The sequence below is a fragment of the Macaca nemestrina genome, chromosome 3 (assembly GCF_043159975.1).
Source record: "Macaca nemestrina isolate mMacNem1 chromosome 3, mMacNem.hap1, whole genome shotgun sequence".
NCBI classification, from domain to species: Eukaryota; Metazoa; Chordata; class Mammalia; order Primates; family Cercopithecidae; genus Macaca; species Macaca nemestrina.
In genome coordinates, this window is record NC_092127.1 from 46,018,061 (window position 1) to 46,270,371 (window position 252,311).

The 252,311-nt window shown below is 39.5% G+C and overlaps 2 protein-coding genes, 1 long non-coding RNA gene and 1 pseudogene across 6 annotated transcripts; 1 reads left to right on the plus strand and 3 right to left on the minus strand.

Moving 5' to 3' along the window:
- Window positions 1-10,264: 10,264 nt before the first annotated feature.
- On the minus strand, window positions 10,265-140,266 carry LOC105493302 (GRB2 associated binding protein 1). Of its 4 annotated transcripts, none has more exons than XM_011760845.3 (13): window positions 123,605-132,263; window positions 61,228-61,522; window positions 42,979-43,204; window positions 42,527-42,607; window positions 38,211-38,812; window positions 36,917-37,002; window positions 36,422-36,725; window positions 22,920-23,009; window positions 21,226-21,319; window positions 19,841-19,964; window positions 18,843-19,004; window positions 12,528-12,650; window positions 10,265-11,370 (listed from the first exon to the last, which is right to left on the minus strand). In XM_011760845.3, the coding sequence occupies exons 1-13, from the start codon at window positions 123,725-123,727 to the stop codon at window positions 11,212-11,214; spliced, it is 2,469 nt and encodes an 822-aa protein (XP_011759147.1). In that variant the 5' UTR covers window positions 123,728-132,263; the 3' UTR covers window positions 10,265-11,211. The 4 variants fall into 4 exon arrangements, with proteins under 4 accessions (XP_011759147.1, XP_011759155.1, XP_011759154.1 ...); XM_011760853.2 differs by lacking the exon at window positions 123,605-132,263 and adding an exon at window positions 95,589-110,881; XM_011760852.3 differs by lacking the exons at window positions 18,843-19,004; window positions 42,527-42,607; window positions 123,605-132,263 and adding an exon at window positions 140,135-140,266.
- On the minus strand, window positions 43,116-61,221 carry LOC105493301 (small ribosomal subunit protein uS2B-like). Its single transcript, XM_071092982.1, has 2 exons — window positions 49,803-61,221; window positions 43,116-43,204 (listed from the first exon to the last, which is right to left on the minus strand). Exon 1 carries the CDS (start codon window positions 52,024-52,026, stop codon window positions 51,271-51,273), a length of 756 nt encoding a protein of 251 aa, XP_070949083.1. The 5' UTR covers window positions 52,027-61,221; the 3' UTR covers window positions 43,116-43,204; window positions 49,803-51,270.
- On the plus strand, window positions 140,205-140,924 carry LOC112428794 (uncharacterized; annotated as a pseudogene).
- Window positions 140,925-175,802: 34,878 nt separating this feature from the next.
- Window positions 175,803-184,638, minus strand: LOC105493300 (uncharacterized). Its single transcript, XR_011620516.1, has 3 exons — window positions 184,552-184,638; window positions 179,339-179,639; window positions 175,803-175,933 (listed from the first exon to the last, which is right to left on the minus strand). It is a non-coding gene; the product is annotated as an uncharacterized lncRNA (long non-coding RNA).
- Between the last annotated feature and the right edge of the window lie 67,673 nt (window positions 184,639-252,311).

Here is a 252,311-nt window from a genome sequence, read left to right on the forward strand (position 1 = left end):
TACTATTTTAAATGTATTTCTGATCGATTCTTTGATGCTATCAAAATTTCATATTCAAATTGTTATATACAAAAATTGATTTGTGTATGTTAACCTTATTTCTAACAACCTTTTACCTGTATATTTGTTTCAGCTTTCTACATACACAATCCTATTGTCTGTGGATAACAGCAGTTTTATTTTCTCCAATTCTTACAATTTTCCCTGCATAGGTCCTTCAGTACAATGCTGAATAGAAGTGGTGATAATGGATGTATTTGTCTTGTTCCAGGTCTCAAAGAGAAAGGTGTCAATATTTCACCATTAAGTGTGAGGTTTGCTGATAAATGTTTAAATATTCTTTTTTTCCCATAAATTTCCCTTTTATTTCATGTTGCTAAGAGTTGTTCTTTAAATCATGAATAGATGTTGAAGTTCATTGACAATTTTCTGCATCAATTGAGATCATCATGTGATTAATTCCCCTTTTTTATTGATAAGAACCTTGCATTCTTGATTTATCAGGATTTATTTTTTATTTCTTAAATATTTGGTAGAACTATTTGTTTCTTAAATGTTTGATAGAACCCATTGAGATGTTACCTAAGCTCAGAGTGTTCTTTGGAAAAAGGTTTTTAATTATAAAATTCATTTTAGCTGATATAGAACAATTCAAATTTTTTTTCAGTTTTAGTGAGTTGTCTTTTCTAGTGATTTGTTCATTTTATATAGTTTTCAAATACATTGGCCTAAGGTTGTCCATAATTTTTCTTGTTATCATTTTAATGTCTGCAGTATCTGTAGAGATATCCTGCTGTTTTAATCCTGTTAGTTGTATGCAAAAACAGGATTATACTCAAGTTATATAGTCTTAATTTTTACACCAATAGTCTTGAAGAACCATTCATGACATCAAATATTCTTTTATTGCAAGAGTTAACATTTTTTTCAAGTAGTAAAACCTATTTTCCAAATAAAATCTTAAACTTATCTTCCAGTGTACAAACAAAAACGTGAAGGTAGTGTAATTTAAACAAGGATAAGGTGGGACTGGATCTCTCAAATACTTGATCTACCTTTCTTTTTTGAGGTCTCCTCTGTTGGAAGGACATGCTTTTAAAAATTATTATTCTGTATTATAAATTGCTATATACATGTGTATGTACAACTTAATTGCCTCTCCATTGTTGGATAAGCCCCTGATTCATTGGAGACAATTTTTTTGTGATTAATTCTTTAATGCTAATTGCTTGAAATGTAATTGCTAGGTTAAAGGCTAACTACGGTTTCAAGACTTTAAAATCGTGTGTATAAACTGCTCTTTGAAAAAGTTGAGGCTGGGCGTGGTGGCTCACGCTTGTAATCCCAGCACTTTAGGAGGCTGAGGTGGGTGGATCACCTGAGGTTAGGAGTTTGAGACCAGCCTGGCCAACATGGTGAAATCCCATCTCTACTAAAAATACAAAATTAGCCAGGTGTGGTGGTGCATGCCTGTAATCTCAGCTACTTGGGAGGCTGAGGCAGGAGAATGGCTTGAACTTGGGAGGTGGAGATTGCAATAAGCCAAGATCACGCCACTGCACTCCAGCCTGGGCAACATTAGTAAAGTTCCATCTCAAAAAAAAAAATTAAAAATAAAAAAAAAATTAAAAAGTTGTACCAATTTATGCTCCTAGTGGTGTAGATGATAGTGTCCTATCACTCACATCTATATCAATATTGGATATTATCACTTAGTATTTCAAAATATTTGAAGGGATATTATGCAGTCTTTAAAAATAATTCAGATGCTTAACACCAGGAAAGCATTTATGATAATAGTTAATGCAAAAAGTAAAGTTCAACTGCACATTTAGGCAAAGGTAGGGAAGTAACACGGTTTGTGGGCATTTTTCTTGTTACTCTCCCAGATTGTCTTTAATTACAGTTTTACAACGTGAAAGTAGAAAAAAAAATTCAGAATGCAACAAGCTTGGCTCAAGAGAATTAATCCACGCTAGTAATTTTTAAACAACAGATAATTTAATGCAGATCAAAATCACACCACTCACTGGTAGGTATGAAGGCTCTTTAGGAAGGATTCTCAGAACAATGCTACAGAACTGCTAGACATGGGAACAATCAGGAATCTGGGTTTAGGAAACCACTGAACCAATGGTTGAAACCATAATACCTTCAGGATACAGTAATCTACCATGGCAAGTATTGGCTTCAAGCATACACCACTGCAGGAATTCCTTAGCAGGAATCTATTACTTCACATCCTAAATGCAAACTGTGAGATTTAATATTGATGCCTCACAGACTTCTGTCTCTCCACTGAACTCAGTTTCTGAGTTTAAGCAAGTATCACTGGTGAAAATTAATTACAAGCAGTGCCCTAGTTGCAAGGAAGTCTGGGAAATGTAGTTTTTATCTTTACAGCTTAAGTACAGGAGGGTACTCCAGAGAGAGGTTGATCAGCTGTTAAGCAACCCAATCTTCTACAGATGCTTTATTTCCGTGAGGATGATCAATAAAAGATTAATTGACTTATTGGTCTGACATGATGACAGATACGAAGATTGTTAAGGATTTTCTGTTTGCTGTACCTGATGTGTCCTCCACCCTTCTCTGCCTTCCCATGTGCCCTGGGAGACTGACTTCTATGTATTACATATTCTGGGTTCCCAGGCTCTCTGGCTGCTGGTTGGTTTTAGCCAATGGCAAGCTGTGAGAGAGGTACCCTGGTTTCTTCACTGCTGGTCAGCATTTGATAGCGTGTGTGTCCCTTTACCTAAGATTAAAGTGTCTGTTGGCAAACTGTCTCCACCTGCTACAGCTCTTGCTGGGTATAACAGCTTCCTCCACTTGCCTCCGTAGTTCTAGAAGTGGTAATGGCTTCTCACTGCTGCCAGTCACTTACCGTTGCTCAGGATTTTATTTTTTAAGAGCTGAGGTCATTTTGCTCTGTCACCAAGGCTAGAGTGCAGTGGTGTGATCATAGCTCACTGCAGCTTTGAACTCCTGGACTCACACAATCCTTCTGCTTCAGCCTCCTGAGTAGCTGGGACTATAGGCATGCACCACCACATGCAGATTACTCAGGGTTTTTAACCAATCCTTGTTGGTTCCCTTAACCTTACCAATGCAATAGTCCCTTCATTCAACTCTCCTCAATTACTCCTTTGAGTGGTGCCATCTTTTCCTGCTGGGAAAAGTTAACATAGCCAGGTAGATGAGACATAAACATAGCCACAAGCTCAGAGTGTGTCAATTTTTTGGAGATAGGGTCGTTAAAGAAGTAATTAAGGTAAAATTATTCATTTTACCTAATCTAGTATGACTGATGTCTTTATAATGAGAGAGCAGAATCAGGGGTGTCAACACAGAAAAAAAGACCATCTGAGGACACAGTGAGAAGATGGCTATCTACAAGTGAAGAGACCTCAGAAGAAATCAAATCAACCCAGCCTTGATGCTTGACTTCTAGCCACCTGACCTGTGATAAATTTGTAGTATGAGGACTACATATGTATTATATCGAACAGCAACTGTTCAATAGTTTTATAAGAACACACAGTGAAACCCACAGACCTAGGTTTAGAACTGCCTCCTGACTTCTTGTGGCCTACTCTTTCCATGCTTTGGGTTATTGTTCTGACATTTTCAAAGGTCTTCCAGCCTTGGCCTCATCTCTCAACTCTTAATTCTGCCTTTGTGACAGCTAGCATCTTTGTGACAGCTAGCTCCCAGTGATCCTTGCTTCCTGGATTCATACCCTTGCAAGTCTCCTCCCACAATGAATAAAGGAGTGAACTGTAAAACCCTTTACTGCACAGCAGAGATGACAGTGTGTGACCTCTAAGGCTAGGTCATTTGTTTGGTCTCTGGGATCACTAGCTTTGGGGGAAGCCAGCTACAAGGATACTCAAGCAGCTCTGTGAAAGTGCTACGGGAAGTGCTACAAGGATACTCAAGCAGCTCTGTGAAGTAGCCACAGGAAGAGGAACAAAGGCTCCCAGCAACAGGCGGCACCAACTTGCCAGCCATGTGAGTAAACCACCTGAGGCAGATCTTTCAGCCCTAGATAACTCCAGTCACAGCTGACTTAACTGTAATTTCAGTAGAGGCTCTGGACCAAAACTGTTTGGCCAAGACACTCCTAAATTTCTGACCATGGAAACTATGAGAATAGATGACTTTTTAAAGTCACTACATTCTGATTATACAGCATAACTGATACAATATCTCATAAGCCTCCACCCAATACATAGTTCTCCATATTCTGCTTTTGTCTTTTTCTTTACCTCTTCTCATGAAACCAACCAACAGCAAGCTAACCTTCTTGCAAATCCTCCAATGTCCAGCTCAATCTCCATCTTTATGAAGGTTTTCTTGACTATAGAACTTTTTCTTTGGTAGCTCATAGTTGGTACCTCAGAAATAATTACTTACTGTCGTGTATTATTTTTTCACACATATTTGTAAAGATAAAGATGAGGTAGATTTATTTCATGTTTCCCAAAGCACCTTGAATAATTCAACATGTGTAGCAGCTACCTTAGTGAAATGACTAAATTATTAATAAACCACCATCAAGTAGAAACAAAATTTGGGACAACAGTACTTTCTTCTTAGTCTGACTTCCAAAATTACTGTTTTGTCTAAGGACTGGAATAAGCAACTTTCAAATGCAGTGTTTTAACAAGGCTGACTAAAAAACAGCTTTAGAGGTACACAGGGTAATATGTTTTACAAACAAAATGGAAATTTAAAGCAGGGAAAACTAAATAAATGTGTAGGGTCATAGCATGTGACAAAGGTGAAGAGGTGAAGACTACATCCCAGTGTTACAAGTGAAATTCTGTCCTTAATAGTATCCTGTACCCTATGTGAGGAGAATCCAATAATCTGTGTTCTTCTTAGAATACTGTTTTCCATCATTGGAGGTGTTGATTTGATGGTTCCTAGAAGATAAAAAGTTATGGCCAGAAGTGGAAACATGGTTCACTGTCGGTAAATGGCTTCTAAAGAAACTTTTGGAGCAGACTGCTAATACATTGCAAATTAAACTTCAAAACCATTGCTTGGTATGAGAGGCACACAGATTAATGATTCAATGTTTATCAGTCATGTTTCTCCAGAAAAACAGAACCAATAAGATACACTATCTGTAAGATATCTATATATTCTTATATACCTATATGTTTTATATGTGTGTTTGAAGATATACACACACACACAGACACACACACGGGGGAGACAGAGAGAGAGAGAGAGAGAATTAGTTTTAAGAAAGGCTCCAGGATTGTAGGAACTGGCAAGTCTGAAATTGGTAGCGTAGGCCAGCAGACTGGATCAGGTAAGAGGTGATGATGGAGTCTTCAGTTCAAAATCTACAAGGCAGGTAGGCCAGCAGGATGGAAACTCAGGCAGGATTAATTTGTTATGATCTTGAGGCTGAATTACTACTTTTGGAAACCTTGGCTTTTGCTCTTAAGGCCTTTAGCTGATTGAATGAGGTTCAACAACATTATGGATGAGAATCTGCTTTACCTGAAATCAACTGATTGTAAATGTTAATCACATCTACAAAATATATTCACAGCAACATCTAGGCTAGTGTTTGACCAAACACATGGGTGCCATAGCCTCACCAAGTTGACACATAGTATTAACCATCACAATACCATATCTGATAAAGTGGGCTTTTTTGGGTATTATTTGATTTTAATTTTTAAATTTCCTATACCACTGTATGTCCCCCGCACAAAGTACTCCAAATGTTCCAAGCACCACATGGAACACAAAATCAGAGGAGACAGTTAAGTGTTAATCACCACCAATAACCGTAAGGAATAGTAATAAAATCTTTTCTAATGAAGTATAGAAACATCTTAGAAACTTAATTTTCTGTAGGTGTTCCTTTATTTTATCAAAAATAGTTATTTTGTATAATTTAAAATCAGGAATCTAAGGGGACATGTTACCCAATCACAGTAGTTAATAAAATGCCTCCCATTACAGACTCAGCTTTTTAAACATTCAATAATATTCACAGAACTGGCAAGTTAGTCTCCAAAAAATTCTAATAGAAACTGCAACTCAAAAAGTGTGTCTATATCAGAGATGGTGTTAACTTCCTCAAAGAAGTTACATGCAAATACCCAGGAGTCTCATGGTTTAGAAGGTGATAGACATATGAGAAAATAATCTTGGGCCGGGCGCGGTGGCTCAAGCCTGTAATCCCAGCACTTTGGGAGGCCGAGACGGGCGGATCACGAGGTCAGGAGATCGAGACCATCCTGGCTAACACCGTGAAACCCCGTCTCTACTAAAAATACAAAAAACTAGCCGCGCGAGGTGGCGGGCGCCTGTAGTCCCAGCTACTCCGGAGGCTGAGTCAGGAGAATGGCCTAAACCCGGGAGGCGGAGCTTGCAGTGAGCTGAGATCCGGCCACTGCACTCCAGCCCAGGCTACAGAGCAAGACTCCGTCTCAAAAAAAAAAAAAAAAAAAAAAAAAAAAGAGAAAATAATCTTGAAGAAGAAAGCCTCACCCTACCCAAACTTCCCAAATATGATTCAGTGACAGTCAGAGTTGCAAGTGGGCTGGGTGGGCTGAATGGACCAAAGTGCTGACTTACAGCAATTGTTGGGATTTTATAAAGTACTGGAGACATTTGAAACTCTCACAGAAATGAAAAATCCCAGCCAGTTAATAAACAGAATCATTTCCCAAGTTATATTTTACATATAAAACCTAGTTTCTGAAGATAAAGGTTGCATGCTGGCCCTTATTTATTTGGCCTTTTACTCAATAACATGCTGGCAGCACTGGCTGGCTGGAGGAGTAACAGGGCATGTGCATGTGGCAACAGAGTTTTTCTGGGGAGCTTTTCCTATTTAGTTAGAGAGGATCATGACTTGTGTTTCAACATGATTTAGTGAGATCTTTATTGCAGAAAATGAGTGACATACAGAGGTGGGACTGGGAAGCACAGTTAATGGCAGAATTGGGTTTTTGATGCAGACAAAGACTCTAAGGAAGGATTGGAAATACAAATTTAAATGTCCTTATCAGTTCACAATCTTAGTATCCAAATTGTCTATTTAAGGTCTTGAAACCAAATTGTTTGAAAAGTTTTATTTGGTAGCAGAAAAGATCTACAATGGACCTTTACAAAAGATGATGAGCAAGAGGGAAGAAATAAATTTATACATATGATTTTGTTGTCAAAATTTGGGATGATCATCAGTAATCAAGAACTTACATAAAACCACATCTTTTTAAGTAAAGGAAGTAGAAGTTATGTTAATACCTTGACCAATCAGTTTGCTGAAACTCTGTTAACAGAGATTACACTGAACCGGAATAAAATTAAGTCTATAGAAGACAAATTAAATTATTTTTAACTGTAGTAATGCATAAACTATTTAGACAGATTAAAAACAACTATCTCAACCTGACAATTGATTTCTATCATATCAAGTCCATGATGTCTACAATATTCATTTATACCATGGCTTCTCATAGTTCAGTTTTTAAAATTATATATATATAAATGTGCATGTAACATCAGATGTTATTGACAGTAGTTGTTACCACAGAACGTACGTATCTTTCTCACTGTGTGCACCCACTTAATTTGTTCCTATGTCCAATCCCTGTCATGGACCTGATTGCTTACCTGACAGTGGAGGAGGAGACCTACCAGAATGATCCGAAGACAGAAACAGGAAGGATCAGCCCACCTCAGCATTATTAGAGGGCCAAAGGCTCTGTAGTGAAAGTAGTAATACCAACACTTTCAACGGGCTAAAAAAAGAGGCACTAGGAGTGTTTGTGAACACCCAAGAATTATGATCAGTATCTACAGCATAGTGTGTAGGCATAAAGTAGTTAATATTTTAACAAAATATAAAAATACTGTTTTCTCTAAAGGGGGAAGCAGACAATTCCCCATAAGTAGAAAAAGAAAAACACTGGTGTTCAATTTCCGGTTTAAATGCATTTATGAAGGAAGACTATAATCCCCATTAATTAAATATAAAAGAGTCCAGCAGAAATTATGACCTTAATGTACAAGTAAAGTAATATTTCTATATCAAATTAAATTTAGTCTATGATTAAATACAATGCTATATATACACACACATACAGACACACTCATAGTACCTTTATGGAATTCTCTAAAATGCTCACAGTAACTTATATAGTATTGATAATGATAAAGATGTATAAACTGAAGTGTAGATTTAAAAAATCTTTTACATCTTACTAAATGATATCTTCAATGGGTTAAACAGCTTTTTCAAGTTTGAATTTTAATGTTTGAAAGCAGAACTGTGCTTTGGTATTCAAACCTTCAAAAAATCTTACAATTTTTCAAAATAAGGAATTAAGGTAAAGAACTCTAATGTGGAAGAAAGATTTCCAATCTCCAACATCGTAACTGTCACATGGTGAACCAGTGGTTTTTAGCCCATTCCTGGCCAAAGTGTAGCTTCTTGGAGGTGAGTTAAAAGGGTTTGATTCAAATTTAGTTTTTATACTTACATATTTTAAAACTTAATAAAAATGCACATTCTGATGTGTTACATACCCTACTTTACCATACTGGAGACTGCTTATGTATTAACTTGCACTACCAGGATAATTATCTTTGTATAGATCTTGAATAACTTTAGCTATCTCTAATTAAAAAATTTCCTGAGATGTATGTTTAAAACCTATTATTTTTGCTTACATTTGTGTGAATCAAAATTTTCTTGATTAAGTATACATATAAAATAGGGCACAGCTATAAATTGGCTGCTGGTTTCATCAACTATGTATAACTCCACATTTGTGTTAATTCAGAATCTTATTATGCTTAGTAATGAGCCAAAATGAATAAGCATAATGTGAACCTAAAATACATTTATATTGATAAAATTGAGTTTTCAGGCTTTATGTATTGGGGTTATACATAAAATTTCATCTAAAGAAGATTCTAGTGCTAAAAACTTTTGGAAAATACTGCTCTGTAAGAAACTTTTAATTTAATTCTTGAATACAATGTTCAATGCGATTTAGTTTTCTAAAGCAAACTGCCTTTCTAATACATCACCATCTAAAAATTATTCAGAATGAAAAATTTTCTGAAAATCAGAGTGCTACAGATCTTCAAATATGGTGACTTGTAAAAAGTCAATGATAAATTAGACTAAAAACATTCATAAGTGCTTTAGACCCTTCTGATAGGCAGCTGTAAAGATTTTTATTTTTGAATGAATCATGTACTTATTATTGTGTTTTAAGTCTTAAATATATTCATCCTCCAAGTAACAGCATTTAGTATCTTTACACATTAGCTGTATCATGTGTTTTGATAGTTTAGGCACATTTCAGTGATTTTAGATTTTATTTTGTGGTTTCATTATAAAACAGCTTGCACACCAAACTCAATCTTGTTTATTTAAAAATCCACCTAAAAATTCACTTCTGGGTTTTAGTTTTTGTTTAAAAAGAAGCAAATATTTAAAAAATTAATGTTAAAGCAAATATAATTCATTTTTATATTGTCTACAATTCATCTTGTTATGAACATTTTTAGTTTGTGGATTGGGAAAATAAACCTATTACAGTGATTAGGCACAGTACTATGGCCAATGGGCCAGAAATCAGGGCACATCTGTGTACTCAGGCAACAGTTAGAGGTCTGAATGGAGGGAATCATGCCTCAACTGTGGGCACTCCTTTCTCTATGCCCCCTCCAAAAATTGTTGTAAGTCTCAAATCAGTACATGAGATTGTATGTAACTTGGTTAAAAAACAACTATATGTGCTTTCTAAATTATGTTGGAAAGCCAAGACAGATGAATATAATTGTAGCCTCACTATAACTTGTGGTCTTAATATCTATGTCACAGGACCATGTTATAGGTGAGACAGAATTATACCATCCCTCTGGTGGTTTCCGAAATCTGGTTGGAAGGAGTCCATGGCTAACATTTCACATTGTAGCAAGGCTCCAATATTTCTTGAATTGGGGCAGTGAATATAAATCACAGTACAAAATCTGTAATTCTTTTAGTGGAAAAGCAACCGGTGCTACATATAAGAATCACTTATATAACATCTATTTTTTTTTTAAAAAATGCAGATATAAAATATTAATTGCATAGGGATTTAAATATAAGGCCAAGAAGAATATTAAGTAAAAAAATCATAGAAAGGGCACTATGGTGTCAAGACAGAATTTCATAGAGTAATAAATCTGAATTACTATCTAATTAAAAATCACAGTATGTTGCTGTAACTAACAGTGAATGTCAACTGCTTTATTAATTCCAAACTGAAAACCAATATTAGGACTAACAAGAACACAACCAAAGCTCATTGTCTAAACCTGATCAGTGTATTAGCACATCACTGCCTGGTACGTACCTGATTAGTTACATAATCTACCTTTTGCAAATAACACTTAATACATGTTAACAAGTGTAAGAGCACATCATCACTGCATGCCATCAATGATTTGCAGGCTTCCTTGGTAGTGTAATTATTCAGTCTTTCAAAGGTGCAAGATCCCACCCGGCGGAATCTTCACTCAATGAACCAAAAACACTGTAATTAACAAAATATAACAAAGTTCCACCATTAAAAACTAAACATACATTAACCAGAGAACTAGGTCCTGACACCAGTACATACATTATCCTCAGCATTTTGGAAGGCAACAAATGATGAGTCCAAGTATAAGCTAATGGTTATCACCTGAAGCTTCAGTTAGAAAGTTAACTTGTGAATCTACCTCTCATTTTAATGTTGTTAGACTGTAGTTTAAACAGCAATTTCCAAATCTAAAAGTAGCTTAGTTGACTTAGTATTGTTATATAAAGTAATGTGACAACAAACAAGAACTCCCAAAGGAATTATGGTAAGGTACACTGGGAATACCTGAAACAATGTTTTAGATGAAAAAGTGCATAAATACAGTAATACTACGAGTGTGTTAACTATGGAACAAACGTTTCTCTGGGAGCTAAACAATACTATTTTCCCACATTATTTACATGTTATGAATTGTTCAGATACCACAAAGCACCACTTAAGTCTAAATTGCTTGATTATGTCAGAAAGGTCCTTTGACTTCAACTCTTTCATTTGAGGATCTACCTACAGTAGAAGTGTGAAGTCATTCTTCAAAAGGGATTTATCTTTACAATTCAGTTTTCTTTTGTTCAGAAATGGCAAGGCAATATTTTCATTTCACACTCTTTGCTGGCGTTTCTGATTCTGTGGACTGTCTCCCATCTGTCCAGGCTTCCCGGGTACTCTTTAGGGCCAAGGTCTTCTGTTGGTCAACAACAACATAATCCACTCTCTCATCTGCTACACTGCTGCCTGAGCCACTGCTCTTTTGCTAAAACACAAAGAAAAAACAAAAAATCCAACATATAAAGGAGTGTTTCTGAGTACAACTCAGTCTTAAAACACAAACACACATGCACTGCGAATACTTTTTTTTTTTTTGGAGAAGGAGTTTTGATCTTGTTGCCCAGGCTGGAGTGCAATGGCGTGATCTCAGCTCACTGCAACCTCCGCCTCGTGGGTTCAAGCAATTTTCCTGTCTCAGCCTCCTGAGTAGCTGGGATTACAGGCATGTGCCACCATGCCCGGCTAATTTTGCATTTTTAGTAGAGACAGGGTTTCACCATATTGGTCAGGCTGGTCTCAAACTCCTGACCTTATGATCAATATTTCCCTAGAAGTGTCCTTTCACCTTCCTTTCAGGTGGAGGGAAAATTATTGCAGAAGGAAAGTCAGAAATAGTAAGGAATGATAAGCTGGTAAACATGTAGGAAAATGTAAATAAACATTGTTATATAATAAGAGCAGTAATAATACTATCTAATTTGTGGGTTTAACAAAAAAGATAACATTAAAATTTTGGACAAAAATAGCACATAATTTGAACATTTTAAGGAGAGTAAAGACACTATACCGGTTAACATTAGAATTAAATTATGGACGCAGTGGCTTCCGCCTGTAATCCCAGCACTTTGGAGGGCTGAGGTGGGTGGATCACTTGAGGTCAGGAGTTAGAGACCATCCTGACCAACATGGTGAAACTGTGTCTCTACTAAAAATACAAAAATTAGCCAGGAGTGGTGGTGCACATCTGTAATCTCAGCTATTTGGGAGGCTGAGGCAGAAGAATCATTTGGACCTGCGAAGCGGAGGTTGCAGTGAGCCAAGATCACACTACTGCATTCCAGCCTAGGCAACAGAGCAAGACTCTGTCTCAGAAAAAAAAAAAACAAAAAAGAATTTGTTAAATAACTATTTCAATAGTAACCACTAAAAGAGTAGAAAGTATAAAATTTCTAACTGTCAGAAAGGAAAAAAAAAATCACTCTCCATAACTATGTTATTTGTGGTTTACGAGACAGCATCAAGTAGCAGACCAGACTAAATTTATATTAAACATAACTTAATAAAATCATCCCAAAGGCGATAATTCTTCAGGTTTGAAGTGTGAACTGTATACACAGAAGAGGCACGTCACATGTCACTCACCTTACGTGGTGGTGTGGATTTCCCAGAATCCAAGTCGAGATCTAGGTATTCCACCTGTTTGTCTCCTTTGGGCTTGATCATAGGGCTGCTTCCTCCATCAAGACTGTTACTGCCAAAGAGATTCTGAAAGTATTAGACAACAAAATCAACGGTCAGACATTCACCAGACATACCACTCATACTGTTGGACATCTACGGAAGCCTAAATCTTTGCTTTCAAGAGGACATAGCTTAAAAAGTTAAACAACCTTTTAGGATAGAAAGAAAATAAGTAATATTTAAAAAACTGATTAAAGCCTAGCTTAGAGCAAGCTAAACGTAGTTTCAAAAGTTAAACTTGGTTCACACTAAGATTGAGACATCAAGAGATAGTTTGCTATGATAACCCAACTTGAACATTATTAAAATTATATCTGTACTCAATTATGTGTTTACAGGATCTTTATATTCCTTGCTTTCAAATTAAATTTTTAAAAAACTTTCTGCATTTTATTTAAAGGCTTTCACACTAAACTTTGTTTGACTCCATTGGCTAAGTCTATTTTGTTTCAATCATCTGGATTTTTTACCACTTAATTTCCTTAGCCTGATCTTTTCCTTCCTGAAAGGCATACATTTTAAAGTACATATTTAAGAGAGAAGGAAAATTATTACCTAAGGAAGGCCTGAGATACAAGAAGAAGTGATAAAGAAGCCGCTAAACATGCAGAAAAACGTAAATAAGCATAGTTTATATAATAAGAGCACTAATAATACTAACTTGTGGGTTTAAAAAGAATTAAAATTTTGGACAAAAATAGTGCTAAGATTTTAAAGAGAGTAGAGTGAAGACAACTCTGGAATTTGTAAATAACCATTTCAGATGATTTGTACAGTAGGACTACTCTCTAAAAAAAAGGTAAAGAAGGTGGGAAGATAGATGACAGCAATAAACAACAGGAACAAAAAACTTGAGGCAGAAAAATGAAAGATCAATGCTAAATAGAAAAAGCTGGCATGAACCTAAGTCCCTATATATTCCCTCCACTCTAATTACAACAGGGTTCTATTATACATGTGCTCAAACAAGTGACTTGTTTCCATGCCTTACTCCTTTTAACCCAATCTAGAAATGTTCTTGGCTTCTCATATGCAAGACTGTATTTCTCATTAGGGATTTTCATCCTTGTGCACTGTTGATATTAATGCTTATATATTATCTCATACTTTTGAAGAAAACCATAATGATTTAACAAAGTTAAAAATTTGTACATGTTATGATGAATAAAACAATTTGAAAACTGCATACATCTGGTGGTTCTGTTGATTCTTTTTATGTTGCTACTTCATTTCTTTTTGCTTAGGTTAAACAGAAAAAACTGTGCCTTAGGGAAAAGACACTTCTAGGGAAATATTGACACTATTCCCTCATTTTGTAGCAAGGCTGCTAATAGCTGGTATGGAACCTTTTTGCAAATTATTAAAAGGTGGTGCTTGCACTGGGGTGACACAGCTCTGTGCTGTGGGCGAGTGCAGCGTGGTGAGCAGCACATAGCCTGAATTTCATATAATCAGGTATGCAGTATGTTTATGCAGTAAACAACCTGCACAACTAAATGTAATGTTCCTATTTGAAGAAACAGATTTTTTAAACCAAATGTATCAATTACTGCAAATAAAACATTAAAAAAAATACAGAAAACGGCTAGGCGCGGTGGCTCAGGCCTGTAATCCCAGCACTTTGGGAGGCTGAGGCGGGGGGGACCACCTGAGGTCAGGAGTTCGAGACCAGCCTGGCCAACATGGTGAAACCCCATCTTTACTAAAAACTACAAAAATTAGCTGGGTGTGGTGGTGGGCGCCTGTAATCCCAGCTACTTGGGAGGTTGAGACAGGCTAATCATTTGAACCCGGGAGGTGGAGGTTGCAGTGAGCCAAGATCGCGCCACTGCATTCCAGCCTGGGCAACAGGGAAACTCTGTCTGAAAAAAACAAAAAATCAAAAATAACATGTAGAACACAAAAAATGTAAGCAAGTTTTGGTCCTCAATATAAATAGCAATCCCTCCCTTTTTTCTAATTCATGGAGAAACCGAAATCATCATGAAATTTTTTACCTGAATGACTCTATACATCATTGTCACATAAAATCAGCCATGAGCGTGTGGAAAATTCTATATTCAAATGTGATCAATGAAAGACCCATAACCTCCATTTCTCTGATTAGAAATATCTAGAAGTGTTCACAGTATTACAAGGCTATAAAAGAAATGTATGCATTCAAAAGACCTGCATGCATTATACCAGTAAGCTGCTCCTAAACAGAATTTCTCAGGGTGGCTAGTTAACCTATTTTATGTCTGCTATTACTAGAACTGAACATTTTTCCATCTTTAAGTATTGTTAACATTTGTGTGTCTACAAGGAAGTCTATTTGCTCTTGATTTAATCTCCAGTGGGAACAGCCTGTCTGTATTCTAGCCTTTCACCCAGTATTTTCCCAAAACAGTTTAGAGAAACTCTAAGATTCTACAAGGTATTATAAGTGTTCTTTGAATTAAATAACAAACAAGTAGTGCTAGATTTTTTTTTTTTTTTTTTTTGAGGTGGACTCTTGCTTTGTCGCCTGGGCTGGAGGGCAGTGGCTTGATCTTGGCTCACTGCAATCTCTGCCTTGTGGGCTCAAGCAATTCTCCTGCCTCAGCCTCCTAACTGGGATTACAGGCGTCTGCCACCACACCTGGCTAATTTTTGTATTTTTAGTAAAGACGGGGTTTCACCAGGTTGGCCAGGCTGGTCTCACACTACTAACCTCAGGTGATCCGCTTCGGCTTCCTAAAGTGCTGGGATTACAGGTGTGAGCCACCACACGTGGCCTAGATTTTTAAAAAATTATGTGAAATCATTTAACATATTTTTGTTATTATCACATAACAATATGTCTGCCTTTAGTTATGGTTTACCATCATTTGAATTTCAGGTGTCACATTCAGAATTCACTTGATAATGCATGAGTTTTGATCCAAAATTAAAGAAGTTTGTTAAATATTTGCTATAATTCTCATATTCTTTTCTAAGGGAGAGTTGAATGGACTATGATGAGTCCTTGTATTTGGCAGCATGAGGAGATGGAATTGGCACTGTTGACTTTTCTGTTGTACTTGGTAGATAGGTATGTCCTCCTGGGTCATTTGTGCTTTTTTCTAATACATAGGACCTAAGTACTTCAGAAATTCATCACAGGCCAGGTGCAGTGGCTCACGCCTGTAATCCCAGCACTTTGGGAAGCCAAGGCAGGCAGATCATTTGAGGTCAGGAGTTTGAGACCATCCTGGGCAACATGATGAAACACTATCTCTATCAAAAACACAAAAATTAGTCGGGAGTGGTGGCGCAAACCTGTCATCCCAGCTACTCAGGAGGCTGAGTCAGGAGAACTGTTTAAAACCCAGGAGGTGGAGGCTGCAGAGAGCTGAGATCACGCCACTGCATTCCAGCCTAGGTGACAGAACGAGAATCTGTCTCCGAAAAAAAAAAAAAAAAAAAAGAAATTCACCACATTGTGTTTATTTAGACACCTCTACTGGTGACAAGTAAAAGTACCTTTGTGGCTTAATGGCATTAGGTGTAAAAAAAAAAAAAAAAAAAAAAAAAAAAGGCCAGGCGTGGTGGCTCAAGCCTGTAATCCCAGCACTTTGAGAGGATGAGGCGGGCGGATCACGAAGTCAGGAGATCGAGCCCATCCTGCAGTGAGCTGAGATCCGGCCACTGCACTCCAGCCTGGGCGACAGAGCGAGACTCCATCTCAAAAAAAAAAAAAAAAAATTGTATTTTGATTTCCTTTGATTTCTGATTGTAATATTCTTCTTTTTCATCTTTTCCCTTCATCTAATACTTACCCATGACAAATCACATTTTTAAACTTTCCTATTATATGGGCCTTTCCAAAATTTTTATGGCTATTTACTATTTTGGGCAAAAAGACACAGTCTTTAGTACCTCCGAAAATACTCTAACTACTTTACAATAAAAAAAACAGTTCACTTAACTACCCAAAGTTGGAAATAGGTGACAATATCTACTCTGACCGAGAATTTAGGATCTAGGGTTTTACTAGAGTCAACTTACTATACTGAGGAAAACTAATTAACTTAAATAATAATAAATTGAAAAGTAGTGAATACAAAAGCAAAAGTCAATAAAAATTACCCTGCCTTGAAAAATCAGTGAAAATATTATTGATATATTGATTATATTATTTTCGAATACTTTTTTCTTTTCTTTTTTATTATTATACTTTAAGTTCTAGGGTACATGTGCATAACGTGCAGGTTTGTTACATATGTATACTTGTGCCATGTTGGCGTGCTGCACCCATCAACTCATCAGCACCCATCAACTCGTCATTTACATCAGGTATAACTCCCAATGCAATCCTTCCCCCCCCGCCCCCTCCCCATGATAGGCCCCGGTGTATGATGTTCCCCTTCCCGAGTCCGAGTGATCTCATTGTTCAGTTCCCACCTATGAGTGAGAACATGCGGTGTTTGGTTTTCTGTTCTTGTGATAGTTTGCTGAGAATGATGGTTTCCAGCTGTATCCGTGTCCCTACAAAGACCACAAACTCATCCTTTTTTATGGCTGCATAGTATTCCATGGTGTATATGTGCCACATTTTCTTAATCCAGTCTGTCACTGATGGACATTTGGGTTGATTCCAAGTCTTTGCTATTGTGAATAGTGCCGCAATAAACATACGTGTGCATGTGTCTTTATAGCAGCATGATTTATAATCCTTTGGGTATATACCCAGTAATGGGATGGCTGGGTCATATGGTACTTCTAGTTCTAGATCCTTGACCAAAACAGCATGGTACTGGTACCAAAACAGAGATATAGACCAATGGAACAGAACAGAGTCCTCAGAAATAATACCACACATCTACAGCCATCTGATCTTTGACAAACCTCAGAAAAACAAGAAATGGGGAAAGGATTCCCTATTTAATAAATGGTGCTGGGAAAACTGGCTAGCCATAAGTAGAAAGCTAAAACTGGATCCTTTCCTTACTCCTTATACGAAAATTAATTCAAGATGGATTAGAGACTTAAATGTTAGACCTAATACCATAAAAACCCTAGAAGAAAACCTAGGTAATACCATTCAGGACATAGGCATGGGCAAGGACTTCATGTCTAAAACACCAAAAGCAATGGCAACAAAAGTCAAAATTGACAAATGGGATCTAATTAAACTAAAGAGCTTCTGCACAGCAAAAGAAACTACCATCAGAGTGAACAGGCAACCTGGGAGAAAATTTTTGCAATCTACTCATCTGACAAAGGGCTAATATCCAGAACCTATAAAGAACTCAAACAAATTTACAAGAAAAAAATAAACAACCCCATCAAAAAGTGGGCAAAGGATATGAACAGACAGTTCTCAAAAGAAGACATTCATACAGCCAACAGACACATGAAAAAATGCTCATCATCACTGGCCATCAGAGAAATGCAAATCAAAACCACAATGAGATACCATCTCACACCAGTTAGAATGGCAATCATTAAAAAGTCAGGAAACAACAGGTGCTGGAGAGGATGTAGAGAAATAGGAACACTTTTACACTGTTGGTGGGATTGTAAACTAGTTCAACCATTATGGAAAACAGTATGGCGATTCCTCAAGGATATTTTTGAACACTTTATACATTTGATATTTAAAAAATTTTTATAGACGAGGTCTCACTATGTTGCCCAGGCTAGGTGTGAACTCCTAGGCTCAACAGATCCTCTTGCTTCAGTCTCCTGGGTAGCTGGGACTACAGGTGCATGCCATTGTGCCTGGCTAAGATTTGGTAATATTTTAAAGTCAAGTAATTTAAGCACAAAATCAAGTTGTTCATATCACTTAATTATGTTTCCTGACAACATATAGTTGTAAGAAACCTGGTTCTGCCTAAAGTCTATAAAGGATGAAAAACCAATTCATTGATAGAATTGGGCTTTCTATTTTATACCTCTAAATAGGGCTATTTTAAATAATATAAGGCCACTAAAATGTTACTCATTCCAAATTTTGACATTAGGTATTTGCTTATCCTGGTAGATATGGCCTGACTGTCCCTCAATACCTGCTCTCCCTGCTCCCATATGCATGGGATTTTCAGGTGGGCTCACTGTTCCTCGGATCTAAGGCCATGTTTTCTAGCTCCTTTGTGTCTCAGTGTGGCCACACAGGCTAAGTTCTGGTTAATGGTTTGTATACAGCAGTTTCGAGGAACTGTCCTTATGAGGCAGTTGGGCTGTACCCTTCTTTTTCTCCCTTTCCTCCACCTGGAGTTGGCATGTGGCTCTGTTGGCTGGAGCGTCATCTTGTCCAATGAGCATATGTGCCACACCGAAGGAAAGCAGACCAGAGAGCTGGAAAAGGTCTGAATCCCTGAAGACTCTATGGAACAGAGCTGCCACAACAGCCTTGGATTGATTCTCTCCAGACTTTTCCATGAGAAAGAAAGAAAATTCTCTCTTGAGTCACGAATATTTATTCTCTTTTATTCAGAGGGAAATTTAATCCTAACAGATATACTTATCTACTAAAATACAAATAACAAAGCAAACATTAAATCTGACTTAAGGAAAAGCTAAAGCCAAATATTTTTTAAAACTAAAATTGGTTTGTATTCTTAAACATTTGAAGTATTTTCTGGCAACTACCTGATTTCTGAGGAACAAAATGCTCACTACCATTAGAAAATGCTCATGCTTTATGATAGTATAGCCAACTAAACATGTTATGTTTATAAGAGGTCTTCTTTAATCTTTACACCTATCTAAGGGTATATTACTTATTTATAAGACCATTTCACCACTAGAGTGCTGTGACACGGCCTTAGAGAACTGTATTATAAAATGCTGCCAGTGTATTTTCTTGAAGAGTATCAAAAATCAAGTATCTCTTATATGAGATATAACTGAAAACTTTATTTTTTTTCTATTAGACATGGGGTGACATGTTGCCCAGGCTAGCCTCAAACCGCTGGACTCAAGGACTCAAGTGATCCTCCCACCTCAGCCTCCCAAACAGCTGAAACTACAGGGTTGTGCTGCTGTGCCAGGCAACTTTTTTTTTTAAACTCATTTACAGTTTACTTTCACCTTTTATTGTTTTTAGAGTTTATGACATTATTTTTAATAAGCTTTTAAAAAGTTGTCTTTTATTGCTTTTTCTTAAGTATATAAAGATATGAGGATAAAATTTATAGACAGAACAGTTCTAGCTTGAATGACTGAAAAGGGCTGCTCAGAAAAGGAGAAGTTAAAACTTTACATACTGGGTCTTCACTGGACAGGTTTGGGTTCATGGGAACATAATTCTCTTCACTGTCATGTGAGTCACTGCTTGAAGTTGTGCTATGCACTGAATCCGGTCGGGGGGACATGGGAAACCTAGAAGAGCTAATTACAGAAACATGTTATCACAAACATAAGCCTTGACAATAATACCTAAAATTATTCCCCAAATAAAAATGATAGTCTGCATTCTTTCAGAAATATTCCCTTATGTTTACAATCATTCATTGTACAAATTTATAATGACATAATTTTTGTGCACAAACACATAACTAATATTTATAACTGTTTTATAAAAGTGTATTTTGGACAGCAAAATATTTTGTGTAAAACAAGTCCCCCCCCCCCCAAAAATACCCACTACCAGTGACTTGGTGATAAATAGAAAGTTACAGATATAAAACGGAAGACAAGAATTTCTATTTTTAAAAAAACTATATATAATATATAATACATAATATATAATATACATAATATATATATACACACACATGTAAAACATGAACATATGTTCAACGTAGGTTTGTAACTTCATAAATTCCTCTCATTTTCTTATATACATTTAAATAAGTCTTGGTGGCCAGGAGCGGTGGCTCAAGCCTGTAATCCCAGCACTTTGGGAGGCCGAGACGAGTGGATCACGAGGTCAGGAGATCGAGATCATCCTGGCTAACCCAGTGAAACCCCATCTCTACTAAAAAATACAAAAAACTGGTCGGGCGAGGTGGCGGGCGCCTGTAGTCCCAGCTACTCGGGAGGCTGAGGCAGGAGAATGGCGTAAACCCGGGAGGCGGAGCTTGCAGTGAGCTGAGATCCTGCCACTGCACTCCAGCCTGGGCGACAGAGCGAGACTCTGTCTCAAAAAAAAAAAAAAAAAAAAAAAGTGGCAAATAAGTCTCGGTTACATAATCTCCACAAGAGACGACCACATTTTCAAGATTAGTAATCCTCAGAAATGTTTGGTTTCATAAACCTTTTATACTCTTAAAAATTATTGAGAATCCCAAGAAATTTTTGTTTACATGAGTTGTACCTATTCATTTTGCCGTATTAGAAATGAGAATAGACTATTTTTTAAAACACAAGTAGTACACAAATACACACATTCTATTGGGTGTCACAATGATATCATCACTTATCATGTAACCTCTGGAAAACTCCACTGTACACTCAGTAGGAGAATAAATACAGCAAATAACATCTTAATATATTAATGAAAATGGTTTTGACTTCACAGAACCCCTTAAAAGGGGGCTCTTCAGATCATCCATTGAGAACCACTATTCTAGATATTTTCCAGGATAATGAACAATTCTAGATAGTCACATTATTCATACAAACTACATATTTTAGACAAAGGACTTACTCTCGAGCAAAACTCCTAGTGATGGGAGATCTAACTGGGGCTTGTAATTCTTCCCATTCTGGCAAAGGTTTTATTTCTAAAGGTGCTGGCTTGACTGAAAAAAAAAAAAAAAAAGAGAGAAAAAGAGATTTTTAGTGTACAGAACTTTGGAAAACAAACAAGATTTTCTCTCTGTAACTCTATATTTGATAGAGCAAACCTAAGACCACCTAGTTACACATATGAAATGAGGTTCATGAATGTTACATGATTTGCCCAAGGTTACATAGCTAAGTAATTAGTGGTAAAAGCTAAATCAAATGTTTCATGATTGTTACCTCAAAGCCTAAACCTCTATTACAACATGTTGCCTAAGTACATGTTTTATGAATATAAACTAAATGAGATGAAGAAAGAGTAATGTGACCCAGTTTCTCTATGGTTGCTTTATACATTTCATTATTTGATAAATTATTTCACCAATTTCATACTCAATAAGGAAATTTAATCATGTAAAATCATTCCTATTCTTCAATACTGAAGTATATAACTATATATATAAAATGATGCATAGAAACTATTAAAAACAAAACTTTGTTAAAACCCCAAACCAAAAAAATGTTCAAATCTTTTAAAATAATTCATGTCCAGTCTGGAAACAAACAAAACGAAACAATATTTATATCTTTAGATCCAAACTCTACTCTGAAAAAAGGCCACAATTATTTTACTTCAAATTGTTAGTGTAATTTAACCAACAAATCTCTTCCTAAATTATATACAATTAAGTAAATGCTAATAATAATTTTCATTTATAAGTGATCTTTATTTACCTCACATTGCAGTAGACAATTAAACCAGTATATACCAGAGTTCTCAGCCATTTTCTTAAAGTCAAAACTGAGATTTTTTCAGAAATTTATGGAGTGAGCAAAAGAACTAAAACAATACTATTTAATACTAGATATTTTAGGAGACTACCTAAACATATTAGGTAAATATTTCAGTTATGTTTCATTCTGCCACTCTTAACAAAAAATTTCATCTTTCCAGATTTATTTATAGTCTTTGCCCATGTATATTCAATTTTAATCAATTATGGCATAATTACCATTACACTATAAAATGAATGGTCATTTTAAAGGACCATACACATTGAGGCTCATAAGTATTTTGTCAACTCATATATAATGAAGACCAAATTAACTTATTAAATTTTAGCTAAAACCATTTTGCTTGTCTATATTCTTAAAATAGACAGATACAGAATATTCTGCTGACTGAAAGTATTTCTTTAACTGTTAATGTTTTACTTTTTGACACCCAAAGGCTAATAGCAGTTTAGCTGTTAGATTTTAAATAATGGCACAATTAATCCATGGAAATGATTCTTCTGTGTCAGAACAGAATACATATACATAAAGACAGAAGACAACAGAAAATCACAAACAGTTCACAAATTTAAAGGATAAAATGTTGTCTAAAAAGTTAAAAGAATAATGCAAAAGGAGAAGTCTGAATATCATATATTATCAAATATTTAACATGCTGTTGTTAATGGCATACATGGGAAGCATTCATTTTAGAAATAATGTGCTGGAAAGTTCTATTTACAACAGCAATAGTATTTAAGGTTCTTCTTTTAGAAAAAAAAAAAGAACATTACAAAATAAATTCCCAATGCCCCATACCACATGCGGTGCTAAAGTACATACCCTTTCTTCTTGTAGCAAAGTCACCTATGGTTTGTGAATCAGTTCGCTCTAAACCATGGGGTTTGAGTCTTAAAATTTTAGGACTTTGACCTAATTGGTAAAAAGAAGACTCTCTTAATATAATGTTATTTATTAATTGGAAAATGGATTCTGTAAAAAATGCAACAGAGCCCTGTGCAAAAATGTTACATCTAAAAGCATGAACAAAAGTTTGTTGTGGAGAATATTTCAGTCTTGCTACATAAAATTCATGCTCATGCTCAGCACAACGGAAAAGAGGAATTTACATGCAACGATGTAAGCAGCAAGGAGGTATAAAAGATGGTAGGATTTTAGTGCGATAATCAGCCTGGTTAGTTGTTATCTTCATTTGGGGGAACAGAGGGAAAATATGTGCCATGTTAGTTTTTCTTCTAACATGTCTTAGAAAACTGGATCAAATAAAAAATTTGTAGAATACCCTAGTCAGATCTCAATTACATCTTTCTTTTCTTTGAAATCTGGTGTCTCATATGAAAGCCTGAAGGCCTATGTCCTTGTAATATTACTTTTCTAATTTGGTAGAGATGTTTTTAAAACCTTAATCTTTTCCTGCACCTCCTAACCAAGATTCTTCTAGAGAAGCAAGTGGCCACTACTATATTTACTAATCTAAAACCAATAAAAGACCAACATTTCTTTCCTCTGGATACTAACTGGTTGCCCAATGGCTTCATCTGCAAGAATTAGATGTTTAGATTCTGGTTATACTGATTGCCTAGCTTCAGTTTAATTAAGTATATGAAAGCATAAATTCAGTTACCATCGTCTTCCTTTCATTTAATGTCTGCCACATAAAAGCACTGCTGAAAAGCCTATGAAAGGCATCTTTCCCATTAGAAGCCTGGATGCCAGAGTTGCAATATCATTTGAATCAGTGATTTAAGCTACTCCATTATTAGTGGCACTAAATTTTCTTTTTTCTTGGAATTTACAAAGTTGAGTTGACATCTATTAGGTGGCAGAATCAGAATTTGCTGGTTAAATGCTGATATCTAGCACCTTACCTACCGAAATCTCAAAGCTTCTTAAAATATAATTCTGTAGAGGTTATAAAAAATAAAAATTTCCTAACCAATTTTCTAAGTTAGACAATACATTCAGTTTATTCAGAAATGAGGCAGCCTGATTTTAAAAGGTAAATACTAAAATTTTGGGCAAGATTCACGCCCTACCCCTAAAACTCCCTAACCCAGGGCCCACAGCGGTAGGACCCTTTTCTAAAGCAAAGGAAGATGACAACTTTTTTTTTTTTTTGAGAGGGAGTCTCGCTCTGTCTCCCAGGCTGGAGTGCAGTGGTGCCATCTGGATCTCGGCTTATTGCAAGCTCCGCCTCCTGGGTTCACTCCATTCTCCTGCCTTAGCCTCCTGAGTAGCTGGGACTACAGGCGCCTGCCACCTCGTCTGGCTAATTTTTTGTATTTTTAGTAGAGACGGGGTTTCACCGTGTCAGCCAGGATGGTCTCGATCTCCTGACCTCGTGATCCGCCTGCCTCAGCCTCCCAAAGTGCTGTGATTACAGGCGTGAGCCACCGCGTCCGGCTACAATGACTTTTTAAACTCCCCCAAATAGTGTGCTACCCTTAAAACAAAACAAAACAAAACAGAGGCAGAGGGTAAGTCTTAGTACTAAAATAATATGATTATTTTGGAGTGAAAGGCCCTTACAAATCTAGTTTCTTCATTTTATGAATGAGATTCACCCAAAGAAAGGGGTTAAGTGATTTGTTCAGGTTACACTTTAACCGGAGGCAGAGTTAAGACTTCCTCTAGCCTGCCACTTGCTGGTGTGGCACTCCTGTTCTATACCACATTGTCTTACCTTTCCAGACCTTTAGGGATACAGAGAATCTTAGGAAATTCAGCTGGATACTATGTTGGAGCTGCTTGGAGTTCAGTTTTGAACTCTCCATTGTGGCTGACTCTGTGCTACACAGTCACAAACTAAGGAACCCAAGCAGAGGAAAGAAGAAATGTGCTCATTCCTACACTTATGTCTATCTACTCTGGATTTACAGATGTGGCTTGGGGGGATGTCAACGTGAATGCCACAGAGAGTTGACACATCAGTGATGTCAAGTTTAATTACAAAATGCTCTTAGAACTACTTTTGGTTTGCTGGTCTTGACCTAATATGTGAGACACACTCCTCCTTTTCTGAAGGATCTGTTTTCATTAGCTCTGCAGCTCCCTCCTGACTTTTTTCACCATAGTTATCTCCCAGTGGTCACTCTTTGTGTTTCTCAGCTTTGTGCCCCCAGTATCTTATCTATGTTTGTGGTTAAATAATCAAGGTCACATGACTGCTAAATCTTACCAAGTTATGGTTTCTCACCTTTTTCTCTAGTTCTACCTTCCAACTGCCTGACAGGTCACCTCCAATTATCCTTCTGAAGCTGAAACTAATTGTTTCTCCTCCAAACCAATGCCATTTTCCACCTCCAATGCCCTTAGTAATGACACCATTTCCTGGATCCTTAGGTACAAATTCTCAGAGATATGTAGTCCATCCCCTTTGAGCATCTGCATTTGGTCTCAAAATGCTAATAATTTCCCAATATGACAACAAAAAGAGCTTTTAAAATGGGAAGGACTGAAATGGAAGGAGCAGGGAGTCAAGGTCAATGAGAAAGTTACCCGAGCCTGTGTGAATGCTGGTGTGATGACTATAATCCAGAATGCTCACGGCCTATGAAAAATATCATGGAGGGTCTTTTAAAATATATTTCTAGAGGAAGAGAAACAAGGCAAGAACAAACGTGTTTGGGAAAAAAAAACTAATAATAATAGATTAAAAAAAAAAAAAGCGAGAGAAACTCAACTCCTATCTTGCTTTAGTCTTCTCTAGCTAGGAGAATGATTTTCAAACTGAAAAGGACAGAAGAAAGATAGCAGCCATTAAAGGTCCATTAAGTGAGAAAGGTGTGTGAAAGTTGATTATACAAATTGGGTCATTCTTGTTGTAGCCAACTAAATTAGGGTTGAGGGGCGAGGCGGGAAGCACTCAGGGCACAGGGCAACTGATCCAAGAATTAGCGAGACGGGCGGATCACGAGGTCAGGAGATTGAGATCATCCTGGCTAACACGGTGAAACTCCGTCTCTACTAAAAAATACAAAAAAAAAAAAAAAAAACTAGCCGGGCGAGGTGGTGGGCACCTGTAGTCCCAGCTACTCAGGAGGCTGAGGCAGGAGAATGGCGTAAACCTGGGAGGCGGAGCTTGCAGTGAGCTGAGATCCGGCCACTGCACTCCAGCCTGGGCGACAGAGCGAGACTCCGTCTCAAAAAATAAAAATAAAATAAATAAAATAAAACATTTCCACAACCCCTGGTGCTGAAACGGCCTGCTGCAACCCTAAGACCGGTTTTATGTAGCGGCTGCTGCATATGACTTGCCATGACTCTAAAACTGGTTTCACCTACCACCATCATTCACCAATCAGATCTTGCCAGCTCCCAAGAAATTCTCTAGTGCCAGTGAGCTTTCTTTTAAAACAATACGTAAGATTTCTCTTTCTAATAAAACTCCCAACCTCCTCCTTGTTCTTCAGACATAACAAAGACCACTTTGTCTGTGTATCTCAAATTGCAGTCTTGCTTCCCAAATAAAATGTTAAAGATTCATCTGTATATTTTTATTCTGACTTCAACAAGTGCAACATAGTATCCAGCAACTTTAGAGTGTTCTATTCAATGAATTACATTTCAAGATAGCACTGATTTTACAGACAAGAACACAGAATACATATAACTTATTTGGAGAAGTCATGGAGAATATGGAAATGCCACAAGAATAAACTACGGATGTGTTTACATCACATTCTTCCCTTGAATTGTGCTCTGCTCTGGCTAGACCATTCTCTATTTCTCATGTACATCTTTAAAATTTCAGCCCTTTTCTACATTCTTTCACTATCAATATCCATCACTGCTTTATCAATCAGTGACTTTAATTTCTACACAAAGCTCAAGTTAGAACACATTCTCTAAGACTGCCCAGAGAAATGCCATTACACTTAGTTATCAATCATGAACATTTATTGAGAAGTTATTAGGTATTAGACATGCTAACACCTCTTAACAACCACATCGGGAAGGTACAATTTAAAAGAGATTTTAGTAATTGTATTACCACGCTGGTTGGGGCTTATAGAACTTAAGTAACTTGCCCAGAGTCACACAGATGATGACTGGTAGAGCCAGAATTTAAATCCTGTGCATCTACAGAGAGGGTTCATGTTCTTAGTCCCATATCCTTATTTCAAACCTACAGTCTTTACTATAGTTACTCTTAGAAGAGTATTTGTATCGCTTTGCTTTTGTATACAGTAAGTTATCTCAACTAAATTTTAAGTACTTCCAACATTAGAGATGTAAAATCGTTACATTTCTCTGAAGGGTTTACCTTCATGACCAGTAATTTCCTCTTGGTGACAGTGAAAACATATATAAAATGTAAGTGATTGTAATGATGAAGATAATGTGGACTAAGTAATTTTTAAAGATGTCGTATGTTCCAAGGAGACTCGTATGAGTCAAAATCAGATGCATGAAATCAGTAAGCCTTTCACTCAAGTTCTTCCTCATCTCCATTACCTTTTTTTCTGGGGTGGGTACTAAAAGGATACTCCTTTTCTAGGGTATTCCTTGGTTTTCTTAATAGAACAATATGATATAATCATATAGAGATTTTTAAAAATGCATTTATAAAATTTACATGTATTTTCTACTCTGTGCAAAGCTTAAGGTTAATTTTAGGGCAGAAGCTACAATGTGGAAATGTTGCACTGAATTGTACTATGTCACTTAGGCGTTTTGTTAGCTTGATTTCTCTATGCTTCCAAACTCAATTTGACATTTATGTTCCAGACAGACATGAAAATCATACCCAAAGAATAGCCCTATATTACTTGAGAGAAAGGAAAAAAAGAGTCCAAGGTGTAAGGAGGACTGTCTTAGCCTTTTCTCCTCCTTTACTGCCTGTATAGGCCAATGTTTTACTGATTGCTGAAGAAAAGTATGAAAATAGATAATAAGAAATAAGAATATTAAAGCAAAGGCAAAAATAAAACAACTTTGGTGATTCTCAAATTCTGAGTAAACAGAGAACTCTTGTGAACCTGAACCTTTAAGTCCAAGGCAGCTACAACTTGGCTTTTGCTAGACTTGGTTTGAACAAAGAGTGCAACATAATTTAGTGAAGAGCACTGACAACTGGGGAAATTTCTATCTGTGCTTTAATTCTTAGGAGGGTTGTTAATGTCAGTCTCTTGATCATGTGATCTGCTCCCTAATTGGGAGTATGATTAGAGATGATCTAATTTTACATTTTAAAATAAGAAAATTTATGTGAAGAAAAGTCAATGGATTTGTCCAATGTCATTTAATGGGAAGGAGTGGTTGTTAATAGTATTACCAGAAATGAATTCTGGCTTTTTGTATTCTTGGTCTAACATTTTTCTAATATACTGCTGTATACTGTAACCTCATCATTGTAAATTATTTTAATGGCTTTTAAAAGAAAAAACTGAAAACACACTAACTAGAAAATATATGCCATTCTAGAAGAGCATGCAGCGTATGATTCATACCCTCCCTTTGCTTTGCTCTCTTATATCATGTGAATTCTAATGGAGGAGGACACTTTTAAACCCTCAAAAGCTAAAGCCCTTCAAAAAAAAAAAAAAAAAGAAACAATTTTAATTCTAAGGAATTATCCCCAAGTATGCCAAAGAAAACAGCACTGCAGGCCAGGCACAGTGGCTCATGCCTGTAATCCCAACACTGTGGGAGGCTGAGGCGGGAGGATCACTTGAGCCCAGGAGTTTGAGACCAGCTTGGGCAACATAGTGAGAACCCGTCTCTAAAAGAAAAAGAAAGAAAATATCCTTGCAAACTGCATAAAATCTTTCTGTGCAAACACTGATGTCAAGGCAAAATGTAAAGCTAGTCTTAATGTAGCACCACCATTTCATGAAACCCTAAGAAACAGAGCAGCAAAGAGCGGGGTGCTCTTTCAAAATGAAGGCCCTGACATGCGTCAGACATTCACACCAGAAAATAAAAAATTGTTTGTCTGATATCTTTTTTAAAAAATGAGCACTTCATTTACCTGTTCTGTTTCTCTGAAAGTGATGAACTCGCACTGCATGGCTATATGAGTTCCGCTTATACTCCAAGTGCTTCAAAACTTCCAAAAATCACTGTAAGTTCCCCAAGTTGAGGGAGCCAGACAGGGGGACTTTTGCTATGCCTTTCCTATTTGCCAGACAGGCCGACTTTTGCTATGCCTTTCCTATCTGATCCTGTCTTAACAAAGGCTTCAAGAACCCTGGATTTTGGAAAACTGGGCAAAGCACTCTCTGAGAAAGAAAAGTGATTTTTATAACATCTTACATTAAAGAATACAATTATTTTCTCTATTGTATTCTTAAATCAGAATGAGCTTTCTAGGGCCAACCTGATTATGTTATGTGCCTGCATAAAATTCTTTAATGGTGCACTCAGAATAAAGTCCAAACTCATTACCATAAATTATAACTCCTTCAGGATCAGGCAACTGTAAGGCATCTGGCATTCGTCCCTCCTTTGGTACTTTCCTCCCTCCTTTTTGCCCACCCACCTACCTCCCCACGACTCTGGGCCTGTCTCATCTCCCCTCTTTTTAAAGGACCTGGGCATGTTGTTTATTCTAACGAGAAGATACTTTGCCAGGCTGCCCTCCCCTAGCATCATTTAATTGCCACTCACACTCTCAGACTTTCCTCAGGGGAGCTTCCCTAATAGTGCCAAGAGTTTACTTCAACCACAGCCCCTTCCACGGTAATTATGATAATGTGTTTACTTCTCCACATCCTCTCCTAGATGGTGAGCTTCTTCAGGGGAGCAACCTTTTCCTTGTTTGGAGAATTTATATCCTATAACCCATAGGTGCTTAAATCTGTGTTGTATGAATATTAATGAACTGGCTTTCTCTTAAAGTTAGTGGTGTTTAATCTGATCAATCTCACACACACACCAAAGACATTTTTGCTTGTCTTTTTTTTTTTTTGAGATGGAGTCTTGCTCTGTTGCCCAGGTTGGAGTGCAGTAGCACGATCTCAGCTCACTGCAACCTCCAACTCCTAGGTTCAAACAGTTCTCATGCCTTAGCCTCCCGAGTAGCTGGGATTACAACAGGCACGTGCCACCATACCTGGATATTTTTTTTGTATTTTTACTAGAGACAGGTTTCGCCAGTGTTGGTCAGGCTGGTCTCAAACTCCCGACCTCAGGTGATCTGCCCACCTTGGTCTCCCAAAAGGCTGGGATTACAGGCTGAGCCACTGTGCCCAGTCATTTTTGCTTGTCATTTAAATGGAAAAAGGGAAGAACTAAATTCTAAGGGTATTTCAAGTTGGTCATCTCAAATACAGTCAAGGCAGTCATGCGAGGTCATATTTCAAATAAACAGATGTGATCTATTAATGCATTATTCTAATAGGTAACTACTTACATAAATTCCACACAAAGTAGACATTCTATTTTCTGTATTATTACAGGCTTTACAAAGCCTAAACTTTTTTTAAGCCTAAATTTTTTACTCTTCCAAAAGTTTTGCAGATTATTCTCCTACTTCCAGTAAGCATCTCCAAAATCAAGAAAGAGTAAAAGTAATTCACATTATCATTTGTTAAATCCAGAAAGTAATCAAGGCAGAGAAGTGAAAAACTGTTATACGTTTTAATGGTCTCATAGTATAAAGAGAAATGTAATAATGATAATTATACTTTGAAGTCAAGAGAATATTGAGAGAAAGAAACCCCATGTTAAGGCTATGCTGTAAAAATGTACTCCATAGTTATTTCCTTTAAATGGTAACAAATCTAACCCAAAGCTTGACTTAAGAGTTAAACTTTAATACCTGTTAATCAAAATCTAGTTGCATGTACTGGTATTACTCATACATTCTCCAAACACTGATTATTATATACATGTAGTTTTTAAAAAGCATGTTAATGATCAAGTAGGCTTTACTCCTAAGGTGCAAAGTGGTTCAACATATACAAATCAATAAATGTGATTCACCATATAAACAATTAAAAACAAAAAACATATGATCATCTTGATATACACAGTAAAAGCTTTCGATAAAATCCAACATCTTTCTGATAAAAACCCTCAAGAAACTAGACATTATGACCAAGTCTTCAAAAGCAATTGCAACAAACCAGAAATTGACAAGTGGGACCTAATTAAACTAAAGAGCTTTTGCACAGCAAAAGAGACTATCAACAGAGTAACCAGACAACCTACAGAATGGGAGAAAATATGCACAAACTATGCATCTGACAAAGGGGTAATATCCAGAATCTACAAAAAACTCAACAAGCAAAAAACAAGTAACCCCATTAAAATATGGATGAAAGACATGAACTGACAAATCTAGAAATGAGACATACAAGTGGCCAACAAATATATTAAAAAAACACTCCATCACTAATCATCAGAGAAATGCAAATCAAAACTACAATGAGATACCATCTCACACTAGTCAAAACAGCTGTTACTAAAAAGTCAAAAAACAATAGATGCTCAGGAGGCTGTGGAGAAAAGGGAATGCTTATATACTGTTGGTGGGAATGTAAATTAGTTCAGCCACTGTGGAAGGCAGTTTGGAGGCTTCTCAAAGAACTAGAACAGAACCACCATAAAACCCAGCAATCCCATTACTGGGTATACATCCAAAAGAATACAAATCTTTCTACCAAAAAGACACATGCACTCGCACGTTCACTGCAGCAGCGTCTACAATAGCAAAGACATGGAATCAACCTAGGTGCCCATCAACAGTGGACTGGATAAAGAAAATGTGGTACATATACACCATGGAATACTACACAGCCATAAAAAGAATGAAATCATGTCCTTTGCAGCAACACGGATGCAGGTGGAGGCCATTATACTAAGCAAATAAATGCAGGACCAGAAAACCAAATATCACACGTTCTCACTTATAAGTGAGAGCTAAACATGGACATAAAGATGGCAACAACAGACACTGGGTACTACCAGAGAGGGGAAGGAGGCAGGGGGAAAGGGTTGAAAAACTAACAATTGGGTGCTATGTTCAGTTTCTGAGTGACAGGATCACTCATACCCTAAATCTCAGCATCACATACTATACACAGGTAACAAACCTGCACATGCACCCCCCTGAAACTAAAATAAAAATTGCAATACAAAAGAATAAAAATTTTAAAAAGTGCATGTTAATTTTTAATCACATTCAGAAACTTTAAAGGATCTCTTGAAAAAATGTTTAGAGCAAATCCATCACTGTGCCGAAAGAGTCACCCAGGGAAGCTCTCAGGATTAGTCTTCTGTATGCTCCCCACACAATATTAAGGATCTAAGCCTGAAGGTACTTTAACCAAACTGGTGTATAAAAACACCATACAAAACCTTGCACTGGCTTAAAAAAAAGTCAGTACAGCAATTAATGTTCAGACTGTTGCAGAAAGGAGTGAATGGACAAGGCCAAACATAACAACACAAAGACACCACGTGGGGCTCACACAGCTGCTGCATCATGCTAGACAGGGACTAGACAGAGATGGGGGCCTTAGATAAGTTTAGCGATTAACTATAGTAGATTTATGTCATGACATAAAGAGAAGTTACAACAGATAGATAAATTTCCCAAACTTTACAAAATCCCCTTTCCATCAGAAATATAAAATTTTCAATTGAAGAGGTCAAAATATAATTTGTCCTGTATTTCCAGTGACTCATCTGCTTTCCCAATATTTAATACAGTATGTGTAAAATACGCTTCTATTAATACAGACAACATGTAGCTCAAAACAAACACTACAGTGACAGAAACAGTGTGATGAAAATATCACTATTATGAATTGGGTGATAGGCAAAGGGTCTAAGATAATTATGTTTAAGTGTTCAGAACATCTATGTATTTCTGCAGCTTCAATTACTCAGAACTATTTGAAAAGTTCATCTGTACGCAAACTACAGCAGCTGACATCTATAATTGGGGATATAAAGAAGACCAGAATGTTACCGGTTTCTTATAGATCCTTCCAAAGACAATCTCAAAAACCAGACATACAGGGTAATGAACTAGTTATATGGAGCTCTGAAACTAATCAAGCCATATTTGATAGAATTAGATTTGCTTATTATGAGTTACATAAGAGATACTGAAATAATAGATTAAGTCATTTATCTGACGTCATGAAATGTGAAAGTAAAATAGATTCACCTGATGCTATGAATACTGATAAAAATTATAGGACCAAATGAGACATTATTTTCGTTTAAGTGTTTGTGGGTAAACTGCTTTGAGATCTGAATTTGGATTTTAAAATGTGTTTTTCTTGAAGTTATAGCTTTGTAAAGTGAGTTTATGAAGTCATAATTTTGTAAAGTGAGTTTACAAAGTTTGCCTTGTAATGTTAAATACATTCTCAAGCCTCCTCTCCTGTATCATAACTATTTAAAAAGTAGAATAGGCCGGGCGCGGTGGCTCAAGCCTGTAATCCCAGCACTTTGGGAGGCCGAGACGGGCGGATCACGAGGTCAGGAGATCGAGACCATCCTGGTTAACACGGTGAAACCCCGTCTCTACTAAAAAAAATACAAAAAACTAGCCGGCCGAGGTGGCGGACGCCTGTAGTCCCAGCTACTCGGGAGGCGGAGGCAGGAGAATGGCGTGAACCCGGGAGGCGGAGCTTGCAGTGAGCTGAGATCCGGCCACTGCACTCCACCCTGGGTGACAGCGCGAGACTCCGTCTCAAAAAAATAAATAAATAAATAAATAAATAAAAATAAAAAGTAGAATAGTACTAAAGAAAAGCAAATTTTTTTGAATACTATGACTTTAGGAACCTCTTTACTGTTTTGCTGAGTCTATTCTTGATTCTAGCAAAAATTATATGGGTATTTCAATCTGGGTGCTCTTTTTTAGTTCATTTTGTATCTAAGCAATATGCCAAATAAATAATGTGGCCAGTGAACTCACGATAGACTCTGATCAGTTCAGTTAAATTTTAAAAGAATGAACACAATCTCCAGAAATAACTAAGAACCTACTTTGTTCTGTTCTATTAAGTTCCTTTACATTAAAGAACTAGTGCAGTTAGTCTCCAGTGTACTAGAATAATAGTACTTTCACTAAATCCATAGGGATGTATAATTATAAAATATGCAGTATACATGATATGTAGTATATATTGTGATATATACATAAAACGTATATCATAATAATGTGGGACACTTGAGTGATATCAGACTTAGAGGATACTAAAAGCTAATCATTATGATCTCAGGTCTTTTCTAACTTATAAACAAGGATGTTTCCTGATTTCATATTATGCTTACCACTTGGAATCACAACTGTGAAATATACTGGAGTTTTCAAACTGTGTTCTACAGAGCTCAAGGGGAGAAAAGAGCAGCAGAGGAGCAAGGGAGGTAGGATTTAAGAGCTTTGCACCCTCACCCAAATCTTACTCCCTCCACATTTATGCGAGACCTCAAAATATAAAACTGTTAGGTTTGGAGTTGAAAAGTAGAGATCTGCCACTAACATGCACTCGTTACTGGAAAACAAGGAAAGCACCAGTTTAACATTAAAAAAGATATTTCAATATTTCAAAGAGTTCATGACACTTGTACCTCAATCCTTCAGTGATCTGTGTGAACCAATTATAAAGCTATACATGTCCAAACATATTTTTGCAAATTATATGCAAAGAAAATGACCAGTAGTGTCTAAAATAGATTTAGAGCCAAAAAGAAAAAGAAAAACAAAAGGAAGCATTATCCAGTAGAAAGTCTCTGATGCTCACTTCCTTTCTGAGACCCATATCACAATCACAGTCCTGCTGCCTGGGCAGACTGGGTCGTCGTGGGTGTGACACACATAGACCAATCACATAATCTCTAAGCAACCTAAAGTGAGTAAATAATAAATAAGGCAATGAGAAGCTGATGCAGAAGCTGCAAGGGCACATAAAAAGGAGCTAGGAGGCAGAATTGAGGCCACAGAAGGGGAGCATTGGAGGCCAAAGCTCTTGGAAAGCAAAATCCATTTAAGTAGGGGATACAGAGTAAGAAACAGAAAAGAATCAGAAAAGAAACAGAAAAGAAGGTAAGAATGTGAAAGAGAACAAACTAGATGCAAAGATTTCCTGTAAAACAGAAATGCACAGAGAGAGCAGAACACAGCAACAGTCCCCTGGAATTGCCTCAGTTCCTGATAACCTCTTTGTTGAAGGAGGTTAACCTCCTATTGAAACAAGGAGGTTATCTTTACTTACAAACAAAATCAAATCCTTTTTCTTAAGATACTCTGAGCCTCAGTCTCTTTTCCTCACAACCAGGACTTAATTAGAACTACTATTAATGATCTAAGCCCAGGTTAAGGAGAAACTGACACAAACATTATGCGGTCTTAAAAAGCTACATATAGCAGGAGAGTTTTCAAATGTGCTGAAACACCCTTAGGTAAGCCAGATATTGTATCATCCATCACATTTACATTTACACAAATTTACTTGGTTGTCAAGATTAAGCCACACTAACAGCATAGTGCAACAAATCAAATTGTCTGTGTTTTAACTACTTAAACCCAATTTTAAAAACCTGGGTAGATATTACCCAATTTGGCTGAACAGTTTCCTTTACAGACTTCTTAACAAACTATGTTACCTTAGAACTTAATGTTACTTATGCAGGCCAGCATGAAAAAAAAATGATAGACTAGAAGCATTTATTACCCCAGCAAAGGCAAAGTAATTCTTAAGAAGTTGTTATAGGAACAGAATGGAAAGATTATACAGTCTCACTGTTCTTAAATAATTATGTCAAATACATTAATAATCTTAAGTCTGATTTGATATTATATATTCTAGAGAAGAGGTTACTAAATAGCAGCTGAAGGCCATTATCTAGCTTGCAGAAGTGTTTGGGTTGGCCTGCAATATTTTCTTAAAAATAATTAAATTAGTTGACAGAACTTTAAAAATCGAGAGATAATACATATAAAATCTGAAATCTCTGGCTTCTCCTGAAATACCAGAAGATTTGCCTGAATGGGTGCATCACTTCACAAGTCAACAAAGGATTGTAGCCGAGTAGATTAGTTACTCCCATTAGATGGGGCTAGGGCAGTCCAGTTTCTTCTAATTCTCCCCAGTTGTCCGCTCACCCTATGAGTATTTTAGCTTGTAACCTCTGCTCTAGAGATAGGAGACTTATAAATATCACCTCACATCAACATGTGATATAGAAACTGTTAATTTATAAATGGCAGTACTGCTTTGCTTAAATAAGTTGATGGCTATGGAACTATGAAATATTTCAGAATTTCTAGTCCAAATTCTGTTTTGGATTTAATGGCAGTTAAAAACAGATCTAACTTGGCACTCCCCAAGCCTTTTACTTTGCCATGCTCTCCTTACCTTTTCTGTCTGGCTTGAGGTTCCTATCCACGGGGGGTGGTTCACAGTCTGCAACAGGAACTGGCCTTCTGGGAGGGGTTTTTGGGCTGGACCTGAAGCCCATATGAGCAGGAGGAGGAACTTGCATTCCAAATGAGGAAAAATCAAATGTTCCTGGAGTCATTGGCACATAATTGGCTTCCTGAATTGGTTCTGTAAAACTGCTGGAATGTTGTCGTGGTGGTGAATTGGGATTCATTGGGACGTAATTTTCATCCAGTTCTTCACTTGAAACACTTCCCACTGTCAACACATTTTTGACTTTCTAAAACACATATATATTTATTTTAATAAACAAAAACTCTTATCACACATGAAAACACAATTGTAAGTCAAATCCATTCATATGGATCTCAGCGTACTTTTATTTCATGATATCACTTAGTCCCATGGCACTAATTATGAAGATTTAGACAATGAAATACACTTGATAATGCCAAGGTCAATTATACTTACAAAATGGTTATGGAAGCCTTCAAGTGAACTAGATCTATCACTTGGAAATGTCCGTGGAATATCATAGCAGTCTTGAGAACTAGTATCTAAAATAAAGAACAAACTATCAACATTTCTTCCCATCTTTGCCAGCTCTCAGGGTCATTGGGATGACCTATTCTCTTTCTCTCATTATACATATGCAGACACATATGCACACACATAGATTTTAAAAAGGATGCTCACAGACTTGTATCTTGAATCGGCATATTAAACCACTAGAAAATGTAGACACTCACTCATATGCTAACCAACACCAATATCTAATTTTGAGTGCGAGTGAATGTCTAAGTCTGGGATAAGATAGGTTATCTAAAGATGAAGAGAAACACCTCTATTTTCTCATTGTTTGCACCATCTTGGACCTAACTTACATTTCACTAACTTATAACCAGGTTATACAGTCACTTCAAGAAAGGAGTTAGAAATTGTTATTGAATGCTGAAATAAGTACTGATTTAAGTAGTAATCATAGATACATTAAATATTTATCTTGGAGATAGCTGGGGAAAAGTCTACCACAAAATACAGAGATTTTAGCACATAGTATTTAGAATATGTGCATTAAAAACTTTAGCTTTCTATTTTTAGGACTTTGAGAATCTCAGAGAATCACCCAGACTCATTTTCTCTTCTCCTCTCAAGGTCTGTAACTTTTGGTTCAGACTCTAGGAGACAGTATAGGAAAGTATACTCACTAATAATTAGTGAAGTGAGTAGTGATAAGGGGAAAGAAGATTCAGCTCTTTAAACACAAGTAAAAATCAAAGAGAAAGCAGAATGGCTTGACTAGAACAGAATATCACCTGTTAGACACAACACAAAAACTGCTTACATAGGAAGGAAGGAAATAGGGCTCAACAGATGTGACTTAGAAGCGGCCATAATGGCACACAAATACAGGAAAGGGTATGACTCGGGGAGGCTTTGTGGCTGGTCCATTTCCTGCGCTTCTGTCCCAACAGAGGGCCTATCCACCCAGGATTATAGAAAGTGGGAGAGAGAAGGGCACACTTCCTGAGGCAGGAAGGCATTACTAAGGCCATACTTCTTCAGGGATGAGAAACTCCAACTCTCTTTTCCTTCCAGCAGAGCATGAATGCACATATACCCTTCCAGGTAACTGTAGAGCTGAAAAAAAATGGACTGTATTTTGTAGCATAGTATATTTAACTACACTTAAAAGAACAAATATTCAGAAAAATCGATTTTCTATCATTAACCTCTAATAGAGAAGAAGTCAACTAGAGCTGACCTTTTCGCAATTTGTTTAAATCCACAGTGGAAATGGTATTACTACGTGATGGCGGCATCCCTGCTGTAGGGATACAGTAACTATTGTCAGTGTCTGAGGCGGTGCGTGGGATACTACACGTTTCCACAGGAGATCGGTCATGAGCTGGATGTGGTTTCGGTGGCCGAGGTGGAGGAATATCTGGAATAGTGTCTAGCTTTGATGTCTGTCCCAAGGTTCCTTCTGGAAATGTTCGTGGAATCTGGTAAGTATTACCAGGTGTTGGAGGAATGTCATAACTAATAGATACATGCCTCATTTGAGTCTCTACACTCGATGTCCCAGATGGGGTATTAAAAACATAGAGTTCTCCATCTGCTTCAGTACTTGACGGAGACACCTTTGGTAAAACATCATGGGAATAACTTCTGGGCAGGTTATAAAGGCTGGAGTCAACTGAAGCAGATGTGGCACGTGAAGGTGGAGAGTCGTATATCATTTGCTGCTGAAAAAAGCCATTCATTCCATGTTTGCTCTGAGAGGAAGCAGGATTTTTATGAGAAGGGACGTTATCATTGCAGTCTGTTTCAGAAGAGGTGGATTTTGCAGAATCAGCGTGTGTTCTAAATAAAAATTGTTAATGACAGAATAAACAAGGTGAAGACTAAGAATACACTTTTTATAAACATATTTATAGCTTAGCAATCAAAAGATAGGGCTTTTCTCATTAGATTTTTCGTGTGATCCATAGGATTTAAAGCACAAATGTTCTTTAGCTTTTATGATTATACACCAGACAACAAAACCGCCACCACAAAACCAACAGAAGCATTCTCTCTAATTCTGTCCTATATCTGCCCACACCCCCAACTCCACCTATTAAATTTGCACATAAAAACACAATCCCTGAAGCACTGGAATTAAACATTACAAAACTCTGGGAAAGGTAAATGATTAATGCATAGACACAAGGAAAAGCATTTCCTCTGAAGAGCATGCAAAAACCTAGTGCTAGTACAATTTATATAGTTGATCCATTGGTCTTAAACCTCCCCGTGGCAAATTTGTTGTTCTGTAAAATTAAAAGTCTAATGATTACTTGGTATTGAATAAGGTCAATGTGACTTACAAGAAGGTGACATCTAATTGTTTTTCACATATCTTCCTTTCCACTACTTTTCTTTAACAAACATTTAGCCAACATTAAAGAGGATCGAAATACACGATACAGAGTTAACCAACTCCAAACAATAACTCACTTTGAGAAATCTCATTAAAGTACATTTATGTACATTTTCAGTCTCTGCATTTTGAGGTATCACAAAATTTGGGTATATGACAAGATGAAGCTAACAACACAAGCACACTCTCACTTCCTTAATGCTAAACAAGATACCTGAACTACTTCTGCATGTTATCCAAAGTCCTATAGGAATTTAAACAATATTTCTTTAAATAACTATGATTTTTTTTAAGGGCTTACCTTCCCTGACTTCTTAGTAACATCTGGCACTATGCACAGTAAAGTCTCCCCCTTTACTATCAGAAAACCCACACTGTGCCACATTGTGCTTTTGTTTTCTCCATCTTAAAAACATCTTAAAACCCTCCATTTTAAACCCTTCTCCCTCGCTGATTACTTTCTTGTTTCACTTACTGGCTCCTTCCTGTCTCTCTCCCAGGGAATGGCCAACAGAGATCAGTCCTAACCTTTTACCACACATGCTATTAGAGATCATCCTCCTTTTTCAGAACTTCATTTTCTTCTCTGAATGCTGACAACTTCCATCATCTTACCAAATTCCAAGTCCCATGTTCTCAAACTAATATTTCTACTTGGTTACTCCAGTATTACCTTGCTTGTGTGCCTCAAATTCAAATCCATTTACTTAAGTTGACTGCTTTTCTGGCTTGCACTGAAAAAAATGACTTTATCCAGATTCCCTAGGCTCAAAACGCAATCAGCTTGATTCCTTCTCTTTGATCTCCAGTCATGCAGGCACCGAGCCCTTATTCTTAGCCACGTATTTATTATTCCCTTGCTCTATTCCCATTGCCACAATCCCAAGTTCAGGTCCCTGTCCCTGCTGAGATCTATATGACTGAACCCTCCTTAGTGGAATTTCCTCTACTCTCTGCCTCTTGCAATCTATTCATGGGGCCAGACTTCCATAAGATCAATATTTTCAAAACACAGTTGTTATACCACTCATGTATTCAAGAGAAAAACCTAGTAAGGGCCCCTACAGGGTGTGGGAACTATAAGGCCTCACACGAATCCACGCGACACTGAGGCTACTAATAACCTGGCTCCACCTTCGCCATCCTATCCTCTGAGATGCTCTCCTCCTCATTATCTTCCTCCCACCATGCTCACTCACATCTTTCCTTTCCCTCAAGCTATTTTTGCACAAATTACTAATGATTTTCTTCTCTTCTCTCACCAACTAGGTGTAGTTCACATCCTATTCTTCCTATGAAGCTTTTATTTTCTCCATCTTAAAAACACTTGCACTGTCCCTTTGTGGAATTTCTAATGCACCTATGCATATTCTAAAATTTGTACTTCATTTAATTCAAATGCAGAGTTAAGAGAAGCTAGAGGAATTATGAGTAGTAAGTAAAGCTCCTTGCTCTGACTAGCTTACAGTTAGTGAAGAATAAGTAAAAACATCAAGCCGTTTCTAACACTGGGATAAAACAAGATATGAAGGCATAACCGGGATACTATAAAAACCCAGAAAGATATTTAACCTAACTTGGGAGTTTGAGAGGAATGCTTCCTAGAGGAGCACATTCTAACCAAAGTCTTGCAGAACAAACAAGAGTTTGCAAGGCAACTCTGGTATATTATCTTCATCTCTAAATATTTAATGCTTGCATGTTTTCACTTAACTCTTACTTGTAAACTCCAAAGGTGACTATATCTGAGTGGACTCTATTTTATATAGTTTGTACCTTCATAGCACCTAGCATAATATTGGGCACATAGTGGTTACCTCATAAATATTTGCTATATAACTGTCACTTTTGCAAAATATAGATAGCAAAATACATCTGGGTGATGATTTTGAGCATAAGTTGTACTGCAAGAGGAAAGCTGTGATACCAGTGAAATTATGAAATACCCTATATAAAAATAAAATATAGAACTGTCACTCAGCTGTTGGCTTCTAAAAAGTTGCTACTGAAAAATAATTGTGAACTTTTATAAAATAAAATATTAGTTAGTAGCATAGGTAACAAAGTTGCCAGTGTATAATTTTTAAATACTCACAGCAAACAAGCAAAATCAAGTTAGAATTTGATATTAACAAATGTTGATTTATAAATTTTTTTCTGCTCTTACAGGTAAAATCCCATTACAACAAATACATAGAAATCCAGCTTTGGAATGAATGTGAGCTGTTTCCATCATCTCAGGGCATGGTTCAGAGAAACTATTTCGTGAATCTTAACATATTCTACATCAAAATTTTTGAACAAGTACTTTGTCTGATCCTAGTCCAGTAATAATCACTTTCTGCATTTAAAAAAATCTTTTTGTCATAAAATAATGCTTAAAAACTGTAATAATCTTGTTTTAAAAAACATTTTTCATGTCTATCAAGAAATATAGTCTCTATCCAGACCCCAGCTGATTAATACATAAATAAAATATACTCAATTGACTGGTATCACTAATTGTCACATAGCTATTAACGGCAGAGACTGGCCTCTCAATCATTTTTCTGCTCCTTTTAAAAACAGTAAAACAACTGCTTCTTGACTCTTTACTGCCTTAACTCTTCCAACTATTCAACGTCAAGGAATAAGGAGGATCCAATTAAAATGCCTTATAGCTTAGAAGAGGAAAGGGGTGTGGGGGCAGGGAAGGAGATGGTAGAGAAACCAAGAATTTGGGACAGGCTGGATGATTCCTTCAGTCAAGTGCTGTACTCCATATACTTCTTTCTACTTAAAAATTTGTAAAGGGAGGCCAAGTGCAGTGGCTCACACCTGCAATCCCAGTGCTTTAGGAGGCTGAGGCGGGAGGAATACTTGAGCCCAGGAGTTTGGGGTTACAGTGAGCTATGAGTGTGCCACTGTACTCCAGTCTGGGCAACAGAGCAAGACCTTGTCTCTTTAAAAAAAAAAAAAAAAAAAAGTTAAAAAAAAAAGGGTAAGCTCTGCTTCACTGCTAGATATGAAGACTAAAAGTTTCATAATTTTTTAGGAATATATTTGATCAAATTTCACTAACATCCAATTTGTATATTCCATGGAATTTGCTATATCGGGATTTTACCTGTATGATTAATTTCTCACACAGATCCAAACCACCACAACACACTCACTGCAATGGAATCGTTTTGCTTTCAAAATCTTCTAGTAGAAGGTATTCCTCTCCTTCTTCAGAAACAAAAGATGACCCTTGGCTGGTTTACAATCACATAAGAAATGGAGCAAGATCACCATTTATAAATCAGTGAAATCTGTTAAGCAAGTAATACTGTGAGTCTGTAACAAAGACTACAAAATAGTAGACAGACTTCCAAAAGAGCCTTGTAGGGAAAACTGCTCTTTGTTAAAGATGGCAGAGATTGTGTCTCCTGGATACAATCTCCTGAATATCAGAAATCAATAGGGGAATGTAAACCTGAAATATAAAGCCTAAACATATGCCTATACAGATGGTTTCTTTCAAGCCTGCAAGTCAAAATTTAAAAAGTTTAAAAGGTAAGAATCTTAATGTGTACACACAAACATACGCCTCTATGTCTCTCTCACACCAGCATGTATAATTTACCTGGTGGGTTCGGGTTTCTTGCTTTGACAGTTGATGAGCAACAGGTAGTCTTGAGGATCCTCCTGAATGCCAAGAGTTTCCAGGTGTGGTGGAACATTGATTAGCTGATATGGAGGAGGTAGAGTAGCAGAGGATGAATCCGCCTGGGTGGATGGTGGTGCTGTATTTATAGCTAAAGGTAAATCAGCTGGTGCTTGTAAGGAGCTGCCAGGTGGCTTTACAGGATCTGCAACACAAAGTTAACTATTATGTCTATCACAGTTAAAGAATTTTTGGAAAAACAAAGCTACTTTGGAGACAAACTGTTTCAACACACAAAAACAGAATAAATCATGACAATGTCAGCTAAAAAAACACTACCTAAATGGCGACCTTTATACAGCAAGTATTTTTTATTCTTGTCAAAGAGATCTAAAGAGTAGGACTCTCTCTATATTCCAGCTCCTCTAAAAAAGCCACGGCTAACCTTGCCTTGAACAGTCTTCAGTTTTGAGGCTACGAGAAGGAAGCTGTTCTACAACCTTAGTGGAAGAGAAAGATACTTTAAAATTCCATGATAATAAAGTGCTTCCTGAGCCAACCCAACCTTCCAAGGAGACCCATTTAATTACACGTTTTCTTTTTCTTTTTTTTTTTTTTGAGACGGAGTCTCGCTCTGTCGCCCAGGCTGGAGTGCAGTGGTGCGATCTGGGCTTACTGCAAGCTCCGCCTCCCGGGTTCACGCCATTCTCCTGCCTCAGCCTTCCGAGTAGCTGGGACTACAGGCGCCCGCCACCACGCCCAGCTAATTTTTGTATTTTTAGTAGAGGCGGGGTTTCACCGTGTTAGCCAGGATGGTCTCGATCTCCTGACCTCATGATCCACCCGCCTCGGTCTCCCAACGCGCTGGGATTACAGGCGTGAGCCACCAGGCCCGTGGTCCTGTGAGTACCAGGGTCAGCTCTTTACCCTGTGTTTATTTCGATGATCATTCTTTTCTTTCTACCTCTTAGCAGACTAGAGAGAAATACTTTTAATTCTGGGATGGTGAAAATAAAGTCTATTCATGTTCAAGGAAAGAGCTTCTTTAAGGCATGACCTCTTCCCTCAGCTCATAACTTTATTTGCCATGTAGTGGATTATTGTAGTATTTTCATGAAAAGAGGCCCAGCACGTAAAGAAGTAATTTATTATTCCCTTAACTATGTTTTGAGAGAAATACGAAAAGAGCTAAATTGTACAGAATGAAGCAATTTGAAAACCAGGTGAAATTCTAGAATAAAATCCCGCTGTAGTCACTGCCATAACCAAGTATATTAAAGACCCAGAAAAAAAATGCTCTGTTCATCTGGTTAGGAATAGAAGGCCATAAATAATCCAGAAAAAGGCAAATGTTCATACATGAATAAATCTGTTCAAATTTATATTGTTATTTATATTATTATTATTGAACAGAAAAAGCTGGGTTGAAACTGAAGCCTCTTCAGTTCCCGTGTGGTGGCCTCGTATTCAATCCGTGAGGTTGCGGGGCCTGTTAGAAGGACCCCATCTCGCTTTGCTGGAAGTTTATTCTTCTTCTTTTCCTTTATTGCCCAATAAATTCCGTTCCCCTCAAAGTGTCCTTCAATGTGTTCCTAATCCTTCCAGGTCATGTGACAAAAACCCAGTTTTAGTTGAACTAAGAACAAAATTCTGCATCATTTTTGGTGCCCAAATATAGGGCATGAGAAAGCGTAAGATGCAAACCAAAAAATCTTTTTACCTTTCATTTCTAAGCCTTTTTGTCCTCAGACTTCTGAGGTTAGAGGAAATTACGCCTCCCCACAACTCCCGTCACTCCCAGGGATCGAGAACGTCCGCCTTTTCCTCTTTTTGAGATACACAGTGGTGGCTAAGGCTAAAAGGCCTTTGCGCAGCGGACTGGCCAGCATTCCCCACCAGGTCTCTCTCATAGTAGACATTGAGAGACCTATTTGCATAAGAATGAGAGGTTCTTCCTCAGGCATCTTTTTTTTTTTTTTTTTTTTTTTTCCGCCTCCCGGGTTCACGCCATTCTCCTGCCTCAGCCTCCCGAGTAGCTGGGACTACAGGCGCCCACAACCGCGCCCGGCTAATTTTTTGTATTTTTAGTAGAGACGGGGTTTCACCGTGGTCTCGATCTCCTGACCTTGTGATCCGCCCGCCTCGGCCTCCCAAAGTGCTGGGATTACAGGCGTGAGCCACCGCGCCCGGCCGGCATCTTTTTCTTTTCTCCACCCTGTTAGTAGTTAACACAGCCTTGCATTTAAGCTGTCTTCCTCTTCTCCACCAGGTCCGAAGTTAACTTTAAAGTGAGACCCTTTTTTTTTTTTTTTTTTTTTTTGCAGATATTTTACTAGACCAGGAATAAGGATAACTGTTTATTTCTCTGTAAAGTTTGAATTATGAAAAAGGGTTTGTGAGGTTTGTCTTAAGCTTTAGCCAATCTGGTGTGCTTTGCTGCCATAATATACCTGCCAAAAACAAAAATTATCATGATTTGTTTTTAACAAAAACGAGTCTTTCTGTATGGTCAGTAGCAGGCCTCCATCTTGTTTTACGTCCTTGGAAGTGTGACCTGTAAACATGTGGCAATGCTTTCTTTAGCCTCTGCCATTTTACAGTGGCAGCCCAGGCTCAATCCTGGCTTAGGCAGAGTCCTTTCTGGTTTGATATCTATGTGACTTTTGCTATTTGTTTATTCTCTTCCTCTCCACGAACTGCCTTGATTTTCCTTTTCTGAGCCTTTAGTAAAGTTTGAAAGCCAGAAATACTGACCACTTGGTGCAGCTAAAGTTGGACAACAAGGAATTTAAAAGAATTTTCTTAAACAGCACTCGCTTAATTAAAAATGGATATCCAAATTACAGGTATATTTAAAAGGCCTTTATGTTTTTCTCTTCCTGGATCTTGCTTTGCTGGAAAAGGGTTTTTTCTAGTCACCTGAATTATTTTTCTCCATTTTGCCTTGCTACCCTTAATGCTTGCATGAGAGGGGACAGACCTCTATTTTCCTCATGAAACCCCAAGAATTAAAAGTGAATAGATCTCTCTCAAAATCTGTTTTTGCCTCCCAGTTATGCCTGTTTATTAGGCCTTAAAAGCTGCATGTTTTCCTAACCCTGTCTCTTTATGGGCTCAACCCGTCGGCAAATCATCCAATTAGGAAGCTGGCAAATGAAAAACTTGTGGTTACTGGGTTTTCTTCTGCCCGTGTGTGTAGTTATATATGTGTTGTTATATGTGATGTCTATAAAAAGAGCTCTAATTAATTATAGAGAAGGATAGGTGCTTGGATCAAATATTGAAAGGGAAGATAAAAGCTGTGGTACCTTTTAGTTCACGTGACTTTAATCTTTGAGACATAGAAACAGCCTAAATATCATTGGTAAAATGCAGATGTCAAAATGTAAATTTTTGCCTGGGGTTAAAGGATTATTTTGAAATTGATAAGATAAAGCTAAAAGTTCAAACAAGTTGTGAAAGGACTGTAAAAATTAATCTTGCAAAATAAATTCCAAGTGTGAACATGTTAACTGAATTCAAAAGAGTATAATATGGTTTTTCTGTAAATTGAGCACTGAAATAAAAGCACAATAAGGTACTCTTAAGGCACTAATCTCTTTGGCAAAAGTTTTAAGGGGTTATAAAAGGTTTCTGCTTTTCCAAAAATTTCTGAGTCATCATTTTGGCAAAATAAATAACTTAAGGTAATCTGGAATTCTATTTCATAATATCAAGTGCTTTAACCCTCTAACATAATTAACAGGCTTCCCAAAATCAAACTTCAGTTTCAAAATTGTCTTTGCTGACACCTGGCTTTTTGGATGCTACAGAGGGCCCCTGGAGCACCCAGAAGAGAGATAAACAGAACTATTTGACATGTTTGGGTACATGGGATTGCCAAAATGATGTTTAATCTTCTTCAGGTTATATCTTAGGGAATAATATTATTATATGTTCCAAAAGTGTATGGGATTTCTAAAATTCTAATGTCTGAGTATATGTTATCAATCACAATTAAGGTTGTTATGTTATTGTAAACCAGAGATAACCAAATTTCTTTTTCAATTGTATTTCTGACTGTAACTACCCTGACATTTCATTACTCACAGACAATTGTCTTGTTTTGATCCTCTTCAAAAGATGGCTTATAATCAGCTACAGAACTTTGACAAGTGCTTTCAAATGTAAGTTTCTGATAACTTGGGAGATTGTGACATTGGAATAAAGGAAAAATGTACAGGACTCATGGAGAGCTGAAATGTTCACGAATACCGAGCAAAACAAGAGTTAACTAAATGGACTGAACTGAAGTAACCTTTTTGACTTTTGCCTGGAACACTGCTGATCCTTGTTTATCAGAGTCCAAGGAAACTTATTTTGAGCTATTCACAGCCTTTAATAATTGAGTAAGGTATAATCCTGTGAACAAAATTTGGAGCATATTTGTCTCTCTGCCTCTCTTCTCCAGAATTTGGAAACTAGTTGTGAGTATTCTTAACTTATGGCAATATGATTGTTTGCATCAGTGCAATAAGAATCCATTTTCTTTGCAACAGGATGCAATTGGAGAAACTAGTTGTTTTACCAAGGCTTTGACTGGAAGGGTATGCTTCCCTTTAAGGAGTCAAGCTCTACTTGTGGAGCCGAATAAAGCCCCTTGGGAAAATTGGCCTCATAGCTCATCTACACAGTCCTGTACAGGGTTCCTAACCTGTGGTGAGTAGAGAATGTCACTTTCCAACAGGCCTGGGAACCACATGTTCTTGGGATCTCAAGAAGAGTGGAGTTTACCCAACTCACAGGTATTTGAGGGTACAAACTCATGGGTGGACTTGGCTTTATAAAGTCCTGAGATTCCTTGTGGAACCAAGTTCCATCAAAGTCAATCTAAAAGGCCTATGTTAAATTAATTATTTGGGCTGGGCACAATGGCTCACACCTGTAATCCCAGCACTTTGGGAGGCCGAAGAGGGCAGGTCACTTGTGGTCAGGAGTTCAAGACCAACCTGGCCAACATGGTTGAAACCCCATCTCTACTAAAAATACAAAAACTAGCCAAGTGTGGTGGTGCGTGCCTGTAGTACCAGCTACTCAGGAGGCTGAGGTGGGAGAATCACTTGAATCCAGGAGGTGGAGGTTGCAGTGAGCCGAGATCATGCTACTGCACTCCCACCTGGGCAACAGAGTAAGACTCCATCTCAAAAAAAAAAAAAAAAAAAGTGTGTGTGTGTGTATATATATATGTATATATTTTTTTTTTGGCTGCACTTTATGCAAATGGGGCCAAGTATAAGACTAAAGTCTATTTTGCAAACAACTCAGTACTATCATGATTTGTTTTTAACAAAAACGAGAACTGGAGAGAGAGAAAATGTTTCAAAACTTGTCACACGTTTGTCATTATATTCTAGACTCACTAGTTGTTTTTAAGTTCTTGTCTACATTTTAAACTAATCCTGCTTATTCCTGTGAACCAACCAGCAATCTCTGGCTGCAGCTCAGAAGGAGCTAAGGGGATGGATAATGTAAAAATCTGGATCAATATTCTAGTTCTCAGCAATTATCCTGCAATTCCTGTCAAGTGATGGGAACAAACAGGATGCCCATCACCCGGAGGTTTCCTTTTTGGGAGAGTAAGACCAGGGGAGCTAACCAAAGCCAGGTCCCATGCACCCAGATCTCAGCAAGCATAACTATAGCCATCAGTTATCTGGGTGTGTCACAAGACATCCTTTTCTCTCTCTTGTTGGAGGAGGACTAAATTCCACAGCTTCACCTTAGCATTCGGCTTATGATAAGGAGTCCACACAACCCCTAAGACACATTTTTGTCTCAAACTCAATTCTAAGCTTTGGATAAAGGCCCTAGGAAATAAAACTAGATCTGAGAGGTCCACAAGCAGACAATAATGGAAGTTAAAAAAAAAAAAAAAAGGCACAGCTCAGGTGAGCATGACTTATTACTACCAATTAAGCCAGGCTTCTCCTTTTATGGACAAAGGCTATGCCAATATTCATGGCATAAATGCAGTCTAGGGAATTCAAAGGTTACTGACAGCAGGGGGGATAGGGCATATGTGGGTAAGAGCAGATATTCCCACCCTCCTAGGCCCCCCTGTTAACATAGGTGAAGGCCACTTTGACACCCACGGGTGGCACCCTGTAGAGGTTGTGGGGACTTGGGGGTATAATGATGGAAGAAAGAGATGCTTTACTTTCTCTCCCTCACACACCCTGGGTATTCACTAGGAAGAGAAGGGAACTTGGGATGCTTCTCTCCCCTCTTTCTAGATGAGTAGCCATTCACCTTTAGTCTCTACCCCTTTCAAATGCATTCTGAATCCCTAGGACTCCTTTGAAAAAAAATCTTTTTCCTCCTCTGTCCTCCCTTCACTGATAGGTAATTGTGTCTCTGTACTACGGGACCCTCCCCTCTGATGCATCCTCCAAACTGGGAAAAGTTAATTTCCCAAACCTTAAACTAGTTGACTTAGGATTGCGCTTGGGGGAAGGGAACACAGAAGCCTGACATGCTGGAAAAAGGGTAAAAGTTGTTTTTTTTTTTTTTTAACCAGTCGGGCTTTGGCCTCCCACTCCCTGTGCAAACCAATAAAAGGCCTTGGGATTTTTGAGCTGTCCTTACCCGCTACCCCGTTCTGTTCTGATACATGTTTTCTAATAACCCGGTTTGTTTATTCTCACCTTCAGGTCATCAAACTCCAAGCAGTCATGCAACCGGAGCCTTGAATGATGGCCCCTTTTGCCAGGGACCCTAGATGGCCTCTGAGGGGGATCTGACTGCTGTTTTCCCAAAACAGGTACCTTTGTCAGCAGGAAGAAGTTAAGATTGGTCTTCGTCCTTATCCTTACTCTAAAGGCAGGTAGATGTACTTCTTCAGAGCCGGGAGTGATAGATACGGGGAGGAGCCTGGCCTTTTCAGTTCCTGGGTGGTGGCCTGGAATTCAGTCTGTGAGGTGGGGAGCCTATTAGGAGGACCCCCTCTCACGTTACTGAAGGTACTTTTTTTCTTCTTTTCCTCTTTGGCCCAATAAATTCCGTTCCCCTCACCCTTCAATGTGTCTGTGTTCCTAATCCTTCCTGGTCTTGTGACAAGAGCCTGGTTTAGCTGAACTAGGGAACAAAGTTCTGCATCAGTAATGCATGTCATTTGGCTTGTTAATTTACCATAGAGAGGTTAAATATCTGCTCTATTTTCTCTAGATAATAAATTATAAGAATAAATCCACATGCTTTTGATAATGCCTTTATGTATTTAACTGTAATATTCATAAATGTGCCACAATCATATTTATTTAGCTCATTTTACAACCTCTTGGACTTAAGAAGTCATATCCTAATTATGAAGCCTGAATAATCACACATTAATATGGCTAAATATGACAGTGTATATCTAATCCCAATAACAAACAAGAAAGGATCAGAACTCCTATGCATTGTGTTACATGTTGCAGATACTGAAAAAATGTTTCATTCACAGGGCAGACACTCACTGATCGCTCTATTTGTTTTATTATTTTTTATTATTATTATTATTATTTTGAGACAGGGTCTCCCTCTGTGCCCAGGCTGGAGTGCAGTGGCACCATTTTAGCTCACTGCAGCCTGGAACTCCAGGGCTCCAACGATCCTCCCCTCGTATGTAGCTGGGGCTACAGGCACACACCACCACACCTGGTTAATTTTTTAAACTTTTTGTTGAGACAGTATCTCACATGTTGCCCAGGCTGGTCTCAAACTCCTGGGTTCAAGAGATTCTCCTGCCTCAGTCTCCCAAAGTGCTGGGATTACAGACTTTGTGTCAAGTCAGAAGAAATTAAGGCAAGCAGCACTTCCAAATCTGTTAAGACCCATTCATCTGCATGTGCAGTTTTGGGATTTGCTCCTCAAAAATTCTGAGCACTCCGAGATGAATCAAGTTCAAAAATTTTCTGTTAGAGAATCTGGCCTGAGTAAAGAGAAGTTGAACCAACTTCTAACTTTTTATCTTTACTATGCTCCATGTAATGTCAAGTCTTCATAGCTCATCTAACAAAATCTAACACCTTATGCCAGGAGTTAATTTTTTGTTTTTTTAAATTTTTTTTATTTAGATACTGATGTTTATTTTCCATGTTGCTTAAGAGTCCGTGCAAGAACAGCTTAAGACCATTCAGTGGTTGCTCCTACCCATTCAGTGGCCTGAGCAGTGAGAGCTGCAGGCCAGTCTTCTATGGCAGGCTGAGTGCTCCAGTCTTTAGTAGGGAACTGCTGAAGAGACACAGAAGGCACCTACACGCCTTCAGACCATTGTGCAACCTCAGGCTGAGTAGCAGTGAACTCAAGAGCTGGAGCAGTCCATTCACACTGAAATTCCTCCTTGGTCACTGCCTTTTCAGCAGCAGCCTGCTCTTCTTTTTCAGTCGCTTCAGGATCTCTGTAGAAGCAGAGCTCAGACATGACCTCCAATGGGTGTTCATGGGAAATGGTGCCATGCATGCGCAGAACTTCCTGAGACAGCATCCACATCAAACCCACAGAGTGAGCTCCCTTGTTGTTGCATGGGATGGCAATGTCCACATGGCACAGAGGAGAATCTGTGTTACACAGAGCAATGGTAGGTAGGTTAACATAAGATGCCTCCATGAAAGGCTGGTGGTCAGCTCTGGAGTCAGTAACCACAAGAAGCCGTGGCTCCCAGGAGGCTGCTTGCATCTGGTTACTGAAGGTTCCAGGAGTGAAGCAGCCAGCAATTGGATTGGCTCCAGTGGCAACAGCAAACTTCAGCATGGCCCTCTGGTCGGTATTCCTGGAGGATATAACACTGACATCCGCAGGGTTTTCAATGGGAACAATGGTACGAGCTGCCAGCAGAAGCTTCTCCCAGGTCCTCTTCAGATGTATGATGTAGATACCATCACTTTTCCTTTTATAGATGTACTGTCCCATCTGGAAGTCAAGATTAGTGCCACCTAAGTGGGTTCCTGCTGCAAGGAACTTAAGGACATCTTCCTCCTTCATCCATAGGCCATCAAGGTCTCTGGACATTGTGAAAGTTTCCCTTTAAGTTATGACGGGAATCCAGAACAACGCCATATGGACTCCTCTGTGGGTAGCACAGAAATGTCTTTTTCTTTTCTTTTTTTAAAGTCGGAGTCTTGCTCTGCCACCAGGCTGGAGTGCAGTGGCACAATCTCGGTTCACTGCAACCTCCAACTCCCTGGTTCAAGCAATTCTCCTGCCTCAGCCTCCCGAGTAGCTGGGACTACAGGCATGCGCCACCACACCCACCTAATTTTTGTATTTTTAGTAGAGACAGGGTTTCACCATGTTGGCCAGGATGGTCTCAATCTCCTGACTTCGTGATCTATCTGCCTCAGCCTCTCAAAGTGCTGGGATTACAGGGAGCCATCATGCCCGGCATTTTCTTTCTTATGCATAAACACAAGAATAGAAAAATGAATTTTTGCATATTTATATGACATAATGCCATAATTTCAGTGGATGCTCATAAATACCTGTTGTAGTATCTAAAAATGTTGATTATAAAATGGTCATCAGACCCTACCCTGTGAAATGTTTTACTGTTTTGATTCAGTTGCAAATATACAGATTTATTTAAAAAGATTTAAAATACCACAAATTGTGACTCAGAGTTAATCCTTGAGGATTTAACAGAAGTATGAAAAATATTTATCTTTTAAAGAAGAGCTTAAGAAAAATATGTACAATATTGAGGAAAAACGAGCAGCTCACTCAGAAAAGTGTTAATGTATCCTACCAACTGTATTCACAAGTGTATTCCATATACTTCTCCTTTCCTCTACAGTACAGGCATGGTAAAATGGAATAAACCAGCTCAACTTTTAGTTCTGACCAAAAAACACTACTCGCTGGAAATACTTCTCTATATGAAATAGTATGAATTCTAGCTTTTCACTGTAACTACTAAAATAACTTTTTCAGGTGGTTGTTTTTACAGATACACTTTTAACACTTTTTATAAACTTCATGGCTATCCACTAAATGCACTGAGTAGAAAAGAAAATCACCTAGCCAGGCAATTACGTTTGTCTGACTTTGTTTTATTAACACAATGGGACCATCTCATTTTTAACCTTCCACTTCTCCCACCTGTAAATGACAGAAGTATCTTACCCTCTTTATACCTGCAAGATCCTCTCAATTTTCTGAAAAGAGGACAGAGATTCAAAGGTTCCTTTTTTGAAAAAAAACAAAAAAACAAAAAAACAAAAAAAAAACTTTTTCATAGCACATGAAGACATATATATATATATTTTTTTTTTTTTCTTTTTTTTTTTTTTTTTTTTAAAGACAGAGTCTCGCTCTGTCACCCAGGGTGGAGTGCAATGGCATGATCTCGGCTCACTGCAAGCGCCCCCTCCCGGGTTCACACCATTCTCCTGCCTCAGCCTCCCCAGTAGCTGGGACTACAGGCGCCCGCCACCACGCCTGGCTAATTTTTTGTCTTTTTAATAGAGACCACTCCAAACCACATTAACATACAGAGGACTTTAAAAGGGAAGAGGGAACCACTCCACTACTTTGGCTCAGACGATGGACTATCTTCAAAGTTGTAGTCTTTGGGATCATTTTACTCATGTTAATTTGACTATTTACTCAGCTCTGCATATTTTAATACAAGCATTTCACTGTGTGTAAATATTCTCTAACACTATATTTCTGACCAAAGCTAAGCAACTGGTCTGAAAAAATAAACTTCTGTTCTATTTTATAAAGACATGTGATTTGCCTCTATTTTATACTACCATACCGGTAATGGAACAGGCCATTTTGCTTTCTGCCTTGAGTTTCTGACTTACTGCTCTTTCTAAGTAATGCTGGTATCAAGCTTCTAAGAACCAAACATTAGTTTAGGGTTTGCTTATGTGTGTAAAGTTATTTCCCATTTCTTAAAACAGAAGGCATGAAGAGTATAATTAACATACATTAAAGGCCAATAAGCTGTGGGAGCAAACTCCTAACCGAAATTTACTTAGGAAGTTATTAAGTACTGCTAGGGAAAGCCTTTCAGTGAACAAGCTTCCAGTGAAGAGAAGATTATCATGTGATGAAATCCACAAATAATAAACTGGCCCACATGACCCCTAACCTCATGCCCGGTTTATCCTATTTGAAACCATAATGCCCTCGTGTTAGTATCCCTCACAAAAGTTGGGGTGCCAAGACAATGACTCTAAACATTCAAAATAATTACTTAAAGAAACCCCAAATGGCAGAAGAGCTGAAGCCCGAGGAAACAATTCTACTCTTTCTTATTGGTAAGGTAGAAGGTTTCAAACTTGACGTGACAGGCTCTTTGATTTTGTAACCACTAACTTACTGTATCTGAGCATATCATAATAAAACTGTGGTGAACTCCATGTTCTTTTCGGGAGACCAGATAGGATTCTTTTCCCTGAAGATGGGCTATATCTACTGATAGAATAATTTTTTTGGTTTCTAGTGTTTACCTTCATGTTCACAATTAAATGTAAACAGGTCAGGGTTACTCTGCTTCTATTGATTAATGATTTATCTGGTGTGCTTAAGAATTTTTCTTTCTGTAAAGAGAAGCATTTTGAATAGAACTGTCTAACTTAGCAAATAAAGGTCTACATAGAGCATGCATTATCATTAATGCTAACATACCATTTTCTCACTTCTAAATACGCCATTTTTTATGGAAGAACATTTGAAAAAGGCAAATCTAACAAGTGGATACAAATAAGACACGGCAGTAGTTGCAATTTTCTGTGAAGCAGCCTGCATTGCAGTTTCTTCAATTTATTCACTCAACTACTGAAGACCCTTAAAAATAGCATGATCTGTTTAATCTGTTTCAAGTAGAAAAACTTTTTATTTGTCATGAGTCTCTCTTTAGTAGATTGTGAAATATTCTTGGAGACTTTAAAATAAACCTTTAAGCAATGCTGACAAATGCCGTAATTCTTATCCAGAGGTCTGAAGGCCTAAGAATCACTTATAGGGAATTGTAGATATCTAGTTGACTGGGCCCCACACCACAGGAGACTCAATAAATCAAGATCTCAGGAGCAGTGGCTTGGAAGTGTGCAAAAAAAGAAAAAAAGAAAAAAGAAAAAAAGAAAAAGAAAAGAACTAAAAACTCTCTAGTTGAATTGGTTCTCAGGAAAATGCAAACTAACACCACAAGATACCACTAACATCCAATAGAATAGCTAATATTAAAGACTGACAACATCAAACATTGATGAGAATGTAAACTCTCACACGCTGCTGGTAGGTAGGCAACTGGTACACTAACTCTGGAAAACCAAACCTGTTCAACCTATTAAAGCTAAATATACGTCTGTACTATAACACAGCAGTCATACTCATGGGTGTACACCCAAAAGAACTAAGTGTTTCTGTTCATCAAAGACATATAAAGAAATGTTCACTACAGCTTTAACTAAAAATTGAAAACAACCCAAACATCAATCAACATTCAAACAGATCCCTAATTTGTGATATATTCACACAATGAAATGCTACAAGGAATGAAGAACTGTTGTTACATGCTACAACATGGATGAATCTCACAGGCTTAATACTGGAGAAAATAATGGTTCCACTTATATAAAGTTCAAGAACAGGCCAAACTAATCCATAGTAATAAAAGCAATTTTTAAAAAAGTTAATTTGGGTGGAGGCTTTACTGGAAAGAGGCACGAGAAAATTTTCTAGGGGAGAGGGGAAGTGTTCCATTTCTTAATCTGAGGGGCAGTGCAGTTACACAGACATCTGTATCTACACGTAGATACAGATCAATATATAAAACTACATTGAACTGTATGCTTAAGATTTGTGCCCCTCACAGTAAGTTAGACCTCAATAAAAAAAAGTAAATAAAAAGAAATTTTAAAAAGCCCCCAATTGAGACAGACTGCTTTACAGGAAAGAAAGTGTATGTATATTCTTACATGTCAGTTCACACCTACTTAACTCAAGGGGAAAATATCAAACAGATAATTTTACTTATTTTTTATTAAGCCACCATGATCTGGGCATTTTGAGAAAAGCAACTCAGAGGCAACTTTCTAATCTTGCAACTAATGAGACTAGAGGCCTTTATATGAAGTTAGTGAGCTGCTTCCCAATACTTGTTTAGCAGATCTAACAGCTTCCACCTTGTGTTGTAGAAACAAAAATAAATCTGTACATTTCCAAGAAAAACAAAGAAATTAGTTTCTACCCTCAAAACTACTAAAGAAAAGCATTCATAGGAATCACACACAGTTTAATGAGCTAGGACTTAAAAACAGATATAGCCTGCCAGCACTTTGAGTATTCAATAATAGCAGTGGTCACCTGGGGCAGCGGAAATAACATGGTAACGATATTTTGAGAGGTTCCTGGAATCAAAACACAGGTCAGATTTTTCCCTTTTCCTTTTGTTTTCAGGGAAAAATTAGTTATTCTCACAGGGATTGGGGATAGTTATTTTCTTAGACTGTGATAACCAGGCATGGTCTATTTCTTCTCACATCTAGTCTGAAATTAGCATAGTAAAAAAATTATCTTTTGCTGTTAGCTAATTTTCAAGCCAAGAGTAGGAGGACAGTCAGCTCTCTGAAACAGGAAGAGCAGAGGGCTTGGGACAGATCTAGATAAAAACAAAAACATCTATTATTTAGTGATTGGTGGTGATATCTATTTGGAAACAAGAGAATATAAAGCAGGTAGTCAAGTCAGTGGAAGAACAAAGGCATTTTGATGTTTACCCTGTCCTATTAAACTGTATGAATATGATTACAAAGGATAATAGTAGTATTCTGCTGTTTAGAACTTAAATGTGTGAAATACTCTGAAAGTCTTTTTGCAGTTTTGCCATTATGGATCAAAAACCAAAATTACAGAATAAATATGATTTTGGCTGCTTAATACTACATAATGAAGAACTGTTCATGCTTTACAGATTTATTCCAAGAAACTCAACAAATACTTCAACACAGTATATTAAGACACTTCTAAATGTGGCTATTTGGGGAAATAACCAGGATGAAGTTGTGAAAAACCTCAATCATAGAATTTAAAAAATAAATGCAGTTGCATTTTGATATAGCTCATGACCTCAATGTAGAACATATTGGCAGATTAAAGTCCTTAGATACTTGTTTTCTCTGTTAATGAACACATAAAACTGACTTGTGATTAACACAGCTGTACTTGCTAGCCAACTCACAGACTATATATAAGAAATCTGATTAATCATACTATGAATTTTCTTACAACCCTCCCCCAACCATGGATATTGTAAAGATGAGAAGTTCACAAATTGAGAGTTGCATTCAACCTAAATATACCTCTCATCTATTTTGTAAGGAACTGGGAGTTTTGCCACTGAAAGGATCACTGCAGCTTCTAAGTTTTGAAACTTCACCTCTATTTGGTAGATATTTTATAACATGAAAACAGACATTGGGAGAGACTGATTCTGACTTCTAAAATCGATGAAAATGTTCTGCTAAGTACAAAAATAAAGCTCTCAGTACATTATCAGTTATAGTCACAGAGCCACTGAAAACTACCTAGGCTTTTCCTGACCCTATTAAGATTAAATCAGATGCTGCTGCTAACTATGCTTATCTAGTTCTTCTTTAGCAGAGCGCTTATGAATCAGTAGTACAATTCCTGGATTATTTGTCTCTCCTCTAGACTGACTGTAAGCTCTATGAGCACAAGAACTATATTCATAAACTTCCACATAATTATACTTTTACACATATATATACACTGTATATATATTTTAATGCATAATTTATATATACATGTGTATATATAAACTTGCACTCATCAATTATTATTATGAATTCTTTTGGATATTTCTCTTAATGACTCCTCTCCCATTAGATGCTCAGTCTGTGATGTTTACCTTTTGTCTCCTTAACTAATCACCTAATGTATATCTGTTGAATGAATTCCCACAGCCTAGTAGAGTGTCAGCAAACTCAAATAATTTGTTGACCTAATCAATCCATTTTCTAAACGCACACCAAGCTTTCCTTCTCAGAGCTGAGTGGGTGTCTGTCAGGCTCCCAAACGATAAGAATCAATCCTAAGGTGGCCAAATAGACAAGACGCTGTGCCTTAAAACTTGCAAAGTTAATCTCAGACACTTGAGAATTAGAAATTCTTATTCTGGGTTCTCAACTCTATCCACCCTTGAATGGGCTTCAAAAAATCAGACTCACATTCCTTGACTGAAGAATGCACATTCTCTATAAGAACATCCCATTTCCTTTGTAAATATATTTAGGAGCATTGTAAAAAGAAGTAAGAGCGGTGGAAGAACATCTATGATTTAACTTTTCGGATCAGCTCAATCTATACAGACAACCAACAAAGACAAAAGTCTGCCCTTATGTCACCCCAAACAAATTCTACATTGAAAAGGCAATAGGCAAACAACAAGAAGATAATAAAATGACAAATTATTTTAACTGAAAATCCATCACATAATAAAACTAATGTGCTGTCTAAATCCAATAATTATCATTACTGACTAGATGTTAACCATTAAAAAGAGCTATCTCATTTGTAATTTTAACTTTGAAACCCTCTGCTGCACTCAAATACAAACTATAAATGCAAACAGGAAAGGAAAGGGTTTTAACTGAAGTTAGAAGTAGCACCCCCATGCCCACTTACACTGTGACCACATTAAGTAACTTCACAAAAACAACTGAAGCCTTAATTCCTCCTGTGAAACAATTTCTTGAGGTTTTTAATCACTAGAGCTCTGCTGAAGATCTCTATTTCATCAGCCCCTCCTAGCGAAGCTGGATCCTTCCTTCCCTCTTAGAGCGCTGTTCCCGTGAGATTCTGAACTCCCTCATCAAGGGGTTTCCCCAACCCCACTGGGCAAACCCCAGCCCTGGCAGGCTCCTTTCCCCAGGGCTGCTGACTGGCCAGAGAGGAAGTAGCAAGCTGGCCTGAGCTCGTTAGAGATGATTAGTTCTACTTCAATCCGAATCTTGGTGTTGATTATTAACACAATTTTCCACTCCTTATGGTATCTACAGCACTCCTAAATGTAGATGTTCGGAAATGCACACTTCTAAATATGAGTATAACCACAAAGACAAGAAGGTCAAAGACCTCAGTTCACCTTTATTTCTGATTCTTGGCTCTACAAAGCTGCTTTGTACTGGAGTCCCCTACCTACGTGTTTAGAGTTTGTTTAAAAAGGAAGAGCAGAGAGAAGTGGTCAGCCAGCTATAAAAAAGTGCCTGGGGTCAGGTGCAGTGGCTCACGCCTGTAATCCCAGCACTTTGGGAGGCTGAGGCGGGCGGATCACTTGAGGCCAGGAGTTGAGACCAGCCTGGCCAACATGGTGAAACCCCATCTCTATTAAAAATACTAACAATTAGCCAAGCATGGTGGTGCACACCTGTAATCCCAGCTACTCAGAAGGGTGAGGCAGGAGAATTGCTTTAACCTGGGAGACAGAGGTTGCAGTGAGCAGAGATCACGCCACTGTACTCCAGCCTAGATGACAAAGTGAGACCCTACCTCAAAAAAAAAAAAAAAAAAAAAAAAAAAAAAAAAATAAAGTACCCGAGGTAGAATTCCACTTGTAAAATTCTTCTTCAGCCCTCTAGTCATTCAGCTCTTTCCAGGATAGGCACCCCAAATCTCAGTCCCTCATTCAAGATCTGTAAGCAACTGTCCCTGGGCCTTTTCTATTCAGAGCCCTCCTGCCCCAGTAAAGTAAAATTCAATTCCTTCTCTGGGTCTGTTCTTTCCCAAGTCCCTAAGCCTGGAGGGTTCTGCATCCCTCCTTTCATTTATGCAGAAATACTAGTTCTTTCAAAAGCTTACATTTTGCAATTTATTTTCCTTTCAGAAGCTTTCCTTCACTACCTCTTACCCAAACCTTGAAACCCTCTTCCTTCCTCCATGCTCCCTGTAGGACCTGTGCTAAGTAATTCATTTGTTTGGTACTTGTTCACTGTGTTTTGTGACTGATTCTCACTTGCATTTCACAGGTAATGATAATCTCCTTGGCTATTTCCCAACTTCATAACCCATTTATGCTTGAGGTTGCAATTTTTTGAATGTTTACAATCAGACCTTGGCGATGACCTTGAGCAGGAGGATATAAATAACTCCCACATGCTTGGCATTCCAATAATGGAACACTAGGCATAAATAGGATAATCTAATATAGTTTTTTGAGACGGTGTCTTGCTCTGTCACCCAGACTGGAGTGCAATGGTGCACTCTTGGCTCACTGTAGCCTCTACCTCCTGGGTTCAAGCAATTCTCTTGCCTCAGCCTCCTGAGTAGCTGGAACTACAGGCATGTGCCACCATGCCAGGATAATTTTTGTATTTTTAGTAGAGATGGCGTTTCACCATGTTGGCCAGGCTGGTCTTGAAGAACTCCTGACCTCAAGTGATCCACCTGCCTCAGTCTCCCAAAGTGCAGGGACTACACGCATGAGCCACTGCGCCTGGCCATAATCTAATATAGTTTTTAAATACATTTTTAAATAGCACCTGAAGAATTGGGCTGAGCTCCATAAAAGTGCTTTTTTTTTTTTTTTTCTTTTTCTTGAGACAGAGTCTCACTCTGTCACCCAGGCTGAAGTGCAGTGGCGCCATCTCGGCTCACTGCAAGCTCTGCCTCTTGGGTTCACGCCATTCTCCTGCCTCAGCCTCCTGAGTAGCTGGGATCACAGGTGCCTGCCACGTAGCCCGGCTTTTTTTTTTTTTTTTTTTTTCCTTTTTTGTATTTTTAGTAGAGACGGGGTTTCACTGTGTTAGCCAGAATGGTCTTGATCTCCTGACCTCGTGATCCGCCCGCCTTGGCCTCCCAGAGTGCTGGGATTGCAGGCATGAGCCACCGCGCCCGGCCAAATGTGCTATTTTCAATAGGTGAAAAATAGTAAAATATCCACAGTGTTATATGGTTAAACTGAATATTTATATTGGAACTCAATAAATGTTCTTAAAATGTCTTCTTGTCACCTTCTACCTCAGGATATTTAAAAACTGCCCCAATATGTCTAAGTCTGTCTCTCTAAAACTTGTAAACAGTTTCTCCCCAAACTAATTAAAGGATTCAGTGCTTTTTCCAAATGTCAAGTTCCCATTATAAAAATAAAACATTATATTGTGTAACTAAAATAACAAAGAATTGTATGACATTTCTAGAAATGTAGCGGGAAAGAATTCAGGTTGAATAGTATCTTGAACTCACCTTCTTCTGTTGGATTAAACCCACAGATGTCACAAATACAACGAACCCACTTATTCATCTCCTCCTCGCTGTCTGCTACCAAGTAGAAAATCCGGTCAATAGTGTTGATATCAAAAATGTAGCTGTTTTCAAACTCTTTTTTGTTAAATGTCAATCCAGCATCTACTTGTTGACATAAATTTAAATCAATAATACGAATAGGCTTCTTGGCATGATCATTTTTGTAATATTCCAAAACATCTGGATCTCCAGTTAAACGGCCACTGCGTAACACGAACCATCTCCTCTTCCATGCCTAGAAACAAAACAAAAATATCCGTTCAGTATTAACTTGAGATAATATTTTCAAGAAGATGCACATTTATCAAACTGATTTTACAAATGCATTGTTTAGAGGAAGTCACAACACGTGTGTGTGTGTTTGTGTGTGTGTTTTTACCACAGGATATCTGCCACTCTGCAAAGCAATGTTTACTAATAACTCAATTAACTTAATATTGTATATATATTCAGTGTCTTCTATTAAATCTCCTGCTATATAATATCAAGGCAATAAATCAAGGAGGATTCAGTTTTTACTAAATATGAAAAAGTCATGGTTTCAACAAATGGTGTTAGGAAAACTAGAAATCCATGTGCAAAAGAATGAAGCTGGACATTATGCTAAGTAAAACAAGCCAGTCATAAAAAGACAAATATTGTATGATTCCACTTATATGAGGTAGTTCAAGTAGTCAAATTCATACAGACAGAAAGCAGAATGGTGTTTGTCAGCCCCTGCGGGGAGGTGGGGAATGGAGAGTTGTTCTAGAATTTAATGGGCCTAGAGTTTTAGTTGAAGATAAAGTTCTGGAGATGATGGTGGCCATGGTTGCAATGGCACTGTGATTGTATTAATACTTAATGCTAGTGAACTGTATATTAAAAATAGTTAAAATGATCAATTTTGTTATGTATATTTTGCCACAATTTTTTAAAAAGCAACAGATTTTCATGCGTTAATATCATTCCATAAAGAATACACATAAAGCTGCTTCTTCATAAGACTCCTACAGATTTTAAACATTTAAAAGGCTTCTCTTTTTTTTAGGTGTAGTGGTAAGGAGTAGGGAGGGGAAAAAGGTTTTGAAGCTTTTCTGGCTTCTTGCCTGGGAAGCAATCGATTGTGTCTCTCTTTTAGCCACACAGCCTGTTGTTCAAAGACTACACGAATAAGACCTGTATTCTTGAGTGTGGGATTTAACTCTTTTTAATATTTCCCCTCCTCTTCCCAACAAACACACATGGGCAATCTGTACTACACTCATCATACACCCCCTCCACAGGTTCTGGTAAATTTTGAGTTTCATACTACACATAGAGAAGAAGCCTAAAAATTATTTTACTATCACCCTCCCTAAATCTATGTTCACCAAATAATAAAAGCAGAACCAAATGACAAACAGTCTTCCTCACCAGCCTTTAACCCCAACATGTGTGCCTGGAAACAAACTTACACCTTACTCCTCTTTGAAATTCTTCCTCAGGGAGGCAGCTAGATAGAAAGAGGCCTATTTTAGCAAGTCTCAGTCATTTACTAAGATATTCTCTGCTCCAGATTCAACATTCTAGGTAAGATTGCCTCAGGAGGACACTCTGGGGCTGGGCACAGTGGCTCATGCCTGTAATCCCAGCACGCTGGGAGGCTGACGTGGGTGGATCACTTGGGGTCAGGAGTTCGAGACTAGCCTGGTCAACATGGTGAAACCCATCTCTACTAAAAAATACAAAAATTAGCTGGATGTGGTGGCAGGTTCCTGTAATCCCAGCTACTCAGAAGGCTGAGGCAGGAGAATCGCTTGAACCCGGAGTCAGAGGTTGCAGTGAGCTGAGATCACTGTGCTCCAGCCTGGACAGAACAAGACTCCTCTCCTCCTCAAAAAAAAAAAAAAAAGAAGAAGAAGAAGGCAGGGCAGGGGGTAGTGGGGACACTCTGGGAAGTGGAAGGACTCAGAAACAAGACATCTCATGAACCCCAGTGGAATAAAACATTCCCTTTGCTACTTGTGGGAAGGAAAACACGTATATCATTCATTATTCCTACCTTCAAAGAATTGACTAATTGTGAAAAAAAAGTTTAACATACATGAAAATACTTGAGACTATAGCAACCCAGGCAAAATGTCTGCAGAGGTATTGCTAAATGAACAGGTATTCCTCTATAGAAAAATTTAGGCAATCCTTTAACAAGAGGATTACTAGAGAGATCACAAAGACCTAAAAACATTATATATTAATATCATCAATATTTTAAATTAACTTCTCATTCTTCGCTGAGCTCAAAGGAATATGTAAATAATTCGTGCCCAGGGGAAGGCAGGGTAGAATCCTATAGATGTTTTAGATAATATTGAAAGTCATAAAGTGTTAGATTCACATGATGTTCTGAAGTATAAAAATCCATTCATTGAATATGCATCTACTCACTGCAAAATAAATAAATATCCCCTCTTAGTAAAATTATGCCTCTATGGATACTTCCCTATCAAGCAGTAAGCTTTAAGAAGTAATGCAGAAGTAAAGCAAAAGAATACAGAATATGATGTTATTTATGCAGGGCCCTCAAGAAATCGTATCTTTCAGTAAGTGATTTTTCCAGATAGTGAAGCTTCATTTAAAGATGATGTATTTAAAGATACAGAAATGACTTTTTAAAACTTTATTGTCTTGCATGCAAATCTTTCTAAAATGCTTTACTACATTCTTCACCAAACATAATCCATTCCCCAACGATTCAGACTAAGCGTTATAAGCATCCATCTCTATATTGCACTTTAAGAGGCTGTCAGAGGATATTGCACTGTATGGAGTGTCATTTGCCCCTAGACTGTTAAATAGTACCATACTGCTGTGCTTGTATAGCTCATCTTTTAAATACAGTTTCCTGTCTTTTTTCTCTCAATTTTTATCAACTGTCACTTTTCCCCTCCAACAATAGGGTTTATAGAAGGCTAAACTCTTACCTGTCTCAGGGACTTCGCACATGTTTTCTCCTAAATACATTTTATCCTTCCCCTCACTTTTTGCCTGGCCAACTCCAACCTTCAGGGCTTCTCTTCCCTGACCACCCTCAACGCAACCAACTCCAGTGTAAAGTAAAGTAACAGCATAGTTTTGGAGATCCTATTACTTACCTACGTAGTGATTGTGTAATTTTGCAGTTCAATTTTTCCTTGTATTTATTTGTGTAGTATCTAACTCCCCAAACAGACTGAACAGTTTAGTAAGATAGCGACCATGTCTGCTTTATTTGCCATAGCACAGGGCCTGGTACATAGAATATCTGTACAATAAATAAATAGAATTCTTCTGAGAGAGTAGACTTGTAAAATTTTTGAGATTAGATTTGATACATGGGCCACAATGAAGAGAGTGCTTTCAAGGCAACTTCCATTTGAGAAAAAGAGCTCCAATACTGAACATATACATAATAAAATAAACATAAGTAAGATAACTTTACCAAAACACACGCACAAAACATCTTGGGAAAATGGCAAAAACAGAAAAGCACGGAACATGTCCTTTCGCTACAGCTTATGTGTCACTCTTTGTTTTCCAGCTAACTCTGGCTCCCCCCATTCAGTCCTTCGCTTCCCTATTGAAATCACATTGTTAAAAATCAAAAAGCCCTTATGAACTAAAATAAATAATCAAGAAATGAGTAGCAATGAATTGAGGTGCACTAGATATATTGGGCTAGCGATTAGAGGCTGAGTAGACATTATACAAGACGTGAACTCTTACGGCAGGAAATTACAGCATTAAAACACAGAACTTAGCCAAGCAGCACCTGCCATTTATTTATTTATTTTTAACATGGTCCAAATGTGACTGTTTGTCTCAGTCACAAAATGAGTCACCCTCATTGAATCTGGCACAGATTAAACTGGAAAACAAAAGCAATTACATAAACTACACACTTTAATAAGGCAGATACAAAGGTTCTCTGGATTATGGTACAAAGCACAATTTAGCCACAGAATAAAGCTTGATGCTCGACAAGAGAACTGACATCAGCACCCTTGCTAATCTCAGCACAAAAGCGTCTCTATGTTTTGTCAGAGCACAAAACGGGCCCACATAAATCAGTCTTTGTTATCTGAAAATATCTGAGATTCTTAAAGTTTGTCCTATTTTTATCCTTGCTGCCTTGGTAGCTTGAGAGAAAGCCATACACTTCCTTGCCAATCCTGCAGAGCAGTAGCAGACAAAAAGGAAAGGCTTTCTAGAAACCTTCAAAACCAAATACTCAAAGTAATTTTAAAAGAAATTCACACAAAATATCATTTTAACGATTAGACTTCCATTACGAGCAGGTAATGAAGAAGCTGAAATTTGCAAGATGTCTGTATAGTTGAGAAGGACTATGTAAAAACTTATTTTGTAGCCATTTCTTACATGCAATAGTCACTCCAATTTTGAGTTGAACAAATAATGTTGTTAACAAGAAGCAAACAGTTAAGTCTGGATTTGGGGGTAACTTAAAAGTACCAAAATCTGAAGCCAATTCCCTATGCTCCTGTGACTGCCTCCTGTGCCTACAGGATAAAAGCCAAACTCTGGCAGGGTACACAGGGCCCTCCAAGCAACTCGCGCCCCATCTCCACCCCTAAATCTTTCCAGCCTCATTTCTTGCCTCTCTGCCTTCTAACCACATTGGAAATATTTGTAGTTTCCCAAACACTCTGCTCTGTCCTGCCTCTGACCTCTTGGCACAAAATGTACCCCCTAGATTTTAGCTCAGCCTCTGAGCTCTCCATTTCCACCTTGTTCCTACATCATTTGACATCTCTACATTTGAATTGTTACTGAGGGCTGAAGGCATTTTAACCTTTCTTCTTTCCTTTCCCATTGCCTAGTGCTAAGGAGGTGCTCGGTCAATGTCTGCTAAATACGCAATCAAAAATGTTTGAGGCAAGGATTAAAAATACAGAAGTTCTCATTATTATTTATGCATTACAGGGATAGTGATATAACTGCGATCTGACCAGTGCATTCAAGAATTGGTCAGGCAAGCATAGAGGTGTGTATTTTAAAACTCTACAGACATAAGAGAGATGTTTTTAAACATCATTTTAAAAGAACTATTCTTTTAAACATTTTCTGTATTTAGCAAATTGGATATGCTAACCTGTAGAACTGTCACAATGAAGCTGGGTCTTAAGACAGGCTTTTCACACACCTTAGAGTATGGGTAAGAAAGTACATACTGGCAAGAAAGTACAGATGGAGTCCCACTATTTGGTGGGAAGGAAATATATTTTAACCTGGATTAACCCCAAGCCATTAACGGCTGTAACATTACTAACAAATTCACAAATTTTGCCTAATTAACCTAACTAGCAAATTGCTTCAGCTTTAAAGAAAAACATTGTAACTGCTGTACACCCCATTTTGTGAGTTCTCTGTGGTATAAATGACAGCTCACATGCCTGGTGTGATGCTTGCCAGAATTCCCTAATCTTTTCCCTGTACCTTTACTGGAAGAGCTAATTATTGAGGAAGTAGCCAATATATGGGCAGGCAAGAGAGAAGATCAGAGAAGAGGTCGGGGTAGTCCATGGGTTCTCTGCCCTGAATGCACATTAGAAATATCCGGAGAGCTTTGCTTAAAAAAAATAAAAAAAAAAAAAAAAAATAAAAGGCTTGGGGTTTCACCTCAGGCCAACTAGATTATAATGTAGGGGGGTGGGGATGAAGGGAATAGGCAGCTTTAAACACTCAACAGATGATTCTAATGTGCCACCAAGATTGAGAACCACAGATCCAATCAATAGGATTATATTGGTCTTTAAAGTAAAATTTCAAAAACAAAACAAAACAAAACAAAACACAGGTCCTTTCAAGCCTACGTCTCATTCTTCATCTTCTTATATTAATACCTTCTGCCCATGTCAGTGCTGTCTCTATCTTCCTATTTTTGTTCACAATATTTACCCCACTAGCAAATATCTTTCAAACCCAATTCATTCTTCAAGGTTCTTTTTTCCCAACCTTCCCCTTTCCTCCCCATAACCTCCCTTTCTACCACTGACAATCAATTACTGCTCTGTAACACCTCATGCATTGCTGTAGAATAGATTGGAACAGTCTATTATTTAACATTTTCAAACTCTCCAAACACTTATGAATTATTTTCCCAACTGGACATTAAGCTCCTTGAAAGCTAATTCCTTTTTTTTTTTGTATCTGCAACAGCACTTCACACATTGTAAGTGGTCAAAGCCTTGGTGAGATGTTGTCCATCAGAATAATCATCACAGAGAGCCACTGAGATTAAATAAAAAGACTTCGGATGGGAAAAAAAAGTTCAAAGTTGTTATTGAAGTCCACACTCCTTCAGTAAGATGGCATACATGGTTCTTCCAAACCATACTTAACCTGTCTCCTCTCTCCAATCTCTTACCTTCACAGATGGCCTCAGACAGCACCCACATGGTCTTTGTTGCTTTTTCAGTCTGAAATACCTTATCTCCCTCACCATGAGCTCCTTCTCATCCTTCAAGAACTAGCTCAAGACCTGTTCTTTAAAGCTTTCCTCAACTCCCCCTGAGATAAGGCATCTGCTCCTGTTGCTTTGAGCTCTCAGCAATATCACACAAGTAGTCCATTAACAAGCCCATTCCCTTAAGCACTTGAAAAAGAACTCTGCTGACTGCATCTTGGGGTCTCTTGGTAGTTGTTAAGCCGTAACAAAGTATACCTTGTCCAGATAGCTGAAGAGCAACACTTTCTACATTCCTGAGCCAACTTTCCTTCTACCAGGAAGCCTCACCACTATAATTTTACTAACCCCTTCTTTTCCTGAGAAAGTGTGGGGGGAAAAGTACAGCAGAATTTTTTATTTTGAAATCTCTTAAAAGGTATTTCACAACGGATATTTAAGGAAAGACCATCGCTGTGACTTTTTTTTTTTTTTTTTTGAGACGGAGTCTCGCTCTGTCGCCCAGGCTGGAGGGCAGTGGCGCAATCTCGGCTCACTGCAAGCTCCGCCTCCCGGGTTCACGCCATTCTCCTGCCTCAGCCTCCCAAAATTTCAATATACTCTCAGAAATCTGTAAAACGTTGGCGTTGAAGATGCGTGTTTCACAAGATGAAAATGCTATTTTTCATAAGATAGGTTGTAATCGAAATTTTATCAGCAGAATAATGGTCAAATAAATTATGGAACAGCTACACAATAAAGCTAGGCAAGTCATTCAAAAAGTGACACAGATCTATACACATGAGCAATGCCCACAAGATAGCTGTTAAATAAAAAAAACAAGGTGCGGAATTGAACATACAGTATATAATTCCATTTGTGTGAAATAACTGTGTGTTTGTACAAACACACACTATGTTTAGAGAACAGGTCTGGAAGGACACATACTAAGTTGTTAACTGTAATGACTAGGAATAGGCCAGATGAAAGGGCCAGATGAGTCTCATATTTTTATTTTATATACTTTGTTTTTCCAAATGTTTCCATTTATTGCTTTTATAGTTTTAAAAAAATTATATGTTTAAAATAATCTAGGAATGATGTGCACAAAACAAAAAGTTTGTGTGTATATGGAAATGCTATTTTATTATTACTCAGCAATTAGTGAATGGATATTTAACTTTGCTTTTAAATATAGAATTCCGGGATACATGTGGAAGGAGTCTTAGCCAGGAAATAGCCTAGACAGATAAAGAGTAACGACTTTAAAGACTGGCACTTAGGGGGTTAAACAAACAAACAAGGAAAGTTGGGAACACTTAAAATAGAGGAATTAATTTATTTTTCTTTCCTTAAAGTCATTATAATATATTGCTTTAATTTTCTTTAAAAACCATGCAGTTAATGGTAATACATTTAGATATTTAAAAATCTAAAATAAGCACTTTGGGAATTACTTTGCCTATTAAAAATATTTCCATAATACTATTACTAGGGTAAATAAAATAAAGAAAAACAAATTAACCATGAAGCAGGGACAAAGGAAAACCATTTGCTTTAAAATACTTGAGTTGTTTTCCAGGAAGCACCATCTTTTCTCATAGAGCAAAATAAGGAAAAAACAGGCTCGGTGGAAGTTTCCACTCCACTGGCTCTATCATTATGATCATCTGTTCCAAACACACAGAAGCCTAAAATTTCCTGTTTTCAAACTATTGTCATCATTTTCTAGCCTTGTGCTATCTGAGCTAACTTTAGCTTAGTAATATAAACAAAAGAATACACCGAAAATAATGCAGAACAATGCCTAGATCTAAGCTTTCAACTGTTCCATAAACTTAAGATATTAGAGTTTACATACATCGCCTGGATACAACAAATTAGTTGGAAATAAAACAATTTCCTAAGAGGAAAAAAATCAAATTTGACTCAGAAATACTACACTAGCTATGGAAAGACTTCAGGAATTTTGACTTCTCAATAATAGTGCATCTAATTTACTTGTTGAAACTACCGTTAAATTAATGTCTACCTCAAAGCCTAGGCATAAGCACTACATAAAATAAACAAAAAGCCAAAAACAAAAAAGCAATGACAAAAACCCCTTAGTATTTAATATACACAGGTGGTTCTTAAACCTTTTCTGGGTCATAGACTGCTTTGAGCATCTGATTAAAGCAATGAAAACTTTTCTTAGAAAAAAGGCATATAGGTAATATTGTACAGTTTTAAGGGTTCACAGGACCCCTGTTAACACATTAAGAACCCTGAAAATAGGACTTGACTTTTATACATCTTACTACCGAGAACAATTTGGTATGAGGCTGGTCTGCCTTGGACCCCAATTAGGGAAATTTATTTATTAAGTTCCACAGGAAAGTATGTCACCGCATGGCTATATTAATTCTCATTACAGCATTGTGGGGCAAGCTGAGTATATTTTTACTTGAAAGTACCATTTCATTTCTCTCCTCACATTCCCAATCGTTGGGGCTGTGCCCATACTCTAACTCTGGGGCTTTTGCAGGCTTCCTTACCCTAACCAAGAGGAGGCTGAAAAAGTGAGAAACTGGCTAGGAGCCAAACAAAGTTAAACATGCAATGTTCCATGTGAGTAGGATGGTGGCCTGGGGTGACTCACAGCTCAGTGTGTACTGGGAAGAAAGGCCACTGGCCTTGGGTCCACTGGAGCTCACCCTTTTCTTACCACCATGTGCAGTCAGTCAGTGAGCTCAGGTCAGGATGTGGGCAGAGGAAAATGGGGACACAGAGTTCACTTCATCTTTTGAGACTGGCTTTTGGCCTACTTCTGGCCAAGACAAGAGTTAGCTGGAGTTTACATGCAATTTGGCCAGCTAGAGATTTGGAACATGAGTTGCAGCTAGTGAAGAACAAGTCTTCTGCTCATCTCCCTAAGAACTTGTGAAGGCAGAAGTGGTGCAAATGTCCAGGCAGATTCCTACCAATCTAGCTGAATACAGCAAAAAATGCAATAAAGAACCCTGAGCACTGCCATGAGCTCCAAAACACGTCCACAGTCATTGAGCTATTCCATTTCTAGGACTCTCACCTAAGGAAATAATGGAAAAAAAAAATGTGGCTAAATACCTAGGCACCAAAATATTCAGCACAGTATTGTTTCTATAAGTAAATATTTGAAATGATCTAAATAGTCAACAGAAGGTAGGATGATCAACTACCCCAGTTTTCCTGAGACTATTGTCGTTTTAGCTCTGCAAGTGCCACATCCTAGAAAATGGCTCAGTCCGGAGCAAACCCAGATGGTTGGTCACAGTAGGAAACTGAGTAAATAAACGATGATATACCACCATACAGGAGTCTTACACAGCCATCAAAGTGATGCTTAGGAATGTCTTTTTTTTTTTTTAAGAGTTTTTTTTCTCCCCATGGTTTGCAAAATTCCCAAAATATTGAGAGATCACGGTAAGAAACTCATATTTTCCATTTGGAGTAGATGGAATTTGGTGTGAAGGAATATTGACAACACCTTTCTTTCTGCAAATTCTGGCTTCCCTGTCACCTCGGCCAGGTCCAGCTGACTACTCCAAAATGTCCACGATACCTTGTGCAAACCTCCATCATAGCACTCTCCCTTAGCATTTCAATCAACCCTTTGTACAGCTGCTTTCCTCCCCCAAGACTCTGTCTTATTCCTCTTTAAGTGTTCAGCAGAGTGTACAGCATGCAAGGACTTGGTGGTTAAAAGGCATGGGTAGTAACTGCTGCCTGAATAAATGAACAAATGAATGAATGTCTTAATTCATTTGGTAATGATGCTGTCTCTGTTCTTCACTAACTTGGCCTTCAGGTATAACGGATGATATAACAAACCAATAGTGGATTTTCTTATTGTTGTAAGAATTCAGCCATAAACTCTCAAATCTCCAGCCCACAAGGCTCAGTGAACAAAAAGTGAAACTAACTTAATCAGGGAATAAGTCAATATGAACCCTGGGAGACTGAAACCGTGGCAATATGTTAATATTAGGTGCCTACAACTTCACAGTGCCTACAGTACTATGAGAAGGCCCACACATTTTAGTCATTGAATATTATCTGATAGCATATTTATGAATATATACATATGCAGTCTCTCTCTCTGTATATCCATACATTTGTGTGTGTGTGTGTGTGTGTGTGTGTGTGTGTGTGTGGGGTATGTACGTGTGCATGTGTGTGTGATAACTTCCCAGTCTCTCAGAGGGTAGAATGTAATGTCATCACAGAGAATAAGGACAAAATGGCATGTGCTATGAAGTATAATGTCAATGTCCATTTGACGTTTAATAACGTCTTGTTTAAATAAAGAATAAGACCATGAGAAAATAAATGTTGTTTTTTATGCAGCAGAAAATTCATGTCGTCTCTCAAAGACATAAAATCTTCCTGCACAGAGGCAAATTCTAATTGCAGTTTTAGAGCAGTGCTGTCCAACAGAACTTTCTATGATAATGAAAATGGCTGTGCTGACCATCACAGGATCCATTAGCCACATGTGACTGCAAAACTTGAAAAGTGGCTGATGCAACTGAGGAACTGATTTCTAACTTATTTAATTTAAATTTAGTCACATGTGGCTAGCAGCTACCACACAGACAATGCAGTTTGTTTTTGGTTTTGAAACAGGGTCTCGCTCTGTTGCCCAGGCTATGTGCAATGGTGCAGCCACAGCTCACAGCAGCATCAACCTCCTAGGCTCAAGCAATCCTCCCACCTCAGCCTTTCCGGTAGCTGGGACCACACGTGCATGCCACCACGCCTGGCTAACTTTTCAATTTTTGGTAGAGATTAGATCTCAGTGGGTTGCCCAGATTGGACAGTGCAGTTTTAAAGGATATTTCTTCAACTTAAGAGACAAGCAAGATCAATTGCTGAAGAAGGTACAGCTCTAATAATAAAATCCACAACAAATATTTAAATTGTGAGATCCTAACAAGTATGTGGGTCTATTTCCTAATTTTACCGTGTTCCACAAACTTACTCTTTCCTAAAAATGTGTCTCATATGTTGTTATTATCATGATTAGGAAAGGAAATGCTTGCTTAAATAAACTTGATCATTAATAAAACACCAATGACAATCTAGAATTTCTCAATGAAAATTTATCTTCAAAAAATGAACTGATTCTAAATTATATTTCTTGTTCAGCTATCCAATCCAAAATAATTATTTCTGGGTTAGAACTACTGTTTTGAGTCTCCAGCAAAACAAAACATTCCCATTTTCTTTTCTGAGTTTCTTATTGAACATTCACCACAATTTACAACAAAATAAAACGCTGCTATATTAAGATTTGGATCACTGTTTAAAAACAACAATTTCACATTAAGAACTAGAGGGAAAGCACTGAAGTGTTACAAATCAAATTTCAAATTTCCATAATTACATTTATATGTAAAAAGCCAAAATAATGCTTAAATATCATTTTCTTCTGAACATAAAACTGTCTAAAGCTCCCAGAACAAGATATATGGCAATGAAAAGTTTCTTTAGAAAGACATCCTTCCAAGGAGATAAATTATGCATTCCGGAGCCACTGACTATAAACTACATTAAGTCCAATAAGCAAGAATGAATAACTTCATCTAAAGAGAAGGACTAAGTACAAGGTTGAATGCAAGAAAAAAATTATGGCACAGATAATAAAATCAAGATGTCTGATGCAAATGTGGAAGGCTCAGCCCAAGTGCCAATAATGACGTCTCCCTCTTTCCCCATGTGGGCTAGGGGTGTCACCCTTTCATAAAACATGATTCTTGGAGGAAAACGATTCTTCATGCGTGCACTATGCAGATAATGATCTCACCATACAAGAAAAATGATGGCCTATTTATTTCTTTTTGTTTTCAATAAATCCAAGTGCCATCTTGCCTATTTTATGGTGTTTTGCCCCTAAAATGAGCCCAGCTTTCTTTTTTCTGTCAACTTTTCATCTCCCTCTACACTACCCAAGCCTTATAACCTTTGGTCAACAGGAAATAGATACAATGGAATGAAAAGAACAGTGGTTGTAAGGATTTGTATTGTATATGCATGTTTTAATGCTTGAGGACAAGGAGAGAAGTGTTGAAGGAAAAGAGAAAATGACTTGCTACTTCTGCCAGAGAAATAACAGTGCCATCTGGCAGAACCCAACTCATCTTGTGCTCCAAGCAAAATTGTTACCAGTTCACAAAAGCTTAAAAAAAAATAAAGAAGAAGAAAAAGAAGAAAAAAGAAAACAAGTACACATACAATCACCCATATAGATAGGTTAGATTAGATTAGATTAGATAGACCATGTGCAGTTGACACAAGATAACTTACACACTCATCTGCTTTCAACATGTTACAAACCCAGTGAGACAACCCGAGTCATTCAGAAAGTGCTGGCATCTGAGGTAACAGACAACAACCAACTGCATCTGACTTGCCAACTTGGAAGTTCACTAAAGTCTGTAAAAGCTAAAAATAACCACATAAACATGTTTACGGCATTTTAAAAATACAGGATCTGCACTGTCTTCTAAATATAAACCTTGAGTTTGGAGCACAGGGATTGGCTTTGGGTTTAAGGAGATGTCATCTGGACATCCCACATTTCACCACAGAATTTCACATTTCAGTATTTTACTTTAAATATACAATTGCTGGTATTTAACTAGAATGAAGAAGGGTAGAACAGGGGAACGTGAACAAGAAAGGAAAAGATGGTACCTATTCCCCCATTTAATTAGAGGGCTTCAAAATACCACAAATCTCCAACTCTTTGTGGTGGGACCTGACCTTCATGAAATTCTGAAGGAAGTTATCTGGCCTGTATTTTTCCACTCAACACATCTCCTCTCCAATCCAGTGATCTCTTCCCCATTCCTCATTCCTAAGACTGTAGATGCTGGTGAAAGAGAAAAGTAGGCCAGAAGTCAAGTGGAACACAGATACATATGCTATGAACACAGACAAAAGTCCTTATATCCCAACTGGTACATAAGGGTAGGCATGTTAAAGACAACAATTCTACTTGTTGTTCTGTTCCTGGAAGAGCTAGATAATTCTAAATCAAACACAGGGAAAATTTTCCAACTAAAATCCGTAATGCTTGAATCCACCTGGATTGCCTAGGGCAGTTATTCTAAGATTATGAAGGATTCAAAGGAATATTTTATTAGTGTAGACAAAAGTCTATTTGGTCTCTATAATTTATGTGAAATCACTCTTAGATATTAATTTTTGGATAGCATTGGTTTAAATTTTATCTCATCTTTAATTCTAAGAAATCTTAAAATTTTAGCAGCTGTTAAAAAGAAGAGAAAAAAAAACCCTGCAAACATAAGCTTAGCTTATACTTATATATCATAAATTTTAAATGTCTTTGCCTCTTAAAGTACTATGGTGGAGTCTATTATTTCTGAAGGTTGTCCGATATCCAAGCAAAGTGTTCTCCAGAAAAAAAAAAAAAATTCATGTAAGCTATATGGGCATTTACTTTAACAAATTTATTTTAAATAAAAAGCTAGCAACAACGTCAACTGAAAAGTGAGGGGGAAAATTATACATAATCCCGCCACCATTAAAAAATCTATTTCTCCATATTTTCATCTAATCTTTATTCATATTATACATACTTTTAAGTAGCTAGTTTTTAAAATAAGGATGAATATATCTTTGGTTTCATGAGCCACACAACCTTCTGAGGCAGGTTTAAAATTTTAATTCCTTAATTTTCCACCTATTGTGACTTTTCCCAACTCTTGCTTACCATGCTAGAATTATGGAGGAAAAGATGAAGCCCTCACTGAAATGCTTCCTGAAACCCATAAAGAAAACGCATTTCATGATTATAAAAACACTAGATATTTATTTACTTTCTTTTTTTTTTTTTTTTTTTTTTTGAGACGGAGTCTTGCTCTGTGCCCCAGGCTGGAGTGCAGTGGCGCGATCTCGGCTCACTGCAAGCTCCGCCTCCCGGGTTCACGCCATTCTCCTGCCTCAGCCTCCCGAGTAGCTGGGACTACAGGCGCCCACCACCTCGCCCGGCTAATTTTCTTGTATTTTTAGTAGAGACGGGGTTTCACCGTGTTAGCCAGGATGGTCTCGATCTCCTGACCTCGGTATTTATTTACTTTCTAACTCAACAAAGCATCCCAAAAACATTCTAGCATTTAAGATATTTAATTATAACTCAATGAATGTTCTGTTAGGCCTTGCCCGGTCTGGTACAGAATGCAGTTGATGCTCTAAGCAAATAATGACTAAAACAAATCTGTATAATCCTCTCAACAGAAATGTTATCCCCTTGTTTACCAACAATTGCAATCTCACAGTGTGTGGAATGATTTATTAAATCTAATAGATGAATAATTTATTCCAAAAAAAAATCTCTTGAAACTTCAATTTATGTTAAGCATTGTAACCTAAAGACAGTCTCAGAAAAAAAAATCAGCTTCACTCCTAGGCAATTTAAGTGTTTATACTTTAAAACTTTACTAGACAATCTACTTATAGTTATCTACAAAGATAACTGTTCCAAACTAGAAAGTTGAGAAAACAAAACACATCTGTAGTTAAATTTTATGATATAAAAAAAGAAATAAAAACAAAAACACCCTTCTGTATTTTGCTGAATAACTGACCACAAAGAGGCAAAGCAATGATTTTTTTTTTTTTTTTTTTTTTTGAGATGGAGTCTTGCTCCGTTGCCCAGGCTAGAGTTACAGTGGTGTGATCTCGGCTCACTGCAACCTCTGCCTCCCAGGTTCAAGTGATTCTCCTGCCTCAGCCTCCCAAGTAGCTGGGATTACAGGTGTGTGCTGCCACACCCAGATAATTTTCTGTATTTTTAGTAGAGATGGGGTTTCATTGTGTTGGCCAGGCTGGTCTTGAACTCCCAACCTCAGGTGATCTGCTTGCCTCAGCCTCCCAAAGTGCTGGGATTACAGACGTGAGCCATTGCGCCCAGCCATTGCTTGACTTTCATTTAAAGAGTCTGTAACCCCAGGTTGACTAAAGTAAATACATTTTTGGCAACTGGAATTGGTTCTTGCTGGAGCAAAGATAAAGGAAGAATTAAAAATAAAAAATAAAAAGTCTTCAGCTAGCCTCCCAAGACATGGCATAGATTAAGAAGGGGAACTTACTCTCTCACAACTGAAGCCCCAACTCCAGCTCCAGATGGCATTCTAATCATTATGAGCTGTTATAAAGGGATAATTAGAAATAAAAACCACCCAGCATTAGCCATCAAGAATCTCTTCTGTTTCCTTTCACAGCCTAGTCTTTTCACCAAATGGCTTAGGAGGCAGCCGTAACTACCCCCTTTCTATATCCATCATCCAGGCTCTTTCTCTTCGCTGCTGTATTTTCAAAACTTAACACATGGACACGTGACTGACAAAAAGCAGAGACTCAGGCCAGGCATAGTGGCTCACGCATGTAGTCCCAGCACTTTGGGAGGCCAAGGAGGGTGGATCATTTGAGATCAGGAGATCAAGACCAGCCTGGCCAACGTGGTGAAACCCTGTCTCTACTAAAAATACAAAACAATGAGCCAGGCGTGGTGGCACACACCTGTAATCTGAGCTACTGGGGAGACTGAGGCATGAGAATCACTTGAACGCAGGAGGCGGACGTTGCAGTGAGCCGATATCACGCCACTGCACTCCAGCCTGGGTGATAGAGTGAAATCCTATCTCAAAAAAAAAAAAAAAAAAAAGTAGAGACTGAATTTAGTGTGGATGGGTAAACAAAATAGGGATCGTCATTACAGTCATAAATACACAACTAAGTGTTCGTTATTAAGTGGTTCACTGGTAGATATACCAGAAAAAACAATAAAAAAGTACTATGACAATGAATTTTAAAATTACCATTAAACTTGTGGAAACATGTTTATATTTTAAATGTAAAAATAAGTGTGCTAAAAATCACTTTGAGTGCCCTTATAAGAAGGATAAATGAAGGGAAAGACTTTCCCCCACAGTATGGAGAAGGAGCAGCAAACATGTCACGTAAATGTATACTGGATGCAGTGTATTGATATGGGTTTCTTTTCTTCTCTATTATTTTGTCTGCCCCCTAGTGGAGTGCTTATGAGCAGGGAAAATTTCAAAAAAGGCAAAATGTGGGAAAACAAACAAAAACACAACAACAGTATAAAACACAAAGCACAAAGAGGTTACCTGTACTTTGAACTGCAAATCAGTCACTCAAAAATAGAAAGATTACTTATGAATTCCTATTAAACACTTTTGTCCTAGAAACAGAACTTTTGTTTCAACTTGGGTAGGTCAACTATTTCCTTGTGCACCTTTGGACTTTTGATCATTGCCTTTTAAGGAAAAGCTGACATCTTTGATTGCATCTAGGTAGTATATTGCTTTCTTAATATTTAAGAAGACAATTTACTGGCTGCTAGTTTCTAGATTGACACGGTCTGGCCACTTTTGGTTTTCAGATGTCCTAGACATGAATAACAAACAAAATCATTTCCATAAAGACAACTCTGAAAAATCTAAGATTTCATTTCCACAGTATTTCAAAATCAAAGAGCAGGTAAAGTAAAAGACACATGGTTCAGTGATGGCAGGCTGTGTGACTCCTATCAGAAAGCACACTCATCTAGACGGGGTCTTTCTGTCTAGAAAGGGTGTGGGTTTTGTCTGTCTCTCCTCTAAACCAACTGCCCATTTTACTTAATTTTTTTTTCTTGTAAAGATGAGATTTCCTCATGTTGCTTAGGTTGGTCTCGAACTCCTGAGCTCAAGCGATCCTCCTGCCTCAGCTTCCCAAAGTGCTAGGATTACATGTGAGTCACTGCACCCGGCCAGCTGCCCATTTTATACTAGAGTTTTGTACTAACATACACAGTTATTTAAATATGAAGATAACAGACACTACAACTAATTTATGTAAACAACCAATCAGATGGCCCGCCCACCCACCTACCCCCTACCATGATTACTGACATAAATTTTCAAGACAGCCAGCCAGGGTTATACAAATGACACACACTGAACAAAACATCAGAAAATCATCCCGAAAGAGAGATACAAGTAGTGGATATAGTTTCTGGCCTTAAATGATTCAGTGTTCTATTTCTTGATTTCTAGAGCAAACAGAATGCATAACTCATGATTATTATAAACAAAATAATTGGAAAGGCGATTCTAGATTTTCTCTCATATTTAAGTACTTGAACATATAAAACTTCCCCCTGCAACAGCAGAAATTCTGCTTCTAAAAACTGTGTAAAAATCAAATGAGAGATCCACACAAAAAATATTCTGAAATGAATAAAGGTACTAAAATAAGCAGAGTTTATTTCCTTAATTACCATTTTAACACCCTTCATAAAAGTGCATTAGTATGGTAATTTTGGCAGGTTCTAAAAGCAGTGAGCTTCCAATGATTCATGACTACATCTTACATGTATATAGTATCAGCTTCAAACACCCTCACCAGCTTTTTCATGTAGGAAACAGAGTAGTCTGAATCAGAGTAGATGAAGTATTCGAAGGTTTATTTTATTTAATAAGCAAATGCTCAAGATAGAGGAACCCAGGACTTGAATGTGTCTGTTCTCAGACTGTTGTGAATGCTATGGAAGGTGGGAGGGATGAGGAATGAGCCTACATCCATCTTCCTCTGTTCATTTATCTTTTCCCTTTGGACAAAACCCTTCAGCCACAGGAAGTATCAAGGAAGACAGAATAAAACTCTTCTAAGTCCTTTTTCCTGTCTCTGCCATTGCTCATATCTCTATTAGAAAGGCAAGAAAAGTCAAATTTCATGCAGGGACCTCAGAAAGATATATTTTAATTATCAAGGTTCATATGTCAGGAGGAAGAAGGTGGGGGAATTTCACAGCTCTCTACACTTGGATATGGATGCTTGGGTTGATTTTTAGCCCTTGTCTGTTTTACTGCCAAAGTATAGAGGGTAAAATAGCTCAAAGAATTTGTTTTCTTAAAATTTCCTATATTTAGATAATGACATCACCACTAAGTTTTAAATACACCAACATTATGATATAATCCTTAAAGTATGTTTATACATCTAATTTAATGTTTTGGAGTCTGTTCAAATTATTCATTAAAATGAGTAACAGGAAAAAAACAGTGAAGCAGCAGCTGTTTCATCTGTACATCTGATTTGTAGCATGTAGTGTATTTATAGTTAAATAGAGCAAAATGGGCTACTCAAAAGAATTTTTCCCACTCCCAAATAATTAATTATATTGTAAAAATCACTGCAGTATCATTATTATAGAATTAAGTTTATACAAGCTGGACTAACCTTTTTGTGTGCTCTGAAATTAAATTACCGCATTAATCACAATGTGTAATCATATTTTTTGTTTTTTTGCTAGTTTTGGTAGCATTTTGTCTTTCCAATCAGACTATAAGCTACTTGAGGGCAGAGATCTTGTTTAAGTCACTACTGGTCCACCAAGCTCCTGTCACATTAGATGAAACAGTAGGTGCTAGAAGCAAATATTTACATTAAAATATTCCATCTCCTTGCAAGAGAGTATCAAACTGTATAGAAGAGTTTATCAGGCAACATAATAACCCCACCCCAAGTTCTACCTACCTTCCCTGCTAGTTATTCTTGTCTTACCCCTCCCCACTTTACCTAACCCCCACTCAATCTCTGCCTTTCTCTGTGTTTGGGCAGAGGTGGGAGCATTTATTCCCTGTGCTTCCAGCAGTGCCTCCTTACATCCCTGACCACTGCACCCCGGGTGGCCACTCTTACACTGTCTCAGGGCTCAATAAGCCTGTGGACACAGTTTTTAAAATTAGTATTTATTATTTCTTCCTCTGTCCCTCAACCCAAAGAATGTAAACCACCCGTAATACCGTAAGTAGCCCATTCATTATAGTATGCATTTGAACTATCTGGGCTGAATCCAGTCTCTTATCAGGACACTGAAAGAGAAACCCCGTATTTCCAAATAATATGCTTATATATGACTTATCTCTTTTACATATTATCTACTGAAGTCCTGTCTTGACAGCTTACCCACCTCCTTTACCCCAATGTAGTGGCACCACACATTCTAGTCATTAAGCCACACGAAGAGGGACATTAAGCCACACGATCGAGCTGCTGTTTTTAATCAGTCTTAGAGTACATCTTCTAGCTCCTTGGAACAATCAGTTTTCATCCTTTCCCCCCATCTTTCCTCATGCCCTTCCACTCCTAATTTCCATCTGCTGTATCTACAGTTTACATTTTCAAGGTTCATAACATTTACAGTCTGTTCTGTAACCAGCTCAACTTTCTATTGTTTTTCACTCCAAAGGGTGAGTTAAAGAGCTTAAAACCAATAAACAGCATTTACGGTATCATGACCATGGATGAGTCTTTCCTTAAGGTCCCAAGTAGGGTTAGGAGTACATTTGCTTCTCTCCTTGTCCAGGGTCAGTGTCACTACCCCATGCCATTTGGCAGAGAATGCTCCTAGGGTCAAGTTTTAGTGGATTCTCCTTTCTTCACCTCACCAACTACCTTTATCAGATCTTCAACTTTCCCCAAGCTTCCCATTACACTTCCTGTTGTCACCATCCCCTCCTTTCCTGGGTCCCCCCTCTGCTGGAATCCTACCCCCCTCATCCACATGCCCTTCTCCTTCAACAGGAATGGGTGCTGACAAGACTGGCACACAGATTTCATCCTGCAATTTCCTATGCTGCTCTCTCGGGGGCGGGGGGCAGTCCCTCAATCTCGGCAAGCTGTGCCTTCTCCTTTCTTGACTTACTCCTCATTTTGTTACCCGCAAGTCTTTAGAAAGGGTATGTGGAGGGCATGCTTTAAAAGAGGGAGCACAGTATAATGGGTAATAACAGAGTTCTATAATTCACCTCATTTAAAAGAACGTGGTTTCAAAACTTCGTATTTATTATAATCCCCTTTTATAATAGAATAAAGGGAACAACATTTTATAAGCTCTCACAAACATTTTAGGGAGAGTTACAATTAAAGATCTTTAACTTCCAGTGCTATTTGCATCTAACAATCTTATTCACCATTTAAGCTGCAAAAATACGAATCCACGAAAACATGGATTTCATGTTCAAGGTCCCTTTTATGTACTTATCTGTGTATTTATTAAATAGAATTCATTCAAATTTTAAAATATTCTTTTTACAAAAAGAAATCGAAAATGCCATCAACTGGCAACTTGTATGTCTCTGGAAAGGATAGTTCATTAAAAAATGATGATTATATTTAACCTGTTCATTCATTCACTTATTCAAAAATATTTATTGAACACCTACATGTTCCACTGTTCTAGCCGCTGGAAGGATAGTGGTTCAAGAAACAAAACTCTGCCTACCTCGGCAAACTTAAATTTTAGTGGAAGAAGACAAAAACAGGATTAATTTTAGAATTCTATAAATGCTAAAAATTAAAACTCAAGTTGATCTGAAAGTCCTAACCTTATCTAAACAATTGGGGAACTATTCTAACACTCTCATACAATGTGTTTAAGTAGACTAAGCCACGACTGTTCTTAACACGGTCCCTATGGGCAATGACAATGATCAAGCTCTTAGGATCAAATCCTGGGAGCTGTATAGGCTTGAAAGCCCAGCAATCCTGTCCTCTCAAACATCTCCATCAGCTCATAAGATGAGGTAATCAATGTGCAGCTTTACTGTGTAATCTTCATGCAAAGCCATTACTTGAGTCCCCTGACATCATCAAATACCCATCCTAGAACACTCATCACTCCAGTCCAATATCCATCAATAAAATAAACAACCTGAGTACAAAAGAAGGAAAAAGAATGAATTACACTTCATTAAAAATTTTCCTGTTTTTTAACCATTGTCTACATTTTGTAAATAATTGTTTGTCCTTTCCCTACTTGAAAGAACAAGTAGAATAAAGAAGTATTAAACATGAAGAAATGTATTTAGGAACCCAACAAATGTTTGATGCTGACAATGATGATGATTAAATTAAGTGGCTAAGGGGGATAGAATTGCTTGACCTAAAAATAAAGATACAAAATATGATGCTTTTGTATACACATGATCAGTTTTCTGAGGGAACGCAAGTTACATATAATGTACATTCAGTTAATACTACTTGATGATAAAAATTTATTTCTGCAATAGAAAATAAACAATTCAGGCTTTTCTTCAAATGGAAGCATTTAAATTGGACACACAGATTAACTGAGGTGGGTTCCCAAGGGAAGGACGGATGTCAACACTGGACTTCCTTGAAAAACCTCCAGCTTCCCTTTTGATCCGAATCTTTCTCCTCTACTGCTGACTACCTTTGTTTTTTTGTTTTGAGACGGAGTCTCACTCTGTCGCCCAGGCTGGATGGAGTGCAGTCGCATAATCTCGGCTCACTGCAACCTCCACCTCCTGGGAGGAGTGTTTCTCCTGCCTCAGCCTCCTGAGTAGCTGGGACTACAGGCGTGTACCATCACGCCCAGCTAATTTTTTTGTATTTTTAGTAGAGACAGGGTTTCACCATGTTAGCCAGGATGGTCTCGATCTCCTGACTTCCTGATTCGCCTGCCTTGGCCTCCCAAAGTGCTGGGATTACAGGCGTGAGACACAGCACCCAGCTGCTGACTACCTTTCTTATTCCTGTTTCCCCTTCCTTCTAACATTATCTTCCACATCTTTTATTTCCACTTTATTTCTTCTTCTGCTTGCCCTAAGTATATAAAAGGATTTTTGTGCTTGCCTTTTTTTAAGTGTCATTTAATTTAAAGAACTTTGACTGTCCTTTTCTTAACTTAAAAAGCAGCCGTGGTTAAACTTTTTTATGTTTTCAAGCATTTTTCACATTTGACTATGGGCCTGTCTTTTCTTTTTTTGGTAAAGCAGGCACCATTAAAAAGAAAATGACCCTCCACTCTTGATGCAGAAATCAGAAAAATGGTCTTTAATAATCTGGACATTCGCCACTGGAAAGCAAAAATTAGTTTAGATGATCTTTCAAGATTTTTTCCAATGCAATAACAATTATTAACATTTGCTGAATACTTATTAAGTACCAGACATTGTTCTACGCACTTTATACATTAACTTAATCCTCATCACAGACCTATGAGGTAGGCTGTAATTTATTCTCATTTATAGATGAGAAAATGAGTCACAAAGACATTAAGTAACTTAACCAAGGTCATACTGGAAATAGTAAAGCCAGGATCTGAACCTAGTAGTCTGGCCTCACCCAGAGCCAGTGCCCTTAACCACTTAACACTGTACTATTTATCTACGACAGGGGACAGCAAACCTGTTTGTAAAGGGCCAGATCATAAATATTTTAGGCTTTGTAGGCTACACATGATGTCTCATATTCTTCTTTTTTTTTTTTTTTAAAAAAAAAAAAAACCTTTGTAAATGTGAAGAACGTTCTTAAACAGTATCAGGCCCACAGGCCATAGTTTGCTACCCCTGGTCTACGATTTTATAATTTCATATGAGCCAGTCTGGTATTTATCATGTAGACAAATTTGGACAGAAGCAAAACTGAAAGATTCTATGTAGGCAGGCTTACAGCCCACAGTCCACAAATGCCCAAGAGCTACCAGTTGTGCGTAGTCACTGAAACAGTAAAGAAAATGCAAAATTCAAAATCAAAGAACTGCAGGTACTTTGTGGACATATACATGGAAATATAGCCCATAGACATGAAAAAGGTACAGCTATCACTAACAGAAAGTAAAAATCTCTGTAAGCTTTAACAACCTAGTAAGCTTTAACAACCTAGTATTTCAGAAGTGAAAAACTTCACCTATTCATCTTCTTTACAGATGGAGAGCGATATACAATAGTAGTTGGGCCCAGCTTACTACTGTAATCTGCTCAAACTGAAGTATAGTAACAGCATCTGTATACCACACAAACGCATTCTTCAGAGTCCCTTATAAACACAAATTCATTGTTGCATTATCAAAATATTCATTATCTTCAGTGTCAGAAACTAGAGAGTAGGTTATCAACTATTAACTTAGGACTCCTGAGAAATTCAGAAATCACAAACATATTAATGTCATCAACCCATATTCTTTCTCATCATCTGGCAAGATCCTACTCTTAACATGTCACCATCACCACTTACCACCCTCTTAAGACTTCCAAATTTTTGAAGTCAGTTTTGGTGGGTTTCAAATATCTTACCACAATCTAATTGTCTTTTAAAAATCAAAAGCTCTGTTTCAACAATTCAGGAATCATTTTAATGAACGCTATCAGAAAGTAGAAATTTAAGCGTTAAACTGGCTTTCAACTCTACCACATCAAATACTTCAATTTACAAACCCCCTCTCTCAGAAAGAGTACCTTAGAAAAAAGCATTTTGACAGAATTTGGTTCAAATTATATACTGTTAATTATTTTTACCATTCTTGTGGGGTAAAAATAAAAACTGGGGAAATAGACTCACTTCTACTTTCTTCCCTATTAACTTGGGACCATCTGTTTAAAATAACTGCAGCTATTTTCGGTAGTTAGGCAATGAACTACTTATAAAAACAAAAAACAGATGCCTCCTCTTTAAGATCACTCCGTTATCAAACATCTGAGCATTACTTACACACAAAAGCATGTAGTGTATGTTACTTGTCAAGAATAAAATTGCAGATTTTAAAAAATATGTGGCAGCTCAGGACATTATTTCATTTCTTATAATTGTTTTTGGCAGTTGCTAAAAACACAAGAATAAAGTAATGTAAGGAGGTAATTCATACATGTATTTAAAAATACCTGTTTTCACACTAGCTCTCTGACTCACAACTTGGCTGTCCTTAAGAATTTGGGCATTTCTTCTGTTGAGAAAAGTTGCTTAATAGTTAATTTTTACCTGAAGTACTTTCTTCTGAATGCAGAAATTCATGTATTTTACCTTTGTTTTTTCTTTGGCAACAGTGACAAATCAGATAATCTCCATGAATATCTATGTAGTTTTCCTCTTTACATGGGACAAAGTTTATCTTTTAAAAAGAAAAGCCAAGATGAATGTTTTACCTGTGCAACTGCCCCCACCCGCACCTTCTCTGTGCCCCTCTGCCTTTTTCTGTGCTTTGAAATAACTACCTTGCTCCCAAGAAAAAGTTTCTTCAGAAGCCAGTGTACTTTATCCTTGCCAGGTCAGATAAGGGGTTAAATTTATTTAACTTTAGCAAGCCTTTCTTGTTGCCCAGATGGCTGGCTGAGAGGAAGGAAGAGCATACAGCTAATTAGCGTTCACTCCTTTTAACACATTCCCATCCCTTCTACTGCTTTTTATCCACTCTTTCTTTTCTCCCTCAAGGTTTACCTTGATTTGTAGTTCAATACTTAAAGGGCTCCCTTCCAAAAAATAATAACGCTTATGAGAGATATGTGGTATGTAGCACAGATTGTGTGTTACAGAAGCTCTTCGATTCCTCTTCCCCTAGAACAAAGACATTTAGACCATTACTTGAAATGTTATTTTGAATAAATAAATAAATAATGGTTGCATTTATTAAGCACCATGGGGCAGACCATTACCTGCTCACCCAAATCTGTTCTTCTGTTCTTCCACAATGAATGAATTGTAACTGAGCACATGGTCATCCAGGTAGAAATTACACTACTCAGTCTCTCTGGCAGCCAGATGTGGGCGGCCACGTGACTTAATTCTCCCCAATGCAAAGTACATGGCAAGGATGTGTGGCTTTTCTAGGTCTGAGCATAAAGACATTGGGAATGCTGCCTCCACACTTCTTCCTGTCCCCTCAAGCTGGGACACAGAACTACCGACCACTTATCTTTGACTATGTAGATGAACCCTGAGATGTAGGAAGGAGGGAGCAACAAGATGGAAGAAATCTGGGTCCCTGAATTTCTGCAAAGAACATGATTCTTTGCAAGCCTGAAATACTTACCCTTTTATATGAGCAATATAAAAAAAGTTGTGTGTCCCTTAATTCACTGTATTTTGGGGGCTCTTTGGCCCAGTAGCATAGGCTTAATCATAACTGGCATGAACACTATTATGTAGCACTGTTCTGGGTGTTTTACATGAATTATCTAATTAATGAGTCTCTGAGGAAAGTACTGTTACTATTCCCAGTTTCCAGGTGAAGAAATAAAGATTTGGAGGGTTGAGAGAAAACAGTAGTGAGGTTGGTAAAATAATCAACTGCAGGTCTCTATGATGCAAAGACAAAAACCTAATCACTACACCAGTGTGCTTCCTTAAAACAAACAAACAAACAAAACCTACTTATTACTTTACAAATTATCTCACTCTGAGATTTTTCTTCTGTGATATCTCTTATATACCCAGAGCAGAAATATTATGAGCTCAAAATTAAGGGATATAAATTATATTTAGTTTGCCCACAAACACCCTTAATCTTATTATTAGCTGAATGCCTAAGTTCGTGTTAAACTCCAAAACTTTGAAAGAAATCAGACTGCAGGCCAATGAGAAACAGCTTAGTGGATGAAACTTTTTACTCTACTTCTAAAATTCTATTCTGTTGCACACAAGGCCTAGATCTGTACCTCAAACCAGCACTGTGAAATATTGGATTATTAATTCAAAATGAACTTACTTTGGCTGCGTCTAATATGTTTATTATGAAAGAGCCCGTGAAACACTGTTACACAACACTAGGGTTTTTCTTTTAGTAATATGAGGACACACACCTTCACTCCTCCCGAACTTTTAAAGCTAAATCCAGGAGAGGTGCCAGTAAGGCATGTACTGAAGGGGGCTGGCAGAGTCAAGGGAGGAAGGGGACTGGAAATAAGCTTCTTTTATCTTTACATCATTTTGCTTAAGAATCTTTTCATCTTCCAAAAAGCTCTTATAATTAAGTGCCAGAATCCACTTATTTATTCATCCAACAAATATGTACTGAGCACTTACTGTTTGATGAGTACGCTGCTAGACACTGGATATGGAATAGTAAATAAAAGTAGAGTTAGGAGAGGGAGGTGAAGCAGCAATGTTCACACAAAGGTCATAGTTTTTATCTTAAGCTTGAGTAAAAATTCCAGAATAAATTCTTATGCTTTAGAAACTTCAAAATGCATAAACCACAAGAAAGGAGACCCCGGCACTTTCCCTCCTCATCTCTTAGACATCCCTAAGTCAGAGGTGGCTGGAAGCACTACTATATTTTATGCTACAAGCGCCTGCTGTTGAACTCACAGGTTCAACCCCCGACCACACTGCCTACTTAATATCTTTCCTACCAATCCTTTCAATTTTTCTAAACACACATTTGAAATTTATGCTCATCCATCTGCTTCCCACCATTGCCGCCAATCTCACTAGGTTTTAATGAAAAGGAGATGAGTGAATGACATCAATTCTTGTCCAGCGTAAGCAAGTATTAGATCATATATACTGGTCTCCTCATTCTATCCTTGTTTAAAAAGACAGAGGAAGGAAAAGGATTAGACTGGTACTCCATAAGCTAAATCATTCCTATAAAAATAAAAGCTCTTCTTACATTTGATTACCAACTGAGGAAAGATGAAGCTGTGAAAATACCACCTTCTGTGAGTCGAATGTGAGTGATTTTAGATGGATCTTTGTGCAGGCAGGTGTGTTCCTGGCAGGCTGGTGTGGAAAATGCTCCAATCCTTCTCTGCAGAGTGGACTGGGCAGTTTTCCTGCAGGTGGCCCAGCTCTTGCACTCACAGGGGGTTCTGCCCACATGCTCCTCCTTATGCCTCGTAAAAGCTCTGTCTGATTTCTGGCTCAGCCTTGGCTTTTCAAGGAACTGTTTAAAACTTCTAAATGTGAATATATTTAAATATTGCTTCAGGTCTGAAGAAAACAGTTAAACATATATATATGTATATATATATATATATTTTTTTTGGCCAACAACTACGTAAAAATTGGTGTTTTTAAGATCTGTAAGTGGCACTTATTTTCAACACAGTTATTAGAACTCTAGGCTGGGCGCAGTGGCTCATGTCCGTAATCCCAGAACTTTGGGAGGTGGAGGTGGGTGGATCACCTTTGATCGGGGGTTCGAGACCAGCCTGGCCAACATGGTGAAGCCCCATCTCTATTAAAAATACAAAAATTGGCTGGGCGTGGTGATGCATGTCTGTAATCCCAGCTACTTGGGAAGCTGAGGCAGGAGAATTGCTTGAACCCGGGAGGTGGAGATTACAGTGAGGAGAGAGTGCTCCACTGCTCTCTGGCCTGGGCGACAGAGCGAGACTCTGTCTCACACACACACAAAAAACTCTATTTGCATTTGTACTTAAAATCCTCCAGGTGTTAAATTACATTTTTAGTGAAACAGACTAAATTGTAGGTAGCACTGTTTGTAGACAGCATCACTGCAACACTGATCAACAAAATAGCCACTAGGCACCTATTAGACGAAACTGATCAGTCAGATCTGGACCTGGCCTCAGATTCTGTCTCTGCAAGATTAGAAACATATATGGAATAACTATAATCCCACACAGAAAGCAGTAAGTACCTCGGGAGTTATATATAGTGCTTGGTATAATTTAAAAAGGGGGCATTCAAAAACGGAGCACTTATCCTTAGGTTGTAAGGGTAGGGGGTAGGGGCTGGAGAGGGAAATACAGACGTTGAGAGGTGCCAAAATGAAGTCAGAAACCCCCTCTGCCCAGCCATGAACGTTCTACCATGTGCTAAGCCATAGTCCCAAATCCCCAAAGCCTTTGGACAGAAGCAAGGAGACAACAGCAAATACGTGCTGATGGCAAAGTACAGCGCAGGCACAAGGTGTTTCTGTTGGGCTGGAATCTATAGCGTGTGTAAGATTGTGAAGGAAGACAGGATAGGATCAAGATCAGGATCAAGGAGCAGGAGGACCTTAGGGGCTTGGCTTTATTGAGTAGGTAATGGGGACTCCTTGGAAGTTCTTTAGACCGGACTAATGTAAGAGCCACACTTAGAGGAGGTGACTGTGGAGGAGGGTGAACGTCCAGGCAGGGAGACCAGTAAGAAGTCAATGGGAGGAAAGAGTCTGACCTACCAGAGTGGCACTGCTGATAAGCAAGAATCGAATGCAAGACACAGCAGTGAGCTGCAGGAAGAGGGAAAAGTCCAGGAGTTAGGATGTTCCACTTTAAAGATGGAAGCTCACGTCAGTAAGCAGCCTTCTGTGCCTTCTTCCCTTCACCTCCATCAGGCTACTTCATGCCTGGCTCCTCAAATCTGTCCCTGAACCTTACTTCTTCAACAATCACTTGCCAGGCATGGTGGCTCATGCCTATTATCCTAGCGCTTTGGAAGGCCAAGGTAGGTGGATCATCTGAGGCGGGGAGTTCGAGACCAGCCTGACCAACATGGAGAAACCCCGTTTCTACTAAAAATACAAAATTAGCTGGGCATGGTGGCGCATGCCTGTAATCCCAGCAACTCGGGAGGCTGAGGCAGGACAACTGCTTGAACCCAGGAGGCAGAGGTTGTTATGAGCCAAGATAGCATCATTGCACTCCAGTCTGGGCAAAAAGAGCGAAACTCTGTCTTAAACAAACAACAACAACAAAACCACCCGCATACCAACTCACTGCCCCATGGGCCACTAGTATGCCTAAGTACAAAGTTCTCACTCTACATTTCCAAGGTAGTGATTCACCCTTCTTACCATTCCCTTTACTGTGGCAGAGACTACCAGTTGCTCCTCTCATATTCATTTCCCCATTGTCTATAGTAGACGTCAACAAAAAAATATTCTGTAAAGGGCAATATAATAAATACTTTAGGTTTTGCAGGCCATATGATCTCTGTAGCAACTACATGTTGTGTGTTACTAATCTGAAAAGCCAAAGTCTTCTAAAATCTGACACTTTTTGGGCACTGACGCAACACTACAAGTGAGAATTCATATACCTGACCACACGTGACAGGTTGTAGTCAAAACACAATCAAAATTTGTTTCATGTAAAAAATTTTGTAATTTAAAATATTGTATAAAATTGGGCCAGGAGCAGTGGCTAATGCCTGTAAACCCAGCATTTTGGGAGGTGGATGGATTGCTTGAGCCCAGAAGTTTGAAACTAGCCTGGGCAACATAGCAAGACCTCATCCCTATAAAAAATCAAAAAATTAGCTGGGCATGGTGGTGCATGCTTTTAGTCTCAGCTACTGGGAGGCTGAAGTGGGAGAATCACTTGAGCTCAAGAGGTCAAAGCTGCAGTAAACCATGATCACACCACTGTCACTCCAGCCTGGGTGACAGAATAAGACTCTGTCTCAAAAATAAAAAATATTATTTATACAAAATTGCCTTCAGGCTATGCATATGGTGTACTTAAAACATATATTTCATATTAGACTTCACTCTCATCACCAAGATATCGCATTACGTATTCACAAATATTCCAAAATTCCAAAAAAATCTGAAATCAGAAATACTGATTCTGGTCCCATGCATTTTGGATACTCAACTCTTCCATTGTCATGTGAAAGCAAGTAATTTATACACAAATGGGCACACCTATGTTCCAATACACTTTTTTAAAATTTATTTATCACTCTATTACCCAGGCTGGAGTGCAGTGGTGCGATCATGGCTCACTGCAGCCTTGACCTCCTGGGCTAAATTGATCCTCCCACCTCAGTCTCCCAAGTAGCCGGGATGACAGGTGCACACAGCCACACCTGGCTAATTTTTTTTTTTAATTTTTTGTATAAACAGGGTTTCACCATGTTGCTCCGGCTTGTCTTGAACTCCTGGGCTCAAGCTATTCTCCTGCCTTGACCTCCCAAAGTGCTGGGATTACAGGCATGAGCTACCATAACCGGCCAATACACTTTTATTTACAAACTATAGTTAATTTGTAAATAATTTGTGGCTGGCTGACTTGGCACTCAGATCAGTTTGCTGATCTTGTTCTACAGTAACAGAAGCTCTAGCAGGGTGTCTTCTAGCTAATAATTATATTTCCCAGCCTCCCTTGGAGCTCGCTGTGGTCATGTTCTGGCCAATAGGATGTAAATGAAAATGATCTGTACAACTTGTAGATCATCTCCTTTCCCTTGGGGTGAAATAAGAACATGATGAGCCATCTTTGACTGTGAAGATGAGGGCAACTCTCTCAAGATGGCGGAGAAACAAGAGGAAGGAATTTTTCTATTGAGGTACCATGCTAGTCCTGAATCAGTATGGATCCCTTGAGCTCTTCTGAGAGAAGGAAAGCACCAACAACCTCTTAACTTGTTTAAGTCACTGTATTTTGGGCATCTTTTCACAATGATTTGCATATTGGAGTTAAGGTCAGTACATGAGGCTGTAATTAATTCAGAAAAGAAAACACTGTTCCAGGGCTGCAGAACCCCAGTGATCAATCATAAGCCTACACAGCGAGGTCAGATGACTTGGCATCGATCTATCATTTTCATAAGAACTAATTAATATCTAGTAAGGAACTAATAACTGTGCCACACACTTATATAAAATACAAGCTCTCACTTATGTTTAAAGAATTGTGATTATTTTTACAGAGGAGATTCAGAGAGATTATGAAGTATGTCCGAAGTGATACTACTCCTAAGTAGCTATGCTGATATATAAACTCAGGACACAGGACTCTCAAACATGTTCATTTCCCCAAATCAAATCCCTTGGGTCAAGGACAAGCCACTGTGTTATTACGAGTCAATGGCTCTGTGACTGCAGGTTTCCATTTTTAAACTGCAAACTGCCACTAAGAGCCACTGACTAATGGCTCCCATTGGTTTAATTACTACTCCCCCTTAAAAGCCAAGTAAACCAAAACGACACAAGGTTAAGTGACTTAGCCAGATTCCTTTGAAAGACTTCAGGGATGCCAAAATGTGGATTTCATCAGACAGCCCCACTAGCTGCCAACTCGGTCCCAGCTACTGCCATCACCTCCTCCTTCACTGCCCATTAGAAGTTAACTGCCTGGATACTTGCTACACCACACTGAACAGAGCCTGCAAAAACTAGCTGCAAAATACACCAGCAGAAGGGAAGAGTTCTCCCCTCTCCAGGAAAGGGTGAGCAATCACCCTAACATGTGCTGCTGCCCTAGTCTGTCGGGTGTAGCATTTGTCTCTGTCGGGAGCTTGGCATCCATCATGAGGACCATCTGGTTCCATTTCCCTGACAGCCACAGCCTTTCCTGTCCTATCAAGGAAAGTCAAGTTCGCCCCAAAATTACAGCACAGCCAATAGCACCAACTTACCATGGCAGATGAACCCAAAATTTAGTTGCAAAAAACTTGAACCTTACTTCAAATTTAAAGGAAAGAAATGTTTCAAAATTATTTCACTTATTTTTAGTGGGATAAAAGTTGATGTTTTGAAAACTTCATGAACAACTAATTAAAAATTAATTATTATAACTAGTTATTGCTATGCCAAGGATTATACAGTTGAAGAAAATGTTTTGTTATAGAAATGCAGTAAAGAATAAACAAGCCTATCTTGAATAAAGCACAAAGTTAGCATGTTCCCAATTTCCGTTTTAAGCCAATTATTTCTATAATTTAGAAGGAAGACCTTATCACCAAAGTGGACTTTTGAATTTCACATATATTTATATATATATATATATGTTTTGTTGTTGTTGTTGGAGACAAGGTCTTGCTCTGTCACCCAGGTTGGAGTGCAGTGGTACGATCATAATTCACTGCACCCTCAAACTCCTGGGCTCAAGCAATCCTTCTACCTCAGCCTCCAAAGTAGCTAGGACTATGAGAGTGTTACCATGCTTGGGTAGTTTTTTCACTTTTTTGTAAAATAGGTCGTATGAGGTTGACCAAGCTGGTCTCGAACCTCTGGCCTCAAGTGATCCTCCTACCTTGGCCCCCAAAAGTGTCAGAATTACAGGTGTGAGCTACTGTGCCAGGACTATTTGGCATACCTTGAACTTTTTCCACAGCCAAATTATAATGGGTACAAAACTATGCAGACATTTAAAAGAAATATTTTTCAAAAATATTTTGGGATGTGGAAAAATGTGCTCACATATATTGTTATGTTAAAAAAGCAGATTTCAAAACAGTTTATAGTCATTCTTACAAATGAATAACTATATATAGCTATATAAATATGTATAGAAAAATGAGTCTGGGCCGGGCGCGGTGGCTCAAGCCTGTAATCCCAGCACTTTGGGAGGCCGAGGCGGGCGGATCACAAGGTCAGGAGATCGAGACCACAGTGAAACCCCGTCTCTACTAAAAATACAAAAAATTAGCCGGGCGCGGTGGCGGGCGCCTGTAGTCCCAGCTACTCAGGAGGCTGAGGCAGGAGAATGGCGGGAACCCGGGAGGCGGAGCTTGCAGTGAGCCGAGATCGCGCCACTGCACTCCAGCCTGGGCAACAGCGTGAGACTCCGTCTCAAAAAAAAAAAAAAAAAAAAAAAAAGAAAAATGAGTCTGGAAGTAAATACCTCAACATTTTAACAGCAGTTTTTCTCTGAGCAGTAGAGTTACAAGTAATTTTTCTTTTCTTACACTTCTCAGAATTTTCAAAATCTTCTATAACAAATGACAAAAGTATACATTTTTTAAGGACCTAAGTATAAAGAACATGACATTTAAGGCACAGCTTCCATTGGGTTCTATAAGAGGACGAAGAATGTGGTTTTGGAAACAGCGCAAGTTATTCTGTGTCCAAATCATATATATAAATCTCAGAAACACACATTTTAAACTGCACATTAAGTCTCAATGATCTGATGGTGGCCATTTCAGAAAGATCAGAGGGGTCCCATAACATATTGAAATACAGAGCCTCTGGGGAGTGGGCCCAAACTCATTAAAACACATAGCTATTATCTACATTTTATCTCCACTAAATTGACTTAAAAATGGAGAGGAGAGTGTGTGTAGCACTCAAACATCTGTGACATATCATTATGGAAGAATATTTCTAGGAATTCTTATTCATAATTAGTACTTTCAAACTGAGAAAACAGCAGAAAACAACTGTTAAATTAAAAAGAAGTGCATGCATGTCACAATTTAGCAATAGCCAAAGTCAACTAGCAATCAGTTTCTATTTCACAATAGCAGTTACAAAAACCATAAAAATCCTCACGATTAGGGAACAGAGTCAGAATAAAGTTTAAACCTGGAGAATGTTACTTTCTCTGCACTCTCACCCATCATAAACCATAACAGGGTCTGAGGCCACGTATTTACTTGCAGACATTGAAAAAAAAAAAAAAACTTAACTGCTCAAGCTAACAAATCAGTGTCCCAAGTTTCACACTATTGGTCATATGATCCTCCAACTGTTGTTTCTCAGACTATCTTCCTCTGACAGTCTCTTCTTTCTTTAAAGCCAACAGATCAACAAAATAACCTAAACTAACCAAGCTCTTTCATTTGTTGAATGGTGGAACCTCCTAACAGAGCAAAACAGGACTTTGAAGGTAGTATTTCAGGAAAAAGAGAAGGTAGGGAGTTTCAGGAAAATGTCTGATAAAATTCCATTGCTTTTCCAAAATAACAAAAGCATAGTTTCCCCAAGTCCCAAATACAAAAGCGAAGCAGAAAATAAAAGCATGTTCTTTTTACACTATTCCTGGGGGAAACACAATTTCACTTGCTGTTTCAATGAATACTTTCTCCATAGTATTATTTCATTTCCACCAGAAAAAAATATGTAAACTGAATAATTCCTAAATGTTTTAGAATATATCTGTAATACCTAAAGAAATATACGGCTTCACTGAGGAATTCTACCTGCCTTAAATAAATATTTAGTTAACTGAAGAAGAGATGTTTCAACAATGAAATAACAATGAAGAAAGTGCATAACAAAACAGCATTAGTCTGTCTAACCAAAGAACAAGCAAAATGACAGCCCGGCGGCATAAAGGTTGTAGAGTAAAAGAAAAAATGCTACCAAGATACTGAATAAGATTCTGATCTATTAGAATAAAAATGATGAAGAAAGCAAACACACCTTTCATGTGAGCGGCCTAAAAAGGCAGCTTCTCTGTACCTCTGACTTCCAACATCCTGTTCATGACTAGAGTCTAGGAAAGTAATATATGACCTCAGTAATGCTGGCCTGGCCTACACCCAAGTCAGTGACTTCAACTGCTCCACATCAATAACAAAAGCCATACAGAGTTGACGTGTAGGGAGGGTGGAAGAGATGGAAGACTCCAGGGCAGGCTTCTAAAAGCAAAGCCATCTCCTGTTAAAGAAACTAGCCAAGTACCGTTCAGAAACAAGAGCTTCTTCAAGTGGACATATCAGTTGTCTTTATAATGCCTATAGCTATTCCACTCGGTTTTAAAAAACGGTCTTCACTGAACTCTAAGAACAAAATGCTCCCCCTATAACAGACTGGAGCAAACCACCACCTCCCAGGGACTTTATATCAATTAAGGTACTTGATCTCCAACAACCCAATTAGGTAAATGCCATTAGTCTCAGTTTACAGATAAGGAAACTGACCTAAAAGTAGGAGACATTTCAAGAGCACAGTTAGTAGACCCGAACACAGGCTCTTGGGCTACAGAGGCCAAAGGCTGAACCACTATACCTGGTGATATCACGCTGAATCTTTCTAGTGCTTACATCCTGTCTGCCTAACACCTTAAAGAGGCTGCAGACACAGCAACTCCCAGGGCTACAGTCTTGTTGCTGTCACATGTTCCCTGGATTTGAAGGGAAGGGCAAAAGCTAACTTGCATTGAGTACCTACTGTGTGCTAGCCCTTTCAGAAAAGACAAATTCCCTGGTGATATAAGCATTATCATCATTATTCCTATATTACAGATGAAAACTAGATTCTGAAGGTTTCAGTAACTTGCTTAATGCAAGGGAGAGGTAGCGCTGGCATTTGAACTAAATCTGTTCGTACGTGGCTTATGTACCTCCCACTACAGAAAGTGTCCTACCTCCTCAGTCACAGGTTGATCCCCTAAATGGGTGACTTCTCCCACAGTCAGAGATGATCTCCCATATTTTAACCAGTCATTTTACATGTGAATGCTATTTGAACTACTGGGAAGAACATCGAGAGGGAGGAAAGATAGGTCAGTAAAATTCCAACACAACAGCAAAAATCTTTCAACCCACAGAAAATCCCCACAATTAGTTAACAGAAAGCATATCTGGCATACACTCAGCACTGCTGCAGAGAACCATCAACTGTAAATATACGTAACTATTTCTTTCTGGTGTATATAAACTAAACATCTGCAAATCATATTACATTTTCAATGCAGTAGAGGAACTCACTATTGAAAAGAATTCTGTTGGCTAGGAGTGGTGGCTCAAGCCTGTAATCCCAACACTTTGGGAGGGCAAGGAAAGAGGATCACTTGAGGCCAGGAGTTGACCAGCCTGGGCAACCCAGTGAGACTCTGTCTATTAACAAAGAAAAGAAAACTGTGGTTAAATTCCTTTGTAGGGTCTAAAGTTCTTTTATAATAAACAATCCTCTAATTTACTTTCTAAGTCTTTGAATTTTCCAAAGCAATTATATTCTATTTTAGGCAGAACTATGGGAATATGTAATAATCCAAATTATTTTACATAAGCTTGGGATGTAGGTCTGCCTTAAAATTGAAGAAATGAATCATTATATATGTCCAAACTTTCTCTAGCCTGTGGTTACATGAATTGCTAAGTTGCCTGTCATAACAGCATATAAATTAATTTGATTTTATAGCTTGGCTAAGAATATCTTGAAATAAAAAGAGTACTAGAGATTCAAAATCTGATAAGTAAAATAAAGATAGTACCATGAGAATTTTATACACAGAATGTAAAAATAAGAGAGTTTCAAGATTCAATATTCTTATTTTATGAATTAAAAAACTGAGGCCCAAGATTTAAATGATCTCTTAGACTTAACCAGGGCCTATGTTAGAAATTCAATGGAAGAAACAAAACTAGAATCTAGTATGCTAACGCCTAATTCAAGGTATGGTCCAGAATGGACCCCCTCTGATGATCTAATACTGTATTGTAAGCCCCAAAAGAGCAGAAACTGTGTCATATTGCTGGTTCTCTCCAAGCTCCTACAAATTACCTTGCGTAATACATATTCCTGGCCAGGGACAGTGGCTCACATCTGTAATCCTAGCACTTTGAGAGGCCAAGGCAGGATAGCTTGAGCCCAGGAGTTCAAGGCCAGCCTGGGCAACATGGCAAAATCCTGTCTCTAACATACAAAAAAGTAGCTGGGCACTGTGGTGTGCACATGTAGTGCCAGCTACTCAGGAGGCTGAGGTGGGAAGATCACTTGAGCCCAGGAAGTCGAGGCTGCAGTGAGTGGAAATCACTGCAGTCTAGCCTAGGTGACAGAGCAAGACCCTGTCTCAATCAGTCAATCAATCAGCCAGTCAATCTAATTATCCCTGTGGTGGGAGAAGGGAATCAGAGGTGGCTGATATTGTAGGCTACCTCCTATTTCATTTCTAGCCTTTATAGTTTGTTAGCTCCTAGGGTCTCAGCACATAGTTATGCAAAATCAGTGTTAACTGTACCCAAGGAACAGAGCATGGCAAAACCCAGATGTATCATCTTAAGGATATCTTTAAGGACTCAGGATTGGAAGGCAGGAGACACCTGCAAATCAGTTAACCTATCCAGCTTAAGATTTCTCTGCAAGAGAATGAATAAACTGTATTTTTTGTATCTCTAAGTCCTCTTCTAACATTAAATGTTATTGCTGTGCCTGTTTCCTGAATTTTATACATTTGACACAAACATTAATACTTTAATAAACCCTTTTCAACTTGGCTCTTTGTTTGCTGAATTATATTAACAACTCTGTTACATACATAACTCTGAATTGTGGTCCCCAGCAATCCCTACCCCACCTCAATGAATGAGGCTTTGGTCTGCAATGGCCACTGAGTCTCCTTTTTTTTCATAACACAATTTTTACCAGAAAAGTTCCTTGGGTTTGGGAGATTTGGCCCCTATCACTTCTAGTTCCTGGCATCAGGGCCTAAGGCTAGGCCAGTGACATCAAAAATACTGTTGGGAGGCCACGGTCTCTCCAGAGAGGCTGCCTCTGTTTGGTCTCTAGTGAGACCTTGAGCAAATGAATGCTGCTCAGACTACTGGGAGATACAAAGGGTCAGCTGCAGGGTCTGGCAGTGGGGAGCTGGTCCCAGGCCAGAGGTACAAGGTCAGAGAGAGGTCAGGGCTTGGACTATTAGCTCTGTTGTATAACCTGAAACTTGAGAAGGTGGTTAAGAAAGAGATACTCAGACAAGGAAAAAACAAGAGAGGTTTAGAGACTAGAAAAACGAGAGAGAGAGAGAGAGAGAGAGACAGACTGACTTTGAAAGTTCCAATAGGCTGTATCAAAAAAGCAAATGTTTGTATTATCCCTGTGAGTCAAAATAACATGCATTTATTATATTTGTGAGTGAAAAAGGACCTTACTAATTGTTGTTAAGCATAAAGATTTGTGTTACTAATGTACGAGTGTCAAGAAAAAGAAAGGCCAGGACACAGGATTTTCATAACTAAGAACCAGAACATATATTGTATATTTGCATAGGACTTTACAGTTTGCAAACCACCTTCACACAAATTCTGCTCTGATCCACACAACTATCCCCATGACATTAAAAGAAACAGGCTTGCGAGTATGATTTACTTGTCCAAGATGTCCACACTGCTACACATCTACACATCTACAAGATGCCCAAACTGCCACACACCTGCTACATCTTCAGGTCTGCTGGGAGTTCTTCTACCACACCACTAAGTCTCTTCAAAACTACTTTTCCTCAAAAACAACCCTTTCAGAGAAACAAAATTTATCCTTATTCATTTTTACAATTTTTCAATTTTATTTCATTCCTAGTATTGAAAGTTGCTATAGGTTTAGTATCATTAAACAGTGTTTATGGCAAAGCGTGTGAGTATATGATGAGTTAAATAATCTTTGAGGGCTAATCTGGAAACTTTGCCACCACATGTACTATACTATTATTTCTATGGGACGTTCTGTACCAAGTTCCATTCAACAGACCTAAAAGAGAATGTTTAAAACACATGAACGTGGCTAAAAATAATCACCAGAAATTTCTTGGATTTCACTTCTCTTTTTCATTTCATTTAAACATATACAGGCACACACAGCCTGTTTTCACTGAGCAGCACATATGGCATAAAAAGCTAAGTATTTCAGTATAACAGAAGAAATTTCATAAAACTCCCACATTATGATGGTGGATTACATAAAGAAGTGGGAAAGTCCCCTCTTTCCCCAAACTGTGCCAAGACATCTGACATGCTCTTATCTGCCAGGACTATACAGTTATTCAACTTAGTATCCATTTTTTAAGATAAATTAGCATAATATCATAATGATCCAAAAAAGTTCAAAAAAACTTCTTGCCAGAATAATTAACTTCCTGAGGTCCTCCAAAATATCTGTTCTGAGAAAAATGTCTCCCTGCCAAGGGATTTCAAATACTAAAAGCAGAGTGGCAGGTTTTCAGTTATAAATTTCAACAAATCACCAACCATACATAGCTGAAAGTTTTTTCAATGAGAATCAAGGTGTCAAATTTAAGTTTAAACCCTCTCCCCACCACCCCCAACAAAAGCCAGCTTCCAAAAAGGAACTAATCAAAGTATTGTTGCAACCATTACGTCTATTAAAAGAAATAGGTGACTAGAACATTAGGATAAGTTCAATTAACAAGTTCTTCTGATGCTTTTTATAGTACTTGGCTTATTAAAAATGGATTCATCCACAACTTTTCGGAAACATTTTTGTTGTGTAAATTCAGATGTGACTGTATTGAGCTTAAACCAAAGCAAACAAAACAACAAGAAGAAAAAAAAAAAAACCACCAGACTAAATCTAAATATTATCCTGGAAAAAATGCATCAGTTAGCTTTTACTCTACCTCAAAGAGCAGGTATGGTGAGGCCTGGTGGCTCGAGATCCTGCCATTTTCTCCTGTGCCCTCAACTCACGACAGTCCTTCCAGTAGAATATTTGAAAAGACAGACTAAGAATGATAGGGATCACAATAAAAGCAGCTTACATGCATGAGAAACTCTGAATTGCCTAATTTCAGTCCCAATGCGTCTCAGTCTTCAGATCCTCTATAATTTTTGATGAAGTACAACATAAACCTGTTTAAAGCTGTTTACAATCAAAAGGTACAAAGTGTGAGAACCAAATTCTCTTGGTTATTGAGATGAGTCTTAAAATAACCACGAGAGCTAATATTTAATTTGGTGTTCTTACCTTTATGTGAGAATTCTTAGTAAGACACAAAATGCCCTTATAAAACATAAGCTATAGAGGAAATATTAATATTTCGGCTATTTCTTCAGTATCATGATGGCTATTTTTCAGGTTTAGAAAACAAGTCATTTTTTGAAAAAGACAAATTATCATTACTTTAAATACTCTTCTCTATATACCTTTTTTGATGCATGTACTTAAAAATAGCCTCAGCTGAAGCCCAGAGAGCTACACAGGGCTGTACCAGCAATCCAGCCACATTCCAGTGAGTTCTTTTTAATCTGAAAAATGTTCAACATACACCTTGAATTCTTTTTTAGTGGTGCTGAACATTAGTTTTTCTGTGTTTTTCTCCCTGACCTATTTCTGTAAGCTTGTGCTTTCTTGTTTTGAGTAACTTGAAAGTAGACACATGTTCATGATCTGTAAGCAAACTTAAAACAAATAACCCTACAGGCCCCAAACAGTATTAGCTCATACACTTGTATTTTTTTCTATTTTATATTCACTCCTTCCCTTAGGTTATAGTTCTGCAGGTATAAAGCATAGGTATAAAGGTGGGGTTGGGGGTGTAGGGGGTTGGGGAGTGGTGTTGGCACTGGTGTGGGGCAAGGAGTTCTCCAGGATACAACATTCCAGATAATTTCTAAGTTCCCTTCCAAAGCCACATTTCTATTACTTGCTGGTTTCTCTGGTCTGCATTTGTCCCAGACAGGAGCTCCTACACAGCAGCAGTTCTCAATCTCAATTAGGGGATGGCTATTTTGCCTCCAGGGTACATTTGGCAATGCCTGGAGACATTTTTGTTGTCACAGCTGGGGATGGGGTGCACTACTGGCATCTAGTGGGCAGAGACCAAGGATGCTGCTGCTAACTAAACACACTACAATGCACAGGGCAGGCCACACAACAAAGAATCATCCAGGCCACAATATCAACAGTGCAGAGGTTGAGAAGTACCACTGCAGAGTAACAAGCTTAGGAAACTAAATGATTCGGAAAACTGCAGAGGCCATTTCCTAAAATATTTGCTTTCATTCTCCTAAACAGGTAGCTGAAGAGACTTCAACTCCTACAAATGAAGCAGAAAGCAATGGCTTATTCACAGCCCCCTTTCTTCCCTTACCTCCCTCTTTCTCAGCCACACCTACTGCATGATCAATGTTGGGAGGCAAGATAAGTCAGCAACGATCCCTGACTTCCAGGTGCTACCATCTAGTGAAGGAGATGGAATGGTCTCCTTACCACCAGGTGGCAAGTGCTCACATACAGCAAGAAGCAATAGGGTTTGCAAGGCCACATGTTCTTTAAAAGGTCTGTTAGGTATAAAAACTGCATTTAATTAGCAGATACTACTAATGAGCTTTCATTGGCAAGTTTTAAAATAGATCAATTCAGCTAGAAAAGTTTAGTCACATTAAGAAAATGTGTTTTCAGGCCAGGTGCAGTGGCTCATGCCTGTAATCCCAGCACATTGGGAGGCTGAGGTGGGCACATCGCCTGAGCTCAGGCGATGTGGGCAACATGGTGGGCAACATGGTGAAACCCTGTCTCTAGTAAAATACAAAAAATCAGCCAGGCATGGTGGCAGGCGCCTGTAGTCCCAGCTACTCGAGAGGCTGAAGCATGAGAATCCTTTGAGCCCAGGGGGCGGAAGTTGCAGTGAGCCAGGATCACACCATAGCACTCCAGCTTGGGCTACAGAGTGAGACTCCAAGAGCATTCCTGGAGGAGCATTCTTGAAAAAGCATTCCAAGAATCACTGGGTTTACCAGCCTTACAAGTCATTCTGGATTCTTTTTGTAGCAAAGGTAAGTAAGGAAGGCCAGATGTCAAAGCAATAACTGCACAATGGGAACGACTTGCTTTCTAGAATACTTTGGGACATATCCATAGGAGCCATATAATTTTTCCTCTAAACCCAGACACTGGTGAAAGTAATTCTTCCAGGACAATGGTAAAACATAGGACAAGTGTTCATGAGGGCCATGACTGTATGGCAGCACTTCAGAAGCAACTTTGGTTGGACAATGATGCCCATGTGAACCCTGTGATAGCCACAGATAGTAAACCTAACTGTGACTGCTACTTTTGTAGTCAACCAGAAGTCGGCTATTGTCAAAAGGAAAGAAATTTGACACTCAGTATAAAATACACACCGAACATACTCAAGCAAATGCCAAATCTAGCAAATCTGAACATACTGTGTTTATGAATCTAAAGTATAAGATTCCCACAATAGTGTGCACCAGATGGGATTTAGCCTTTTCTCTGCAGCACATGAAAAGCAAGAAAAATTGTTGAACAGGTTTTCCTTTCCTTTGACTAATATCCTGATTCCCCAATCGGCACAGGCACATTTCTGGTACTTGCAACCAATACAAACCCTCAGTGACAAGTCACCTGACTTGATGTGTTTAATCACATTCTGATCCATGGACACTTTTGTACTAAGCAAGAGAAGCAAACCCTCTTGAAAGTCATGCTGCCACCAAAATGTAAGGGTTCTTGGCATCTGAGTGGAGTCAATATAATCTAGAAAATCCTATAAAATACAACACCCAACTCCTTGGAAAACAAGAAAATCTCCAGGAAGAATGAGGTCAATACTCCCCCTGTCTTCACTCCAACTCATAAATAAGAAGGCATCTGACACAAAACCCACTGTAGTCTTACATGGAGCTTGCAAATTAAAAACTAAACCAAAAACATATACCAATGCTTTGGACACATAACTAAGACTGAGTGAAAAAGAAAGGTCACTCCCTGCAAGGTTAGAGAGGTAAATATATATATATATATATATATTTATTTATTTACAGAGAAAGAGAGAGACACGGTTTCACTCCCGTCACCCAGGCTGGAGTACAATGGTGCAATCTCGGCTCACTGCAACCTCCGCCTTCCCGGCACAAGCAATTCTTGTGCCTCAGCCTCCCAAGCAGCTGGGACTATAGGCGCATGCCACCATGGCCAGCTAATTTTTGTATTTTTTGTAGATTTGCATTTTTGCCACATTGCTCAGGCTGGTCTCAAACTCCTGAGCTCAAGTGATCTGCCCGCCTTGGCCTCCCAAATGCCGGGGTTACAGGCATGAGCCACCAATCCCAGCCTCTAGTAAGTTTTTTGTTAAGCCTAGTACCAGATGGAAATGCCATCATGAAATGAAGACTGTATCTTCATTTTTCAAAATGTTTGGATAAAATGCAGAAATGTAAAATGGATGACATATTAAGGCTGTTCACAGTTATTTGAAATGTCATACTAAAACAGGATTAATTATTGAGCTGCTATAATCTGAAGGAAAGGTCTGGCGCTATTACTCTTTTTTAATTAAACAATTATATTAAACACCTAGATGAAGTTTGAGAATATGCTTGTTAATTCTGTAGATGACACCAAGTTAGATGAAAGACAATATTCCAAAGGATCTTAATGTAGAATATTGCATAGACAGCGATGAGATGACATTTTAATAGAGATGTTGGCTAATATATTTATGTATATAAATTGTATGAACGGAAGTGCTGGAGACCTGGCTTTACAGCCTAGCTCAACACTAAGAGTCAAGTAACACAGCTGTTTTTTTTTGTTTTGTTTTGTTTTTTTTAAGGAAATTCAATCCTCAGATGCATTAGTAAAATTAAATAACTAGATCAAGGGAAGAAATAGTCTAATAAGCATTACCCAAGTTGAAACCACATCTGGAAAGATGAGTTGAATTCTGGGAGCATCATTTTAAGAGGAAATTAATTATCTGGAGAAAGACCAGGACAGTTAAGAGTATAGAAATCATACCATGTGAGAAACTGCTGGCAAAACCAGAAAGGTTTGGCCTAGGGAACACTCTATGCAAATATGATGGCTTTCTTCAAGTGTTTACAAGGCTATCATGGGGATACCCCTGAACAAGTTTCCACTTGCCAGTGTCTCTCCAAAATGTAAACGCTATACACGAGGCTCAGCTTGACAATAAGAAAGCAAACATAACCTCCCTAACGTGGTCATTTGATTCAAACAGTCTAAGATGGATTTAGGCTTTTTGGCCACTGCATTACACCGTTGACTCAGAACGACTTCAGACCCAATTTAAGCCACAGTTTTCTCTTGTGACCACAGTTAACTGCTGTTAATCTCAGTAGTTATCACCTACAGAGATCATATTATGTATTCGCTCAATGTCTGTCTCTATCTACTACTATGTAATTTTCATGAAAGCAGAAGCTTTGTGTTGTTCACAACTGAATTCCCAGCACCAAGAACAAGTCCTGGCCCATAGCAAGCATTCAATAAATAGATGTTGAATAAATGAGTGCCTGTTAAACAAACACCAAAAATGTCATAAAGGGGTCAAAAGACAGAAGGCAAGAGAATAGCAAACGAAAGAACTAGCAAGTAACAGAAGGTACAGGAAGGCACATTTCAATGCAAGAATAACCTTCCTAATAATTACAGTTGTTCAACAACAGAACAAGATGCATTTTTTTTTTCTTTTTAAATTAGAGATGGGGTTTCACCATGTTGGCCAGGCTGGTCTTGAACTCCTGACCTCAAGTGATCCACCCCACCTGGGGCTCCGAAAGTGCTCAGATTACAGGCATTAGCCACCGTGCCCAGCCAAGATGTTTCATAATGTAAAACTATGTTCTCCATAATTGAATAAACTAGATGCTGAATGAACAGGAAGTCTGTATTTTTTGATGCTTCAACTGTAACCTCAAGTATTTTTGAAAGTCAATGATTCTTCATAAAAATTCGTTCTGTAAACAGCCCTCAGAAATAACACCACACATGTACAACCATCTGATCTTTGACAAACCTGACAAAAATAAGATATGGGGAAAGGATTCCCTATTTAATAAATGGAGCTGGGAAAAGTGGCTAGCCATATGTAGAAAGCTGAAACTGGATCCCTTCCTTACACCTTACACAAAAATTAATTCAAGATGGATTAAAGACTTAAATGTTAGACCTAAAACCATAAAAACCCTAGAAGAAAACCTAGCTAATACCATTCAGGACATAGGCATGGGCAAGGACTTCATGACTGAAACACCAAAAGCAATGGCAACAAAAGCCAAAATTGACAAATGAGATCTAATTAAACTAAAGAGCTTCTGCACAGCAAAAGAAACTACCATCAGAGTGAACAGGCAACCTAGAGAATAGGAGAAAATTTTTACAATCTAGCCATCTGACAAAGGGCTAATATCCAGAATCTACAAAGAACTTAAACAAATTTACAAGAAAAAAATCAAACAACCCCATCAAAAAGTGAGTGAAGGATATGAACAGACACTTCTCAAAAGAAGACATTTATGCAGCCAACAGATGCATGAAAAAATGCTCTTCATCACTGGCCATCAGACAAATGCAAATCAAAACCACAATGAGATACCATCTCATACCAGTTAGAATGGCGATCATTAAAAAGTCAGGCAACAACAGGTGCTGGAGAGGCTGTAGAGAAATAGGAACACTTTTATACTGTTGGTGGGACTGTAAACTAGTTCAACCATTGTGGAAGACAGTGTGGCAATTCCTCAAGGATCTAGAACTAGAAATACCATTTGACCCAGCCATCCCATTACTGGGTATATACCCAAAGGATTATAAATCATGCTACCATAAAGACACACGCACACATATGTTTACTGCAGCACTATTCACAATAGCAAAGACTTGGAACCAACCCAAATGTCCATCAATGATAGACTGGATTAAGAAAATGTGGAACATATACACCATGGAATACTATGCAGCCATAAAAAAGGACGAGTTCATGTTCTTTGTAGGGGAATGGATGAAGCTGGAAACCAGCTTATTCTGAGCTAGTTATCGCAAGGACAGAAAACCAAACACCACATGTTCTCACTCATAGGTGGGAATTGAACAATGAGAACACTTGGACACAGGATGGGGAATGTCACACACTGGGGCCTGTCGTGGGATGGGGGCTTGGGGGAGGGATAGCATTAGGAGATATACCTAATGTAAATGATGAGTTAATGGGTGCAGCACACCAACATGGCACATGTACACATATGTAACAAACCTGAATGTTGTGCACATGTACCCTAGAACTTAAAGTATAACAATAAAAAAAAATGAGTTCTGTAGTAGCAATGAGGACAGCAGGGTTGTCCCATTCACTATAACATCTGCACTGGACTGTTTCAACTTAACTCCAATCTACTCCCCACCTATTTGTACTCTTTGAGCCTGAAGAGTCTGATCTGTCAAGGACTGCATCAATCCTTGTCCTCCACTGGTTAGGTTTGGTCAAAAGAGACAATGGCTGGAGATAGAGGAGCCCAGGGTCGGGGAACAGAACTGTTGGCTGTGTCCCCATATGTTCTCAGTGGGCAGTCTCCCTTGACTGGAGACCTCAGCTCCTATAAGGCAGCCATTTGTACACAGCCAGTGGTTTGATAACATTTCCTCCACTTTCTTCTTCACGTACAGATACTAGCCCTTGACCCATACCCTCTTACTTGCCCTTGCATATTCTTACTATTCCCTACATTTTTATTTTTTAAAGAAATTTTCCCCAAATTATCCAACTTGTGTATGCCATCTGCCTCCCACCAGGTCCCTGACCAATGCAACACCTAAGTGAGTGCTTATGCCATTTTTGTTTGACCACTTACAAGGACCAAGAGGGAGCACACTAGGTTTTGGAGAACTGTAATTGTTAGACATATCTCCTTTATATTCAGTCAACTCTGTAACTCTTATTCATTAATTTTAGTGCTGCTATGGAAATAACACTAGGCCTTTTGCTTATTTGAAGCCAGTTTTCAAAACAGTTATGATGATGGGGAGACATGCAGTAGGCACAGGTCACAATGCATGAGTCTCAAGTCTCAGCGCAACTGCACAGGCAGCTTGACTTCCTGTGCATTCTGCAATAGCAGCTTCCTGGTTTAGTAAGCATGTTAGCTTCAAATCCAGTCATTCCTTCAGAAGCAGGAAGCAATGTCAGGTGATCACGCAACAATATCAGATTTGGGGCACCAACAGCAGTTATGAGGAAATCATATATATATTGTGTTCCTTCTCCAAATATGAGTTTATAAAAGAGCAAACACCACAAAACTTCTTTTTTCATCTTCTATTATTGAGGCTGACCTTCTGTGGGAATTACTAGAGCAATAGGATATTTTCATCCTACATTGATTTTTATCTTATAAAAAGTATATCAAGTGTAAAAATATTGCCTTTTTTCACTATAGCCAGAGCGGTATAAAATGAATTAAAGCGCTTATAAGAGTTGGTATTTCTTGGCCAGTTGCGGTTGTTCACATCTGTAATCCCAGCACTTTGGGAGGCTGAGATGGGAGGATCACTTGAGGTCAGGAGTTCGAGACCAACCTGGCCAACATGGTGAAACCTCGTCTCTACTAAAAATACAAAAAAATGGCTTACACCTGTAATCCCAGCACTCTGGGAGGCCAAGATGGGTGGATCACCTGAGGTTAGGAGTTTGAGACCAGCCCAGCCAACATGGCAAAACCCCGTCTCTACTAAAAAATAAAACAATTAGCCAAGCATGGTGGTGTGCACCTGTAATCCCAGCTACTAGAGAGGCTGAGGCTGGAGAATCGCTTGAACCCAGAAGGTGGAGATTCCAGTGAGCAGAGATCATGCCACTGCACTCCAGCCTGGGCAACAGAGCAAGACTCCATCTCAAAAAACAAACAAACAAAAAAATTAGCCGGATGTGGTGATGGGCACCTGTAATCCCAGTTAGTCGGGAGGCTGAGGCAGGAGAATTGCTTGAACCTGGGAGGCAGAGGTTGCAGTAAGCCAAGATTGTGCCATTGCACTCCAGCCTCTGTCTTAAAAAAAAAAAAAAAAAAGAGTTTGTATTTCTTTATATGGCCTGCTGTCACAGAAAGCACCAAGTATTTCTTTATACAGCCTTATATCGCAGCAAGCAAACAAAAGAGCAGATGAGAAAAATACACATAAAATTGAATGAGTTTAGACAAAAGAAAATAAATATAGCTTTATAAGGATTATAAGCAAGAGGAAAATATCTGAAGAACCCTATAAAATACGAAGAAAAATCTCCATAGGAATCTACTGCAAAGAACTACTTGTGTATTACAATTGAAATATTTTAAATTGCATATATTTATAGAAATTAGGCATATTTGTAGTAACTTGGAAGAGTGGGAATGAAGAAGATAATGAAAACTATAAAGCTTTTATAATTCCTACTCCAACAAGTTTTCAAACTGTTTAAGTATCTAAGTTTTAGACAATCACCACCAGCGTCATCCACTCCAAATACAGCACAGTCTAAGAAAACTGGCAACTGTTATGAAGAAAACAGAAATTAAGTGATTCCCAAGAGTGTGGTACCAACACTGGGCTGCTGTCCTGCCTATGGCTCCCTTTCTCTGATCTTTAACCACATAAAATAATTATCATTAGAATAGAATAAATTATTTGCCAGGTAGATAGGAATGCTTATTTGTTTTTTTCCTCAAAAAACAGGACCTATCAATAATATCTTTTTTCCCTTTCAAAGACCTGTAGATGTGACTGAAAATACTAGTCCAGAATCAAAGTCCTTTCCACCTTGCACCTGAGAAGAGTGCTCTGTGGACCGCTCCATGATTTGAACTTAAGGACCCTGGCTGAGCAGTGGTGGCTCACGCCTGGAATCCTAGCACTTTGGGAGGCTGAGGCAGATGGACTGACTGATGTCAGGAGTTTGAGACCAGCCTGGGTGAAACCTCGTCTCTACTAAAATACAAAAAATTAATCAGGCATGGTGGTGGGCACCTGTAGTCCCAGCTACTTGGGAGGCTGAGGCATGAGAATTGTTTGAACCCGGGAGGCAGAGGTTACAGTGAGCCAAGACTGTGCCACCGTACTTCAGCCTGGGCAACACAGCAAGACTCTTTCTCAAAAAAGACCCTCACATGATTTGCACTTCTATGTCTGACTTAAGGTTGATCCAAATAGGGCATCAAAAAACATGGAAGACATACCCTCAGCCTTTGCACTTACAGGAGAATTTATTACAGACTGTTTCATTAAGGTACTGGAACTTACACCTCTGTAAAGAAAAAAAAACAAAAAAACAAACATTTACTGACCATATCCAAATATGGCATGTCCAATATAAAAGTTAAAAGTGATGGTTCTGGGGCTTTCCTGCAAAGAGGTACTTTATATACATTTTCCTCATTTGACCAACGTATATTCTCACTCTCTCCCTTTTAAACTTAGGACTTCTAAGTATATGGTACAAATAAATATCGAATTTCCTTTCCAGGGACATTGAAAATGCCCCCAGTCCTACTACCAGATATTGGGTCCATTTCAATAAGCATTTATTGAGTTCCAACTATGTGTGCAACATTAGGTCACTGTACCAACGGTGGGAAGACAGGTTTTCTCCCAAAATGTAGTTACGCTCCTTAATTCCTGAGACAAAGTTTTGTAGCTTCCCAATTAGAAATAATAACTACCAATTACCCTACGTTACAGCCTTTGCAAGGCTATTTCTGACACCAACAGAAATGTCCCTGTCTCATGGTTAGAATCTGAAATGAGAGACAATTATACAAATTACAAAAAGCACAAGCTAAAACTGTGGCCTGGACAAAATACTGTGAGAATACAGTAAACACTGTTATTCAACGAATCAAGGGAAAAAATCTTGGGAAAAAAGTACCATTTGAGATTGTCCTTAAAGAAGGAATGCACCCGGTCGGGCGCGGTGGCTCAGGCTTATAATCCCAGCACTTTGGGAGGCCGACGTGGGCGGATCACGAGGTCAGGAGATCAAGACCATCCTGGCGAACACAGTGAAACCCCATCTCTACTCAACAAAATACAAAAAATTAGCCAGGCGTGGTGGCGGGCGCCTGTGGTCCCAGCTATTCGGGAGGCTGAAGCAGGAGAATGGTGTGAACCCAGGAGGCGGAGCTTGCAGTGAGCCGAGATCGCACCACCGCACTCCAGCCTGGGGACACAGCGAGACTCCGTTTCAAAAAAAAAAAAAAAAGGAAAAAAAAAAAAAAAAAAAAAAAGAAGGAATGGCACCCAACAACGAAAGGCATGAGACGTGGACAGAGATAGGTAAGAGAAATGAGCCTGGGAAATTAAGGAGGGCCTTGAGGACCATGAGATTTTCAATTCAAAAATTAGTGTAATCCAGGCAGGCCGGTGCCTCACACCTGTAATCCCAGCACTTTGGGAGGCTGAGGCAGGTGAATGGCTCGAGCCCAGGAGTTCAAGACTATCCTGGACAACATGGCGAAATCCCGTCTCTACAAAAAACACACCCACAAAAAAATTAGCTGAGCATGGTGGTGCATGCCTATAGTCCTAGCTACTTGGGAGGCTGAGGTGGGAGGATGGCTTAAGCCTGGGAAGCAGACGTTGCAATGAGCCGAGATCATGCCACTGCATGCTAGCCTGGACGATAGAGCCAGACCATGTCTCAAAATAATAATAATAATAATTAGTGTAGTCCATGTTGGATAACGTGTGATATATCCATACAATGAGTTACTATTCAGCAATAACAAGGAATGAATGTGCCTGCATGTGTGTGTATGTATATGAGGTGATAGTGAGGGAATAACACATACCTATCACATAAACTTTGAAAACCATAGAAACGCATTTAGAAAAAAACACAAAAATATTTGCAATCCCAACACCCATATATATTATCCTTATGGAATACTTAAACTTTTAAAGTCAAGTCTCTGTCATTCTATTTTTACGTCAATTTCATAATGTATGTGGCTCTACTCTTTTTATAATAAAAAGCTAGAATTAAATGGTTTGTTCCTGGGTTTTTCATTTTTATAAATAATAAATTTAGAATTACTTAAAAGCTATAATGGTGGGGTTACTGCTCTTAATTGTTATTAATGTAAATATGCTTTCTCTATTACCTAAAAATAAATTTGATAATAGGACCACATACAACAAGGAAAATATGCAAATGAATAGAGCATAAAAATCACAGAATTACTGAATTTCAGAGCTGGAAGTGACCTTGTGGACTATGAGTCCAATTTCGATTTAAACGGAAATCTGACTATGACCTCACCAGGATAGGGTCCCTATTTTATTTATATATGATTCCTCTGTACAACGCCCTACATGCGCCAGGCACTCTATAAATACATTTGAAATAAACTACCAACGTTTGTTGGATGAATGAAATTCATTTTAATGTAATGATTTATAATCTCAGAAGGAAAGACTTCTGGCTCTGGCCTTTCTCCAAAGAAATGGCTTATTGTTCATTTATATACTAGTAATGAATAAAAGCCTGACAGGAGAACACGTAATGGTAGACCCCAACTAATGGAAAAGTTTTAATCCAAAAGTTTGCATGTAAGTAGATTCATATGAACTCAATGCATTTTCCCATAAAAACAATATTGTATGTTACAGGTACTATGTCCAGCCAAGAAAGCTCCCTTAAGTATACAGTATAGTTCCAACAGATACTAACCACCATGCAGAAAAATGCTCTATGGGAAAATGTGTTCAGCACCCACTGTGGGAACCATCTTGCTGCTCGCCAGGAGGCAGGCCCCTTCAAGATCAGAGATTGGGGGATACACAGGTGAAAAATCACAACTGGGTAAAGTTGTCAAGAGGGGTATAGAGAAAAACAGTGTACTCCCCCAATTCCCCCTTCATGCCTCACTCATTCACCAAGCAAGCATATCTTGGTGTCTTCTATATGTCAGGTCCTGTACTAGACATTGATGGGGCACATCAGAGACCAACGTTGATATGGCTTTTATCCTTCTGGATCTTATAGTCTAATAGGGAAGAAAGATACTGAAGAATGAGAAAAGAGAATGGGGATGAGGGTAATTGGCGAGGGAGTAGGGGTATGATGAACAGAAAAGAATGTTAGTAATGTTAGGTATCATTTCCCCCTGCTTCTTCCTCTACCTGCATCTGCTTCACCATTGGGGTAGAGAGGATGAGGAACAATTAACTAAAAAGGAGATGCAGGGAGAGCTTTAATTTTTGTCTCCCCTGCTTCCACTCCTTTTCACAGATCTTGATGCCAACTAGTGCATGGCAGAGTTGACTGGCATTGATGTAGGATGCAGGGAGTGAACAAGCAAACACTGGGGCTGTAGCAGTGAAGAGAAAAGAATGAAAGGAAGGAAATTCCCATCCCCCAGAACAAAGGAGAAACATGCTGTTGTGATAAGCATGCACAAGACAAGGCTGCACCTATGTCAGGAAAAAGCCATTCTGTTGAAGGCCCATCCAAGACAGACTCTACTCTGGACACCTAGCCTCACAAACACTGTCTGTTTCAACACATATCCAGTCTCCCCCACAATTTTAAGTAAACTACTCAGGTATACTCTCATTCTTACTTGCAACTAAATTTGTATGTCTATGCCTGTGTACTCTAGAAGTTCTCTAAAGAGGGAGGAATTAAATATCGAACCGCAAATAAGCTAAACTGTAATCACTCATCCTTTCAAGGTGACATTAGGCTCTTTTGATTTGCAAAAAGACAAACAAATAGCATAAATGGTCAGGAGAATTCACAAGCCCATGCATGTAGGAAGGAGAGTGGCAGATTAGCATCAATGTGGGCAGATACAAAATAAAGACTGAGAGGGAATCAATCTAAGTCATTCTTTTTTTTTTTGTTTGGAGACAAAGTTTCCCTCTTGTAGCCCAGGTTGGAGTGCAATAGCATGGTCTCGGCTCACCACAACCTCTGCTTCCTCGGTTCAAGCGATTCTCCTGCCTCAGCCTCCCAAGTAGCTGGGATTACAGGCGCCTGCCGCCATGTCCAGCTAATTTTTGTATTTTTAGTAGAGATGGGGTTTCACCATGTTGACTACACCAGTCTTGAACTCCTGATTTCAGGTAGTCTGCCTACCTCAGCCTCCCAAAATGCTGGGATTCCAGGCCTGAGCCACCATGGCCAGCATGAATTTAAGTCATTCTCAAGGGATGATGGCCTCTAACGCAACAGATGTGACTCTAGGGTGGGATGTGGGGAACATCCTAGTCCATCTAGGCTGCTCACTGCCTGGGTGAGGCCCCAAAGACCACCAGAGCCAAGGCAGCATTAAAAAACAAGAAACTAAAAATTCAAGCACAAAGTTGCATGTGTCCACTGAGTATCTGAACGTAAACTAGTGCAGGGGTTCTATCACCGCACCTCATGGCACTCTTACAGAGAAGGTAAAGATTCTGCAAATTTGATTTCAAACTACAAAGGCGAGCATAACTTCCCACTTGGCCATCCACTCCAATGGCCTATTTTACACCTTATCCTATTTTGGTTCCTGGCTCCCAACCACACTTTCCTTCCTCAGCTATGCTCTTGGGCTCCCCTAACAGGTTCCTGTTCAGGTTTTCCTTCTACCAGGTAAAAACCACTCTGTCTCTTTCTAACCCACCTCCAGCTCATGTTTTGTCAGGTCCTACAGCACTGCTTCTCTTACTCTGCAAGTTCCTCCCAGGACCACCTCACCATTGCCCACAGCACCCAGGAGCTCGTAAGGTCTTATGACTCCTGAGTCTGTAGCTCTGGTCCCAGTCACTCTCCTGAACCTAGCAGGATCTCACAACTCATGATAAATGATAAGTAGTGGATTATTAAGGCAAACAATTCAGGGCTCTCAAAAATTTCTAGTTTAAATCAAGGAGGTTATCTGTGCTTTTCACAAAATTTCTATGAGGAGAAATGCTGGTATGATAGCAAGAAGAGAGGTGTTGAAACAGATACATGTGGGTTTGAATTTCAGCACTGCCATATGTGCTGTGTGATTTTGGGAAGTTACTCTGAGCATCAGTTCCTTTACCTTACAAAATGGGGACAATGTCTACTTTTCAAGGCTGTTGTATGAATCAGAGATAACATTATAAAACAAAGAACTATCAAGCACACAGCAACTGTTTAACAGAGTATTATGCCTATGTGTCAGAGGCATTTGAACCAGAGTGACTCCATCTTGAATGGGGCTGGGTAAAATAAGGCTGAGACTTACTGAGTTGCCTTGCCAGGAGGTTAGACATTCTTAGTCACAGGATGAGATAGGAGGTGAGCACAATATACAGGTCACAACGACCTTGCTGACAAAACAGGAGTCAGTAGAAAAGGCCAGCCAAAACCCACCAAAACCAAGATGGTTACGAAAGTGAGCTCTGGTCATCCTCACTGCTCATTATACACTAATTATAATGCATTTGCATACTAAGAGACACTCCCATCAGCGCCATGACAGTTTACAAACGCCATGGCAACATCAGGAGTTACCCCATAGAATCTAAAAGGGGGAGAAATTGCCCCTTTTCTGGGAATTGCCCATCCCTCAGTTCTGGGAATTGCCCATCCCTTTCCTGGAAAACTCATGAATAATCCACCCCTTGTTTAGCATATAATAAGCATAAAAATAGCCAACCAGCAGCCCTCGGGGCTGCTCTGTCTATGGAGTAGCCATTCTTTATTCCTTTACTTTCTTAATAAACTTGCTTTTCTCTCCACAGATTTGTCTCAAATTCTTTCTTACAGGATATCTAAGAGCCCCTCTCTTGGGGTCTGGCTCAGGACCCCTTTCTGGTAACATATGGATGCTGCTATTAAGAAAATACCGAGAAACTATGGGTTCTGTTATAACATTTTTCTCATAACTATTAGTAGCATTTTAAGTACTATAGGAAGGTAGCTGTTGTCCTTATTTTTCTATCCTTCCCCCTCCAACTCCAGTATGCCATGTATAGTGGACTTACGTGATTCTTTTCAGGTACCCAGCATCTGAACTTTCCTTCCTATGTTTGGAAAATCATTAACAACACTACAGGCCAGGCGTGGTGGCTCACACCTGTAATCCCAGCACCTTGGGAGGCCAAGGTGGGAGGACTGCTTGAGCCTAGGAGTTCAAGACTAGCCTGAGCAACATAACAAGACCATGTTTCTTAAAAAACAAACAAACAAACAACAACAAAACACACACACACACACACACACAACACTTCAAAAGCTGAAAACCCCAAGTCACTGCTTTTTCAACCACCCCTGCAACCAGAGTGCAGTCACATTACCAGGTACACTGGCTCCACCAAATAATCCATCCCACATTTAGAATCTCAAGCAGTTACAAATAGTAAGAACCGTACAGAAACCGGGGCCAGAGGCAGGGGCAGTGATGCAGTTCCCAAAGGCAGCGGGGGTGGCATTTGGGGTCTCACGTGACTGGTGCTGGTGGTGCAAGATGCAGGGCCTATGATCATGTGCCAGAAGGCAGTGGCAATATATTCCCTAGATCAGTTCAGCATCATTGATCCTAGCTGATAAGCTGCCAAGGTGGGTTCTCAGCTTTCCCAGAGAAACTGTGCTACCTAATATCCTTAATAAACTCCTTTTATGATTAAATTAGTCAGAGATGTCTATTGCTTGCAACTGAGAATCCTGACTGATATGCCAAGTCAGGTAACATTTCATTGCCTTTGGTCAAAGGCCACTGTAAGATTTGCAGAGCAAACAAGTACAATGAGATCTCCCTAGTAAGTCAGGGTGTCAGAGTGAGCTGCTGAGCAAGATGTTACTAGCATTTCTGAAATACATTTCTTAAAAGGAAGGACAAGATGAATACATCAGCATGCTATTTTAATAGTAATCTAAAATATGATTTATTTTTACCTATCAGATTGAAAGATGCAATACGACACTGGCTACACCCTAAAATGCATCCACAGTTACTTTCTGGCATGTCTGAAGGTTGTGTATTGCAAAAGAAGTCCCTCCAAAAAAAACTCCTTCCCAAAAATTTGAATTTTTTAACTCCCTGCTTAACTATTCTGACAGAAACAGTGATGCCATTCCATCAGGTTGGCTCAGTTAGTAGCAGCACTTTATGTTAGCTTGATATCAAAAATATGCCTCGATGGGGAAAGGATGAGGTAGAAATTGAAAAATGTAAGTTTTGAAACTGGAAATAAGCACTCACAGTTTATGTTTAATTAGAATTGATATTTCTCCTACAATAATCTAACTTCAGTTACCTTGGACAATGCATTTGATTTCCCCTAGTCAGTAAAACTAAATTGGATAGAAGTTCACCTTAAATTTTCCTTTTGGCTTATTACCAATAACTTTTACCGCGTACTTGAAAAAATATTTTCAGTGAGACCAAAATTGCTGCAGAAGTCACATGAAAAACAAAACTTTGGCACATGAAAAAAATTTTCATTAACAACAAGCATCAAGATTCTGAGAAAAATCAACCCACGAGACAACTTTTTTTAGCATGATGGCAAGAATTTTGGGAAAAGGGAACTTACAGGAAAAAGAGTTTGTTTTGCCAATTATTCATTCACCTTTTTTTTCTTCTATTTTTGTAGTGTTCAAGTAGGATTCCTTATCCCAAACCTAATTTTATTTTCCATTTTGTCCTTTAAAGATCTCAATCTTCTGATTATAAAATCTAACAGTTAACCACTGAAAAGGCAGTAATTCCATGAATGCAGGTTTTTTAACCTTTAGTTCAAAAAACAAAACTTAGAATGGAAACAAAATATTTTTTATCTCAAATAATAAAAGCAAATTTAAAATAGGAAAAGAATGTAAGAAACAAAATCAGAATCAGGAGAATGTAAACTGAAAAATTTCCCAGTTGCTGAATTCTGACTTTTTAAAATTGATGTGCTATATATGGGATTATTCTCCCCCTCATTATTTCAGAGTAGGACACAGAGTGGTGAATCTACTTATACAAAAGAAACTTCTGTCTTCAAGCCAGGATTCATATAAAGTTAGATCATTTGCACAAGGCCATATAGTTTTATGCAACATCCAACAAAGAGCCGTTTCCTCTTCTACTCTGTAAAATCATTATAAACCAAAGACTAAAAAATCAGGCAGGCTGCAACTTGCCCAACCTACAGAAATGAGAATCTCTTTTTGGGTATTTTGAACTAAGAGTGACTCATGGAAAAAGGCAGGTTGCTGTTAAATTGAGATCTTCAAAGTTAGGGTTCCCCAGCATCTTTGAACCAAGGAACCCTGAAATTGGAGCAAATGAGAGTGAGAGTCTGCACAGTATAACATGATAGGGAGAAATCATCACCATCACTTTAGGGGTTAACAAACACCCTTTGGCACTGGGAACCCCAAAAAATCTCAGCGAGACCAAGTAGGGAAGGACGAAGCATTCTAAGAAAGACTTCGACATCTACCATTAGATTCCAATCTTTGGCTGGCCTGATTATAAATGAATATGAAAAGGACATACTCAACAATGACCAGGGCACACAGCCTTACAGAGAGATTACAGCACTCACACAGCGGATAAGGCACAACTTTTCATAATGTTAAACACTGAAGAGCAGTGGATGTTTTGGGAAACCCAATAATCCTACAACTGGACACAGTATGATGCAGCCATTAGAAATGGTCATCACAAAGCACATGGAAATGTTCTCTCATTATACACCAAGGGAGGAGGAGAACAGGACTCGTCTAGCCTTTAATGTTTTCATACCGGGTAAAGACAGAAAAAAATGCTTCCATGGGTTTTTTGTTGATTTGTTCCGCCTATATACAAAACTCATTAATGGAAATAGTTAATAATCTACTTTTAGTATCAAACATTTTCAGTATCAGATCCGGCATGCTGCATGTCATCTGGATGAGGGGGTCATCATCTGACCAGACTTTACTATAGTTTCACATTTATTTCCTGTTACTCAGAGAAAACGGAAATGGCCCCAAAGGAGGCCAACCCTGGGGCACCTGACAGCTGGGGTTCTTTACGACATCACTCCTTAAGTACTGTTTAACTTCTCATACCATTTAAAATGTTATCACACATTTACTTAGCTCTGCAGTTTATAACCAACCTACCAAACGGGACAAGCCAGTCTGGATTATACAATATGTAAATAAGCCAGGGAGCTAAGGAGCAAGCTGAGAGTAGGACAAGTTGGAACAGGGATACGAGTTAAACCTTACTACACCTGAAGGCAGCCTCTTCATTCACTTTCTCCTCATAGTGCTTTATAACTAAAACATGGAGAATACAAAAACCAATTCAAAAAATTCTACATATCCCCGCAAATACCAATTAGTAAGGCACCAAAATTAATTAAAGGAAACATACAAGTCAGTACTTAAATTTCATTTAGCTTTTTCAATCTGATGAACCTACTGAATACTCATACTTGGGCCTGAAAATATTAATGCATTCTAGAGAGATTATCAGTAATTTGTATCTTCTTCCCACACACACATGCTATCAGCTTAAATGTAGGCCCAGTGGCAGAACTGAAGTTTCACTAATGTTGTTTTAGGACTTGAATAAATTGTTTTAGTTTCATGTATGTACTTGTTTGAAAAACATTTCGTATTCACCACCTTCAGAGATGTTGAATGCATATCGTGAAACTGGTAACAAACACTGCATGAGTATTCCTATTGTGTCAAATACAACAAACCGACACAAGAGAGAAGCTTCACAAATGACATATTTAACATTTTATAATAAAAAAGAAAAATACTGAAACGACATTCAAAGGTATTCATCAACTCACATTGCTTCATGAAGATTACAATTGCCTATAAATTTGTCTTTTAAACAGGCTGTAACAAATCAACTGGAAAAAAGCTATGAAATTTAAAATTGTGTCTGTACAATTAATTATGAGTAGATGGTGATCGTGTAATGTAAGAATCACTGACAAAATTACGAGTAAATCATTTAAGTTCAACAAAAGAGAGCTGAAATTTAGTAACTTCAATCTAAAAACTTTAAAGGATACACACGCATGTACACACAATCGACGTATAAAATATATACTCATTAAAATGTCTGTTGAAAATTTAGGGCTTGATTTAATACACTGGAGTTCTTTCCCAGGTTCTTAGTTTTTACAAGTGTTTTTTTAAAAATAGCAATTTACATAATAGACACATTTCTCAGCATAGTTGCATCCTCTTTCCCTTCCACTAAAGGAGAGCTATACAAAACATGTATAAAAAAAGGAATGCTCAAATTTATTCTTCCCTGTTTCTGATAATTCATATGTGTGTGTGTGTGTGTGTGTGTATATATGTATATATATATGATTTCAAAGTAAGTCTTAAGAATCATCTCTAAAGAGATAAAGGAAAAAGTCCTCAGGTAGTAGGAATCATTTCCTGGAAATGCTACCAAATACACCCTTAAGGAGGGGTAAGAGTTGGCATCATGAGACTGTATCTTTCCATTCCAAAGGGTAAGTACAAGACAGGCTGCAAACTGGCCCAAACTATGGAAACTACCACCCTGTGGTAAGCACCCACAGCTTCCGCAGATTCCAGATTCAAAACGCCACCTCATCACACAGTCATCCCTACCCACCCTTCACCACAACAGGTAAACAGGAAAAAAATAATCAAGGTGAATATTTTCAAAGAGTTCCCTGGTGATTTTGATACTCCCCTCACTTGTCCCCCAGAATGAAAACTAGAGAGCTAAGTATACGCTGCCTCATGTTCTCACCCCTAAAACCCTGTATATTAAAATATCTGAGAACCCCTGGTTCCAATGGACTCCTCCCTTGCCCAGTTTTAGAGCTCAAGGTTGTGGTTTCAGCCAGACAGGTGTCAAAGTCAAAAAAAGTATTTCTGAACAGATACAGATGTCAGGCCACAAAACTGGAGGCTTGTAAAAACAATTTCTATACTATATAGAGTTGACCCAGGCTGGCATCTTTATGATCTGAGCATCCACTAGGTAGGAGTTTACAGGCACCCTAGTTTATCCCATCTGTCCTGTTCCAACCACTGGCATTCACACAGTAAGTTTGCAGAAGAGGTTCTCCAGATACTCACAGAAAGAGCTTCAGGACTAAATTCTGCAAAGACAAAAAACAGGCTGAGTAGAAACTCAAACCCACTCAGGATAGATTACCTAAAGGTATTTCTGAGACACGTCTTATGGTACCTCTTTTAAAGATATATAAAAGGGTGGTAGAAAGTCCAAAATTTCTGCAGAATTAAAAAAAAAAAAAAAGGGTGTTCTTTTGAGAGGGTATGGAAAGTATTCTAAATAGAATCTTCTAAAATCTTTCCTCTCAAGAAGAAAAAGTAGAAAGTTTACAGGCTCAAATCTCTACACTCTGCTCAGAAACTCCCAATTCGTTCGGAAGGCCTTCAGATGGCCTAGCTTAGCTGGCAAATATTCAAATACAGTTATTCAAAATATGTTAATGAGGCTAACGTGGTGTTTGCATCACGTAACCCAACCCTCCCTTTCTTTGTGTGAACTGAACCTGTGCAGGTTAAAAAACAGGCGTGCCAAACACTTGCTAACTGAGATTACTGACTGTTGGCTGAGCAACTGCCAATTTAAAATAAGCATTTAGGGAGAAGGGCTTTGCTCAAATGCATACTGTATTTAAAAATGGATACAGAGTTTCATTTTGATATTCAAGTCAGTCCCACTCCCATATTCCTCTATGGGCATGAAAGCAAGTATTAACCATTTACATTCTTTAAGCACCATGTTCAAAGTATCCTAAAGATTCCAATGTACTTTAAAGTACTTTTTTAAAAATAATTTTCCAGTGAAATGTTTTTCATTCCACGAATGAAGAAATGGAAATAGCATTTATGCATTGTATAGATAGGGATAACTGGAATCAAAAGTAAAACTGTTATTTTATCTGAGTTAATATACCTATTCAACATCATCTTCAGCACAATATCAAGTATTTCTCTTGTGGGTAAAATAAAATCACAAAGTAATTAACTGCTCGTCTTTGGTTTGCACATATTTTCAAAATCTGAATGTTTCCCCCACAAGATCAGACTATCTTAACATTTTCATTCATCGTTCTCCCAGCCTCTCCCCCACCTCCCGGCCCCCACCCAAAAAAAGGCATTGGCTTGTTTCTTCATCCACACAGACATTCCATACATAGCCTGAATTTCAGAAGTTAGGCCATGCAGCTTCATGTTCAGCAGAACAGAAAGCACTGGTTCCAAAAAAAATCGCAACACCTCGCAGTCCCAAAATTAGTTTCCAAATCACCAGTCCTTATGTAGAAAAGCAGGATCCAGTAACATACATTTAAAAAATTAAAAGGGGGTTGGAAGAAAGGTATAAACGAGATTACACACTTACCCATGGTGACTCATTCTCATATGCTCAAGATTAAACAGAGCACTGAATCTAGGATCAGGAAAGAATTTTTTCCTCAGGGGAAGAAAGGGGTGTGGGATTTCCAAATGATCCAACAGTAGGATCATCTGTGTGGATCAGGTGAGCAAATCCCACATAATTAACTTCCTATTACTGTGAAGGAGCAAACACAGGTGAGGCACACGCCTTCCTGAAAGGTGTTTGCATAAAGCCCCTTCTGTTGTTTCCAATGCTACTGAGATTGAATGGAGAAGCAGGAGATATTGGGCTGGCACAACAATCTGAATACTTAACCTACTGTGCCATACACTTAAAAATGATTAAGATGGTCAAGTTTATGTTATGTGTTGCTGTTTTGTTTTAATTACAATTGAAAATAATAATTAAAAAAGCAGTCATTGGGATGAACTGCTCCATGAGACAGCTGACAGGCTCTGGAAATGTGCAACGGTTTGAATGCTGGAAATCACAGCAACCCACTAAAGATGGAGGTGGATATAGAAATGGTAATGAGAACAGCTCTGGCCTGGGCATCAGGAAGCGTGTTCTAGTCTCATCTCTGCATGCTGAAACCAGCTGGCCTTGGACTCAGGGTATTTCCTAGGCCTAAATTAAGAATAGAAAGAGTAAAAAATGTTTTTCTCCTTTCATTAAGAAAAATTAGCCTTTATCCTCTTTTGAGTCATGTTGTTCTCCTTGAGGTATTTCAATAAAAATCTCGAAGAAAATCTATTCTGCTTTGGAAGTATACGGTTTAGAAAAACAACAGATCCTGTTTGAAAACAAACAGATGTTTTCAAGGCTAGAACTTAGTTGAAGGATGAAAAATATTTCAATATCTATGTTTCAATTTCACTTAGTAAAAGCATGGGCTTCTCAACATATAACTAATTCTCCAACTTGGAGCAAAGCACATTTGCTAAAAAATTTAGTGTGCATAAAAGCTACTATAAAGAGTATCTTTTAGTTATTTAAGAATCACTGGCATAAATAGGTAGATATTAAAGATTTGGAAATCTCTGGGTATTAAAAATTGTAACTTAAATAATGAATACCAATATACTATACATTTTAAGTAAATCTATGCACATTTTCTATTCAAATATAAGTAAACATAAAAATATTACAAAGTCAAATATATATATTATAGTTTAATGATAAATCTTCTACACCAAGTTTTTTTAAAAGAAACACTTCCCTTTAGTAACTTAGGCAAAGGGCAATAAATCTGCTTACCTAATATTTTATAACTCTTTTTTTCTCTATATGTTAAACTCAAAATGGAAAACTGTAAGTTAAAATACTTCCACTGAAAATTTATGTGATTTCCTAATGTTGCATTTTGATAGCTATTTAATGTTATGCTTCTAAGAGCATTTACACTTGTTTTCAGAAAATATAAAAATTCATTGGAAACACCCATCACTATGTTAAACAGTATATGAGTTAGAATAAATCACAAGGAAGAAAAAAAATCTGAAAAGTCAGGAATACTAAGAGGCTCATAAAAAGGAGATACACCAAGATATACCAAGTATATGATTTTAAAAACAAAAGAAAGCAAGAAAATAAGGTCACCTGAAATGAAGACAGCAAGTCCTGAGCCCAGTCTTCAAAGTGCAGGGTAGACGACACAGGAGTCTCGCCTTTCTTGATTGCCAGAGTAAATGGAAGAAGCTGGTTTTGGGTCTCCACCAGCATACAGCAACAACCCTTCTATTCACTTCAGAGCAAAGTGATCTACTAACTACACTTACTTGGACTCTTAGTGCAATGAGAGGGTGTGGTAGACACTTCATACAATAACAATAATGATCCTCAACACTTACAATGCAGGTATGAAGATTCTATAAAATCTTGTGAGCAGATGGAAGGGAAAGAACATCAAAGATGGTAAAAAGGATTAGCAAGCTAGTTAATACACTATAGCGGTGAAAGTTCTAAAGTACAATCTGGGTTTCTAGAGCATGTATATGGAAAAGTGAACACTTTAATACAGAGATAATTAGAATAAAGAAAGGATGATTTAACAAATGCTGGCGATACTCGTCACTTTATAATTATCTTTCAAAATTCTTTTTTTTTTTTGAGACGGAGTCTTGCTCTGTCGCCCAGGCTGGAGTGCAGTGGCCGGATCTCAGCTCACTGCAAGCTCCGCCTCCCGGGTTCACGCCATTCTCCTGCTTCAGCCTCCCGAGTAGCTGGGACTACAGGCGCCCGCCACCTCGCCCGGCTAGTTTTTTGTATTTTTTAGTAGAGACGGGGTTTCACCGTGTTAGCCAGGATGGTCTCGATCTTCTGACCTCGTGATCCGCCCGTCTCGGCCTCCCAAAGTGCTGGGATTACAGGCTTGAGCCACCGCGCCCGGCCGACTATCTTCCAAAATTCTTTTCTTTTTTTGTTTTTCGGTCAGGACCTCTCTCCAAGGTTACTGAATCGAACTATAAAGTTCCTCTATGGAAATAATATGTCCAAAAAAAAAAAAAAAAAAAGGAATAGCTGTCTAGAAGCAGAGTACATTCAATAGGTAGCTGGAAGTCAAGTACTTTATTCCTCTGCTAGGATTAAGTAACCATTCCCACCTGGTCCACTTCTTGACCAATTTTCTAAAGTGGAGTCAGTCTGTCTCTCTTGCTCTTTCTCTAACGTGGGCTTTAAAATCAAAGTTTAGGTTAAAAGAGATAGATTAGAAAATATAAATTTAACACACACATATACAAACACAGAGCTGGAAAGCAAGAGAGCTTCCTCAGTCAAGTAGACCCACTTTTGGTGTTCTTTTACACATCAACCACATCTCAACTAACCAAAAATTAGGGCAAATCAGACATGTATTATAAAAATAATGGGAAAGAATATTAGAAATGTGAACTATTCCAGGAAATCCGGACTATACTTTAATAATATGGTTTCAGATCCAATAACTAGAATAACCAGAACTTCTGGTGAACAGCTAATCCTCTTTCATCTCTCCTCTTCATCTTTAAGCCATTCATAAACTCTTGATTCAGGAATGCACATTCTTCTTTAAACAGACACCTACAAAATACTTTCTTTGATTTAATCATGTCTTTTGAGTTTTTCGGCGACAGTTAGGTACTTTCTCATATTCTAACCTTTCTAAAAATTCCTTTTCACTTTTGTCATCCTCTAAATATGTCCTCTTTGGAGGACAGTTTGATCTCGTTCACTGCCAGAAAAAACTAAACACTTATCTTTTTAAGCAGCACAGCATACTCACTCCCTTCATCTCACTGAAGAGAGATTAAAGTTACTCCCTCAGTTTTGGTTCTTGCTTTCCTATTCCACTCTTTATAAGTATTTACTTCTATTGGATTTTCTTTCTTGTCTCTTTTTCCCTCTATGCCCAACTCAGGATTTCTCCAAGAGTAATCTAAGGACCATCTACATCAGAATCAGCAGGGGTTCAAGTAAGAAACTGCAGTTTTCTGGACCTCTACCCAGACTTAATAAAAATATTAGAAGGAGGGTAGAGCCCAAGAATCTTCACTTTAGAAGTTACCCAGTGATTGTTATGCACACTGAAGTTTAAGGACCACTGACTGCTCTAGACCCTTGTTTTTTCCCAACCAAATGACACAAGGACTCTGCCAAGCTATAAGTATCTTAGGATCATCTGAAAAGAGAGAACACCTTAACAGTTCTCTCTTTGCATTCCTTCTATTTGCCTTCCTTCTAAAATACACATGGAAGAGGAAAGAAAGCTTGGAGAGTGGGCTGAATATGAGACATCAGCATAAATGCAGACTTGTCAGCCCTGCTCTGTGGCTGCTGCCAATTACAGTAGCCAGACCTGAAAGAGGACTTGATTACATGTAATTTATAAAAAGTAAACAAGCTGGGTGGCTTGTGAACAATGAATGGTGATATTGCAGCCAAGAGGTAAGAAAATGCATGAAAAAATGACTCAGCATCCCCCTACTAGACAACAATTGGCTGTACTCTAAGCTAGGAGAGTAAAGGAAAAAAATGAGTATTTTGGTAATGATTTAAATGACAACAGATCCTTGGAGAGAGAATTTGCCTATCACCTAAACCCTCTAGTGATCAAAGGCTCAGCCATCTCAATGACTGTTTTTCTCAAACATTATTTTAGTCAGAAAAATAAATGCTTGCTTCCGGTGCTATGACACAATCCAACTGGAAACATAGGAATATACTAAATGAATATTTAATGATGTCTCTTAATAAAGAGACAAGAAAGAAAATCCAATAGAAGTAAACACTTACAAAGAGTGGAATAGGAAAGCAAGAACCAAAACTGAGAGTAACTTTCATCTCTCTTCCGTGAGATGAAAGGAATATGCTGTGCTGCTTAAAAATTGCATAATACTAAAAGAACCAAGCTTTATGAACCCCTCTACATGAGGATTTCTCAACTTCAGCACACTGATATTTTCAGCCAGATAAATATGTGCAACACAGCGTGTTTAGTAGCATCCCTGCTTCTTCCCACTAGATACCAGAAGCATTCCTCCTCCTAGCTGTAGCAACCAAAATGTCTCCAGAAATTGTTAAATTGATATGGAAGTGCTGGGAAGGGAAGAGCGTGGTCCCTTTAAATGATCTCGAAGGGAGGAAGGCGTGGTCCCTGGCTAGGGATCCACCCCCACGATCCTAGGTGAGGCCTGGCACTCCAGCCTTGGCGCCCAAAGGTCGCCTTTCCCAAGACCACCCTGGCCGGCCACGCCCCCATCTGTGTCTATAAAAACCTCCCCCTCCAGCGTCCCTAGGAACAAGCGGCTGGAGGTCCTGACGAAGACGTTCGCGGGAGAAGACACAAGCGGCTGGTCGTCGAGAGAGCACACCGTGGAAGAGCACCCGCAGGCAAGCTGACCGTGGACTGGCCGAACAACTCAGAGTATGGCCGGAGAAGCTGGAGAAGAGTCAGGCGGCTGAGTGGCCCCACTGCAGGGAAAAACCATCTCCCTTCTGGCTCCCCCATCTGCTGAGAGCTATTTCTGCTCAATAAAACCTTGCACTCATTCTCCAGCTCCATGTGTGATCCAATTCTTCTGGTACACCAAGGCAAGAAACCCTGGGATACAGAAATCCCTCTGTCCTTGTGATAAGGAAGGGGGTTTAACTGAGCTGGTTAATACAAGTTGTCTATAGAGGGCAAACTAAAAGAGCACCCCGTAACACACGCCCACTGGGGCTTCAGTTGTAAACTTTCACCCCTAGACACTGCGGTGGGGTCAGAGCCCCTCAGCCTGCTCGTCTGTATGCTCCCCTAGAGGTTTGAGCAGTGGGGCCCTGAAGAAGTGAGCACATCCCCATTGCATGCCTTGCGAGGGGGACAAGGGAACCTTTCCTGTTTCAAAATGTCCTGTGGAGGGGTCAAAATCACCTACCCACGTCTACTAAAAACTGTCGTACACAGAAACATCGTGAAGAAATTGTGCATATTAAACAGCTCATAGAACACATTTTTTACATAATCAAATTTTGCTCCTAAATACATATTTTTAAATATATTTTATATAAATCTATATATATACACACATATTTTTCCATTACCAGGGACTAAAATACAAAGCCTTTTTTTTTTTTTGAGACAGGGTTTCACTCTTGTTGCCCTGGCTGGGGTGCAATGGCACGATCTCGGCTCACCGCAATCTCCGCCTCCCAGGTTCAAGTGATTCTCCTGCCTCAGCTTACCGAGTAGCTAGAATTACAGGCATGCACCACCACACCTGACTAATTTCTGTATTATTAGTAGAGACGGGGTTTCACCATGTTGGCCAGGCTGGTCTCTTATCTCCCGACCTCAGATGATACAGCCACCCCACCTCCCAAAGTGCGGGGATTACAGGGGTGAGCCACCGTGCCCAGCCTAAAATACAAAGTGTTAAGAGTGTTTTAGTGAGCTATCTAAGCCATGATAACAGTGCCACATGACAAAATAACTGAGTAACTCCTCCCTTTTCTTAGTCCCAATCAATCAGTTGACATATGCTGTCAACTTTATCTTAAAAGTATTTCTGTTCATTTAACAGGGCCAACATATCCATCAGAAGGCACAGTGCTTGGGGCCCATGATACTTTTAGGAGCACACAAAAAGTGTCTTAATACTTTCTTTTAAAAATCAATAAAAAATGAAAAATAACTACTCCAGGTTAGAATATATTCATCTTTATACTGACATAGCTGCAAAATAGTTTTTAATTTTTTTAACCTAGGAAGGGGGGGACCTATGAAGGGACCTATGTACCACTGGGGCTCACAAAAGTCACAACATGGCCCCACCATCGGAGGGGAGATAAGTAAACAAGCAAATATCAAGTGTGGCAAGTGCTATGCTATGAGAATAACAGAGCGTGACAGGAGGACAAAACAGATGCTCCCAGCACAATATGTCTGTGTGTACATGTGGCAGTGGTGGTGGAGGTCAGAAAAGGCTCCCAAAGTTAGCCTGGTTGTGAGACGGAAAAGAGAGGGTTCAAGGACTCCTGGAGGAGAGGAGAGCAGGTGCAAAGGCCCGGAGAGAGAGAGATCTCAGAGCTGATCTGGACCATGAAAGTTCAGTATAGCTGAAGGGGAGAGACTGAGTGGAGAAGGGAGCAACAAACACTACTGGATGGATGTGCTGCTGCCACATAAAGGGCCATGCAAGCCAAAGGAAGAGGCAGAGGCACTCCGAAGAGCAAAAGAACGCCGCAGAACAGCTTCGAGCTATGGAATGGCATTATCAGATTGGTATTTCAGAAAAGTCATTCTGGCTGCCTTGACAAGACAGTTAAGAGGGGCCCAAGAGGAGGCAGAGAGCAGCAACTGCAACTGGCTATTGCAGCAATCCAGAAGAAAGGCAAAGATGGCTTAGGCAAGAGTGGCCAATAAATTGAGATACTTGGGAGGTAAAACTGACAGGGTTTGGTCATTGGGTGTGGAGAATGAGAGACAGAGAAAAGTAAAAGAAAACCTGGCTGAGCCACTGTACGAGGAACAGCCAAGAAGACCAGGTTTAAGGGAAAGGATGATAAGATCTGCTGTGGGCATTCTGACTCTGAGTTGCTGTGGGCTATATAAGCCGTTTTGGATTTAAACCCTTAGATCCATAGATCTATGGAATGAGAATTGGGCTGAGATAGAGTACTCAAATTATCAACATATAATTCAGGACATTTAACTAGGTGTTAAGAGCCATAGATGAGTTTTAAAGGTCAGAAAACATCCAAGATTATAATAATGTTTGTGTCTAAGTTGGTAAGAATTCTTATGGTAACTGAGAGCCTCACATTTTCAAAGGAGTTCACAATCTCACAACAGATGAAGAACCAACTAACAAAGATGAAAAGAGGAGGAGACCAACCAGGGCTAGCACTGGAACCCTCAAGAACTCCAGCACTTAGGAACATCAGAGACTGGTGTTTAAATAAGGGTGATGGAAAAAGGACCCAGCTGTATTCCATTATGAAATGAACAGCAGGTGAAAAAAAGGGATAACCAAATGTAAACAGCAATGCAAGAGTCTGGCTGGGAAAAGGAGAAACAGAAATCAGATCTTACTCCAGCCTCATCTTTGAAAATTGAATCCATCTTTTAAGGTCCTGGTGAAACGGCTCTTGCCACCTTCATTAAGCCTTCACAGAGTACCTGAATTAACCTATCTTTGCTGGATTCTTCTACCAGAATGTCTCACACATCACTGATCATTATGTAATTTGTAGAACTAAGTGCAACCTGTGTCCCCTAGCAGCACACAGCTCTCAAAGGTGAAAACAGTGTTCGCTTGGTCCTCTTCTTTTGCATTCTTCACAGTGCCCTGTTCACGTGAGCATTCACTCTGACAGAAAGGATTTTATCTGGGAGGTGAGAGATGGGCCCCGACAGAACAATTGGTTAAGTAGTATGACTCTGGGCTAATCAATTCATCTCCCTTAGGCTTATTTTCATTCCCCGTAAAAGGAGTGGGTTGGGTTCTTTTGGGTGGAGAAGGAGATAGTGTAATTAGCAAAAAGTTTCAATATAGCTATTGTTTTTGTAATGCAAATCATAGAAGATAAAACTGGATTAAAAGCCAAAGGACACTCAAACAATACATGAGAGAGGAGTGGGTTAGAAAAGGTTAAGAAATACTGGACAAGAGAATTTACAATTTTAGGCTCAAAATTCTACAATTATTTGATCGTGCTGTTTAACAGTATGTGCAAGGCACTGCACTATATATCTGAGACAGAGAACAAACGCCATCTCTGTCCTCTGGAAATTAATATCCTATTACAAACACCAAAGAATGATAAGTGAAGCCGTAATTTTCACAAATTCCTGTGTTTACACCTTTTTCTCTGTATACTGTGGGTCACTATGAAAATCAACTAGAAAAATATATTAGGCTTGCTTTTCCCATTTGAAACATTCAGCATTTATAAATTTGTCTCTCAACTATTTGACTGCTTAAAGGAATAGAAAGAAAAATAATACCGTTCAATAGCGCCAGTTTAATTGTGTGCCTTTTTCTTTGGAGGTAAATGACCTACATACCCAGCAAAGATTACTCAGAAGGCTTTGGTTTTATGTAACAGCATCACTAGGAACAAAGTACCTTCCCAAATATTTTACATTCTTAGGAGTTCAATATTTCCTTTTACCTTTTCTCAACACTTCAAACATGTAAACCTGAAACTGTCAAGAACATGTAAAGTAAATACTCCTTCCTACATAACTGTGGGGTCAATTATAACTTTGCCAGAGGGTAGAGGGTTCAAAAAATACCCCTCTAGCTGAATGAGGTAATCGTTCCTCATCAAGCTCTACACAACAGCACTGGAATTCAAAACGCCGAAGGTAGCTTTTACCTAGTATCTCTCTTACAAAAGTCAAAGATTAAAGCACTTCTCTCTCGATAATCAAGGAGTCATCATCCCTCCACCAGCACCTTAGTCTTGGCAACTCCAACTCTGGCCACAGCAGTGATGGGAATGTGCTAAGGACTGGAGCTGGGAAGGCACACAGGCAGGTAATTCTTTCATCAGGTAGTCATCTCAGGGAGGAGTTCTGCCAGTCAGAAAGTGGCCTAACCACATTTCCCAATACAGCAGTAACTAAAAGCTGCGTTTCAGGAGAGAAAAACAATCTACATGCTGGGTGGAACATTATTATTTCTCTTCTTGATTACTACGTAAGAGTGACACAAATTAACGCTCTCTTTTTAGAGAAAAGGTGAAAGAATGTGTGTGTAAAGATTGGGACACAAATATTTTGTGATCTTGATATCTAGGCTTATATCACAGAGAAGCAGAAATGAATAGGAAAAGAGAGGGTAGGGAACTATGGCACAGAGTGCTTTTACCTTCCTCTCATTTAAAAAAGTTAGCAAATAAAATGTTACAGCAACTGGCTGGCTAATGCATTAAATACAACAATAAAAACTACAACAATGAGGCAGAAGATCACTTGGGGCCAGGAGTTCGAGACCAGCCTGGGGAATGTAGAGAGACCCTGTCTCTATTTCCTATTTAAAACAAACACTACAACAAAATGTGTTGAGTTCTTCCCATGCTTATGTCCAGGACTTCATTTCACAAAAGCAAATATGAAACTTGCTTAACTTAAATTGCATTTACCTGCTTATTTCACATTTAAATAGCTAAATATCTCTAGTCGATAATGATAAATAACTTAACCAAGCAACATAAAAGTAAGTTATAAAACCTTGGTATTATTTGACATTTTGCCCCTCTTCTGACAGGAGGATGGCCTCCTCTCACTTTTCTCTTGAAATGTGAAATGGAATTTTGATGCTTTCCCCTACGTGCAGTATTCTTAAGTATGTATAAAACTGTTTTTGAAATAAATTTAAGCTACATGAGTCAAACCAAAAGAAAATAAATAAAAAAGGAAAAGGAAAAACAATCAACAGGATAGTTAAAGCAAAGTTTAATATTTGTCTTCCTAAAAAAAGAAAGGCTTAATATTTTTTACATTGAAATGTTTGGACTCTTGGTATATTGTTTTTAATTCATGGGACAATGTGGCCATTTGTTTTTTTCCTCTTAGGACATTGTTTTTTGAACACATAACTTAAGAGAACTGCCTAGGCCAAGTATGAATTCAAAGTAGAAAGCTGGGAGAAAAGAAAACCACCATCAGAAAAACACTTGGTAAATGTGGCATTCTTTTGAGTATATAAAAATAAAAGAAAACTCAGTTTAGAAAGATGATAAACATTACTGAAACACACACTAAGAGGTGAGGAAAGAACGATTAAATGATAGAAAAAAGTTAACTCACATTTCTCCTTCTAGAAGTTCTATTCCTTTATAACTTATATCCTCCACGTGCAGTTTGCATATAGTAGCTCTGCTAAAAACAACCACATGGAAAATTTTTGTTCCAGATAATACTGCAGGACAGGGCTTGGCAGCTACAAGTTGTAATCAGAATGCTTCAAGAGCTAATGTAACAGAGATAACAACCAAACATGCATTACAGTGCATAGTCTTAATTCTTTTTAAAACCAGGCTGGGAGAAGGTCAAAAGCTCTTAGGTTATAGTGTACTTTATTCAGCAATGAGAACTTTTAAACTAGGGAGAACTTTGCTCCATGAATAAGTGAATTGCTTAAAAAAGAAATGATTCTTTTTTCCAGTTAGGGCATTCTTCTATTATTTAAGATGCTCAAACATACAAGCCTAGAATGAGCAAAAATTTCCAGTTACTAAAAATGACTTTCCCCAGCAATTCTACAGGCCTAAATTGTCATCTACAATTAACTGAGGCTCCTATAGCCATCCCACTGGCAAAGGAAGAGCCTAGTTATTTAATAAATATGGAAATCCACAGTACAATGGGCCACTTTTTGCCAGGGGTAATATAAAAAAGAAAGAATGCTAATTTTATGGGTGTTATATCCCAAGAGGGGAGAATAAAGAGACCTGTGACTTGGTAAGTTTTCTGTATTAGTTGGCAGACTGAGATAAAAGGAGTCACAGAAAGATCGTGACTTCAATCCAAGTTCAAATGGCAAATTCAGATGGAGCTCTAACTTGGTGGAAATTAAGCACCACGTTGATGTGAGAAATGTGAAATGAGAGAAACCCCTCCATCCACAGTGAGAGGGGGTTTCATGTGATCCGTTGGTGTTATTCTCTCCCCCCTCAACACAAGCTGGCACTCACACAGCTGGGCTAAGATGGCTTCCAAAGTCCGAAATAAGACGCTAGCCCAAGGCAGCCCTGGCCCTGCTGCTGGAACTCAGAAGCAAATGAATCAAAGGCTCTTTTATTCTCCCTCCCACCAGAACATGCTCCCTCTCTGTTGTAAACTAACTGCTTGCCAGAATGAATTACTTAGCTTAAAACAGACATAAAGAAATCTTAAACAACTCATGTCCCTTGGAATTTTAATAAGTTCAGGTGACCAAACAAGTTGTTTTGTTCATGTCTAGTTTGATGCAGAAAATTCACTTGTGCTCAGGAGCCCATGAGGAACAATAGATCTTAGCAGAAACAAAAACTTCTCAAACTAGAAGATACAGCTGACAGCCACACTCCACACATGAAACTGGGGTGTTGGGAAGCAGTTCTTTTTTCATGAGGACATCTAAACTCAACACAAATGTTTGTTCTTCCTTTAAAACCAGCCCTCCCTTAAGATTTTGCTGTTGCTGCCGGCAGTACACCAGCTCTTACAAGAGCAAAGTGTAAAATTCATTTGCAGAGTCTTCCCTGGCATCTCCCACCCCTCCATCCCCTGTTGTCACTCTAAACTCTTAGGTAATAGTACTTCATATGGCAACTAATCATATATGGCCGTATAACATATGTCCTATAAAATGATTGACAACTTGTCTTCACAAACAGATTAGAAACTCCTTAAAGGCAGGGAGTGGGCCTTTCCTTCCTTGCATTCCACACATGGCACATAACAAAAGCTCCTGCGATACTTGTTTATTATTCAGTCAACAGGCATCTGTTGAGCTCCTACTCTGAGCCAGGCATTGCACAGGGGCTCAAGACACAGCACCCAGCTCAGGAGCACAGCAGCCAAAGGCCCTGCACACAGGTCTGCCTTTAGTTAAAAACCAAGAGTCCCCAAAGAATACTGCTGAAGCAGTCACTAAACTATTTAAGATAAATAATAAAGATTTCCCCAAAAGGATGATGTCCCCCAAAAATGTATATTGTAGCTTATTGAAGAGCTCCCCATTTGTCCCTTCCACCCAAGAAAATGTCTAAGAGGAATGCTAAACTGCAACAGAGCTTCTGCTGAAGATCTATAGCTCTTCCCTCACCCATTTTACAGATAAGGAAACTGAGGATCAGAATGGTCAAATGCTCCTGTGGGTGAGTAGTGGCAAAGCCAAGTAGAATTCGGGTCCTGACACTCAGTTTGAGTTTCCTTCCACTATAGCAAAACATCCCCAGTAAAAGCATCAGTGGTTGCATCAAATTACATTTTAAAACAAAATTCTTCAAAAGTAAAGTAGTAGCCCACCTACTACAATGCTCCTTCTGGCTGTCAGTATCTGTAAGAAAATTAGGAGTGCTGAGTACCTAATACATGTTTTCAATCTATCACCTCTGGCCAGGCACGGTGGCTCACGCCTATAATCCCAGCACTATGGGAGGCCGAGGCGGGCAGATCACCTGAGGTCAGGAGTTCGAGACCAGTCTGGCCAACATGGCAAAACCCCATCTCTACTAAAAATGCAAAAAAAAAAAAATTAGCCGGGCGTGGTGGTGGGAGCCTGTAATCCCAGCTACTTGGGAGGTTGAGGCAGGAGAATCAGTTGAATCCGGGAGACAGAGGTTGCAGTAAGCCATGAGCCAAGATCATGCCATTGCACTCCAGCCTGGACAAGAGCGAAACTCCGTCTCAAAAAAAAAAAAAAGAATCTATCACCTCTGAAACTTTCTCAGTCTGCAAATTATCAATAGCTTATCTGCATACTTTTATGTTAAGTCCAAAATATGGAATTTTACTTACTCTCAAAAAATGCTGTGTGTTTTACTCCTTACATTTTTAAGCAGATTATGGCAAAATACACTGAAATAACCAGTCACTTGTCAAATAGATTATCCAACTATAACTCTTGCCATCTTTTGTTCCAAGATGATCTCTTAAAAAAATAATTTTAAAGAGCCAGCAGAATTCTCTACCCTCCAAATTAATGCACCTTCCTAACAGCAATTTTGAATCTCAAAAGGTAGCAGTCAGCTTTAGAGATTCAGCAAGTTTCACATGGAGAGTTTTGCGCTTATCATTAAGCCCGGGCACAACAAATGAACTATCATTAACTATCGTAAAGGCTTAATGTAATTGCAAGTTGATCTCTGTTAACAGAAAAAACGTTCTTGCTACACTTTAAAAGGTAAAAACATGGGGAATCTGAATTATGTTTACTAACATGAGGATGGCAAGAACAAATTTCCTTCAACAGAATAATTATGCTTATTCAGTCACTGTAAGCAGAAACATCAGAATCCATTGATTGCTAGTGGTAATTGCCAAAAAGGTATAGGAAGAGCTTCTAGACATGACAGTCCTCTTTGTTGTAGTGACACTACAGAGCAGGGGTTTCATGCTTAGCACAGGTCCTGGGTTGTCCTTGAACCAAGGAGATGCTGACACTTGGCCTGCCCATGCCCCCCTCCTCCATGTCAGATGTCAGGTGCCCACCCAGTAGGAGAGGCTATTTCTGTTTCTAGGCCCATTTCCAGAACCAGGGGTGTGTTTTCGAAGTCCAGACAAGAGTTGTCCTGTTAATTGACAGCTGCAGAGCAGACGGAGAGCCCACGCTGGGTACAGATTACCCACCTAAGAACTGGCTGGGGCCTTGCTCCCAGGCTGACTGTGAGCTAACAGGCCACCTTGCTCTGGCCTCAGAAGCAGGTTCTCCTGCTGAGATTGTGCACCTGCCCAATGCTGACAGCTGGGCTATGGAGGAGCCCAAACTTAGCGTTCAGGCTTCAGGCAAGGAAGCTCCTCCTGTAGAGCTAGCTGTGGTAGCCAGCTGTCTTGAAACAATACTTTGTTTACAGACTTGCATCTTGTTTCAGCTAAAATTTCAGGTTCTGATGAAAATTCCACCCTTATTTCTTTAAATAATTCTTTAAAAATCTGAGCACCATTGTTGAGTGCATACTACCAAGACTTTACTTGTTTTCTGTAACCCTAGTGACAGTAATCTGTTTATGATTCCATCAGGTCCTTAACAAAGTAAAAAAGCAGCTGTTTAATATATAACACAGGATGAAAACAGCAACACCACAGTAGCAACCCTGAAAATAAGCATTAAAAATTTTCACCTACATTTTAAGTAGATTTTAAAAACTTCCAGGAGAATGAAACGCATACAAGAAAGAACCCTTTTGTGAATATAGAAAAAATTAAAAAGAGAAGGAAAAGCTGGGGAATCTGCTGACTACTCTTGACTTTCATTTTCTTTTGTGTCACTCTTTAGAAAATTCAAGAAAAGCTTACACATCAGACTAACACACTAGTGTGTGAAAAACCAATCCTGCTTGAGTTGACTATGAAACAGTAAACATAAAACGGAGTTGTAAATGGAATACGTTGGGGGCCATATATGAGATGGCTTTAAAGATAAAATTATAACAATTTAAGGCCAGGTGTGGTGCCTGTAATCACAGCACTTTGGGAGGCTGAGGCGGGCGGATCACCTGAGGTCAGGAGTTTGAGACCAGCCTGGCTAGCATGGCGAAATCCCATCTCTACTAAAAATACAAACATTAGGTGGGCGTGGTGGTGCATGCCTGTAATCCCAGCTGCTGGGGAGGCTGAGGCAGGAGAACTGTTTGAATCTGGGAGGTGGAGGTTGCAGTGAGCCAAGATCGTGTCACTGCACTCCAGCCTGGGTGACAGAGCAAGCAAGACTCCATCTCAAAAAAAAAAAAGATTAATTAAAAAAAACTAAAACAATTTTTTTGTCACTTAAAAGCCCTTATGGATCATCTTAATCAGTGTTCGGACTACCATAAATGCTGTAAACAGTGAGATAATTATCAAAGTCCCATGGGCCAAATATTCCAAACAGAATCATGATGCTCAAACTCCCTGAAGTCTCATTTAATAATTATAGTACCAAGAATTCAAGATACCTTTTCATAGCGAATCCATTCATTACAAATCATTATCCAGAAACATTTTGCCTACTGGGTGGCCAACAATGTTTTCTTTATCCAGAAAAATAAACATTCTACATGAAAAAAAACAAGCATAGGAAATGCATGTATACATGCCCATATCTTTGATGGTCAAAGCTACTTAGCAAAAACCACCTAACCTGGACACCAATGCCAAAAGATCAATAATCTGGGAATGTCAAAATCTTCTGGGCCACCAACCTGACAGCTAAAATACAAGCCTTATTTAACCTGACAGTTAAATAAGCCTTATTTAACTCATTATACTCCATGCTGGTTTCCTCTATTCTGACAGCCACCCTGTCCACTGTCTTCCCAGACTATCTCCATCTACTTTATTCATGGGTAAAGAAAACACCAGTGCTACACCAGGCAAAGAAAATCCTAGTTTCTCCCAAGCTGTTAGGCATATTCATCCTCCTGTGGAAAACACAATGTAGTCAGCCCACTGTCTCTCTCAAATGTTCCCACAGTTTCAGTCTACACTGAACTTGTTCCTCAGAACAGCCAGAAAATATCCATACCGCTCAACTTAGACACAGTCATATACCACTTTGCATTGTTGGCTTTTTCACATATGCTTGTCTCATGGTCCTAAAGACTCAAAAAGCTACTTAAAGGTAAAGACCAGGTCTTAATGTTTCCTTAGCACTGTGCACCTGATCCATAGCCCACCTAATTCTTGTATTCTCAACTAATATTCAGAGTCAGGAAAAGTTAAAATCTGAAAGGAACTTTATTTTGTTGTTGCTGTTTTTGCTCCCTGTCATCTAGGCTGCAGTGCAGTGGCACAAACTCTGCTCACTGCAACCTCAACCTCCCGGATTCAAGCATTTCTCCTGCCTCAGTCTCCCCAGTAGCTGGGATTACAGGCGTACACCACCACGCCCGGCTATTTTTTTTATTTTTAGTAGAGACAGGGTTTCGCCATGTTGGCCAGGCTGGTCTTCTGACCTCAGGTGATGCACCGGCCTCGGCCTCGGCCTCCCAAAGTGCTGGGATTACAGGTGTGAGCCTGAAGGACCTTTAGAGATAACCTAGTCTAAGCTCCACATTTGAAATGAACGAGGTGAGAGTCATTAACCTTTTACAGTGAATCAGGCAGATCTGGGTTCAAATGCAGGACTGTTTTCTGTGAAATAGAGATGACATCTACCTCAGAAAACAGTTGTAATGATCAAATTATACTTTCCTTTTTGTTTGTTTTTCTTGTTAAGACATAATCTTTTTGGCTGATTTTTTTCCTGGTGAATAGTTCAATTGAATTCTAAGCCCAAGATGCAGGGCTTTTCTCCGACTGTATTTTCTGACCTTATGGTTGGTGTCTAATACAGTGCCTCGCGTCTTTTGAGTTAGTCATGAATGAACCATGTGAAAGAATGAATTAAACCTATATTATCACTTTCTCGTTCAGCAAATGTCTTATTCTTTAGTTCCTCCAAGAATCTGTCTTTCCTAAGTTGGGCCTTCTCAAAACAAATATATTTATCTCCCTACCCCTTCCTCCCTTCCTTCTCTCTCTCTCTGTCACACACACACACACACACACCCCTTTCCCTTTAGAACAGCTGGAGAAAAAAAAACACTGCCTCCCTCATATTTTTGGAATAAAGTTAGCATTTTTACTAGGATATTCAGGAAAACTGATAGATGGACAGGATTTGGAGGTATTACACATCTCTGGAGAGCTTTCTTATGATTTGTGGCATCGAGTCCTTCAATAAAATTACTTGTCTATAATAAATTCTGGCAGAAAATAAATCAGAAATTCACTGGTGAGTTGTCAGTGAAGTTAAATACTTCACTCTGTTCTATACAAGCAAACAGTGACTAATAGGATTAACCTGAGCTCTAATACTGGGTGTAGATATTCTTCAACGACAAACGGGTTCCATTAGTACAGGCATTAAATTTATATATTTAAGGGGGCATAAATTTTGCTTTTGCAAACACATTTTACTAGAAAAATATTTGGTCCAGGTGTCAGGACAAAAGTGTGATTTCTTTCCTTTGCAGGGGGCAGCAACAAAACCACCAATGGGAAGAATGAGATCCCAGACCTCTGAAGAGGACACAGGTTTCCACTAAAGCAAGGTTGATACTTTCAAGGAATATTTTTCGTAACAGCTAAAACGGTTTAACACATAGCACCTTGTATCAATTACACAAACACCATTAAAGCCACTCTGGTTCCCTGGGAAAGGACTGCAACTGAAATCCCTTCTGGCTTCAGCTGTCCCCTCCTGCCGAGTTTGACAGCACATCCAAGGCGCCCAAACACCAGCCACTAGGCTCCCCCCAGCGCCCTCCTCTCGCAGCAAACCGCCAAGGCTCCCGGGCCAAACTCCAAAGTCCCTCAATTCAAAACCGCGAAAATGTGAACCCTGCTAAGTAAACGGCAGGGCGCGTAATAACTTTTCTTTCTTTCCCTTTTGCGCGCATTCGATATGCTTGTCTCTACTACCAACTCCTCAGGTCCACAGCCCGCTTCCCGCAACCCATCTCGAGGGGCGGAGGAGAGGGAGCGCCCATCAAAAAGAAAGGGCTAGTGAGCCCTAAAACCTCGGCGGTTTTCCCGGTGCGGGAACTTTAGCACACATCAGCCCAATAATCAGATGCAGGGATAAAGCAGGAAGAAGGCTCCTCTCTCCATCGCACCCCATCCTTCCTAAGGAAGAAGAAAAGCACGCAGCAGTTTAGCTGGAAGTCTAGGCCCTTTTATGGGGAGAGCAGGTCCGCAAAGCAGGCTCTCTGGAACCTGGAGGAAGAAAGTTGTCTGGCCAAGTGGATGACTGGGGGTGAGGGAGTGCAAGGCACCCGGGTCCCGAGACCGCCAGGGGTAGGGGCCAAGGGGAAAGAGACCGGCATTTGTTTAAGAACCAACCCCGCGCTCGGCCAGCTGCAGCCGCCGGCGAGCCGACTGGGAAGGGGTGTGGACGCCGAGGCCCGCGGAGTGGTGCCCACAGCTGTACTTACATAACGCTTCAACTTTTTCTCCGGGGGGGACTTGCGGAGCCATCCGGAGCAGACCACTTCACCACCGCTCATGGTGCGCGCGTCTAGGGCTCCGGGCCGGGCAGCTGAGGGGCGGCGGGCGCGCTCCCGACACAGCCGACGCCTGTCGAGCGCGCAGCGGCGAGAACCTAGCTCTCCTTGTCGCGCACCCCGGACGGACTGGGCAGACAGGCTCCACGGTGCGTGGGTTCTACGAGTTCGAGTCTCTCCTCTGCAGGCCCACGAACCTGAACAGAACGCGAGCCGGGGCAGCGGGCTCGCCGGCCTCCTTTCAGTGTTCCCGCCTCGCCTCCAGACGTGCCGTCTCGCCAGCTGCCTCAGCAGCGCTCGGACTCAGCGGGACTCTGCCCCGACTCGGAGCCGGAGCCTCGGTCCCTGGCGCTCCGCCCCCTAGGGACAAGACCTCCCCAGAGCGCTTTCCGAAACAGACACAGTGCTGTTCACGCACACATACACACACACACACACACACAATGCCCCGCGCGGTGCCCACTCCCGCTGGCCCGCCCGCCCTCGGTTTCGGTGCGCCCGGAGCGATCCTCCTTCCCTCTCCTCGGGGGAGGGTGGGTCACTTCGCGGCACTCGGGGAACGCCGAGGAAAGGGGAAGCCGCGAGCCGCCTACGGGCAGCGGGCGCGGGGCTGGTCCCGGGTCACAGAGGGAGCCGCAGGGTTGGCGGCGAAGCGCGGGGCGTCTCTGAGCGGCGGGCGCAGGGAGGTCGCAGGTCAGGCTGGAGGGTGGGTCCGCTCTAGCTGCAGCCGAAGAGGGCGGGGAGCGGCGGAGGAACGAGGCGCTTGGCGACTTGGCTCCTGGGAGGGATCCCGCTGTCCCGGCCTCTCGCGCTCCTCCCCCGCCGCCTCCCCCACCCCGGGGCGCGCGGCAGGTTCTGAGCGGCTCGGCCCCAGATCCCGATCCCTCCCTCTCCCGGCCTCCGGGATCCCTCTTCCTCCCTTTCCTCCTCCCCTTCCCACGTTCAGGCCCGGCTCCGGTTTCTGCCCAGACTTTCTCTGAAACTCCGCCGGAGCGCTTCCAGCCAAAACAACAAGGGCTGGGGGAGGAGACGGACGAAGGGAGGGAGCAAGGGAGGGAGGGAGCGCGAGTCCGAGAGGCACCCTGGGATCTGTAGTTCGGAAAGCAGGAGCAGGGTCCTCCGCCGTCCGGCGGCCCCCAGTCCGCTCCTCGCCCGGGAAGACCGCAGAGGCCTCGGCTAGGGCGGAGGCACCGGGGCTCCGGCGCGGGGAGGACCGAGGGACGTTCGAATGTTCAGTCCGGGGCTTGCCATCTTGACTCAGCCCGGTGTCGGTTCGGAGCTTGTGCTGTGCCCGAGATCAAGAGTTTCGGGGGTTTTCTTTACTTGAGAGCCTGAAAAACAAAACCGCCGGGAGACCACCATCCTGCCGGTCCCCGCCACGCGAGATTAAAGGACAGAACAAGAGGGCGCGGGAGCTACCAGCTTGGAGGGGAGGACAGATGGGAACCCTGGGCTGGCCTGGGCTGGTCTCTGGAGCTGTTCTGCCAGAGTGATGGGGGCGCTTGGCGAGGCCAGGGATTTGATTGGGTCCTATCTCTGGGACATTTTGAAGTCTCACACTCCTTCCATTTGTTGTCTATTCCACTTTGTATTTGTTTGAAATCTACTGTTGGGATGCTGGACTAAAAGAGGGAAACTCGGTCGGGCGCGGTGGCTCACGCTGTAATCCCAGCACTTTGGGAGGCCGAGGCGGGCGGATCAGCTGAGGTCAGGAGTTCAAGACCAGCCTGACCAACATGGAGAAACCCTGTCTCTACTGAAAATACAAAAATTAGCCTGGCGTGGTGGCGCGCGCCCATAATCCCAGCTACTTGGGATGGTGAGGCAGGAAAATCGCTTGTACCCAGGAGGCGGAAATTGCGGTGAGCCGGGATCGTGCCACTGCGCTCCAGTCTGGGTAACAAGAGCAAAACTCCGTTTAAAAATAGAGAGAGAAAGAGAGAGAGAGAGAGAAAGAAATTTACTGGGTCCCCTAGTTCTATTTACCTACTTGTGTGTTACACAATTATACCTGGCCCTGAGTTTAACATGATTCTGTAATAGAAACATCTCCAATTTATTTGTGAAAAAGCCCCAAAGCAAATTTCAGCAGATAATATAATCAGATAACAGTGCTAAAAATATGAGGAGATAAATGAGCATTTCTGGAAAGACATAACTTCAGTCATTTTCTTAACACAACATTCATATTCTGAAGCTCCTCTGAGTTTGAAAATGTTAGATGATTGTAATAAGAAATTAGGTGCTGGAGTAGTGACAAGACAAAGGTCCCTGCATATATGGAGGTGGTGGCATAGGGTAGTAAGCAAATAAAGCGTCAACAAAACTACAGATTGAGACTCAGTCTCAAAAAAAAAAAAAAAATCGGAGAAAGGCTGATTCCCATTGGGGTTTAGAGACCTTCATCTTTTGGCACGTACTTAACAGTATCACAAGGGCTGAACTTTTCAGGTCATCAAGTGAGTAGATGGATGCACTTTTCAGGTCATCAAGTGAGTAGTCATGACCTTGGGTAAACTACACAATATCTCTGAGTCTCAGTTTCCTGATATATGAAATGGGAATTGTAACACCGATTTTGCAGAAGTTTAATGAATAGAAATGGTAGTGTTGGCCGGCGGTGGCTCACGCCTGTAATCCTAACACTTTGGGAAGCCTAGGTGGGTGGATTGCCTGAGCTCAGGAGTTTGAGACCAGCCTGGGCAACTCGGTGAAAACCTGTCTCTACTAAAATACAAAAAATTAGCCGTGGCGGCGTGCGCCTGTAGTCCCAGCTACTCGGGGGCTGAAGCAGCAGAATCGCTTGACCAGGGAGGCAGAGGTTGCAGTGAGCCGAGATCGCGCCACTGCACTTCAGTTTGGGCGACAGGACGAGACTCCGTCTCTAAAAAAAGAAAAAAAGAAAGAAAGAAATGGTAGTGTTGGTCGGTTGGTCTGGCGCTATGGTTCGCGCTTGTATTCCCAGCACTTTGGGAGGTCTAGGTGAGCAGGTCACTAGAGTTCAGGAGTTTGAGACCCATCTTGGCCAACGTGGTGAAACCCAGTTTCTACTAAAAACACAAAAATTAGCCGGATGAGATGGCACGTGCCTGTAGTCCCAGCTGCTTGGGAGGCTGAGGCAGGAAAATCGCTTGAACCCAGGACAGGGAGGTTGCAGAGAGCCGACATAGGGCCACGCACTTCAATTTGGGTAACAGAGAGAGACTCTGTCTCTAAAAAACAAAAAAAGGAAAATGGTAGTGTTGGTTGGGCATGATGGCTTGCACTTGTAATCCCAGCACTTTAGGAGGTCTAGGTGAGCAGGTCACCTGAGGCCAGGAGGTCGAGACCATCCTGGCCAATGTGGTGAAAACCCAGTCTCTACTAAAAACACAAAAATTAGCCGGGTGTGGTGGGTGCGTGCCTGTAGTCCCAGCTACTCAGAAGGCTGAGATACAAGAATCACCTGAACCCGGGACAGGGAGGTTGCAGAGAGCCGACCCAGGGCCACTGCACTCCAGCCTAGGTGACTGAGTAAGAGTCTGTCTTGAAAAAAAGACAAAAAAAAGAAAGAAAGAAAAAAGAAGTGGTAGTTTTAAATATCAGGCACATATTAGATATTGTAGGATTTTTGCTGTTTGTTGCTCTGTTTCTTAATGTTCTTTCTGAAACATAAGCAAGTGTAATTTTTATGGCAGCTAATAAACCAAAGCACTTCTTTTTAAGTATGTGAACATAAATCATGCCACAAATTTTCCAAATGAAAATAAACCATCAAATTTGTTTTCCACTTCTCCCATAGGCAGTGTGTATCTACATTGAGCCAAAAGTATTTATAATTAGCATTAATAAGACTAGTATTGTTGAATAGTTAACTATTGGCTTTAGCGAACTGACCACTTCCTACACTCGTGTTATAAAGTCCTTTGTAAATGGAAAATTGTAATATATCTTGTATTATTTAGCTTTGGGAATTTCCAATAACTTTTTCTTTATTTCAAATAAGGCATTCGGTTACCTCATTCCTATGTAAGAAATCTTTAAGTGTTTTTCCTATCTTCTACTGAGTTGTTTTAGGCTTGTATTTCTGGAAATTAAATCCAGGTTGAAGAGAGGTTGAAGATAGATATGTCTCCATGTATATATTTTAGAAATGAAATCATCATAACTAGTCTCCAACACATCTTCATTAATCAAAATAGGAATCATAACGACACATTTTTGTCAACAAGAAATAAGTTTGTTTATTCCTGTAGCATAAAAATTCGTGCTTCAGGATTTGACAAACTCTTGGAAAGCATTTTCTGTCTCCTGCTGGTGTGGAAGCATTTTACCTGCAAGAAGTTGTCGAGATACTTGAAGAAGCTCGCCAGTAGTCAGTTGGCGAGAGGTCAGGTAAATATGGTGGATAAGGCAAAACTTCATAGCCCAATTCGTTCAACTTTTGAAGCGTTGGCTGTTTGATGTAGGGTCAGGCATTGTTGTGGAAAAGAATTGGGTCCTTTCTGTTGAGCAATGCCGGCTGCAGTCATTGCAGTTTTTGGTTCATCTCATCCATTTGCTGAGCATACTTCTCAGATGTAATTGTTTTGCCGGGATTCAGAAAGCTGGAGTGGACTGGCAGCAGACCACCAAACAGTATCCATGGCATTTTTTTGGTGCATGTGTGGCTTTGGGAAGTGCTTTGGAGCTTCTTCTCCGTCAAACCACTGAGCTGGTTGTCAAACGGTTGTCGTATACAATCCACTTTTCGTCGCACATCACAATCCAATTGAGAAATGCTTCACTGTTGCATAGAATAAGAGAGGATGACACTTCAAAATGACGATATTTTTTCATTTTCAGTCAGCTTATGAGGCAACCACTTATTGAGCTTTTTCACCTTTTCAATTTGCTTCAAATGCTGAACGACCACAGACGGCTCAATGTTGAGCTCTTCGGCAACTTCTTATGTAGTTGTAAGAGGATCAGCTTCAATGATTGCTTTCAATTGGTCATTGTCTACTTCCGATGGCCAGCCACTACACTCTCCACCTTCAAGGCTCTCATCTCCTTTGCAAAACTTCTTGAACCCCCACTGCACTGTACCTTCGTTAGCAGCTCCTGGGCCAAATACTTTGATGCTGAAAGTTGTCTCCACTGCTTTATGACCCATTTTGAACTCAAATAAGAAAATCACTTAAATTTGCTTTTTGTCTGACATCATTTCCATAGTCTAAAATAAACATAAAATAAATAGCAAGTAATAAGTAATTAGCAAAAAAATAAATAAATAAATAAAGCGAGAAGTGCCCATTAAAATGATGTATAACATAGCCACATTTATTTAAGAATGTATTTCAGTATCAAATGGCAAATTCCAACAGTGCAAAAACTGCAATTACTTTTGCACTCACCTAATAATTATCTCTCAAAGGTCCCACCTACACTTTAGAATTTGAAATGTTTACACATTTAATCATTTATAAGGAAGTTGTGTTTGAATCTCAAAATGAAAATATCCTTGCAATAAGATTTATATTGGTATAATGTGAAAATGGTCCTTTGCAAAGGAACAAAATATTGCTTATTTTTAAGATATTTTTGAGGACTAAGCTCTGATTTTTTATCTTGCCCAAATTCCTACCTAAGGAGTCTAGGGAGTCATGCCCTACAAACCATCAATTCTCATCAGACAGGTTTTATTTGACCCTATATATTATGACTGACTTTTCAGTCTGACTCTGGGATAACATTATGAGACAAGGAAAAAAATATTTAACCCCCAAAATATATTTCCTTGCCATTCCTCAAAATTGCCTTGCAGAGTCTCTAGTCGGCAACATCCACATTCTATAGAGAATTCCCTTCCCTCTTTGTTTTCCTTCCTTTCTTTCCAGATCTACGAGATAATCAACTAAGAGCCAGGCACCCTTTTAGGTCCCATGAGAAACATTTTACTGCTGGGCACGGTGGCTCACACCTGTAATCCTAGCACTTTGGGAGGCTGAGGCGGGTGGATCACAAGGTCAGGTGTTCAAGACCAGCCTGGCCAACATAGTGAAACCCCGTCTCTACTAAAAATAAAAATAAAAATAATTAGCTGATCATGGTGGCAGGCGCCTGTAATCCCAGCTATTTGGGAGGCTGAGGCAGGAGAATCACTTGAACCTGGGAGGTGGAGGTTGCAGTGAACCGAGATTGCACCACTTCACTCCAGCCCGGGGAACAGTGTGAGACTCCATCTCAAAAAAAAAAAGAAACATTTTACAACCTGATCTCTCTCTCTGAAATCTGCTATCTGAGAGATTCCTCTGCACAATAAAACTTGGCCCCCACAGTCCTTTATCTTAACCTGAACATTCCTTTCCATTAATCCCAGGTCTTCAGGTAAACTCAACCAATTGTCAACCAGAACATGCTTAAATTTACCTATAGCCTGGAAGCACCCCTTCTTACCTGCCCCCAGCTTTGAGTTGTCCCGCCTTTCTGAACAAAACCAATGTATTTCTTAAACATATTTGATTGATGTCTCATACCTCCCTAAAATATATAAAACCAAGCTGTACCCTGACCCCCCTGGGCACATGTTCTCAGGACTCCTGTGGGCTGTGTCACGGGCCATGGTCACTCATATTTGGCTCAGAATAAATCTCTTCAAACATTTTACAGAATTTGCCTCTTTTCATCAACATTTCAATTACCATCATTACAGGGTAGATTATGATAAATGTAAACAAATTATGGAATCACTGCCTAAGCTACATAATTTTGTATCTAAACTTAATTTCCCAAATTTAGGTTATGAAGTGGGCTAAAAGAAAGTTTTTATTTAAAAACATAAACTAATGCCTTTGTAATTGTGACATGAAAACACTATATATAAAATAGGATTAGAGCTATTTTATATAGTTATTGCCTTTTCACACTTCTTGAATTTAGACTATTCTTTTTCTCTTTTGCATAAGCAAAAATATTCCATTAAATTAAAACTTATATTTACTTAACTCAATTTTCTTTTAAACTCAAAATTATGAGCCAGACATGGTAGCTCATGCCTTTAATCCTAGCACTTTGGGAGGCCGAGGCAGACAGATCACTCGAGCTCAGGAGTTTGAGATCACCCTGGCCAACGTGGTATAACCCTCTCTCTACTAAAAATACAAAAATTAGCTGGGCATGATGGCACATGCCTATAATCCCAGATACTTGGGAGGCTGAGGCCCGAGAATCGCTTGAACTCAGGAAGCAGAGGTTGCAGTGAGCCAAGACAGTGTCACTGCACTCTGGGCGACAAGAGTGCAATGACACGGTCTGGGCAACAAGAACGAGACTCCGTCTCAAAAAAAAAAAAAAAGAAAGAAAGAAATTTAATTTGGGTCTTCATAATGTCTTCCATGTCTCTACTTACCATGCTAAGTCATTCCTCTAGCTTTCTGAACATATGGGATATAGCTATAATAACTGTTCTAATGTTTTTGTCCACTAATGTCATCATCTGTAATTTCTAAATTGGCTTCTAATTTCTAAATTGGTTTCAATTGATTGATTTTTTTCCCCACTCATTTTGGGCCATATTTACCTAACTCTTGCTAATCTCTGATTGGATATCGCACATTCTACATTTTATCTTGTTGGGTGTTGGATATTTTTGTTTTTCTATAAATGTATTGAGCTTTGTTCTGGGACATATTTACTTGAAAACAATTTGATTTTACGGGGTGTTGCTAGTACGTTGTCAGCTTTTCTTAGGCAGGACCACAGCATCATTTAATCTAGGGCTAACTTTCCACCACTACTGAGACAAAATCCTTCAATGAACTCATGAATGCTCTGTGCATTATGGTATTTTCTGTTCTGGCTGGAGAGAAGAGGAGCTATTTCAACACTGTGTGATCCTCAGTGAGGATTTTTTTGTACTAAAACTACAAAAATATATAAAGAACTATACAAATTCAGGCCGGGTGCAGTGGCTCACGCCTGTAATCCCAGCACTTTTGGGAGGCCAAAGAGGGTGGATCACTTAAAATCAGGAGTTTGAGGCCAGCCTAACTAACATGGAGAAACCCCGTCTCTACTAAAAATACAAAATTAGCCGGGCATGGTGGCGCATGCCTGTAATCCCAGCTACTCGGGAGGCTGAGGTGGGAGAATTGCTTGAACCTGGGAGGTGGAGATTGCAGTGAGCTGAGATCGCAACATTGCACTCCAGCCTGGGCAACAAGGCAAAACTCCGTCTCAAAAAAAAAAAAAAAGAATTATAAAACTCAAAAACGTAGCAACAAACAATCCAACTTAAAAATGAGTAGAAGATTTGTATAAGCAACAACAACAAATACAAGCTGGGTGCGTTGGCTCACGTCTGTAATCCCAGCACTTTGAGAGGCTGGGGTGGGAGGATTGCTTGAGTCCAAGAGTGTAAGTCCAGCCTGGGCAACATAGTAAGACCTTGCCTGTACAAAAAAAAGTTTTTAAATTAAACAGGTGTAGTAGCATGTGACTATAGTCCCAGCTACTCGGGAGGCTGAGGTGGGAGGATTGCTCAAGCCCAGGAGTTAGAAGCTTTAGTGAACTATGATCATGCCACTGCACTGCAGCCTGGGTGACAGAGCAACACCCTGTCTCAAAAAAAAAAAAAAAAAAAAAAAAAAAAAAGCAGATGGCAAGCATATCAAAAGATGTGCTCAAAATCACTAGTCAATAAGAATATGCAAATTAAAATCACAATCAGATATAATTTGACATGTGTACACATATTAGAATGACGAAAATTTTAAAAGATTGATCATATCAAATGTTACTGAGAAGACTGAGCAAGTAAAACTCACTGTTTTTGGGAATGTGAAATAGAAGACATTTTGACAGTTTCTTTCTTTTTTTTTTTTGAGACGGAGTTTCGCTCTTGTTGCCCAGGCTGGAGTGCAATGGCACGATCTAGGCTCACCACAACCTCTGCCTGCCACGTTCAAGTGATTCTCCTGCCTCAGCCTCCCAAGTAGCTGGGATTACAGGTGTACACCTCCGTGCCCGGCTAATTTTTGTATTTTTAGTAGAAACGGGGTTTCATCATGTTGGTCAGGCTGGTCTTGAACTCCCCACCTCAGGTATCTGCCCGCCTCAGCCTCCCAAAATGCTAGGATTACAGGCGTGAGCCACCATGCCCTGCCGACAGTTTCTGATAAAGTTAAACACACGCCTACCATATGACCTAGACATTCCACTCCCAAATATTTACCCAAGGTAAATTAAAGCATATGTCAATACAAAGACTTGTGCACAATGTTCATAACAGCTTTATTTTAAATAGCCCCAAATTGGAGACAACCCAAATGCCCATCAGCAAGTTAGTGGATAAAAATGAAGTGTGGTATATAATGGGATGCTACTCAATAATAAAAAGGAATGAACTTGTGCTGCATGTAACAACATGAATGAATTTCAAAATCATGATGCTGAATAAAAGAAGCCAGACAAAAATAAGGACATATTGTAGGATCCCAGTTACATAAAATTTTAGAAAATACAGACTAATCTGTAATGACAGAAGATAGATCAGTGGTTGCCTGGGTTGGGAGGGATAGATATATTTGCTATATTGATTGTGGTGATGGTTTCGCGGTAGGTATCTATGCCAAAACTTATCAAATTATATGCTTTAAATACTTGCACTTTATTGAATGTCAACTATTCCTCGATAAAATTGCTTTAAAAAATAAAAAGATAGTCAACCCAACTAGGGGAAAAAAGGTAAAAGATTTAAACAGGAATTTTAGGCAATGCTACTCTCTGGAAATCTGGAGAATGGTTACTTTGGGTGTGTGGATGGGCTGGGGAGTTTCCCGATAATTCTTTAGCTATTTGATTGCAGATAATAGGATGGTAATGTTGATCTCTTGATCTGGGTGCTGGTTACATGGGTTTGTTCACTTTTGGAAAAATCAGCCAGTCGAACACTTACGATTTGTGCAGATTTCTATATGTTATACCTCAGTTCATAATAAAAATTCAGTTGTATTTACGTCTGTGATCATGGTGGAGAATTTTGCAAATGTTGTCAGCTCTATTTCAGGGTAAATTCTCTGCCACTCCTATTCTGGGAGATGAATCCTCTCACTGTGCTTTTCCAGGTGGTAGAAAAATTTCCTTAGAAGTTTCTCAGAAAGCTGTTTATTATTTTTATAAGTGAAGGATGTGCCTATTTTAGCTTCAAAGAAATCAGCAACCTCTTCCAGACAGGAAATTGCTTTGGAAGTGCAATTAGATTGTTCAGAATGTTAATGCAGTTAGATTCCAGTGGGATGGTGCCTTGGTGTGCTAGCCAATTTGCCTGTTCAGCCCGTGTGTGTCCTCCCTCAGAGCTACCTCCCTTCACGACCCCAGCAGGGTGGACCCTTTGGTCATAGTTTCACTCTCTGATGCTGTTATCTCTGGTGACAGCATCACTTGAACTATGGGAAAGCAATTGATAAGCTGTGCCAAGCCAATCAGTAAATGTTGAATGTAACCATTGATCACAGAATAAGAAACTCTGAAACTTGAAGAATTTGGAATTGAGACGCAGAGTCTAGTTTGTTATTGATGGGTCCGGGAGCTGGGAGGTCCTGTGGCTCTCCAGTAAGGAGAAATGAGATGTCTGCTGAGAGGAAGAAATGAATGCTCATGAAGCACCAGGACTGAGAGGCCCTCCTGGTTTTAGCCCTGCCAGGGAACACACTGGAATTTCTACTCCTGAGTCCATGAAATTTCACATGTTAAGTTAAAACCTCTCTTTTTATTTAATGTGACCTGAGTGAGTTATCTTCCTTTCATGTAAGACATGTGGCAAGCAATAAATCTAAGCAAAAATCTGAGTTATGATGGAGAAGGGAAGAGTCCTATCATTATAGAATCTTAGATTTGCAGTAAAACTTTGAAGTTATCCAAGCCGTACTTCTCCCCATTTTAGGAATTCCTTCTCTGTGAAAGCATTTCCTTCTCTGCTCAACCTCTTGCAGTCTTCTTTCCCTTCCTCTTTCCTTTGCTCTATTTTTCTGGCTTACTCTACTTTTCTTCCTCCCTCCCTCCAACACAGGTCCATTCAGTGTTTACTATTAGTCAGACACTATTCTAGGTGATTAGCATTCAGCAAATCAGACAACAGATCAATGGAGCTTACATTCAGGTTAGAAGAAACAGGTAATAAGCAAGACATCAGAAAGTAATTTACATTAGTATGTTAGAAGGTGATAAGTCCGGTGGGAAAAAGGAAGTGAGTAGAGTAAGGTGCGTGGAGAGTAACAGTGGTGATTGGGGAGGGGGATTGCAATTTAAAATAGGGTGAGCCTCACTGAGAACATGCCATTTGCAAAGACATAAGGAAGTGATAGAATTTAAGGAACAGAGAGGAATCAAAACGAGCTGGAGGGAGAGTTACGGGAGATGAGGTAGGAGGCATAACAGAAACAAGTTCATATGAAGCCTTGTAGGCAAATGCAATTTGGCTCTTACCTTGAGTAAGCTGGACAGCCTTGGCAGGGTTCTGAGTAGAGAGACTTACTCTGACTTATGTTTTAACACAACTGACTTTTGAGAACAGATTATAGTAGGGCAAGGATAGATACAGGGACAATGTGATTATTCCTGAGACAACCAGTACCGTTGAGTCACAATCTGTGTTCTTGTTAACTCCACCCACTGTTCTAAACTCTGTCTAGGACAGTTAAAAACTTAGTTTCTTTTATTTAAAAAATGCTTTATCTCATTTTAAAAGTAGCCAGATATGTTCTCAGGAGTATAATTGGAAACCAAGCAAAAAAACAAACAAACAAAAGAAAATAGGAGTCATTCATTATACCACTTCCAGAGAGAACCACGTTTTCATTTTTACATAGCATTCCAGTTTTTGTTTTTTACTATGCATACATTTCCAAATTGTCATCACCTTTCCCAATAATTCTTCAGCTATTTGATTGCAGATAATCATATTTTCTCCCTTAAGTATTTCATTCTATAGGTCAGGGTTTCTTATTCTGGGATCAGTGAATACATTTCAAGGTTCTAGGAACCTGTTATAAAAGCATGGACAAAATTGTGTGTGTGTGTGTGTGTGTGTGTGTGTGTGTGTGTGTGTGTGTGTGTTTTGTGTGGAGGAAAAGATAAGTTTCTCCAACTTTTTTTTTTTTTTTTTGAGACGGAGTATGGTTCTGTCTCCCAGGCTGGAGTGCAGTGGCACGATCTGGGCTCATTGCAACCTCTGCCTCCCTGGTTCAAGCGATTCTCCTGCCTCAGCTTCCCGAGTAGCTGGGACTACAGGCACCTGCACCATGCCCAGCTAATTTTTGTATTTTTAGTAGAGATGGGGTTTCACCATATTGGCCAGGCTGGTCTCGAACTCCTGACCTTGTGATCCACCTGCCTCGGCCTCCCAAAGTGTTGAAATTACAGGCATGAGCCACTGCGCTTGGCCTTTTTTTTTTTTTTTTTTTTTTTTTTGAGATGGAGTCTTGCACTGTCGCCCAGGCTGGAGTGCAGTGGTGCAACCTCAGTTTGCTGCAACCTCCGCCTCCCAGGTTCAAGTGATTCTCCTGCTTCAGCCTCTCCAGCAGCTGGGATTACAGGCGCCCGCCACCATGCCCAGCTAATTTTTGTATTTTTAGTAGAGATAGGGTTTCGCCATGTTGGCCAGGCTGGTCTTGAACTCCTGAGTGTAGGTGATCTGCCCACCTCGGCCTCCCAAAGTTCTGGGATTACAGTCATGAGCCACCACGCCCGGCCAAGTTTCTCCAACTTCTTAAAGGGGCCTGTGACATCAAAGAAAATTAAGAAACTTATATAAAAAGTTTTGGGGTATTTAGCTGCCATGGAATGACTGTGTTAATCATCCCCATCTCAATCCACAGGAGTGGGTTTCTAGCAGCCATATTTACCTAAGGTACTCTACCCACTTGGCCACTGTTGATAGGGGAAGGCACTTGACCCATACTCTGCCAGAAAAATTCCTTCTATTGGGAATTTGGAACCAGGATTGAGTGAAAGCCAGGTTCTGACAAGCGGAGTAGGGTCTGGAGAAAGCTGTCTCATACAAACAAAGAAGAATGAAACAGAAGGGAGAAACCAAGAGCCAATATTGCCAGCCTTCCCAATGACATTCCGTTTCCTGGCTGTCACCTTTACTAAAGCTCAGCAATATTCCTAACTTGGATTGTACGAGACATTCCTGTTTCCAGGGGTGATAGTCAAAATATTTAAAGCCAGCACTCTATGGGAACCAAAGAACCAGAGCAGATGCCAGAGATAAACAACGAGCTCAGCAATACCTGTGCATTTCATCTGAATGGCAGCTCTTTCTATATCATTAGGATCCATGCTCCATTTTTGCCTAAACCAACTGAACTATTTATTGAACCAAAAGAGTTTTAATTTTGATATAGAGTCATTGCTCTGGCTAAACAGTTATCCCAACAATTCCCTGTACGATGGAAAGCCCAGACTTCTCCTTCCCCTGTGTTGTCTGTGGTTGTTAATGACCCTCTTGTAGAAAGGAGGTCACAACAGAATAGCCAGCTGCTGCCTGACCAGTTGAAGGTAAGTATATTGAGATTATTGCCTTACGTGATTTGGACACAATCCTATTAATGCAGCCTACAGGAGGATTAGCTTTTAGAGCAACTATGTCACTTTATACTGAACTTATGATCAACAAAAACACCCAAGCCTCTTCACATAAAATAGTCAAGCCATTTTTCCATCATCTGTATTTATGAGATGGTATTTGGAACCCAAACTCAGGACTGTTACATTTCATTCTGTTGCTCTTGAGCCAGCCTTTTAAGCTCTCAAAAGCCTTTAAAAGTCTCCATCATATTAGCCATCTCTTTTAGCTTTGTTTCATCCACATATTTGAAAATTTTGCTCTATTGCACCCTCACATGAATATGCTTATTTGAAACCCAGTCTGGGGTTATACTCACTCAGTGACTAGAGTTCTAGTTGGGTATCAGATCTTGCCCAATATCTGGAAGGCTGCATTGTGGTGAGGCAGCTGAACTGGCAACAGCTATTCTTATGAAAGGCTGTTTATAAATCTATTTCTATTTTCTCGGAATTCCTTTTAAAAAATGTACTAACATCACTTAAACTGAAATAGGTTTTAGGAGGTATCAGAAATCTGTAGCCAGGAGCAAAGCTAAATTGCAAACCAAATGGAATAATTGAGATTGGGGTAATTGATGGTATAAATTTCAGTGACCCAGGAGGTAAGAATGGGGAACCCAGTTATACAGATAGAGGGCTCAACCCAGAGCTGCTCTTGTCTACTTGAGCAGGTGACCTCCGCTGCCTCTGGCCTCACTGACCTGGCCATGATGGCATAGCGCCTCTTGGATCATGGTGTGGACCCTTCTTAGCCTTCCTCCAGGTTGTTTAAAACAAATGCTGATCAGAATAGACCTGGATATTTGTGGACCTATAAATCTACAAAGAGCTGAGGTCAGGAAGCATGAGAGAAAATGAGATGATAATTCTAAATAGGAATGAGAATCCAAGGTGCAGAATGAGAATCCAGAAGTGCCTGCAGAAGATCCAGCAATATTTTGTTGCAATGGGGACACTTCTGAGTGGCAGCTCTTTCATCCCAGACTTCCAAACCCTCCTGCTTTAAAAAGTATAATTTCCTAAACCCAGTGTCTAACCATCTTCACCGCAAAAGTTATTTTGCACTAATTAGAGCTAATGGCCGGGTGAGGTGGCTCAGAATCCCAGCACTTTGAGAGGCCCAGGCAGGTGGATCACCTGAGCTCAGGAGTTTGAGACCAGCCTGGGCAACATGGCGAAACCCTGTCTCTACTAAAACTACAAAAAAATTAGCCGGGTGTTGGGGCACAAGCCTGTAATCCCAGCTATTTGGGAGGCTGAGGCATGAGAATCGCTTGAACCTGAAAGGTGGAGGTTTCAGTGAGCTGAGATTGTGCCACTGCACTCCAGTCTGGGCAAAGAGTGAGACCCTATCTAAAAAGATAACGAAACAAAAAAAAATTGTAATTTATTTATATTTTGTCAGGATTTCTTTTTAAAATTTTGCTAAGGTCATTTAAACTTAAGCAATAACATATTCCACCAAATGCCATTCTTTTTTTTCTTTTCTTTTATTCCTGCACTTAGATACCTAAATAAAAATGTCCAGGCATGGTTGCTCATGCCTGTAATCCCAGCACTTTGGGAAGATGAGGCAGGCAGATCCCTTGAGCCTGGGTGACATAGTGAAACCCTGTCTCTACTAAAAATACAAAAATTATCTAGGCATGGTGGTGCATGCCTATAGTCCTAGCTACTTGGAAGGGTGAGGTGGGAGGATGACTTAAACCCGGGAGGTGGAGGTTACAGTGAGCCAAGATTGCACCACTGCACTCCAGCCTGGGCAACAGAGCAAGACCCTGTCTCAAGTAAGTAAGTAAATAAACAAATAAATAAATAATTAAAATGTCTAGTGAGTTGATGGAAACACCTACAATACCAACAGTATACAAAGTCAAAGGAGATTCAATGAAGAGACTTGGTCCATCTCCTTTTGGTGCCTGGGAGAAAAGTAGGAACTCCTTTTGGAGTCTCCAGATTGAGATCAGGAATTTCCTTCTGGAGAACACAATTTATTCAGTTATTAATTTACTTTCTTGTACAAGACACCACCCTAGGCACTATGTGAGAAAATACCACAAGGAAATTTTATGAAATAGTTTCCATCAAGAAGCTTATAGTCTAGTAGGGTTAACCTCCAGGTTGTCTAAATTCTAGGGAATGTAAAGTGTGCCAAGATATTGGAAAAGGGGCCCATCTCTTCCTTGACTGATTTGTCCATGAGGCATCCACTGCTCCAATTGTTTTTGCATACAGATTGCCACTAAGATGTCCTTCATTCCCGAAGGCTCTGCATGGCCCCTTCAGACCCTACAAACTTCTGGAATACTCCTGTGCTATATTTGGAAGGCCCAGGAATTATTCGGCTTCCTTCTTGCCAAACCGAGGTTAAGAGTATTTGTGATGTTCATATCCTTATCTGCTCAGACACATATTGCAGACAAGTTCTCTGGGACCTGACTGTCTCCCTGGAGCTCTGTCCAGTAAGCATCATACAGACACCTGTTTCTTTCCATCCCCACACCTCTCAGAGGTCCTGGCCCCTCCCTAGAGATCTGCCCTGAAACAGGTTGAGAAACTGTCAGCGGGATGCATTGGTTTCTCTTGGCTCCATCTCTCTCTTTCCTTACTTCTCTCTTCTCCACCCAGTCTGGGGGAAACTTCTGTTAGTCTCTTCCTCCCTTTGATCTAATTTTAAAAATTGCTCTGGCAATTCAGGCTTTTGTGACACAAAACACAGATTTTTTATTTTTTTTCTTGCTTCCTTCTCTGTGGCCAGAGCTTGGCCCTGACCGCGTTGCAAGGAAAGGAAAGAAGCAAGAAAATCTAAGGAGAAAACAGTAGTTAATTATTATACAATAATGTTCTCCACAACTGTGAAACAAGACGACCATGAACGCTAGGTGTGTTATCACTGGCATACACTTCTAGTGGTTTACAAAGTATTCAGAGAAGGGAGAAATTAGTGTTTACTGTAGGGGTAGGGCAGACTCCTTGGAGGAGGTTGAATCTGAGCTAGGCTTTGATGGGTGGTTCTGTTTTGGGCTGATAAGAGGCCAGAATCTTACATTCTAGATGGAGAAAATAATATCCCTGAGGCCCAGATGCAAAAAGATGAGACCAGGGATCATTGATTAGGAAGGCTGGGAAGATTCTGAAGAGCCTTGAAGCCAGATAAGGAGATTGGGCTTAATATGTGAAACTGTATATGTATATATACTTTTTTGTTTTGTTTTGTTTTGAGACAGAGTCTTGCTCTGTCACCCAGGCTGGAGTGCATTAGCATGATCTCGGCTCACTGCAAACTCTACCTCCCAGGTTCAAGTGATTCTCCTGCCTCTGCCTCCTGAGTAGCTGGGATTACAGGCATAGATCTCTTATGTACTTTGAAGTCCCACTTACAACAAGAAAGAACCCTGCATACCCTAGGACCTTAAGAAATATTCGTAGGAATTTGTGAATTCTTTGAATTAATTTGACCATATAAGTAAGTCATTATTTATTTATTTATATTACCCTAACCTGTATTTAAAAATATTGTTTTGGCAGGGCATGGTGGCTCACACCTGGAATCCCAACACTTTGGGTGGCCGAGGTGGGTGGATCACCTGAGGTCAGAAGTTTGAGACCAGCCTTGCCAACATGGCGAGACCCCGTCTCTACTAAAAAATACAAAAATTAGCCGGGCGTGGTGGAGCTTGCCCGTAATCCCAGCTACTCAGGAGGCTGAGGCAGGAGAATCACTTGCACCTGAGAGGTGGAGTGTGCAGTGAGCCAAGATCGTGACACTGCACTCCAGCCTGGGTGACAGAGTAAGAGTCCATCTCAAAAACAAAAACAAAAAAACCCCAACACATTTCAATTCCAGGGATGAATGTGATGACAGGAGACATGCAAGGGCATCTGTGGGAATCTATAGCCAGGAGATGTAATCTGACCTCCAGGTCATGGTTGAGGGAAGGAGATTTTCAACTGAGACCTGAAGGATAAGTTGGAGTTGGCCAGATAAAGGAGTGTAGGAAGAGTGGGCCAAGTGGGGTGAATGGTATACAGAAAGATGGGGAGGAGAGATGGAGCAGAACATTGGAAAATGTGAACAGAATCCTGTGTGACACATGTGGCATATCAAGGGTTTTAGGCCAGAGAAAGGGTCTGGGCCAACTTAGGGATTCTGGACTTTGTCTTAAAGGTTTACATAGTGAGGTGATTTACATATTTAAGATTGTCCTTGATATAGTATGGGGAATAGATTAGAGGAGGGAAAAGACTGGAAGCAGGTGAATCCAATGAGTTTGCTGCTGCAGAAGGGCTATAGTGACAGAAGCCAGGTGACAGGCAGTGAGGATGTAGAGGTGGGCAGAAATATAGTATGTGTGTGGCAGGGAGGGGAGAGGCTGGGCGGTGTGTCTGAAAGTTTCTGACATGGGTAATTGGATGGAAGATAAGATAATACCATTTACTGAAACAGGGAATATTTTTTAAACATGCTTTTAAACTAAATTAAACCAAATTATTTGCTGAAGGCTTTTTGTGCACTGAAAGTATCAAGGAAGGGAGTATAACATGCTGTATTTTCTAAAGGCAATTGACCATTAAACCTTTTTTTGTTTTCTCTAGAGAATGAACAGTGTGACACAAAGCACCACCATCATATCATGATTTTCATTATCAACAGATACTAAAATCGTGCCTGACACAATAGTTCTATAAGAAAATAGAAGCAAGGATGCTGAGCAAAACTGGTGGAGAATTTCTGGGTCTTGGCCAAGTCAGGTGGCCTTTTTGGATCTCAGTTTATCCACCTCCCAATGGGTCAGGCTCATTTTTGCTTCACCCAGAATCCAAGGGAAGGGCATGGAAGTTGGTCCATGGTTATAGGGAAGAGCTGAGGCCACAGAAGGAGCCTGACCTCAGCTTTAATCTTGGCTCTGCCACTTCCTAGCTGAGTGTCCCTGAGCAGGTTATCTAACTTCTCCGATTCTCGGTTTCTTAATCTATACCTTGAGGGTTAAGAATATCCACCTCACTGTTGTGAGGATAGCGTGATATAAAGAATATAAAGCTGCAAACACCTTCTTCTTTTAAAATAGGCAGTCAGTGTTATTTTTTTTCCTCCTCCTTTCAGGAAGAAAGGGGCTGTTTGAAGCCCTTTGAGGGAGTGGTAGAGCCAGTTCAGACCCAGAATTCTTTGTCCAGGGTTTATTTGACAGTAACTGCCTTACAGGTATTAAAAAAGTACCAGCTCAGAGTGGACAGTGATACTGAGATATGTTCAAATTCTACTCTCTAAAATTGGGAGAACTCTGTCAAATCAAGGCCTTCGTTTCCTGCCAATACCCTTTTCCCTCTATCTCTAAAAACCATATTGTATTTTCATACCAAGGAGATTTGACAGGTCTCCTAGATTCAGCTCTCTTCTGGCCTTTCTGGGTGACCCTTCCTTCTCTTAGGACTTCTCTCCAGAACTCAGGTCCTTTGGAGCTCCAAGTCTTTGCAAAGATTATGTTGGGGAAGGAGAACGGCTCTTGTTCTAGAGGCCAGAGCTGCCTATCAAAACCTATTCTTCCTGCCTTCCTCAGTCAGATAACTTTTTTCTTTCCTTCAGACAGGTTCTTAGGGTCTCCCTCTGTTGCCCAGGCTGGGGTGCAGTGGAGTGATCACGGCTCACTGCAGCTTTGACTTCCTGGGCTCAATTGACCCTCCCACCTCAGCGCCCCCAAGTAGCTGGGACTGCAGGCACATGCCACCATGCCTGGCTAATTTCTGTATTTTTTTTTTTTGTTAGAGACAGGGTCTCACTATATTTCCCAGGCTCATCTTGAACTACTAGGCTCATGGGATCTGCCTACCTCGGCCTCCCAAAGCTTTGGGATTACAGGTGTGAGCCACTGCACCCTGCCAAGAGAACTCTTAAAGGACTGTGTTTCCAGCCTACTTTGCTGCTAGGTGTGGTTGTGGTCATTTGACTGTGTTCTGGCTAATGACACGTAAACAGAAATTTTAGCTGAGACTCTGGGAAGGTTCACTGAAGGAAATAGAGCCTGTCTATGATCTGTGATTCAGACGTAATGGCTGGAGCTCCATCTTGCATTATGAAGTAACCTTAAGGAAGGAAGCCACATGAAAGGAAGCATGAGCAAAGAGTGGCAAGGCTCTGGGATCCTGATGATTGTGAGACGCCATACCTACCCTGGGCTGCCCACCGCTACTCTTATTTTTAAAGCCGGGACTGGCTATGTTGCCCAGGTTGGCCTTGAACTCCTGGGTTTAAGCAATCTTCTGCTTCCTGAGTAGTTGAAATTACAGATGTATGCCACCATGGCCAGCTCACTCTTCCTTAAAGAGAGAGAGGGAGAGAATATGTCTTCTGTTTTGTTTAAACCACTGTCATTTTGAGTCTGTGTCATCAGCAACAAAACACAATTCCTGATGCCAGCTAGCAGCCACACCCGTGTTCCCACCTAGAGAGATGGTGTTTTCAAAGGAATAACAGAAAAAACCTATAGAAGGATTAGGCAGAAACTGTGTTCAGCACTTGACACGCATTATTAGCTCATGTAATTGTTGTAACTTATAATAATAATGAGTTAAACATTATTATCTTCATTTTACAGGATTAAAAAACAGAGATTATGGAACTTTCCTGAGGTTATATAGGCATTAAGTAGTAAAGCTGTGGTTAAAACTCAAGTTCTATTGGACTATAGAACTCATGCTTTTAATCACCATAACAGAGTATGCTACCTGCCTGCAATTATACTGATTTGATATTTATAGATCATCCAGATCATAACATCTTTCTCCTTGTCTGTATACTTTATTTAGAGGAAAAAAAAAAAAACTTTATCAAGAGATGATCTGGGTATTTTTATTTTTTATTTTTATTCATTTTTTTAAGGCTAGTCAAGTGAAGCAGGGGGAGTGGAGAAGGAACAAAGAAATCTGTACTTGGTGTGGTCAATTAGTTGCAAACACCACTGCACTCAGACCAGATAATCTGAGTATTTCAACATGCTTGGCAATCATACTTTATATTGCAAATTAAGTAGGGCTCTTGGGTTTGTAAACTAAAAATAAAATTCTAAGCCCCTGAACCAACTGAATGGATCCCCCCTAGGCCAAGGGCATTATAAAGTTAACCCAAAGAACTAGTTCAGGCCATGATGAGAATGGGGAGTCAGACATGACTCATTATACCTTCCTCCCTGTAGAATTCAGGCACAACTGACCCACATTAACCCTAAAACAGTCCGAGCGAGGTGGCTCACACCTGTAATCCCAGCACTTTGGGAAGCTGAGGCAGGAGGATCACCTGAGGATAGGAGTTCGAGACCAGCCTAGCCAAATAGTGAAACCCCGTCACTACTAAACATACAAAAATAAGCCGGGCATGGTAGCACGTGCCTGTAATCCCAGCTACTCGGGAGGCTGAGACGTGAAAATTGCTTGAACCAAGGAGGCGGAGATTGTAGTGAGCCGAGATCGCGCCACTACACTCCAGCCTGGGCGACAGACAGACTCTTTGTAGCAATAAGATACCAACATGACCAATAGCAGGTCCTGAAATAAATGAAAGTATTTTACCCCAAAATAAATTTATTTCACACGTTTTGAAATAGCCCTGCAAAGCTGTCTCTTGTGGGGAAAATCTATTTTCTGTAGAGCATCCCCTTCCCATTCTAGGTCTTTTCCCTGGTCCAGGAAGGAATTAACTAAGAGTCTGGCACCTTTTTAAGTCTGATAAGAAATTTACAATCTATTCTCTTTGAAGCCTGGCTTTATCTGCATACCAACTTTGGTCTCCATAAACCTTTATCTTTACCCAGACACTCTTCTGTTTATTCCAGGTCTTTAGCTAATAACCGAACTCTTTCAACTAATTGCCAATCAGAAAATCTTTGAATCCACTAGTGACCTGGAAGTCCTGCCCACCTTTGAGTTATCCTGCCTTTCTGGACCAAAACAATGTACACCTTACATGTATTGATTGATGTCTTATGTCTCCCTACAACGTATAAAACCAAGCTGCAGCACAACCACCTTGGGCATGTGTCCTTAGGTCCTCTTGAGACTGTGCCTCAGTCCATGGTCAGTCATATTTGTCTCAGAATAAATCTCTTCACGTTTTTACAAAATTAGACTCTTTCTGTCAACAGATTAGCCATTTGGTTTCAAGATTATGCTTCTCTGATCATGTGGAGTGTTGACTGTACAGATAACTGAGGTCTAGTCCCTGGATCTGTTGCTGTCAAGTCAATGCACTGTGTCTCAGAAGTCCTAAGTTAAAGAAAAGGCCCCACACTTTCTTCTCTTTCCACCTCTGAACTGTAACACCTAGATCTTTTTGCTATTCTTTTGTATTATCTGTGGACAAAGTAGTAGGTGCAAATCTAAGTAGCAACAGAAACCCCAGGATTAAACATCATGATAGAAAAATGAAATGGAGAAGACGATTTTCCCAGAACTCTGAGAGCTTTCAAAAAGGCAGACAGGCTTGGCCAGGGATCCAGCCCTCACCTCCCAGGAAGCCTCCTCTTGTGCGAGATGTCCCTGAGGTGGAGTGTGAGGGAGAGGCTGTGGGAAGGCAGAAGGATCCAGGGTGGAGGCTGTGCAGTCACTGCTCTTGGTAATTACTGAGTGAACTCAGGAAAGGTGTGGCATGAGCAGATTTGTTGGTGCCCCATGCGCAAGGGGTGGAGCTTTGAGCCCAGGCCAGTAGAGTATACATGCATTCATTTACCAGGGCTGCTGTAACAAAGTACAGAAGCTACATGGCCTAGGACAAGAGAAATGCCTTTTCTCACATTATGAAGGCTAGAATTCTGAAATCAAGGCATCGGCAGGGCCATTCTTTCTCTGAAGACTCTAGGAAAGGACCTCTTTTAGTTTCTGGTAGCCTTAGGCATTCCTTGGTTTATAGGTGACTGTCTTTTCCCTTTGTCTCTTCACTTCATCTTTCCTCTATGTGTACCTGTCTCTGTGTCCAAATTTTGTCTTTTCATAAGGACAGCAGTCATATTGGATTAGAGCTCACCTTAATGACCTCATCTTAACTTGACTGCCTCCAAATAAGGTCACATTCTGAGGTGGTGGGGGTTAGAACTTCAACACCTCTTTCTTCAGGCACACAATTAAACCCATAACAGGATGAAACCCAGTTTACAGAAGCATGTGTAGGAGCAAAGGCAGAGGAAACCATGGAGTTAAAAGGTCAGGAATTCTTGGAAGTGTGTTTAGGGGCACTGGACTCACACAAGCTGCTACTCTGGAAGTTCAGGCCAAGTTTACCTACATCTCTAAGGGTCAGGGAGGCTTTCATATGAAATCTGGACTGCAGAAGAACAGGAAGAGGCAAGGACACTGCCCCCGGAAGGGAACACCCTCTTTGATGGAGCTGTGAGAATCCTCCACTGTGAGGTGGATTCACTGTCCACAGGAAGGCCTTCTCACAATGCAATTTCCAAGTATTTTTAATACAGATATTAAGGTGCCTTTCCAGCTGCCACCAGGAAATGCTAACCTAAAATATAATCTTGCATCATGTTACAACAACAACATTAAAGAGTGAAGAGGGGAGATGTAGATGGTATTTTGTACTTACACAAATAGAAGAAAATCTTGAAAAAAGACAGTCAGAATATGATTTTTTGTTACTTGTTTGTTTTTTGAGATGGAGTTTCACTCTTGTTGACCAGGCTAGAGTGCAATGGCATGATCTCAGCTCAGTACAACTTCCGCCTCCTGGGTTCAAGCGATTCTCCTGCCTCAGCCTCCCGAATAGCTGGGATTAAAGGTGCATGCCACCACGCTCGGCTAATTTTTGTGTTTTTAGTAGAAACCGGGTTTCATCGTGTCAACCAGGCTGGTCTCGAACTCCTGACCTCAGGTGATCCACCCACCTTGGCCTCCCAAAGTGCTGGGATTATAGGCGTGAGCCACTACACCCGGTCTGGTTTTTCTTTAGTGCTATCAAAGGTAGGGAGTGATGATTCTAGATCAACAGTCTCAATTACCCCAAATTGAAATGGTTAAGTTCATGCAGCACCCTAGTGTTCATTTTCTTCCTCTACTGATCCCGGTGATTTTCAGATGTGCTGCTGATCTCACCACACATGGCTCAGCTCCCCTCACTTGCCAAAACAATTTACTTGAGGCAGGAATCATTTCAGTCACTTTAGGTTCCTCTCAAACCAGTGAAACACTATTATTTAACTCTCTTGCAGGTTTATCCGAAACGTAATATACAAAGTACGGCTCTGTGCTATAAATCTGTGTTGACCACTAAGTTTCCCTTATTTGCAGTGTGCTCATATTTGGTGCTCTCACCCTAATTATGGAGCCTTCAGTGTTTGAATTACACACAGATGAACACACACACACACACTCAGACACACTCACACTTGCACACTCACTCACCCTTGCCTTGTTCAGATGCTTATTTGGAAGAACCATTCATCTACCTTGGCTTTCATTGTGACATCTCATCCAAGTCACCTGTTTAATCCTCTAATCCTGCTGTGAACTCTGAATTACAGCCCTACCCTTGTGATTTCCTCTCTCCTAGTGGCCATGGCCCTATAACTTTGCAGATGCCTATGACCTTGTGCCTAGATTTTAGGGCACATTTGTTTTTTTAATACCTTGCTTTGGTGGTTGGGACCAGCATAGGGATCAGCAAGTTTTTCCAAGATGGGCTCGACTGCAAACATTTAGGTTTTGCAAGCCATATGGTCTCTGTTGCAATTAATCAATTCTGCTGGTAGCACACAAGCAACCATAAACAATGCATAAACCGAAAAGCATCACTGTGTTCCAATAAATCTTTATTTATAAAAATAGGCAGCAGACTGGATTTGACCTAAAGTCTATAGTTTGCTGACCTCCTTGTCTAGTCTATAACTTATCTCTGTATTGCCTCTTTTTTTTTTTTTTTTTAAAGACAGAGTCTCACTCTGTTGCCCAGCCTGGAGTGCAGGGGTGTGATCTCGGCTCACTGCAGCCTCTCCCTTCTGGGTTCAAGCAATTCTCCTGCCTCAGCCTACCAAGTAGCTGGGACTACAGGTGTGTGCCACTATGCCCAGCTAATTTTTGTATTTTTAGTAGAGATGGTGTTTCATCATGTTGGCCAGGCTGGTCTTGAACTCCTGGCCTCAAGTGATCTGCCTGTCTCCTCCTCCCAAAGTGCTGGGATTACAGGTATGAGCCACTGCACCCACCCTATTGCCTCATTTTCTAGTTTCTTTTTCTTTTCTTTTCTTTTCTTTTCTTTCTTTTTCTTTTCTTTTCTTTTCTTTTTTTTTTTTTTTTTTTTTGAGATGGAGTTTTGCTCTTGTTGCCCAAGCTGGAGTGCAATGTCATGATCTTGGCTCACTGCAGCCTCCACCTCCCGGGTTCAAGTGATTCTCCTGCCTCAGCCTCCCAAGTAGCTGGGATTACAGGCGCGTGTCACCACTCCTGGCTAATTTTTTGTATTTTTAGTAGAAACGGGGTTTCACCACGTTAGCCAGGCTAGTCTCGAACTCCTGACCTCAGGTGGTCCAACCCGCCTCGGTCTCCCAAAGTGCTGGGATTACAGGTGTGAGCCACTTCGCCTGGTCTCATTTTCTATTTTCTTACTCCCACCTCCTCCAGCTGCGTTCCTTTCCCTTAGATTGCTGAGAGTAAAGCATCATGACTTCCATGTAAAATCCCAAGATAAGATACAAATCACCACTGGATAAACCAATAAAAATTAGTCCGTGTACCTGAGTAACAAGTCTGCTTCGGTGCCCATGGGGGCTTCTTAGAAGAGGCAGCACGCAAATTATGGTCCCAGGTGGCTAATGCTTTAATCAGATGCTATTTCAGCAATTTATGCTATTTCCTTCCTAAGAATTAGAACCTTGTCTTGGTTTTTTGCTACACTCTGGTGTTGCTTTATCCAGTACTGTTTTGTCCTTATTCCTTGCATAAGAACTCTGGATTTTCTTCAGCTATAACAACAGTGTGTGCAGGGAAGACATATCTCTCACAAGTTCAGGGAATGCATTTTTGTCTGGAATTTGTATTGGATATGTCTGGGACACAGTTCTTGGCAATAGTATCTGAGGGAAGTCTCCTTGGGGCTTCTAGGAATGAATTTTTCTCCATGATAGGAAAGAGAAACATAACATGAAACCCCAGCACCTTTCTCCTGGCTGTTGATTATTACTGAATGAAAACAATATTCTTGTATCTGCTGTACCCGTCGCCATCTTGGGACCATGACAGGGGACATGATCAACACTTTAACATTGGCAGAAGAAAATAATGAAAATAATTTGTTTAGTAATAGGTGTTTCCCCATCCTCTCTTAGTTTTAAAGTATATATACCCTATATTAATATTTTAAATGCTAATGATCATCTGAGCCTTCAGCAAGTCTCATTTTTTTTTTTTTTTTTTTTTGAGACAGGGTTTCACTCTGTCGCTCAGGCTGGAGTGCAGTGGCACCATCTTGGATCACTGCACTTCAACCTCCTGGGCTCAGGTGATCCTCCCACCTCAGTCTCCCAAGTAGCTGGGATTACATGTGTGTACCACCACACCTGGCTAATTTTTTGTATTTTTTCATGGAGTCGGGGTTTTGCCACATTGCCTAGGCTAGTCTCTAACTCCGGGACTCAAGTGATCCTCCTGTCTTGGCCTCCCAAAGTGCTAGGATTAAAGGCATGAGCCGCTGCCCCAGCCGTAACTTCTAAGAATTGGAAAGATTCTATTTTATTTTAACATTTTTAGAGATGGGGTCTTGCTCTGTTGCCTAGGCTGGAGTGCAGTGGTATAATCATAGCTCACTGTAACCTCAGACTCTCGGGCTCAAGCAATCCTCCTGGCTCAGTTCTTGAGTAGCTGGGACTGTGGGCATGAGACACTGTTCTTGGCCTTAAGAAATGAAAGATTTCAAATTCTGAAACACATCTTGCCCCAAGGGCTTTAAATAATGGATCCTGGACCTGCACTATAATTTGTATCCTGTGTTGTGTAATAAAATCCTATTCTAGGGGACTAGTACCCCATGCTCCAAGAAAAGCGTATTTTCCAAAGGAGAAGATTTCCTCTATCCAGCACCTCCCTGGAGTCTCTGCCTCGCTGAGGTCAAGTCTACAACAACAACAACAACAAATCACTGGCTTCTACCCATGAGAATTTAGTGGTAGCTTCTCTCTCAGTGCACATTTGTTTTTATGTAGAATATGCCATACAAAGGTACAACAAGCCTAAAGTCTTCTTCCTTCTTCAAGATACTGGGGTGGAATGTGGTGAAGCCATGTGGAGACACAGAGATCAATGCTCCTCTCTCTGCTGTGACCCTGTGTGCAAATGCTCACCAGAATATGCCATGACACTGTGCAATTTATCATTTCTCACCAAAGCTGCTCATTTCATCAGATTTTCCCCATTTGATAATAAAAAACACTATATCTGCTTGGCTGATAAAAGCTGCTTTAATAAGGCCCATGTACTTTGGGTGGCCCACACAAACCTCTAAGGACAGTAAATTATATCTTGGAAATGCAGGCTTTTTGGAAATGTGTCTGCATCAGGACTCTGGGGGATTTAAATGCAGAGGGATTTGCAAGGTTTGCATTTTTCATTCATTAAGGCAGTGTTGCTGCCAAACTTCTCTTCCTATTGGTCATACAGGGGGGTGGGCTCAACACAGTGGGCTGCTTGTAAATTACCCTGCGGCTTGCAGCAGCCCAAATGTAATACCAAGGGAATCATAGATTTTGGCACAAGTTTTGTGAACAATTTCTGAGAAATCCAAATGTATTGAAAAATCACATGTTTACAGAGGAATGAAACACTGAGCTTATCTTAAGTTCAGCAGGCCAAGAATTTTGTCCTTTACCTAAACCAGTGTGAGAATCCCAGAACTAGATGACCGTGAGTACTCTACTTTTGTAGCATTCCATAGAAAAATTACTGTAATTCAATGGTTATTTAGTCTTGATCTGTGATTCTTCATCTTTTCTTTTTCCTTTTTTTTTTTTTTTTTTAATCCTTTTGAGAATCTGAAGAAAGCTCTGGACATTCTGAGTAGAAATTGCCCACAAATACACACACAATTGTGTACACAATTTCTGGAGGTTGGCGGGTCCTTCAAGGCTTGTCCATAATTCTCAAGAATCCCTGCTCTTTATACTAGAAGCCTTTTTTTTTTTTTTTTTTAGCTGGATTTTTGCTCTTGTCTAGGCTGTAGTGAAATGGCACAATCTTGGCTCACTGCAACCTCTGTCTCCTGGGTTCAAGCGGTTCTCCTGTCTCAGCCTCCCAAAGTAGCTGGGATTACAGGCATGTACCACCATGCCCAGCTAATTTTTGTATGTTTAGTAGAGACAGGGTTTCACCATGTTGGCCAGACTGGTCTTGAACTCCTGATCCCAGGGGATCCTCCTGCCTTGGCCTCCCAAATTGCTGGGATTACAGGCATGAGCCACCATGCCCGGCCAGAAGCTCCTCAATGGCAACAATTATGTATAATCGCTGTTTCTAATTATGTCCAATTGGCACAGCATCTCTCCTGTTTGTGCCTAATATCCCATTACATATTCAGAAATTCTAGTTAGTGTTTCACGTGAACTTACAATAATAAAGTTATTCTTTATTTTTACAGTGTTCTTAAAAAAAATTGGTTACAAATGCAAGTCTGTTCTTTAAATAAGTTCTGCAATGTATCACTCCCTTGATGCAGGAAAAAAATATTTTTTAAAGTTTTTGGCTGGGTGTGGTGGCTCATATCTGTAATCCCAGCACTTTGGGGGACCGAGGCGGGATGATCACTTGAACCCAGGAGTTCAAAACAAGCCTGAACAACAAAGTGAGACCCCCTTCTCTAAAAAAAAAAATAGAAAAAAAAAAAATAGCTGGGCATGGTCATGCATGCCTGTCGTCCCAGCTGCTAGGGAGACTGAGCTGGGAGGATTGTTTAAGCACGGAGGCCGAGGCTATGGTGAGCTGTGATCCCATCACTTCTCTCCAGCCTGGGCAACAGAGAAAGACCCTGTCTCCAAAAAAGAAAAATAGTATTTTCTTCTCTTTATCTCCAGAATTTCCCTGAACCAAGTGTATGCTTGGTGTCACTGCTAGGAATTGCCCACTCTCTGTCTAACTTCTGCTTCATGTAAACTTTTAAAAGTCCTCATCTTTACTTACATCTTCCCAGAACTATGGGGTAAAAGGTTCCTGCAGTCATTGCACTGAGTAATTCCAGGGAGCACCATTAACACATATGACCATGTAGACCTGAGTCTTCACCCAGTATGGGTAATATCTGCCATTGTTGAATACTTACTGTGCTAAGGACATGTAGAAACAATGTATTATCGTCACAGTACCGGGCAAGTTAGCTATTATCTCCTTTATTTACTTGAGGAAATGAAGGCCAAAGTGATATGCTTACAGACATAAAACTGTATGTTACAGAGTCACAATTTGAACCCAGACTTTTCTGACCTTAGAACCCTGCACTTAACCTACTATACTAACCTTCTTCACCCTGGATTTGCAATTTTGTAAAACAAAATCAGATGAGAGAAATGGATAAAGAAGAGATCTATTATTCTTTCTTCTGTGCCAAGGAAAATCTCCCAGGAGATGTGTCTGAGGAGCTTCAGGAAATTGACATGCATGCAGATGAACCAGTGTCCCCACTGAAGTGTGGAGGGGCACCTGGGGGCATAGCTTTTTTTTTTCTTTGTTATGAACTGTTATATTTTATTTTACTATTATTATACTTTAAGTTTTAGGGTACATGTGCACAACATGCAGGTCTGATTCATAGGCATACATGTGCCATGTTGGTTTGCTGCACCCATCAACTCATCATTTGCATTAGTTATTTCTCCTAATGCTATCCCTCCCCCAGGCCTCCACCCTTCTACAGGCCCCGGTGTGTGATGTTCCCTGCCCTGTGTTCAAATGTTCTCATTGTTCAATTCCCACCTATGAGTGAGAACATGTGGTGTTTGGTTTTCTATCCTTGTGATAGTTTGCTGAGAATGATGGTTTCCAGCTTCATCCATGTCCCTACAAAGGACATTAACTCATCCTTCTTTATGGCTGCATAGTATTCCATGATGTATATGTGCCATATTTTCTTAATCCAGTCTATCATTGATGGACATTTGGGTTGGTTCCAAGTCTTTGCTATTGTGAATAGTGCCACAATAAACATACGTGTGCATGTGTCTTTATAGTAGCATGATTTCTAATTCTTCGGGTGTATACCCAGTAATGGGATTGCTGGGTCAAATGGTATTTCTAGTTCTAGATCCTTGAGGAATCGCCACACTGTCTTCCACAGTGGTTGAACCAATTTACACTCCCACCAACAGAGGTGCACAGCTTTTATCATTAGAGAAGGGTTGAAGATAAACTGGTGAGGGGTACATAGTATGGCCTCAGGAAAAACTGTGTCCAGGTGGGAATTTTCTTGGGTCTCCCAGTTTGTCTTTCATCCTTCTCACACCTGAGTAGCCCCACTCTTTTCATAGGTGAAAGTAGGCGGATATGAGAAGTTCAGGTGTTTTCTCGCCAACCGGTAAGAAAGTGGCAACAGCTTGCTATTCTGGCTTTCATTGACAGGTAACAAAGGGTGGGACATGTGCAGAAGGATATTGAAGCTGAGAAGTTCAGAAGCTAATTCAGGGTAACACGGAGGTGGGGATGCAGGAGTGGCACATGCAAGCTAGCTAAAAGGAATCGCTTTCCCTTTTTTCAGGTCTGATCCATTCAGGAGGTGTCCCTGGGGACTCCTCATTGGAGACATATTCCTTCTCTCAGGCTGAAATATCATCTAGGTCTCCTGACTATGCTCCTTGAGCCAGTAACTGGCCTGTTCCCTAGGATAAGCAAGAGGTCATAGGCAGTGACCCAATCTAGACAAGTCAGTGAAGAAGCTGAAGAAGAAACAGGTTCTATTCAGTTTTATACTTCCTAAGTCAACCTTAGATAATAACAATGTACTACTGAGATTGCCCTGGAATTTACAATCGAACAAAGGGGTAGTACAAGAGAGTTACCTGGCAGAGCCAAGATGGGCAGGGCACACAGGACAGTAGGAAAGGAAGAGGAGGGAGGATGTCTGGGAACACACTTACTGGCAATGTCCAGGCCAGTGCCATGGCACCCAGGGCAAGTCTTCCCTTTTTTTTTTTTTTTTTTTTTAATTCCCCAGGCTGGAGTGCAGTGGCGCCATCTCGGCTCACCGCACCCTCTGCCTCCTGGGTTCAAGTGATTCTCCTGCCTCAGCCTCCCGAGTAGCTGGGATTACAGGCATGTGCCACCACACCCAGCTAATTCTGTATTTTTAGTAGAGACAATGTTTCTCCATATTGGTCAGGCTGGTCTCGAACTCCTGACCTCAGGTGATCCACCCACCTCGGCCTCCCAAAGTGCTGGGATTACAGTCGTGAGCCACTGTACCCGGCCCGCCTTTCTTTAACCTCACAGCACACCTGGAGAGGCAACAAAGTCTCCAGAAAACTGCCATGCCTTTGTGCAAACTGCCCAATGGACGGTCTTCAATGGCAGTTAAGGACATTTGTGAACACTTCCCTCTCTGCCCAGAAGGCTGGGATCATGTCCTCTGATGGGCAGTTGTGGCACAGAAACTAAAAAACGTACTTGGGTGAGGTTGGCTGGTGGGAAGAATACCCTTGCTGTAGAACAAACTATCAAGTGACTTAGTAAAATGAAAATGCCTCTAGAGTATTTAGGCATAATTTAAAAACAGCATGGGCTGGGCATAGTGGCTCACACCTGTAAGCCCAGCATTTTGGGAGGCCCAGGTGGGTGGATCACCTGAGGTCAGGAGTTCGAGACCAGCCTAGCCAATATGGTGAAACCCTGTCTCTACTAAAAATACAAAAATTAGCCAGGTGTGGTGGTACATGCCTATAATCCCAGCTACTCGGGAAGTTGGGGCAGGAGAATCACTTGAACCTGGGAGGTGGAGTTTGCAGTGAGCCGAGATCACGCCACTGCACTCCAGCCTGGGCAACAGAGTAAGACTGCGTCTCAAAACAACAAAAACAAAAAACAAAACACACCTTAGCATGGAGAACCTTCCAGATTGCTACCTAAACCTGCTTTTTGATTGAGGCTTAAAAAAATATGCTGTTCTATACCATTAACCCGAGGGGACTATGAAACCACAGGACACTAGACCCTATCTATTGTTGATGGTCTCTCCAGATGTTAAAAAAGTCGTAAACTTTAATTTTTTTGCACTAGATATAAAGCCTTAACATAGAAAGTGACCTACAAAACCACCAAGCAAGTCAGCATGGGAGACGAACAAACAAGCCTTCTTGACCAGAATTCTGGTCTCCTATTACTTCTTTTTCTCATGGTGGGCCATAGCCTGTGCCCACTCTTATCCCTCTAGATGAGTGTTGTCATCTCCTGGCAGGATCACAGCTAACCGAAGGCAAAGTGTGAGAACACAAAACTTAACCTCGTATTCAAAGCAAAGCAGGGGAAGAGTCCAGGCAGATGGGAAGTTAAAAAACTCAAGAAGGAAATAGTCTAGGATTATTTATTTTCATTGCCTGTCTGAAATTTTCATCTTATTTCCATTGGAAAACACATTTATTGAACACCTCCTCTGCTCTAGACACGGTAGCAGCCCTTTCTAAAAGTACAAGCATAAACAGGCTGTTTCCTTTTCTGGTAGAAGTTCTAGTAGGGGGAATCTGTTATGGAACACAAATAACTATCACACAAAGCCCACTTAGTAACACAAAGCTAATACCTGAGAGGTTCCAACAGGGAGAAATGTGCCACCCTTGGGAAGCCACAAGAAAAGGACCTTGAAAAAAGGAGCATTTCAAATGGGCCTTGAGAAAAGAATAAAAATTTAATTAGTTAAAGATTAATCTACTATTAGTTTAATTAGGAGGGAGATTGAGGATTGGGTGAGTATGTGTTTGGAAGAGACAAATGGCTTGAGCAAAGGCCCACGGACAGAAGGGCCAGGGTTAAGGCGGAGAAATAGTGGGGTGGCCTGTGGACCTGAAGTGATGGCATGTGTAGATGTGGGCATGGGAGGAACAGTCTGTAACTATGTCATCACTGACATAAACTGTATAGATGTGGGCCTGGGAGGAACGGTCTGTAACTATGTCATCACTGACATAAACTGTCCCCCATAGTAGATGCCCGAAGAGTGGTGATTGGAAAAAATACAGATCTATATTAGGTGATAAAGAACAAATGGCAGGGTTCTGAAGGCCTCACCTACTTTTTTCTTCTTTCTGCTATTCATATTTCCTCCTCCTTCTATTTTCAAACATTGTAGATAAGGTGAATTTTTAAGCAAGGAGTGTTTGTGTAAGACCATTAAGGCAAGCTTGACCTTCTGCACCAGTAAGGGAGTCTCCATCCATCCTGCTTTGGAAAACATAGCATTGAATTTTTAAATATACAGGCAATTTTTTCTCAATAACAGTCAAAGATACTTTACGTAACTTTTGCTTTGAAAGCAAATATATAGTTTAATATTTCAGTTTCTTAAAATTGCTATGGCTATATGTATTTTGATGCTAAACAAGACAGGACTTACCAGCTATTCAACAATCCCAGGCAAGTGGCATGTCTGAACAAAGAATATTTTGACTACTATACATCAAAAAAATTAATTTCTTTTCTTTCTTTCTTTTTCTTTTTTTTTTTTTTTTTTTTTTTTTGAGACAGGCACTTGCTCCAGCAGACTCACTGCTGCTGGAGTGCTGGTGTGATCATAGATCATTGCAGCCTCGAACTCCTGGGCTCAAGTGATCCTCCCACTTCAGCCTAAGTAGCTAGGACTACAGGTACATAGCACCACACCCAGCGAATTAAAAACAATTTTTTTTTTTTTGTAGACATGGGTGTGTTGCTATCTTGCCCAGGCTTGTCTTGAATTCCTGTGCTCAAGGGACCCTCCTGTCTTGGCCTTGCAAAGTGCTGAGATTACAGGTGTGAGCCACCACACTTGGCCTAAGTTTTCTGGTATATAATACTTAATGACATATTTTCAGGGAAACTACACAGTTCAATTCTTCTAAAATTTGGGCAAGTCACACAGGTCTTTGAACTCTGATAGGTTTTCTTGGTGCTATTTTAGTCCTAGGTAGAAGATGATTCATGGAATATTATTATTATTTTTTATTTAGAAGAAACTGCAGCAGCAAAAAGGCTAATCAAATCAAAACCTGGTAATGTTAGATCACACTTTGGCAAACTTTCACTTTTTTTTTTTTTTTTTTTTGAAGACAGAGTCTCACTCTGTCGCCCAGGCTGGAGTACAGGGACATGATCTCAGCTCACTGCAATCTCTGCCCTCTGGGTTCAAGCGATTTTTCTGTCTCAGCTTCCCGAGGAGCTGGGACTACAGGTGCGCACCACCATGCCCGGCTAATTTTTTGTATTTTAGTAGAGATGGGGGTTTCACCATGTTGCCCAGGCTGGTCTCGAACTCCTGAGCTCGGGCAATCTGCCCGCCTTGGCCTCCCAAAGTGCTAGGATTTTAGGTGTGAGCCACCACGCCCGGCCTGGGCAAACTTTCATATGGGGGACACTAAGTCCGTGACTGCTCCCTGATTGATTGAGAGATAAGAGTGAACCATGATAGAATCAGAAAGAAATACATCTAGAAAAACCTGGCCGGGCGTGGTGGCTCACGCCTGTAATCCCAGCACTTTGGGAGGCCGAGGTGGGCGGATCACAAGGTCAGGAGATCGAGACCATGGTGAAACCCCGTCTCTACTAAAAATAGAAAAAATTAGCCGGGCGCAGGGGCGGGCGCCTGTAGTCCCAGCTACTCGGGAGGCTGAGGCAGGAGAATGGCGTGAACCCGGGAGGCAGAGCTTGCAGTGAGCCGAGATTGCGCCACTGCACTCCAGCCTGGGCGACAGAGCGAGACTCCGTCTCAAAAAAAATAAAAAAGAAAAAAGAAAAAAAAAAAGAAAAACCTTCCAGCTCATGAAAATTTTCAGTGTTCAAAATTCATTAAGAACTCTTCCTTTAAAATACAGATACCTCTGAATAGTTGAACCCATTTGTCATTCAAGTGGTGCAAATTATTTTACTCAGCTAGCATTTTACTCTTATTTCACAAATTGAGCCCAGGTATATGGAAGCATTGGAAGTACCGAAAAGAGGTTGGTGGTAAGAGGGGAAAGGTTAATTTTTAAGCAAGGATGTTTGTCTAAGACTAGTATGAGATGGGTTTCTACTTGTACAAAGGACCTCTCCTCTGTACACTGGTACAATTACATGGTCTTTATGACATTGGATGGGAGACCACATCGGGATTCTGGAAAACTCCAGGAGTGAGAGAGGAGCTCTGACGAGGGGCTAATGTAGGCCCTGGATGGTAGAGGAGAAGTAGAGGTACAAGAGAGGGAGGCTGGGATATAGAAAGGTTGTAAACCAACATCACCTTTTTCACAATGTTGCAATGTTGCCCAAGAACCTGGTGGTGGGAATCACTCCTTGATATTGAGAAAAACCTGCAAACCACTTATTTCCCACGCCGTGTCTGAATGGCTTAAAATAACGTAATAGCGTTGAGCTGTTTTGAACTTTCCCCTTTTCTATAGTTAATTGGAGGAATCCAGTGGAGAAGATGGTTACTTTGGTATAAAACAGGCTCTTGTCCCTATCCTAGTTCTGTCACTCATGTGTTATGTGATGAGGGGCAGATGACTTAGCCTTCCTGCTCACCCTTTTCTCCCCTGGTATTATAGAAAAGGCAATAATATCTGTCTTGCAGTGTTAATGCAATAACTAAATAACATATGTTTTAAAAGCTCAGCAGGATACTTTCAGTGAATATTATATTTCTTTCTCATAATGCTTAATTCCATTCATTCTATTTTTAAATTCTGGAAGGATAAGCTCACAGTGCAGAGCAGGGCATTGGGGCCATTCTTCAAATTTTTTTTTTTTTTTTTTTTTTTTTGTAGAGACAGGGTCTTACTATGTTGCCTAGGATGGTCCCAAACTCCCAGCCTCAAGCAATCCTCCTGAAGTGCTGGGATTATAGGTGTGAGCCACTGTACCTGACTGAGGCCATTCTTGACAGGGTCCTCCAGGTCTCCTTAGCTGTATCCCATTTCTCCAGGGCTCTGAAGCCAATTCATTATCTCAGGGGACCTGGGAGCAAAAGAAGAAATGGACTTTGGTTTACTGCCAACTAGAGCAGAGCCTTTCCAGAGCTCTCCCAAGCCCAAGGCGTTTCCCTGGAACTGGACCAGCCATGGATGGAAGAGGCCTGCTTTCCCTGTGCTTGGCTTGCCTTGGAATTTCCAAAGAACCGTGCCAGGATCCTGCCAGACTTGAGATGCTGTTCTCTTTTTCCTCAAAGCTGTTTATGTTAATTAATCAAGACATTTTTGAGCAGAAATCCTTCATGTAGAGGACATTTCCCACAAACATTCCACCCTGCAACACATCTTCCAAGCTAAAAATATTTTGTGTGTTCTAGCCTTTAAAATTTTATAAATGACCATTCAAGCTGGAAGCAGTGAAGATTTGTACATATTCCTTAATTGAATGCCATTTGAAGTGAAAAAAATCAATAGCTATCCCAGTAACTATCTAATGCATTATAAAATTAACTCTAGCCTCTCTAATTTGCATGGTTAAAAGCGCTTTAAGTGGCCGGGCGCGGTGGCTCACGCCTGTAATCACAGCACTTTGGGAGGCCGAGGTGGGCAGGTTACTTGAGGTCAGGAGTTTGAGACCATCCTGACCAACATGGCGAAACTCCGTCTCTACTAAAAATGTAAAAATTAACCAGGTGTGGTGGTGCACGCCTGTAATCCCAGCTACTCAGGAGGCTGAGACAGGAGAACCAGGGAGGCAAAACTTGCAGTGAGCTGAGATTGTGCCACTGCACTCCAGCATGGGCGACAGAGTGAGACTCTGTCACACACACACACACACAAAAAAAAGCACTTTAAGAAACCATAGGTCTTAAAGAGAAAAATAATTGGGAGGTTATTATGTGTTGATCACTTCTGTGGCTGTTTCTCTAGGATGGCCAAATAAAATGTCTGTAATATTTTTATTGGATGTGCCAATTTCTTTATTTTATGGTAAATATTTTAGCAAAGTGTAGTTCAGCTGGCAAAGCATGTGACTATAAGCCTTGTTAATTGCACATCTAAGCTTAACCTCATTCTTCCACAAAAGCGATGATCAATAACTTGGTCATCATGATAGGGAGTGGAGTTTCTGGGGGAGGAGCAAGGGAGTTAACATGTATTTTACTGCTTAGAATACCCCTTGGAGGGAAGTGGGACTTACTTTGCTCTTCAGACTGTCTTTTCAATTTTGTTTTTCTTTTTTTCCCTATGTATCTGGTGCAATGAGAGATGGGCCTGAGGTAGCCTGTCAATTGAAAGGTGGCCCTGGGCCTTTGGAAGTCCTAGGAGGATTCAGGTAGGACTCTGGGGAAAGGAGGGGTTGGCCAGCTGTTTTTGCCGTTCTGTAGAAGTGCATTTTCTTGGAACTCGCCTTGCCTCTACCTGCTTCTGTAGCTGTAGGACCCTGGGGACAAGCCTTGAGTGTAGGTCTATAACAGTCATTTTCAATGTGTGGTCCACAGACCAGTGGCATCAACATCATCAGATAACTTATGAGAAATGTAAACAATTCTCAGGTCCCACCCTAGAAAAACTGAATCAAAATCTCAGTGGGTGGGGCCCAGCAGTCCAACTTTTAACAAGTCCTCAAGGTGACTAATGCAGAGCCACTGGCCTACAAAAGTTCACCTGCTTCTAGGCTAAGTCTTAACTAGGCTAGTGGTGGGGTTGTGTTTACACAGCTCAACAGAGGAGGAAAGATTTGGGGTCAGAACCTCAACTGATAATAAAGTATGTGGGCATGGGATGATTCTATGTATACGCCTTTTTGGGACCTGTAGCAAACGTGTCTGGCTGAGGAATCAGGATTTTGACTCCATTTGTTTCTTGAAGACACAATTTACATGCTAGCCCTGTCTTCTGAACAGATTTTTATATTAGCAGCTGGGCCCTCTGAGCTCTAATACAACATTAACCATTGCCTTGCTAAAAAATCTTATACAAGTCATTTTCCATGCATCAGATGGGGAGTGCTTCTAGCAAGGGCAAGCCGTGGTGCTACAGTTGGTTTTGTCGTTGAGGCTGAGGCCATTTTCTACTTCTCCTGGGTGTCCAATGCCCTCCTTTTTTCACCAGTAAACTGAAATCTCCCTTGAGCGTTTCTCAGGGCTTTGTCACCAACTTAGTTGGTTATTACGCTATTCATTCTAGCTTGCTCTTGCATTTGACTGGGTTTTCTCATTGGCTGACTGAAAGTGTGAACTTTTAGGCACTAAATCCAGTGGTGACAGTTTCTGGGCACTGGCTCTATTCAGATTTCTCAGTCCTGTGACTTTCCATCATCTAAGAATTATGAGGGACTGAGAAGTAATTATGTGATGAGCTACACATACAAACAGTTCTTAGTTATAGACGTTAGTGCAGTTAGGAAGGCTGCAGGCTTACAAGTGAGAAACACCCAGGTTGAATCTAGGTTCTAGCACTTTTTAGGACAATGGCCTTGTGCAAGTTGCTTAGTTTTAGTTTTCTCAACTTGATATAGAAATGTTAACTTCTACTTTCTAAATTAGAGCTATCATAATCAATGTTTAGTGGCAACTTTCACTGTTGGTATTAATGAAGTGATAGATCCAAGCTTATCTGAAGATGAGAAGTCTTTTTTATCTGACTTGGAATTAATCATATGTCTTTTTATTGTTATTTCTTTTAGAGACAGAGTCTCACTATATTGCTCAGACTAGAACTCCTGGGCTCAAGTCATCCTCCTGTCTCAGACTCCCGAGTAGCTGGGACTACAGATGTGCACCACTGTGCTTAGCTCTTGAATCATATATCTTGATATTGTTCTCCCTGTTTGATTTTGTCTTTGCATTGCAATGTTGTTTGAGCTAATGTTAATATTATTCTTTAGCCATTGAGCACATACCATTGATAGGGGCCTGAAAGTTACTGGGTATATGGAAAAGGCCAGGACAAGATGTAACATTCACTATAGGTAGCTGACAAAGTGTAAGCCTGGATATTTGAGCCCCAAATTTTTAACTGTTCTTAATCATGCTTTTAAAGAGAAGGAGTGTCTTCCCTTCATTTCACTCTGCTGTTTGCTTTATTGGGAGGGGAGTGCCTTACTAAAGGTAAGTGAGGTTGAAGAGCTTCTCTTCCAACACCTACTAGCTGTAAGGCCTGAGGCAAGTTGCTTAACCTCTGACACTCATTTTCATCAGCTATAAAAATAGATTAATACCTAGCTTTCAGCAGTGTTGTAAGATTAGAGATTCAGGTAACCCCAATTATCTGCCTTAATGGAGGAGAGCAAGAGATAATCCACAATGAATGGATTTTTCTTTGACATTGGAGGCTCTATAATTCCTTTTTCCCTGCAGATTTATCTTCCTACTACTTTGTATAGGCCAAGATGAAAATTCCTTTAAATTGTGGAATGATTCTCTTGTGTTGTTGAAATAACACTTACGTGCCAGAACTTTGCCAAGGAGACGTGCAAGTCTTTTGCAGATACTCAGGAGTTGACTGTGGAAGGTTGATCCATTCAGAGGTCACAGGCTACTGGAAATACCTCCAGTGCTAGTTTATGTACCAGCTGGTGTTCCTTCTTTGTGCCAGATGGACAGTGTGCAGAGAGATGTAGAGCAGACTGAGTGGGAAGTGTTTGTGTTGAGGGAACAGGCAGACCTAGGCGGGGCCAGAGAGGACATCTTCCCATGTTGAAGGTGGCCACTTCTTACAAAGCAACACAATGACTGCTCCACAGACACCTTGAGAAAAATAAAAGGATCATTGCACTTAAATGTTTTCATTTGCAAAATAGTCATAGAGCATATGCTGTACGTGGTTGACCTGAGGATTACATGAGAGAGCTGTATGGACCCAGTCTTTGTAGATTACTTTATTGGTGGGGGATTCTCTTTAAATCCTGATTGGTCTTAGATATTTTTCCTGACTCTATATCTCCATGTTCTCTCTCAGAAGAGCAACATTTTCAATTTGTAAAGTATTAGGTGCAAGTATTAGTATTTTGCCATTAAAGTGGCAAAAACTGTGATTACTTTTGCACCAACCTAATATAAAAATAGATTATTTCCACCTGACATGTTGCACTATAGCTTGCCAAAAAGAAAATATTTTCATTTCTTGAGGACAGATAGCTAATTCTTTCTTTTTCTTCGCACCCTGTAGTACAGCTGTTGCCTGGTCTTTTCTTTCTTCCTATGGTAAGAGAGTTGCTACTGGGTTCTGAGCTCAAACCCAAACTCAGAAAGGCTCCTGAGGGCTTCAGGCCCTCCATCTGCTCAAGTGTTGAAACTTGCCAGTTCTAGGAACGGGTAGGACTTCTGTAAACTTCCTCACACATTTTTTTTGGTCTCAAATTCTAGGTCATTTGGTCTTATTTTCTTAAGAATCCTGTGGGGGGTAATTTGTATTTGTTCTATTTTTCCATTCTTGAAATATGATAAATCAATACTATTTTTCTTGATGGTTATTTTATCAATCTCATATGTCAGTGGGTGCTATGTTAACTTGTTTATTTGTAATTTTCTTGCTCTATTATACAAAATAGAGACTATGGTGAAGTGGCAGCATGGTGATATGAAAATTATGCATGCTTTTGAGTTGGGTGGGCTTTGGGTTCAATAGATTCAATAGAGTCTGTGGAATACTAGCTGTGTACTTTAGATTAATCACTTAGTCACTTTTGGCTTCGACTTCCTTATCTATAAAAGTGGACTAATGATGCCTATTTTATATTGTGTAGGTTAGAGATGATATATTAAAAGACTTTGCACAAGGCAAGCATCCAACAAAGTATAGCTATGCTTGACCCTAACATTGGAAACTGCAACATTTGTCTGAATGTTTAACGAAAGTCATGCTGTTCATAGTTACCCTCTGAGGCACTATTGTTGTCTTTCTGTTATGAGGAAATGGAGGCTCGGAGAAGTTATATAACATGCTGAAAGACATGCAACTAGAAAATGGAAACACTAGGTTTCAGCCCAGATTTTTTGACCCTAAATTTAGAGCATTTTCTGCTATATACCACCTGCCCTATCTTGTGATGAGAATCTAACTCTTTGCGGTATCGTGGGGCCAAAAATTATGAATGCCAAAAACACACACTTCCCCGTTCCCCTTTACAGCACTGATTACCTTCTGCCTTGCAGTATAATTACTTCTGCATATGTAACAGTTTTTCCCTAGTCTACGACCAAAAAAAAAAAAAAAAAAAAAAATCAATGCAGAACATGACTCTGGGGCTTTTTTTTTTTTTTTTTTTTTTTGATGAAGCCTCACTCTTTTGCCCAGGCTGGAGTACAGTGGCCTGATCTTGGCTCACTGCAACCTCCAGCTTCTAGGTTCAAGTGATTCTCCTGCCTCAGCTTCCCAAGTAGCTGGGATTACAGGAATCTGCCACCAGTCCTGGCTAATTTTGTATTTTTAGTAGAGACAGGGTTTCATCATGCTGGCCAGGCTGGTCTCGAACCCCTGGCCTCAAGTGATCTGCCTGCCTGGGCCTACCAAAGTGCTGGAATTACAAATGTGAGCCACCAGGCCCGTCTGACTCTGGGCATTCTTGCATTTTCTGTAGCGTCAGCACAGGGCCTCAGATTCAGTAGGTACACGGCATATGTTCATTGACTATAGAGCTAAATGGTACAGCTTTACACCCAGCTTTCTGCAACAGTCACACAAGCATGGCATTTCACTCTTCTTTTGCGTCTCTGAGTTCAAGTTTTAAAAATAAATTATTACACCTGTTTCTATTCCCAAAATGCTTGAGGTGGCTCATTGCCCAAGTTAATCTGTACCTGTCTTCACTGATTCATCTGGAGGGATCAGCAAGTTCACAAGCCGATGTGAACAAAAAGGAGGGAGGGGACAGGCTTTTTTTTTTTTTTTTTGAGACAGAGTCTCGCTCTATCGCCCAGGCTGGAGTGCAGTGGCGCGATCTCAGCTCACTGCAAGCTCCGCCTCCCGGGTTCACGCCATTCTCCTGCCTCAGCCTCCCTAGTAGCTGGGACTACAGGCGCCTGCCACCAAGCCCGGCTAATTTTTGTATTTTTAGTGTTAGCCAGGATGGCCTCGATCTCCTGACCTCGTGATCTGCCTGCCTCGGTCCCCCAAAGTGCTGGGATTACAGGTGTGACCCACTGCGCCCAGCCGGGGACAGGCATTTTATAATTTATCAAGAGACAAGCACCAACATATCAAAAAATTTGTATGCAAATAAAGTGTTCTGTTTAAATAAGTCAGCTAAGAAAAAGTACACATAGCGACCATTTCCAAGAAATGCTCTGCAAAAAATTAATGTGGTTGAGGGACTTACCAGATAAAATCTAAAATGTTCATCTGCTCAGCTAAGTCATCCTGTGAACTCCTTGTCCTATCCCATTTTGCTTCATCAGCGGCTCTGCATTTAGTAAAGGCTTTAGCTATAAATGATTCTGCATGTACAATAACAAGGTTGCTTCTGATCCGTTTCATGCTATATAGACTTACCTGCTTTCAGAAAGAAGTTAGTCTCAGAATTCGCTTAGTGATCCCCAAGAGAATAACACCAATCAGTTATACACAGCACAGCCAACCATTCAGTGCAGCATGAGGGAAAATTTATACTGACAACTAAGTCCTAGTGGATGTGTTTCCAGAACTAACCAAATTCAGGAATAAATTAGTGACTCAGGGGTGGTCTGAGAGATGAGTTTCCACTAAAGTAGGGAGCACTGGTGGTATGGGTTACATGTTTGCGACTTGGGAATTATCGTTTTCTTCTAGTTTTGAGACTGCCTTTTTGGCCGAGTGCTATCATATAAGTCAATTTTTTTTTTTTTTTTTTTGAGAAGGAGCATTGCTCTCGTTGTCCAGGCTGGAGTGCAATGGTGTGATCTTGGCTCACTGCAACCTCTGCCTCCCGGGTTCAAGCAATTCTCCTGTCTCAGCTTCCCAAGTCGCTGGGATTACAGGCATGTGCCACCACATCCAGCTAATTTTGTATTTTTAGTAGGGCGGGGTTTTTCCATGTTGGTTGGTCTGGTCTCAAACTCCTGACCTCAGGTGATCCGCCTGTCTCGACCTCCCAAAGTGCTGGGATTACAGGCATGAGCCACCGTGCCTGGTCCATATAAGTCTATTGACTGCTCTGTGCCTTGGTGGGTTCATTTAGAAGAGTGTTTCTCAACTGGGGGCTATTTTGCCCCCCAGAGGTTACTTGGCAAAGTCTAGAGACATTTTTGGTTGTCACAACAAGGGAGGAAGGACATGGGGGGAAGGTGAGACTGCTGGCATCTAGTGCGTAGAGTTCAGGGTTGCTGCTCAACATCCCACATTACACAGGACAGGTTCCACAATAAAGAATAATTCAACTCAAAATGTCAATCGTGCAGAGGTTGAGAAACCCGGATTTAGAGAGATAGTGGTAATATCCTGAACCTATCCCGTCCAATGGGATGTTAGATAATTTTCCTTTTATAGAATACATTGAGATCTTTGGCCAAAAGTTGCTGTGTAAGTTCAAAAAAAAAAAAAAAAAATCATGTTAGTACAAGTCCCCAGACCTCAGTGAAGCTTGCTGACAGAGTCTGACTCAGCTTCTTCCCACATTTTTAAAGGGTTTTCTTTGCTCTCATTGGGGTTTGTCATTTTTAAAAGCTTGTTTTTCTTTCTAAAGTATTTTGAATATTAAAGATTTCATCCGAACCACCTAGTTATCTAAGTCATTTCTGGCGTATTATTAAGATTCTTAAAGAGAACTTTTCAACTTGTTTTTGATCCTGGACTAAATGATACTTATTTTCCTGAGGTCAAGGAATCAGAGGAGTCTTTAACAATGATTCCATGGCTGGCTGATGAGGCAGCTCATCAACATGTGAAAAAGAGTTGTTATTAAGAGCAAATTGAATTTTTCACTGGCTTTTCCCTTCCTTTTGCTCCTGGAAAATTCTCTCCAGTAGCCCCTTGGGATCACACAGAGAATGACAAAGAAGGGAAAAAACAATTTCCAAAGTAGACACTCTCAAGAATCGTATTTATTTTTTCTGGAACCATCTAGGAAAAAAATAACAACCACACAGACAAGACAATTTTAAACCAAGCCTGCTTCTGATTTAAGTCATTTCCTTTCTGCTAGCCTGTCAAAATTCAACTGCATCATATCAAGTTGGTCTGAAAAGCAGATTGGTGCATGATGTATTTTATGAACTCCTTTGACTTTGGCAGAATCTAGAAAAGATTAAATGTGTTAGAAATCTGGGAGGCTAGGAGAATGGAGAAGTGGAGTTTATTTTCATGGAAAGTCAGTTGTGTACTTTAGGTTGCTAGGAATATTTTCTCTACGAAAAGATGATTTGACTAAGGCTGAAGATTAGGAAACGAAAAATTAAACCACTAGTGATCAGACTGAGAAATAGAATTTGTACCTATGAAAATTTATTTTGGCAGAGAAGCCTCTACCTCATTATCCACGGAAGAGCATTCTGCCAGCCTTGTTAATAATATTTCACGTTAGTTCAATGCATTCCTTTAGCGTATGGCAAAAAGTCATAAGAAAAAACATTACAAGCTGGAGGGTAGCACTGGAAAGCCCTAGAGAAATAGCCAAAGAGGCTGCTCTGAGAGTTAGAAAGCAAGAGCTACAGAAACAGGCGAATGCAACATTGCTCTCAGCCTTACCTCTGACATCCCAGGGATAGATATTTCTGGGGAGTTTTCTTTCTTCTACTCTTGGAAGGGGATTATGGGAATACAATTGGCTCATGGTGCTGACATTAGCATTATAAATAATGCTTGGAGGCTAGACCTAAGATGCTGAGAACTGACTGTTGGATTCCCAGAACATTTTACATAATGATGTCTTGGATGCCAGGTCAGCAGACTGGCTGTCAAAGGAAATGCAGGCAGCAGAAATCCATTGGAAGTAGATATTAGAAACTAGATATTTAGCCACAGTTTTACAATAGTTTCTTTATTTTGTTTGCAGTGTGGTGTGGTGGTGTTTGCCATAATTTTGTTATTCTCTATACATGGAATTATATAGGTTGAAAAAGTATTCTTTTGCTGGTACTTAAATGTGATCTCCTTGGCTTCTTATGGCTCCTATAATCAGTCATGGCAGAAATCCATGACTTGTCAAGAAACCAGCACTAATGTCTGTGTTCCTGTTTAGATTTTTCTCTTCCCTGTAGGTTAAATGGAGAACTGCAATTAAGTTAAAGAAAAATGTAACGATCTGATTGGTAGAACGTTGAGGTAGGAATGAGATTTTTCTTGCAGGTTGGAAGTGCAAGCAGGGAGATTTAGCTTTTGCAAGAGCAGCATGAAGAGATGTTCTGTCGTGGGATGGGGGCTTGGGGGAGGGATAGCATTAGGAGATATACCTAATGTAAATGACAAGTTAATGGGTGTAGCACACCAACATGGCACATGTATACATATGTAACAAACCTGCACGTTGTACACATGTGCCCTAGAACTTAAAGTATGATAAAAAATAAAAAAATAAAAATAATAAAAAAGAGATGTGCTTTAGAAGTGTCAGCTATATCTAATATATATCTACTACTAAATAAAGCATAGTAAAGCTGGGATTATTATTTTTTTAAAATGATACTTTTAAAATTTCCATTACCAAATTAAGAGACAAGGTAGTTCAAAACAGAGGTTGGCAAGCTTTAGCTTAAAAAGACTAAACAGTAAATATTTTGGGCTTGTGGGACAGATGGTCTCTGTAGCAATTAGTCAACTGCCATTGTAGTATGAAACAACCATAGATAGTATTTGGGTGTGGCTGTGCTCCAATGAAACTTCATTTAGCGACACTGAAATTTGAATTTCATGTAATTTTCACATGTCACAAAATAATATGCTTCTTTTGACTTTTTTTCAACCATTTGAAAATGTAAAAGACATTCTCAGCTTGCAGACTGTGAGGTCGCATGGTGGACTTGGCATGTGGACTGTAGTTTGTCAACCGATGGTATAGAGAAAAGCATAGATTTTGGAATCAAACAGACTCAGGTTAAAAATCTGGCCCGACCCGCTATTAACAAGCTGCTAGATTGGCTGGGGGCAAATCTCTTTTGTAAGCTTCAGTTCCTTCATGTGGAAAATGAGGACAGTAGAATCTCCCATTTATGGTTATTTTGGGAATTAAGAAAAATAATAATAGTAAAATGCTTATTACTCTGTCTGTCCTCTCTTAACAAATGAAAACAAAATAATAAAAACAATTTTTATTAATTACATGTACCAAATTTCTGAGTTGCCTACATTTGCAGTGGGAACATGATATTATATATTCCTCTGTTTTTATGTTTTGTTGTTGTTGTTGTTGTTGTTGTTTTTTGAGATGGAATCTCACTCTGTCACCCAGGCTGGAGTGCAGTGGTGCCATCTCAGGTCACTTTAACCTCTGCCTTCTGGGTTCAAGCGATTCTCCTGTCTCAGCCTCCTGAGTATTGCTGGGAGTACAGGCATGCACCACTACGCCCAGCTAATTTTTGTATTTTTAGATGGTTGGACAGGCAGGTCTCGAACTCCTGATCTCAGATGATCCACCTGCCTTGGCATCCCAAAGTGCGGGGATTATAGGTGTGAGCCACCACGCCTGGCCATATATTCCTTTGAGAAGTAATATAAAATCAGATTTTCTCAGGTCTGTCACTTTAGTTTTATTTCATGAGGGTTTAAACAATTTTTAAAATAATACATATATATATTTTTTTGTAGAGACAGGGTCTCACTATTTTGCACAGGCTGGTCTCGAATTCCTGGGCTCAAGTGATCCTCCTTCCTCAGCTTCCCCAAAGTGCTGGGATTACAGGTGTGAGCCACAGTGCCTGGCCACAACGGTTTGTTTCTATCCAAATGTATTTCTGTAGTCTCCTGCTACAGTCCACATATACAGACCTAATATGAATCCAGGTGTATGTATCCTTTTCCACAGGAACAGATGAATTAACATTTAAAACATGTTTTTTCTGAACTTTCTTACATCGCTCGAGGGAGAACCTTGTCAGGTTCACATTGTAATTTGTAATTTATACCTGGGAGTTGCTGTGTTCCCAGTTTGGTTGTTTTTTTTTTTTTTTTTGAGACGGAGTCTCTCTCTGTCGCCAGGCTAGAGTGCAGTGGCATGATCTCGGCTCACTGCAACCTCCGCCTCTCCGGTTCAAGCAATTCTTCTGCCTCAGTCTCCTGAGTAACTGGGATTACAGGTGCCCACCATCACGCCCTGCTAATTTTTGTACTTTTAGTAGACACAGGGTTTCGCCATGTTGGCCAGGCTGGTCTTGAACTTTGACCTCAGGTGATCCACCCGCCTTGGCCTCCCAAAGTGCTGGGATTATAGACATGAGCCACCAAACCCAGCTAGTTTGCTGTTTTCATCAGAGCTGGTGGGACAGGAGTCTTTGGTTTTATTTCAGGGCCTGATATCTGTAACAGATCAAGACGTAATCATAATAATGTTTATGTGGCTTTGGTTAGATCACATAAATGAGCACCCAGGAAAAACTTTATTCAGAATAAATCTTCACATATAATTCTTCAAGGTATAATTTGTGAAAATAGCCTCCCAAGAGGACTTCTAGTCTTAAAATCTTTATTTACCTTAACCCAGAGGATTAGCTGGTCTTTCCATTTGAAAGAAATGCCTCTATATCTCCATTACTTATTCTGATGATACCAAACTAAATTTTGAAGAAAAGTGTGATTGATTCATGGGGCCAAGACAATGGTAAGTGAGGCACTCACCTCAGGTGCAAAATTTACGGAGTTTTGCACCGAAAACTCCGTAATCAAGGTACATAATATTTTAATGGAATATTTTTAAAAATAAAATTATGGAAGAAAATCCACAATGAACAAAATTTCTAAATTTTACATAAAGACTGTCAGTAGCAGTGCTGGCCAAGCCACAGTGGAGTCTAAGGCAAGAGGAAAAATCAGTAATCCTGATCCAATAGATCTTAGACTCCATCATAACTATTTTTCCCTCAGAGGCTGGGCTTAAAATTATTACCATAATTAAGAATTTTGAGTTAGAAACTGATTTTGTTCTATTGCACTACTTCCTTCTATTCATTCTTTATTTCTTTTCACATTCTCTTCTTTGACTATTCTGTTTTCTCCTCTTTTTTCTGTCATCACTCACATTTCTTTTTGCTACCTTCTTTCTGCACATCAGCTTTGACCAATGTACTCTTCCTCAGGTTTTATGAGGAAGACAATCAAAGAGCTTTTTTATTTATAATAACTGAGTGGTTTCCTATAAGTCTATACTAATTCTAAGGCTAGAATGCCTTTCGTTGATGTTGGTTTATGTCCTCTTGGCTTGAAGCCGATATGCTGACCTCTTTAACAATTCTCATGATTCCCTGAGCTATGGAAGTCTCCAATCTGGGAAACATTGCTCCGTGTGAAAGCTGATAAACCACAATAAGGTCTCGGGATTTCCTTTTAATCTGTCAGTGGCGAGTGCTCATGAACGTAGTGGGCCACTCCTCTGTGACTCCTGACAGTTACCAGCACATTCTTTAGAGAGGAGAGTTGGAAAATCAAATGTTTGAAGTAAGCACCATTGGGATCTGTAGGGCTATTAATGTGGTAGCATCTGGCATTTATAATCTGATCAAAAGCTCCCCTCCTCTTTCTTAATCTTTATCCCAGATGGGAGAATGGCTCAGTCCCAAGAAAGTTTTCAGCTTTTCTTCCCAGGGAAAGCCAAGCCAGAAGCACAGAAAGCCACAGGGAGGTGACCATGGGAAGAGGGGTCAGAGCCTGCATATATTCCAGGCAATATCTGGAGCATGATGGGGACAAAACCTCTGAAGAACAATTTTTACATGCAAGCAATTATTTTTCACATCCATTAAATCCAATCCTGTGATTCTATAGCAGATACTCAGGCAGAACCATGCTTTGAGAATTTCTGCTATTATTCGATATTTAAAAATGTGTTTGGCTCCCACATTGCCGGAGAGTGCATATATGGTATAGTTCCTTTAGTCTAGAAGTTGAAGCTCTAAACAGTAAAATAAACATGTCACATGTTTTTTCACATACTGTCCAAACATACACCAACTGCACTTTGTGGTTGGTTTGAAGTTTTGATTTCAGTTTCTGTGTTTATTTATTTTTCTCTTAAGAAACAATGTGAATATCCTGTACTCTGTACTGGGATAGGGTTGGAGCTGGGGGAGGTGGCTCTTTCCAGATGATGGGAGAAACTGAAGTTAGTTTCTCCAGGCTTGGAAAGTTTCCTGCATTAAGTAGAATTAGCAATGAGCTTGAACAAGACAAAAAAGAATTTTCTAAGGAGATGAGAGGAAGCTGTTTTCAGACAAACGAAAACTGTGTCTTTTTGACAGAGTTTCACTCTGTCATCCAGGCTGGAGGGCAGTGGTGTGATCTCAGCTCACTGCAACCTCTGCCTCCCGGTTCAAACAATTCTCTGCCTCAGCCTCCCAAGTAGCTGGGACTACATGCGTCTGCCACCACACCAGGTTAATTTTTGTACTTTTTGTAGAGATGGGGTTTCGCCATGTTGGCCAGGCTGGTCTCAAACTCCCGGCCTCAAGGGATCTGTCCACCTTGGCCTCCCAAAGTGCTGGGATTACAGGTGTGCGCCACCATGCCCAGCTGTGTTGTTCTCTGAGCTAAATCTAAGATAAATATAGAGTGGTGGTTCTCAAATTAGAGTGTGAATTGCAATCACCTGCAGGGCTTCTTAAAACACACGCGGCAGGGTCTACAATGAAGGAAAGCTGCAGCATTCATAAGATACATTAAATACACACATTTTAAGTGTTGGATACGAGTTTCAAGAAACAGTTATTTGTTAAGGAAGGGGGCAAATCTCCAGCAGGTAAGTAAACAAAGAAAAGCGAATTCTCTCTGAATTTTGTTAATCACAGACTATGGTGTAAAGCAAGATACACAGTAAACTGCAAAAGCTGTGGGTTTTGGTCAGAAGACTTAATCTTGAATTCAGACATTGACATTTACTAGCTGTGTAATCCTGGAAAAGCTATTGCTGTCTGGAAACTCAGCTTCCTTTTTTGAAACATTAGGATAATAAAGATCTGACAAGTCATTGTGAAATTAAGATCTGTTACTTACCTGGCATATAGAAGCCACTTTTCTGTGGCATAACTTTTCCCAGGGTTCAATACTGTTTCCTTTTCTTGTTTTCTCCTCTTTTATGTATTAAGTAGTGTTTTTAAAAATATTCGGAATTTGAATTTTGTGTCTTTTGTGTCTTTATGCATTGAAATACTTCTTCACATTTTATGTCTTGCCTTTTACTTTTTCATGATAGCTTTTGAGGAATTCTTAATTTTAATGTAACTGAATTTGTCAACTTTTTCTTTAAAATTGTCCATTAAAAATCTTTTGGCTGGGTGCAGTGGCTCAGATCCATACTCCCACTATTGTGGGAGGCCAAAGCAAGAGGATCACTTGAGCTCAAGAGTTCCAGACCAGCCTGGGCAACATAGAAAAACCTTGCCTCTACTAAAACTTTAAAAATTAGTCAGGTGTGGTGGCTTGTGCCAGTAGTTCCAGCTGCTCGGGAGGCTGAAGTGGGTGAGCTGAAGTGGTGAGCCCAAGAGTTTGTGACTGCAGTGAGCTATGATTGTGCCTGCAATGAGCTATGATTGAGCCACTGCACTCCAGCCTGGGCTACAGAGTGAGACCCTGTCTCAAAAACAAAAAAAATATATAAAAATCTTTCTAAAAGCTTTAATTACCCTCAAGGTCATGGAGATATTCTCTTTTGTTATATTTTTAAAGCTTTATTTTTTGCCTTTCACATTTAGATCTTTCCTCCACTTGGAACTGGTTCAGTGGTACATTGAAGTGCACAATTACTTTGCACTGAACTGCAACACCAACTCTATCATTTACCAAATGGCTATATGCACATAGGGTTCCATTCTCTTCCATAACTCACTTGTCTATTCCTGTGCCAAAACCACATTGTGTTAGTTACAATCACTTTACAATAAGCTTGATAACTGGTAGTACAAGTTCCTACCTTCTTCTTTCTCAAGAGTGTCTCAAGGCCGGGCACAGTGGCTCACGCCTGTAATTCCAGCACTTTGGGAGGCAGAGGTGGTTGGATCATGAGGTCAGGAGTTCAAGACCAGCCTGGCCAAGATGGTGAAACCCCGTCTCTACTAAAAATACAAAAAAATTAGCCAGGCATGGTGGTGGTCGCCTGTAATCCCAGCTTCTCGGGAGGCTGAGGCAGATAATTGCTTGAGCCTGGGAGATGGAGGTTGCAGTGAGCCGAGATCATGCTACTGCATTCCAGCCTGGATGACAGAGTGAGACTCTATCCAAAAAAAAAAAAAAAAAAAAAAAAAAAAAAAAGAGTGTCTTGGCTCTTATTGACCTCTTTTACTTTCATTTACATCTTAGAAATGGATTGTCAAATTCCACAAAAACGTTTTAGAATTGTTTGCATTGTATTAAATCTTTAGATCATTTTGAGGAGAACTGACACTTTTTTGAATTTGTTATTCTAATTTTCACAACTCTGATCACTTTAAAAATTTTATCTGACTTTGGTCTTTTGCAATTTTACTATGAAATAGATAGTTGTGGATTTTTAAAAAATGTATCCTGCTTGAAGTTCATAAGTCATCCTGAATCTGTGAGTTGCTATATTTTAAGAATTTGAGAAAATCTTAACCATTCACCAATGGTTAAGATTTGCTAAAAATATTCATCAAATCTTTTCTCTGCTAAATTCTCTCCTGTGTCTTCTTTTGGGACTGTAATTGGATATATGTTAGTCTTTCTCATTCTAGTCTTCTTATTTCATAACTTCTTTTCGCAATTATCCCTGTTTCCTTTTTTTTTTCTTTAAAGAGTCTCACTCTGCTGCCAAGGCTGGAGCGCAGTAATGTGATCTTAGCTCTCTGCAGCCTCTGCCTCCCAGGTTCAAGAGATTCTCCTGCCTCAGCCCCCCTGAGTAGCTGGGACTACAGGCTCCTGCCACCACACCCGGCTAATTTTTGTAGTTTTAGTAGAGATGGGGTTTTGCCATATTATTGGCCAGGCTGGTCTCGAACTCTGACCTCAGGTGATCTGCCTGCCTTGGTCTCCCAAAGTGCTGGGACTACAGGTGTGAGCCACTGCATCTGGCCTCCTCTGTTTCTTTTTTAAATTGTAATTTATTTAAAGATTTTTAAAAAAAGTTTTAGGTTCAAGCAAATTTGAGGGGAAGGTACAGAGTCATCCCACATACCTCTATCCTCACACATACCTAGCCTCCCCTATTGTCAACATTCCCCTACCAGAGTGGCACATTTGTTACGACGTTTGTTGTGTCTTTCTTCAACCACGTTCATGCCACTAATCAGCTTGTCAAAGGAAGCTACCTCTATTACTGAAAAAAAAAATTCTAGCATTTTCATTGGACTCTTCTTAAAAGTTTTCATTTCTCTGCTGAAATACCAATGTGTTCAAGGAGGTCATCCATCTTTTCCTGTATATCCTTTAACATATTATTTGTAGTTATTTCGAAGTGTCTGACTGATACTTCCCACATCTGGGTCATTTCTTTCTTTTTCTTTCTTTCTTTTTTTTTTTTTTGAGACGGAGTCTCGCTCTGTTACCCTTGCTGGAGTGCAATGATGCAATCTCAGCTTTGCAATCTCAGCTCACTGCAACATCCACCTCCCAGGTTCAAGCAATTCTCCTGCCTCAGCCTCCTGTTTAGCTGGGATTACAGGAAACTGCCACCACGCCCCTCTAATTTTTGTATTTTTAGTAGAGATGGGGTTTCACCATGTTGGCCAGGCTGGTCTCAAACTCCTGACTTTAGGTGATCCACCCAGCTTGGCCTCCCAAAGTGCTGGGATTACAGGTGTGAGCCACTGTGCCCAGCCTCTGGGTCATTTCTGAGTGATTCATTTATCTCTTAACAATTGGTGGTGTCTTTTTCTCCTTGCCTTTTGTATGACTGAAATATTTAATGAAATGTCAGACATTGTACATTGAACAACAGTAGAGACCGAGGCAAATAATATTTATGCCTAGAAATAAGAATGCTTCTTCTATCAGGCCATTAGTGTGGGATATTGAGTCAATCCAGTCATAGCTTGCACTAGATTAAGGTTTTTGTTGTTGTTGTTACTTTCAGTGCACTGCTCTGCATTGTATTTATAGTAATCTTGTCCCTCTTCCAGTATCAGCAGACACATTGGGGCAGGAATCTGAGCCCAAGGGATATTCCTGTGCTTTTCCCAAGAGCAGAGGGTTTTTGTTTCTGTCCTTCCTTCAAGCAGTGGATCTTTGCACAAGGGTTTGCACAAGGGTTTGCTGCTCCTTTCCAAGTGGTACAAAGTTCCTGCTTTCTATGAGAGAAGGATCTAGGAAAGCAGGCAGTGTTTTTTTGCCTCTTCTCCCAACATCAGTAAGTTATCATCTGCATAACTGTTCCAGCAAAATGGACTTTCTTCAGTCTTCTACCTCACGTTTAGTTTTCCTGTGAACACCTACTGAAAGACTGCAGAAAATAATTTTCAAGTGAGTGCCAATTATCTTTGTGTTAGAGGCTTCCAATTATTCTAAACTGATACCTTAGTAGGTACTCCGCCTTTAAATATATAGTAAATAATCTTAGCTGATTTCTTCATAGCTGCCATTAAGGGACCAACCTTTTCTACTCATGCTTTCTCAAAGGCAAAATAGTTCACAGGTTCCACCTCTCTGTGGAGGGGATTGTCACTCCTTAGAATTCAGTTTACTTGGTTGTCTTGCAACCTCAGCTCTCTGATGAATTACAAAAGTTAAAATTTTATCACCTATTTTTTTTCCTGTTGAAATGAGAGCAACCTTTTCTAGCAGCTTTTTACATCCTAAGCACAAACAGAACCCCCTCATGATTCATTATTAATATATTCTTTATTAACATATTCATGATCTTTTATTAACATATTAAACATGGTCATTTTATAGTCTGTGTCTGATAATGTATTAGTCAGGTTTCAAATAAACAACAAATGTAAATCCCCTACTGGGAAACACACACACACACACACACACACACACACACACACACACACACATTTGTTATAAGCTTATGCAACTTGGGGAGCTGGTTAAGAATTTTCTCTAAGGCTGGACCGACACATGTGTCGAATCTTGTTGCCTCTGCTCTTAGTGGCAAGGGTATCCTGCAGGAGCTGGGACCCTTTGTCCCAGAGCTCTGTATGTAAACCTCACCCAAGAGTTGGAAAAGCTAAAGAAGGATAGAGGGGGAGGTAGAGCAATTGTAGCCCCAGATGGTACTTCACACCAATGAAGCGAGTCAGCAGAGCAACAATAACACAACTTGTGTGCGGTTTAAGATGGCTACTATTTCTCTCCTGCCTTCCAACTAATAAGGCTCTCCCTTGTAGCATACCATGGCCAACCAAAAATGACTTCAGCCTAGCCAAGCTGACACATTACAAAGCCACATTACAAAGCCACCAGGTTATAACCACTACTGGTGGTTATAACCAATAACCACTAGCTGAATTGGTTATATGACTGCTTTTTGGACCATATTGTTCCACTAATTCTCACTCTTTGTGCCATTTTTCTTATGTATTTTGCTATTTCTCACTGTTCATTTTTCTTAGAATTTTGTTTGTGGGAATACTTATAGGCTTGGTTGGAAGTTGGAGTTCTGCAGAATGTTCTACCAGATTCTTAGAAGGGATTACTCTAGGCTGAATTACTGCTTCGATATTTTTGGACTACATGAGTTATGTAATTATGGGTACAAACCCACGATGAACACTCAGTTGTGGATCCAAATTTTTGGCATCACTTTTTCTGTTGCCTTTTTTCAGTGCCATTTTTAAGAGAATTGATTTTTCTTACAATGCTTTGAGGTTGGGAACAGATTTACTTCCAGTTCACCTTTACACTCAGACCATAGCCCTTTAGGTCCTAGAGTTATGTTAGGAAGGAGGGGAATTGTATTTTGTTAGATTCCTACATTAGCTTGTCCCTGGGTTTCATTTCAGTTTCTTATTTTGGAAGAAAGAGAAGTTTCAAAGGAAATATTTGTAAAGGCATCATTGAGAGTAAAAATGTACACTACCTTAGCTACGCAGATCTCAGGAAATGAACAATTTGATAAAATCTTTGCTCGGAATATTTAAAGATTAACTTGTAATTGGAATATTAAAATTTGAACTATTTCTTTTTTTTTTGAGACGGAGTCTTGCTCTGTTGCCCAGTCTGGAGTGCAGTGGCGTGATCTCGGCTCACTGCAAGCTCCGCCTCCCAGGTTCACATCATTCTCCTGCCTCAGCCTCCTGAGTAGCTGGGACAACAGGCGCCTGCCACCACATCCGGCTAATTTTTTTTGTATATTTAGTAGAGACGGGGTTTCACCGTGTTAACCCTCGATCTCCTGACCTCATGATCCGCCCGCCTCAGCCTCCCAAAGTGCTGAGATTACAGGCATGAGCCACCGCACCCAGCAAAATTTGAACTATTTCAAAGGAAAATATTTCCAAAACATTTTGCTGTGATCTTTAACATAGGATATCAAACATAATTAAAGTTTTTTTCTTACTCAGAATAACCATTGTGAGTGTTCTTAAAATTATAATCATAACAATAATTCTACAACACAGGCATTTTAAAAATTATCCATTGAAAAACCCAGGCTGGGTGCAGTGACTCATGCCTGTAATCCCAGCACTTTGGGTGGCCAAGAAAGTCAGGAGTTCAAGACCAGCCTGGCCAATATGGTGGAACCCTGTCTCTAGGCGACAGAGCAAGACTCCATCTCAAAAAAAAAAAAAAAGAATACAAAAATTACCTGGGCACGGTGGTGCGTGCCTGTAATTCAAAGTACTTGAGAGGCTGAGGCAGGAGATTATCTTGAACCCTGGAGGCAGAGGTCACAGTGAGCCGAGATCGCGGCACTGCACTCTAACTTGGTTGACAGAGCGAGACTCAGTCTCAAAAAAATAAAAAAAGAAAAATAAAATAAAAGAAAGAAAAAACCCACAAAACACTAAATTGAAGTTCTAAGAGTACCAAGTAGTAATAAATAATAAAAATATTACCAGTTGATAATTTTGATTATGGATGAGATCTACAATCACTACGTTTTAGATGAGCTATTCTGTCAGTAGTGTCTTTTGAGGATATACAGTCTTACCTTTAATAACCACTGAAGTGAAATACTAACAGCTTACATTTATTGAGTGCTTACTGTTTGCCAGAAAAATATTTTGTGGTTGGCACTGTTTTTATTCCCATTTTGTAGCTGGTAAATGGAAGTACAGGGAAATAAAATAACTTGTTCAAAGCCATATAGTTAATATATGAAAAAATCGAAAGATGAACCCAGGAGGTTTGGCTCCAGAGTCTGTGTTTTTTTTTTTTGTTTTTTTTTTTGTTTTTTTTGAGATGGAGTCTCGCCCTGTTGCCCAGTCTGGAGTGCAATGGTATGATCTCGGCTCACTGCAACCTCCGCCTCCCGGGTTCAAGCAATTCTCCTACCTCAGTCTCCATCTCCTGACCTCGTGATCCGCCCCTCTTGGCCTCCCAAAGTGCTGGGATTACAGATGTGAGCCATTGCGCCTGGCTGAACCCGTGGTTTTAATACAACACTGCGCTCTTTCACAGTGCTTTTCTGTACGAGTAGATGAACAGAACTGTAGTCCACGTCTGACAGCAGAATACTTGTACTGTTTTCTTTTTTACTATCTTTCTCTTTGGAAAGATTCAAACCTACAGAAAATTTTCAAGATGAGGATGATGAGCACTGTATCGACTTTTCATCGAGACTTTTTAATTCTTTGCTTCTCTGTTTCTTTCTTTTTGAGCCATTTGCAGATGTAATACTCACTTGAATCTAAATATTTCCTCGTCTCTCCTAAGAACAAAAGTATTCACTTATTTTGTACATGGCCCACTATCAAATTTCTGCAATTATCTGAATATTACCGTTTATAGATTATTTAATCCAGATTCCAATGAAGATGACTCATTACCTTTAGTAGTCATATTAATGTTGTCTTTACTTTAGAATAGTCTCCTCTTCCCCTTTTTTTCTTTCATGACATTGACGTTATTTATTTGTTTTTCTCTAGGCTAATTATTTTTGTACAATGTCTCTCAATTTTGATTTGTTTGTTTCCTCATGAGTAGATTCAGGAGTACTACGCAGGTGATGTGGGTTAGTTTTAGTGATTCACATCATGAGAATGCTGTGTCAGTTTGTCCCATTATTGGTAATGTTAAATTTGATCAGTTTCTGTCAGATTTCTCAAATGGTAAAAGAACTTTCCCTTTCAAATTAATAATTAATATATGCGATAAGATTTTGTATCTAAGTAAATATTTTTTTCCAAATAATCTTTCACCTAATAGCTTTGGCACCCACTATGGTTTTGCTGAATCAGTCGTTGCTATTAGTGATTTTAAAATGGAGATTTTCTGTTTTCACTGTGCATTTGCATTTAGTGCTTGGCGTTTTTTTCTGTAAAGAATCATGCCTCTCCACCTTGACTTTCTAAAAAATTTTTATTAGTGTCAACGTGAACTCCATGGGTACTTTTTCTTCAATGTGTCATATCCATTCCACACAATATTAATTCCGATGAATGCGCTGTCTAAAATATTGCCAGTGGTTGCCCCTTCATGTTGACTTGTACAATCTCTTGACATGTCCTGATGAGTTCTGAGTACTATCTTACTTTCTGGCACTAAGTTTTCTATAACAAGAGATTCCAGCCTCATGGAAGTCTTGTTTTGAGTCTTCTATCTCTGCTCTCCCAATTTCTTCCCTCATCTTCTCTTTTTGTTTTTTTTTCTAGTTTACCTTGGTGCTCCCATTTACTTTAGCCATTGTACTGAGAGAAGAATCTTTTATATTGGTTCCCCTGGTCTCACAACTGGAATAAATAGCCTTTGTGTCATGAACAGCACAAGCCAAGGCCCTCTTGTATCACTGCATCTCCTATTCACTGTCTCCATCAAAGCACATGGCCTGACAAGACAGTAAGCTCTCACCAGATGCTTTTAAAGTGAGTGTTTGTCGTGGTTACAGTCTCCAGACATCCAGCCTTCACATATGTAGAATGACTTCCATCTCCAGAAACAGTAAAACTGCAGCTATTAAAATACAGCCTTCCAAAATCCATACATAATCAAAATGCAACATTCATGTCATAAAATTTGGTCCAAGCTATACTATGAAATACGTTTCTAACTTATCCCTTGCTTCTGTCTTGTCTCTTACAGTCCATTCCTCCAAAAGCAGCCAGAACAATCTTTTAAAAACACAAATAAGATATTAGTTATATTTCTATTTAAAATACACCAGTGGCATCACACTGCACATGGAATAAAAGCAAAAAACTTATTCCTAAGGCTACTGTATACTTCTCCAACCTTACCTCCTATCACTTTCTTGTTTCCACGCTTTAGCCTTCATCCATTAACTCACTAAGCCTGTTGTTATCTGAGAGCTCTCGCTCCTGGATTTTCTCTACCTCTGATTCTCATCCTTGGATCTTTGCGTGACAGGCTTGTAATTATTCCAGCCCTTCCCTTGAAGCCCTTCCGTGTTCACCTATCCAAATAAACCCACTTACCTTCCATATCTTTCTATCTTAGTTTTCTTTATAGCATCATCATTTGCCTTCTCCATCTCCCCTGGAACATAAGACTCCATAAGGGCAGAGGTCTTGTTCTTCTTAATTCACTGCCATCCCCTCACCCCTTTGAACAGAACCCATGGTACGTAGTAAATAAACAGTTGTTGAATGAATCAACAAATGAATGCATAAGTAAACCACACAATTATAGCACATCAGAACCTCCTCAGGTGTGATACATATATATTGAGGTGGTTTTGGGGGGTTTGTTTTCACTAGATGCTCAGGTACTATCACTGTTATTGTTTTGTTATTGTTTTTTTGTGTATGTATCTGTGTATGAGAATAAAGAGGTCAATGTTAATTCCAGATTCAAATCCATTTTGAAAAATCTTGGGGTTCTGGAAGATTGTCTTTTAATAGCTGCAGTTTTACTGCTTCTGGAGATGAAAGTCATTCCAAATATGTGCAGGCTAGATGTGTGGAGGCTGTAACCATGATGCGCACGTACTCTAGAAGGTCCTGGTGAAAATTCGCTCTCATGTCAGGCCATGTGCTTTGAAGGAGATAGGAGAGAGCGGATGGGACATGCAATGGCAGAAGAGGGCCAAGGGCTGTGCCTGCCTTGCCCTGTTCATGACACAAAGGCTACATGTTCCACTTATGAGACCAGTTTGGAAGAGAGAATTATTAATTAATGATACCACTCATATCTCTAAAAAGTTTAGATAGTAAGCAAAAATCTGTTTTAGTATTTACCTCTTCCATTTTCTGAGAAACACAGGCTTATAGCAGAGAGTTCTTCAAACATAACAGAAGTTCTGAGAAAAATATTCTGTGTGTTATTGATGTGAATTAAATTCACATAAATAAAATCAAATAGAATGAAGAATCCTGCATCTTTCAGGTGAAAAAATAACATGTAATAAAATCTAGTATCTATATGATGGCAGAAACATAAGACAGCTGATGAAATGAGATTCAGTCATTCGTTTGTCATTGCCCACATATTTGGTTCTTTTCTACCATGTGGACAAATATTATTTTGAGTTTGTTGTTTTAGACGTTTAGATTTCCCCTGGAGCACTTTGTTTGACAAGTCATTTTTCTTTTTAGCCCTCCACATTCTTACCTATAGCTAGGTCTAGAAATAATGCTGAAATTTTTTATTACTTATTCAAAATGCCATGAAGGTTAAGGAAAAAAAGATAATTTAAAAGATTTTTTGAATTCTTAAAAAAACAGTTGCTATGCAGAATATCAATACTAACCACTTCCAAATATTTCTGACTCTTCTCACTACTGACACAATATTTTTTTTTTTGAATGGAGTCTCACTCTGTTGTCTAGACTGAAGTGCAGTGGTGCAATCTCAGCTCACCGCAACCTCTGTCTCCTGGGTTCAAGCAATTCTCTTGCCTCAGCCTTCTGAGTAACTAGGGATTACAGATATGCACCACCACATCCGGCTAATTTTTGTATTTTCAGTAGAGACGGGGTTTCACCATGTTGGGCAGGCTGGTCTTGAACTCCTGACCTCAAATGATCTGTTCGCCTCGGCCTCCCAAAGTGCTGGGATTATAGGCATGAGCCATTGGACCTACCTCTTCTCACTACTGAGCTAATTAAGAAAGAACCAATTACCTAAAAATAAGTAAGTAGGCCAGGTTTGGTGGCTCACACTTGTAATCCCAACACTTTAGGAGGCCAAGGTGGGAGGACAGCTTGAGGTCACGAGTTTGAGACCAGCCTGGGCACCATAGCAAGACCTGTCTCTACAAAAAATTGTAAAAATTAAAAATTAAAATAAAGAACAAACCAATAAAAACAACCAGCAGATAAAGGCTAGCAAAAGTGAAATATAATACAGATATGTATATACCACATATACAAATGCATATTATACATATATAATATATGCACATGATTATTGTATGTATCATATGTTATCGGTAACATATAGGTCATATATGTTTCCATATAATGTATATTTCCTTTTCTCCAAATCCTGTGTTTGTGATAGAATGCTATTATTTTTATTGCTACATGGGTACCAGCTTCCCACTCTATTTTCCTAAGTAAGTAAGTATATGAAAAGCCACAAAGGCTGACTCAGCTAGCGTTAGATGTACCCATCATCAACTCATCAAATTTACTAATAAATGGGTATTTCAAATAGTCTGAACAAGTTAAGTTCTTTTGGCTTAAGTAGTAATGGGTTAGATGATCCTCTGCCCACACCACTCTCTGGTATTAAGTTGGACATTTATAGCAGTGTTAGAAGTTGCAATGTGCTGCCCTTTGTGATGACAGCCCTAGTGGCTCATTTTTGGCAAGGCATGAGCTTTGGATGTGTCTTTCTAGCACTGAAGAGGGTTTCTCCTAAGTTCCGAACATTCTCAGCTCTATCCCCTTTGGGATAAATGCCATGTATTCATGAGGCAGAGTTAGCGATCAGGGAGAAGTTTTTTCTTTGCAAATCTTACTGGCCTAATATTTAGTACACAGAAATTATAATTTAAGAAAAAATCTCTCTTCTCCAACTTTCTATTTTGGAAATTTTCCACCCTACGGAAAAACTGAAACAATAGTACAATGAACACTTGCATACATTCTATCTACATTCAAAAATAGGTAAATTTTGCAACATTTTAGACATCATGAATATTCATTCCTAAATGCTTCAACATGCACCTTCTGAGAATTAAACGCACTCTTTCATCATACCATTATCATGCCTAAGACAATTAACAGTAGCTTCACATTGATGGTTAGTCTTCAGTCTTGTCTTTTCTTTTCTTTTCTTTTCTTTTCTTTTCTTTTCTTTTCTTTTTTCTTTTTTCAGACTGAGTCTTACTATATTGCCCAGGCTGGAATGCAGTTGTGCTATTTCTGCTCACTGCAAACTCCACCTCCCAGGTTCAAGCGATTCTCCTGCCTCAGCCTCCTGTGTAGCTGGGACTACAGGCACACGTCATCACGCCCAGCTAATTTTTGTATTTTTAATAGAGACGAGGTTTCACCATGTTGGCCAGGATGGTCTTGACATCTTGACCTTGTGATCCACCTGCCTTGGCCTCCCAAAGTGCTGGGATTATAGGCGTGAGTCACCGTACCCGGCCCAGTCTTTTAAAATCTACAACGGTACTTTCCCCAATCCTTTTTTTAGTCAGTTTCTTTTTTTAGTCAGTCCCTTCCCTTCCCTTCCCTTCCCTTCCCTTCCCTTCCCTTCCCTTCCCTTCCCTTCCCTTCCCTTCCCTTCCCTTCCCTTCCCTTCCCTTCCCTTCCCTTCCCTTCCCTTCCCTTCCCTTCCCTTCCCTTCCCTTCCCTTCCCTTCCCTTCCCTTCCCTTCCCTTCCCTTCCCTTCCCTTCCCTTCCCTTCCCTTCCCTTCCCTTCCCTTCCCTTCCCTTCCCTTCCCTTCCCTTCCCTTCCCTTCCCTTCCCTTCCCTTCCCTTCCCTTCCCTTCCCTTCCCTTCCCTTCCCTTCCCTTCCCTTCCCTTCCCGCTCTCTCTTGTTTCTTTCTTTCTCTCTCTCTTTCTTTCTTTCTTTCTTTCTTTCTTTCTTTCTTTCTTTCTTTCTTTCTTTCTTTCTTTCTTTCTTTCTTTCTTTCTTTCTTTCTTTCTTTCTTCTTTCTTTCTTTCTTTCTTTCTTTCTTTCTTTCTTTCTTTCTTTCTTTCTTTCTCTCTCTCTCTCTCTCTCTCACTCTCTCACTCTGTCACACAGGCTGGAGTGCAGTGGCACCTTCATGGCTCACTGCAGCCTCGACCTCCTGGCCTCAAGTGATCCTCCTGCCTCAGTCTCCTGAGTAGCTAGGACTACAGGCACCCACCGCCATGTTTGACTAATTTTTATTTTTAGTAGAGATGAGGCTTGCTATGTTGCCCAGGCTGTTCTCAAACTCTTTACTTCAAGTGATCCTTCTGCCTTGGTCTCCCAAAGTGCTAGTATTATAGGTATGAGCCACGGTACCCAGCCTTTATTTTTAATAGTTGCCAAAAAATGTATCTTGCTGGCAAAAAGATCTATAGCACCAATGCTTTTAAAAGAAATTCATATTTACTCAAATGCATATTTACTATAGCCTTCTAGCTTATGGGATTAATCTTTGTTTATGCTACATTAGTTTGCATTTTTCATAAGTAGCTGTATGATAGCCTCCAGTTGCTTATGCTTATGTATTTTCTTCCAAAATTGATTATGAATGCTATGTAGGGAGTTGGTTTTTAGCATCTTTTTGTGGAAAAACAATTTTATGACTCCATTGTTGGTACTATATATTGATGTCATCATTTTGAAGGGCAATTTTGGAAGTATCTATTAACATTTAAAAATATATATCTTTTAGCTAACACTTCTATGCCTAGAAATAGATCCAGCAGAAATATTTACACAAATTAGTAAGGACAAAGTGTATGTATAAGCATAGTGTTTGAAACATTATTAGCTGAAAATTATCAACAATCTAAAGATACATTGATAGGTCGCTGATTAAATCACAATAAATCCACAAAATGAAAGACTACAGTTGAGAAAAATCAGATAGATCTCAAAATACACATGATAAAAAATATTCATGAAATATTAAGTGCCATGTGGCCAAATCCAATTTTTCTTTAAAGCATTGTATATGCAGACATATTTTATTTGAGTGCATAAACATGAATTTATATACATTATATACATTTGTATATGCATGGGGAAATGTGTGGAAGGTGAAAGGTGTAGTAAGAGTAATGGTATGTACTTAAGATTAAGTTTTTGAGACAAGGTCTTGCTGTGTTGCCCAGACTGGAGTGCAGTGATGCAATCAAAGGTCACTGCAACCTCAACTTCCTGGGCTCAAGCGATCCTTCTGCCTTAGCCTCCTGAATGGCTGGTACTACAGCATGCACCACCACGCCCAGGCTAATTTTTAAATATTTTTTGTAGAGATGGGGTTTCACTATGTTGCCCAGGCTGGTGTCAAACTCCTGGGCTCAAAGAATCCTCCTGTCTTAGCTTCTGAAAGTGTTGGAATTACAGGTATAAGCCACCACATCTGGCCAAGATTAAGTCTTCTTAAGAAACTTGAAATTTGTTTTTTCCAGCTGTGGGTTTTGGGAGACAAAGGAAAGGAGGACCCTGTTTTTTTAGTTTGCAAATTTTTATATATTTTATATTTTGCAATGTGAGTACATTGCTTTTATAACTAAAAATCTAACAGGTTTTTTTTTTTTTTTTTTTTTTTTGAGACGGAGTCTCGCTGTGTCTCCCAGGCTGGAGTGCAGTGGCGTGATCTCGGCTCACTGCAAGCTCCGCCTCCCGGGTTCACGCCATTCTCCTGCCTCAGCCTCCCAAGTAGCTGAGACTACAGGCGCCCGCCACCACGCCCGGCTAGTTTTTTGTATTTTTAGTAGAGACGGGGTTTCACCATGTTAGCCAGGATAGTCTCGATCTCCTGATCTCGTGATCCACCCGCCTCGGCCTCCCAAAGTGCTGGGATTACAGGCTTGAGCCACCGCGCCCAGCCAAATCTAACAGGTTTTAAACCTTTGTCATATCAAAATAAATCATATAGTTATATCAAACTTATTTCCAGAGAGTTTAAAAATATAAATATAAAAGTCCAATCTCTTAAAGAAAATAGAAATTAATATTCAGCAATTAAAATTAAAGGAAATATTAAGAGACTCTTACAAATTTTGTATTTCTACATTAAACCAATAGCCTTCCTAATTAAAAGCTATGTGCTTATTTAAATATAGTTTTTAATGTTTGATTCAATAGTTTTGTTAAGGCAACCTAAACCAATTGTTAGTTTTCAAAAGAACTTCAAAACAAAATGAAAAACTACTTTTGACCTGTGGTATCATAAGAATGTCTTCGCTTTTTAAAAGCAAAGTTTTAAAAGTCAGAAAGAAGGGAAGGGGGCCAGTGGTGGACTGTTCTCCAAATGGAACACAGTGAGACAGGAAAGGTTAATAGGGTGACTGTCAGGGAGACTGGGGCTCAAGAGGAAATGGCAGAAGAAATGTCTGGGACACATGTTCCCGTGCTACCTACCAAGTAGTCTCTTCTTTTTTCTCTCTGGCCAAAGGCAAGAGCCCCAGAAAAGAAAGGAGTAAAGCAATTGTTTGAAAACGAATGTCTGGTGGGCCAACCACCTTCTCAGGTGGAGCCACCTCCATCACAGGGTAAAGGAAGGAGGCGGTAGTAAGGAGAGCAGTGCTCTGGCTTTTGACAGCAATCTGGCACAAAAATCTAAGGGAGGACCTAATATTGAAAGAAGATTCAGGATGGGCTGGGGAGAAACAAGCCTGGAGAAGAAGCTGATTAGATTTCAACCAAGCACTCATTATTAATGGGGAAATAAATGGAGGTAATATTATTATTATTATTATTTTAATATAAACAGTGTCTTGCTGTGTTGCCCAGGCTGGTCTTGAACTCCTAGGCTCAAGTGATCCTCCCACCCTGGCCTCCCAAATTTCTCAGATTATAGATGTGAGCCACTGTGCCTGGCCATGACAAGAACTTAATTGCTCATATTTCCTTAAATGTTATGCAAATTTTACAATTTAAACTTAGCATTTAGAAATCCCAGTTAACCTTTATGCTGAGATTTCTTTTTCCCCCAAATGAAGAGCTCTATTTTGTTTTGAGGACGGTTTTTGGGGACATAGTTGAATGGAATAATATGGTAACATCTTCATCCCAGTAAACTACCCCTGTGAATGGCCTCATCTTAAAGGTCACGACATCACAATTTAACCATAACCCCTGTTACAGATGGCCTGGTGCATTAGTCAGTTTTCATGATGCTGATAAAGACATACCTGAAACTGGGCAATTTACAAAAGAAAGAGGTTTATTGGACTTAAGAGTTCCACATGGCTGGGGAGGCCTCACCATCATGGTGAAAGGTGAAAGGCACATCTCACATGGTGGCAGACAAGAGATGAGAGCTTGTACAGGGAAACTCCCCTTTTTAAAACCACCTGATCTCCTGAGACTCACTATCATGAGAACAGTGCAGGAAAGACCTACTTCCATAATTCAGTCATCTTCCACCAGGTTCCTCCCATGAAACTTGAGGTCAGGAGTTTGAGATCACCCTGACCAATTGTGGGAGTTACGATTTGAGATGAGATTTGGGTGGGGACAAGGCCAAACCATATACTTCTGCCCCTGACCCCTTTCAAATCTCATGTCATCACATTTCAAAACCAATCATGCTTTCCCAATAGTCCCCCCAAATCTTAACTTATTTCAGCATTAACTCAAAAGTCCACAGTCCAATGCCTCATCTGAGACAAGTCAAGTCCCTTCCGCCTATGAGCCTGTAAAATCAAAAGCAAGTTAGTTACTTCCTAGATACAATGGGGATACAGGCATTGGGTAAATACAGCTGTCCCAAATAGGAGAAATTGGCAAAACAAGGAGGTTACAAGTCCCATGCAAGTCTGAAATCCAGCAGGGCAGTCATATCTTAAAGCTCCAAAATGATCTTTGACTGCGTGTCTCACATCCAGGTCATGCTGATATAAGAGGTAGGTTTCCATGGTGTTGGGCAGCTTCGCCCCTGTGGCTTTGCAGGGTACAGCCTCCCTCCTGGCTGCTTTCACAGGCTGTCATTGAGTGTCTGCAGCTTTTCCAGGCTTATGGTGCAAACTGTCAGTGTATCTACCATTCTGGTGATGGCCTTCTTCTCACAGCTCCACTAGGTGGTGCCCCAGTAGGACTCTGTGTGGGGGTTCCAACCACATTTCTCTTCCCTATTGCCCTAGTAGAGATTCTCCACAAGGGCCCAACCCCTGCAGCAAACTTCTGCCTGGACAGAAGATTCCATACATCCTTCCAGGCATTTCCATACATCTTCTGAAATTCGGGCACAGGTTCTGAAACCTCAGTTCTTGACTTCTGTGCACTCACAGGCTCAACACCAAGTGGAAGCTGCCAAGGATTGGGGCTTGCACCCTCTGAAGCCATGGCCTGAGCTCTACATTGGCCCCTTTCAGCCATGGCTGGAGCAGTTGGGACACAGGATACCAAATCCCTAGGCTGCATACAGCATGGGGACTCTGGACCTGTCTCACAAAGCTATTTTTCCTTAGGCCTCTGGGTCTATGATTGGAGAGGCTGCTGTGAAGACCTCTGACATGCCCTGGAGACATTTTCCCCATTGTCTTGGGGACTAACATTCAGCTCCTCATTACTTATGCAAATTTCTGCAGTTGGCTTGAATTTCTTCTCAGAAAATGGGGTTTTCTTTTCTATTGCATTGTCAGGCTGCACATTTTCCAAACTCTTATGCCTTCCTTCCCTTACAAAACTGAATGCCTTTGACAGAAGCCAAGTCACTCTTGAATGCTTTGCTGCTTAGAAATTTCATCCACCAGATACCCTAAATTATCTCTCTCAGTTTCAAAGTTCCGTAAATCTCTAGTGCAGGGGCAAAATGCTGCCAGGTTCCTTGTTAAAACATAACAAGAGCCACCTTTGCTCCAGTTCTCAACAAGTTCCTCATTTCCATTTGAGACCACCTCAGTTTGGACCTTATTGTTCATATCACTATCAGAATTTTGGGCAAAGCCATTCAACAAGTCTCTAGGAAGTTCCAAACTTTCCCACATTTTCCTGTCTTCTTCTGAGCCCTTCAAACTGTTACAGCCTCCTACCTGTTACCCAGTTCCAAGGTCGCTTCTAAATTATTGGGTATCTTTTCAGCAATGCCCCACTCCCAGTACCAGTTTACTGCATTAGTCTGTTTTCATGCTGCTGATAAAGACACACCTGAAGCTGGGCAATTTATAAAGGAAAGAGGTTTATTGGACTTACAGTTCTATGTGGCTAGGAAGGCCTCACAATCATGGTGGAAGGTGAAAGGCATGTCTGACGTGGTAGCAGACAAGAGAAGAGAGCTTGAGCAGGAAAACTCCTGTTTTTTAAACCATCAGATCTCCTGAGACTCACTATCATGAGAACAGCACAGGAAATACCTATGCCCATGATTCAATTACCTCCCATTAGTTACCTCCCATTGACAGGTGAAGCTGACTAGGCTTCTGGGTTGGGTGGGGACCTAGAGAACTTTTCTGTCTAGCTAAAGGATTGTAAATGCACCAATCAGTGCTCAGTGTCTAGCTAAAGGTTTGTAAATGTACCAATCAGCACTCTGTAAAAACGGACCAATCAGCACTCTGTAAAATGGACCAATCAGCAGGATGTGGGTGGAGCCAAATAAGGGAATAAAAGTTGGCCACCCGTGCCAGCTGCTAGGTTCCTTTTCCAGGGTGTGGAATTTTTTTCTTTCAGCCTTCACAATAAATCTTGTTGCTGATCACTCTTTGGGTCCACACTATCTTTATCAGCTGTAGCACTCACTGCAAACGTCTGTGGCTTCACTCCTGAAGTCAGCAAGACCCTGAACCCACGGGAAGGAAGAAGCAACTCCAGACGCACCACTTTTAAGAGCTGTAACACTCACTGTGAAGGTCTGCGGCTTCACTTCTGAAGTCAAGTGAGACCAAGAACCCACCGGAAGGAGGCAATTCCGGACACACCTTGACTCATAGGAATTGTGGGAGTTACAATTCAAGATGAGATTTGAGTGGGGACACAGCCAAACCATATCACCTGGCTTAGGAGGAGTCAAAGACATTTCCTTGGATTTATAATTTCCTCTTCAAACGGTACCAGGTTGGTCAAATACCCAAACTATTCTAATCATACTTCTATATTAGGCACATTAATAAAAAGAAGTGTGGATTGGCCTCTCATCCTATTTATTCCTATTCTGCTGGACTCCACGTGGGTTGCAGACATACTCAGGAGTCCTGCAGTGAGGTGGCAAGAGATGGAATGGTTAAGGAATTCTCCAAATCAGTTTCCAGCTTGGCTTCTGACCCAAGCTATATAGTCTGTTCCCAAGGCTATATGTCCAGTCCCTTCTGCCTGAGAGTACGGTTCTAACTCTTAGGTTGGGTTAGATTTTAAAAGGTTCAGAATTCAAGTGTGTATTCTGGAACCTTTTTTGGGTCTGTTTTTGTTTTAAGGTATTTCCTGCACATGAGTAGCTTTTGTACTTGCAGTGCAACTTAGTTAAGGAAAGATGGAGTTCCTTAACTTTATTATCCCCTTTTCTGGCTGACAGGAACAGTAGAAAATTAATTGTTGCTTTCTCTTGTCAGTTTTTTTTTTTTTTTTTTTCCCCCTGTGGCTGAGGCTACTTATTAGCTTATTAACAATACTCCCTAAATTTACATAATATGTGAGTGATCCAGTTTCTCTGTACCCTTTCCAGCATTTGATATTGTCACTATTTTTTAGCTGATCTGATAGATATGTAATGATACCTCATTGTGGTTTTAATTTGCATTTCCCTAATAGCTAATGACATTGAGCGCTTTTTTTGGGTACTTATTTACCATCTGTATATCCTCTTCTCTGAAATGTCTGTTTATGTCTTTTGCCCATTTCCTAGTTAGATATTTGATAGTTTTTCTCCTGTTTAGTTTTAAAAATTCTTTATATATCATAGATACTAGGCCTTTTATTAGGTATGTGGTTTTCAAATATTCTTCCTCCTCTGTAGCTTGTCTTTTTATTCTCTTCATGTGGGCTTTCACAGAGCAAAAGTTTTTAAATTTTATGCGGTTCGATTTGTCAATTTTTCCTTTTATGAGTTGTGCTTTTGGTGTTAAGTCTAAGAACTCAGCCTAGTCCTACTCCTTGAAGATTATATTTTATGGCTAGACTTGTGTCTTCTACAAAATTTAAACAATTTTCAGCTATTATTTCTTCTGACACTTTTTCAGCTGATCCTTACTCAACTACAGTGGTGTGAAAGTTGGACCTTTCAGTCCTGGAGTGTTGACTCATGCCTATAATCCCAGCACTTTGGGAGGCCAAGGCAGAAGGATCACTTAAGCCCAGGAGTGTGAGATGCAACATTGTGAGACCCTGTTAAAAAAGGAAAGAAAGTTGGATCTTTCTTTATTGTCCCACAGGGAGTTGCTTTATGTTCACTGTCTCTCTCCTCTGTCATCTCTACTATTGAGGCCATCCACTGAGTTTAAAAATAATTTTTCTGTTACTGAATTTTTCAGTTTTATTCTGTTACTGAATTTTTCAGCTTTTTAATTTCTAGTTGGTTTGTTTTAAAAAGCAACTTCTGTTTCTTTGCTGAGAGTTTCTATTAATTTTTTTGTTTCAAGAGAATTTCTTATTGATGGTTGAAGCATTTGTATTATGCATCCTTTAAAATCCTTGTCAGATAATTCCTACCTCTTATTTTTTCTTGGTGTTGGCAGCAGTTGATTGTCTTTTTCATATTCAAATTGTGATTCTCTTGGTTTTTGGGTATGACAGTGATGTGTCCTGAATATTATGGCAATTATGTTAGGAGACTCCAGGTCTCATTTAGGTCTTTTGTTTAAGCAGGAATTCACTCTGTTCAGGTTTATCATGCAGGTCCTGGCCTAGTTTTGTGGGCAGTGGTTCCAATGGCAGTTTACTTTCTAAAGCCTTTGCACTATTATTTTGCTCTGTTGCGTTTATCAGGTGTCCCTGATATCAGGCTCCCATTACTTCCTGCTGGTGCTGGCTGAGGGAATGGAAGGGTTGTCCCGAGATCTGGATGCTGAGTGACTCTTGGTGAGGAGGGATGGAGTACATGCCCCTGTCAGTGCCCCCTGGCTGCTTCTGTGTCTTTGGGTAAAGGAGTCTTGACCCATGGGAATAAAGAGGCCTCCTGAATTGGGTTGTTTGCTGTCACTAGGTCTGTCTTCCTGTTTCTGCCACTTACCTCAGTCTTTCTTAGCAGAAAAGCCAGGTCCTACAGGGAAGGAAAGTGCCTCCCCGAGCCCCATGGCTTCCAATTGATGGTCTTCTTTGTGGAGTTGGGTTTGCCTAATGCTGTTAAAGGAGAGGAATGGGCCTACGGTGCTGCCTTCCACTGCTAGGCAGGGAGTTTGGAAATGATAGGCCTGGATGGCCTTGTGTTGTGTAGCAGAGATAACAGATGCCCTGCCACCATGTTGTTCCTTTCCCCTGGGGTCCCAGACCAGCTTGCCTTCCAACCACGTTTCAGAGTTGTCCTTTGGTTGTCTCTCATGTCTTTCCTAGAGTTTATAGTTGAGAAGAAAAAAATGACAGCATGCCATCTTATCCAGGTTGGAAATCTCTGTATGTGTTTATGTCCTCTGTTGTATCCCTTTGAGAAGTTGGGCTGGGAGATGAGGACTGAAAGCTGCTTTGAAGCAGTAGGCATATGTTAGTTGAAATAATGTAAGAGTTACTTCACATTGGCTTACGATTTTTTTTTTTTTTTTTTTGAGATGGAGTCTTGTTCTGTTGCCCCGGCTGGAGTATAGTGGTGTGATCAGCTCACTGCAACCTCTGCCTCCTGGGTTCAAGCATTTCTCCTGCCTCGGTCTCCTGAGTAGCTGGGATTACAGGCGCCTACCACCATGCCTGGCTAATTTTTGTATTTTGTGGAGATGGGATTTTGCCATGTTTCCCAGGCTGATCTCAAACTCCTGAGCTCAAGTGATCTGTGTGCCTCGGCCTCCCAAAGTGCTGGGATTATAGGCATGAGCCACTATGCCCGGCCTGGTTTAGAATTTGATAATTTACATCTTGTCAGTTTATTCCTTGAAGATTTCTAGTACATTTGTCTCAAAACATTACTTTTCTTTTTTTTTTTTTTTTTTTTTTTTGAGACGGAGTCTGGCTCTGTCACCCAGGCTGGAGTGCAGTGGCCGGATCTCAGTTCACTGCAAGCTCCGCCTCCTGGGTTTACGCCATTCTCCTGCCTCAGCCTACAGGCGCCCGCCACCTCGCCCGGCTCGTTTTTGGTATTTTTTAGTAGAGACAGGGTTTCACCGTTTTAGCCAGGGTGGTCTCGATCTTCTGACCTCGTGATCCGCCCATCTCGGCCTCCCAAAGTGCTGGAACATTACTTTTCTTAACAACCTCTCTGGCCCTTGCACTGGTTTGTACAACTGGAAGAGTATTCTTTCTGTTTACAATATGCGAGAAGACCACAGGCTGATTAAACCTGAGAATTAGCCTTTCTATCTTCTCCTACTTCACCTTCATCTACAGCTTATCCACGGTACAGGTAAAGTTTCTAGGAAGCAACAGCAGTCTCAGTATTTACCAGATTTAACAATCCCCAAACTAAAAAATAGCTACAGATATCATAACTGTAAAATGATACATGTAAAGAGTCATCAATAACTATCAGCTGAATGAAGGAATCAATTGCTGTTTACATTTTCATTTTCTTTGTGTATCTGAATCCCCCTTTTTTCAAATTCAGATACATTTTTATTTACAATTGAATTGAATGGGTGTTGAAATTAGGTTGTGTGTTCTGGCTTTGTGTTTCCATAGTTTCCCGGATTTCCTTTTATGCAAGGCACATCCACAGGAGTTCACTGAACTCCTCAGAAATGATGAAGCTCACATACATGTTAGGGTAAGTAATTAACTTTAGGAATATGTAGAAAGACATTCATTAAAAGCATTAGTCAGGATATCTGGGGAGTTGGAGGAAACCAGAGTTTCCTGCTGCCTGCTCCAAATCCTCAAGATGCCTTTGGGGACCCTTTTCAGTTTAATGCCTCTACAGCCTGCATGTGAAGCTCACGATTCTTGTCAAAGACTAGTAATTGACATCTTAACTTCTTCAGCTTCCCAGGAATTCGTATTTACCCTCAAAGAGAATGCTGCCCTACAAACATATCACATTTCATGTTAGCTGTGGAATACTGCCTTTGAGGCACTCAGTGCAGGCATGCCACTGACACAAACCCTCACTGAACACATGGACTCCTATCAAGGATGAAGGGCATGTTGTTGTTGCTTATTTACTCATATCTCTTATCCATTTTAGACTGTAAGCAAAACATACAAAGAACTGTGCTAATTTTTCTTTCCCTCCCTCCCTCCCTCCCTCCCTCCCTCCCTCCTTTCCTTCCTTCCTTCTCTCCCTCCATCCCTCTTTTCTTTTCTTTTTCTTCCTTTCTTTCTTTTCTTCTTTCTTTCTTCCTTTCTTCTTTTTTTGAGATGGAGTCTCGCTCTGTTGCCCAGGCTGGAGTGCAGTGATGCGATCTCCGCTCACTGCAACCTCCACCTCTCAGGTTCATGCAATTCTCCTGCCTCAGCCCCCTGAGTAGCTGGGACTAGAGGCGTGTGCCACCACGCCTGGCTAATTTCTTGCATTTTTAACAGAGACGGGGTTTCACCGTGTTAGCCAAGATGATCATGATCTCACCTTGTGATCCACCCGCTCCGGCCTCCCAAAGTGCTGGGATTACAGGCACAAGCCACCACGCCCAGCCAGAACTGTGCTGATTTTTCTATCCATCTTCTCTCCAGCCCCTACCACAATACCTGACACACAGTAGGAGACACTGGTGGGGGTAGGAAGGAGTAAAAAATGTGAAAGAACTTGTTGTTTCCCAAATAACTTATAACTTTGATGAGGAAGATTAATGGATAAATAACTATCAATAATGTAAGTCATTCAAACAAATACTAGAAAGAGAGTAAAAATTTTAGCCTTGGTAGTCTCCAACACAGAGAATTTAATCGCTCATTTATGGGATCAAGGAAAACTTTACAAAGAAGGTTTTCAGCTGCCTGTGGAATAATGTAGTCTAGTATATGGGAAATTCTTTACAGTGCATTCCCCTTTTCTTGACTTCTATTATTTTTTCCAAAAACTAGAAAGTTTTACAACTTCTTCCTGTTACTAAGGGTCTGCTTCCTGTGGAAAGTCCTGAATAGCCTTTAATGATTTATAAACAAGAACTTCTATGTGATAATAATGGATCCATATCTGGGTGCTTAAGTTGGAAATAAAAAATATTAACCAAATTATCAACGCAAATACTGCTCCAAGGCTTTTGGGAGTCTGGTTTGGTTGAAGCAATTTGTTTTGGCTCATAAGTAATCTCGGATGGTAGCAGCATTTCCAATTAGATCTTAGTCCTGCTGACTGTAATTCATTTACGGTGTGAACACTTTTTAAAAAATTAGATTTATAGTGTTATTGAATTCTCCAATGACCGAGAGAAATTATATAGATTTCAGTAATTGGATTTTCTAGCTGAAAGGCTATTAGCTCTCTAAAGAAGAGAGAATATATAACAAATCAATTTAAACTCTGTTACATTTTTGTAATAGGACTGTGCATTACCATAAAATATTTTGTAAAATATTACCAAGTTTTTTGGGGACCATTTCACTAATCTTTATCACAAACCTGGTTGCAAAGGTGGGACAGAGACTAATCATACTCTTTTTTCCTTAAGTAATTTTTCAGCATAGAAAGTAACTTGCTACTTATCTCACAGCAGACCAGTAGCAGAATCCTCTATCTTATACTGTGTTCTTGTTTTGTGGCTATAACAGAAGTTTTAAAAACCTTTGCTCCTAATAATCAAGTTTTTATTAGCCACTCTGAAAATGAGAGCATGGGGTGGGGGTAAAAGAGTTAAATTGAATGTCTAATTAAAAGGCAAGAGAAGGCGAGGAAGATGGAGGCTGCTTGATGGGAACAGAATTTCTTGAGGCAACGTGTAAGCCCATTTTGTTGGTCCACACCACCAAAATAGCCTACATCAGAAGAGACCATGACCTTAGGGTATTGGGTGACTGTGAAAGAGCTGTGGCATGGCTGGTTACATGAGGGCTGGTTGAGTGGATTAAACAATTCCAGGCCTTTCCTCCACCAGACATAGTTTCTGTCCTGTTACTGTCAACAAAGCTTACTAGGGGAAAAACATTTATTGTTCGTACCTTACAATTAGGATTCATCTGCTCCTGTGGTATTGTTACACCAGGAATCTCCTCAAATAGATTGCAGTCTCTTTTGGGGCAAGGACCAAGGCTTACACATTGTGTCTCCACAGGATTTGGTACAATTCTTTATACAAGTTAGGAAATTAAATTGTATTAGTACATTCTTGCATTGTTATAAAGAAATACCTGAGACTGGGTAATTTATAAAGAAAAGAGGTTTAATTGACTGCAGACTGTACTAGAAGCATGATGCATCTGCTCAGCTTCTGGGGAGGCCTCAGGAAACTGGTGGAAGGCGAAGGGGAAGCAGACACATCTTACATGGCAGGAGCAGGAGAAAGCAGGGGGAGGGGAGAGGTGCTACACACTTTTAAATAACCACGTCTCACAAGAGCTCACTTACTATCATAACAGCACCCAGAGGGATGGTGTTAAACCATTCATGAGAAACTGCCCCCAAGATCTGATCACCCCTCACCAGGCCCCACCTCCAACATTGGGGATTACAATTGAACATGAGATTTGGGTGGGGACACAGATCCAAATTATATCATCAATAAATATATTTTGATGATACTTTATTTAGCTTAGATGTAAGGGATGTCCATAGTGTTTATTTCTGGCTCAAGACAATTCCTATTTTTTTGAGGGCCGATGCTGTCCCATTTCCCAGCTGTGACATCTTAACTGACGTCTTAACTTCTTCAGCTTCCCAGGAATTCATATTTACCCTCAAAGAGAATGCTACCCTACAAACATATCATATTTCATGTTAGCTTGGAATACTGCTTTTGAGGCATTCAGTGCAGGCATGCCACTGACACAAACCCTCACTGAACACATGGACTCCTATCAAGGATGCAGGGCATGTTGTGGTTGCTTATTTACTCGTATCTCTTATCCATTCTAGACTATAAGCAAAACACACAAAGAACTGTGCTAATCTTTCTTTCCTTCCTTCCTTCCTTCCTTCCTTCCTTCCTTCCTTCCTTCCTTCCTTCCTTCCTTCCTTCCTTCCTTCCTTCCTCTTTCTCTCTTTTGCTCTCTTTCTCTCTTTCTTTCTTTTTTGAGATGGAGTCTCGCTGTGTCACCCAGGCTGGAGTGCAGAAGAGGCACCAGAAGCCAGGCCTCCACTTTGTGATTCTCTCTGATAGGCCAAGCAGAGCCATAAGACTCTTCTCTTAGAAATCTGGAGTTTTGACCTAAGAAAAAAAAGAGAGTTGAGTTTCTTGCTGATGAAAACCCACAGTGTAAGAAAGAAAGCTCCACAAACTCCCTGGTTTGCACCTGTGGCACACACGATGGTTACCTACCAAGAGACTCAGTTCCATTCTTATTCACTACCAGACACCACAATTTCCCTCTGGTATCAGCTGAAGATTCCTTGATTTCATGGAAAATGGGCCCAACTTCTAGTCTAGGGATCGTCATAAAGCCATAGCCCAGTTCTATCTAATGATAATTATAAAGTATCTAGTAATAACTATGAATCCAGTTCTATCTAAAGAAACATGATGGGAAGTCCGCTGAGGGCTCTCTGGAAAATGCTTATCGATCCTTGAAAAATAAAAGAGAAATAATGAGAACTTTCTGTCTGCCCTAGCCACCACCCCTGCTTCCTGCTTCCTGGTTTTGAATGGCATGCTGGTGTTAAGGCAACCATCTTGTGGCTATGAGGCAACCACCCATAAGAATGACTGACACATTGAGTCTGGTTAAATGAAAGCATGGAAAAAGTCTGGCTCCTTGATTACATTGTTTAGTGGCAAAACCAGACTCAAAATATCTAGAATGTTATTTTGCCAGATAAATACCTTTATTCTTAAAGCCATTGTTAGTCAGAATTTTTGTTATTGGCAGTAAAATACATCTTAAATGGCAGGCCATATGACCCAGACCTTTTTCTTTATATTCTATTAGACTTACCAATATACTTTCTGTAAATTCTTTTTCCTCTTGTGGTTAACTAGAGTAAATTTCTATTTTGTGTGGCCAAAGGAATATTAACTTACTATGCAGGCTTTTCACAAAATATTTGAGCTTTTCTTTTCTTTACAGCATAGGAGGAAGTCAGGAAAATGTTCATCCAAATAAACAGTAAATGATCTTTTCTATGTTTTCCTTGAGTATTCTTCACTTTGGCTTAACTCTAGATGGAGGCGACAATAAGCCATGAATTGTTACGTGCTCAGCTTTGCAAAAGAATTGCAAAAGAGAGATGAGGGAATTAGAGCGTAGCTTAACCAAAGGAAGGGTGTGCTTGTTAGTAACCAAAGAAATGCAATTTAGAGTTACTATTTTATGTTACCCGAGGTGAAGGTAAAGTTTGGATATGGATATATAGCAAGGAGCATTTCAAGTTGGCATAGCCACCTTTTGAAGGATAGGATAACATTTAGTAAAGGCTACAAAAATGACCTTTGTAATACTGCTTTGTAATATTGCTTTGACCAAGTAATAGTACTCCAGAGAATTTTTCCTAAGGAAATATTTTCACAGATGTAGGACAGATGTTTTTATCAGTAATACCAAAAAAAGCCTGACAGAAAAAAATTAAATATTTAAAAATAAGAGAATAATTCAGTAAATTATATTGTATCAAAAAGAGGGACTGCAATTCAACCATCAAATATAATAACTGTAAGCAAGGTAAGAAGACAGAAAATGTTTGCCATATGGTGTTTTTTAAAAGTATATTGTAAATCATGATTGCAATTTCGATACGATCAGGAAAGTATAGGAACAAATAGAAAATAGTTTTTGGAGCTAAGTGGAATTGAAGGTATTTTTTTTCATTTTTTGCAGTGTTATTCAAATGTGTTTTATTGCTATGCCAAGATCATAACCTGTGCATAGAAAGAAAAGTTTTTTTTTTCTCTCTCCAAACATCATAGGGAATTAAGCATTTGCTTATTTTCTGTCTTTATGCTGAGTAATTGGAATAATGGAAGATTCTTAAGGAGTAATATCTGAGAAGTGACAGTATCATCATCAAAAGAGACACAAATGTTTAAAACATAGCTTGTGAAGGCCTTAGCAGGATCAATGAGAATGAGGTCTAAGTGACATCAGAGGGGCTTACTTTCTTCCTAATCTGTAGTTTCTCCCGGTTGTCTAGTGGGTGGCTATTTAGCTTTCCTTCTGGAAAATATATCTGAGCCTAAGAAGTCCTCTTCTAGGCTTTCTGAAGTCAACCCAATGAATGGACACACCACATATATTGCTGGGAAAAGATCTCAATGAATAAAAATAGTTTCTCCCACTAGAATTGATAGTTCTTTTCTTGAAGATATAATTGGTACAATAGCAACATCTGGGAAACACTTTCATTTGTATTTCAGATGAGAGAGTGCTAGAATATGAACAGGGCTGGGTTGATACAACCTGGGACTGAACTCCTAGGTGAAACAAACACATTAAACTCTACCTCCAGGCTTGGTGTTGTGGCTTATGCCTGAAATCCCAGTGCTTTGGGAGGCTGAGGCGGAAGGATCACTTGAGGCCAGGAGATCAAGACCAGCCTGGGCAACATAGCAAGAACCCATCTCTCCAAAGAGAAAAAAACTTAGCTGAGTGTGGTGGCGTGTGTCCTAGCTACTGGGGAGGTTGAAGCATGAGGATGGCTTGAGGCCAGGAGTTCAAGGTATAGTGAGCCGTTGTGATTATATCACTGAGCTCCAGAGAGACCCTGTCTCTTTAAAAAATTAAATAAATAAATTCTACTTCCATATTTGTTCATGTCTTCAAATAAGATAAGAAAACAAAAATAATTATAAACTTTAAACGTATGCAATTAAAAAAAAGAAAACATTAAATAGCCACGGTCATGTTGAATAGTAAGAATGGATCTGTTCAGAAGGAACCATGCCTTGAACAGACATGTATACACGCTTAGAGAAAATCTGCATTATGATTAAAAACTGTGGTGTCCCAGCCACAAGAAGTGTAAATTGCCTTTAGGGCTATGATAAACAGCAGTTGTCCATATAGAAACATGCATTTGCGGTATAGTGGTTCTCAACTCCATGAATTCCACTCTCCTGGTAGGCATTTGGGAGATGTTACTTGATTTAGTGAACAAGGACCAGGAATATTAAATTTGCACAATGTTGGAGACTGTCCTGGACAATGAAAACTTTTCCCCTATAAAACTTCAATAGAGTCCCTGAAGGAAAACATGATGTAGAAAAACCGAAGCTGAAAATCATCTTGAAATTGTCATCAACAATGAAAGGAAGACTGGTGCAGTGACTTGCACCTGTAAGCCCAGCACTTTGAGGCAGGAGAATTGCTTGAGCCCAGGAGGCCAAGGCTGCAGCGCGCTGCAGGGTGATAGAAGGATAGAGACCCTAGCTCCTGTGCGCCCCCACAGAAAGGAAGGAAAAAGCGCAGGAGAAAAACCTACTTTTCTGAATGTACGATTTTGTTTCGATGGTGATGATTCAACAGTTCAGAAATGCTTCTGGTATATTAGGATAGGCTTTATCAAAGACACTTGTATAACATTGTCCTGGGCAATTCTCAAAAAAAAAAAAAAAAAAAAGCTATTTTGAAATTCTCTAGTTTGATGCATTCTGAAAGTAGTGACATTTAGAGATTTATTTCAGAGAGGAGCTTTAAAAAATCAGATTTCTAAAATACATCTGCTGGAATTTTTCTCTAGCTTTGCCATTTTTCTAGGTTTTATAATTTCATGTAGGCTGATGGGATGGTAAATCTGATGGCAGAGAGTACCAGTCAGTTAAAGAGATATAGAAGTAGTATTTTTCATTTGCATTTCTCATTTTGAGTCTAATTCTTACTCAAAATAATCCAGCAGTTTTTAGGCCTCATACATTTATTTTTTTTCCAATTTGGGGACAGTTGGGTTTGCAATAATATATTTTGCCATGTAGCATCTATTAGCTTCATGGAAAGTTATTCTTGCAATGACATAATTGTGGCTATGTTTGCTCAACCTGTAGTTTTAGCCTTTTAATTTTAATCCCTTTCCCTTTATAACTGATTATTCATTATTATAGAGAATTAATATAAGGGGAGGACTAGTCCAGTAATGATTCCTCCTTAATTACATTCCACATTTTATATAGTGGGGAAAAACATAAACTGAAGCACCCCACCCCTTAGGTTGGGAACGTGAACACACTGAAAAGAAAAATATTATCAACTTATTTTCAGTCTTTTCTATGTGCTGCTAATGTGTATGGAAGTGTATGCAACTAACGTAGTCTTCCTCATTCCTCATACTAGATATTTTAGTATTTTTGTTTTTTTGTTTTTGACAGAGTCGCGCTCTGTTACCCAAGCTAAAGTGCAGTGGCATGATCTCAGCTCACTGCAGCCTCCGCCTCCTGGCCTCAAGCAGTTCTCCTGCTTCAGCCTCTGAAGTAACTGGGATTACAGGCACCCACCACCATGCCTGGCTATTTTTTTTTTTTTTTTTTGTATTTTTAGTAGAGACGGGGTTTCACCATGTTGGCCAGGTGGTCTCGGACTCCTGGCCTCAAGTGATCCACCAGCCTCGGCCTCCCAAAGTGCTGAGATTACAGGTGTGACCCACGGCACCTGGCCAAGATTTTAGTTTTGCTTGAAAAAAATTAAAGTTCTCTTTCTCCTTTCTCTCTGTCTCTCATTCACTCTTTCTCTCTCTCTTTCTCTTTCTCTGTCCTTTCTACATCCTTGCCCTGTAAAACAGGATTCTAGTGCTTTGACTAGTTCTAAATGGATTTTTGCTCTTCAAGTACTTGTCTTCACTCCCTTTAGTAAGGGAACTCAGTGAAGAAGCAGCATCTGAAAAATCTTAATGCATTTTCTCACTCTTTCTCTCCTTGCACAACCACATGTTGCTTTTGGCTAAGCCCTCTGGTACAGTTACTGCTCTGTGTGCTGGAGAGAAGAGGGTGTGGATTCTTGGGCTGGCCCTGGGTCATCTTCCTAGGTGGCTTTTTGGAGTCTGAATTTCCCTTGTACTTACAGAATAAAGACTCCCTAAGAATTGGAGAGAAAAAGATAAAAGAGTATTTTTCTTAGTTTCGAGATCAAAATAAGAACCTGATACTTGTTCTTGGTTTTCAGCACTCCCTAGCCCAAGGAAATCAGTGAGAAGAGGGAGGGCAGGGTTACAGGGCCATAATCCTGTTCCCAGAGGCATTCCCTCCAGAGCAGAACACTGCTCACAGCCTGGGTGGCCAGGGAATCTCCCTTGTGGAGAGAGGAACCGAGGGCAAGGGAGTGGCCAGGGTGTGTAGGGAGGTGAGGTGCCGTATGCTTACACTTCCTTGCACTGCCAGGTGGACTCAACTGGGAGCCTCACGTTGGGAGGGCTGATGAAAACTATCCTTTTGTTTTGTGTTGTTTTAAATGAGAGGAATATGACCCCAGTATATTGTTCTACTCTCTCTCTTCTCCTTAGTCCTACTTCTGGAGTATGCCATTTTTCCCCAACAGATCTCACTAACCAAAAAGAGAACTTAAAGTGAAGGTCTATTGAGTGGATACAAGAAAACATGCAAAGGAGTTGAGAGAGACTCATGTTCCCTGTTCTGTTAAATTCTAGTGGAGGCTTATCACATGCTGTTTCCATTGCCCTGATGGCCCACTGCTGTTTGTTCTGCTCAGAGAACCTACTAAATTTTAATCCACCCCTGCATACCTTCCCTGAAAATATCCACTCTTTCCTCCCCAGGTTGTCATGTCCTCCCAGAGCATCAGGCAACACACTCTAGTGGAAATAAAGGTTAACTGAAATACAGTTCCCCAAGAAGTCTACAAACTGCTTACAAGTTTTGTCCATTCTGGACAACAAAATAGTAATCAGTAGGTTCCACTCAGTGCATATATCTTCTGTGATGATACTAGAGGGGTTCTTGAATATGAGGGTATTCATTTATTTATTTTTGAGATGGAGTTTCGCTCTTGTTGCCCAGGCTGGAGTGCAGTGGTGCGATCTTGGCTCACTGCAACCTTCACCTCCCAGGTTCAAGCAATTCTACTGCCTCAGCCTCCCGAGTAGCTGGGATTATAGGCACCCACCACCATACCCGGCTAATTTTTGTATTTTTAGTAGAGATGGGGTTTCACCATCTTGGCCAAGCTGGTCTTGAACTCCTGATATCAGGTGATCCACCTGCCTGGGCCTCCCAAAATGCTGGGATTACAGGCATAAACTGCCATGCCCGGCCAAATATGAGAGTTTTAGGAAGACAGCAACAACAAAACTTCCATAGGAGAGTGACTGAGTCCATTTGATGGATGAAAACCATTTACATTTGATGATAGACTTAACCTCAATCTTTGTGCTGGAGTTTTGTTGGAATGTTAGCAACGGTCTTACTCCCATCTATTTTCCCCCTTATCTTGTAGGATCTGGAAGCCTGGGAATTATATTTTCCAAACTGCTTTGTCACCAGATTTCTAATTCAAGTTCCATGTACGGAGGGCACTCCTTGAGATTTGGAGTAGAACCGAAGGCAAAAGAGGAGAAGCCATCATTGACTCGGCAGTTGTGGGCAAGCAGATAAACAAACTCAGCAAAGAGCAGACATGAGACTTTGCCCGAAGTTTTTAGGTATTCTTCTGGAAATCACCCACTTTAGGGCTGCAGGAAGTTGAGATCATTAGCAGAGGTTTCTTCTGATCTCTGAATTTCCTGATGTCCTGAAAACTATGAAGAGCTTCCCTGACTTTTCTTCTCCTGGTCCTGACAGTGGTTTTGTGTAAGGGCTCTAATTCTCTGTGTTAAATCCCTTCCTTCTTGAAATACCTAGAGTGATTTTCTGTTTTCTTGACCAAATCCTCACTGATACAATCTAACCAAGTAGAAAAAATATTAAAACTGGAAGAGTAGGTTTTTGATATGAGATTCTGGTTCCTACCTACCAAGGCCCAGATGGTTAAAACAAGGGTCATTTTTTTTTCTTTGTGGTATCCAAAATCTGCTCATCATCTTTTGTGTATGTCATTTCTCTTTTGTCTCATACCTGTGATTCGCTTCTTATATCAGAGCTCATACCCTTACAGGTTACAATGATTTGCACATAGTAGATCCAGAATACTTATTTATTATTTTTTTTTCAAAGACATGAACTATACTATGTCCTTGCTTTAAATATATTTTTAGATGAAATATTTGTTAGCTGAATAGCAAACAAAGGAGGCTACTTACCACACTTTGAAAAATTTTGCAAAATGTCCAGTGCTTACATGTTCCAAGAAATAGTTCATCCTTCAGTGTGAATAATGTTGAATCATTGCTTATTTGTTCACCATGCGTTCATCTAGTAAATATTTATTGATCACTTACTATGTTCAGGCACCATTATAAGCACTTAGGACATATCAATGAACAAAACAGGCAGAAATCCCTGCCCTATTCACCACACTGCTTTGATTTGATCTTGAAACCTGAGACTGGTTGCTGTTTCCCTTGTTCCTTTGTGTTATGTGCCTCATCGTGACTAAGGCAATTATTCTTAGTGGGATAATAAGTGTCCTGATGGCAGATTCAAATGGAAAACTGATTCTTCTTTTTGGGAAGAAGCATAGATTCCAAGGCCCTGTCTGTGAACCTTGTTTTCCTGGATGCTTACTATAAGGATGACGCTGTCTGTCTTCCTTGCTTCCCGATATCACATACATATATAGATAGCATATCTGCCTGCATGAAAATGCCATTCCCTCCTCTTTATTAGTAACAGTAGCAGTTACATAGTTTCTCCCCAAGCCTTGACAAGTTGTAGTTCTACTGGGATGGTTAACATTTACTAGCACTATCATTTAAGTTTCTTCTTTTCCACAGTTTATAATATTGCTCTTATTATTTACATTTAGGCATAAAATAGTCTGGAGTAGTTTCTTATACTATATATTGTTTTTGGCATGTTTCCATGAAGAAGCTCTATGGCACCTCTGAATGATTTCTGGAATGAGACTGACTCATTGCTTATGACTAAGTTTAGTACATTTCCTTTGAAAAAGATAATCCTACAGTTAATCCTAATACATTGTAAATATTCCATAATATTCATTTATATAGTCGTGGGTGAATGATGGAAATGCATTTCCCTCATGTACATATTTTGCCCTTCTTAGTAAAAGAAACACACGGAAAGCAGAATTCACTGAGCAATCATTCAGGATAATTTTTGTGTGTGTGTGCACAAATAAAAGAGACTGAAGCAGTGACTGTGCTACTGATGGTCCTGAAGAACGGCCAGAAGGAAACCAGGGACCATTAGTGTTTCTGGTTGATGCAGAGTCTAAGACCACTAAAATAGTGTCTTGGCCTTTATTTCCTTATTCAGGCCTTATTATTTCCTGCCTCACACTCAAGGAGAAGGGCAGGGCTGGGTGTGGGTGTGGGAAGATCTGCTGATCTGGGCCAGAAAAGCAATGAGAACCCAGGCAATGGCACTGTTCATATCCAGCCAAGAAGACATTGGTGCAGCTGGGATTTGGCTGTATTCAAAGGGTCTGTGACTAAAGTATAACATAGGACAACTGCATTCATTTAAAAATTTTAGGCTGACCTGTATAGCATGGATTTTTTTTTTTTCAGAAGATGGAAAAACCTATGCTTTTAGATTCTTATTCTCTACATCCAAGCATGCAGAAAGGAAACAGTAAGTCAGGCCAAACATACTTTACAGTTTGTATCCTGTTGGCTGCCTGCATACAAAAAGCAGACTGAGCTAGATAGGAGAAAGGTCAAAACAATGGTAAAGGGAATGGTAAGAAAAAAAGTGAGCAAGGTAGTAGAAAGAACTTTTAAATCAGTTATCAAAAGAAAGAAAAAGAAACACAGGGAAAGAAAAGACCAGGAGTCTACTTTTAAATAATGCCTTTAAGTGTCTGAAATCAGCAAATAAATAAATAAATAAATAAATAAATAAATAAATAAAAATAAAAAAAATTTAAAAACCCTAGAAAATTCAAAGCTAATTTTAATATCTTTTCCACTCAAGCCTATTTAAAGTGTTCCAAGCCTGTGACACAGCTGGGGAGAAGCAGAAAGATGATGCTTAATGCTTGCCCCCAGCTTCATGCCTATTTCCACTTTAATCCAGTCTGTTAACATTCTGCATGGTGTTTATTTTAATAGAGAAAGGTATGTAAACACACTGAATGTAGGAAGGCATAGCTGGTGATGTTCCAGCTTTGAAGATGTGGCAGAGTACCCTGGCTAGCACATTCCAGTACTGTCAGCTAACCAAGGCTCAGTACTGGAGAGAGACCCTACAGAGAATATTTTTTTCTGTTAATGGGCACAATTGTTGCGATTTCACACAACACTTCAATCTTGCACAGCAGTGCAATTTCCGTCCCACATTCAATACCCGACCTTTTAAAATACACATTTGGGGAGTTAAATTTGCTTTAGCAAGTTTTTCAAAGTCCAACAAATAGGTGGAAACATGGTTTGGCTTGGTTTAGGCTGTGAATTGCTTCCCTTTTCCACTTGGTTTTTCCCACATGTTCCTGTCCTAGTTTAGGAAATGTGTTGAGGGCAGGGAAGCAGGTGGGGTTTGGAGGCAGGAATAGGGAAGAGGGATTTATCTACAGTATCTGGAATGTCTTTTCTTAGGATGAAATCTCCTTGGGGAGTAGCCACAGCATTTCACATTCCAGTTGACATGTATTTACTATAATATCTGTGTTCAATTATCTTATTCATTTCTACCACACTTACTTCTACCAAGAAAGATTTGAGGAGATTGTAATTAAAACCATATACAATGAATAGGATAATAAAATTAATAGGTAAAATTGCAAGCCATATAGTGCAAGCAAAGGAAATACACCATTAATTATATTCAGATTTTTATAGTAACCAAAACAAACAAAAGAAATATAAACATGTATTTATTGAGTGAGTTCTCACAGTTGTGTCCAGCTCTGTGTTAGAGCACAGAAAAGCATGCACATTAATGTATAATGATATTTAATTGTAGCATCTTTGGTGGTGTTGGGGCTCAGAACACAATCCCCAAAGTCTGGCGCTTTGGAATGCCGAGTACTTTTAACCAAAGGAGGTTGGAAGGCCTTAGAAGCAACCTTAGAACCAAGGTCTTTCTGACCTTTCCCATCGTCCTGTCTTCCATCCTTCTTTCTCCCTTGAAGCAAGTCATGGAAACCAGAATTTATCCTCCCTAAGGTGGATCATAGAAACTAGAACCATTCTCCCCAAAGCAAGCAATAAAACCCAGGACTATTTAACCTCCTCCTGTCTTTCTGTGTAGGAGTTGGCCATAAAGAAATTCCCTGGCCTGCTTTATCTTACTGTAGGTCGTAAGACCCTTGTTCCAGAGGGGTCCTGCCCATACCTGGGAGGAAGGAGTGCTACACAGAGAGGCCAAGCAGCATCTGAACAGACAGGCCTTGCTGGGTCCCCCCCTTCCATCTCTTACCATTAGATCCTACCATTTTGTCCAGTCACATTTCTTCATGGCTGTCCATTTTTCATTGTGCCTAAGCATAAAAATAGTCTTCCCTGGGTCTTCATTTCTGACTCTGATGTCACATAAAACTTTGAAATAAATTTGTTATGCCTTTTTCTTGCTAACCTGTCTTTTGTTAGAGGAGTGTTGACTGTGACCCTTATGATGGATGAGAAGACAATTTACTGTGGAGAAAATTTGGTGATAATTAGCTTTATTCCGACTATCGTCAGCTATGGTACTTAAAATATACATTAAGCAAATGTCATGTATAAGGATTTATAGACTATTTGTGAACACATCTGGGGACAGGTATGTCACCATATGTCATTGAGGAGGCTGACTCCAGGTCAAAATTCTACCAGTGATCCTTCTGTCCTGACCACAGGCAATTACAAAGGCTTTATGTGGCAGGCCTCATGGGGGAAGCTGTCCTTCCCACACCACAATTGGTGCACGGTCTGGAGGCAGTTGCAATTAAGGGCACAGTGCTTCCCAGACTGGCCATGCTCCTACGCATTTCTACATTCCTAGTTCAAACACCTCCTTTCAGAGGTCTCCTTAATCAAGACACTTGTCTCCATTGTGACACTGTGACTCAATATTCAGTACTTTTCCACTCCTTGTCCCCAACCTGTCTCCCATCCCTAAGGCAGTCAGCGAATCCCCCATTCTGGGTTGATCCATCTGACGATCCCTCTGGAGCTGTTCCATGGGGAAAATGGAACATGAGGGAGCTGGTGTTTTGTCCTGTTGGCCTCTTGCTTATACAATTGCAATCAGTGAACAAAATCTTCATGGTTACTTTCAGCTTGGCTTATTGTCTTAATTGGCCACATTAACACCTGTCAGCTCGCACTCTCCAACTCAGTTCCTGACGGTAATTAGATATCAAACTTTGGAACAGAGACACAATTTACACTTCTTATTGGGGGTGAATGGATATTCATCCATAAAAATCAGGCAGCTTCTCTGAATTCCAGAGTTCCCCTGCCATTGAGGAGACTTGAAAGGCATCATCGTTTCATGTACAGGACACAGAACAAAAACAAAAACAAAAGTCAGAGATCCTGGGTTCCAATGTAATTGAACCTTGTGTAGTTTGGACATAAACCCATTGTCCAAATTTGCTTGGTTTTTGTTTTCTTGATTGTAAAGAGAAGAACTCTGGATGAGTTGATACCTAAGATGCCTTTTACTCTGGTTTTATGAAGAGAGTGCTCACCTGGGTCCTCACCTGAGTCCTTGTCTCTTCACTTCTGGATGCAGGTTAGAGTATCTATCCAGACTTAACTACGATGTGGGAGCAATGGAGTGGGGAGGTTGAGGCTGGTATGGTTTGAATGTGTGTCCTCTGCAAAATTTATGTGGAAACTTACTCTTCATTGTGATAGTAATATAAGGAGGGCCTTTTTGGGAAATGATTATGTCTTGAGGGTTTTGTCCTCATGAATGGATTAGTGATTTATGTAAGGGCTGGAGGGAACTAATTTAGGTTTCCCCTTTTGCCTTTCTGTTCCTCCGCCATGTGAGGACACAGCATTTGTCCCCTGCCAAGGTGCAACAACAAGGTGCCATCTTTGAAGGAGAGATTGGACCCTCACCAGACACAGAATCTGCCCGTGCCTCCATCTTGGACTTTCAGCCTCTAGAACTGTGAGAAATAAGTTTCTGTTATTTATAAATGCCCATTCTAAAGTGTTTTGTTATGGCAACACAGAAAAGCTAAGACAAAGACCCACAGAATAATCCTTAGTGCCTTCAGGAACAATTGCCCCGGTCATGGGTCATCTAGTGGGAAGCTGTAGGTCTCAGGTAAAAATTTGGTTTGTCTCTAATATGAGCACAGGAGTAATTTGGCCTGGGAATTATAATACTTTATGCTATTTCCCAGAGGAGACAAGCCCATGGTTCAGTTTTAGGGCAGTGGTCCCCAACCTTTTTGGCCGCAGGGGCCAGCTTTGTGGAAGACAATTTTTCCAGGCACTGGGGGTGGGGGTGGTTTTGGGATGATTCAAGTGCATTAAATTTATTGTGCATTTTATTTCCGTTATTATTATATTGTAATATATAATGAAATAATTATACAACTCACCATAACGTAGACTTAGTAGGAGGCTTGAGTTTTCCTGCAACTAGATGGTCTGATCTGGGGCTAATGGGAGACTGATCATCAGGGATTAGATTCTTACAAGGAGCCCAGAACCTAGATACCTTGCATGCACAGTGCATAGTAGGGTTCATGTTCCTATGAGAATCTAATGCCACTGCTGAACGGACACGGGGCAGAGCTCAGGTGGTAATGCAAGCAATGGGGAGTGGCTGTAAATACTGATGATGCTTTGCTTGCTCTCCCACCACTTACCTCCTGCTGTGTGGCCCGGTTCCTAACAGGAACAGGTTTGGGGGCCCTGTTTTAGGGCATTCTAATGTTTCCAGACTCTTGGTAAATGAATACTTTTCTCAATATATGGAATAGGGGCTTACCTCTAGAATAACCTGTTCTAGGAAATTGGCAAATACTTCTATAAATACCCTGTTATCTTAGTATTTACTATATATGTAGATTTTGAACAAACACCGGTGTTATGGATTGAATTGTTTCCCTCCTTCCTAAATTCATAAGTTGAATCCTAACCCTTAATGTGACTATATTTGGAGGTGGGTCCTTTACTAGTGTAATTAAGTTTATATGAAGTCATGAGGGTAGGGTCCTAATCCCATAGGGCTAGTGTCCTTAATGGAGAGGAAGAGACATCAGAGATCTCTCTTTCCATGCATTGTAGTGGAAGGTCCATGTGAGGACACACTGAGCAGGTGGTTGTCTGTAAGCCAAGCAGAGAGGCCTCACTAGGAACTGACCCTGTTGGCATCTTGATGTTGAACTTCCAGCCTTCAAAATTGTGAGATAATAAATTTCTTTTGTTTAAACTACTTAATCTGTGGTGTTTTATGGCAGCCTGAATAGACTAATACAATGGGGGAATATAATCTGTACAAAATGCATTGTCTAAACATGAAGGAACAAAAAATCTGGCATGGCATTGAACAATTGATGGGATGTAAGAAGAGAATATCCATTTGGCTTTGACTTTGGAAAAAGTTCATTCAAGCAGTATGGGATATTGACCTATGATTATGTTTCTCTCTTTGTGGGCCCTAGTATATCAATTGTTCTGCTAAGAATAGTATTTCCTGAATCATCATATTTTAAATATTCATAATTGTTTTTCAGCTTTGGCCTTTAGAAAAACTTTAGGATGTTTATTTGTAATAATTACATGTATGTACATATGTGTAAGTCTACATAAAAAAAAAAAAAATATATATATATATATATATATTTTTTTTTTTTTGAGACGGAGTCTCGCTCTGTCGCCCAGGCTGGAGTGCAGTGGCGCAATCTCGGCTCACTGCAAGCTCCGCCTCCCGGGTTCACGCCATTCTCCGGCCTCAGCTTCCCGAGTAGCTGGGACTACAGGCGCCCGCCACTGCGCCCGGCTAATTTTTTTCTATTTTTAGTAGAGAGGGGGTTTCACCATGGTCTCGATCTGCTGACTTTGTGATCCGCCCGCCTCGGCCTTCCAAAGTGCTGGGATTACAGGCGTGAGCCACCGCGCCCGGCCATAAAAATATTATAAACATTAATAGTGTAAGACTTAAGGTAGAGCTAATAAACTGGAAGGTGGTAGAGGGGAAATTTTGGAGCAAAATGTAGGGAACTAATTGCTCAGTTTATAAATTGGAGCACTGAGAATACTATCTGAAGTAGATACAAAAATAGAAGATAAAGTTCTTTAAAGTTACAAAGATTACCAGTGGCGTAACCACTCAACAAGTTCTTCCTGCCTGCTGTACAAAGACCACAGTATTGCAGTAAAGAAAGTTTAATTGACCTGAGGCCAGCCATGCCATGCAGAAGACAGAGTTATTACTCAAATCAATCTCCCTGAAAATTTAGAGACTGGAGTTTTTTAAGGATAATTTGGTAGGTAGGGGGCCTGGGAGTGGAGAGTGTTGATTGGTTGGGTCAGAGATGAAATCGTAGTGAGTTGAAGCTGTCCCCTTGCACTGAGTCAGCTCCTGGGTGGGGACCACAAGATCAGATGTGCCATTTTCATCAATCTCGGTGATGCCAGAGTCTGAAAAATAACTTGAGCACCAATCTTAGGTTTTCTAATAGTGTTATTATCCCTAGGAACAATTGAGGAGGTTTTGAATCTTGTGACCTCTAGCTGCTTGATTCCTAAACCATGATTTCTAATATTATAGCTAATTTATTAGTCCTACAAAGGCAGCCTGGTCCCCAGGCAAGAAGAGGGCTTGTTGCAGGAAAGGGGTGTTATCATCTTTGTTTCAAAGTTAAACTATAAATTAAGTTCCTCCCAAAGTGAGTTTGGCCTACACCCAGGAATGAACAAGGACACCTTGGAGGTTAGAAACAGGATGGAGTTGGTTAGGTTAGATCTCTTTCACTGTCATAATTTTCTCGCTGTTAAAATTTCTGTAAAGGCAGTTTCAGTGGTAGAGCTAAAACTAAAAAATGCTAACAATTTTTTGGAGAAGTAGCAGCTAGTTAGTGAGCTACATCCCTCCTTATTTACAAAGTAGGACCAATAGATACTCCAAAAGCTGACACATCAAGAAATAGAGTTGTAAGTATATTCTTTTGAATTGAAATCTCAAACAGTCATAAATAGGTGTTATTGAAGCCTCTGAAAAGAGCCAGTCCTCTTCCACATTCAGTTTCTGAACAAATCAAGGAATAAGGCAGGGAATAAGGTTGATGGAAGATTCAAATGTTTACTTTATTATTAATAAAATCTAAGTTTGAGAACATGACTTGCTGTGAGAGCTAAAAGGCATAATAAGTTCCTTTAGTAGAAGGAACTTTATCCAGGCAGTTATAAAAGTGCTGAACCACGGCAGCCCTTCCCACATTTTGGGAAAAGTCTGCACCTGGAAAAGCAGCAAACATGTTCTCCCTCGGGGTGCCAGCTCCCAGGTGAAAGAAAGGAAGGAGCTGAGCCAGGAATGCACGGGTTTGGCTTTTTATTTTCCCTGAAGTTTGCTACTCAGATGAAGCCACATTTTAAAGTGAATTCCATTGTGGAATGGAGAAAGGCCAGGAATATCACATCTCCACGTGGAAGGAAACATTAAGACTAAGGAGTTTCCCCTTCCAACTTGCATGAGATGTGGGGTAGATAGGAGAATAATTTTACTTTTCCTTTTATACCACTTTGTCTCTTTATACCTGTGTGAAGCTTGTAATTATATTTTTAAAAAACTTGGGAAGAATATGAATAGAAGGTGGGAGGTGAATGAAGGTTTACTGTGTGCCTTACCTTTTCTTTGGCTTATTTTTGTTCTTATTCTACCCCACTTTCATTCCCCCTAGAAATTTAGTTTGAACCAATAAGAAAGGGAGATTATGAAAAGAGTAAAGAAGAAAGGATTAAATGCCAGCCCAATACTGTAAGTCAATTCTCCTAAATTTTATCTTCAAATGCACATCGTCTCTAATGCAGCAGCCACATCTCAATCCACTCCTATAGCGTTATTTTTATTTTGCCCACCAAGACTTAGGCCTGAGATGACATCTCAGCCACCCTGTCCTGTTTTTCAGATTCTCAATACCTTTTTCTTTTCTTCTATGTGAATAAGTTCTAACAAGAGAGAATTTGGGGAGGATCTTAGGGCTCCCCAGACTCCTGCAGGTTACTCCAACAGCACTGATTTGATGCCCATGACTCCTCATTTCCTTTACTCTCCCTACTCCATTGCACTGGAGAAAAATTTCTCTAACTCACTCTAAATATCCCTTCTTCTTCCATTTGCCAGGTGATCAAGGACTTGGGATTCATGGTGTGTTGATCTGTGTGGTAGTTACACAGGTATATACATACGTGAAAATTTATTGAGTTGGATACTTAAGATGAGTGCCCTTTATTCAATTTACTACATGTGTATTACCCATCAATTAAAAAAAAAAGCTAGCCTTTAATTTTTTGGCAGTTTCTACCTCTGCCTAAAACCAGCACAAGAACAAGCGAGGCCTTTCCACTAACCTTTTATTCTGGCAACACCTTGAAAGTGGGGCTTTCAAACACTCCATAATCTACCAGTGTTTCTTGGTCTTTTAAATATTTCTTTTCTCCCAAACTTACTAAATATTTTCAGTGCACAATTAAATTTTATCTTCCCCAGACATTTCTAACTGTGACTGGAATCCAGAAAATCTAGAATCCAGAAAAAAAGATTGTTACATTTTGCTGCCCTTACAAAACAACAACAACAACTTCTGCATGGCAGAAACACCATGGGTAAAATAGAAATATGCATGAAAGGTAGATAAAAATGGAGAAAAGTATTCACAACCCAAATCACAGGCAAAGGGTTCTGCCCCTAATATAGAGTTCTAACCAGTTTGTAAAGGAACAACAACCCAATAGAAAAATGGGCAAGGGATATGAATAAACAATCCCATGAAATATAGAGCCCCAAATACATAAACAGATGCTTATCCCCACTCACAAGAAGGTAAATGAAGGTGGAAACTACACTGAAATATTATTTTTCAAGCTGTCGGACTGAATAAAATCCAAAGGTTACATACCACATGGTGTTAGCAAGGCTGGAGGAAACAGACTCTACCATGCATTACTTGGGAAGGTACATTTTCTTGCTTTCATAGTGGGCAGTTTAATAGTACCTATCAGTATTACAAATATGTATGCCTTTGACCCAGAAGTTCCATTCCTAGGAATTTAAGTGGCAAATACACTTTAGACAGGCAAAATTATGCTTATTCAAGGTAGCATCATTGTTTGTAATCGTAAAATATTTTCAATTATTTAAATGTTTATGAAAGCAGTCTGGTTAAATAATGATACACATTTACAATAGAAAACTAGCCAGCTACTGGCTCACGCCTGTAATCCCAGCACTTTGGGAGGCCGAGGCGGGCGGATCACAAGGTCAGGAGATCGAGACCACGGTGAAACCCCGTCTCTACTAAAAAAAATACAAAAAATTAGCCGGGCGCGGTTGTGGGCGCCTGTAGTCCCAGCTACTCGGGAGGCTGAGGCAGGAGAATGGCGTGAACCCGTGAGGCGGAGCTTGCAGTGAGCCGAGATCGCGCCACTGCACTCCAGCCTGGGCGACAGAGCGAGACTCCGTCTCAAAAAAAAAAAAAAAAAAAAAAGAAAACTAGCCAGCTACAAAAAAAAAAGGGGAGGAAAGTTCTTTTTGTTTTAATATGAAAACCGTCTAAGTTTTTGTTGAGTGAAAAAAAAAAGATTAGTAGAACAATGTGCAGGGGTATGGTAATACTTGTGTAAAGAAGGAGAGTAAAAGAGTATATGTGTATATCCATCTTAACCCATGTCTGCCTGAGGTTGCAATTTTTTTGAATTTTTGCAATCAGACCTTGTCAATGACCTTGAGCAGTAGGATGTAAATAACTCCCACATGCTTAGTGTTCCAATAATGGAACACTAGGCATAAGTGGGTTTTAATATGTGCATAAAATTACTCTGGAAGTATAACGAAGAAATGAAATAAAGGTATTACCCATGGGGTGTAAGGGAAAGATATATCATTTAATTTTTAAAAAAATATTTAAATCATATGAATGTATTACCTATTCAAGACAAAAACAAACAAAAACTATCTTGACACTTGTAACCCTCCTTTGTGGCCCATAATGGCTGAAATATGTGCAGACTTACGTTAGGTTCTAACTGAAGTCTGAGAGGAGTTGGTAGGTGAGTGGCAGGTAGCTGGAGAAACACTTGAGAAATCATAGACAATTTTGACAGGGCTTTACTCTCTCTCTCGGCACAAGTGAGCTACATGTACAGCGTTAGCAGGGTAATTATACCTTTTACAGACAATAGTGACTCTGAGCCAACCACAGACACACATAGGTGATCACCTAATGCACCTCACATGGCATGGTTACCTAGTGTGGGGGGTTGTGCGCCTGCAGTCCAAACCTGCTGAGTCATGCTGTGCTGGAAAGCAGCCTTGGCCTACTCCTGATTAAAGCACAACTTAGTTTATCACCAGAAAGACCAGCCTGGCCAACATGCTGAAACCTTGTCTCTACTAAAAATACAAAAATTATCTGGGCGTGGTGGCACATGCCTGTAATCCCAGTTACTTGGGAGGCAGAGGCAGGAAAATCACTTGAACCCAGGAGGCAGAGGTTGCAGTGAGCTGAGATCGTGCTGCTGCACTTCAGCCTGGGTGTTAGAGTGAGACTCTGTCTCAGAAAAACCAAAAGCAAATGCATCACAATAGACCATGCAATGCAAAAGCACTCAGCAAGCCCGCTGTATTTATTATTGTTTGTTTTTGAACTGTGTAGTAGAAGGTGTGCTTTACAATTTTCTCCTTGCAAATACTTATTCCTCTGGGAGGCTGAGTGTGCAGATCGCTTGAGCTCAGGAGTTTGAGACCAGCCTGGGCAATATGGCAAGACCTCATCTCTAGAAAAAATACAGAGATTAGCCAGGTGTGGTGGTGCATGCCTGTAGTCCCAGCTACTCTGGAGGCTGAGATGGGAGGATTGCTTGAGTGCCGAGGTTGCAGTGAGCTGAGATTGCGCCACTGCACTCCAGCCTGGGTGACAAAGTGAGACCCTGTCTCAAACACACACACACACACACACACACACACACACACACACACACAGAGAACTCCTAAAAATAGAAATTAAGAAAAAAAAATGAATCTAACTCTGTATCAAATTAGAGGCATAACCATATAGCAAGTAAGATTTTAAGTGTCTTACTAAGAGTCATCTGGTTATAATCTCTACAGGATATATTCTACAGGAAACTATAGAACAAGGAAACTGATTTCTTCAACAATTATGACACAATTGTAAGAAAAATAAAACAGAGGCTGGGCACGGCGACTCAACGCCTGTAATCCCAGCAGTTTGGGAGGCCAAGGAGGGTGGATCAGCTGATGTCAGGAGTTCAAGACCAGCCTGGTCAACGTAGTGAAACCCCATGTCTACTAAAAATACAAAAATTAGTAGGGCGTGGTGGCAGGCGCCTGAAATTTCAGCTACTTGGAGGGCTGAGGCAGGAGAATCGCTTGAACCCAGGAGGCGGAGGTTGCAGTGAGCCGAGGCGACAAGAATGAGACTCCATCTCAAAAAAAAAAAAAAAAAAAGAAGAAGAAAGAAAAAGAGAGCAAGAGCCACAGACTTAAAGGGTCCAAGGAGGCATATCATTCTGTTGCAATATATGGACCATCCATATTTGGAGCCTGATACAAACAAACTCTATAACAATAAAACTGTCTAAAACAATTTTGGAAATCTGGATGTTAAGTGAAAATTTGATGGTATTAAGAAACTGCCATTAATTTTTTAGATGTGTTGATGTGCAAATGCATAACCTACTGAAAAGGACACAGTCCCTTGGAGATGTAAACTTCATTGGCATTTTGGAAAGTCTAAATTCTCTATGCTTTGAGATGTAAATTTGCTATGCTCAGTAAGAGGTTTAACCATCTGAGGCAAATAAACTTAATTCATTCCATTTAAGAAGCACAATTTAATTCAACTGTCCTTTTAAAAATGAGTTTTACTTGACTCTTGAATAAAATTTTAAAATCAAAGCTAGAAAATAGTTATTTGTGTCTGTACATTTATGTGTACATGTCTGTATTTGTATATTGTCTACATGGTATCAAATTGGCTTATAAACAAATGAGTGCTATAAATGAGTAAGCCCAACTATTTCCCAAGTTCATATAACTTGAATAAATTTTTGCTAAATAAGACTAGTTTATTGTTGATTTAATAAAAACAACTACCTTCTGAGTCATCTGCAAAATAGCATTATATTTAAGTTTCTCAAGTGAACACTTAATGTTCACAGATTATAAAAATGGCTAAAAGGAGTATATTTTGAAATAGTGACTAGGTTTGATAAATATCTCAGTTCCCATAAATAATCTAGGGAAACTAGTAAGAATTAATAGATTATGTAAATGTAAATGAGATAAATGTCTGTAAATGGAGTTTTCCTGTAATTTAAAATCTTAAAGTTATGTTAAATTAAATAATAGATGCTCGTTAAATATCTGGGTCATTTCCAATTAAGATAAAAAATTATAAGAAAACATATTTCTGAAAATTATAAAATGGTTCTTATTTATAAAATACTGAGATGTGACAGTTTAAAATTGCTTGCTAAAATGTAAGGTTACTAAGAGTTAAAAATTCTTTTTTTTTTGGTTCACTGCAACCTTCACCTCCTGGGTTCAAACAATTCTCCTGCCTCAGCCTCCCCAGTAGCTGGAATTATAGGCATGCACTACCACACTGGGCTAATTTTTGTAATTTTAGTGGAGACGGGTTTCATCGTGTGGCCCAAGCTGGTCTCAAGCTTTTGGCCTCAAGGGAGCTGCCTGCCTCAGCCTCCCAAAGTGTTGAGATTACAGGCATGAGCTACTGTTCGGCCTGAAAATTCTAATGTTTATATAATTTCATATGCAAAATGTGGCCAGAAAAGTAAGTTTTTTTTTTTTTTTTTGGAAAATAATTATAAGATGGCATTCAAATGTGGGCTTTATTGAGAAAAAAATAATTTTATGTAATTTGGAGGTTATTTAAAAGTTGCTTCAAAATATGGATTTAGGAAAGAAATAGAAACAAGATAGAAAGAAACCAGTAATAGGAAAGAGAGATGTAAAGAAATTTATGGATATGACACTATATGTTTGCTTAAAAAGGTGAAAAAGAGGAATAATTTTACAGGAAAATAAATCTTGTATGATAAATTTCTGTCTTAACTAAAATGAATGGCTACTGAAGAAAGAGGAAGCATAGCACAGAGCAGAAAGTCCAAGCATGTCATTGGTGCACTAAGTCATGATAAAGTTCATGGAAAAACTTTATGAAATAAATTTTGTGTGTGATCCAGTTGGCTTTAATTAAAAGGAAATTATTTATGTGTTCCTAAAGATTGAGTTTTGATATTAAAAGTACATTAATACGAGACTAGAAATTTTGGTCTCCTATGTTAGAACGGCAAGATTTTCTTAAATTATTGATTTGATCTTAAGAAAACAGCAGGAGGTTTTGATTTCTTTTCTTTTCTTTTTTTTTTTTTTTTGAGATGGAGTTTCACTCTTGTTGGCCAGGCTGGAATGCAGTGGTGTGATCTCGGCTCACTGCAACCTCCACCGTCCACCAGGTTCAAGTGATTCTCCTGCCTCAGCCTCCTGAGTAGCTGGGATTACAGATGCCCACCACCATGCCCTGCTAATTTTTGTAATGTTAGTAGAGACGGGGTTTCTCCATGTTGGTCAGGCTGGTCTCAAACTCCCGACCTCAGGTGATCCACCCACCTCAGCCTCCCAAAGTGTTGGGATTACAGACATGAGCCCGGCCGATGTTTCAATTTCTAATTCTGAAATCTATTCCTTTCTGAAACTTGTTTTTATCAAGATAATTCCCACATTATCTGTGTTAGATTTTTGATTAGGAAAATGAAGCTTTAAAAGGATTGATTTTTACATCCATGCAACTTTTTGTATTGCTTCTGAAGTCTTCTGATTATCACTCTGATTAAATGAACAACTATTATTTAACAATAACTTGTGATTCTGTTATGTTCAACTGTTTTGAATCTTTTGACATCTTTGGCAGGTTTCCCCAGGATCAAAATCCTAAGTTAAGCCTTATTGGCTTAAACTTAATTTTAAGATTATCTAGTTGGGCCCTTGGAGAGTTTCAAAGAATATATCTCTCATCTTATAGAGAGAGCAAATGATTTGACTTATTTGGTAAATTGTATGGGAGGCATTGTCAAATGATAAATAATACCAAATTTTCTCAGTTACATTTATCAGTATGTTATTGATGTCAATGTTATAAAAGTATGCAGATTCATAGTAATATAATGTAATATTAGTAGTCATAATTGTGGTTTTGTTAAATCTTTTCTAAAGTTATATTTGTATGGCTATGTTGTTAATGTGAATATTCAAGAGTATGTGAAACTTATTAAAATCTGATAGTCCTGATGTGATGTTATCAGTTATGATTCTGGTTATTATCTGAAAATGCTGCATGTAATAGAAATAACTAAATTTCCTTGTCAATTGGGAACTTCCACCAGATTTTAACCATGACTATTTTAGGTTTTTGTCACCCACAGTTATGTATCTAAAAGCACTGGCAACCAACTACAGTCCAAAATTACTTTCGTGAAAAGACTGACAAGTGCTCTTGAATACAGGCTTCTGGTAACTTTGGAAATGATATCGTTGAACTAGATAAAACCTTCCAGAACTCTAATAAAAAAAAAATGACGTATTCATGAAGATTGCTAACACGACACCAAGCAGAACAAGAAGTACACGGGACTGAAATGATGAGGGAATAAAGTGATTTTTATGACTTTTTCTTTGAAATATTGCTGATTCTTTTCATATTTTGTTTTTCAGAATCAAGAAAACTTGTCTTTTGAGCAATTTGTATCTTATAGTAATTGGTATTCTTTTGCAAGCAAAATTGAAAAATTTACCTTTCTCTCTCTACCTGAATTCTCCAGGATTTGGAAAGTATTCATAAGCATTCTTATTTTACTTCAATATAGTTACTTGAATAAGTTCAACAAGAAACTATTTTCTTTTGTTATAGGACACATTAGAAGCACCGGTTATTTTACCAGGGCTGTGACTGGAATATTACATTTTCAAATATGGCAAGACTGCTTTGAAAGACTGAGATTGAGATTATAAAGCCAATATAAAGAGAAAGACTGGCTTGATACCTGTCTGCACAGTTCTCTTACAGGGTCCCTGACCTCGCGGTAAGTAAAGAATGTCACTTTCTGGGTGGGCACAGTGGCTCACGCCTGTAAGCCCAGTACTTTGGGAGGCTGAGGTAGGCGGATTATTTGAGCCCCAAGTTTGAGACCAATCTGGGCAACATGGTGAAACCCTATCTGTACCAAAAAAAGCTTAAAAATGAGCTGGGTATGGTGGTGTGTACTTGTAGACCCAGCTATCTAGGAGGCTGAGGTGGGAGGATCACTTGAGCATGGGAGGTTGAGGCTGCTGTGGGCTGTGATCACAACACTGCACTCCAGCCTGGGCAACAGAGTGAGACCCTGTCTTAAAAGAAAAAATAAGGCCAACCACAGGTGGCTCAAAGTGCTATAATCCCAGCACTTGGAGAGACTGACACTGGAGGATGGCTCGAGCCCAGGAGTTCAAGACCAGCTTGGGCAATGTGGTGAGACCATGTCTTTAAAAAAAAAAAAAATTAGCTGGGCGTGGTGGCATGCACCTATAAGTCCCAGCTACTCTGGAGGCTGAGGTGGGAGGATAACTTGAGACTGGGAGGTCGAAGCTACTGTGAGCCATAATCATGCCCCTGCACTCCAGCCTGGGTAACAGAACAAGACCCTGTCTCACACACAAAAAAAGATGTCACTTTCTGGTAGGCCCAAGCATGTCAAGATATTTGGGGGACTTTTAAAAGGAAGGAATTCACCCCATTTGTACAGGTATTACATGCATATTCTCATGATGAATCCTTGATATGGCTTGCTAGCCTTGAGAGGCTTTTAAAAGTCGAATCCAAAATCCCTTATGAAAAAATTCCAGCAAAGCCAACTTAAAAAGGATCCTATGTGGGCAATGGCTATTCTTTTTATGCTTTATGCAAATAATCAGGCCAAGTATAGTAAGACTAAAATGTATATTGAGAATAAATTGGTGTCGCTATGATTTCTCTTTAATAGAAAGGGGGGACTGAAGAAAGAAAAATAATGTTTCAGCAGAAAACTATAGCATACCTGTTATTAGATTGTAGCCCTCACCATTGGTTTTGAGTTTTTTATTGCTTGCCTGCAATTTGAACTGAATACTAGATTATTTTTTGGCTATAAGAAATCTCTAAAGAAGAACCTGGATTTAATTTTCTTCATGATGTTTTTAGTTGACTCCCTAGTGGAATCAGTTCTTTTTTTTTTTTTTTCATTTTGGCATACAAATTCTCTTTTTGATTATAATTCTTATGTGCAATATATTCCTACTATTCAAATTATTAATGCTGTGTATGTCTTGTTGTTTTACTTTCACAAGAAAACAAAAATCATGAAATTCCAAAGACTAAAGGTGATTCAACAAATGATAGCAGCTATAAATTGATGACTTGTTTAGTCATCCCTTGGGACTAAGTTCTGTATTTTGTTCTGGTTTTCAAGTTCATATTATTAAAATCATAAACGTGGTTGTGATTTTTCTGGCTACTTCGAGTTATCTTTATGAGAAAGACCCCAGAACGGTTTTCTCACCAGGTTATACTTAATAAACATAATGAACCCACCCTGAAAAATCATAGGCTTAACAGCCAACCAAACTAAACAGAGGTTACAAAAATGCATCATGCTAAGGCCAAAGAGTCCATGAAGTAAATAAATGCCAAGAGAAGTCCACAGGAATTTAAATATAACTAAAAGTGGCCAGGCACTGTGGCTCATGCGTGTAATCCCAGCAGTTTGGGTGGGTGAGGTAGACTGATTGAGCCTAGGAGTTTGAGGCCACTCTGGGCAACGTGGTGAAACCTGTCTCTATTTTTAAATAATAATAATAATAATAATAATAATAATAATATAACTAAAATTGCTAAACAAAGGGAACCCTCCTCTATGGATTTTACCTCTGTACTGTAATTAGATTAAGGCACAGTTGAATCATATGTTTTCTCTAAAAAGCCTAGTGCCTATTCTTCCCAAATTGACATTTTTATACCTTGTTGTATTCTGCCATTTCCAAATGCTATAACCCTAAAAAATCCAATATATATATTTGAAATTATTTGCCACTTTGTAGGAATCATAGACTATTTGATCTGATAGAGATCTCTTTCCAGGGTTTTTATTTCAAAATTCAAGAAAATACATAAATTGTAATTTAAAAAATTACAGGGTTATCATTGGATTCTAAAAATGTCCCTGTCAAGAGCATACTCTGGACTCAAAAAATGTCTCCTGTCAAGAGCATACTCTGGGCTCAAAACTTTTTTTTTTTTTTTTCTGAAGGGAAGTATCCCAATATTTTGCTTTAGGACTCTGTCTTATTTGCACAAGTGCTGTATCTTGCTAAATTAATCTTTCTCCTGCCCATGCCCTCTATCATAAGGGTATATTAAGATGTCATAATAAGTCTGTTGTCTTTCTATTATGTGCAATTGTGTTTTGCAGCAATGGTATTGCCTGCAGCAGACTCTGAGGTGTCTCTAGGGCCAACATTTGGTGTTATAAGTCGATCTTGAATTTGTGTTTTCAGTGATTTCACATGGTAGGAAAGTTATCACTACGAATATATGATCTGAGAGAATCAATGCTTGGCATTTTGGTTAAGATGAAATTTCATTAAAACAAACTTTAGTGCTGGTTTACAAGGGAGAAGAAGACATAGAAGCGTATACCAGTTTTCTCTGTACTTAATCACATACCTGTGTCAAGGGATATTGGTAGCTCTACCTACTCGGTGGAGGAAGGGATAGGTGGGAAAAGTGGGGTAAAGTGGTTTTCTAAGACAATTCCATGTATTTATATGATCCTTAGGTTTTTTTTTTTTTCATTACCAGTTGTCACAGTTGCTGTTTCACTTTGGCCAATGTACTTTATTTCACCTAGCCTCAATTATGGTGTGTAAACTAGGAATAATGATACCTGTTAGAGTGATTGTATTGATAAAATTATAAATGTAAACCACCTAGCTGATTGGTTTAGTTGAAGTTATCTTAGTGCAAATATTAGAAACTCATTGAAATAACTTCAGAGGAAATAAAGGCTTATTAAGGAATACAAATATATGGGAACCAAGGAAGAATTAGACAACCAGGGAGGAGAGGAACTGGTTTGTCTCTAAGAATTAGCCCTTCTCTGTCTCTCTTTTTCTTTTTTTTTTTTTCTGCCCCTCTCTCCAGGTCTGCTTTTTGTCCTCCTTCTGTCAACCAGCTTCCTTATTTTACAAATTACTCCAACGGCCTAATCTCCAGCCTATATAGTCACCTGGAACTAGCACCCACCACTAACAGGTAATCCTCTATGTTTCTTTATTTTACTTGTAGAGATTCCTGATTGTCCAAATTCATCTTTTAGAGCAAAGAAAGAAGTCCTGGCTTGTTGATCATGCCCTGAATGGATTGTCTTTGAGGCCGGTATTTCCTGATTCAAAAGCAATGGAAGGGAGGTGCAGCATCTGGTGGGATGCTTCCTATGGAATGGACTCTGGGTGGGGCAGACAGTGATAGATAACTGTATAGAGATGTTTATTTTTAGCACTCCATAAGTGTTGGCTCTCCTTATTGCCTTTCCTCTTCCCCATCTCCTGAGTCATTTTCTTCCTAACACCAAGGTCCTAAGGAGGGAATTACAGGCTCAGGATTACTGATGAAGGATGCCTGGGAGATAGGCCTCTGTGGAGTACATACTCCTCATTTTCTATGCCAGTGAAGGAGGCTCGTTGTGAAATGATAAGCAATACTCATGCACTTTTTGCTGCACTATAGACAGAATGGATCTATCCTGTTGTAAGTAATTTTCTGCAATGTCATGGGCAGCAGGAGCTGTGATTAATAAATTGAAGAGAGACCATAAGTTCTATAATAGTTATCAAGTGACTATGGCAAGATATCTCTTGAAATCTGGTGAAATATATAATTATTAGGCTTCTAGGATCCCTTTGGATATTTGCTCTTGCCATGTGTAAGCGTAGCACCTCATATTTCCCCTATGACTATAATTGCTGGTTTATTTCCCTTCCCTGCCAGACTCTGAGCTACCAGATAGAGGGTTGGGGCTGTGTCCACTTTGTTCAAGTTCAACTTCATAACCTTGCTACCCAGCATTGTACCTAGCACATAGTAGATGCTAAGAAATATTTTCTTAATGATAATAAACAAACTTACATGACAGACTTACAAATGCAGCTGGTTTCCCTGAGACAATCACTGAATCATTTATGTACTTACAAATTATGTTTTGCTCCATTAAAGCTGACAGTTATTATATTTACCTTCTTTAAACTTCAAGTAAACTCAGGTTGTCTCCTGAGCATCTTGTCTTTGAGAACTGCCCATTCAGGACAGTGGTTATACATTGTATAAGTTTTGCCCGAAAAAGGGCACCCAGATGATGGTGTTTGAAAAGGGGTTGAAATTCAGCCCTCAAGAAATAGTCTTGATTCGCATCAAGCCTCTTGGTATAGACTTCATTAGCTTAGAGCAAGAGATATTTATTTCTTTTCGATTGTCCAAATGGGGCTGGTGCCTTTTTCTAATTGTCATAGAGGCACTATATGCACTAGGACAGCCTGGCCTACTCCATCATGGTGAACTCTTGATAGCTGGATTGCCTGGAAAATGGAGATATGAATTGTTTAAGGCATTTATTCCGAGTCAACAGTAGATCTGGGAAGATAATTTATTTGCCAAATGGCAGCCAATTTATTATTTTGCCCCTAGTATTTAACACAAACTTAGCTCTTTATGTAAGTGCGTAACCGTGATGGCCTAATCATGATGTTTCAAAAAGGATAGTAGAATATGGAATAACTGTTCCAGACAATTGCTGGCCTGTTTATATTGGCAGCCTGAGTCCTTGCTGAAGATAGAATATTCTCGACAATCACTTTCCAAAGCCAGATTTTAAGGGTAGTTATAATGTTTTCTCTATGCTAAGGCAGTGAAGATTGAGAAGCAAGTTTTTATTATTATTATTCTTTTACTTTTAGTTTTGCGTTCATCTTAGCCATGAGTGAGGAAAGTAATAAACTTGTGTCTATTGGCTAATCTGCTTACGTAGTTGCTTCTGCTATTACTGAAAGCCAAGAAGGTGGAAATTACCCAATTCAAGAAATTATTCAGCAGAAACCTACAAAGGTGTATCATTGATTTGAACTGCAAATTATTTTTCCATGTTCTGAGCCTCAATTTCAATATTTTCCTCATTAACACTAGACTATGGTTTGAGAACAAACTGCTCCATACAGAACCAAATTAAGGTCAAGCCTGTAATTCACATCTAAAAATGAAGTTCTCTGGAAATATAAACTGCCAAAAATACAGATAAGTAGTATTTATAAACATGTATCTTGGACTTAGCCAAGTATAGATCATCCTGGAGAAACTGAAAGTCAGCAGTGCTAGTGCTCTGTACTGAAATATTGTTATTTTGATATCAAGACCATAACAATCACAAGACAGGCAACCTGAAAAATATTCACCTCTATTATTGTGTGTTTCAAGAAACTAGGATCGGCCGAGCACAATGACTCATCATCCCTGTAATCCCAGTACTTTGGGAGGCCAGGTGGGTGGATCATGAGGGCAGGAGATTGAGAACATTCTGGCTAACACGGTGAAACCCCGTCTCTACTGAAAATACACAAAATTAGCTGGGCATGGTGGTCTGTCCCTGTAGTACCAGCTACTCAGGAGGCTGAGGCAGGAGAATTGCTTGAACCTGGGAGGTGGAGGTTGCCGGGAGCCGAGATCGTGCCACTGCACTCCAGTCTGGGTGACAGAGCAAAACTCTGTCGAAAAAAAACCCGAAAAAGAAAAAACAAAAAATCCCAAAACCAAAAACAAAAAAACTAGGATCAGTGGTAGGAAGCGGAGGACTAAGTATAAACTAAGACCCAAGAAATAAACTTAAAAAGAGGACAAGATGTTCTAATAGGGTCTAGCAAGCAGACAGACTGGTTAATAAGTGGACAATAGCAGCAACTTAAAAAAATAAGTTTATTGGTCTGTTGTCTTAACAGTAGGGGAAACCATTAATAATATTGTAAGTTCTTCTTTCAGAAGTCACAGATGGTCTATTCTCTAAATGGAATTAAGCCTGAAGTTTCCAGGAAGATAGGTGCCCAGATTTTTTTCGTAGCATTTTCATTTATTTCAGTAATTAGATAACAAATGTGTTTAATTTTTAAAGGGTCCCCAAATAATGGACAGGATGGGAAGGAGGCATATAATGATCAAATGTAGTTTATCACCATTATGGCTTATCACTAGAGTTGTGCTGTTCATTATTGTGGCCATGAGCCTCATGGCTCATGAGCATGTAAAATGTGGCTAGTGCACCGGAGTAGCTGACATTTAAATTAAAAAATGGATACTCAATTTAGATATATACAAACAGTTCATGTCATCCTGTCCAATTTTCTGCAACTCTCTTGTTTCAGGCCCATCATCCATCACTGAGGCTTTTCCAACAGCTTAACTACTTTCCTTTTCTAATGAAACACTCTGGGAGGCTAGACTCAATAGAGCTGCCAGTTATAACTAAAAATTTATACTTTTTTTGAAGTAAAAAAGACATAGAGGAAAGCACAACATTATAAGTAGATAGTTCCACGTGTAATCACAAAATCAACACAACCTGGTAAACAAAGAACCGGGTAAAAAAAATGTAACATTAATCATACCACATAAGTCCCCTATTCATGATCTTTTCTGATCACTTCTCCCTCCCTTTCTCCAAAGGTAATATTATCTGTACTTCTAATACCACAAACTAGCTCTGCCTGTTTTATAGAATCATAAAAATGTGCACTCTTTTATTTAAAATTTTTTTTTGAGACGGAGTCTTGCTCTGTCTCCCAGGTTGGAGTGCAATGGCGCAGTCTAGGCTCACTACAACCTCCGCTTCTCAGGTTCAAGTGATTCTCCTGCCTCAGACTCCCAAGTAGCTGGGATTACAGGCACACACCACCACACCCGGCCATTTTTGTAGCTTTTGTAGAGACGGGGTTTCACCATGTTGGCCAGGCTGGTCTCAAACCCCTGACCTCGTGATCCACCCACCTCGGTCTCCCAAAGTGCTGGGATTACAGGCTTGAGTCACCGCGCCTGGCTGCAAGAGTGGGCATTCTTTTGCGTTTCCCTCAGTATTATGGTTGTGGAATTCAAATGTTGTGACGTGTATCTGGAGCTCATTCATCTTCGCTGCTGTGAAGGAATTTAATATATATGAATGTCCATCCATAATTTATATTTTTCTAAAAGCAGCAAGAAAAATGAATATCCACAGATTATCCATTCTGTTCTTGATGAATACTTTGGTTCTTTCAAGTTTTAGGCTACTGTGAATAATACGGCATTGAACATTTAAAACTGTTTCTGTGTACACATTTAAAATGTGCTTTATGCACACAGTTTTGTAGTATCTCTCTTTAGCAGTGAAGTTACCAGATAATAATACGGTATGCACATGTTCAGTTTTAGAAGATAGTGCCAGTTTTCCAAAGTAGTTTCATCAATTTACGCTCCTGTAAGTAGTATATGAGAATTAACTTTCTACATCCTCACCAATGTTTGATATTGCCAGTTTTTTTTAAGTTTGTTCATTCTATGAGCATTAATGGTGTATTATTGAGGTTTGGTGATTAATGAAGTTCAGCAGGTTTCTGTATGTTTATTAGAAATTTCTTTTCTTTGGAAGTGTCTGCTCAAGTCTTTTGCTCATTTTTCTATGGGTTTTCTATGTTGATTTGCAGTTCTTTATACGTTCACTTATGATTTACACAGATGTACCACTTTATGGCTTTGTATTTTGTTCTTATTTATTTTTAAATTAGAGACGATGTCTCACTAAATTGCCCAGGCTGGTCTTGAACTCCTGGGCTCAAGTGATCCTCCCACCTTGGCCTCCCAAAGTGTTGGGATTACAAGTGTGAGCCACCACACCTGGTCCATATTTTATTCTTAATGGAGTTTTTGATGAAAAGCTTTTCACCTTAATGTAATCCATTTTATCACTGTTTTCCTTCATGACTAAGGATTTTTTGGTCCTGTTTAAGAAATCTTAACCATACACCTAGATTTTGAAGATGTTCTAAGTAATCTCTTTGAAGTGTTATTTTCCCTTCCAGTTTACAGTTAAAATCCACTTGAAATGTATTTTTTATATATAGTGTGCAGCAAGGGTTAAGTTTCTTCTATTTTACATGATTACCCACTGTACCACTAAAATTTATGGAAAAGACCATCCTTTTCGCATTGCTTTGAAGTGTCACCTTTGTCTAGGGGCCAAGTCATTGCAGTTTGCCTGGGACTTTCTTGGTTTTAGCTGAAATTTCTATGTCTTGGGAACAGTTTCAGTCTCAAACAACTAGGATGGTCACATTATTTTTGTCATAAATCACATATGCATGTAAGTATGGGCCTATTTCTGATAAGTCCCCTCATCTGAATTATTTTAGCCTTATAAGTTTTATCTTGTAAAGAAAGTCATTCTACCTTGTTCCTCATTTCCAAGAGTCTTGATAATTTTTGGAATTTTTCCCTTTACATTTCAGAATCAGCTCCTCAATACAAAATAGAATTCCCAGATTGGGATCACATTGATTCTATAGACTGGGAAAAGTTAACTATTTATTCTGAGGAAAAATTAAGTATTTATAAAATTGAGTCTTCCAAGCCATGATTTATTTAGGTCTTCTTTAATTTCCTAAATAATGTTTTGCGGTATTGTGTGGCAGTCTTATGCATCTTTTATTTCTAAAAAACTGTTTCTAGATGTCTAAAAAAATTGATTTTTTACATTATTGTCAATATTTTAAAATGTCTTATTCTAATACCTGTCACTGGTGTGTAAATATACCCTTGAACTTTGTATATTAACTCTGTAGTTAGGAGACTTGCTAAACTCAATTCTAGAAGTTTATGTGTAAGTTAAACATTCTTACTTTGGATTCTATATAAACAGGTGGCTGGGACAGAAGCTGTAGTTTGCCCACCTCTGTGTTAGTCCATGTTTATACTTCTTTTCCTAGGAGTCTTTGTCTGTACAGTGTGTGTTTGATGCACAGTGGATGCAGCAGGAGGTCCAAATTGCTGCTCATGGGCACAGTGTGTCTTGAGCTTCCCAAAACTGTCCCTTCTTTCTTCTTCTGTAAATTGAGTCAATGGTGCCCAATCCATTTCCAAATCTTCCTTCCTTTTTGTAGATCCACATTTCCACCTGGTATGCTCTCTTCAGCCTGAAGAATTTTAACTTATCTTGTAGTGCAAATATTCGAGAAAAAATTCTCTCAGCTTTTGTCTAAAAATATCTACCTCACCTTCACGTTGAATGAATCTTCACTGGATATAGTGAGTATTCACTAAGTTGACTTTTTTTCCCTTCTGCACTTTTTAGATGCCATTCCACTATCCTTAGCTTTCATATTCTGATAAAATGACTGGTCTTTTGTTTCTCTATATCAAGGATTGGAATTTTTTTATGTACCATAGTAAGTATTTTAGGCTCTGCAGGCTGTATGGTGATATGGTTACACCATATACAATCTCATCTTGGATTGTAATTTCCACGTGTTGAGGGAGGAACCTGATGGGAGGTGATTGGATCATGGGGGCGAGTTCCCTCATGCTGTTCTTAGGAGAGTAAGTTCTTATGAGATGTGATGGTTTTATAAGATAGTTTTCCCTGCTGTCTCTTGCCTGCCACCTTGTAATGCAAGCCTGCTTCACCTTCTGCCATGATTGTGTTTCCTGAAGCTTCCCAAGTCATGCAGAACTGCGAGTCAATTAATCCTCTTCTTTATAAATTACCCAGTCTCAGGCAGTTCTTTATAGCAGTATGAAAACAGACTAATATATATGGTCTCTGTCATAACTACTCAGTTCTACCATTGTAGTGTAAAAACAGCCATACACAATATGTCACAGGTATAGCAGTGCTCCAATAAAACTTTACTTATGAAAAAACAGGACGCAGGATAGACTTGACCTGTGGGCTGTGTATTGTTTCCTGACTTCATATTCTTTTCCTCTGGGTGCTTTTAATTTTCTCTTGGATAATGGACTCTTGGATCCTCCATTTTTCTCTTCACTGTGCTCATGATTTTCTACATTCCTTTTAAGCTCCTACTTCGCAAATTCCTTTCTTTCCATAATTTCTGGATTTTTTTCCTTCTTTGAATGCCTCATACTTTTTGATCAGATGCTGGATATTGTGAATTTTACTTCACAATACCAATGCTGGGTATGTATACTGCATTTCCTTAAAGAGATTGCAATTTGTTCTGTATGCAGTTAAATTACTTAAAGAATTTAACCAGCATTAGAATTTGATCCTTTTAAGACCTACTTTTAATCTTTGTTGGGTGTAAACTTTATACTGTAAAGGATTAGCCTTTACTTCAGTGCTAATTTAGCCCCATTGCTAAGCCATGGCCTTCTCAAAGGGAAGCACAATACACACCTCAGGATAAAGGGGGAGACTAATCAGCTTGGGAGGTCAGTATGAGAAGATATGAACATATGGAGGTAGGAGGCAATTAATTAGTCCGCTGAAAGCTGGGAAGAGAAAGTAGCATAAGGTATGCTATCCTGAGACCTGAATGTGCAAAGGTCTCGAGATGGCAAGTATATGGTGCTGTGTGAAAAAACATGATGCAAGGTCCAATATGCATGAGAGAGGGCATAAAGGCAAGAATGGAAGAGATAAGCCTAGTAAAGCAAACAGAAACTAAGCGGGTATAACAAATGAGTTTAAGAACCACATTTCTCAACCCTTTAGATTATCACATATAGGTTTTAACAAAGTAGATCTTTTCTTTTTCTTTTTTTTTCTTAAGGAATCATGTTTGGAGTGCAAAAGGATAAGGGAAACACTGATATTTCATTTTACAAAATTCATTGTTAAGCTTTTGTTAATATGTAATTTGCTTAAGTCCTGTGCTCCATTAGAATATTGACTTTGGAGCTCTGAAGACTTGGGTTAAAATCTCAGCTCTGATTTTTACTAGTTGCACGATGTTGAGCAAGTTCCTTAATCAGAGTCTTTATTTTCTTTGTCCATTAAGAGGTGAGGGAGGATATGGGTATGAGCCCACTTACAGGGCTGGTATAAGTTAAAAAGACATAAATATCTGCCAGCACACGGTAGACTCTTGACATATGTTAATAATCCCCTTGAACGAAAGACCTATGGGGAAGAAATTCCTTTTGTAGTCCAGTTCTCAACCCAGGTGGCACATTAAAATCATGTGAGGAACTTCAAAAAACATTGATGCCCAGTCTCCACATAATGTAATTGGTCTGGGATGAGGCTTGGGCATGGTATTATTTTTAAAAAGCTCTTCAAGTGATTTTAACATGAAATGCAAGGTTAAAAACTGATGATCTGGCCAGGAAAGGCTAAATTTTTCACCCTCTGAAATCAAGGGGGGTGTGTGTGTGTGTGTGCACGTGCACGTGTCAACAACACAAGCAAAACATGAAAACATGAGCTCCATGAAGAGAAAAACAACTGCAGGTCGTAACAGACACTGACGAGAGCTGGCAATACACTTGGCTGACTTCTTAGATTCTATTTTTAATGTTAAGTCCACACTGGTTATGTAACAGTGGGGCTAATGGTTTTATATAATAAATTCTTTTGAATTTGTGAAACCTAGATTGCTGATTTTATGAAAATCTTGATTCTCATTTCTTTAAAAATTATTTCTGTACAAATTTCTTCATATGGGAAAGCTTTTTTTTAAAACAAGCTAGTTTTTTTAAAGCAGTTTGTTTTTTTAATCCCCCATTCATTTTGAGGTTCGTTCACTTCTAAAAAAGGACTCTCTAAGAAAATTAACTTAGGATAACACTGAAGATACATAACAGTTTGATAAAACTTAAGAATATACATATGAAACAGCTTATATTTTAGAATTATTTTTTTTTGGGATAGCAACTTTTAATTCAAATTTCCTTACTGTTGAACTTTAACTTCTTAGTTACAGGTTTGCATTATCTAAGATTTAACCTTACTCCTCTGGGCGATGTTACTGAGTTGCTAACAACAACCAGTTAGCATTTCCTAGTATGTTTTTGTAAAATGTGAATTAACTTTTCTCTACCTCAGGAATATTTAGTTTCAGAAATCTAAACTCATTAGAAAAAATGTATGATGAAAGGATATATAAACTATCGAATTTGTATGAGAAAAAATACTATAAATGTACAGTATTTTTGAAATATTCATTTTAAAAGAGCTCTTTATATGGAATGTATCATGTGAAGTACACAATATAGGAAAAGACTGACTGAGAATTAAAGACCTGGAACAAAGTACAAAGCATCAAAATGAAGATTTCCAGTAACTGGAGAAACTATGCCAATTATTTTTTTCCTAAACTGTGCTGGGCACACAATAAGCATCCAATTCCACTTATTATAAGATGATAGCTTTAAAGAGGTAGTATGTGAAAAGAAGACAACTACTTTTGTAAATATTATCATACAAAGAACAGAACTGAAGAGAAAAAAATATAGATTTGAACTTAAGACTTAGCTTGAAAATTTTTATTCTTTCCAGATGTGCGTTATATGTAATAGGTTGTTTGAACCTTTCACATGGACCCCCCCAATACCTCTAGACATCATGATGGATTTTTATCTCTACATCCAAAGGATCTATCAACAATTTAAGGTATGGAGATAAAAGTCAGGGATCTCCAGGCATATGCTGCCCTGCTTCTCTGATTATTTAGCTGGAAGAGAGGCAGTGGGAAGATGCTTGAATGGAGAATGAGCTAGAATCCTTCTTCCAATTTGAGATATGTTAATGCCATAAATCAGAGTTGCATAGGCACCTGCTTAGTGGATAGATTATCAGAGCTTGTGTGATATCCTATATATTTCCTTCTTTGCATATCTCTAAACAATTTTTTACTTTGTGTCAATAAACATCTTTGAAAGAAACAGACTCAGATTTACAGTTTTTCATTTTTGCTAGCAGTGAAGCCTAATGCTTCTTAGCAGTAATAAGCAACTTCATTTAAACTGATTACTGTGGACTAAAGGAAAGACAAACAGCAATAGCACTCTACTCAGTCTTCAGAGTTAAATCTCACAAGAGTTGGAGCTAAGCACAAGGGTTAGGAATATGGGAGAAAGAAAAGACTTAATATGACAAATAAATCTGTAATTAAGTCACAGGGATCTGTTAGAATCAGAGCAGTCCTGAGTATTACCTTACTAAAAAAGTTCAGCTGCACAGGTTTTGAATGAAATTTCTGATTATTCTGGTTCCAAATATTTTGAATTCAACAAATCATGTAAAAGGTTACTATATTTTTAATGTTAAAAGGAAGTCTTCAAGTTTTTGGTACTGGTATGAAGTTATTTGAATACTCTCAGTGTTACTATATTCAGTCAGCTTTCCATATCCTCAGGCTCTGTATCCGTAGATTCAAACAACTTTGGATAGAAAATTTAAAAAACCAATAAATGTAATAAAAAATAGCACAAATGAAAAAACAATATAATATAACAACTACATAGCACAATGTAAGTGCTATGCAATCATATCTCATCATGTAGAGATTAAAGTGTATGGGAGGATGTGCATAGGTTATATGCAAATTCTGTGCTATTTTATATAAATAAGGGACTTGAGCATCTGTGGATTTTAATATTGGGGGATGGTGTTCTGGAACCAATCCACTGCAGATACTAAGGAAAGACTCTAACTAGAATTCATTTTATCATTTAAAAAAGTCAATACATATTATCTTGATACATAAAATCCTTGA

Excerpts from the sequence above, each read along its gene's own strand:
- LOC105493301 (XM_071092982.1), bottom strand. The coding sequence starts at position 52,026 with ATGTCCAGAGACCTTGATGGCCTATGGATGAAGGAGGAAGATGTCCTT.
- LOC105493302 (XM_011760845.3), bottom strand. The coding sequence starts at position 123,727 with ATGCTGGTGGAGACCCAAAACCAGCTTCTTCCATTTACTCTGGCAATC. Across the intron at positions 37,003-38,210 it reads TTTAAACAAATTGCGAAAAG|ATACTAGTTCTCAAGACTGC; the intron begins GTCAGCTCTAGT and ends TCTTTATTTTAG. Across the intron at positions 19,965-21,225 it reads ACTAGGAGTTTTGCTCGAGA|CTCTTCTAGGTTTCCCATGT; the intron begins GTAAGTCCTTTG and ends TTCTGTAATTAG.